Source organism: Eretmochelys imbricata, chromosome 20, assembly GCF_965152235.1.
Source record: "Eretmochelys imbricata isolate rEreImb1 chromosome 20, rEreImb1.hap1, whole genome shotgun sequence".
Lineage (NCBI taxonomy): Eukaryota > Metazoa > Chordata > Testudines > Cheloniidae > Eretmochelys > Eretmochelys imbricata.
In genome coordinates this window covers 2,334,926-2,601,694 of record NC_135591.1, presented here as the reverse complement: position 1 = coordinate 2,601,694, position 266,769 = coordinate 2,334,926, and the positions used below count along the sequence as shown (strand labels likewise).

General features: G+C 58.2%; 12 protein-coding genes, 1 long non-coding RNA gene and 1 other non-coding gene across 28 annotated transcripts; 3 read left to right on the top strand and 11 right to left on the bottom strand.

Annotated features, from left to right (window-relative positions):
* The first annotated feature begins 1,529 nt into the window (after positions 1-1,529).
* ANKRD52 (ankyrin repeat domain 52) lies at positions 1,530-52,831 on the top strand. Its single transcript, XM_077838997.1, has 29 exons — positions 1,530-1,638; positions 5,876-5,959; positions 8,930-9,008; positions 10,594-10,664; positions 15,379-15,579; positions 16,406-16,493; positions 18,045-18,187; positions 18,863-19,075; positions 19,276-19,354; positions 20,038-20,152; positions 20,977-21,059; positions 21,162-21,279; positions 22,326-22,394; positions 22,831-22,971; positions 23,654-23,731; positions 24,175-24,286; positions 25,132-25,203; positions 26,814-27,015; positions 28,759-28,846; positions 29,370-29,487; positions 29,965-30,184; positions 31,229-31,316; positions 31,849-31,932; positions 32,691-32,836; positions 33,202-33,284; positions 34,621-34,703; positions 35,613-35,704; positions 37,832-38,088; positions 42,821-52,831. The coding sequence occupies exons 1-28, from the start codon at positions 1,612-1,614 to the stop codon at positions 38,074-38,076; spliced, it is 3,222 nt and encodes a 1,073-aa protein (XP_077695123.1). The 5' UTR covers positions 1,530-1,611; the 3' UTR covers positions 38,077-38,088; positions 42,821-52,831.
* A 1,159-nt stretch (positions 52,832-53,990) lies between these two features.
* Positions 53,991-60,152, bottom strand: SLC39A5 (solute carrier family 39 member 5). The gene is made up of 10 exons (XM_077838775.1): positions 59,734-60,152; positions 57,786-58,038; positions 57,319-57,493; positions 56,871-57,040; positions 56,468-56,605; positions 55,726-55,816; positions 55,214-55,438; positions 55,016-55,096; positions 54,747-54,937; positions 53,991-54,143 (listed from the first exon to the last, which is right to left on the bottom strand). The coding sequence occupies exons 1-10, from the start codon at positions 60,150-60,152 to the stop codon at positions 53,991-53,993; spliced, it is 1,896 nt and encodes a 631-aa protein (XP_077694901.1).
* A 4,721-nt stretch (positions 60,153-64,873) lies between these two features.
* NABP2 (nucleic acid binding protein 2) lies at positions 64,874-71,083 on the bottom strand. Its single transcript, XM_077838776.1, has 7 exons — positions 70,945-71,083; positions 69,768-69,877; positions 68,882-69,020; positions 67,589-67,660; positions 67,046-67,127; positions 66,610-66,676; positions 64,874-66,266 (listed from the first exon to the last, which is right to left on the bottom strand). Exons 2-7 carry the CDS (start codon positions 69,844-69,846, stop codon positions 66,064-66,066), a joined length of 642 nt encoding a protein of 213 aa, XP_077694902.1. The 5' UTR covers positions 69,847-69,877; positions 70,945-71,083; the 3' UTR covers positions 64,874-66,063.
* A 1,469-nt stretch (positions 71,084-72,552) lies between these two features.
* Positions 72,553-105,151, top strand: RNF41 (ring finger protein 41). 3 transcript variants are annotated; one of them, XM_077838690.1, is made up of 8 exons: positions 72,553-72,696; positions 75,995-76,180; positions 80,669-80,752; positions 93,987-94,099; positions 99,919-100,190; positions 101,201-101,336; positions 101,973-102,076; positions 103,635-105,151. In XM_077838690.1, the coding sequence occupies exons 4-8, from the start codon at positions 94,010-94,012 to the stop codon at positions 103,984-103,986; spliced, it is 954 nt and encodes a 317-aa protein (XP_077694816.1). In that variant the 5' UTR covers positions 72,553-72,696; positions 75,995-76,180; positions 80,669-80,752; positions 93,987-94,009; the 3' UTR covers positions 103,987-105,151. The 3 variants fall into 3 exon arrangements, with proteins under 3 accessions (XP_077694816.1, XP_077694815.1, XP_077694817.1); XM_077838689.1 differs by lacking the exon at positions 80,669-80,752; XM_077838691.1 differs by lacking the exons at positions 72,553-72,696; positions 75,995-76,180; positions 80,669-80,752 and adding an exon at positions 96,548-96,679.
* A 10,857-nt stretch (positions 105,152-116,008) lies between these two features.
* On the bottom strand, positions 116,009-116,090 carry TRNAS-CGA (transfer RNA serine (anticodon CGA)). Its single transcript has one exon. It is a non-coding gene; the product is annotated as a tRNA-Ser (tRNA).
* Positions 116,091-117,683: 1,593 nt separating this feature from the next.
* SMARCC2 (SWI/SNF related BAF chromatin remodeling complex subunit C2) lies at positions 117,684-138,411 on the top strand. Of its 6 annotated transcripts, none has more exons than XM_077838464.1 (29): positions 117,684-117,805; positions 121,398-121,517; positions 121,906-121,991; positions 122,728-122,809; positions 122,909-123,001; positions 123,170-123,239; positions 124,081-124,150; positions 124,536-124,611; positions 124,940-125,071; positions 126,395-126,510; positions 126,701-126,825; positions 127,227-127,286; positions 127,619-127,656; positions 128,137-128,267; positions 128,352-128,423; positions 129,076-129,189; positions 129,454-129,607; positions 129,947-130,039; positions 130,634-130,750; positions 130,846-130,908; positions 130,997-131,255; positions 131,748-131,909; positions 132,846-132,910; positions 133,220-133,349; positions 133,760-133,920; positions 134,375-134,509; positions 135,096-135,456; positions 137,120-137,551; positions 137,915-138,411. In XM_077838464.1, exons 1-29 carry the CDS (start codon positions 117,695-117,697, stop codon positions 137,983-137,985), a joined length of 3,699 nt encoding a protein of 1,232 aa, XP_077694590.1. In that variant the 5' UTR covers positions 117,684-117,694; the 3' UTR covers positions 137,986-138,411. The 6 variants fall into 6 exon arrangements, with proteins under 6 accessions (XP_077694590.1, XP_077694588.1, XP_077694589.1 ...); XM_077838462.1 differs by having other exon boundaries at positions 131,748-132,095; XM_077838463.1 differs by having other exon boundaries at positions 130,631-130,750.
* A 4,375-nt stretch (positions 138,412-142,786) lies between these two features.
* LOC144277608 (myosin light polypeptide 6) lies at positions 142,787-149,217 on the bottom strand. 2 transcript variants are annotated; one of them, XM_077838504.1, is made up of 6 exons: positions 149,128-149,217; positions 148,719-148,746; positions 145,970-146,113; positions 145,401-145,574; positions 144,837-144,914; positions 142,787-143,117 (listed from the first exon to the last, which is right to left on the bottom strand). In XM_077838504.1, the coding sequence occupies exons 1-6, from the start codon at positions 149,128-149,130 to the stop codon at positions 143,089-143,091; spliced, it is 456 nt and encodes a 151-aa protein (XP_077694630.1). In that variant the 5' UTR covers positions 149,131-149,217; the 3' UTR covers positions 142,787-143,088. The 2 variants fall into 2 exon arrangements, with proteins under 2 accessions (XP_077694630.1, XP_077694631.1); XM_077838505.1 differs by lacking the exon at positions 142,787-143,117 and adding an exon at positions 143,124-144,349.
* A 1,794-nt stretch (positions 149,218-151,011) lies between these two features.
* Positions 151,012-156,129, bottom strand: LOC144277551 (myosin light polypeptide 6-like). Its single transcript, XM_077838424.1, has 7 exons — positions 155,926-156,129; positions 154,039-154,066; positions 153,350-153,493; positions 152,616-152,789; positions 152,121-152,198; positions 151,957-151,999; positions 151,012-151,165 (listed from the first exon to the last, which is right to left on the bottom strand). Exons 1-6 carry the CDS (start codon positions 156,127-156,129, stop codon positions 151,971-151,973), a joined length of 657 nt encoding a protein of 218 aa, XP_077694550.1. The 3' UTR covers positions 151,012-151,165; positions 151,957-151,970.
* A 3,267-nt stretch (positions 156,130-159,396) lies between these two features.
* ESYT1 (extended synaptotagmin 1) lies at positions 159,397-181,897 on the bottom strand. Of its 2 annotated transcripts, none has more exons than XM_077838572.1 (31): positions 181,606-181,897; positions 172,863-172,904; positions 172,619-172,753; positions 172,034-172,107; positions 171,562-171,634; positions 171,250-171,339; positions 170,702-170,757; positions 170,303-170,426; positions 170,048-170,224; positions 169,764-169,846; positions 169,536-169,584; positions 168,759-168,848; positions 168,046-168,138; positions 167,796-167,867; positions 167,252-167,338; positions 167,003-167,152; positions 166,717-166,869; positions 166,257-166,433; positions 165,710-165,792; positions 165,425-165,473; positions 165,236-165,325; positions 164,197-164,292; positions 163,807-163,878; positions 163,382-163,468; positions 163,154-163,300; positions 162,896-163,068; positions 162,338-162,436; positions 161,674-161,805; positions 161,457-161,562; positions 161,320-161,369; positions 159,397-160,691 (listed from the first exon to the last, which is right to left on the bottom strand). In XM_077838572.1, exons 1-31 carry the CDS (start codon positions 181,891-181,893, stop codon positions 160,658-160,660), a joined length of 3,231 nt encoding a protein of 1,076 aa, XP_077694698.1. In that variant the 5' UTR covers positions 181,894-181,897; the 3' UTR covers positions 159,397-160,657. The 2 variants fall into 2 exon arrangements, with proteins under 2 accessions (XP_077694698.1, XP_077694699.1); XM_077838573.1 differs by having other exon boundaries at positions 167,796-167,864.
* A 4,942-nt stretch (positions 181,898-186,839) lies between these two features.
* On the bottom strand, positions 186,840-193,202 carry ZC3H10 (zinc finger CCCH-type containing 10). 5 transcript variants are annotated; one of them, XR_013348472.1, is made up of 4 exons: positions 190,880-193,134; positions 190,485-190,560; positions 188,200-189,737; positions 186,840-187,420 (listed from the first exon to the last, which is right to left on the bottom strand). XR_013348472.1 is itself a non-coding variant. In XM_077838578.1 (3 exons), the coding sequence occupies exon 3, from the start codon at positions 189,690-189,692 to the stop codon at positions 188,508-188,510; it is 1,185 nt and encodes a 394-aa protein (XP_077694704.1). In that variant the 5' UTR covers positions 189,693-189,737; positions 190,485-190,560; positions 193,145-193,202; the 3' UTR covers positions 186,840-188,507. The 5 variants fall into 5 exon arrangements, 4 of the variants coding, with proteins under 4 accessions (XP_077694704.1, XP_077694703.1, XP_077694705.1 ...); XM_077838578.1 differs by lacking the exon at positions 190,880-193,134 and adding an exon at positions 193,145-193,202 and having other exon boundaries at positions 186,840-189,737; XM_077838577.1 differs by having other exon boundaries at positions 186,840-189,737.
* A 1,557-nt stretch (positions 193,203-194,759) lies between these two features.
* LOC144277776 (uncharacterized) lies at positions 194,760-197,207 on the bottom strand. The gene is made up of 3 exons (XR_013348482.1): positions 197,050-197,207; positions 196,481-196,503; positions 194,760-195,059 (listed from the first exon to the last, which is right to left on the bottom strand). It is a non-coding gene; the product is annotated as an uncharacterized LOC144277776 (long non-coding RNA).
* Positions 197,208-200,517: 3,310 nt separating this feature from the next.
* PA2G4 (proliferation-associated 2G4) lies at positions 200,518-217,943 on the bottom strand. The gene is made up of 13 exons (XM_077838233.1): positions 217,745-217,943; positions 214,466-214,594; positions 212,590-212,695; positions 212,284-212,353; positions 210,877-210,969; positions 209,578-209,641; positions 207,186-207,264; positions 205,922-206,000; positions 205,512-205,645; positions 204,715-204,809; positions 203,998-204,125; positions 203,332-203,385; positions 200,518-202,469 (listed from the first exon to the last, which is right to left on the bottom strand). The coding sequence occupies exons 1-13, from the start codon at positions 217,830-217,832 to the stop codon at positions 202,404-202,406; spliced, it is 1,185 nt and encodes a 394-aa protein (XP_077694359.1). The 5' UTR covers positions 217,833-217,943; the 3' UTR covers positions 200,518-202,403.
* Positions 217,944-222,828: 4,885 nt separating this feature from the next.
* Positions 222,829-257,997, bottom strand: ERBB3 (erb-b2 receptor tyrosine kinase 3). 2 transcript variants are annotated; one of them, XM_077838651.1, is made up of 28 exons: positions 257,830-257,997; positions 243,539-243,690; positions 241,049-241,235; positions 238,274-238,399; positions 237,098-237,163; positions 236,378-236,496; positions 235,928-236,069; positions 235,334-235,447; positions 234,969-235,089; positions 233,943-234,016; positions 233,571-233,661; positions 232,878-233,077; positions 232,384-232,516; positions 232,177-232,267; positions 231,709-231,863; positions 230,938-230,991; positions 230,116-230,257; positions 229,186-229,305; positions 228,911-229,009; positions 228,325-228,510; positions 227,499-227,654; positions 227,054-227,129; positions 226,657-226,803; positions 225,910-226,007; positions 225,224-225,379; positions 224,837-224,905; positions 223,887-224,154; positions 222,829-223,403 (listed from the first exon to the last, which is right to left on the bottom strand). In XM_077838651.1, the coding sequence occupies exons 1-28, from the start codon at positions 257,909-257,911 to the stop codon at positions 222,829-222,831; spliced, it is 3,999 nt and encodes a 1,332-aa protein (XP_077694777.1). In that variant the 5' UTR covers positions 257,912-257,997. The 2 variants fall into 2 exon arrangements, with proteins under 2 accessions (XP_077694777.1, XP_077694779.1); XM_077838653.1 differs by lacking the exon at positions 257,830-257,997 and having other exon boundaries at positions 222,829-223,397.
* A 3,465-nt stretch (positions 257,998-261,462) lies between these two features.
* On the bottom strand, positions 261,463-266,265 carry RPS26 (ribosomal protein S26). Its single transcript, XM_077838881.1, is given in 6 exon segments — positions 261,463-261,559; positions 262,281-262,411; positions 263,435-263,491; positions 263,494-263,646; positions 264,413-264,638; positions 266,221-266,265. Coding segments are annotated over 6 exon segments (648 nt in total). The 3' UTR covers positions 261,463-261,523.
* Positions 266,266-266,769: the final 504 nt, after the last annotated feature.

Below are 266,769 nucleotides of genomic sequence, written 5' to 3'. Positions count from 1 at the left end.
GCACCTGAATGAAGAGATCTGAGTTCTACACTACATAATCATAATGGTCCCTTCTGGCCGGCCCTGAAGTCTATGAGATTCACTCCACTGTGCGACCCTCTCTCTCTGTCTCAGCAGAGAGCCAAGTCCATGTAGAACACAGATCTCCTGATTCCCAGACTTGTGCGTTAGCCAGAAACGACCAACCTTTCCTCTCCGAGGCCTGGTCTACCCTAGAAAATAGTACTGGCATAGCTATGTTGGTTAGTAGGATGAAAAAAATCACACCGCTAGCCGATATGCCTGTGCTGGCAAAAGCTCTAATGTAGACACAGTTATAGCAGCAACAAAAAATATTCCATTCGGAGGACGGGTGGAAGAACTCTTCTGCCGGAATCAGCTGTGTCTCCACCAGGGGGTGCCAGTATATCTGTATCAGCAAACCTTTTAAGTGTAGACAAGGCCTGAGAGGCAGCTTGGTCCAGAAGATCAGACACTGGGCTAGCGAGGGAGACCTGGATTCTGTTCCCGGCCATCCTAACTCCCTGCATGACCTTGTGTGAGATGTTTCATCTCTCCATTTCCCTTCTATCCTTTATCTGCCTTGTCTAGACTCGAATTCTTTGGAGCAGGGATTGTCTCTTACCCAGTGTTTGTCCAGTAACTAGCACAATGAGATCTCAGCTGGGGCTTCCACGTCACAACAACAAAAGAATCTGAGACCACCCTTACAACAAACTGATTTGTTTAGTCTGAGTACTAAGTACAAGTTGGTGGCTCCTTGGCTAATGGGTGCTTTAGAAGCGCAAAGAAGTAATGTAATAACTCGATCAACTATTCATTCTTCTGATTATTTAATTTACAGTGGCCACGTGGGCCACGAAGCCATCGCTAAATGATCGTAGAGCCACATGGTTGCTATCATGGGTGGGCAGCGCAGTCCCTCACCTGATTCTCTTCCGCTGGCCCTTGGAGAACGTCGAGGCACCGAGCCCCGCCGACGGGATCTAGCGGTTTGCTCACCCCTCTCAGCCCGGACCCGATGCCGGTGGGGTCGATGGATGGAATCGGCCGCAGGGAAACTCCCGGGCCCAGGTGGGAAAGTGGCTCTCGCCTGCCCTGCCCTGCCCCGAGGATGAGGGCGACGGCGAGGGCCCGCACCCCAGGGTGAGCAGGCCCGGGGGGGGGGGGCGGCGGCGCTGGGCCGGCCGGGGGGGCGGCCCTCAGGGGTCTGCCCCCCCACACCCCCGTCTCAGGGAGGGTCTCCAGGAGGCCCCGGCCCCCAGCTCCCCACCCCTTGTGAGGGGGGAACGTGGGGCCCAGACCCACTGGGGAGCTCCAGGGGGCCCCGGTCTCCCACCCCGCAGGGATCCCTGGGCCGGGCCCTGAGGGCATCCGAGGGCCCCCCGTTCAGGGAGCTCCCTCGGGCCCGGCTCCCCCCGCCCCGGGCGCTGCCTGGGGCCGTGGCCGGGGCTCCCCGGCAGGGGTCGCTGCGGCGGCGGCCTCCCTCCCTCCCTCCCGCGCTGGGCGGGCTCAGTCCCTCCCCGCCCCGCAGCCGCCGGAGCCGGAGCCGCCGCGGCCGGAGCCTGATGCCGGGAGCTCGGCGCTGAGGCGGGGGGCCCGGGCCCGGAGATGGGGATTCTCAGCATCACGGAGCAGGTACCGGGGCTGCCGCCGCCTCGTCCCGCCCCGTTCGCCCGGCCCGGCCCGCTACGCGAGCCCGGGGATCTGCGGCCTAGTGCGGAGCCGCCCCTCGGGGCCCGGCCGGCCGGCCGCCCCCCCCTCCGGGCCGGCCGCGCCCCTCCCCCCCCCGGCTCCGGCCCGGCCCCCCCGCCACCCCCCCGGCTCCGGCCCCCCCGCGCCCCCCCCCGCCGCCCAGCCCGGGGAGGGGACCGAGCCGAGCCGAGCCGGGCTCCGCGCTGCCTGCTTCCCGCCCGAGGAGACGGAGCCCGGGCCCGCCGCCCGCCCCCGGGGCCCCCATCCACCCCCCCGCCTCTGCCCCCCCAAACCCGCCCCCCGTCTCTGCCCCCGGGGCCCCCATCCACCCCCCCGCCTCTGCCCCCCCAAACCCGCCCCCCGTCTCTGCCCCCGGGGCCCCCATCCACCCGCCGCCTCTGCACCCCCAAACCCGCCCCCGTCTCTGCCCCCGGGGCCCCCATCCACCCCCCCGTCTCTGCCCCCGGGGCCCCCATCCACCCCCCGGCCTCTGCCCCCCCAAACCCGCCCCCTGTCTCTGTCCCCGGGCCCCCATCCACCCCCCCCGCCTCTGCCCCCCCCAAAACCTCCCCCGTTTCTGCCCCCGGAGCCCCCATCCGTCCCCTGCCTCTGCCCCCCCCCAAACCGCCCCCGTCTCTGCCCCCAGGGCCCCCTTCCACCCCCTGCCTTTGCCCCCCCAACCCGCTCCCCATCTCTGTCCCCGGGGCCCCCATCCACCCCCTGCCTCTGCCCCCCAAAACCTGCCCCCCATCTCTGCTCCTGGGGCCTCCATCCACGCCCTCTCTGCCCCCCCCAGCCGGCATCCGCCCCCGGGCCTCTATCCACCTCCCATGTCTGTCCCCCCTAAACCTGCCCCCCTAGCCCCCATCTCTGCCCCTGGGGCCCCCATCAACCCCCCCACCTCTGCCCCCCCCAACTCCCACCGGCCCCCGTCTTTGCCTTCAGCCCCTGGGGCCCCCATCCACCCCCCGGCCCCCATCTCTGCCTTCCACCCTCCCCTTTTCCCCCCATCCAAACCCACCCCCCCGGCCCCCGTCTCTGTCCCCCATCTCTGCCTTCAGCCCCCCCTTTTCCCCCATCCAAACCCGCCCTCCCAGCCCCCATCCACCCCCCCACTGCTGCCCCCCCCAACCCACCCCCCACCTCTGGCCCCTGTCTCTGCTCCCCGCTCCCCATCTCTGCCGTCAGCCCCTGGGGCCCCTATCTCTACCTTTGGGGCCCCCATCCACCCCCCCACCTCTGCCCCCCATCCAAATCCGGCCCCCATGTCTGCCTTCGGCCGCCCCCGATCCAGTCCCGCCCCCCTTCTGGCCCCCGTTCCTCTGCCTTTGGCCCCCCTGGGTCCCTATCTGCTCCCGCCCCCATCTCCGCAGCTTGCCCCCATGTCTGCCCCCACGCTTTTTGCCCCCACCCTCCCTGCACCAATTTTTTACCCCTTTTCAACCCACTTCCCTATTTCCCTAGCGCCAGCCTCTCTTTGCCCCCAAGCTCTGCCCCCCTCCCCGCCCACCTTGGCCTGCCCGCATCTTTGCGCCCCCCCCCACATATTGGTGTCCCCCATCTTCTCCCTGCCTCCTGGCTTCCCTGTTCCCATCTCCTTCCTACCCCCTTATTCCCCCCATCAACCTCTTTATCCCTCCGAAGCCTGGATAGGATTTTAGCCTCCCCATCTTCATTCCCTGCCTTTCTCCCTCGACATCCCCTCATCTCCCTTTCAGCCCTCGTCGGGCCAGAGGGGAGGGCTTGATTTGGCACCACCCGCCATGTGGACCCCACATTCACAAGTTAGGGGGTGATTCATCTCACACCCCACTTTCATCACTGGGGGGGGCTGCCCCTGTGCTGTTTTATACCCTGCCATTTCCCTGGGTGTGATGAGGCTTTTCCCATCCACCCTGTTGTCACCGGAGGTATTATGTGATTCAGCTTCCCTACATATGGGGGGAGGGGGTTGTACCCCACTTTCCTTGGGCATGGATGTGAGTCAGTCCTGTCTGCACTGCAGTTGACTTGTCACAACCCCCAAATCAGCAGGGCTGCCTGTTTGATCCCTGTAGGTACCCCAACTCCCCCACGGGGGCCGGGGGGAAGGAAGAGTGGCTATTCAGATGGCCATCGCCACATACAATTTCCGTAGAAGGGTCAAGTTTCAACCATCTCCGTTTTGGGAGGGGTATGAATGAAACCTCCTGGCCCCAAGGAGCCTGGTTCTATTTTCCCCTTCCTGTCGTGTATGGACTTCACTTTCCTAAGGCAGAGTATTATTGAGACACAGTTGTTCTTCGCTTGTCAGCCCCATTACTCCCTGGATGACGCCCAGCACCTCCCTCTAATCCCCCAAATACCCCACTGGCCCGCAAACATCTCATCTTTAACCCCCTGATTTGACATGAGCCCTCTAGGTTCCTACCGACAGTAATGATTTCTGAGATCCGGGCTGCTGACTCCTCCAAGCCAAATATTTACCCCTCCTGTGGTCCCTTGCGCTGTTGCAATCTCACTGATAGGCTGGGTGTTTAAAGCCTCACATGGTGGGGAGAGAAGGGAACAGGGGAGTAACTTTTTTTTTTTTTTTGGGTAACCAAAACATTCAGCTTCCCTTGTGAATGGTGGGTGGGTGTGTCCGTCCCAGCATTGCTTGCAAGCTCCGCTGAAGTTCGTGCAGGGCATAATTATCGGTCTGTGCATCTCTTTTTTTTTTTTTTTTGGAAATGTCTAACACTGGATGCGGAGTCCACTGCATTCCACAGGAATGACTCGCTCATTCCCTCTGACCGGGGATGTGTTCCCCTACCTTTCGCTGCTTTCATGCACATGTTCAGATGGAGAGGGGAGAGGGAATCTGGAGTGAGCTGGGTAGCAGGGGCGTGTCGGCATTTTCTTGCTATAGCCAAATCTTATGGCAGCTGAAGGTAGACCCAGAAGTTGTGCCGGGAGAGGTGAAGAGGGTTTGGCTGTTACCGTGCAGTGTAAGATTTGAAAGGAGAGACCCGCTCTAGGCCGTGTTCACCCTCTTGCTATTGAAGACGATCCGTACGTGGGTTCTGAAAAGAGAGTGTCTTTGGGTTCAGGGCCTGCCCCTCTCGCTGAGTGAGCCCCGAGCTCTAGCTTTCCTGAGTATTTGCTCGTAGGGTGCTTTATCCTGTTGGGAGCGGATGGCTCAGGGGATTTGGGAGAGGGATGCAGTGTCTTTCCCCGCTAAGCACTTGTTAACATTCAGGCTAGGTAAGAAGTGTAGGAATTGCCAGACTGGACCAGACCCTGTCATCCATCGAGCCAGTATTTTGTCTCAGACAGTGGCCAGCACCGGCCGCTTCAAAGGAAGTTGCAAGAAGCCCTGGGGAAGGCAGATGTGGGATAATCTACCCCCGACGAAGGTCTCATCCCAATAATTAGAGAGTGGTTTAAGCCATGAAGCTTGAAGGTTTATATACCTTCCTAAACGAGTTTTGTTGTCATTATAACTTCTTATAAACGGCCAATCCCTCTTTGAGTCTTACAAAGTCTTTGGCCTCCACAACAAAGCAATCAAAAGCCATTGCCAGCTGTTGAGCGTGGCCCCTGTGTGAAATGGGTTTGGGTCTCGGTCCAGTTCCCAGTGGGCAAGTGTCCACATCAGGAAAACCACCACAACAGGCAGCAGTTGGTCCTCTTCTTGGCCGAGAAGCTAAGATTCCCACTGATATCTGGCCAGGATCAGGGACTGAATGGGTGCCCCCCACCATCATGTAGTCTTTCCAGGCCCATGGGTGGGGTGCAAAACTTCATCTCATGGCTTTATTCCCTAGGCTGGATAACCTGGCAGTTTCCATCAACATTCACTTCGCTTCAGTTTTTTAATCCTTGCAGAAGCAGAGCAGTATCTCTCTCTTTTTTATTTTTTTAAACAGAAATTGACTTTTATAAATATTAAAAGCCTTCAGCTGCAAGGAGTGGGGAAGAATTCCTGTCAGAGGCTATAGCTGGGCCTGTCTCCACAGCTGCAGTTCACTAGAATGGCTCAGTAGATGTTGCATTTGCTATAGAAGCAGGAGACCCAAACAAACACAGGTGACATGAGGTGACTAACTTGTCGGGCTGGTCTTGGGGTATACGAATGATGTTGCCAGCCACCCTCCTGTCCCTGTCCTTGCACATTCATTTTACCTGCTTCACAGCTTGATTGTCTTTCTCTTTGCAGCCGCCTCTGGTCCAAGCCATCTTCAACCGCGATATAGAGGAGGTGCGGTCATTACTGAACCAGAAAGAGAATATCAATATATTGGTGAGTGCTGGAACAGCAGCTGCCTGGCCTAGCTTCGCACACTGATGCTTCTGTCTCAAACTGAACTGTCCTTCTCTGTTTTGCCTCTGAAATATGCTTGTGTTTTCAAAGCAGAGAGGGCTGAACTGTTATGCTTCTGGTAAGCGGGTGAGAATCTTTTCTGCAGCATGATCCAGTGATTAGAGTAGGCAGCTTGGAGGCAAGGCTCCTGGATTCTGTTCCTGGCTTTGCAACTTTGGCTCAGATTTTTAAAGGTATTTAGGGGTTGCAACACCTAACTGACTTAGGCTTCGAAGGCAGGCCTTGGGAGGCCCAAATATCTTTAAGAATCTGGGCCTTTGTACCCTGGCCTCCCTCTCCCCATCTGTAAAATGGGGTTAATGGTATATCCTAGTCACTGGGAGACTTACCTGCTATTTATAAAGTGTTCGGACAGTGCAGTGTCTTGTCGGTTTTCTGCTCTTCATTCGAAGGCTGCAGGTAAACGAAGGGCAGTGAATTGGGACTAGCTTGGTTGCATCCCCAGCATCCCTTGCTGTCCTATGGAACAGAGGTCCAGTATAGTCTGATGAGAGCATGGCTCAGCTGTCTGTGTTGAGGCTGGCCTGATTGGTGGAGCAGAGCTAATGTCCCAAGGAGTACAGATGCACTTTCACTGCTCCTCTTTTAAATTTGGCTGCGGAGTACACCTGAGCAGGGTGCGGATGGATGAAATGCAGCCTTGCAGATGCTACCACCTGGCTGTTCTCACCTTGGATAAGGAGGTGTGGCTTGCCAGGCCCAGAATGCTGTGGTCCAGATTGAGTTGTTCGGTGGCGTTGGCCCTGTGGATGAAGATGCCACATTGAATGCTGCAGCCTGCAGTCTTCAGACCACACCCTGTCTTCAGGACGAATAGTAGCTGCCAGTGTGTTCACTCTCTTGCCAGTTAGATGCATCCTTCTAGCTCCTGGTAATGCTTATTTTGGGTGCCCTTGCTTCAGAGGCCTCCTGGGTTGATCGTGACCCGTGATGTAACCTGAATAGCCAGCTCTGAGAAAGAGTGTAAAATCCGCATGCAAATGTTCCAATCAGACTTGGATGCAAACGCTCCCTTAATCTGGCTTACAAGATTCCTCCGAACAAACCGGTGGCAGATGCATGGCTGAGAGAGGTGTCTCCGTCTGTCCGGTAGGCTGGTGAATCGATTCCAAGGCCAGAAAGGGGGACCACTGCCATTATCTGGTCTGACCTCCTGAATAACACAGGCCAGAGAGCTACCCTGAAACACTTACTGCTTGGTCTAGAGTGGATCCAACCTCGATTTAAAAACTGCCACTGACAGAGAGTCCACCACGACCCTTAGTAAATTATCCTCGTGATGACCCTCCCTGTTACCGAACAATGACTGGGTCAGCCTAGCTGTCTGTCAGTGTGTGGCACTGGGAGATTGGCGCTAGGTCAGTGACTAGTTGCTCTTTTAGACTGTTTGTCTAGGTCAGTGTCATGGGTTCTGTGTAAGTGGCTGAGTCTGGTTCAGCATCTTACTCTCTGATAGGCTCTGGGGCATTAATGAGGTTTCCCTGCATGCTGCTCCAAGCTGTGCTCTGGCCTAGTATTGTTTTCCCTGCATGCTCTTGGCCTTTGCATTTAATGCCTCAGCCTCCTTCTGTCCATGCTGCAGCATGCATGGGGTTAGCACTGCTGTGTACCCTGAAAGAATAGTGCACAGAGCAGCATGGGTCTGGGTCGAGCATTGTGGACTCCGTGCTGGCACAGAGGGGAGGCCCAGCACTGGTTTTGGTGCCAGCCACTGGGACTAATGATTAGATCGTATCTTGACATGTTACAAAGGGATCAGGAGACTTTGTTCCGTGGCTGCCTTGTTCAGGGACGTGATAATTCTGTAGTCTCCTTCTCTTTAAAGGGAGTTGATCACGCTCATCCTTTCTCTAAAATGCCTTTGCTCTGTTGCTTGAAAAATAAGAGAGTGATTAACCCTTAACGCACATATCTCTTTGCGTGCTGATTTCACTTGGGAATGCGATTGGCCGGTTTCGCTTTCTGCTTCTCCAGGTTGTTTGTGCCAGTCCTACCAGTTGTTTTCTTGATTCTCTCTCCTTTTTTTTTTTTTTTTTAATTAATGGGGAAAAAAATACAACTTTCATTAAATGCAACTAAAATGTGGGACCTAAAACTCTCTTCTGTGCCAATCTAACCCACTTGCTGTTTGCTGAGACTGAGCCAAATGCCTCAAGGCAGAGGTTACCCAGGGCCCAGCACCAAGTGAAGAAAACTGATCCTATCTAAGCTGTGCTTCCTGCACCTTTCTAGCCTCTCCCAGTCATTTGGGCTTGGTGCATTTTGGGAGTTGCTCCTGCAAGCTTTTATTGTTGTTGGTATTTGACATAGAATGATGGGGTGTATGAAGGGCATGCGGAGCACCTTGGGGTAATAGTGCTTGGTGGTTTTATAAACCTTTCATGTAGGGATCTCCAAGTGCTCTGCAAACCTTCATTAAGCTTTACAACCCTGCGAGCTAGATACCATCTCTCTTTAGGGAAGCTGGAGCAGGGAGGAAGTGAAGTGACTTGTCCAAGGTCACAGAGCGAGTTAGTGACAGAGCTAGAAATTAGCCACCTGAGTGTCCTGGCTCCCAGCCCCCGGCTCTAACCACTAGACCCCATTCTCCTCCCCAAACTGGGACTAGAACCCTGGATTCCTGGCTCCAAGCCCCTACTCTCCCTGACAGATACACTTCAGTGCACCCTGAAGTGGACTAAGGTGTGAAAGGTAGTCCATTGCTTCCCCACCAGGCTGTCTGTTATTGCTGGTCCTAAGCAGACGCCTCCATCCACTCAGACTTACCCAGATGTACTCAGGGCAGGAAGCAACATTTTGGTCTTTTGGGTGCGGGAAGTTGGATGGGGAAGGAGCTGTGTTTGCTGTGTGGATAGTTGCATTACGGCCTTTTCTTATCTCCCTGGGCAGGACCAAGAACGACGAACCCCACTGCATGCTGCTGCCTACTTAGGAGATGTCCCAATCATTGAGCTCCTAATACTGTCAGGTAAGACCTGCAGCTGTCTCTGCCCAGTACAGCCGGCTGCATGGATGTCCTCAGGTTTAGCTGGCCTGGCCCTCCTGTGGGTCTAGCGCAGAAAGGCTGCTGCTCAAGGCATAGGGTACAAAGGTTTTTCATCCACAGGAGAGTTGGTGCTTGAGTCACAAGGGAAATGTCATTAGTTGCTCTCACCCAGATCCCAAGGGGAGGTTTATGCAAATCTTAAAACAACCTGGAACTGAAATATTGGGGGTTAGGGGGCTGCAGATTGGGATTGAGGGGCACCAGCAGACCTGGTGGGGGGAGCAGTGAATTGGGATTGAGGGGCAACGGCAGAGTTCGGGGGAGCCTACGGCAGTAATAATGGGGGGCTGTGGGTTAGGATTGGGTGGCATTGACAGAGTTCTATGTGGGGAGCCCAGCGCTGGGATAGCAGGGACTGGGGGTCAGGAGTGAAGGGTAGTGACGGAACCTCGAACTGCAGGAGTGGAGTGGGGAGCCGCAGATCTGGATCATTTGCCGGGTGTGGGATGAGGACTGGAGAATTTTGCTCAGCATCTGCCTGCTGCGTACTTGGCTCTAACCCAAGTTACCAGCCCCTCCATTTTCCTCTGAAACTGCTCAAATCTACATCCAGGCTTGCTCTCCACACACCATAGATGGGCGAGAAAAGGCCCCTAATCTGGAATTCATTGTCATTGCTCCCTCTAGATGCCCTTGACTTGTCAGCAGTTTGCTGGTGGCGTGGAAGAGCCCTTAGTGATCCTAGACCAGCCCTGACAGACGTGTTTCACGTGGCTTTCAGGGCAGGGCAGCTCTGTGCAGCAGAGCTGGGGCAGCTGGGTTTTGCTGGTCCTAGGCTGGCACTGAGCCAGCAGGGCAGGGACTCCTGCAGTGCGGCTCTGGCCTCCTTCACCTGTACACAGAGGCACGGCTGACAAAGACCTACAGATTCCAGTATAAAATGCACCATCTTTGTCTGAGCAGCCTCCTTTTAGATCAAGATGACGAACTGCATTCTGGGACTGGTAGTCTTGTGGCCACTGAGCTCAAGGTGGAGCAGTGTGTGCTGGGAAATGTAGTTTTTTCCATCTAGCTCAGCGCTGCTGTCCCTCTGCCGGGCTAGCTTAGGCCCCTGGTGCCGGAGGGCGCCTTGTAGCATCTAAGCTAAGGCTAGAGCCACACTACAGCAGCATGGCTGCAGAACGGCAGCTGTGCCTTCACAGCACCACTGTCTAGACCTTTCCTGCAGTGACAGGCGGGGCTTGCGGATGTCGGTAGAATTCTTCCATCAGCCCCGTCGTGTCTACAGCGTGGTTTCGATGGGCTTAACTACTGGCTCAGAGGTGAGAATTTTTCACACCCCTGAGCACTGTAGCTATGTCGACCTAACTTTTAAGAGTAGACCGGCCCTAAAGCTCGATACGGTTCCTTCTTTAACAGCAGAAATTGACATGCTGTCTCCCCAAGCAGATACAGCAGTGGGTGTTTAAAAACAGGGACGGTGCCTTGGAGCATGTGGCAGTCTTGTACCCTGGCAGTGCCCCTTGCACAGATGCGTTCACCTCCCCTTTCTGCTCCGTCTCCTCAGGTGCTAACGTAAATGCGAAGGACACTGTTTGGCTAACCCCGCTGCATCGGGCCGCAGCTTCTCGCAATGAGGTAGGTGCCCTTGCGAGCCTTGCAGTAATGAATCGGTCCGTCTCCTCTGGGCTCCTTTTTGAGTAACCGTTTTCTTTCCCGTGCTTTCTGCATGCCTGCTTGGATTCTGGCTGAGAGCCCGGGGGGGGTGTGTGGATTTTCTCTTTTGACGCAGTTAAAGGACCATTCAGACCCCATAATAATTTGAAAAATAGAAAACAGAACTGGGAAAGACCCGTAATATTCCCTTTACTCCACCCCCAATACATAGGTTCTCCCTACAGTATCTTCCCATGAGGGCTTTGACTCGCTTTAAATGCCCCAAGTGATGGGGCTCCCACCCCTTTCTTTTAGGAGATGACGCCGCAGCCTAATGGATCTTACTGTCAGGAAGTATTTCCTGATATTCAGCCTTCCCTGGGCTTAACTTCACTTTATTAATTGTAATAATACTCCTGGGACCACCCTAGCCAATTCCCCTCCCACCGTGTTGCTTACACCTTTCAACTAGTATCACGTCCGCCCCCTCTGAGGGCTCACTTCTGCAGTCACATCTGGGCACGTAAGTTTCTTTGCAGGCAGTGGCAGTTCTGTGTGCAGCAGGCCCCTGGGGCGGGCCCCCAATAATGTTGTTTAGCCAAGGTATGTATAGTTAAATCTTTCCTCACGTGCAGCTCTCTGCATCGATTTCCAGCGTGTTCCTGTGACAATGATAAAGGTCAAGCACAATTCCCCCCGTGGATGAACAGAAATGAATCTGTCAGCGTGCACAGTACAGAAGGGTGGCAGCTGACATCATGGGCAGCAGAACAGGCTGGAGGTGCCAGGCTATACAGTGACTCCTGAGTGCTAAAAAAGGGGCTTTTGTACCAGGCGAATATTCCCTGGCATCCCACATGCTAGCTACTGATGGGAGTTTCTCTTGTATGCCAGGAATAGCAATTAGGTGTCTCAGAAATTTCTTCTTCCTACTTCCTCCGTGCCCCATCCTTTCTGCAGTTCCGTGAGCAAGTGTTGTCGAGCGCTTGCCTTCCCCACTCAAATGTCCCCTGCGAAACTTAAGCAAAGATTTAAAACTTTGAACCGAAACATCGTGAAATTGCCACTTTATTCTCAGTTCCTTTCGGTGCTGGTCCCCAAGAGATCTGTACCCGGAGTGAAACGTCAGAGCTGCTTCATCACGAGCCAGTTCGGTCCAGTTCTGGGCAGAGATGCGCTGAAATGGGGGCTTTTATTTTGGTCACAGGGTTGTGACATGGATGGCAGAGGTTGGCTAAACAAATATAGAATCATAGGATCGTAGAACTGGAAGGGACCTCGAGAGGTCATCTAGTCCAGTCGCCTGCACTCATGGCAGGACTGCGTATTATCTAGACCATCCTTGACAAGTGTTTGTCCTACCTCCTCTTAAAAATTTCCAGTGATGGACATTCCACAACCTCCCTGGGCAATTTATTCCTGTGCTTAACCACCCTGACAGGAAGTTTTTCCTAATGTCCAGCCTAAACCTTCCTTGGTGCAGTGGAAGCCAATTGACGTAAGGACAGCTTGAGGGAGAGCGGAGCATTGTGGTCAAGCGGCTGGAGCAGGGGACTGGAAAGCTGAACCTTGTCACTACCTTGCTATGTAAACTTTGGCAAGCTGCTTTGTCCCTCTGTGTCCTTGTCTTGGCTGTGTCTGGAATAGGGATAGTAGCCAGCCTACCTTTTGGGGGGGTTGTGGGGTCCAAAGCCCTTTGAGATGAGCTAGAGAAAGGCAGAACTCCACGGCAAAGAGGAAGAACCCCACGAGTCCTGGGCAGCAGGACAATTCCTGTTAATCGAATTAGAACAGAGGAGGAGTGGGGAGTGTCTCAAAGGCACCGAAGGCATTTAGGAGCACAAATCCCACTGGCCCTCAATGGAACTTGAGCATCTAAATCTCTTAGGTGCTTTTGAAGATCCCCCCCCAGAATCTATCCCAGCGCTGGGGGGGATATTTCCAGGCAGGCAATCGCAACCCTGTTCTGGGTCCTGGCTTTGGATTTGAGGGCTGCAGTGCATGTTATGGGTGTGCTGGGGTCTCTCTTGTCCCCACCTCACCATTGCTCCGTTGGAGTGCCTCGCTCTCTGCTCTCAGTCAGGCCCCTTGGAAGGGGCCTTTCTGCTCTGCACACCAGTGCTCCCTGGAGGGAATCTGCCCAGAAAAGTGTTTAACTTCTTTGTTCTCCCCTAGAGCCAGTTAACTTGTGTAATGGCTTTTCTCTGCTACCCCCATGGCTTTAAGCCATTTCCAGCAGCTGAGCAGCCTAACCTAAGCCATCTCCCTTGCCTTTGTCCCCTTCCTTACCCCTACACACTTAGGAAGTGTTGCATTCCTGCTCAAGATCAGCTGGCCCCATGGGAAATGGGGTTGTGGTGTATTGTCCTTGGAAAGCGGGGGGAATGAGGATAAAATTTAGGTCAGTGGGTCACATGGGTCTGCGCCTGCGATCCTCACACCTCATGAGTCACTAGAGAATGCTCATTAACTGCAAGATCACAGGGCTCAGTGCTGGGGATTTCGCGCTGGGGAAGTGTGTCAGATCAGGCCTGTCTTTAGCCTTCGAATGGGCCGTACAGGCAACAGCAGGGCAGGTTTCCCCCATGCGCCACGTACTCCCCCGTGTGACTTTTTGGAGGGGCCTTCTTAAGGGGTGAGAGGGGAGTTTGGTCTCCAGGAGGGCAGCTGCTGCTGCGATTTGGAAGGTGGCTGGTTGTCCTCTGGGAGCTACACCGAGAAGCTCCATGCAAGGGCCACCAAATGGTTCAAGAGCCTTTTGGTCGCTCCTGAGCTGGGCTGGATTCAAACCTGCCACCTAGACAGTCCGTGGCCCACCCTGAGCCCGCCACCCCTCCCAGCACAATTCCACCATCAAAAGCCTCGTGCAAAGGAGTGTTTTTTCCTTGGCCAGTGCCCATGTGAGGTCACAAAGCAGCATTCTGGGACGCGTGCTCCATCTGCATGCTCCCAAGGCTCCTGTGAGCTGCCAGCCCTGGGATGAGGAAGAACGAGTGGATCTCCTCAGAGCCAGGGACTCAGGTTGGAGTTGGAGGCATGGAGAGGTCTCTGCTGTTCCCTGCTGAAGAGGAACATGCTCTCCGTTCCAGATGCATCCCTCTTGCATGCTTACAGTTTGGAGAAGCAAACCTGAAGTGGAACCATTCAGTACCACCCCTTGAGGTGGGCAGAGGGGTCTCTAGAGGAACATGCCAGCTGCTCCCTGCATGAAGGCGGATGTATCTGGCTTCAGATTCCCCAAGGGGCTTGGCTGGAAAATGGAACTTTAAAAAGCATCACATTTTGTAGCTTCCGCGCCTGATTTCAGGGCCTTGATCATTCACATGTCCCACTGTCTGGGTCCAGTAGGTTGGTTCAGTGGTTTAGCCAGCTGTCTGAGATGCTTTTTCAAGGACGTATATCTTCCTTTCTCAGCGGGGGCTTTGGGTCAGGGGCAACATCCTTTCCTCTTACTGGAATGGCTTAGTGACAATAAGTTAACCCTCCCTTTGAGGCTTGTCACTGACCAGTCGGAGTTGCTCTAGGGTGAGATAGGCACAATCTTGAGAAGGCCTGGCTGCCCACAGTGTAAGGCTTAGATGTCCTGGTAAGCCAAAGAGACTTAGGCACCCAGCACACATTGAAATGCCATCTGGTGGGGGGCGGGTAGGGGCCTTTGAAGACCCCAGCCTGGGCCCCCTCAGTGTTCTGTTTGTGGGATCTTATCGTTTGTGGCTATCATCGGTGACTGCTTGTGGCTTCGTCTAGATTTTAGTGGTTTTAAAAAAGAAAAATCACGCAAAGAAATGAGGGACTAATACGAGTATCGACAGCTAGTGCCTGGTACAGCGCCCACTGCCCAGCCAAGTCTGCCAGCTAGCACCCCAGTCCTGAAGGGCAAACCTTGACTCTCAGCCCTTCCGGTCCCAGGCTGCTTCTGGGTAGGCGCAATTGGGCTGAATTGTCAGAGCAGTGTTCTTGGAGGTGCGGATAGAATTCACCCTAGAGATGAGCCCATCACAGGCTGCTCAGCTGCTTCGGCCCCAGCTACGCTAGGAAAACGGGTGTGTTTCACACGTGACAGCCAGCACACTTAACATCCTTGTGGAGAAAAGGCACATGGTAGCTTTCTGGGTGTCAGCCAGGTAACCACGTGTTAAGCTACAACTTGCCCTGTCTGCACTAGGGTTTTGTACCATCCTAGCTAAGGTGTGATCGTTACAACCAGTTTTAAAACACTGCCATGCCTTATTGTCCTACTGGAGACAGGGCCGGAGGGTCAGTCTCACTCCCCGACAGAGCCACCCTTCTGCAGCAGGCTACGTCTCAGCAGCGTGGCATTGAAAGAGGAAGATGACGGGCAAGGAGCTGCCCAAACTGGCAGCCATGGTGATGAGTGCAGTGCACAAAACCAACATCACAGCCTTCCCACACCAGCTTGGCCTGCCCGGTCTACAGCCCTGAGCACCAATATCCAACAGCTGTGATCAAGATGATGCATTGCATGCTGGGAGTTGTAGTCCCTGGGCGAGCTGTGGGCTGCCGTTACCGATCTAAGAGGCGGGTAGGGTAACCAGACTCGTTGCTAGTGATGAACCTGCCCCTTCACTCCTGGCTGCTTGGTTTAATTTCAAGACCGAATGGTGCTGCTTAGCTCCCGAGGCTTTGTCTGCCCCCACCAGCGTGGGGTACAGCCACCCTTTCTCTGTCCTGGCAGAAGGCACTTAACCTCCTCCTGAAGCACTCGGCGGACGTCAACGCCCGCGATAAGTACTGGCAAACGCCGCTCCACATTGCCGCTGCCAACAGAGCCACCAAGTGCGCGGAGGCCATCATCCCCCTGCTGAGCAGCGTCAACGTGGCGGATCGCACAGGCCGCACGGCGCTGCACCACGCCGTGCACAGCGGCCACATTGAGGTGAGCGGGGTGCTGGGAGCATCACTCCCGGTGCGCACGTGCGTTTTCCTCCCTGAGGGGGTGCGGGCGGGTGGTCCGGAGGGAGGAGTCGCTCGGGACTTGAGGGTTCTCAGTCTGGTTCTGTGACCTTGGCATCTCGGCCTCCTTGTCTGTGAAGTGAGGGTGATCTCTCGAGGGAAGAGACTATGTGGAACTGACGCAGTGACCGACAAGCTCGGGACTCTGGCCAAGTTGCTTTGTTTGCAGCCGTCTGTCCGCCTTTTGGCTTGGGAGCTCTTTGGAGCAGGGCCTGTGTTCCACGCTGTGTGTGCAGCGCCTGGCACAGTGGGGCCCTGCGGCTGATCAGAGCCTGGAGGCATTACCAGAATACAGACAAGGGGAGCCATGAAGCCTTGCTAAGCTGCAGGCTGGAGGGGGGCAAGTGCTTCATCCTTAGGTGCATGCTCTCTATGGGCAGGATCCTCAGCCAGGGCAGTGGGGAGCCGGGGGTTGGCAGGGAGAGAAATCATCTACCATGGACACGCAACATGCAGCATCTGTTCCCTGCCCTCCGAACCCACCCGTCATGCCAGCACGCCCGTCTGGAGGGAGCCCTCTCTGGTATGACTGACCTCCTCTGGCCACATCCCCGGCTGGGCATGTTCAGCCAGCCAGGCTGGGGCTGCCGTTATTCCTAGGAAACGTTTAAATTGCAGCAGCGCCTGGAGGCCATCTGGGCCCCATCGCTCCAGGTGCTGCAGAAAGCGCAAGGCTCTCATGGGTGCCGGGGTGGGGGTGGCAGAATTTGGTGGGAGCCGTTCTTCTAACTGCTTCCTCTCTCCTCCAGATGGTGAACTTGCTCTTAAACAAGGGGGCCAGCCTGAGCACGTGTGACAAGAAGGAGCGACAGCCCATCCATTGGGCAGCCTTCCTAGGTACATCTCCCTCTTGCCTTGCCCCTCTCTCCCTTTGTTAGCTGGCCCTGTTCTGATACAGGTACTTCCCAGTTCCCCAGCATCCCCTTTTTGGACTCTTCTGCAGGTACAGCTAGTGACACAGGCAATGAGTCTGGGGGGGTCTCACGGCTGTGGGTGTTCTCCCCTTCCCCCCGTCTCACCAATTCTGCACATAGTACCCCAAAACTGTTCCCTCCTCCTGCAGCTGCGAGCTCTTCGGGTGTCATTCCGCACCTGGGCTGGCATACTCGGGCCTGACTCCGTGTGACTGTTCGTTCGGCAGCCAGGGCTCCAGATCGCTCTTGTCCCGGGCCTGGGTGCGTTTGGCATCACATGGCTTGCCATGTGGCTTGGGATGATTTAATTGGGGATTGGTCCTGCTTTGAGCAGGGGGTTGGACTAGATGACCTCCTGAGGTCCCTTCCAACCCTGATATTCTATGACTCTTTGAGAAGGACAAAGCCAGCTGAGATCTGGCAGGCACGGTGGGAGGAGAACCCTCTTCTGGACTCTCCCATCAGCGTGTGGTTGCAGGGGGGTGGGGGAGATGCTGGACTTGGGAGGGCACGTAGCACCTTTTGGATGCAAAAAACGTTATGAAGGTGTAACGGGATAGCCTGCCCCGGGGGGGGGGGGGGGGCAGCCAGCCTTGATTGGTCAGGCCACTTGTGGCTATCTCCTGGCCTCAGGAACAGGACTCCCTGGGGTCAGGTGATGGCCTGTTACACCCCGGGCCTCATAAAAGGGCAGAGAACTCAAGCTGGTGGGGAAGACCACAGGGAGCAAGCTGGGCTTCTGGGGAAAGCCCTGAATTAGGGGCTGGGAGGACTCCAGGGAAGCAGCCTGGCCATCAAGACTCTAGCCCTGAAAGGCAGCCCAGAGGGAGTGATGGGAAACTGAGGCAGGGGGTGCTACAGGGCAGGTACGCCCTGTGACATAACACCTCTTCTCTCCTCTGTAACTTATGGGGGAACAAAGTCTGGGCAGTGACAGTCAGGGGGAAGGCTTGTGCCACTTGTTACGCTGCCGTCAGGCCCCGGTCCTGTTGCCATTAGCAGGCCGTGGCCAGGGACAGGGCGCTGCATGTGGGGGACGGTGCTAATACAACACCAGTGCTGCGCAGATGGGGGAAAGCAGGTCCCCTCCCACTGCTGGTGTCAAAGGTACAGCCTATGGGATTGCCTGGCAGGAGGACTGAACTGCAGGGAGTTACAGCATTTCAATGCGGGGATATGGAGGCTAGACAAAGCTCTCGATCCACTTATCAATGCCCCTGCCTATCCCACGTGGAGCAAGTGAAGTCAAGCTAAGACATTTCTATCTGAATTGCCTTATTAGCAAGCTTCAGGGCATGGTTGGGGGACGGGGAATCTTTCCCCCTCTGGGTCACCCGTGGAACGCGATGGCGGGTCCCAGTCTGGTGGCTGTGTATCGACCCCGATCCCCCATCGCCACCTACTCGGTCGCGGTGGTTGGGACTCGCCGGCCGCTGAGGTGCTGCAGCCCTGAGTTCCGGTTTCCTTGGCTCAGGGCATTTGGAAGTTCTGAAGCTGCTGGTGGCCCGGGGAGCTGACGTCACGTGCAAGGATAAGAAGGGTTACACCTTGCTCCACACCGCGGCAGCCAGTGGCCAGGTCGAGGTCGTGAAGCATCTGCTGAGGCTGGGAGTCGAGGTGAGGCCAACGGCGGCTTGGCAAACGAACGTGGCCAATTCCAGTCCAGCGCCACTGCGCGACTCGGGGTCCACTTGCTCTGTGGACTCTAAGGAAGGCACTGGGTGTAGGCAGACGCTGGGAGGTGTCCCAGGAGAGCGTGCAGCGTTTCCAGCCGTGTTAGTACTTGGATGGGTGACTGCCAAGGAAATCTGTGGGGGTGCTGGAAACTCTCTGGCTGTCGTGGGGGTAGTGAGTGGGCATTCTCACCCGCTGAGGTAGCGCAGATCCCAGCGGGATGCTGCTGGACGTGAAGCTAGAGAGGGAAAACTGAGGCTCTGGTCACTTGTGCTTTCCCCAGGAGTTAGGGGAGTTAACGCCATTGTCCTACGCAAATTCCCCCTGGAATGAATAGCGTTTGGCCCTTGTTTCAGTTGGATTTGGGACTTTTCTTCACCTCCTGTGCTGAGCAGTCGGCATTTGCTCCTGTTCCTGTGATGACTTGAGGGGGTCCCTGGGAACGGTGGGTGGGTGACTCATTGGGCATGGATGGGGAATGTGTGGAGGAGAGCAGGGATTGATGGCTTCTGGTTCTCTGTAGAGTGGGCTTCCCTCCCCCCTCCTTTTTCTTGGCCAGTCCCAGTGCATCCTTACCCAAGATCCCCTGAAGTCTCTTGGCTCTGTTCGTTCCTGCAGATCGATGAACCCAATTGCCTTGGGAACACTGCACTTCACATCGCCTGTTACATGGGCCAGGATGCCGTGGCCAATGAGCTGGTCAACTACGGCGCCAACGTCAATCAGCCCAACGAGAAGGGCTTCACCCCTCTGCACTTTGCTGCCGTCTCCACCAATGGGGCCCTTTGCCTGGAGCTCCTTGTGAACAATGGAGCCGACGTGAACTTTCAGGTACACCGGCTGGGGCCGGACCATGCAGACAAGATGTGCGGGGGTGGCAGGCGGATGAACTCAGTGGGGTGTGAGGAGTTCAGAACCCAGACACATGGGATCTTCCAGGGGCGGATGGAACTTTCACCCCTCGATTGCCGAGTTCGGGGACAGTTTGTCACCAGCTGGCTAGTTTCCCCCCTCCCTCTCTCTCTCTGCAGAGTAAGGAAGGGAAGAGCCCTTTGCACATGGCTGCCATTCACGGACGGTTTACGCGTTCTCAGATCCTCATACAGAACGGTAAGTGTCTCGCTGGACGCTGAGCTAATGTTCTTCTCCTACCATGTGTTTCACTCCAGCTCTCTCACCAGCCGGTGCCTCCCGAGCACCCCGTCCCTCTCTCCTTTGTCAGTGTTTAATAGCATCTTCCAGGGGAATGAAGTGCCCTGCCTCCCCGCCAAAATCAGCTCTGGTCCCCAGCTGATCAGCCGTACCCCTCTCCGGTCGGCAGCACGGGGAGACGTACGCTACGTCTAGATCTTAGATCTCATGGAGCACCAAGCTGAAATTCCAGCCGCATGGAAGCTCAGAGCCAAAGAACCGTCAGTGCTTCTAGATCCTGCCTCAAGAGGCAATCTTCCTCTGAGTCCAGTGCCAGCTGCTGTCTCGGCTGCTGTGGCCAGGGCTGAACCGGGGACTGCCCGAGCCAAATGCAGAGCCCGGGCTCCCTAGCTGGGGCTGCGCTGGACTCAGACACTTCGCAGATCAGGCATCGGAGGTGTGCGTGGGTGTGGGGAGCGGGGGCTGTAACACATGCTCATCCGAGGGTTACGGCAGCGGTTACATTGGGCCTTCTGCCTGGAGAACGGCAGCGTGACGCTGTCTCGGTGCAGTGCTCCACAGCCCTCCGTGGGGAGCAAGTCTTGGGCTGCCTGGGCCAGGAACTACCCACTGAGCCGGCTGCCTCTTGCTTTCTTTTCTAGGCAGCGAGATAGACTGTGCTGACAAATATGGCAATACCCCCCTCCATGTTGCTGCTAGATACGGCCACGAGCTGCTAATTAGTACTTTGATGACGAATGGTGCTGACACTGCAAGGTGAGGAGGCCTCCAGGCTGAAACCCCCTCTCGCTGGGGCCTGACGATGAGGGAGGTGAACTCGGGCAGAGAGCAGGGGGCGGGCTCATACGGTGGGAGGCAGTTTTCCCCCTGATGTGCAATTGACGTGAGGGATTCTGGGTTTTTTTGCCTTTCTCTGAAGCATCAGTGATTCTCCGTGGCTGGAGACAGGAGCCAGGAGCGGTTAGACAGGAGGCAGAGCAGAGGAGCCTTCTTAGCTCCCGGCTGGTGGATCTTGCTCATGTGCCCAGGGTCAAACCAATCGCCAGATTTGGGGCAGGGGAGTAATTTCCCCCGAGGTCAGATTGGCAGGGACTTTGGAACGTTTTCGCCTTCCTCTGCAGCATGGCACCCGGCTTGCTTGCTGGATCATCACTCATGTCTCCCCTATGGGTCTTGGGCGTGGGTAGCCCTTCATGCCACAGGCAGCGAACTGGAGACGTTGGTTGATTTTCCGGAGGACTGAAATGTTTTGATCTAACTATAGTCACTGGGCTTGATGTAGGGCTCTGTGGGTGGACCTGCATGGCCTGCGTTTAGACAGGAGCTCAGACTAGGTCATCTCACGGTCCTGTCTAGCTTGGCTCTGCTGCTGTGTGGGAGGAAATTTGCTGAGCGTAGGGAGGGCTGACGGGGAGACCCTGCAGGCTGGCGTGGGGTAGGATTCCTTCTCCGTGCACGCTGCGCTCCTGGCTACCGTCAGGGGCCAGGAGGAAGGACTGTCCGCTCGCTGGGGCTATGGCTTCAGAGGGCAGCGAGCTGTGACCTTTTCTTTCCTATCTGCCCTCTCTCCCTCTCGGCAGGCGTGGAATCCATGACATGTTCCCTCTGCACTTAGCTGTTCTCTTTGGATTTTCAGACTGTTGTCGTAAGCTACTTTCCTCAGGTGAGCAAAGCCTGCAGTGGCTTGGGGAGAGGAGAGGGGAGCATGTTGGGTGGGGAGGGAGCTGGTGAGTCCTCTCCTGACCTGCCGCCTCCTGCCCCGCAGGTCAGCTGTACAGCATCGTCTCCTCGCTGAGCAACGAGCACGTGCTGTCCGCGGGTTTCGATATCAACACACCTGACAACCTTGGGAGGACGTGCCTCCACGCTGCTGCTTCCGGAGGGTGAGTCCCTGCCCCAGGGCATGGCCAGGCATCGCGCCGGGCTGACCGGCTAGCCCTCTAGGGAGAGGTGACCAGCTGCTTTTGCCCTGTCACAGGGACATAAAGTTCATTAGCCCCTGTGCGTACCACAGTGTGTAATGTAGGCGGTGTGATCCAGTGGTCAGGACATGATTGGGGGTCAGCTCATCTGGGTTCCGTTCCCAGCTCTGGGAGGGAAGTGGGGGCTAGTGTCCAAAGCAGGGTCTAGGAGCTGAGCCTTTTGATTCCTGGTTCCGCTGTGAATGTGCCGTGCTTCTGGGCAAGTCACTTACCTTTGTTCCTCAGTTTCCCCATGTTTAAAATGGTTCCCTGTCTCCTGGGGGTACTGTAAGGGGTAATCAGGTCATGTTTGTAAAGCACTCTGAAGAGTGTCAATGCGAAGTATTAGTAACTAACGAATTGTATTTCCTCGGTGTGTTTAGTTCGCGTGGCCCACTACAGTTCGATTTCATGCCATTGCAGAGTGATATCACAGAGCTGAAGGAGAACGCTTAGCACTGCAGAGCCGGTTGCACAGCTCTCATCTCAGCGGGGAAGGAGGGGCTCATGGGAGTGGTGCTTTTCCTCTGCTCAATCAGCAAGTCGGGCTAAGCAGAGAACAGCAGTCAGGGTCGTAAAAATCCAGTGCCTAGATCATGCTAGCGGCAGAGGTCAAGTTTTATTACCCGTCGCTGCCTGGCTGGAATACCTAGATACAATTTCCAGTGGCTGCAGAGCAGCAAGAAGAGAGAAATTGAGGCACGAGCGTGTTCCGTGGAGAGCTAGAGAGTTGCTAGTGATAAGGGCAGCCCTCAGTACAGTGGGTCGTCTAGGCACCACGCCAGCAGGGACAGGCAGGGCGCTCGATTGTGCTCTCTCCTCTTACAAATGTGAAAGTGGGCTGTCGGCAGAGTGTAGGCAGAGCAGTCCCAGAGGGGCGACGCTGACGATAAGAGGGACGGCGTTCAGGTTCTGCGTGGTTCACCCCGGGCCCCTCTCAGCAGGTGTCCTCTCTGGTCCCTCTGCAGGAACGTTGAATGTCTTAATTTGCTGTTGAGCAGCGGTGCTGACTTGAGGAGGAGAGATAAATTTGGAAGGTAAGTCCTGATGGCGGCACACCCGTGTGAAGGTGCAGAGAGAAGCGCTTTGTGAACAATCGCGCCCCCAGGGCTGGGGGACAGAGAGCCAGGCGTTAGGGGCGAATCTGTCTTTGGCCGAGCCCCTTTGGCTGGGAAGATCTGCGCTGAAGGTGCTCGCAGACCAGAAGTCACCCATATTCATGCCCCTCCTCCCCCCACTATGGGAGCCCAGCTCTGCTTCTTGGGGAGTTGCTGCTGACCCAAGGGGGAGCTGTTTAGCTTGCGGGGGTTGCATATTGCTGTGCCATGTGTGTGTGTCAGTTAGCCCTGGCTGCTGCCCAGCGGCAGCTGTCTGTGCAGAGTCTTGCATTGTGAGGCCGCTGTCTCCTTGGGTTTGTAGCCCCTCTGCCTAGCAGCCGGTGTTCCTCACCCCGTTTTCTGCTCTCCTCCCCAGGACTCCATTGCACTACGCAGCTGCCAACGGCAGCTATCAGTGTACGGTGACGCTGGTCACCGCCGGAGCCAGTATTAACGAGATGGACTGTAAAGGCTGCACTCCCTTACACTATGCTGCTGCTTCGGATACGTACAGGAGGTAGGAAAGCCCCGAGGGACCTGCCTCCTGTAGCAGCTGATGCTGGATACCACAGGGCAGGGCCTAACCAGGATGGTCCGTGGTACTTCCTGATTGGAACGGGTACCCAGCTGTTCCCTGGCTCCCGCCAGCTGGTGGGAGGTGGTGCCTGGTGGCTTCTAAAGAGGAGGAGTGTTGCACAGAGTGTAAGGGAAAGGAAGGATAGGCCAGTGGCTATCTGTGGGCTCCTGGGGTCTACTCCCAGCTCTGCTGTGGGATGTTAGCAAGTCACTTCCCCTCTGGGCGTATGAAATAAGGATGATGCTGACTTGCCGCTGAGGAGGAGGGTTACTTAGGACCAACAGCTCTTGGTCCTAAGATGGTAGAAACAAATCGCTGATGAAGAACAAAGCTTTCTGCTTATGCTGCTGGGCCCACGTGCTGCAGAATATGGTTCTGCTATGAAGGCAGCAGGAAACGGGTCCAAAAGAACCGACATTCACCCTAGCGTGGCGGCAGGAGAGGGCAGAACCGAGGCTCGTCCAGGGTGGTGCGGCTGCTGCTGCAGGGAGTGGGTCTGGACCTGGCTTTCCAAGAGCGGAACGCGTCCGGGCGTTTGCGAGCTGGCTGGGGTCGCTCCAACTTCCCCGTCCCCCTCGCTTGCTCTGTCTCAGCCAGCTGACGCGGGCTTGTGATCTTTCAGAGCGGAGACTCATTCAGGAAACAGCCATGACACTGACGAGGAGCCACTGAAGGAGTCCAGAGTGAAGGAGGCATTCTTGTGAGTGGCCGATCTCAACCCCCTGCTTGAGGATAACATTTGTCGTCTGTCCCTTCTTGCCGTTTCGCTGCCGTCCCATGGCATGGGTGGAACCCTGTCATTTCCCCCACCCGCTCTCAGCTGAGTGGCACCCTCCGAGCCAGCGAGCTGGGGGCATCTCCAGCAGGCATTGGAGTGACTGACTTTTAATAAGGATCTGCCCTTGGATCAAAAGTGCCTTGAGGCAGATCCAGTCCTCACTAGCTGGGGTACCAGGGCATGGCGCTCTCATTGCCATTAAGGGGAATTTCAGGGGGGGCACTGAGTCCTTTTCATGTCCCATGTGCTGAGCAGCAAAGATCTGGCATTTGCACAGAATCTGTGCTGGCTGCTTAGAGCTGGCCAGGCAGGCGCGTCCATGGGAGCGTATGTCTGACCACCTCCTCTCCCCGTGCTTGTTGCAGTTGTTTAGAGTTCTTACTGGATAACGGTGCGGACGCGTCACTCCGGGACAAGCAGGGATACACCGCTGTCCACTATGCAGCTGCCTACGGCAACAGACAGAACCTCGAGCTGGTAAGCAGGCTGGGGGTGGGTGGCAGTCGAAGCCGCCTGGTGCCCTTTGGCTTACAGGAGACTCGAATGAGGAGTCCTCCCAGGAAGAAATAGGGGGGAAGTTTCTGCTCAGCCTCCGCAGCCGAATCTGGGAGTCTGGCAGAAGGCTTCCGGGGAGTGGCCGGGGGCAAGTGCAGCAGCCAAATATGCGGGGGGCAGAGCTGTGTGACGAGGGAGGAAGGAACTGGGATTATGCTGTAGGTTTAAAAACCCTTTGAGCTCCTAGTCCCCCTCCCTCAGATCTGGCTGAGGAGGGAAACCCATGCTTTCCAGCTTGCCAGTTCCCCCAAAAAAGATGAGATGAGAGCAGAGAGGAGACTTGGTGGCTGGTGCACACAGATGTGCATGGATTTCAGGCCAGCTGCCAAAGACAGGATGGTAACCTCAGCCGAGGAGCCGCAGGCCAGTGAGCGACTGCACTGGGCTGCTGTGGTGCTGCTGGGCATCTCAAAAACACACGGAGATGCTCTCCTGGAAGACGGCATTGGAAGGCCATTTTTAAACACCCGTGACGAAGGAATCCATTTGGGGTGCACCAATGCACAGGGCAAGCACCCTTCTAAAAGGAATCAGACTCAAATATCTGTGCCCTCAATCCCAACCTCGTTAGTGAAATCAATGGGGAGATCTACCCCATTAAAGGAATTTCTCCATTCCGGGTTCCCAGCATGTGGCTTTGGTGGAGTCGGGGGCTGGTTTCCAACATCCCAGATGCTCCCCACAAGCAACTAGTGGCGTTGTCCGTGGAGGCCAGAATGGAGGAGCAGGACAACCTGAAGAGTTTACCGTGGCTTGTTTTGTTGCAGCTCCTGGAAATGTCTTTTAACTGCCTGGAGGACGTGGAAAGCACCATTCCAGTCAGCCCTTTGCACTTAGCTGTAAGTTTATCTATTGTTGACCTTTGACCCATGACCTGAGCTCAGGTGATCAGGAAAATAAACATCTGTATCTTAGACGGAGTTCACATGCTGCCTGAATTAGTGCAAATGAAACTAAAGATCTCTTGCGAGTAGGAATAAGCAAAGAAACTTGAAGATTATTTGAAAATAGGCTTGGGAGTGAGCCTGCAGCCTGGATCTGAGGCCTGGTGGTATAATAGTTTGCATAGGGCCACCTTAGGTCTAATAGAAGCTAGCATTAGTAAGTAACCTTGGGTTAGAAGATATCTTGTGCTGTAAAGGTTTTATTTAGCCAGACTTGTTAACTGCACTGTATAGAGAAAGTCTGTCTCCACAAAGGCTCGCAATCTCCAAACTGGGCAGCAGGAATGGCAAATACGGACAAAAGGCCAAGACTTAATCAAATACGGTCTCGGACATAGGTGGGTGTAGAGAATAGGTTCCTAAAGAGAGAATCAAACCCGCCCCTCAGTAGGATCTCGGGTTGGCAGGGTGGTGACAACCTTCACACTTCATCTCACCTTCAGTGGAACCCACAGGCCCAGGAGTTGGTGAGTGGAAGTGACGCAGTGTCTGCCAGTATTCTTGTCTTGTTTCCTAGTCTGTGATTTTTGGCTTACACAGATTGCGGTGTTAATAAAACTCGTAAAGTCCCTGTGGGTCATACCAATGGAGAGGATCTCCATTAATCTCTAAGTGGCCACCAAAGACCGCACCTGCTCCTAGTGCATTTTGCACCCCAAATTAAACTAAAGGCTACACTGTCCTGACATCGCTCCTGAAGAAACAAGGTTGGCTTTGCTGCCAGTGATGCCATGTGCGCAGTAGGGCTAAGCACACTGGAAAGGGCTTCCTGCCTGATCATGGGGTGTCAAGCTCTGAAACAGTGGCTGCTGTTCCATGATTAAGCACCGATATTGTGCTCTGCAGTCTGAGACACGAAAGGAGGGGAATTTGCAGTCTAGACCAATGTCAGCAGGTTGTATCCCCTTCTCCATTGTCTTGTGGGCAGCTGGGCAATGTCTCAATTTTTTTAAGCTTGGCTAATTTTTCAAGGTTTCTTCGTAAAGATTCAGGGCTTCAGGCCAGAAGAAACCATTAGATCATCTAGTCTGGCCCCTCATGGGCCACAGAAATTATCCCCATTACCCCTGTATTGAACCCAATAATTCATGCTGGCAGGACGAATTCATTTTGATCGTTTTCGAACGAGAATAGCTTATTTCGAATTAGTAACGTGTGGCATTTACACAGCAGCAGTGGACAAGTTACACACAAGGGAAACAAGGGCACATGTCAGCATATTGCAACTGCCGGGCGGTCGTATGCTACTGTGCCAGCCACTGGGGCGAGAGTGGGAGGCATAAGCAATCTGGACAGCAGCAGGAGGACAATGGGGTATTTCACTGTCCCTTCCATAGCATGCACCTTGGCAGTTCCCTAGGCACTGGCCGGGGTGGTGGGAGCGTGGTCGGCGTGGTATTGAGCTTTCGTTATAACAGTGGTAGAGAATTTTTACTGCCCCTTCCTCCTGGACAACGTGTGTCTGGCTCCCTTTCCTAAGGGGACGTGCTCTATGTTGCCTGCAGGCCTATAACGGTCACTGTGAAGCCCTAAAGACACTTGCCGAAACCCTCGTGAACCTTGATGTGCGGGACCACAAAGGGCGGACTGCGCTGTACCTTGCCACGGAGAGGGGCTCCACGGAGTGCGTGGAGGTGCTCACCAGCCACGGTGCTTCCGCCCTTGTGAAGGAGAAGAAGAAGAAGTGGACGCCACTCCATGCTGCAGGTGGGAGTGGAAAGGCATCTCTGCTGGGTTGGTCAGTGGATTGAGCACCACAAATCTCAGGCAGGACTCTTTGCTGCAGAGTCAGCCCTTCAGAGCCCAGGCCTCCCCCTGCCTTACCCACAACGGGGCCACAGACAGCCTGCTTGGCTCAGAGTGACTTAACATGGCTCCTATTGAGGTCATGAAAGGGGAGGTGGCAGGGTAACTGGCCCCTTCAAGCAGGAGCGGGGTCCTGTGACCAATTGTCTGTTGCCCCAGAGGGCCTACAGGAGTACCTGGGCCTTCTAAAAGAGGAAGCTGTGGCCTGATCTATAGACTCATAGTCATAGAAATGTTGGGCTGGAAGGGACCTCAAGGGGTCATAAAGTCCAGCCCCCTGCGCTGAGGCAGGACCAAGTAAATCCTAGACCTGTCCTGACAACTGTTTGTCCCACCTGTGCTTAAAACCGTCCCAGTGACGTGGATTTCACAATCTCCCCTGGAAGCCCATTCCAGAGCTTAACTCCCTTTAGAGTTAGTAAGTTTTTCCTAACGTCTAACCTAAATCTCCCTTACTGCAGATAAAGCCCATTGCTTCTTGTCCTACCTCCAGTGGACATGGACAACAATTGATCACCGTCCTCATTAGAACAGCCTTCAGCATATCTGTAGACTGTTAACAGGTTCCCTCCAAAGGGCAGGTCTACACTACTGCTTACTTCGATTTAAAGTACATCACTCCGGGGCAGGAAAAAGACCCCCCCGAGCGATGCAAGTTTTGCGCTTTCCACATTGGTGGAGATGCTCTCCCACCGACACAGCTTACGCTTCTCGACGAAGTGGAGTGGTCATGCCAATGGGAGAGCACTCTCCTGTCAGCATAGTGCATCTTAGACTTGCCCTCAGTTTTCTCAGAACTAAACATCCCCAGTTTTAACCTTTCCTCATTGTTCTGGTTTTCTAAATCTTAAATCATTTTTGCTGCTCTCCTCTGGACTCTCTAGCTTGTCCACATCTTTCTTAGAGTGTGGCGCCCAGAGCGGGACACAGTCCAGCTGAGACCTCACCGGTGCCAAGTAGAGCAGGACAGTTACTTCTTGTGTCTGACCTAAGACACTCCTGTTAATACACCCTGGAATGAGATTAGTCCTTTTTCTCAGTTGCATCACATTGTTGACTCGTATTCAATTTGTGATACGCTCTAACCCTCCAATATTTTTCCACAGTACTCCTTCCTAGGCAGTCATTTCCCATTTTGTACGTGTGCAACTGATTGTTCCTTCCCAAGTGTAATACTTCGCCCCTTGTCTTTATTGCATTTCATCTTCTTGATTTCAGACAAATTCTCCATTTTATGTTGTTTTGAATTCTAATCCTGTCCATCAAAGTGCTTCCAACCCCTCCCAGCTGGGTGTCACCCACAAATCTTCTAAGCATATTATCCACTCTATTGTCCAAGTCATTAATGAAAATATTGTCTAGTACCGGACCAGGACTGACCCCGATGGGAACCCACTAAAGATGCCTTTGTAGTTTGACAGTGAACCGTTGATAACTGCTTTCCAAGAACAGTCTTTCAACCGAATGGGCACCCACTTTATAGTAGTTTAGACCACACCTCCCTAGTTTGCTTGTGAGAGTGTCATACAAGACTGTGTCAAAAGCCCTACTAAAATCAAGGTATATCAAGTCTACTGCTTCCCCATGGCCAGTAACACTGTGTATGTCTCTGTAACTCCTCCCTCCCTTGTGTGTGTCTCACAGCTGCCTACGGGAACACAGATTCCCTACACCTTCTGATTGACAACGGGGACAGGGCGGATATCACCGACGTTATGGACATCCATGGCCAGTGAGTCCATTCTGGTTTCTCCGTAATATCTGTTGTCTGCATGAGGATATCCTTCCTGACCCAGAGCAGTGCGTGGCATGCCAAATGGCCACATAGAACAATCAGTGATGGTCCCCTGAGGATCTTCCCAAAGTGCTTTGCAAAGAATTAAACCTCCCAACACCCCTCCAGCCTATCTTACAGAAGGGGAAACTGAGGCAAGAAAAAGGACTCATTCAAGGTCATGCAGCAAATCAGAGGCAGTGTTGGGAATAAAGCTCAGGACTCCCTGACTCCCAGTCCTCCTGCTCCAAGCCCCACCTTTCCTGCTCTCACCCTAGATAGCACTGTCCTCCCAGAGCTCATATAGAACCCAGGAGTCCTGACTCCCAGCACCCCTGCGCTCTCATCCCTAGACATCACTGACCTCCCAGAGCTGGGGTAGAACCCAGGAGTCCTGTAAAACAGGGATTTAAACTTGCAAATGTTCACTGCCCTTCCCAAGCCAACATCCTTCTCCTGTGCTCCCCCAATCATCCCGCAGAACCCCACTGATGCTGGCGATCATGAACGGCCACGTCGACTGCGTCCATCTGTTGCTGGAGAAGGGATCCACAGCAGACGCAGCAGACAGGAGAGGCAGGACTGCGCTGCACCGAGGGGTGAGTGAGCGTGACGGAGCTCAATGCGGGCCCTGGGATTTCTCTCACTGGGTTTCCTGCTAGTCGCTTTGTCCTAGGAAGGGCTGGTGACACCAACACTCTCCATTATAAGACCCCGTGTTCAGTTACTTATAACATTGCCCAACTTTGACCCTTTGGGCTGAAATTTCGCATGCCAGGCTTCTGCCTCAGGCTGAATTTTTGGGGCAAATTTCAGCCAAAACGGTTCAGCCACCCCTGAGAACGAGGCAAAGGACAATATTTTTAAAAATTCCCGGCAACCCTTTTTCTTTGAGGAAACTCTAGCGCCCCCTGGCGCCACAGCCAGGAGTTGAAATTCAGCACAGTGCCCTTTGCTGTTCCTGTGCAAATCCAGCCACGTTCGCCGTAACTCTGCCTGCGCCTGGCATGTGGAGCGGTTTCCCGCTGGGCCGGAGACACTGCCTCACAGCCATGGCTGTTCTTTACCCGGCACAGGCGGTGACTGGGTGTGAGGACTGCCTGGGAGCCCTGCTGGACCACGATGCCTTTGTATTGTGTCGGGATTTCAAGGGTCGAACCCCTATCCATTTTGCGTCGGCGTGTGGGCATTCAGAAATCCTGAGGACCTTGCTGCAGGCAGCGCTCTCTACTGACCCTCTGGACTCCGTGGTGGATTACAGCGGCTACTCACCGATGCACTGGGCTTCATACAGCGGTAAGAACCCAAGAGCCAGGACACCCCTCTGTCCTCTCTGCCTTATACCTATTGCAGACCAAGAGGGAGCTCAGCTAAAACAGCCCTTCCTCATTCAGCACTAACGACACCATGGATAGAAGACTGTATTGTTCTGGGGCCCTACTGTAAATAAGATGCTGAGGCTCACAGAGCCTCCGCCCTCTGGGTTGGGAGTGACAAAATGTCGTTGCCATCTGGCTGTTCAGGGTTTGAGATGAAATCCTGGATGTCAGCAGCCAAGTATCCGCTACATGCAGGCCACCCCCTTGTGGAGTCCCCTGGCACCTGTGCGTTGGCAAACTCAGCCACGAGGCCAATGAGTGGGGCAGAATTAGGGCTCGTCTACACTTGAAATGCTACAGTGCCAGCATGGTAGTACTTCGGCGCAGACCCTACCTATGCCCCCAGGAGGCTAGTTAACCCCCCTCCCCGACAGGTGGTAGCGAGGCCGACGGAAGACACGGGGCGGTCTACACCAGGGCCAGGTCAGCTCACCTACATTGCTCAGGGGTGTGAATTTCTCGCACTCTGCAGCAACATTGCTGGATTGACCTAGTATAGACCAGGCCTTCGAAATGTCTGAAAATGCAGCAGGATTTTACCGTTAAACAAGAAAGGGGACCAATCTCTCTCTGGCCGAGAGGAGAAGCCGAGGGTTTGCCTTGCTAGCCGGACTGGTATCATCTCTTGTCATACTGCACCAGGCTGTTCGTGTCCAGTCGGATATCCCACTGCCAGCAGCCAAGACTTCACAGTTCAGATGAATGGCGCTCGCTTGCCTTCCCCTCCTTTAAATAAGGAACCCGGCCGGCTTGATCTCTCCCCACGGGAGACTGCAAGAAACTTCTTCCTGCTTGCCCCCCCCGATGGGTTCCCTGGGCCTTGGAAGAAGCGAAGGGCTGGTGGGGGGTATTAGTTCCATGCAAGTCTCCTCCCCTCCGTTGTCAGTCTCCCAGGGGTGAGAGATGATTGCCAGGATGCTGTCCAGCTCACCGCTCCACTGTCCTTTCTCCCTCTTTGCAGGACATGAAGATTGTCTTGAATTGTTACTTGAACACAATCCATTTGTGTACCTAGAAGGAAACCCCTTTACTCCATTGCACTGTGCAGTGTAAGTCGCCATCAGCCCCGGAGCCAGCTTCTTCTGCATCCTGGTTTGGAAGAGTGTGCGGGAGCGCGTGCAGAGCAGGGCAGGAACGGACGGGTGCTCTTGGAATGACGGGTTGGGCTCCAGCTCCTTGTTATTCCAAGGGCTCTTAACCCCACGGGGCTGCAGAGATTGACCGTTCTGCCACGCCCTCCGTTCTGGGGTGCCCTCGGAATCCAGTAACCGGACTCTTCCCCTCCGGGTCCCTTCAGGGGCTGTGTGGTCAGTGTGAACCACTGGAGGGTGCATTGGAGCCAGGCAGCCACGGTCCTGCCATCAGCATGGGGGTGGTTCAGCGATTGTCGCTTCGTAGCCAGCTGGACTAAGCAGGCATCACCCTGGAGCCCATTCCGCTGGCCAGCGGGGAGTGCTGCACCACGGCATGGGGTCTTCCTTCCCCTGCCTGCGGCTCTTTGGACTGAGCTAAGCCATTGCCTGGCGCATTGACCGCTCAGCCCAGCCTTGGTTTTCATTTTCCTTCTTGTCGCCCCTGCAGAATTAACAGCCAGGAAGGCACTGCTGAAATGCTGGTGGAAGCATTGGGTGCCAAGATTGTTAATAGCAGAGATGCCAAAGGAAGGTGAGCGGCGTCTTTTAATCTCGTGGCTCAGTCTCTCCCAGGGTTCAGTGGAGCCTGGGGGAAGCCAAAGGCCCACGTAGGTTCCCGCTCGGTCGCTTTTGTGCTCCAATCCCATTGGCTCTCACTAGCTGAGCTGGGTGCAAACTGGGACACCTCCCGGGGGCACCCACGAAGTGGTGACGGCACTGTGCCCTCCGAGTTACTCCTGACCCCCATGTTGTGCTGTTGCCGGGGCTGTGTGACAGCAAGGTCCTGGCAGCTTGGGGTGATCAGAGAAGGGTCCCCTGGCACCCTGTACGGGTCAGACTCACCCCAAATTCCGTCTTGGGTAACTACATCTAATTCCCTGTGATCTCAGCTGCATACGACGTTTGTTTTTACTTCCTGTCCTAAACGGTCACAGAGTGGCAGTGTGCACCTGCACAACAGCCGCGGTGTCTTCCTTCTCTTCTCCTCCCCCCACCCCTCCCCGCCAAGGCCGCACCATCGGGTCAGCGGCAGACTCCCTGGCCGGCAATTGTCCTACCCTGGGTGGTCATGGAGAGCAATGGATCACCATTCAGTACTAGGGCATAGGCTTCTGACGTGTTTCTGGGTCCTTGGGAATGAAAGGCACCAGTGTTGCCCATCACTGTAAGTATCTGACTGGGGTCCTCAACCAGGCTTCTGTAGTTGGAGCGTCCCCCTGCAGTCCTGGCCGAATTTTGCTAGTGCGGATGCAGTGGTGTCTCCCCTCACGCCCTCCCCTCTCCTTCCAGGACACCCCTTCACGCTGCTGCCTTTGCAGACAACGTCCACGGTTTACAGCTGCTGCTGCGCCACCATGCTGAGGTAGACACAACTGACCAGCTGGGAAGGACCCCTCTCATGATGGCTGCTGAGAACGGGCAGACCGCAGCAGTCGGTGCGTAGCAACCCAGCGCTTGCTTCCTCGCCCTGCGTCTGGCTCCTCCCCTTGAGTCACCCTGGTAGATCCTTTCCACCCACTCAGACTGACGTTTGATTCCAAGGGAATTTTAAGATCCAAGGCTGGGCCATGGTGACGGGATGGAATTGACAGTCGGGTGGGAGGCTCTGGGCTGGCAGTTGCTCAGTTGCAGGCTGGGGTGTTATAAGCAGAAACCTGCAGTGTTCTGAGTGTTCACACACACCCAGTTGGGTACTGTGCCATTCCACAGCTAGTGGGCATGCGGTTTCTGCTGCCTTATCCCTGAACTAAGGGAGCCTGGGCTGCGTGGGCCTGACCCCATTTGCCTCTCTTGGTTGTAGAGTTCCTGCTGTACAGAGCGAAAGCAGATTTAACTGTGCTGGACGTCAACAAGAACACAGCTCTTCACCTGGCCTGCAGCAAGGTATGGGACTGACCCTTCCCTTAAACAGTCATGTCCACTATGGCCTTCAGTCCATGAGCCTCAAAACGTCAGCACGTGCTTATCTGTGCCCTGCTGGTGAGAAGAGATTGCACCCCTAGGCATTTGCACAGGTTGAATTAAGCCAGTGTCAACCCAGTGTGGACGCTCTGGTGTGAATGTCAGTGGCTTATTTTGGTTGATCTTAAATCTGTTCTTAATCAACTTAAGCTAAACAGAAATAAGGGTTGTCTACAGTGGGAGTTATTACTGATTAACTCCAGGTGGGGACGCTCTTATTCCGGAATGAATGTACCTTATTACAAATTAGGTTTAATCCACTTTGGTAGTGGATTAACCTAATTTGGAATAAGGCACTTTATTTCGGAATAAGAGCATCCACGCATCCGGATAATCAGAAATAGTTAATCTGCTTTAAATTCACATTTTACCTTATTTCAGAATAAATTTCATGCGTAGACAAGCCCTAAACCCGGTTTAAACCGAAATAAACATCCACCCAGTCTTTTGTGACATCGGTTTAACTAAATGAATTTAAAATCAGAGTTTACATGAATAGTTGGGCCAAAGTCTGCCTTGATCTGCAGGAGAGAGCCAGAGTCTAGGGAAACTGAGTGCCAGACTGCAAGACTGAACCCACCTGAGTTGTCGCTCTGGCTCTGAGCCTGGGAAATCTTGGACAGATCATTTCGGCTGGGATTTTCAGAGGAGCCAAAGGAGTTAGGTGCCCAAATTGCATGGAATTTTAAAGAGACGTGGGTGCCCGGCCTTACCCTCTCTGCCTCAATCTCCTTAGCTTTAAAACAGGGATCATGCTTGCCTGCGCCGGGAGGATGGTGGGGGTGTGGAGTCAGCAAAAAGATGGATAGGGCCCCAGATGTTCTTTATTGTTCTGTTAAACCCCCTCTTGGATGGGCTTTGGGTCCGTCCCACCGGGGTGATACTGGCACATGAGCGAAAGAGGAGTTAGAGAGGTCCATCAGCATCAGCTGGATTTGAAACCTGGGGGGGACAGGAGGTTCCAAATCAGTGTGTCGAACGCAAACAAACCAAAAGAGGGGAACAGTTTGTAACACAGCAGGGTTGTTACTTTCAGACCCCTGAACAGAGAAATTGGGTAGGAGGAGGAAGTAGAGAATGGAAAGCCCGCTAGTCTGTGTATTTCTCCATGCAAAGATGGGTCAGCATGGCAGCGTATTGAAACAGGACCGTTCTGCAATGCCCGGGCGGTGTGAGAACGCCATTTGCAGAGACACCTGGGTTCTCCCTCTGCGCCTTATGCTCCTTAATCTTAAACTATTTGTTTGTTTGTTTCCAGGGTCATGAAAAGTGTGCCTTGTTGATCCTGGGGGAAACCCAAGACCTTGGCCTTATCAATGCAACTAACAGTGTTCTGCAGATGTGAGTATGTGAACAGCTGGTGTGAATGGGGGAAAAGGACACTGGGGGTTTCGGTTTGATTTGGGTTTTCTTGTTTTTGTTTTTTTATGGGTGGCTGTAAATGTTTGGAGGAGTGAGGGAAAGGGGAAGCCAGGGGGTTGTGGGTGAGCCCAGGAGGAGGGGCAATCCCTGGGCCGGAGTTCTAGGTGGAAGAATCACACTTTCACACACAATAAAGAGCCCTTTGGGATATGGATGTTTTCCCCCCAAAGCAGCCTCTGACCTTCTCTTAGCCTTGGAGAATCTCAGTCCAAAGGGAGAATATCCTAGGTTTTGTCAATCTGCATAGCCTGCAGTCCTTTGCAATAACCTCTCGCTTCCTGGTAGTTCAAGGGAGGTAGATTAGGCCGTAAACTGCTGCTCTGTCTTGAAACTGTCCAAGGGCTTTCACTAAGTTGCACAGATCACAGCCACCTGCCTCTTTCATACAGAAGTGTGACCCGCCGAGACCATTCCCAGCATGTGCTGTGCCCGGACTGCTCTCAGCAAGGTCAGAGCATTGCCTGCTGGGACTTGGAATCTCCATGGGCCACACTTCTGCAGAATGCCTTTGTCTCCCTGCGTCCTCCCGGGGCTCAGCCTTCCCTAGGTCCTAGCTTCAGTTGCGATACCTTTTGTGTGTTGAGTTTGTGTTGCTCTCCAGCCCAGAGCTAGTTCACCTTCTCCCCAGCCGATCAGAAAGCTCTCCCGGGGCATGCCAGTGCCGAGCGGAAGCCGCATGCTACTGCTGAGGGGTCTGTGTGTCAGCAGCTCCACGTGGGTTGGCTGGATTGGAAGTGCGTCAGGGAGACAGCTCCAGGTGGAAAGGGCAGCGGAGTTATCTGCCCTGGCAGGGCTCAGTAATGTGTTCCCTTTTTCTGTGGCCTGCAGGCCGCTCCATATTGCAGCTCGGAACGGGCTGGCCTCTGTTGTCCAGGCCTTGCTCAGCAGAGGTGCCACCGTACTTGCAGTGGATGAAGAAGGTGCGTATGCCTCACAGCTGGGATCTCTGGCGGATGGGCGGGGTCAGGTACAATGTAGTCTCTACGTGGCATCTTCTTGGGCAGGGGTGGCTGGTTGGGGTTCTCAGACAGGCACCTAGACCTTGACTTGGATTATTTCCTCATCCCCTATACTGAACATCGTTATGCTCGTGTACTGAGTTTGCTGTCGGCGACGCGGGAGCAGCCCTTGTGGTGGTAATGCCATGATCCCTGTAGCCTGGAGAAGGCACATCCAAGCTCCGCATCCCAGTGGGGCAACAGGTCTTATTGACATGGCTTTCGCCCCATGGGTCATCCTCTGGGTCACCTGGGGCCATGCATGCAAGCTCAGAGCTGGGATAAGGATAAAGAAGCTATTTCCTCATTCTCATGTTCCGTAGAATCTGCGTATTGGGGAATCAGTGAGTTTTCTCTCTGCTTGGATAAGCCTGATCCTAAAAATATTCACAGCGTGTCCTTCCTGCTACCAGAGGAAGGGTTTCTGGGCCTGGCAAATAGGACCCAGTTGCTTTTGTTTTCCCCCCACTTAAATTCTGGCCTGGTTTTAGCAGGCCTGAGTCCTGCACTTAGGATGGAAGAATCCCATGCACTGCTACAGACTAGGGACTGAGCGGCTAGGCAGCAGTTCTGCAGAAAAGGACCTAGGGGTTACAGTGGATGAGAAGCTGGATATGAGTCAACAGTGTGCCCTTGTTGCCAGAAGGCTAACAGAATTTTGGGCTGTGTAAGTAGGAGCATTGCCAGCAGATCGAGGGACGTGATCATTCCCCTCTATTCAGCATTGGTGAGGCCTCATCTGGAGTACTGTGTCCGGTTTCCGGCCCCACACTACAAGAAGGATGTGGAAAAATTGGAAAGCGTCCAGCGGAGGGCAACAAAAATTATTAGGGGACTGGAACACATGACTTATGAGGAGAGGCTGAGGGAACTGGGATTGTTTAGTCTACAGAAGAGAAGAATGAGAGAGGATTTGATAGCTGCTTTCAACTACCTGAAAGGGGGTTCCAAAGAGGATGGATCTAGACTGTTCTCAGTGGTAGCAGATGACAGAACGAGGAGTAATGGTCTCAAGTTGCAGTGCGGGAGGTTTAGGTTGGATATTAGGAAAAACTTTTTCACTAGGAGGGCGGTGAAGCAGTGGAATGGGTTACCTAGGGCAGTGGTGGAATCTCCTTCCTTTGAGGTTTTTAAGGTCAGGCTTGACAAAGCCCTGGCTGGGATGATTTAGCTGGGGATTGATCCTGCTTTGAGCAGGGGGTTGGACTAGATGACCACCTGAGGTCCCTTCCAACCCTGATAATTCTATGATTCCTAAAAGCCTCAGGAACAGCCAGAGCCCCAAAGCAATAACGTGAATTTCTAGGATCCCATTTTTCCGTTAAAGCCCCACACTCCAGTCCTAGCTCCTCTGCTCAGGGAAAAAAAATTGCCCTGGTTGAAAAAATTGAATCCGCAGTTCTGGACATGTTTAAAAAACAGTCAAAAACCTGTTGAGCCAGTTGCCTTTCTCCGAGACCACAAATGACTAGCCCAGCTACGGCCCTGCCCAGGAAAACAGGTGACGGGTTTTGCACAAGGTCTGAAGGCTCCTGCCAGGGGGGGGAGTGAAACCCAGTGAGCAAAGACCCCTTTTCTAAACCAGCAGGGTCCAGTTCGACCCCTGCACTGGTCCCGGTTGCCTAGTCTGGGACGGGGAGAGTAAAAAGGTGCCACCCATGCAGTTCTCCAGCATCAGGCGCTGTCCATTTCCCTGCATGTCGTGGGCCCCATCACATGGTATCTAAGCGCCCCAGAGTTTTTAATGCCTTTCTCTGAGTGCACTCCTGTGAGGCCCGGCAGGGATCCCCACTGGGGAGCTGTGGCACAGAGAAGTTAAGTGACTTGCCTGCGGTGTCTCCCGGGGAGTCTGTTGCGGAGCGCGGCATTGACCCCCAAGTCCCAGGCTAGTGCCCTATCGCTGGACGCTACTTCCCCTCTGCACTGTGGTGAAGTTGGGTGAGCAGCGAGCCTTGTCCCGCTGCTTAATGCGGCGAAGCACCAGGGCCCCTTTGACGCATGCAGCTGGCTTGACCGCTTCACTGGCACTGCTTCTTGACTTCGTTCCAGGTCACACCCCAGCCTTGGCTTGTGCCCCCAACAAGGACGTTGCAGACTGCCTGGCACTTATCCTCTCCACCATGAAGCCTTTTCCACCTAAAGACGCCATCAGCCCTTTCAGCTTCAACCTCCTCAAGAACTGCGGCATCGCGGCCAAGACGGCGGCCTGCGGGGCCCTGCCCAACGGCAGCACGTGCCCGTACACCAAGGACCGGCACAATGCTATCGGCTTAGACGGCTGTTACTCGGAGTAGCTTAAACTATGGGTATCTAATATCTTATTCTATTTATTTAGAAATTCTATAAATATAGGGCACTTTAAAGGAGAACAAGACTGAACAGGCCTTCACACAGGGCTTGGCCACCGACGTTAGAGCTTCCTCTTCTGCCTAGGCCCTCACTCAGATGCCAGCAGCTAATTGACTTAACGAGCAGTTGGCAAAGAGCCTTTCCCCTTCCCATGTTCAGTGCGGGCGAACCCCTCCTAGAGCGAGGGCTGGGGAAAGCGGCCCCATTGCATTAGTACAGCTGGTCCCAGGCAGGGACCAGGGAATGTTTCGGGTTTTCTGAAAAAGGGACTTTCTGATTTCTAACTTCCTGTTTCAAGAGCTAACCTCTCCCCGTTGGGAAGCTCCTTAGGACAGCAGCAGGGCAGCCCTGCTTGGTTCTTCTGCAACGCACTCCTGCTACCGCACCCGCAAGGGCCAGGGCTGCCGCTGGGCTTAGTCTCTTGGTGACCACTCAGCTCTGAGGAGGCAGTGATCAATCAGCCTTACAGGGCTGCTCATTGATAAGAGGGCTGCTCCGCCATTAGGAATTGGATTGCAAATTTCTTTCACCCAGTAGCTGGGAAGAACGTTTGGCCCCTCCCAGCCCTGAGGTTGGACTGACTTTGGAGCCAGTTTTGTTTCAAATCCTCCACCTGGAACTTCCCTTCCTGCCTGTCTAACCCTCCGCTTTCCTTTCAGTTCCCCTCCCGTGTTCCTGACGCGGCAGCATGCCGACTCTGTTCATTCTACAGTTGCACAGTCTAGCCAGAAAGCAGAAACTTGAACTTTGGAGGCGGAGGGGGGGGGTCGGGAATTCGACAAGTGAGCGACCGCTGAGTGGTGGGCATTAGCACCTGGGCAAGTGCCACTGTAACTGCTCCTTCATCTGAATCGTTTTGTTTTCGTGCTCATCCTTCGATTCCAATAAGAACACTTGAATCCCGAACTACTGTACCCAGGATATTGAGATAACCTCTGGCAGCTCTCACTCCTTCATATGCAAAACGGGTGCTACTGTCCATCTGCCGCGGTCTGCTCTGAACCCCGCATTTGCACTGCTGGAATATTCCCTCCCCACACCAGGCACTTTAGGGATTTGAATTTTTTTCTTCTTTTGGCAAAATGTTGGATCCTGAGAGGCGATTCCTTCTTAAGTTTTGTTCCTCTCCGTATTGCGCGCCATTCCCATGTGAGAGTCAGTCAGTCTGTTGCTTTTTAAACATTTATTTATAATGAAATGAGCTTTTACCTTTAAAAAAAAATAATAATAATGATCTTCTGAAAGTTTTAACCTTTTAAGGAAAAAAATGCACTTCAAAGTCCTTATTCACAACCCTAAGTCTGTATTTATTTTTCTAACGTGGCATCTTGGCAGGTTTTATTAGCGTGTATGTATGTGGGATTGGTGTGTTCATTTCAGTGTTGTTTTTTTTTTATTTTAAAAATCCTATTTATAATGCATGTTTTAAACATTCAAGAATGTGCACTACTTTTTTTAAAAAAAATTACTGTAACAGTATCGTGAAAAAAACAAAACAAAAACCCACAAAAAACCTTTCACCATATCGCAAGTCTGTTCGAAGCCAAAGACTGGGATGTAGCGATCAGAGCGGGTTGACAGGGCAAAAACATTCGATGTACGATCTTTTCCACTGATTCTCTTTCCTTTTGCAGCCTTGGGAGGTGGGGTAACATCCTGGTTCTCAGACAATAGTCAGTGACGTGTGCGCTCACTGAATGAAATATTTTGAGAACCAAGCCTTGGGTTGGGGCCGGGGGGACATCCAGGAAAGGGTCTCTCTCCTTTCCAATCTGCAGACCATCGGTGCTAGTCACTTTCTCTTCTTGGTCAGTAAGACTGTTACAGGAAGTGGACAAGCCATAAGCTTTGGCTGCCCTGCCTAAAGTTACGTCTATTACAAAAGTCAGCATTTCTTGGATCAAAATTGTGTATTTTTAAAGGAAGGTGAATTCTGGTTTTCTTTTTGTTTTTTGGCCAGACGTTTACATGATGTGAAATGGGCATTGCATCGAATTGCTGTTTCCCTCAGGCGATGACAGCCCGCCCCTTTTCCAAAAGAGCGCCAAATAGGGAGCAGAGAGCTGGGCTGCTGGCCGGAGCTGGCGTGCTGGCAGCCGGCAGAGAGAGGTGCTTTATCCGGGCAGGAGCAGAGCATGGAATAGCGAGAAGCTCCTTTGCGCCGTTAGTTTCTTTTACCAAAGTTTAACTCTTAGAACCAAAAGCCTTGGCCTTCGGGTGGTCAGTGCTGCTGCTTTTCATTTCACGGAAGGGTTTCACCCGGAGAGTAGCAAAGACTTGGGTGGCATTTCTGTTTGTTTTCCCTCTTCTTCTTTATCCTCACTGCAACCAGCTGAGCTTGGTCTCCCTTAGTGTTACCATCTAACGCTCCAGCTCAGCAAAACCCTTCAAACACGGGCTGCCAAGGGAACACTCAGTGTGTAGCCAAGTAGCCAGTTCTAGTCTTCAGAGAGGCCTAGAATCCCTAGATGGGGAAGGAAGAAAAGGCAGAAAGCCAGCCTGTTTCCCTCAAGGCACTTCAATCAAACCTTCCTTGCTGGTGTGTCTGATAGTCTAGGAATCCAATGCACAAAAGCAGAGTGAGGATTTCTCTCCACGCACTGGATGCTGGCCCATTTTGTGAGGCATAAACAACTTGAGTTTTAGGCCACGGTGTAAGATGCTCTTGGCCAAGTAGCCTCCTGGCCTGTTTGAACCAGTCCTTCCTTCCCCTTCTAAACATGTTATGAAAGACTCCGTTCTTAGGTACGTTGCTGCAAGATCAAGTCTCTCCTCGCCTCCACCCTCCACACTAAAGTTCTCTACCTTGATAGCAAGTGTTACCTTTCTACACCGAATACCTCAGTTCGGAATCAAACCACACAAAACTTGAATGAAAGATCCTCTTGAAAGATCGTTTTCAGTATTCTGCAGAGGGAGAACTGGAAAAAGACTTGTTTACATTATTGTTGAGTTCGGGTACTTGCCTCTTGCAACGCTTTCTCTTTTCATTTTTAAAATACTGAATTCAGGCACTGCCTATTTCTCAGCCTTCAAATAAGCCCCCTACGGGGCAGGAATATGGGTCCAAAGTCAAGATTTGTCCTCTTTTTTTTTTTTTTTCCTTCCCTTCAAGGGCAAATGCCCTTCTCCTGCTGTGCGACAGCAGGCCTGAGCATTCAGAAACATACAAGAGCACTACACTGAGAAATCTGTGCAGGTCTGGAAGCCCTGGCTTCCCTTATCTTTGTCCTTTTCCTGGGGGTTTGAAGGAACAGTGACAGAATTCCTGGGGTGAGTGACAGTGGCACATTTAGGACACGGGAGAATTCCGGGGTAGGGGCAGAATTCCTTTAACAGCTCAGTACTTTTGAGTGAAATCCTCGCCCTGTCGAAGTAAATGGGAAAGTGCCCATTGACTCCAAGGCTAGGGTTTCAGCCTCTTGTGCGTATGTGCATCAGAGGGCAAGATGCCCGTACCTGCAGGCACTGAGATAATTTTAATGACATCTTGCTTTAATTTTAATTAAATATCACAGGGGGAGGATTTCAAAATCATTTCAAACAAGGGCAAGGGAATATTTTAGCATAGTGTTTGGGGTGTGCTTTTTTTTTTAGTATAAGCTCTTTTTTTTTTTTTTTTTTTTTGTAATAGGAAAAAAATGGCCTTTGGTTTGCCTTGTTTTCATGCTGTCATGCGTTACCTCTTCACATGACGTGGTAAAGACTAAACTCTGACAAGACAATCAATGTGATCTCTCTAAGGGCTTCAGCATTTCTTCTCTCAGCTGCATTGTACTTTTTAATTTAACTTTATTTGCTCTTAGTAAGTTTTTTTGGGATTATTTTTATTCCTCCCCTTGTGTCTTCTTTAAAAATAATGAAAATAATAATAATAATAACAGAGTGGAAAACAATTCCAGCAGTGCATCCGTGGGCTGGGCATTTTTGGGGGGTGGAAGGGTGGGTTTGGGGACAGGGATGGGAAAGGGGCCGTTTCTACCGCAGGCGCCAGTCTTGTTCTCCTTTAACGCTGTAATGTATACATTTGACAGCACAGCTTGACAATTTAAGTAATAATCAAAGTGTTTGGTAATAATGCATTATTTTGCTAAACGAGATTTGTGATGGTTTCCCTAGTGCATTGTAAAGAGGGTCGGAGGGAAACTTCCGCTCATGGGCCCCCTCCCCCCCAAAAAACTTTGTGTTTCTCAACACCTCATTTGCATCGGCATAAGCACGTTAAGTGTTTTGTGTATGGCGGTGGGGGGGCCTTATCTAAAAACTTCCTCTGCACAGATCTTTATGCCAAAGTCAGACCATTCCAGCTTATCGTTCTGTTCAGCTCCGTGCATAGATTTGGTGTAGAGTGACCCTTTTCAGCTCCCCCAGTGCCACTTAATTTTTGAAAACTAAATGGGTGTGGGATTGTCCCCTGCCCCTCCCAGAAAAGGAAGTTTCTCTCCACGCCCTTGCTTCACAGCACTTGCTTCAAGCACTTTTGTTAAAACCTGAGCGTCTGGTTTCTCTTTAGTGACCCAGGGGATAGAGAGCAGCGGGGGGAGGGGGAGCGAGAGATGAGTGTCTGGGGGGTTATATTTTAATGTTGAAAGTTTCCGTTTCTAGGGAATGAATGAACAAAGGGAAGTTGGGTTTTAAAAAAAAAAAAAAAACAAAAAAAAACAGCACAAATGCATTTCAACTCAATAGATGTATTCGCACTGCCATTGTTAGACACGCTGCCCGACAGGCAGTTCAGCTGAGCCATATAACTGCGGACAAACACTGAATGTAACGGCCTTGAACCGGGCAGTCCTGGGAAGCTAGGAATTGGCTTTATTCTCGATGGGCACTTCCGTGAATTCAGAAATAACCTGATGAGGATGCCGTCGTCAGTTTTCTTTTGGTTTCTGAGTCACAGCAGATTAGAGGCTTCTCCGTTGTGGTTGTTCTCCCCCCCCCACCCCGGTAAAGGTCTGATTTTCTCCCCCTTGTCCTACAAGGAGGGAGAGTGGGCACTCAGTCCCAGATCTAAGGTGGAGATGAATTCCAACTGAGCTGGGACATCCCAGCCGCTTTGAGATCTGGAGCTAATCAAAGTAGCACTAAAAGCAGAAACACGGCTCAGAAAGGGAACAAGTAAGCTTTATTTCCCAGGGCGTTTCAAGCGCTTAAGTGACTTCTGTATGGACAACGGACCTTTGTCAGTTTTCTGAGTGTAGAAGATAAGTATTTGTTAAAAAAATAAAAAGCAACCCTCTTTTTTTATTTTTGGTTAGGTGGGAGCAGCGGGGGTGGGGGAACAGCGCTGAGATCGTCCCAGTCTCTTGTCCCACCCCATCCAAAAAAAAAAAAGGAAAAAATCAACTTCCATCTCAAGATTTCCTCTTGCACTTCAACCCTAATTAGGAGGAGTGTTTCCTCCTCACCAAAAGGCTCCATGCCACAGGGACCAGAAAGGGGGGGTGGAATTTGTGTGATTTCCCCCCCCAAACACACCCCCTCCACACCCCCAGTTGTGAATGTCTTTTCTGTTCCATTCACACTGTAAGCCCTGCTCTCACCTTTGCCTTCAATAAGAAACCAAAGGAAAAAACCCAACCCTCCATTTGAGATCATGGTCGTGAAAATGTGGACCGTTCGGGTTCGGGGGTTTGCAGCCGCAAAAAGCTGTTTGAACCTCTTCTCCTGACTGAACTCATCTGGGTTCAGCACCACTGGGGGTGTGTTGAAAATCAGAAACCGCCAGCAGGAACGTAAAAACTGGGCATATGTGGCGGGGAGGGGGAGGTGATGTAAAACTTTTCAGCTGAAGCAAGAGGGGGAGACAACAGGGAGGAAAGGAACTCTTTGAAATTTAGAGTGATGGCTCCATTTGGATCATGAATATTTAGTCAAACTTAAAGTCCTTAAAGATACAATGTGAAACAAACCAACTAGAATCCAAAGGGAGCGGGTTGGGGGAATACACCTTTAAGGACTTTTAAGGCATCTGTAGCAAGCTCTCAGTGTCTTTACAATATCCTATGTGTAAATGCTGCACCTCTGTATATTATGCACATAAAGCATTTCTTTGAATAAGATAGGACAGACCTCATCACCAGTCAGGTATAAACAACTCTTCCTCTTCTGTGTCTTGGTTTTCCAGCGAACGTGTGTGTGTCTGGGTGCGTGTGCGTGTGTTGTGCGTGCGTGTGCGTCTTTTCCAGTTCACTTCCAATGCAAAGGAGAAGGGCGGGGGGAAATAGCCTTACTAAATCCAATCTGAAATATTGTTCGTCAGCTTGAAACGAATTAAGCAAATGAGCCCCAGTGGCCACAGTGGTTTTAAGAATCAGTATGCAATTTCACCTGTGCTGGGCATTTATAAAGCACTTGATCAGAACCAAACTGTAAGGCTCTGTCTGTTATATGGGTACAGACAGGAGCAGGAGGAGCTGGTTTAAGGCTACCATGCCAGCTTGCTTCCAATCTGTGCTCTCAGAGAGCAGAGGACATCACTCACTCTGCACGGATAGATCAAATTGCAGTTTCTTTGGTGCTCTGCACTCGGTCTCTGTGGGGCCACAGTGTTTCTGGAATCCACGTTCGGTGGATGGGGGGCTTTCCTGGCACACTGCCTGCGTAGGCCGTCTGGGTGTGGTTAGCGGTGGTTGGCAGAGGCCCCCGGTACTCGTCCGGACGCTGTAAAGGGGTGGGCTGTAGTGTTTCTTGTCTTCTTGTGCCTCGGGCTCCTTTCTCTTCCCGTGAGGTGCTACAAGACTATTCTAGCTCAAGGATGAAATCTCTGGTGGGGGTTGTTCATTGAGCGAAGGTAGCAAAAATGCTGCCAAGAGAGTGAAGCTGCTTAAAGTGGGAGAGAACAAGCTGTTTCTTGGGCTGCTTACAAAGGAGAGGTACCTTTAAATCCAGTTTACCTTCCCTGGCAGAGATGTCTCCTCTCCCCTTCCCAGGAGAGAGGCTGTTGTGTTCTGCTGCCTTAGCTCCTGGGAGGCAGGTGGACCTTTCAGAGGAGAGGTCCCATTTGAGTCCTCTGCCTAACGGCCAGGAAAGTAAACCAGATTTGCAAAGCTGGGCACCCTGACGTAAAGGTGTCGGGGGGAGTCTGGCAACCAAAGGGCTGGTGGCCCCTGCAGATCTTTGTGTTCTGCATGGAGCCGAGAGCAGTTCTTCCTTAGGAGCTGGTTTGAACTTCTCCCTGAGAACGGAATGGGTCCAGAAACCACCCCAGCCCTTCTGTCTCTTGCAGTGCGGGACCCGAGTGTGGACGTTTGACCAGTTTCCCTATCATCCTTTGAATGTTAGAGGAGAAAGCGGCTGCATCTCCTGGGTGCCAGTGTGTTCTCGGTTTCTGAGGCACTGTAGTCAGCCCCGCCGTACCTGGCTCTGTTTCTTTGCTAGACAGAGTCTCTGGATACACCACTAGCTTTTGGATTTTCAAGCCCTGTCGCTGGGGCAAAGTGCTGGAGAAAACTCCCACGTACCACCCCCGCACCCATCTCTCCCTCCCACCAGAGGCACAACCCACAGCAGTGGAGAAGGGAGTTAGCCACGTGCCCCAAACCACTGTAGAAGTTTCGGTAGCTTTGCCTTTTGTGTCCTGTGTCTGAATTTGCACTACTGTGAAATCCGGCTTGTTCGGAAGAGAAGTGTCCCATAAAAGCAATACGCGACCTACGGTGATGCATGCAAGGAACGTTAGGAGATGGCGAAAAGAAAAAGCCCAGTTCTTCAGTTCGAGCATCCCTCTGGAGTGATACCATGCGCCTTATCCAATATTTGGGGGGAAGGAAGTGGGGGGTCTGGGTCCCTTGGAACTGCCCACTCACCCCATCCCCACATGAGCGTTGCAGTTCTGGTGGGCAAGAGGGCATTCTAATGGAACCGGATTTCTGTTTCAAAATCTGTCTCCATTTCGAAAAGTCTTTTTCTTGTTGATCTACTTGAAGGTACTAACCAAAACGGCTGCTCTTTTCATTTTTAGTTTTTTGCTGGGGGCGGGGGAGTGTTTTGAAGTTGTTTGGAACTGTCAATTCCCTGGGTGTGTGGATGGGGTGGAGGTGAGGGGGGGTTCGGCTTTTCGGGGAGAACCATGGCCCGAAGCACAGCGGGCCCCGAACAGGGGCCTGCTGGCATTTGAATCTGATGACTTGCCCCCTCCTTGCTCTGTAGGATTCTCCCTCGCGCTCCTCTCCCCGCTCTCATTGTTTCTTTCTCCAGTTCGGAGACAGCAGGTAACATTATGCCGCGAGCCCCCGCTTGGCCCAAGGGTCTTTTCTTAAAACCGCATCCGGCAGCCCGAAAGTTCCAGGGATCTAGAACCTGCAAAACCTTTTTGCCACCACATGCCTTGCAGCACGGGCGAGGGTAGGGAAAGACAACCAGGTCAGTCTTCTATCGATAGAGAGGGCAGAACCCCTGTCTCTGGCCCCAATAGTCCAAGGTCGCTTTGAACTCTTTCTTTTTTTTTTTTTTTTTTTTTTTTTTTTTTGGTTCATTGTGGTTCACTGTGGATTTAAAATAAATGGATGGGGATGGGGAAGCCCTTCCCCCTGGAGGAGGTGGAAGGTTTTGGAGGGTATATGGAAAAATGGAGAGTGGAAATCTATAATGATTTTCCTTCTCTTTTAGCCTCCCACAAATAAAAGCAGGTGCCAAAGATAGACCAAAAACCCCACCTGGATGTAAAGGGGTTTCTGGCAGATTGGGTTGAATAGTGGGATGGTCCCCCCAGCACACACACATGAGATAGAGGGAACAGATTTTGCAGCCTGATCAACCAGTGTTCACCCTTTTGGGGTCCTAGCATTGCCTCTCAGCTCCCCCAAGTCATTGGCCTGAGGAAACATAGGGCTCTTTAACATCAGGGATTTGGGATGCATTGCTAACAGATCGGCTGCACAACTGGCTTTGCGACATGATTGCATCTGAATTTAGACGCTGCAGAAAACCAAAACCAACCCACAACTTTGGGATGCTTCTGAGGGGCAAATGTCCCTGAGAAGGTCCGTAGCCCCCAACCTGAAGGGCCCTTCTCCCCCACGGTGCTTTTTTGCAGGGGCTGCAGTAGCGTAAGTGGTCTGTAGTCATGCCGTGTTTCCAAACACGCTGCTTTGCCATCCAAGGCAGTGCATCGAGTCAAACCTTGTTAGCCCTGGATTAAATGGCCAAGCTGATGCATGCGCGGCAGGTTTGCCCCTTATTTAGTGCAGCATCGGCAGCTCGCACTGGAACGCAGGGCCGTCGCTGCTTACAGAAAGCGACCGTGTGCAGGTGGGCTTAATTGAAGCATAGTGTGTTAGGAGTCTGTAGCTGCTTTTTGTTGTCATGCATTAGAATAGTTGTATCGTGTAAATACAGAATTGAAAATTGCACTGAAAATAGCGATGTGCCAGCTTCTATCTCCCCTCCTTTGAGAATGTTTGTTTTTTATTTGGGTTTGGATTTTTTCTAAGTCGGTATCCTCCCTCCTCTTAAAACCAAAAATTAAAAGGCTCCTCTGTCCCTGGAGGATGTGTCAAGTGCTCTGTCTCTCTGTCCTGCGTCAGCTTAGCTTCCCACTCCGTCAGATCAGCACCTTCTCCATCACCCCCCACCCCCACCCCACGCTCAGCATGCTAGGGAAACTTCTGATTACCAGAACTGTTCTGGATGTTAGGGTTTGTCTCATCCCTACAGATTTATCAAGTTTCTATTTTATTTTTGGCCTTAGGGATCCTTATAGCTTTCTCCTGCTTCCTTCTTTAAGGAGGTATTTAAAAATCAAAGATGAAAGCCAGCAATATGTAGCAGGAATCTTGTTTCCTCCCAAGCTGCGTTCTCTCTTAGAGACATCTTTAGCCATGCCACTAAATTCCTCTCTCAAGAAGAGCTGGTAGCAGCTAGATGGGCATCTATCCATTTGCTGTCCACATGGAATCAGAACCCAGTGTTTAGAGGGGCGGCGCCCACTTAAAAAGCATGCTTCTGTCCTTAACCTGCTGTCTTTGCTTGCTCTGTTCCAGAGTTTCACTCTGTGCCGAAAGTCGGTAGGAGGTCTTTGTGCTGCTTCAGTCAATTTCACCTATGATGACTAGAAGGCAGATTAGAAGAAGACTGTATTTCTCTCTTTGGTTCCAGTTGGTTGAGTCTGGTCGGTTTCTTCTGTTTGTGTGGAGGAGAGAAAAGCATTCTTTAAAGAGAGAAAATATGGTGGTCAGACCACAAAACCTGCCGTGGGAGCTCAGGGGCAGCTGTGGGAGGAAACTCCTTGACACTTTTGGTTTGAAATTGACTAGATTTGTAGTTCACTCCTTGTTAATGGTACCGTTTCCCTGACATGCCTGCAGAGAAGGGGATTTTGTCAGAGAATCATGCTCTTATGAGTGACCTCTAGCAAGATTAACACCGCTCTGCAAAGCTGTTCCTGTAAACTTGCCTGAGAAACCTCTAACATGGCTAGCACTGGGTTTGACACCAGGCTTTGCTGTGTGACTGGGGAAAGGACAGAGAGTTGAGGGGTGTGTTTTGTTTACAAGACTCCAACTTTGCTATTTAGCAGGGGTAACCGAATGCCCTGGATCCTCCAATCCATCTGCTTGAAGATTGGAATCCATGCCCCATGCGCATCTTGCCAGTAACTTGCTTAGGTATAAAGTAAGATTCCAGATCAAAGCACTTTCAAGACCTCTCTTTAAATCAAGCGGTTAGTTTTTTGCTATCCTTTTCTTCCTTTTGTACCTGCTTGGAGAGGAGAGTTTTAAAGTTTACGATCATTGTCTGTCTGCTTAGGAAAAATGAATTACACCCCGTCTCCCGTTGGGTTTGTTGATCTCTAGCGACCTACCTTCAGAATTCCTGCTTTTGGACCTGTTCAGTCTTGACAATCTCTGTGTATTTTCCTGTCCCGTGTGTCCCTCCCCCACCCCGACCCAAAAATCTTGCCTTGTAGCCTCAGTATTAGTTAAATAACCCTCTGGCCAGCCCCTGGCCCCTTTCCCTGCTTGCTGCACTGTAGCTGCTCTGTTGCAGGCCTGTTAGGAACTGGATTTTTAAGGAATTCTCCAAGCTTGGTTGCTGTAGTTGCTCCTGCTAAATAAGTGAATCTGAAAACAGGGGAGAGAAATGGGAGTAACTTTATTTCCTTATGTTCTGTTTGTCGCAGATGTGCCAAACTGGGGAGGGGAGGGGGCGGCCTACCAGAACTATCTCCTCCAGCGTCTCTCTCGCTAAAGCAATAGTCATTGGATGAGCCTTGCGGGTTCTTCGGTCCGCGCGCTACTTGGGGCAGCAGTGGGGGATTCATGAAAGTTCTCTCTGAAAGTGCAGGTGCTGGCTGGGGATTTGGGTGGAGAGGAAGGCAGGCTGGGAAGGAAGATCCTGCCTGCCTCCCGGTTGGAATTGCAGTCGGAACTGTAACGTTCATTGTAGAACTCGGATAATTTCAGTCCCAATTCCCTCAGCCTTCACTGCTGGAGTCTCCTGTCTCTTACCAGCCCCTTCAGGGCGTGCTGAAACCAAGATGAATACAATACGCATCACTCTCCGGATGCCCTCCGACAATACCCCCCTGTGGTGTGTGACTGCATGCACAGTGTTTAGGTGTGTTGTTTATGTCCTGTAACAAACGCGTCGTGTGCATCCGTTTCCTAGAACGTGCTGTCGTGTGAGATGCATGACTTGCCTGTCCATCGCCAGGGGTGGATCTGCACTCCCCAGGCCCCTCTCTCTCTGCCGACACACCTCACGTCCTAGAGCAGAAACGTGGCATCTCCCTAGAGCCATTTCTCATTCCTCTCCCCTTCCCTGGCAGTTGTTGTCCGTGGATGTTTAGACCCGTGCTCAGTGAGTTTCTAGTCAATACAGTTTGATTAATATGGACAGCCGGGGGATTTTTTTCCCCCAAATTTTGCCCACAGGCAGCATCGGCATGAGCTGATTGCCACCATGGTTGCCTTTAACGCGAGAGGTGCATCCTGCGTCAATTGAGTTTCTGCCTTTAGGGGGTCAGGGTAACATGGAGGATGGTGCTTTTAACACGTCCTGACTTTGACTGGCTTAGTGCAGCTGGGAGAGAACTCATCCTTACACCCTGGACCCCGGACTTGCTTTGCCTCCGCTTCTCCTGTCGTGGCCCCGAAGTCAGCAAGTCGTGCTCCTGGGGAGCCGTTCAGGAGCCAGTTCACCGGCAGGTGATCTTGCGTGCTGTTTGAAGATGCGTGTTCCAGACCCAAAGTTGTTCTGGGCTTCAGGGAGCAAATTCACCTAGAGGGCAAGAGGCGGCTCCAGCCCCCAGCGGGGACAAAGACAGCGCTGACTGAAATTGACTTGCCGACTTCTTGACCCATAAGTGCCGCATGCGGGAGATGAGGCACCAAGGGTTTCCGCAGCGTGTGCGGATGAGGCAGAAGCAGGGAGGCGGGAGCAGGTGTCTCAGCCCAGGTCAGTAGATCGGCGTGGCTTTGCGGTGTTGCAGCAGCATCGTGCAGGCTTGTTGTGTTTACAGGCAGGGGCAAATCCATTTCGTACTGGGCTGGCTGAGCAGGCAGGGGGGTGTCACCTCAGACGCTAAGCTCCCCTCTGCAGTCTGAAGGAGGCCAGGGGAGCCAGCACCCACGGGACCTACTGGCAATAGGCTGAAAGCAGCCCTGTGATTTCTAGCAGCATGTGTGTTCCATTCCAGTTTCGGGGCTTGTTGGCTGCGGTGGGGTTTGGGGGGCTCAGCGCTTTGAGATTTCAGGCTTGGGGGTGTTTTTCCTGGCCTCTTTCACACTCGTGTTCTTGTGGTTTCCATTTCCGGCTACACAGATGCCAGAGCGCTGGGCCGACCCAGCTGGAAGATCCATCTGGGGAGCTCTGAGCAGAGGGTTATTCATTGTGGGGGGGGGGGGCTTACAGCTCCCCTTTAACCCTCCCCCCCAGAGGAGTTAGCTCAGCACTCCCCCCAAATTGAAAGTACCAGGAGGGGCTCCCTACCTGGCCCCCAGAAACTGGCTCGCCCTGAGTGTGTGCACTTTAAACCGGTGTCCCCAGCGTGAGTGAGCGTAGGGCAGATGCTTGGATGTGTTTTCCCCCCGAAGCATTTTCAGTTCAGTCAGGTAAATTTGGGACCTGTCTGAACTGGACCGGAGCTAGAACTTAGCAAGTGGGAACCCGGTCAGTCACTGCGGAGGGACTGGGGTGTGTTTGTGTGAGGTGGCTGCTTTGTGTGTGAATTTTACGTCATCGGGGGCGGGGGCATTGTGTGTTTGAGATGGTTGGAAATACAAAAAAGCTTTTTAATTTTAGACTTCACTGCACTGTTCACACCTACCTCTTGCAATAAACAGAATGGCTCACGGATGTGTAGAATGCTTTCTTGCCTCTGAAATCCCACCCCCCCAGATCCTAGGGCTGACAAATTCCTGACATGCCAAGCAGCTGGCTGCGTTGCTGCGGCAGGGCAGATCCAGCCAAAGAGCTGGGGGGGAAATTTCCACCAAGAACTTTCTCCTTTGCCACAGCCCCCCTGCGTCACATTACCCTTCCTGGAAAGCACTGACACCCACCGGTGCTGGGGTTTGCGGTGGCCTCTGCTCGATTGATCTGTTTGCTTATTGTATTTAACAGCTGCTGGGTTTGGGTTTGGGTTTGAAATAAAAGGGACTTTTTGTTCCCTGGAATTTTTCCCCTTCAGAGCACTGAATCTGGAACCTGCCGAGCAAAACCCAGTGTGTGGTGGTGATGTTGTTCCTAATAGACAGGGGCCTTAATTGGAGGTCACGTTGCAGGGCAACTTAATTGGAACACCTTTTAACTTCAGCAGGTAGGGGAGAGGCGAGTGCGTGAACTATAGATGTCTGAGACGCTAGAGTATTCCCACGGGAATGCTCTGTGAAACACGCTGCGGCCGTCTTCTCCCCCCTGCAATATCAGCAGAGGGCAGGTATATGGGCAAGTCCTGGACCAATCTTTGGAAGAGACTCCAACTGTATTTCTTCCCCCCAGTCCCCTGAACCAGTTCATTCTTCCTTCCTCCGCTGGTTTAAAGCACAAAACCTGCCCTTCGTGTTGACGGGTGGGCGGGCGGAGTATCAGGACAGCTCTGCTTTCCTGGCAGAGGTGCACGGGACCCTGCGGGGACGTGGTGTGAAACACAGCAGAGTTTTGATGTGCAATTAAAATTTAAAAAGAAAAAAAGTGTGAAACCCTCTCCTAGGTACCCCCACACGCAGCCCATGGGCGAGAGGCTGCAGGTGCCTGGCTTGGCAAGATTTGAGCCACGCCGGTTTCATCTTAGCACCTGGTTTCTCTCCCCTCCCATACAACCTGGCACCCAGGGGGGTGCCAAAATCAAGTCCTGACCAACAAAGCACTTGTCTCTGTGGAGGAAATTTAAAAAAAAATAAAAAATCCTATTCTTCAAGGGAAACCCAAAGCTGTTAAACTCCCTTGTGGGGCTGTGAAATTAAATAAGGAAACAAACCAAGAAGCCATCCATCCCCACAGCATGAATGCCACTCGTTTGCCTTGTTCCCACTCCCACGTGCAAGCCTAGTGACCGGTTCCTTTTTGTCTGAGATGTTCCATGTATGTATTTTGAAAAATCCTGCATCAGTTGGGGGGGGTGGGGGACGGACTAAAACTAAAAAAATAAAAGCATTCAGACTTGATCTATTTTATACAGTGTATGCTGCAACTAAGTCCTGTTCTTCATATTGTGGCTTTGAATCAATTATGTTTATTAAAATGCCATGGCTTCTACTCCTTCTCCCGTTCTCCTTTCCCACCGCCTGCCCCTGGGGGTTAGCGCCGTTGGGATCAGGCCCGGGGGGGCGGGGGGGGGGAGTCTGGCTCTCCTGCTGTGCTTTTCAGCGGTAGATTAGATCTCAAAGCAGGGCAGAATCATCATGTCTGTTTTACAGATGGGGAAACTGAGGCACAAGGGTGGGTGAGTTGCCCAGGTTCACCCAGCAAGTCAGTGGCAGAGCTGGGAACAGAACTCCTGCCCCCCCAGTCCAATGACACTGGATTTAGTCCTTACAGAAGCTGTTGGCAGAGGCTAGGCGGGGAAACTGGTCTGCCACTGTAACTCTCAGCAGAATCTAACCCCGGGCAGGACCAGAGCTTCAATGGGCAGGCGCGGGGGCGGCTTCTTGTTCCATTCGGTTAAACCGTTAGCTGCCCAGCGGATTTCGGAGGCTCCTTCCCAGGCAGTGGAGCGGAAGGAGTGAGGAGCGCTGCCACTTGTCCCCGGACGATGGTGAAGGTAAGAGTTCACATGTCCGCTCCCCCGAAGAACGTCTCCTCCCGGCGATGAACACACGCTTCGCGTGGGGCACGGGGCTGTGGCCTCCCAGCGGACTCCAGCGCTTTCCCCGTCTCCAAAATGCTCAGTTCTGCCCCCTTTAGCGACGTCTCCTGTACCCCACCCCCAAATCGCCCACAGATCGGCTGCGTTTTCCTCTCCGAAATGCTGAGACTTGCTCAGGTCGCTTGGAGGCTAGGTGGCTTGAGGGCCGCTGGGCTGTTTTCAGCCTGGTCTTGTGCACTCGATGTCCCAAAACGTTGGGCAAATGCTGAGAATCTGAACGGAAGTGTCCTGACGGAAGGTGGATTTTGGAAAGCGGGGGTAGGGGACTGTGCTGGCCACACGCTCTCCTCCCTGTACTGAACAGCAAAATGGTGCCCCTCACCCGCACTAGTCAGCCCAGGGCCCCACCGAGTTACAACCCGTGCTTGCTCCCGGGAGACGTGGAGCAGAGTGGGGGGCTGCCCCGGGTGTCATGCACCTGCCGTCAGCAGGAAGAGCGTCCAGAGGTCCTAATTCTCTGCAAAGCAGCCAACAGCCATGGGGCAGGGGGTGCCCGTGACCTCGGCCCTGTCCCACCCGAGTTTGGCAAGCAGTGCGGGTGCCCCCAGGTTACAGATCCACACGGAAGCTCATCTGCCCTTCGAAGAGGGCGATGCACATCATGATAGCGGCTCCCAGGAGAAAGCCCAGGTTCTGGAGGGTGAAATACGTCACAGGCCCCTGCGGGCTCCCGCCGGAGCTTTGCCGCAGCATCTCGGGCAGCTGCAGGGGAAACGGAGAAGCCTGTGATCCGGCGATACGGGAAAGGACAGACGTCCCGCACAGGGAGGGGGTAACTCCAGAGCCCTGGGCATTCCCATGCCAGGCGTGGACTCGCTCAGCCTGCCCGCTGGCTAGCCGGTCGAGGCGCCGGTGCTACCGGCTGCCTGGGGAGCCTAAAGCGGCTGTTCAAGGCAGAGAGGGGCCCTGGACATGGGCGAGGGGGGTGGCCCTAGGATTGCACTTGGGGGGAGCTGTTCTCTGGCCGCAGGAAAACCCGTTCAGAGCGTTCCCACGGGGAGCAGCCGGCGCCTGCCCCACAGTCGTTCCTAGGAATGATTTGTGCCCCCGAGCGGCAGGCAAGGGACAGGACCCCGTGGCATCAGGGGCTGGGCAAACCCAGAGCCAAAACACCCCCTGCGCCAAAGAGCTGCCGATCCAAGTGCGAGACGAGGCATCACCGGGCAAAGGGGCCATGCGGTGCCCGGCCTCCAGCAGCCTCGCTGGGTTGGCACCGGGATCCATGGCGAGCCCAGCCAAGCTGCAGCGGCCCGTGACCGGCACAGGGCCTGGCGAGGCTGTACCAAAGCCAGGCCCCCCCCTTACCATGTCCACCAGCGCCACGTAGAGAAAGATGCCCGCTGTGATGGAGAAGATCCAGGGGGTGATGGGCGAGGCACCCTGGCTGAGGGCCGTGCCCACCGCCATGCCCAGATACGCCAGCGAGGCCGACATGAGGTTGGAGAGAAGCACCCTCTTGACTGGCAGGCCAGCCTGGAGCAGCAAGGCGAAGTCACCTGCAGGAGCGAGGGAAGCGGCAGGTGAGAGCATGTGGGATGCCAGGCGGCTGGGGCCCGCCCTGCCCGGGGACTTACCCAGCTCGTGGGGCAGCTCGTGGCAGAAGACGGCCAGGGCGGTGCTCAACCCGCTGGAGACGCCCTCGGAAAACGCAGCCCCTGCGGGGAAAGAGAAGCCCATTGGCACCCAGGAAACCGGGGCCCCGGCCCCGGGGCAGCTCCCGGCCCCGAGGCAGCTCCCGGCCCCGGGGCAGCTCCCGGCCCCCGCCCCCTTACCGATGGCCAGCCCGTCCGTCAAGTTGTGTATCCCGTCGCCCAGGATCACCATCCAGGCGATGTCGGCTGCGCCAGCCGCCGGGCCGTGCGAGTGTCCCTGGTGGCTCAGCTCCGCCGTCGGTCCGTCCGCGCCCGGCGCGGGCTGCCTCGCCCCCTCCTCTCCCCAGACGGGGCTGTCGCTGCGGGGCCCCGGGGCTGTCAGACGCCGCAGTTCGGCTTCGGTGCCTTCGGAAGAGCAGCCGCAGGCTGGTAGCAGCCCTGAGCCGGCGGGGGGCCGGGGCTGGGGACCAGGCTGCCGGGAAGACTCACCCGCTCCGGGCCGTGGGCTGAGAGTGCCGGACGGGGGAGGTCGGGCGGCCCCGACAGCTGCCCCTGTGCTGGCCTCTCCCAGCAGGGGGCGCTGTGGGGAGCGGGGCAGGAGCGGGGGCTGGGGCGGGGGGGGGACAGCTTCTGGCTTCCCTAGCCCCAGCCTCAGGGCAGGGGGCAGGAGCGAGGGCCAGCGCCAGCCTCACCTGGGGAAGGAGCCGACGCCCGCAGGGTCAAGCGGCGGCTCCCGGCTGCATCCAGCGAGGGGCTCCTGGGGCTCCTTCCCGTGGCGCGGCTCTGGGGGGGGGGGAAACCAACGGTGAGAGCTGAGAGCCACCCGCGGGGCCGGGGCCCGGCTGGCTCGGGGCATCGCGGCCACTGGGGGTGGGAAACCCCCGGGCTGGGCCCCACCCGCATTATCCTAGACAGGTGCAAACCAAGCGCTCCTAGGACGGGTGGCATCTTCGATATGGACAGATGGGCTCTGTAGGAACGGCCAGGGAGCCGGGACCTGCACGGGCCCAGGGAGCCGGGACACGGGGCTGGACGGACCCGACGCCGGGCCCAGGGAGCCGGGACACGGGGCTGGACGGACCCGACGCCGGGCCCAGGGAGCCGGGACACGGGGCTGGACGGACCCGACGCCGGGATGCTGCAGCAGCAGGACCCAGGATGTGCCGTCACCCCGTAGCCACTCCGGCCAGGCAGAGCCACCAAACCCCCCGGCCCCCTGACCCCCACAGGGCCGGGGCCAGGACCTCGGGGCCAGCGCTCCAGCTCTGGTGAACTCTGCAGCCCCAGGTGGCGTCGGGGCCTGTCTGGAAGCCAGCAGCCTGGGGGCCCCGGGCATTGCCCCAGGGCGCTGACGGGAAGGGTGCCCCCTGCGGTCCTGCCCCCCTCCAGCCCCCTACCCTGAGCGGGCTCCCGGCCGGCCCAGGCGGCTCTTACCGGCTGCCTCCGTCTCTGCTTCAGCGTGCCCAGGAGGTGCTCGATGAGGAACAAGAGGTAAATGCCCCCCAGGACCGACAGCCCCTTCAGCACCGAGGCCTGGTGCTCCAGCGGCGTCTCCTGGCGCCTCCCTTGGGCCTAAAGGCAGGAGGAGGGAGGGGAGCCGGGGGTCCCTCTCAGGGGCTCCCAGCGCTGGGGGGGCAGGGAGGAATGGGGGGATTCAAGGGGGGCGCGAGCTGGGGGCGCTGGCAGGCCCAGGTGCCGGGCTGAGCTGGGTGGGGGGCCGCTGGGTGCTCTGGCTGCGGCGCGGACTCGCCCCGGGATGGATCTGCAGCAGACCGCGGCCCCCTCGCCCCGGGCCTCCCAGCTCGGGCGCTGGGGGGCCCGGCGAGCCCCTACTTACATGCGGCCACAGGTGAAGCAGGGCGTCCCCGCACAGCGTCCCCACGGCCAGCGCCACCAGGAAGGCCAGCAGGAGGCGGCCGCAGGCGCCGCCGAGCCAGGGCACCAGCAGGAGGGCCAGCGCCGAGGGCAGGCTGATCAGCGTGATGGCCAGGAAGCCCCAGCCCAGAACTGCAAGAGGAAGCAGGGTGAGGTGGCTGGGGGCGCCCTGGGCTCTATTCCTCCCCCCCCCCGGCCCGCCCACACACCCTGGGGGGTTGGCAAAGCCTTAGGGCAGGAAAATCCCTCGGCAGAAGGAGAGGCTGCGGGCCGCGCTCGTCATCTCCCCGCTCTGTGCCTCAGTTTCCCCCTCGGGGTGGGGGGGGCGGCCCCTTCCCAAGGCTCTGGGGAATAGTGGTGCAGGGCAGAGCCCCCCGCTGGCCCAGGGCTGGGCTGGGGGAGGGTGGTACCTGGCCACAGCGCCCGCCCCAGGGGCTCCGGCGCCAGCGGGTCGTAGTGCCGGATGCAGACCCGGCTGTCGATCTGGTAGAGCAGCGCCGGGCACAGCAGCGCGAACTGCTCGGGCGTGATCTTGGAGGCGGAGTTCAGCCCGAAATTCACCAGCAGCTGCGTCACGTTGAGACACTGGGGGGAGGGGGGAGGACAGCGCGGGTGAACGAGGCCCCCCCGGGGAAGGGGCATGACCCACCGGCCCTCCCAAGCCCCGGACGGCTGGAGGCAGGGGCTGCCGAGTGACTCGCGGAGGCCCCTGGGGTCTGTTCCCGGGGCTGGGGGGGGGCATGGGGTCTAGTGGTTAGAGCTGGTCAGCACTGAGACCTCCCACCCCACTGGCTGAGGATGTCTGCCCCCCACTTCAGAGCCCCTCCCCTTTAGACCCCAGAGGGTCTGAGAACCCGCAGGGTGGACCCCCCCTCACATCCTCGTGCAGGTGGTCCGTGACGGAGTGGTCCAGGGCCAGCACCCTCTCCAGGAGGGTCAGGTGGGGCAGGGCTGGGGGGGCCTGGGCAGGGTCTCTTCGGCTCCCAGGGTGCCCTGGGGCGCAGGTGGTGCTGGGCCCTTCTGTGTCCAAGGGCGGGCGGGTGCCCCCGGAGGCAGCTGGCGGCTGGGGCGGCGGGTCAGCCTGGGGCGGCCGGACCGTCTCTGGCTGGTTCCTTCCAGGGGATCCCGGCCTGAAAGAAAGGAACAAAAACGAATTCCCAGTTCCCAGCTGCAGCCCGGGGGCCTGGAGGGGATGGCTGGGAATGACGGGCAGCGGCAGGACTGGAGTATCAAGGGGCCGCGGGTCGGGAGTGAGGGACACCGGCAGAGCTGGGGGGGCAGAGCCCAGGGCTGGGAGCTCAGGGGGCTGCGGGCCGGGAGTGAGGGGCACCGGCAGAGCTGGGGGGGGGGAGCCCAGGGCTGGGCTGACAGGGGGCCGCGGGCCGGGAGTGAGGGGCACCGGCAGAGCTGGGGGGGGGAGCCCAGGGCTGGGAGCGCAGGGGGCCGCGGGTCGGGAGTGAGGGGCACCGGCGGGGCTGCGGGGGGGGGAGCGCAGGGGGCCGTGGGCCGGGAGTGAGGGGCACCGGCGGGGCTGTCGGGGGGGAGGAGCGCAGGGGGCTGTGGGCCGGGAGTGAGGGGCACCGGCAGAGCTGGGGGGGCAGAGCCCAAGGCTGGGAGCTCAGGGGGCTGCGGGTCGGGAGTGAGGGGCACCGGCGGGGCTGGGGGGGGGGAGCCCAGGGCTGGGAGCTCAGGGGGCCGCGGGTCGGGAGTGAGGGGCACCGGCGGGGCTGGGTGGGGGGAGCCCAGGGCTGGGAGCGCAGGGGGCCGTGGGCCGGGAGTGAGGGGCACCGGCAGAGCTGGGGGGGGGAGCCCAGGGCTGGGCTGACAGGGGGCCGCGGGCCGGGAGTGAGGGGCACCGGCAGAGCTGGGGGGGGGAGCCCAGGGCTGGGAGCGCAGGGGGCCGTGGGCCGGGAGTGAGGGGCATCGGCAGAGCTGGGGGGGGAGCCCAGGGCTGGGCTGACAGGGGGCCGCGGGCCGGGAGTGAGGGGCACCGGCAGAGCTGGGGGGGGGAGCCCAGGGCTGGGCTGACAGGGGGCCGCGGGTCGGGAGTGAGGGGCACCGGCGGGGCTGCGGGGGGGGGAGCGCAGGGGGCCGTGGGCCGGGAGTGAGGGGCACCGGCGGGGCTGTCGGGGGGGAGGAGCGCAGGGGGCTGTGGGCCGGGAGTGAGGGGCACCGGCAGAGCTGGGGGGGCAGAGCCCAAGGCTGGGAGCTCAGGGGGCTGCGGGTCGGGAGTGAGGGGCACCGGCGGGGCTGGGGGGGGGGGAGCCCAGGGCTGGGAGCTCAGGGGGCCGCGGGTCGGGAGTGAGGGGCACCGGCGGGGCTGGGTGGGGGGAGCCCAGGGCTGGGAGCGCAGGGGGCCGTGGGCCGGGAGTGAGGGGCACCGGCAGAGCTGGGTGGGGGGAGCCCAGGGCTGGGCTGACAGGGGGCCGCGGGCCGGGAGTGAGGGGCACCGGCAGAGCTGGGTGGGGGGGGGAGCCCAGGGCTGGGCTGACAGGGGGCCGCGGGCCGGGAGTGAGGGGCACCGGCAGAGCTGGGTGGGGGGGAGCCCAGGGCTGGGAGCGCAGGGGGCTGCGGGTCGGGAGTGAGGGGCACCGGCAGAGCTGGGGGGGGGAGCCCAGGGCTGGGAGCTCAGGGGGCCGCGGGCCGGGAGTGAGGGGCACCGGCGGGGCTGGGTGGGGGGAGCCCAGGGCTGGGAGCTCAGGGGGCCGCGGGCCGGGAGTGAGGGGCACCGGCGGGGCTGGGTGGGGGGAGCCCAGGGCTGGGAGCTCAGGGGGCCGCGGGCCGGGAGTGAGGGGCACCGGCGGGGCTGCGGGGCCGGCGGGTACCTGGAGGGGCCGTTCTCTCCCTGCAGCTGGGGGCCCAGGCTGGGCGGCTCCGCCCCGGGGTGCTCCAGGGCCGACTGGCGGCGATGCTTGTCCTGCACCTCCAGGACGTCCAGGTGGGCGACGTGCCCGTGGCCCAGCGCCTCGTGCTCCATCTCCACCACCCGCACCCGGCCCAGCCCCAGGCTCCGCAGCAGGCGGGTGAGGCCGTGGAAGGACAAGGTGCCGTTCTCCCCGTACAGCCCGAAGAGCTGCCGGAGGTAATAGCCCTGCTCCTGCTCCGCCTCCCCCAGCGGGGCCGGCGCCGAGGCGGGCAGGCCGGGCGAGGGGGCGGCAGGCAGCGGGGGGCTGCACCCGCCCGGCAGCAGGAGGGCGGCGACCCAGAGTCCGGCCAGCAGCAGCCGCGGCTTCCTCCGGTCCATCAGCGGGGTGAGCCTGGCGCCGAGCGGGCCGGGGAGGGGCCGGCAGCTGGGGTCGCACCTGGCCAGGTGGGCTGGCTGGGGCGCCCCCTCGTGGGAGATCTGCTGGCGGGGGGGGGGGCGGCCCGTTCTAAGGGGGAAGGGGGACCAAATCAAGACAAAGAAACCCTAAGGCAGGTGCCCGCCCGCCCGCCCTCGGGCCCGTTAAAGACACGGTCAGATAACGCCCCGCTCGCAACACTCGCCCGCCCGTCTACGCCCCCGTCTCTCCAGCCGCCCCGCTCAGAACTGGGGGCGTGGAGGGGGCGGACTGCCCGGCTCCTGGGGGGAGAGACTGTGGGAGCCGGACAGTCAACGCCTTGTCTGCCTGAGGTAGCGGGACCCAGGAGAGTGGGGCTCTGGCCTGCTGGGTGACAGCGGGCAGGTCCCGCCCTCGTTCCGTGCCTCAGTTTCCCCTCCCGCGCTTTGCCTAGGGAGCTGCTTGGGGCAGCGACTCGCTCTCCCCCTGCGTCCGGGCCCGGGTTGCGGTTGTAGACATAAGGCCTGGGGTCAGAAGCGCTTCTGGAGCTACCGCGGCCCACCAGGGGAAGGCGTCGTGCGGAAGTTTGTACCCGTGTAAAGGGGCCTTGGACCAGTACCGCGTGTTATGCTCCCCAGTGAGAGAACGGCAGCTCCACTGTGGGGGGGGGGGTCGCTGCTTTAACTGGACTGGGAGAGTCGAACCCACCCCGCGGGGAGTGAGCCCCGGACTCCAGATGGGGAAACTGAGGAAGGGACCTGGGCCGCCGCCGCTCCCTCCAAGATGAGGGTCGCAGGGGGTCTCTAAACAGCGGACACGGTGCCAGGGAAAAGGGGAATCCGCCCTGGAACCAGCCTCGGCCAAAACCCAGCTGCTGCTTGCGGGGTCTGTCCTCGGGCGGGGCCGCTGGTTATCGCCCGGCTCGCAGCGAGGACCGGCCCGCGGGAGCGCTCACAGCTGGGCTGGGGGTTTGAAGCGGGCATGAGGAGCGTGCGCGCTGGCGGAGTTAAACGCCGGGTCAGAGCGCCTGGATCCGAGGGGCCCAGCTGTGCGTCTCCCCGCACACGTGTGGGAGCACGTGGGGTCGCTCCCTCTGCCCCCACCCGCGCTGGGACTCAAGCCCCTCGAAAGCTGGCCCCGCTGCCGTGCGCCGCTGGACCGAGGGGCCGACGAGTCAGGGAGCTGCCCCTTGCCCCGAAGGGAACCCAGCGCCGGGCCTGCGGAACTCACCGCTGTATTATGTGTGTGTCCTGACCCCGCTGTGCTAGGGCTGTAGGAACAGATCCAGCAATCCGCCCGCGGCTGCGACTGGCACCTCATTGTTCCCCGAGGCTCCCCCCGGCCCCGCGTTCTCCCTTTGTTCTAGGTTTGTACAGCGCCTCTCGCCGCCCCCAGAGCAGGGAGACGCGCCCCGAGATCCCCCGAAGGCCCCCTGCTGCGCATTCCCGCGGGGGGGCGGGGGACGAGGCCGCCCAGCGCCGGACCGGTGAGTGCTGCAATACGGGGCCTTCTCCCGGGTCAGGAGGGGACGGGCCAGAACGGCCCAGGACAGGGCGCCTCGCATCCACCCTGGCAGCCGCTGGCCCCGGCCGCCTGGCTCGGTTCCGCTCATCGGCCTCGCACGGGGCTGCGGCGCCAGGAGGTGAAGATGCGACTTCGCCTACTTGGCGGCCTTGACGCTCCCCGCCCGGGAAGCCAAGTCTGCGAGGAGGAGATAGGCCGCCAGACTACGGCTCTTTGTCTCGGCTGGGCCCGGGGGGCCAAGCGTCCCCAGGCCACGGGGGTCGAGCCAGTTTCACCTGCCCGTCCCCCAGTGTTCCCGCTAATGTCGGACAGGCCCCGTGCCCAAAACGTGTCTTCTGTGGAGACGGCTGTGCGCGGTGCTTCGCCGTGTGCGCCCACACCGGCGCGGCTTAGAGGGACCCGGGGCCTCCGTCTCTTTCCAGGGGGCCGGACAATCCGGGAGCCTCCCAGCCGGGGCCGGGGATCCCAGGCCCAGCGTCAGCCCCCTGCCCGCTCTCTGGTCCGAGCAAGGTAACAAAGCTACCGCGGGGGTCCCGATCGGAGCCAGAAGAAGTTGTTGCCCCAGGATTCCCGGCTCCGCCCCCCCATGCCGGCCGGCTCTGAGCTCCCCTCGCACTGCAGACCCTGGTCTCGCAGGGGCACATGAGAGACCCCCCGACCCTTGGAGAAATCACGGCCTGATGCTAACGGGGCACTGGGGTTCCCTTCCCACCCCGCCTGCTGGGAACGGCAACCTCTTGGGGGAGGTCCGAGTGGCCTGGGGTTATTAAAACGCCCCTGGCCCTCCTCTGGGCTGTCACCAGCTCCCGCCAGATACTGGGTTCCCCTTCCCTTCCCGAGGGTTGCTGTGATGAGCTGCCACGCTCCGCCCCAGAGGTGGCTGCCTTTCTGTGGCCGGTCCGTTCGGCGCATCAGAACCCCACCATGATATTACAGAGCGAGGGATGCTGGGATGGGGCTTCCAGGGGCGTGGGGGGGGGGAAGGCCTCCCCAGCCCCTGGAGAAGGGTAGGGTTGTGGGAGGGGGAGCATGTGTCCTTGGCAGGCAGTTTTGCAAGCCCAGGTGGCTTTATTAATAGGAGTTAATGATTCACCTGGGTGATAACTCAGATACGAAGCCAGCGCCGGGTCCCCCCACCCGCCTTCCAGGCCAGCCCTGTGTCAAACCAAGCAGCTGCCCTGCCCTGGCTCTTGGGGGGCAAGAACTGAGCAAGGGGTAGCACCAGCTGGGGGCTCTGGGCCCCAGAGGCAGGAAAGCCAGAAAAGTCCAATGTCCAGTTCCTGGGGGGGCGGGGAGGTGCAGGCTGCTGCTGTGGCCCATGTGGCTTCTCCCCCTTCCCCCCCCACTTTATTGCCCCTCCAGCAGGAGGAATCAAGGGGCAGGTGCTGAGGGGGAACAAGGGGGGAGGGTGCTGGGGTAGGCCAGAGCTGGTGACTGGGAATCTCAAATCCTTCTCCCATCTGTCCTACCCCGCACCCCTGGAGAGTTCGGGCCAAAGGTAAATCTACTTGGCTGTTTGCACAATATCTAGGGCAGGTCCCATGGCTGCCCCCCGATCCCTGCTGGCCTGGAAAACTCTCTGGCAGCTCCAATGCAGCATGGACAGGGCATGACCCCGGCCTGGCAGATGATGGACAGCTGGGTGTCACAGGGTTAAAATCCTAGAAATGCCCATCTCTTTTTCACGTGACTCCGGGCGCTGGGGCTTTGGGAATTGCCCCGATTAGTGGGAGAGCTGGCATGGCTCTGTCACCTCAGGTGCTCAACAGGCCGCCTGGAACTCTCCCCGCTACCAGCCCCAGGAATGGGTCCTGGCCTATGACGTTCCTGAGGGAGGGAATCCTACCCCAGCCGCTTCCCAGCCACCCCGTGGTCTTACCAACCTGCTAGATCTGCCCGAGAGCCTGAGGACACATCTGGGACGCGCCGAGTTGGGCCAGTGTCGTGGGTGTAGTTATCAGCCGCAGCAGGGTAGAGCCCCACCCAGAGCCAGGCCCGAGCACGCCAGGTGCTGTACAAACAATGCTGTCTTCCCATGGGGGCGCCCTGCCGCCACCCTCAGCGCTGACTTGGCGCCATGAGGTTTCCGCCTCCCCAGACAGGGCACCGGGCGAACACGCCAGGAACAGCCTCTGGGAAACCACCCTGATGCTGTCTGCACACCCACCCAGAGGGCTGCATCTGGCCACCTCCCCTGCCCCGCTTCCAACTCTGCCCCAGAGCCAGCTCCAGCCCCACCTTTGGTTTACTGGGGGCTGATTCTTGTCTGGCAGCACTCAGGGCTGCTTCATTGCAGTCTTTGCCAGCACTGGGTCTTTACCCCCCCCCCCGCCCACGGGTGATCTGGCCCCCCCAGAAGCGGGGAAAGGAAATGCACTTACCTGGTGCGGCGTCTTGGTCCCTGCCCTTCGCTGCACAAAATCTGGCTGCTCCAGTACCTGAGGGGCAAGGGTCAGGCATGTCTCCCCGAAGCCCAGCCCCTTCCCCCCCCAAGAGGGCCTGAAGGGAGGAGACTAAAAGGGCGAGTCCCATGTGGGTTTCCTGCCCCATCAGCCTGCAGGGCGCTGGCCGCTGGCCGAGGTGCAGAGGGAGGGGGCTGGTCCCAAGCTGCAGCCCTGCACAGACCCTGGGCGCTGTCATCTCACGGCAGGAACAGGGACCTGGCTCCTGGGTTCAAATCCAGCCCCTGCGGTCACCCCACCGGTCAGGGACAGAGCTGGGGAGCTACAAGCCAGGTCTCCTGTGGCCCAGTGCAGCCCTCCCCCCACTGGGCCCCGCTGACTCCCTTCGCAGTTCGTGCCCACTTGGAGCTCGCTGCGCAGCAGGAGGAATCGTGCCCTGGGGACAGGCCTTGTCCTGCCCAGGGGAGAGATTTTTCCGTCTAATGTTCAGTGTGACTTGGACAGGAGCAGCCCCTTCTGGCCTTTCAATCTATGACTATGGACTGGGCCGGCTGGTCAGTATAACGCCCAGCGGGGCCACGCTGCCGCCAGCATACGGGGCTGGGCTTTGTTATGGGGCTTGGGAACCGGGGGGGAGTTTGATCTCAGCCACTACAAGCTGCTCTGGTGCCGGACTCGGGGGGCTGACGCCAGCAGACCAGGCCCGGTGTGGCTGGTGCAAAAGTTCCCCTGGGGCCCGGGCGCAAGCGACCACACGGCAGGCGGAGGGGGATGGCGGCACGGCCTTTATTCCAACGCAGCCCCGGGCAGGTCAGCGACTCAGCTTGGGTGAGACAAGAGAAGGGAGTTTCGGGGGGGAGTTAAAACAGAATAAAAGAGGGGGGTGGTGGCTGGGAGCATCAGGCTGTGGGGGGGAAGAGCATTCTCCAAACCAGCGGGCAAGGGAGAACAGCTCCAAGGTCAGCGCCAGGCCCGATCCTGCTGGGGGATCCCTCCCCGTGTGGGCAGACGTGACAGTGATTCGGGTGAGTCTGTCCTGGGGGCCTGGAGCTCAAATCCTCCACCTAGCCCCTGTCCCGGGAGCTGCCCCCACCAGCTCCAGGCTGCGAGGGGGCTGCCATCTGCGGGGCGGGGGGTTGACTGTGGTGACCTCCTAGGAACTGGCCTGAGACCCAGCAAACTCATTCCACGCAGGGTGGGGCCCAGAGCGCCCAGGCAGGGCTCACGGCCAACCTGGGTTGGAACCAGCGCCCCACCCCATCTCTCCCCCCTTCCGCCGTGTGTGCCCCGAGGTTCCCTGAGCTGCTGCTGGCCCGGGGGAGGGGAGGGGAGATTTGGCTCCACGCTCAGTCTTAGGCAGCCTCCGCTGAGACACCAAGACCCAAACGGGCCCCTCCTGGGGGCAAGGAGAGGGGGGCCGCTGCCCCCCATCCTACACCTGGAGGAGGCCTCAGCAGTCCCCGGCTGCCCCCTGGCCACTGACCACACCTGGCAAAAGCAGCTTTTTTAAAGTTTTCTAAAAAGTTTCAGGATATTTGTAAAAAAAAAACCCCCCAAAAAACCCAACAAAACACAAAAAAAACCACCAAAGGAACGAAATCCAGTGAGCTGGGGAGGGAGAGAGGAAGGGAGGGGCAGCCCCCCCGCAGAGGGGCATGTGGGGATCCCAGCGGGGGCACTTGGCTGTGGCTCAGTTTAGTCTCAGAGCAGAGCTGTGAAGATAAAGGGACGGTTTCCAATGGGGGGCGCCCCCCTCCCCGTCACTGCTCAGGAGAACGCCACAGTCCCGGTGAAAATGGACACGACCGCGGCGACTAAAACGCTCTTGGTTCGCTGTCTCTGATCTAGCCCGTAGCGATGCCTGGCCATGGTCTCTCCCGCCCCCTGGCCCAGCCTCCTCCCAGCCTCGGCAGTGGGACCCGGGGCGAACCGGCACAGAGCTGGGGCGGGGGGTCCCGACCCTGCGGTGTTATCTCTTGCTGCTTCGCCGGGTCTCTTTGCCGTTGCTGACGGGGTTGGAGGATGAGCCAGACCCGGCCGAGCCCACGCCCTGCTGGTTTGGCTGGCTCCTGGTGATCCGGCCGCTGGTGGGGTGGGATGGGACGTTTGGCGGGTGTGTGGGGCCGCTGGGGCTTGGGGCGCTCAGCCCGTTGCCATTCTGGTTGTCGGCAGCTGAAAACAAAAGCGACAGATTACACAGGGAAATGAACAGCGAAACCAAGGCAGGGCTGGGCAGAGAACCCAGGAGCCCTGGTTCCCAGCCCCCGCTGTTCTACCCACTACACCCCAGTCCCCACCCAGAGCTGGGGATAGAACCCAGGAGTCCTGGCTCCCAGACCGCTCTGCTCTAACCTTCTAGACTCCCCTCCCCGATTACTGGACTAGAGAATCGGCTCGAGCTGTGACTGCCCCCGAGTGGTGAGTGCTGAATGGCTCCGAAGCAGGGTCATGTCCCATCTGCCTTGCTCAGGGGTGGGGGGACATCCAGCCTGCAGAGCTAGGGGGGCTCCCTTACCTGGGGACGATGCGGCGGGGCCCGGGGTGGTCTGGGAAGCAGCAGGGGTCACGTTATCGTTCGGGGCCTGAAGGAAACGGGAGAGAGAACTCATGGTCCCGGATCTCGCAGGATGCTGGCGCACTTCCCCAGCCACCCGCAGGACAGAGATGCGGCCACTTCTGGGCCGCAGCCAGCACAGCCGCGCGTCTCCGACGTCCACAAATCCACCCCCACCCAACCCCGTCCCACCAGGAGCAGAGCCTGGGGGAAAGTCCTGCCGCACATCCTGGCTCCTGGGGTCGGCAGCAGCAGGAAGCCCCGAGGGCTTTTTCACAGACTTGTTCCCTGGGCCACAGGAGGCCCCGTGGGCATCCGCAGATAAGCAAACCCCATTACCCTGCTAGATGGGCCCCCCCAGCCCTTTGACCCCAGCTGGGAACCGGCTGGTACTCACGGCTTTGCTCTGGGACTGCTGGGTCACATACTCTGGGTTGGGTTCGCTGAAGTTTGGGACCTCGGAGTAAATCATGCAGAACCTAGGGAGGGAAATGGCAGGTCAGCGAGGCCACCAGGAGACTGGCCAACCCCTTCCTCCCCTCGCACTCAGCCTTATCCTGGGGGAGGGGATGCCCTGACTCTCCAGCAGCAAGAGACCTGGACTGTCTCAGGCCAGGATTTTGATTCCAACTGTGCTGGGAATACAATACCCAGGTATCCAGTCTCCCCTGCTCTAACCACCAGGCCAGGCCATCCTCCCAGGGCTGGGAACAGAACCCAGGAGTCCTGGCTCCCCACCCCCACCCTGCTCTGAACACCAGTCACTCCTGAGTAGACACCCACAGGTCCAGCTGGGCTGGCTGCCTGGTCAGCCCTGGTGGCAAATCGCTCCAGCTCTGGGGCTCCCCCACACTTCTCCCCTCCCCAGCCTCTAAGGAGCCAGGCTCCAGGGAGCGACACCCCCAGGGCTCCTCCAGTGAAGCCGACAGGCCTTTCTTACTCTCCGATTTTCTGCAGGTCTCCTCCGCGGCCTGTGTAGAGGGTCAGGCAGCCTTTGAAAACTGATGCGTAGCTGAAAGCAAGAGGAATGCCGAGATCTGGGGTTAACTGCGCGGGGTTGGCCCAGCGGCTGCAGGCCAGAAATCTCACACAGGACACGCACCCTGGACTGGGTGCAGAACTAGGGGCCTCAATTCTCACTTCCCCTGAACCTGCACTTGAGGGAGGCACCTTTGTGCTCCCAGTGCTCTGGGGCTCGCCAGGGAAACCCCCCCGATGTAAGTTAGAGTAGCCCTGAGGCCGCTCTGACTTACAGACTGTTTCCCACAACCCCTTATGAAAGGAGAGAAGAACCACCCCGCCAGCCCAGCAACACTGTGTGCTGCTTCAGCAATGCCACCAGGGGGCGCTCTAATTATTCTTTCAAGGGGCTCCCACAAATGCAGTGGCAGTTTCCGGGTGCAGCGCTAGCCTGTCTGGGGGTGGCAGGGGGAAGAGATGAGCTCCATCCACTCAGAATGACAAGGATTTCTCCTGGGGATACAGGGACAGTAAAATCCTGCCCTGAAGTCGTGTCTAAGCTAAGCCGACATGCTGAATCCATTGAGATCAGTCCTACCTGCTTACCGTAACTCCCCCCGCCTCCAATGTCCAGGGATAGAGAGCTGGTGTCATATTACTACACTGACATTAACCTCTGTGTGCCTATGCGCGTCCAGGAAGGGTCTTTTCCAGGGACCTAACTGGATTTTTTTTTTTAAATTGTATCTATATATTTAAAATAATAAAGTCTCCTACCCAAGGTGCCCAGACACCAGCATACAATGCACACTCAGTGTTAAAGTCGTCAGCAGGAATTCAGCCACCGCCCTCGGCCTTCTCCCGAACCCCCCTATCCTTTGCAACCTGCCTGGAAAGTTAGGAAATTCGGGCTATTTCAGAGCATAGAGACGACCGGATCCCGCAAGGAGTCAGCTCTGAGCAGGCGGATGCAGGCCTGTTTGCTCAGGCTTGTATCTCCCTCGACAAATGAAGGGGACCGGACGCTTTCCTTCTGCTGAGAATGAAGGCCAGGGAGAAGAGCAGCCTTGCCCATTCTCCTCCCCCTGGAAGGGCTGGCATCGCAGTCTCAGATGTGGGGAGCTCAGGGGAGCCCCCAGCCTGGTCTATCAAACCCCGAATGAGCTTGTCTCAGGAGCCCTGGGGGGCCTGAGGCTGACGGGCTGGGCATGTGGCAGGCGCCAACATGATCGGGTCCCGTGGCCGCCCTCCCTCCCAGCAGGGTCTCGCCTACCCTTTGGTCAATCGGATGATGTCTCCCGGCTGAATGAGGTTCCCTACATCGTCCCACACTGAGATGTTGATGCTGCCGGTTTTGTCGGCTACTTTGCACGTCCGCACCTCGTGGCCGTCCTTTGTCTTAGTCACCCGACCTGCAGGGGGGAGCGGGACATCTCCATGGTAACACAGATGAGCCCCTTTGGGCTAGACAAGGCCTTGTACAAACACAGACCACAAAGGTGGTCCCGGCCTAAGGTCCCAAGCCTATGAACGCTGAGCCGAGTCACGGCCGCCAACGTAAGCATCTGCCCTCACCCTACGTCAATTATGGTGTCTCAAAAACGGACACTGACATCACTAAACAGCTGGGGCAGGGGGTGAAAGCCAGCCACAAATATTGTTTGAGAACTGATTTCAACAGTTAAATGGAATTTCAGTACGACAGCGGCTCTTAACCTTTCCAGACGACTGTCCCACTTTCAGGAGTCGGATCAGTCTTGCCTACCCCCCAGTTTCACCTCACTTAAAAAACTACTTGTTTACAAAATCAGACATAAAAATACAGCAGTGTCCCAGCCCCATTATTATTGAAAAGTGGCGGACTTTCGCATTTATACCATAGAATTATAAAATCAATCAATCGGAATATAAATCTTGTACTTACACTTCAGCATCTGGTGTGTAGAACAGTATAAACAAGCCATTGTCTCTGTGATATTTTAGTTTGTCCTGACTTTGCTAGCGCTTTCTATGTCACCTGTTGTAAAACTAGGCAAATCTCTAGATGAGCTGATGTACCCCGGAAGAGCTCTGCGTACCCCCAGGGGCACATGAACCCCTGGTTGAGAACCACTACAGTAAGATATTTGATATATCTCTTGCACATTATTAATACCCACCTGTTTCCAGTACAATAAAAATAAGGTTTAAGTTTTTCAAGCCGGGTTTAATGTCCTTCACAAAGGTTTCAGTCGTCATATTGAGCAGCTTCTGGCTTCTGCTACGTTATCTGTGCAAATAATAAAATAATATAACCACATTTGAAAAGAAAGCGACAGTCAGCGCACAGAAGGGAAAGGCAGGTGCTGGCTACTGCAGCCAAGGTGGAGAGAATGCACCAACATGGAGAAATGTGCAGGATCCTGAGTTAAGTTTTTATTATTGAATTGGCACAGGTACCTCACAAGGTTAGCCAACAGGGGAATGACCTGTCGGAAGAATGAAACATCCTGCTGTTAATTTAGCCCCAAAGGAAAGAAAGTACAAAATGGCAACCACAATTGAAGATTCTTGCAAGAAAAGTGCATCTGTTTTTCATTTCTGCACAAATTTCTCTCACTGAGTCGAGACCCCGACAATACAGTTGCATTACTTTCTATCTGCACAAATTGTAGCCATGAGTCAGACCGTGGCAAGAAAAACCCATTTCTGTATGCAAGGATTGCAACCCTGATTCAGACCAACAACATTTCATCTTGCTGTTTTGCAAAAGTCACCCGCTTGCAAATCTGTGTCCACCTTGCAAAACGGAGACAGGCTAATTAAAATAAAACACACACACACACTGAAAATCCACCTCTGCATCTTTTTCTTTAACCCACAAATTGCACCAGAAATTCAGACGCTGGGTACTGACACACGGCCTTCAGATCCCTGCCGGGAAAGTGCATTTTATCTTTTGCACAAATCACAGCCCTGATTTCACACCACCGCCGGGGAAAACGCCTGCTTCTCTTTTTGGATAAACTGCAAGCCCATCCCCACGCACCCTGCGGCAAGAAAAGGCTTTTCTCCGGGAGCGGAGAAGTGGAGGCTCGTTCACCTCGGAGGATCAGTTCGCTCACGTGTTGGTGGAAATTCTTGCCGTGGAGGGGAAAAAAGGAGACAGGGATTTGGGGACTGAAAATTGCTGGGGAGGTGCAGCTATCCCCTGCCACATGCGCGCCCCCTGCCCTGCAATGCACCACATGCAAGGGGGCTCCAGGCCCCTCTGCCAAAGCTCCTGAGGCTGCTGCAGACGGGGGCTGATGGGGGTAGAAATCGGGGGGTCCCCCCCCCTTCCCCTGTAAAACTGACCTGATGGAACGTTGGGTTGCAGACATTCCAGGAAGTATCCAGCAGCGTTCTGAGTAGCCAATCGCAGCAGCAGGACGCTCTTCGACAGGGACGAACGTGCCACACCTCCAGCCAATTGCAGTGCAGGGGGAGGCCTGGCGTTGAGCATTTAAAGGGACAGCAACATCCCCTGCACGCGTGTGACATTTGCCAGTGGGGGGAGATACCAGCCTTTCCTATGTGCGTTGGACTCGGAGCGCTGGAGCCTAGATCTAACCCCCTGGACCATACACACCGAGGTCCATGGGTCACACAAGTTCTGTTACTACGCGTGGGCCCGCGTGGCTCACGCCGTGACCTGCTGGCTAGACATGTGTGGATCACACCCCCCCTTGGCAGCGTGACGAGCCATGCAGTGTTATTCCTGCCTGGGATGGGTCTTGCGGAGCACCTAGTCATGTCCCGGGGCCTGTTGTACCAGGTGGGATAGAACTGCAGAACAAAAAGAGTCCCCAAGCGGGGATCCATCCATGCTGCCAGGGCCCATGGGAGAGAAAAGGGGGCGGGGGGGTTGAGGTAATATATTTTTTTGGACCAGCCTCTGTGGGCGAGAGACACGTGCTGTCACGTGTGAGTCATGCGTGCTGTGATGGGACGGGTCACGCATACCACAGGGGCACAGGGGGCTCATGCGTCCCCGCGCCGGACAGCTGGGCCTGGGAGAGGCACATGTAGGTGGGGTTCATTGTAAAGAATGATGGTTTTTAACATTTGCCACCAGTAGAGGCCCAAGCTGGTTGATAGAGGGAAGGAAAAGCCCCTTCTCCAGGGATTTCACTGGCCAGGAATAAGCTCCAGCCTGAGGAAGCATTTTCATCAGGTAAAGGAGGGGCAAGCAAAAATTGGGGCTTGGTCCTGCTTTGAGCAGGGGCTTGGACTAGAATGGCCTCCTGAGGTCCCTTCCCGCCGTGATATTCTCTGATTCTATGAGGCCACACTGTCTTTGCTGTTCACTTGGCAGAGAAAAGGGGTGCGATCAGGGCCAGACAGACAGAGGTGCAGGGACAGACCAACACAGGGAGAGAGAGACTGACACAGGGTCAGGAACAGGATCACACAGGGGCAGACACAGGGACAGACAGAGACAGGGAGGACTGGGGGGGCAGGGACAGACAGACACAGGAAGGATGGGGGGCAGGGACAGACAGTCACGGGGGGGGCAGGGACAGACAGACACAGGGAGGATGGGGGGGGCAGGGACAGACAGACCCAGGGGCAGGGACAGACAGACACAGGGAGGACTGGTGGGGGGCAGGGACAGACAGTCACGGGGGGGGGCAGGGACAGACAGACACAGGGAGGATGGGGGGGGCAGGGACAGACAGACCCAGGGGCAGGGACAGACAGACACAGGGAGGACTGGGGGGGCAAACCACCCCCCACAACCAACCACTCCCAGCCAGCGTGGAGAGAAGCCCCGCCCCCTCCCGCAAGCCCCGCCCCTCCCGCTCTTGAGCCCGGAGCGGCGGCCCGCCGACCATAGAGTCCCCCCTTTGCCCTCTGGCGGGGTAGAGCGGCCGGCGACCATAGAGTCCTCATCCTCCCCCCCAACGGGTGGCTGGAGCGTCGCATCCGGGCGGGGCGCCCCCGTGTTTCCGGCGGGGCGGGGGGTTGCGTAGCAGCGCCGGGGCCGGGCGGGGGGCCGGGGAGGCTGCGGCCGCCTCTGAGCCCTGCAGGGTCCCGGAGCAGCCCGAGGAGCCGGGGCTCGGCGCGGTACGTTGGTGGGAGGGGGGTCGGTCGGGGGAGGGGGCGAAGGGTCGGTCGGGGGGAAGGGTCTGGGGAGGGGGGTCGGTCAGGGGAAGCGGGGTCGGGAGGGGTCTGGGAGGGAGGTCGGGAGGGGGAAGGGGCGGTTGGGGGGGGGCGGTTGGGTGGAGGCTGGGGGAGGTGGCCCAGGACGAATGGTCTGGTGGGGGGCTGTGGAGAGGGGGCCCTTAGGGCGCTGTCCGGTGTTACAGCCCCTCCTTCCCCCCCCCCAGGCGTGTGGGGTGGCCACAGGGACCTGGCTCGTTCAGGGCAGTGACTGGGACCCTTGCTGCCCAAACTGTTTTTTTTTGCCAGTTTAGTGATTAAGCAAATAACGCGATGTAAAAACCCCAAGATCCTTCCCCTGCCCCGTGCGTCGGCCCCGGGAAACGAGCCCTAAGGCGTCCTGACCGGTGCCCTCTGACTTTAATGTCTGGGAATATTTCATATCCTCCGCATCAACCTGGCCCAGGCTGGTGGAGTCTGAGCTGCTTGGGCTGCTGCTGAATTGTTGCTGAGAAAATGGGGCGAAATCACTGTGGTTTGGGGAATAGGGAGGTTTCGCCTCCTCGTGTTGCATCATAGATGCTTGGTGCCGCTCACAAGAAATGCTCTCCCGATAGGTTCCCACCGTTACTTTTTAATTGGGCAGGGAATTGTCGCTGTTATGGTGAATTATTGAAATGTGTAGCCTCTGGGTGCTACTTTAATTCAGGCAGGATTGTGGCCCTTTCTTTTCCTATACCCCGGTAGGAAAGCACCCTCTAGAACACAGTGGCGTACAGAGACAAGAGGTGAGGGAACTGATCAAATATATACAGTGTCTATATATGAATTATATAGACACTCTGCACTGATAAAATGGAATGTGGAGAACATTTAGCACAGGGGTCGGCAGCCTTTCAGAAGTGGTGTGCCGAGTCTTCATTTATTCACTCTAATTTAAGGTTTTGCGTGCCAGTCATACGTTTTTAGAAGCTCTCTTTCTATAAGTCTATAATATATAGCTACACTGTTATTGTATGTAAAGTAAATAAGGTTCTAAAAATGTTTAAGAAGCTTCATTTAAAATTAAATGAAAATGCAGAGGTGCTTCTCCCTCCTCTCTCCCCCCCCCCCCCCCCGGACCAGTGGCCAGGACCTGGGCAGTGTGAGTGCCGCTGAAAATCAGCTCGTGTGCCACAGGTGGCCTACCCCTGATTTAGCACGTTGTGGTTTTCTAAGTGCTGTATGAATCTGTTTCAGAGTAACAGCCGTGTTAGTCTGTATTCGCAAAAAGAAAAGGAGTACTTGTGGCACCTTAGAGACTAACCAATTTATTTGAGCATGAGCTTTCGTGAGCTACAGCTCACTTCATCGGATGCATACCGTGGAAACTGCAGCAGACTTTATATATACACAGAGAATATGAAACAATACCTCCTCCCACCCCACTGTCCTGCTGGTTGTCCTTCAGAGCTCAGTTGTTTGCTCAGGCCTTTGAGGAAGGGTCTGGGGCGCTGTTCCCTCTAAGTTGTGCGTGCACACACAGATCCTAAACCCTGCGCACACAGCAAAACACCATGCACACAAAAATGTGCACAGAAGAATTTTTTTGTGCACACGGCCTGTCAAAAATTAGAGGGAATGTTGGTCTGGGGTGCGGGGAAGTGGGGACTGAAGTGGAATAGAGTTTATGGAGGGGATGGTATGATGGCGCAGCCTAATTTTGGCAATTAATTGATCTTTGACTATTAGTGGTAAATATGCCCAATGGACTGTGATGGGACACTAGATGTGGTGGGATCTGAGTTACTACAGAGAATTTTTTCCTGGGTGTCTGGCTGGTGAGTCTTGCCCAAATGCTCAGGGTTTAGCTGATCGCCATATTTGGGGTTGGGAAGGAATTTTCCTCCAGGGCAGATTGGCAGAGGCCCTGGGGGTTTTTCGCCTTCCTCTGCAGCGTGGGGCACGGGTCACTTGCTGGAGGATTCTCTGCACCTTGAAGTCTTAAACCATGATTTGAGGACTTCAGTAGATCAGACATGGGTCAGGGGTTTTACAGGAGTGGGTGGGTGAGATTCTGTGACCTGCATTGTGCAGGAGGTCAGGCTAGACTATCATAATGGTCCCTTCTGACCTTAAAGTCTATGATTCTATGATAAATGTGAAATTACTTTACTGTATTTTCCATAGCAGGTTCAGTAGTGACAAACGTGCTTTTTATTGTGATAGTGAATTTTGGGTGCTAGACTTACAAAAAGTACAAGGTGTGATGGTTCCCAGTTCATTCCTGCATAAATGTCACAGGGAGATCGCTAGGGTGTCCTATTCGGTGGTGGTTGGAAGAACTATATTTGACCAGATTGTGTAGCTTCAGAAGTTCTGTATTTATTTATAGGGGAATATATGCTTTCTCCCAATGCTTCCCTTTCTGTTGTGTGAAATCATTCCAGGACAGAACATTCCTGATCTGAAAATTCTTTACCTGAAATTGGGTTATGTCCCTACCGAGCATCAATCACACTGAAAACTTCTCTTAGGCCTTGTCTTCACTGCCACTTACAGCGCGGACAGTTTCCTCGCTCAGGGGTGTGAAAAAACGCACCGCTCGGGGTATGTTTTTTCACACCCCTGAGCGAGGAAAGTTTCAGCCCTGTAAAGTGGCAGTGTAGACAGTGCTCCAGGGCTGGGAGCTGTTCCCCTCGCAGAGGTGGTTTTATTACACCGTTGGGAGAGCCCTTTAAATTGAAAACTTCCCTGTACCCGGCATATGGTAAAACACATGGGAGCATCCAGACCTGAAGCAAACATTTTGCTACTGAAATGATGCAGCGGGCAAACTTTTAGCAGCATGGAGAACAAGGTGTAATAAAAGGCCTTGGGCACAAAGTGGTGTTTTTCCAGGTGGCTCACATGCTTCAGTTCCTTGTCCTTAAAGAGGATTTGTATCGGTTCTTGTTCAGAGGAGGAATATCCTTGGCTGGAAAGGCTCAGACTGTACCGGGCCTGGTTGTATCCGCAGCACAGGGTGTGCAGCCTCGTTAGGCAGGTTATAAAAATGTTACAAATGCTTTGCAGCAAGTGGCTTTTAAGAAATGCGGGTGTATCTGGTGGGGCGGGAGGGATGCACATGGCTAAAGGCATGTGGTCAGTGGAACAGGAGTTCCTGGATAGAAAGGCTTAGGCTATCTTCCATGTGATGCCGGGAGTGCAGCGCGGGGAGACGCATACCTTGCCATATTTCTGTTTACATTCCTCCTAGTCTTCTCTTTGTTCCTATTCACAGATCAAGCCCGTTTGTGACCTCCTGACTATTCCTGTGGCAACAGGTCTTGGTCACAGGGAAGAATGACGTTTTAATCCGAACGAGGAGGAAGGGAAAAGATGGGCCACTGGGAGCAGCTGCTTAAAAAGAGCAATCAAAACCCAGCCCTGTGTCTTTGCCAGATTGGGAGGAATTCTGCCACAGAAGGTAAATACTTCAGTTCAAATCTTCTTCCAGATCTTGATCAGCTGAAGCGTTTAATTAAAAGAAATTCAGACACAGGAGTGTTCAGAACCAAATCAGCAGCTTCATTTGTAAAGAACACTGTGTGGGGATGGTGGGGAGGATAGTCCCCCTCTTCTGTACAAGCTAAGGGGCTATAATTGAATTGAGATCACACTTGTCAAAAAAAACTTTGTATCTGCTCCAGTTACAAGAGATGCAGGTACAAGCTCCAATCCTGAATTGGGAATCTTATGGGCAGACCCCCTGTGGCCATGATAAGCCCCTCTGATTTCACTGGAGCTCAGCATGAGGATCTGCCTGCCCAGACCCTGATGCAGAACCTGGCCCTTTGTGCAATAGACAGTGTCTTCTGTCTGGTCACTTTCAGTGCTTCTTCTGTATAGTCCGTTTCGCCCATGGTGAAATGGTTATTGTTCGGGTTAGGGTACTGCTTAGGGGTCAGGGCCCCATTGTGCTGGGCACTGTACAAATATAGAACAAAGCCCTTACAAGACCCCTCCATATAAACATCTGCAGGGGACAGCAAACCCATTATTCAATTCCAGGTCATAACTATTTTAAGGTGGCTCTGTCAGAAACTGGATTTGGGGGGAGGGTGGTAAATTATTTGAAAAATTCAAGTTGTGTTCCTTTAAGCACTCATCAGAATGGTTGACCTTAAAGTTCTGATTGGATTTAAAAAAAATACCCCACCCCCGCTGTTTCTGCTTGATTTTCAGGGCACTTTTCTTTCCTGTGACAGTCTGGAATTTTGAGAGTTAAAACATCCCCGTAAAATTACCTAATGTCTTTCTAAGGAGGCAGATTCGCCATAACTTGCAGTAAAATGTGTAATTTTTTTAAAAAAAATCCTAACAATGAAACTCATGTCGGAATCTGGAAAGGCCTCCTAGCTGGTAGGAATGATGACTGGAGGCCATTATTTAAAAAAAATAAAAAATTTAAAGTTTAGTTGGGCTGCAAAGTGCATGTGAGCGTTTGCAATAAATCAATCAGTTTGGCTAGGCTTCTTCACAGCAGAAAACAATAAATATTTCTCATTGAATAGAGCCTTGAGCAATTTTATGCTGTAAAGACAGATCTGGTTTGAGGTTGGTTTGTTTATTACTCATGGTGTCCTTTGCCTCCCACCCATGTAATCAGTCACTGGCTTTTCTTTCCCTCCCTCCAGTGTTCCCGTCTGCCTGGGTTCTTATTCCCAGTTTTTCTCCATGGGTGCTCCAGCCCCGGAGCACCCTCAGAGTTGGCACCTATGGTTCTGCTGTCCTCAACACAGAAAACCCCCGGGGGATGGAAACCTAACGTATTGGTTTTGTGAGCTTAGCCTCTGCAGAACCAGATACGGAGCATGTAAAGGTTGTCAGCATTAACAGCAGGGAGTACTTGGGGCAGAGAGATGCAGGGGCCCAGATCCCTCTGGTTAAGCAGAGCGTGGTCCCAAAGGCTGGTGTATTACCTGGCCAAACGGCAGAGATTGTGGGGGTGGGCGAAAGCAGATTCCTCATACCACTAGCTAAAATCCATGTGGTTTGGAAAGTGTTTTGACCATGGGGGTAATGGAACATCTCCTTGTCGACCTGCTGCTTGGTAAGGATTTTTTCTATGTTGCTCAGGTTAAAGTATTTGCCCGCAGCAAGGAGGAGTTTTATGCTGGGACCCCCGAGGGAAAGGGTAAGGTCTCAGGAACCACTGAGAGAATGGGAGAGAATCTTCTTGATTCCTCTGCAGCAGGGGGAAGCCACATGCTTCCAGGTGGGAGGGTGGTTGAGACCAAATCCTACACTGCAGTTAGAGGCAGCACCACCTCAGGAAGGGAGGGGGGTGTAATGCCTGCCAGGGAGAGAACTGTCCAGGTTGTTAGCTGCCAACAGGTTGCAGATGAACCAGAGGCAGACCCCTCTCCAGGGAGCAGAGAGCAATGTGGCCCAGAGGAGAGCCCAGAGAAGGTGCAGGGGATCTCAGAAACCACTGAAGTGGGTGAGGATTCCTGTGACCCTGTAACACAAGGAAGCAGGGTGCTTCCAAGTATGGGAGGGGCTGAGACTAGCTCCTTTCCAGCAGAAGGCAACATGCCCCAGGATCGGGGGCAGGAGGGGGGTTGTCAGTGACCAAGGAAACTGCCCCAGTTGTTAGCTGTCAGAGTTTTGCAGATGAGCAAGGGATAGATCCCTTCCTAAGGAGCACAGAGAGATGTGTTTTAGAAGGGGTCCCAGAGGAGGGAACTGGGGAAGGAATAGTGGGGGTACAGGTTGTGTTCACAGTGATCACTTGGGAGAGGATGCCCAGGACTGAATGGCTGGGTCAACATCCGTGCACCCAGGCACTCAGCCTGTGCCCCAGGTTTTAAGAGGGAACTGTGTAACCGACGTCCTGGAGGGGAGCCATCACACAGCTGACTTCTCAGGGACAGAGAAAGGGGTGGCGGAGGACACCCCAATCCAGGGCCCAGTTTATCAGGATGCTATTTCTGGTACGTTTTTGGAAAGTAACTGGGTCCCTTTACATCAAGATGCAGCTCCAATGCCTGGGACAGCAGAGGAGTTGGAACCAGGAAATTGCCAGGTGGTCGCTGTCACAAAGTGCGGGGGAGTCAGGGCCCTGCACCCCCCACTTCCTGCGATTCACTGTGACTCTCAGCCAGCCAATAACACAGAAGGTTTATTAGATGACAGGAACCCAGTCCAAAACAGAGCTTGTAGGTACAGAAAACAGGACCCCTCAGTCAGGTCCATCTTGGGGGGGTAGGAAGCCAGACCCCGGTTCTGGGCCTCCCTCCGTTTCCCCAGCCAGCTCCAAAACTGAAACCCCCTCCAGCTGTCTCCCCCCCCAGCCACACTCCTGGCTCCTCCTCCAGCCTTTGTCCAGTTTCCAGGGCAGAAGGTGTCACCTGGGCCCCCAACCCTCTCCTGGGCTCAGGTTAAATGCCTCATCCCTCAAGTGAAGTCACCCCCTGATATCCCACCACCATCCAGCAGCAATGCTGTGACTAGCCCCTGCTATAAACTACACCATGACTATTTCCTTTCTAGCTAGGGTGTCAACTGAACTATTGTCAAGGAGACTGTCTTTTTGAAAAAGCTATTATGTCCAGTGTTGAATAAGAAGCAATGAGTAATTTGAGGGGATTTTTGTAACTCTGTGTATTTAAATTCCACTTTGCTGGCTCTGATTTGGTATCTCCTAATAATTTTGCTGTCTTGGAGTGATAAGGCAGGGAAGAATCTTGAACTTGTTTAACTTTATTTGGGGGGAAAAAATCGGCTTTCTATCAGCACAGGGGCAACTGTGCTATTACATAAGTGTTTCTAATATGACTCTCTTTTAAAAAGTGGCACAATGTCTCACACACATTGTGAAAGCTGAATGGCTCTGCAGTAATGTAAGGAGCGTTTTTAGCATTGCTCACCGTGCTGGGAAAATGGTGCCTTCTGATTATTTAATGGTATGAGACCTGATTTCCCACTGAAGTTCATGTCAAAACATTCATTGACTTAATTCCTGGCTCTGATTGCTACCAGTTATCCTTTCCCCATTGTTATCCACAAGCACATTGTGTGTCAGCTCTTTGTGGCAGGAGCTGTTCTTTACTGTATGTTTGTATAGCACCCAGCACAAAGGGGCCTTGATTCTGATCAGGGTGTGTGTGCGCTACTGCCAATAGAAGTGAATGCCTGGGGCTTTCACAGATCTACTAAGCAAGGTTCCTGCCCCAATGATCCTGCAACCTGACTTCTCCCTCTTCGCCTCTGCTGGTAGACATGCTGTGGGCTGCATTCTGTGCCACGCTGCATTTCTCTGCCAGCCACAGGGGTTACTGTTTGTTATATAAGCACTTCATAGGCTGGAAAGCCATACATGCAAGGGGGACTGGGGGGGCTTGGGAAATGTATAATCGGAGCTAGTGACCCAGAGGTTAAAGGCCTCACTTCAATTTCAGCACAGATCTTTATTGGCCAAGGTTGTTACCTCCTGTGCCCCCATGTGGAACGAGTTTGTTTCTTGGGACAGCTCTCTGTAGACACCTGTGTGCCTCGCAAACACACTTGCCTCTAATTGGCCCATAACTGGAAGCGGCATCAGAGGCCAAAGAGTTAAATGGGACACGAGACCAAACTTTTCTCTCGCCTCCTTAGGCGGGGCTCTGGGGCATGCTAAAAGCACATTCCTGGCCACCGTACCTGTGCTGTCTCCGCAGGGAAAGCCGGAGTCCACAGGACTGTCATTCAATCACCAGCACTAAATCTGTGTTTTAACAAAAGCCACTGGATAAGCCACCCAGGCTGGAGTCCGGGTTCGTGTCGGAAACGTTCATTCACTTGGGTGTGATGAAGGCCAGTTTCGGGAGCATGATGTTTTGGAAAGTAATTAAGCGGTGCTTTTTCTCAGGGAGTAACCAGTGATGTGCTCGGGCTGCAGAAATACACAGATCACGATCACTGTCGTTCACAGGAGACAGCACTTCTGGTCTGTGTGTGCAGTGCCCAAACATCCTGATTAAGTATATTTTCCCACTCAAGCAGAAATGCTTTATGGGTAAGTACCTTAGGGTGCCTTAAATCTTTCCTATACCATCCTGAATAGTCACATACCTGATTTTTAACTCTCATTTTCTAACAATACTGACCACCTTCGGAAAGCACTTTGAGATCTAAGGATGAAAAGCCCTAGATAAGAGAAACCACTGGTATTTACAAATGCATTTTTACATTTAACAATGCTGTTGATACATACATCATTGTGTACTGTGGCTCTTTGGTTTCAATTGATCTAAAAGTGGGTATAATGGAAGTGGTTTTTTAAACAATGAAGGGTGTCCGCTTTCAAGAATGGGTTTATATAAGATCCTCATTCAATTGTTCATTTTAGTGAGACTGCCTATCTAGAGAAGTCAGAAAATTTTTCCCCTAGCAGGTGGGCGGGGCACTTCTTCCCTTAAGGGATTTGAGTCCTTTCCAGTAATGATTTGTGATCGTGCCTACTAGGTGCTTAGGAAGGATGGTCTTTGCTCTGTGGAGCTTACAGTCCACTCACAGACAAGTAGGCAGAGGTCGGGGAAGGGAATAATAACAATATAGGCAATTTATGTACAAGTCAAGTTATATCTATGGGAGTTGTGCAGTTGTCTCTTTTGGTATTAAGCTTCCTCTTAATTAGGGAGTATGTGTATGTCTGACATTCCACATTTGTTGCTTGCTTGAACCACATGAAGGAAGGGCACAGTGTATAAATCACCAGAAGTCCTGAAGACTGACTTTCAAATGCATGTACCTGAATCATGGGTGGGATTGCAGCCTTTCAGTTCTACAGCAAATCTTGTCATAGGGCAAAGGTATTTCTAACATGTAGCAAGTTATCAACGATAAAAGCACACTTCTACCGGACTTTTGTTTACTACAATCGCTATAATGATCAGAATTGAGATTTCTATCTGTGATCTTACCTTGTGCATTACTTTCACTCTGGTGTTGCTAGTCAGTTACATCGCTCACGGACTGCTTGGGTGGAGGTCACATGCGCACTCTTGCCCTGGCCCTGCAAAGGTTGTTTGGCCAGTAATGGCAGCCGCAAAGCTGAATCTGAAGAGGCAGTGGGCTGAGACAAGGAAGGGGAGGAGAGATGGGCTCACTGGCATTACACTCGGGCTCATCCAAAAGACCCTTAAACGCTGGCAGGAAGCAGACAATCCCTTGACAACTTAAGAGGTCAGGATGTACGGTCAGAAATCTGAATATTTGTAAACTCAAATCCACAACATCCCTTAAACGACATGAGCTGCAAGGATGGCCTGTGTACGGCTCTTGGGTAGGAGTGGCTTGGAATTAAAATAGTCTGTCAGCGACTCAGGAGGCTGTCAAACCAATGTGAAACCTGTTTACTGTCCTCGTTTATATTGGCTCTGAGCTGATCGTGGATGAAGGTACAACAGTTAAGGCGTTGTTTTAAAGTCATGCTGTGAAAAGAGAATGTTGCATATTGGCTGACGCCACAAAAAACAGCCAGTGACCTTGTATGTCACAGCAAAGCCACGAGGGGCTTGTTTTGCTGCAGAATCATATGTTGAGGGCAGTGGAATACGAGTCAGGGATGGGGGGAGAGAGATTGATACATGGAACCACCAGACTGAGTACAACTGACATGTGATGTTTCCAGAGAACCCTGGGCTCTAATGCCAGTTTGCTTTCCAGAGCTTCCTAGCTTGCTACAGCTCAAGAGAAACTCGTTCATTGTGAATCTGAGCCATGATTTTAACCAGGCCGATGGATCGCCACAGTCCAAACTACTGGGCTCAACAGGGCTTGAATCTGGCACTCGAATGTTTTACAGATCTGTTTTCGTTTAGTTTCATAATTGATCCCATGGCTGTGGCGGAACAGAGCTGCCGTCTCTCCCTGATCGCAGGACTGGAAGCAGAGCTCACTGTGACAACTGTTGAGTTCTGGGGAAGCTGGCGGGCACAAGCCATACAGTGTTCATTCTGTAGCAGCTCTCCAGGCCAAGGGAAGGCCAGGGGACAAGGTGTGCTGCACGTGTGAAGGACACTGGCCTCAGTGTCTCATCAGGAAGACAGGCAAAGCAAGCGGAGTGCTCTGATTGCTGAAGGAGGCTTGCCAGGCCGAGGGAGCAATGCCTTTGGCTTGCGTCCACAGCAGTCGACACACCTCTAAGTTAGTTTTTTTCTGGGAAGCTGCATGGATTGTACATTTATGTCTCTGCTTCATGGTGTGAAGGGTTAACTTGGCTTTGCGTAACTCAGTGAATGGTGAGCCAGGTTGCTTCCAATAACAGCCTGGAGGAGGCTTGTCAGAGTGTTTTTGCTTTAACCTTTAAGTAACTTATTTTGGTGGCGAACTCTATTGCGTAAAGTCCAGGTCTCCCCTGTTCTTTAGGATCCTATCCAACTCCTGTTAAAGCCATTGCTAAGGCCTTTAGATTGCAAGCTCTTCTGGGCAGGGGCTATCTTCATGTACCCTTGTACTGTGCTGCGAACAGAGATGAATAATACATTGATCACGTGATGTTAGCGTGCCTCATATTTTAGGTCCCTAAAGTGCTGTGTAAACACTCAGGTTATGTCTTCACTGGAGTGTTACCCTGGGCTCTTACCAAGGCATTGTCCTTGTCATAAATATAAAGGGAAGAGTAAACACCTTTAAAATCCTTCCTGGCCAGAGGAAAAACCCTTTCACCTGTAAAGGGTTAAGAAGCTAGGATAACCTCGCTGGCACCTGACCATGATGACCAATGAGGAGACAAGATAATTTCAAAAGCTGGAGAGAGGAAGCATATCTAGCTAGATTACTTACTAAGTTCTAAGACTCCATTCCTGTTCTGTCCCTGGCAAAAGCATCAGAGAGGGAGGGAGGGAGGCAGGCTTTGTTTCTTCCTCTCCCCAGCTTTTGAAAGTATCTTGTCTCCTCATTGGTCATTGTGGTCAGATGCCAGCGAGGTTATCCTAGCTTCTTAACCCTTTACAGGTGAAAGGGTTTTTCCTCTGGCCAGGAGGGATTTTAAAGGTGTTTACCCTTCCCTTAATATTTATTACAGTCCTTAACGCCCTTCCATCCACACACAAACTTCTCTCCCGAGTTTAATGGTGCCTTCGTCCCTGGCTAGTGGGCTGGCTGTGGGTGTGGGCTAAAGCCTGGATTCTGCTTTCGCTCAGACTGGTAACCTGCCCACTTTGCAGTCTAAATCCCTTGAGTGCTGACAGTCCTGCAATGCCTTCCCACAATTCCCCACACACTCCCAAAAGGACAGACAAGTTCTTTCACAGTTCCCTGGGAAAGGATCAGTGACTCAAGTTACTATGATCCAGAGAACCAGCGAGGATGCAGTATTCTACTGTGGCTTCCCAGTGTGGCTGCTCACGTCTGGGCTAGGCTAACATGGGTGCAGATCACCCGAGGTAACTCTGCAGTGAAGACACATCCTCTCATCCTTATGTCACACCTGTGAGAAGTCACATTACAGATCGGAAAGCTGAGCTATCGGGTGGTGAAGTGGCTTGCCCAGGACTCTGCAGTGAGTCGGTAGCAGATCCAGAATTGGAACTGGTGCTTTCCTGGCTCTCAGCCTTGTGTTCACTTGGCTAGACGGGAGGTTCTCACAGTGGGCTGTCGAGCACTTAGATTCATAGATTTCAAGGCCAGAAGAGATCATTGTGGTCATCTAGGCTGACTTCCTGCGTGACACAGGTCATGGGACTTCCCCAAAATAATTCCCTGAGCAGATAATTTCTTGTCACTATTTGCTGCAGGACGTGCCTTGGGGTCTTGTGCAGCAAATACTATGCACTAAAATCTCTGCAGATTACTGCTGGGGGTCGTTAGTTTAGGACGTCTTTGTCTGATGGGGGTAAACTGACTTAGAACGAGGGTTTTAATAGTGGAGTTGGTGCTTCAAAATACGGGGTTTTCTCATACGGGTGGGAGGGACTGCACTGATAACAGAAACCTGATCAAATGGTTTCCTAGTATGATGTAAACGAACAAATTCAGAGATGGGATTAATTCCTCACCATTGTTTCAAAGTATGTACGTTAGGGCAACAACTGCTGGCAATGGTGGTGGCTTTCTAGAGATTAGTGAGAAGAGCAAAGAAAATGTTAGAATCTTATTAAATAATTTAAACTACAGTTCCCGTAATTCTCCTGTAACTGATATCAAATGAGTTTGATCTGGTGGGTTATGATTTGAATACCTTCCCAAACCATTATCGCCACGATCCATGTTACCTGTCTCATGTGCGGCACACATGTTGGCATGAATGCATCAGCACCTAAATACCGCAGTGTTGGGCTCTATGGATATATCAATTTCACAACATAATTGCATGTTAAACGTGTATAAAACTACAAATGCTATTACTGAGTTAAACCTTTTCATTCCCTGATTTTCCCTCTGAGTGGAGCGCACATTCTTTAAAATTGCTAAGCTGACTTCTGGATGCATACGAGTGCCATCAAAGGCATTTTGTACTAATGCTGCGTGGGTGAGTTCTTTGATCACCATTCGACTCTGCACATTTGAGTTTCTGTTCAATTTCTTGCTCTGAAAAGACAACTGATGCCTCAGAGTTGAAGCTTATGGTTAAACAGCTCTGTTCCTAGTCACGCTAGTGTTTGAGCAGTCAATGGTACAGTTGTCTTGTGCCACAGAGAGGTTAATAGGTGAAGAGCCATGTGCTGTTGCTGTCTTTTTCTCTCTAAATCACTGTGGCAAGTTAGTGGAAAAATCTTACTTAAAAAAAAAAAAGACTCTTGCAAAATTTCAAGGATATAATTTCTTAAACCCTCTGAATTTCAGTCAAAAATGTGTCCCTCTCCCGTCTGTTACTGGCATGGAAATAAGTGTCCTTACCGGCTCTACCAACCAGGTGGCATTATTCACTGTTGACTGCTTTCAGGCCCATACTTTAGTTTTGTTTGGCCATCCAGGTCATAAGAAGCAAGGAAAAAAGTACCTATAAGTATTCTTGGTTGTGCACAAATTTCATCCCAGGTTTTAGAGAGACAAGGTGGGTGAGGTCATGTCTCTTATTGGAGCAGCCAGACCTGCAGAAGAGTTCTGTGTAAGCTCAAAAGCTTGTGTCTCATGCCAACAGAAGTTGGTCCAATCAAAGCTATTACCTTGCCCACCTTGTCTCTCAAAGATCCTAGGAGGAACATAAGAATAGCCGTCCTGGGTCAGACCAAAGGTCCATCTAGCCCAGTATCCTGTCTTCCAACAGTGGCCAATGCCAGGTGCCCCAGAGGGAATGAACAGAACAGGGAATCATCAAGTGATCCATCCCCTGTTGCCCATTCTCAGCTCTGGCAAACAGACGCTAGGGACACCATCCCTGCCCATTGTGGCTAATAGCCATTGATGGACTTATCCTCCATGAACTTATCTAGGTCTCCTTTTTTTTTGAAAACTCAGTTACTTAGCAGAGATGGGGACTGAAAGAACAGGGCTATAACAACACTGCATATCCCAGATTTTGTCTAAGTTGCTGTTCCTGTCTCTGATCTTTCTTTACCTCGTGGAGTGGAGTTAAGAGCAATTAGGCTTTGTCTTCACTGCTTTTAAAAAACAAACAAAAAAGAACAGGTGGGTTTTTTATCCTCAGAGTAATAAATGTGTGTGAGCTATTCTGAGTAAAAACACTGAAGAGAAGACACTTCAGGTTCACCCCAGGTAAGCTAGGTGAGGTCAGCACTATGCCCCTGCCTGGTGCTGACCTCACGTTGTTCACCTCCGTAAAACTAAAGTGCCTTCTCTTTGCTGGGTTTTTCCCCCTTAGTGTAGCTCTCAAACATTAGTTACCCACTGGTAAAAATACACCTTTTTAGCAGTGAAGTCAAGGCCTCCGTCCCCATCTCTGCTAAGTAATTGAGTCTGTCAGTGCTTCGTCCCCCACATCCACCCTGGCTAAGCGTAGATCAGACAAAACTCCTCAACAAAACTAAGTACGAGCTTTGGCCTCTTAAAAACAGAACTCTGCATTTCCAGGTCTGACCACTCAAACCCATGTTCTCCGTGTGGTTGAAGCCACTTTCAGCACCTACAACCACTAAGGGTAATTCTACGCTGGAAACAGTAACAGATTGATCTGGAAAACCTGGCACATGAATAAAGGCTCCAGCTACCAATAAAACAGGCCGTATCAGTTGGCAGAAGCTGCCCAGGTAGGAGACTTAATAAAATCCTGCAAAAGAATCTAAATGAGCCTCACTCAGGAGGAAGCTGTGGGTGGGAGCCCCATGTCCCCAGAATGCGTGCATGCTTTATCGAGGGACTAACAAATGAAAGTGTGACTTTTATAGATGGTTATAAAGTGCTGTTGTCTAACTTCCACGTGGGGCTGGAGTAACTGTCTCATCTCTGCAGGGCAGTTCAGCTACACAACCTCTGTTCTAAACTCTGTGGGAGATGTGGGTCCAAAACTCAGTCTTGCTTTGATCATTTACCCCTTGATGTTTGTCTCTCTCACATGGGCTCCAAGGTGCATTTTGCTATAAATAAATTCCTCTCTTCCCTTCACAGTGGAAGGGTTTCACATTTTCATCTGAACAGAGAGGTGGCACGTGCCTGTGGTTTCCAGCTCAAGGGAAACTTTGGATCCCACTGCTTAATTGACATGCTGTCTGAATGTGTCCTTCTACCACCTCGCTGTGCTGTCTGTCGGAACGACCTTAGCTCACGTTAGGTTTCTGTGCCACGCATCATTCTGTCACACTTGCATTGCACTGTTAGAATTAGGTTGCTGGCCAGCTAGGTCATGCAGATGGCGTTCCAGCTGGCTTTACGTGCTGCTGCGTGTGCAGGTTCAATGTCACTGCAGTTAATAGTCGGCTTCAGAACGGGTCACGTTGCTGTCAGTGACCAGCAGCATCTGCTTTGTGCTGTAGAGGCGCACTGGGATAGCGAAAGATCAGTGTTGGAGCCCCCTGTCCCAGAGCCGTTGGGTCACATCTCTCTCTGCTATACCGATTCCACTGTGTGGTTTCCACTCCAATCTGGGACGAAGTGAAGCTAGGCGGCAGAGAGGAAGCTGCAGCGGATGAGACTGTGCCGGGAGCAGCAGGGCTACATGAAGGCTGGGGCAGAAGATAGTGGGGCTAGATGCGCAGAAATGTTGCATGTCAGAAACCCGTGGCAGGCGGGAGTGCTTCGGCTCTCTCCATGGCCGAGCAGCTCATTTCTTCTCTCAAGCTTGGTCTGTGCTTGGTGTTTTACCAGTGTAACCTTGCCAGTCGGGAATTGTTTGTTTTTTCCGGACCTAGCTTTGCCAGTGGAACTCGCAGTGTTGGTGTCGTTATCCTGGGGCAGGATAGCTCCTCGAGTTTGGCCGACCTGGCCTCACAGGCACAGCTCTGCTGGTATAACTCTGTCTGCACTAGCGGTTCTGCCTTTTCTCTGCTGGCCTGGATTCCCACTGGCAGAGTCAAAGCTGCAAACCTTAAGTGTACACAAGGCCTTCAATTCATTCACTCTCTGTCTCTCCCATCTTCCCCTAAACAATCTGCTTATCAGTCCAGAGCTGTCTGTGTGGGCTTGGGCCGCCCCCTCCCAAAACCGGCTCTCACCCTAGCTGAGAAAGCAAAAAGACTGCAGCAGAGGCTCATGGGGGGGAGGGAGTGTTTCTAGCCAAATGTTTCAGAGACTTTGCAATGCCTGTAAATGACCCCCTCTAAGCACCAACTGTGTGATTCCCTCAGAATTCATCTGTCTTGGTCCTGTACTAGCTTAAGCAGCTGTGACAGATACTCACAGCTGCCCCAGTGCTTCTCCTCCATGTGTCGAATGCCTGTTACTTTCCTTTGCCTCTTAAGACCAGAACTCTGGGCTCCCCTTTTCTGACCATTCCCTGTCTGACCACTAGATTCTGCTTCCTCCCTCTGGTTGAAGCTACACGAAACACGTGCAGAAGTGAAAGTCCAGTACTGCCACGTCCCTTGCTTTCGCCTTTCATTGGAAGCTCTCAAAGAGCTTTGAACACTTACATGAATATCTCTGGGGGAATTCCTATCGGACATACTTTAAAGATGGGAAAACTGAGGCACAAGGGTCATGCCCAAGATCACAGGGTGAGTCAGTGGCAGAGCTGGGAATAGAACCCTGGAGTTCTGGCCCCCAGTCCTGTGCTTTAACTACAAGAGACACTCCCTCTTGTGGCCTTCTTGTTTTCCCTTTGGTTTTAATGTACTTTTCTGGCCCCCAGGGTTTATGAAATTGGGAAGATTATACAAATAACATTGCTTACAGAACAGGTTTCCTCCAAGCTCACCCAGGTGCAGTGCTGTTGGCAGACCTCGTATTGGCCGTAATGAAAACAGGGTGTCTGTTTTCTGAGAAACTAGGCAAAGCTGGAAATCCGAGACTTCCAGCACAGGCCGTAATTAAGTTTGATTTAGCAGATCTGTCCAACAAGGTCTGGCTCTCATTATGGACTAGTCTTTTGCATCTGATACTTACTCAGTAAATCCACCAGCTGCGTGTATCTGCTGTCAGAGGGGACGGGTGGAATAACTTATTCACCAGATTCGACTTGACAGATCCTGAAGTCGAAGTGTGTGGTCTTGCGCGCTGTTAGTGAAGTTCTATCATCCTTGGCCTGCTGGAGCCGCTACGTGAGGGGTTTAACTCCTCACTGGGTCTTTGGTTTTCCCAGGAACAGTTTCAAAGGTCGCTGCTTTGCATTTTACGTTTGGGAGGGTTATTTCCCACATGATGATGATGCTGAGCTCCGACCTCAGGCGGCTTCTAAATAAGTAGCTGCCATGACTTTGCATGTTCTGCGTTTAGTGCAAAGTGTGTTTGTAGCCTGCAGTTGTCAGTGAACTAAATTGCTTCACTTCCAGCATTTTGGCCTGGGCTGCTCATAGCAGACCAGGACTTGAGTTAGGCCTTTTTTATATTGTCTGTTTCATCCCATATCCATCGTCTCTCCCCTCTGGCTGTAAAACAAGCCCATCAAAGGCCTTCATCGGCACTGCCTGTCTAGAGTGTCTCTTCTTTCTGCTTAAGGCTCTATACTCAAGCTTCACAGCTGGGATTTTCAAAGCAGCTAAAGGGGAATTAGACTGGGGATTTCCAAAGGCAGGGTGTCTCTCTTGGGCTTGCAGGGAATGGACCTCAGTGGTTCTCTTCTACCTTTATGATCTTCGATTGGACTTGATATTGCTTTGACTGTCGGTATATTTACTCTGCAGTTACTGGATGTTGTGTGCTATTGCTGTCTCTGCTGTGCAAGGATCTATCAAATGAAGACCCTTTATAAAAACCCAGAGTGGTAACATGTAGAAATTGATGCTCAATATTTAAACAGTCACTCCAGAGCAAGGCTCTCCTACGGCATCCGCAGGGTTTTTTAGGGTAGAGTTTTACATATTCAATGCCTGGGGTCTAGTTCTGATACTCAATCCGCCAACTAATGGTGGACCATTCTGAATGTTCCCTGTTGCCATGTTGCTCAAGCCATAGGTTCTATACCCCAGCCATACAGAACAGCTGGTTATTTTGGACCCCAGCCATCTGGAGACTAGATGGATTTTTTTTTTTTCCCCCCAGCCAGAATGATTTTGTTCCAATCAGACTCACAATACACTTCGCTGCTCAGTCCTGCTGCTTTCTGTTCTTTCTAATGCCCTGTTCCTTGTTTTGTGTGTTGTCCATAATGAGTATAATGTCTTCAGGGCAAGTAACGGCCTTTACAGCCCCATGTTGGCACCATACAGATCACAAGTAAAGGATAGGAAGTGCACTCTGAAGCGCTGAGCCAGCAAACCCAACAGAGAGATGACGCATCCATCTTAGCAAATATTTCTCTTGTGAGCATTCAGCGTGAACATTTAATGGTGCATGGATCCAGTGCGTAAATCTCACTTGGCCTTTCTTGATGGGCAGCAGCACAAGGCTGGTGTGAAACCTAGAGCGGCTGTTATGAAAGCGAGGAAGATGAATTGGGTGGGACAGAATACGGGCGGAGGTCTTTATCCTCCGGCCTTCAAATGACTCAGCGGTCTGCGTCGGTAGAGATGAGTGTGCCCTAGAGCCAGTGGATATCGAGCAGACACACAGAAAATCTGTTCCGTAGATAGTGCCCAAAGCCATTTTAACCCGGCAGAAGGCTTAATTCACTGGGAACCTCTGGGATCCAGAGGACACACATTTCAGAGGGGTAGCCGTGTTAGTATCGGCAAAAACAGCGAGGTTTTTGTGGCCTTGTGGCACCTTTAGAGACTAACAAATTTATTTGGGCATAAGCTTTCGTGGGCTAGAATCCACTTCATCGGATGCATGGAGTGGAAAATACAGGAGGAGGTATAAATACATAAAAAGATGGGAGTTGCCTTACTAAGTGTGAGGTCAGTCTAATGAGACAACTCAATTAACAGCAGGATACCAAGGGAGGAAAAATAACTTTTGTAGTGGTAATGAGGGTGGCCCATTTCAAACAGTTGACAAGAAGGTAACAGTGGGGGAAATTAGTATGGGGGAAATTAGGGTTAGGTTTTGTAATGACCCAACCACTCCCAGTCTTTATTCAGGCCAAATCTGATGGTGTCCAGTTCACAAATTAATTCCAGTTCTGCAGTTTCATGTTGGAGTCTGTTTTTGAAGTTTTTTTTGTTGAAGAATTGCCACTTTTTTAGGTCTGTTATTGAGTGACCAGGGAGATTGAAGTGTTCTCCTACTGGTTATGAATGTTATCATTCCTGATGTCAAGATTTGTGACACAAACACGCTGTGGCAAAGCCACGTGAACGTATGCCTTGTGTAGTGTGGAAATGAACCTTGGACCTCCATGCAAGAGTGCCAAATGGTTTTTTGGTTAAAACTCTTAAAAAGCTGTTAATCTCCCTTTTGCTAATGGAAACCGCACTCTCAGCACTTGACTCTTCCTGGGGTGGGGGAGAGCTATCTTGCTTGGAAAACGCACCATCGTTACCACGGAGATCTTCTTTGAACTCTTGGTGTTACTGCTGACGTAAATATGGGCAGACTTGCTTTCCAGGGCTGTTGGGTTTTGGGGAAGAAGAGCTGGAACCTCCTTTGCTATCCCAGACTGTCTCTGGCATTCCTGGGCCATCTCTAGTTGCCGAGTGAACTGATGCCAGGCGACTGGATTGTGATGGGTTAGTTCAGGAACTGGGACAAAACTCAAATGCGTTTAACGCTGTTAAGAGTTTTTGGGGTACTTGGACCAATAGGATGATAGCTTTCAAATGAGTGACAGGGTAGGTGGCGACTGGCCGGCTTACCTTTTGATGTCATAATCAACCCCCTTACTGGTTGGCTTATGGAGCGGAGAGGAGCAGCTCCAGTCACAGGCCATGTGCTGACTTCTTAGTTCAAGGGTTAGGAGCCTTATGTCTCCCCATAGCAACTTTTTGGTCTAGGAAGATCCTCTGTAAGAAATGGGGGGGACCTTTTAACCATCATTGCCAGCTGCTCTGATACCCTGGAGATGTGAGTGGGGTTACCATCTTCCTGCGGGATCTATTTGGTGAGGGACCGTGAAAGGATCTTTGTCCCAGTGCAGGGCCTTGTAAAAGGTTGCGGGTAAATGCAGGAACTTCATGAGGTGCACAGGTACTCCTGTCTTTTTACCTCTGTGTACTGTGATAGCAACTACAGACCCAAACAAGGTCAGGGCCCCCCCCTCACTGGGCACTATGCTGACACCCCGGGCCCTGAGGTGGAGAGCTTGGAGGCTAAATAGAGCATGTTCCCCTGAGGGGTGGATGGTGTCACATGACTCAGACCATTCGCACCTCTGAAACATTTTGATGTTGGTTGTGATCATGTTACATAATCTCCACAGCCGTCCTCTAATGTTCCCGCACACCTGGCGTGTGTAGGAAAGACTGGAAGCCCACGGTAGCCCGGTGAATTCTGTGGGGCTCTAAAAGTCCTGTGTCTTGAGGATGCATAAGTGACTCATTAAGACACCTGGAATTAAACCAGCACCTGAAGTTTTACAGTACCGGAATCAATGGATCCGGTTCTCGAATCCTGACTTAGGAGCAGAAGAGCTGTGGGGACGTGGGAATAACTTGGGCTATGCTATTCCTGTGCTCCAGACGTTACAGGGCTCCTGTGTGAACTAGATCCCTGTCTCCATCTGGCTCTTCTGGGCACAGGGAGCAGCTAACCGCAGACAGGGTGTGGCATGCTCACCGCTCGGGCAGGCTTGCGAGAGGAGAAGCCGCACTTTAACCAAAGAACGGACACTAGGATCCCTGAGTACTGGGCAGGACGCCGGAGTTCAGGTGGCGCTGTGTAACCAGCTCGGGTTGGCTGTAGTGTGTCTAGTGCCCTGCATGGGAACCTGCTGTTGGAGAAAGGGAATGGAAGCTGCCAAAGGGAATCCGTGCAATGGAGAGGATGATCGGGATGCAGTTCTGTGGGGGAAGAAACTTGAGAAATTAGGGCTAGGGTCAGGGCTGGAAGGGACCCTCCTCGGTCATCAGGTCCAGTCCCCTGCAACCGCAGACATCCCATTCGTAAACGTATCCAGCTGGGGTCTCGCTGTTGTTTTGTGCCGTGAGGATTTCCAGACGGCGTTCCTGTAGCGGGCAGTGCCCCAGGGGCATCCGCTGCAGGGGCTCTGTGCTATTCAAATTACCCTAGCGCCTTGAGACCCTGTCTGAGTTTGCCAGCTCATTGCGCCAGGCACGGCTCAGATAGCTACTCAGGGACTGACAGAGCCTACGTAGCTGAGACGGGGTGGGAGGGGAAACGGCGGCAGAGAGAGGCAAAGTGACTTGCCCAAGATCACCCTGTGTCAGTGGCAGAGAGCGGAGCTAGAATCCTGGTGGTCTGAGCACATCTGGTGCTTGTCTGTAGGGTCCTGAGCGCTCGGTGCCTCCTCTGCCTTCTCACGCACAGACCCTTCCGTAGCGAGGACAAAAGAAGCAAGATGGGAAAAGCTGCAAGTGCAGAGGGATGAGTAATGCCTTGTGGGGGAGGGAAGTGTCCAATTGATGCTAGTTTTGCTCTCCTGCTGAGGAGCGATTCAATGCATGGAAGTGGGGCTGACAACAGGGCACCACGCCCTATTGTGTAAGGGCTTGGAGCTGGCCTGCGAGCCCCTGGCTTAGCATGCAGCAGGCTCAGGTCTGTTTCCAACTCTCCGCATTGCAAAGAGGGACTTTAAACTCCCAGATCAGGCTCTGCCTTCAGAGGAGCACAACATGAGTCTGTCCTTGCTTTCCTCCCGGTGTGATCCCCGCAGTTCTCTGCCTGCCCCTGATCTCCTTCCTTCTCTCTCTTTCCAGGGTTCTGGCGACGGTGATGAGCAATGGGGTATGATGTAGCCCGCTTTCAGGGGGATGTTGATGAAGACCTTATATGCCCCATCTGCAGTGGGGTCCTGGAGGAGCCAGTGCAGGTAGGTGCCAGAAAGAGCAATAACCAGTTCCTTTCCGCTGTCGTGATTGGCGAGATTTACAGGGGTGATTCCGTACTACGGTTTTATCCCCGTTCTAGCAAGTGCGGGTGGATGTTAAATGCACAGCCATGCATGTGTGAAAAGAGAAGCTTAATGTACAAGTGCAGCTCCGACCCTTCCGATCGTTGCTTGAAAGTAGCGGCTTGCCAAAATCAGCCTAACCAGGGTTAAATTGCTGTAATCTAACAAATACTGGTGGAAATCTGCTGAAAGCTGCTAGTATATGAACATCCTAGCTATTTCAATTCATCACTTTTAAAATGCGACTGCCCCAACCTCCGCGGGTGTCTGAGACCTACCAGAGGCTTTGGAGCTGGCGTGTGCATTGGCATTTGATGGTTCTATATAAAAAAACTTCTCCCGGCATTTTTGCATGCGGCGTGGTGTTAGGGTTCGTGTTCACCCCGGCTTCTCAGAACTCCACCTGAACCAGCTGATCACCAAACCAGCCGCCTTCCCGAAGTCTTGCTCCACACCAGCAGAAGAGAAGCTGTGTACTACAGGGGCCTGAGCTGACAGCCTCTCCCCCATCTCTTTGTGGCCGTATCCAGCGCATTGAAAGGCCAAATTGTTTTGTTGCAGAGACTCGCAAAGTGGATCTTGGTGTATTTCCACTTGCTACCAGCAGGCTGGCAGGTCTCTCCCTTCACATTTGGAAGCGTGCTCCCCTGGGCACACATCTTCCGCCTGCTTTAGGAACGTGTCAGCCTGAGGTCTGCCAGGCAGCCGTGTGGAGCAGCCGCCAACGTTCATTAAACATTCTGACTTGACCCGCCTGCCAGGCGTGATAATCCATTGGGGGAGAGCAGGGCTCCAATCCCTGTTGGACGGATGCAGCTGAAACACACACCCCCTCATCCCCCCCGCCACTGTCCCAGGAGGATACCGCCTACCAGGCACCTAGAGTGGAGCCCAGGCTGACCCATGCTTGAAGGGGGAGACAACAGTTATGTTCCCAGCAGGAACTGCGGCTCTTGGAGATGCTGGAGTCAGTATGGATCCCATGACCTGCCCTCCATCCTGGCTCTTCAAAGCCCTCAGCAGCACGGGCTTTGAATTGTGAGGGTCTTTGCTCCTTTGCGCCTGGGTCTGGGGGCACGAGGTGGTCCGGGTGCATGGGCTGCCCTGATGAGTGCTCCTGTTAAAAAACACCTCTGATCGTGCACGCGGGAGGTGCTCGTGCGTCCCCAGTGGGACCCACGCCGAGCACATCTGGGGAATCCCCGTTTCTGGAGGGTATCTGGTGACCATTCTTTTCTAGCAGCAGCAAGATTTTGGGCTCGCCGAGTCTCCTCTCCCCCTGCCCTCCTCCCTGCCACCTGTTAGGAGCAAACGTTCGGCCCGGGAAAGCGGAGGGGGTCCAAATTGTGAACATTGCGATCCTTGGGCACGTCATTAATAGCTCAGTATGTTCAGCGCTGTCTTCTCCCCCAGCACGCACACAATCCAAACGCGGGAGTCGCTTGCGCAGAGCCAGGCCAGCAGCAGTAGCCGGCGTGCCTCTTCCAGCCTTTCGCTGTGGGGAGCGGTGATTTTTGGCTCCCCGTCTTGGGAGCGTTCATCTGAAATGCCTGTGAAGCCGCAGAGCGGTACAGCGGGTGGGTTGCTCTGGGTTCTGTACAGCGGGTGGCTGCTGTTACTGTGCGGAGCCCGAGGTCTAGCAGAGGTGGGCCTGTAGATAGTTACATAACAGCTCTTGCTGTGAGCTGTCGCTCTGTGTTTGGAGACGATTGCTGGGCCCAGAAAGGGAGGAATCGTTGCAGGAGGGAGGCTGGGAATACTGTGACCCTAACTGCTCTGCTCCATACATAACATGCGCAGTGAGCAATCCTGACTGGGAAAAGCGTTCGCGTGGGTGGTCTAATGCTGGGCACGAGGGCTGAGACTTGTCCCTGGGGCTTGGATAGAGATCGTAGCAGCTGTCTCTTACAGCTGGTGGGAGGGTGAGGAGTCCTCCTTGCACCCGGGGCGGGGAGGGCGCTACCCATTCACCAACTTGTTGGAGCGGGTTCAGAGTCAGGCCGTGCGTCAGCAGGATCACGGCAGTGCTGACGGTGTGTTATCACACAGCACCTGTGCACAAAGATTTTCAGACTCCAGATCCTTCCTGAGGTCCCTGTGACCTTATGCCTGACTGCGGCAGAGGTGTTGTTCCCTTTAGGAAGTGGATTCTTTCCCTGCCCCTGATTTGCATTGTCACCCGTGCAGGGACACGAGAGGATTTAGGGTTTGCTCTGTTACCCCCTTGGGCATTTTCGCAACTGGCGGAAAAAATCCTGAAATTGCCAGATAACCAGCCTAGGATCTGAGGGATAGCAGGAACTCCAGCAAAGCCTGGGGCCTGCTCTGAGCAACTCGAGTGATGTAACTATTTTTTTTTTTTAAAAGGCCCGTTAGAGCGTGAGTGACAGTAACACAAAACTTTGCCATGAACAAATGCACTGCAGTGCGGCTAATGGAAAGTTGAGCCGCACAGGGACGTTCAGCTGGGACTCTTGATCAGCAGTGACTGCAATGCCAGTAAGTTGTGGGCAAAGTGCAAGTCACGACTCTTTGCTGGCTGATGTGTTTTGCTGCTTGCTAAGCTGTCTGTGTTTTGGCAAAAATTAAATCTGAAGTCGCATCACCAGTAAACAATTTACTGTGACTGGGGAGGGTGGTGTAGTTCGTTCTCTACAGATCTTGCATCTGTGACAGACACGTTCACTGCATTTTTCTCTGAACTGGTGTTGTGCAACTGACAGGAAGGACAAGGGGATGCAGGGGATGACCACATGGTAGGGCAGTAACACATTGCATGTCTAACAACTTCCATTCGCTCTGAACGCGAGTTGGTTGGTTTCTCAGTGGGCTAGAATGATGTAAATCCAGGCAAGTTTAAACCACTGACTTAAATTATTGATTTAAAGTAAAACATGCTGATTTAAATCAGGTTGATGCTAACTTAAACACATGCACCCATTGTACGTTTAGCGTAACACTTCATAATGAACTAAATTATAAATGCTGGATTTTAAATGTCAGAAGCAGGAGATTACTGAATTTTGCAAAACTTCTACGAGCAAAAGAACAAAATGCTGGAAATGTGAGTCTCTGACCCTGCAAACATTGTGTGCCTCGGTGTTTGTAGCAACAGATGCAAAAACTATGTTAACTGTTCTCTTAATGGCATGACGTCTGTCCCTTCAAAATGATTTTCAGTGTTAACAGTGAAAAGTTATATAACCGTTCAGTATATTATTGATGTTATTATGAATGTTCATAAGTGGCAAAATGTTCAAAAATAGCCTGAAGTTAACATCCGAAGGGTGAGATTTTCAAAGCATAAAGGCCAGATGTTTAAAGGTATTTAGGCGCCTAAGGGACATGGGTGTTCAAGTCCCATTGACTTCAAGCTGCGTTCCCTGATGGAGGAGCGTAGTCTAGCAGAAGCATTCACCTTTCTTGGCATGTGGAAATTTGATCTAGTGGAAGGTGCTGTTAGTTGCAGATACAGCACAAGCTGTTTGCATATCCACATTTGAGTTTGTGGTGGCCTGGAAGTCAGGGTGTTTATGAAGCTCCAGAATGGTCTCTTGCTGCAGAGAGGGGCCTAAAAATGTGAAATTCTTGGCAGAAAATAAATCGAGGTAAAATCTGAAATTCAGGTAACAATTCTGACCCTAATTAAAACCTCCGCTTTAGCAATTTCAGACTGTCCAGTGGGGAGAAAGTAAAGAACGAGCAACATGTTAAAAATGGATTGGAATTTTGTAAATGTTCTAAATAAAAGCACTTTTTTAAAAAATCAGAACTTTATCCAGCTTGGCCCCTGATTTCCTTTCCAAGAGAGCTGAGCCTCCCGCCTCTCCCAGAGAAGTCAGGGGGCTTTGGGATTTCTCAGTCCGTCCTGAAGATGAGACTTCTGATCTTTCGGACACCCCTCGTGTGGTGGCCAAGTACAGCACTCGACCGGCTCTATGGCACCGAAATTAACCGTCGTATCCAAGGCCACCCAGCAAGTCCACATTGCACTGCACGGAGTAAATTCAGGAATCTGGACTCGCCATGTCCTGCCTCTCAGGGAGCGTCCCAGTCTAGTTACCTGGCACCTCTGCGTTCGCGTCCTTGCCTTGGCTGGGAAGGGGCCGTTCGTATGCCTGAAGGAGGGGCGTGGTACGGCACAGCTGGGCAAGCACCATTTCCAGGGGGAAAAGAAATCGGTTTGTTGTGGTTGGAGAAGCTCTCCTAGAAAGCTCCTAGCGACACGAGTATGTAAACAGGATCCTGGCCAGCCTGGTGTTGCCACGGCCTGTTAAACTGACGCCCGGAACAGGGGCTCCCTGGTAACGGCTACAACCCTGGCAACCAAACGTTCCAGTGTCACGGAGACTCCCGGTGCTGAGTGCCGGGAGCCGACTCTCCAGTGCGGTTTGGGTTCTGCTCTGGCTTGTGTCTGTCTATTTCCCGGGGGCAGGAGGAGTTAGCAGAGTTGATGGGAAAGATTTCAGCCCGGGGGGGACAGCCCGGGCTGCAGAGAGCTGGTTCTCAGTCTCGCTGCAGTGAGACACGCTGTTAACCAAGGGCGAGAGCAGGGCCTCGGGTCGGGGGCAGTGCCCTAGGCGGGTGCGAAGGCCAGCAGAGCAAATAGATCATGAAGGAGAGCCAGAGCCACCAGGCCAACCAGAGTAAAATCTGGAACTGAGGGTCTTCTTCCCCCTACTTCCAAAAATATTCCTACCGACAGGAGAGGGGTTGGGGCCAGCTCCCTTCCCTGGGGTGTCCAAGCCAAACCTGCCTGGGGCTGCGAGCCCACGTGCCAGGTCACAAACCCACTCAATTCGGGGGCCTTCTCAAATGGAGGGTTTGGGGCAAGGGTTTGGACCCTTCCTCCTGCCCTGGGCCACCCTGCAGAGTCCAATGAGACCATGATGGGAAGCAGTCAGTTCCACCCTCAGCAGCGGGGAGCTTTCCATTGTGCCACGCCCTGCACTCGCTCTGTTGTCTTCTAGTAACCGCAGCTGCCTTCATTTTCCAAGGTGGTGAGGCCAGTGAGTCGGGGTGTCTAATGGGTCTAGATCAGTGTCACTGAAGGGTGCTTCTGGAAACGTTACGAATGATGCTATTGAATGGGCTGAGGAAGGCTAATGCAAGAACTGCCCCCGAGCGTTCTGCCTGCTGGGTACTTCGGGGCTTGCTGGCCTCCAGGCAGCGGAGTTCTTCTCTCGGCCCAGTGTCCTGCAGCTTTTGGACAGATTTAACCCTTGACCGTCTGACCCACCCCTGTGTGGACTTGCAGCTCTGGATTTCTGCTTTCCGGAGGAGGAGCTGATGTGTTTCTTGCCCCTAAACGTAACACTTGTACAACTGTAACTTAAGCCCAGTGACAGCTTTCGCCTTCCTGCTGCAGACCTTGTAACACCCAGCTGGGTAAATACAGTGAAGTACCATTCTAAACCGCTCCTGAAAAATGCATCCATTTAGCATCCCAACCCTTCGTGGCCCGTCAAGCCTGCATTTAAAGAGACAGTAGCATCTAGTGGGTGGAGCGGGGCAGCATGTGACAGCTCTTGCGCTATGCTCAGGGCTTTGCGAGCTGGGGGATGGATGGGGGGAGTGTTTCCTCACCTCCCAGGCATGGTTGAGAGGCGGGATGGACGATATTTGCAGGCCTGGTGAAAGGTGCCGGCTTTGCCCATCTGCCCTGGGCTTTTGCGGGCGGAGAACAAGGCTGGGGGTCGGGGTAAGTCACTGCATCCTGCGGTTCCTTCCCCATGCAGGCTCCGCATTGTGAGCACGCCTTCTGCAACGCCTGCATCACCCAGTGGTTCTCCCAGCAGCAGACCTGCCCCGTGGACCGCAGCGTCGTCACTGTGGCCCACCTCCGCCCCGTCCCCCGGATTATGCGGAACATGCTCTCCAAGCTGCAGATCACGTGCGACAACGCTGTTTTCGGCTGCACGGCGGTCGTGCGACTCGACAACCTGATGTCTCACCTCAGTGACTGCGAACATAACCCAAAGCGGCCAGTGACATGCGAGCAAGGATGTGGGTGAGGATTATTCTTGCTGGATTGTTTCCTGGGGCTGAAGGGGACCGGAGAGAGGGGAGGGTCTGGCTCAAGTTTTAAAGGCACTGAGGCCTCGAGTAACTTGGCCTGAGGGTTATACTCTCAGACAGCCTGCTCCTGGGGGTGAGGCCAGACTTGTAGCCACCCGTGAGGCAGCGACAGAGCTGGGGAGAAAGCTGATCTCCCCCACAGGCTGGGAGTGCACAGGGCTCGGTAGATGCCAGCGGTGCTCCACAGGGGAGGGCTATCCAGGCTTGGCCATCACAGCTCAGTCTCTGAGCCTGCTGGCAGCTGGTGTCTTGCTTGTCTTTAAACTTCATTTTACCTGCCCTGGATTTCCAGCCCTGGAGACTGGGGGCGACTTTCCTAAGGTCCAGGTGGCAGTTAGGAACCTAAGTCAGTGAGACATCTAACCTCGTATCCACGGAACAAGGTGTAGCATGAGCAGCACCTTCTACCCACGCCCGCTTCCCCCAGGTCGGCTGGAGCAGGGCAGTCGGTCTCCGGCCTCAGTTTCTCTGTGAGTTGTTGGCTGGGTATTATGATGCATGAGCTGTGCGGAGACCATTGGCTGTCCAGTGGGGAGGGGGCTAGTGATCCCAGCTGGTCTGGAGGTGAGTGGCTCCGTATAGTAGGTCTAGCTACTCCAGGGCCTTGTCTCCAGGGGTGGCCAGCACCAGACAATCAGAGAAGAGTGAAAGAACCCTGCAGTAAGCAGATGTAGAGTCACCCACCCCGCCCCTCCCCTGACCTCATCCTGATCCCTAATGGTTAGATCAGTTTGAACCCTGACTCATGAGAGCTTAAGATCCCGTCCAAAACGCCTGTGGTTAATTATAATTCAGGCTAGTTTGATGTCTCGCTGCAAGTCCCCCACATTTCTGAGTTTGTCGTGGGAGCTGGGTGGGTTCTGATGCTCCTTGCTAATCCCGAGCCCTGGTCTGCTCTGTCTTCCCCTGCCATCCATTCTCTCTCTCTCTCTCTCTCTGCAGCTTGGAAATGCCCAAAGATGAGCTGCCGAATCACAACTGCATCAAGCACTTAAGGTCGGTGGTGCAGCAGCAGCAGACGAGAATTGCCGAGCTGGAGAAGACTTCAGCGGAGCACAAGCATCAGCTAGCTGAGCAGGTAGCCGCTTTCACGTGGGTGTCCGTGGGTGGGGTTCTAGTCTGCTCCGGCCCCCTAGGCTAACAGCTTCTCTTGCCGGGTGGACTCTTACCTGGCACAAATATTGGACAAACGAATCCGATGGTTAAAAACCAAAGGCAACTTGGTAGACCACTAGGTTCTAGCGTGTGCAGTGTCTGTTTGAATGGGAGCTTCCTCTCCCAGCTCCAGGCTGTTTGTCCCGCATCGAAATCCTTGTCCCGTGGGCTCCCCTCCCAGCGGGAGCGTTGTGCTCTGAGCTCACAGGATTCGGACGCAGGGGAGGATGGCAGCACTCCAGGTACTCTGACCTCGGTCTGTTCCATGAGCTTTGAGGCTCCCCAGGCGGGCCCACTGGGACACAGAGAATGAGCAGGAAAAATAGTGAAGGGTTAATTTTTTAAAAACTCTGCTTCCACCACCTGAGTGTTAATGAGACAGCCAGGTCCCCTGCTGCTGTCCCGTGTGGGGCTGTACATAACAAACCTTCTGTTCAGTGCCTGGATTGCAACCCATTCCCAGCCCTACTTACCTGCGGGAAGTGGGGAGGGCAGGTCTGTGTGTGTGAGAGACTCCTGCCTGTTGCAGACATCTCTCCATTTGCCCTCCCTCTTGCAGAAACGGGACATCCAGCTGCTGAAGGCCTACATGCGAGCCATCCGCAGCGTCAACCCCAACCTGCAGAACCTGGAAGAGACCATTGAATACAATGAAATCCTAGAGTAAGTGCCGCTGGTAACGCACAATCCCAGTTACAATGGGGGCATGCCTCGGTGAGTAGGTGTTCGGGAGGCAGACGCAGGGGACTGATGCGTCAGCTCAGCTGGCAAGACTTGGGAACAGTCATTAAATCTCCCCAGCAGATTCAGGACCAAGCTAAGCGAGCCACAAGAAAACCCATAATCTTAAAGCAAGCAGGACGTCGCTAAGGACGTTGTGCTAGAGACCGAAGTCTGGCGAATCAGCCCTGTTCATGTTACAGGTCCCACCAGCTGTAAAATTCTGTACCTGCAGCCAGTTCGAAACCAGTGAGCTGCCGGCCCATGTCCTGCCCATGAAAATGGGGCTGGAAGAAATGGCTCTGGAGCTGATCCTTGCACTGTACCTTGCACCGGACAGATGGGAACTGGTGGAAGGGTCAACTCAGCACAGCTCAGGAAAACTGAATTAACCAGAGTTAATAAAACGGCATCAAAAGAACAGGGAGAAGCTTTACTCCAGGGGTTCTCGGACATGGACGTGGGTGGTCACTGGAATTCTGGTGCATCTGCTGCTTGGACATGGAAGCCTCTTCAGGTGCCTGGAAAGCTGGAAAATTGCAGCTTCTCTCCCCGCCACATCTGCTGCCATCGGAGGTTAACACTGTCCTGGGCAGGGGTGGATGCTAAATGGTCATGGTGGGTCTGAGAGGCTGGAGGGAAGCAAGCCCATGAAGAACTTTGAAGGCCATCTTGGGTAGCTGGGAAGCCAGAGATGTGGCCCCACTTTCTGGAGCAAGACCTTGGGAACATGCTTGGCTGGCTCACGTAGGGTGGACCAGAGAGAGGACTTTCATTCATCGCCAAGTTGCAGTTACGGCCTGGAAAAGGAGTTTGATGGGAAGGAGGTTTTGTGAAGGGGGCGAGGGAGGGGCCGTGATTTAAGGTCCAGAAGAACTCCGAGGCCTCTGACTTCAGGAGCAACTTACTGTGAGTTAAGGAGAAAGGAGGAGAGCAGGGACATGGGGCAAAGGGCTCTGTATTGACAGATGTCCGTCCCTGAAGCAGTTAGTACTAGGAAGTTGTGGGGTAGCCAGATGTCCCTCCAACATTGCTTTTAGCTACTTGAGTCTGGCAGATTGTTTTCTGTCATGGGCATGATCTCTAACTGCATCGGTTTCTGTGCCATGTTCTCCTTCCAGCCTCATCCCTTCTCTCCACCAGAAGAGAGTGCAACCCCAGTGGTGCCCAAGGGAGCGGCTGGCTCTAACATCCATTCTCCACTAGGTTTTATGAAAGAAAGCTGGTGGGTTTTCTGGATCCATCCCAATTTCACCCAGAGGGGGCACTTGAGTTCGCTGGCACTGCCCTTTCTGAGACCTTTATAAGCTGGCTCTATGTTCTGTAGACACCCCAGAAACTCTGACAATCTTTGATGTGGCCAGCCTGCCTCTGAGGATCATGCTGAAGTAGCCATCTTGCATGTCTCGTTCTCTGGCAGAGCAGTCCCTGCCTGCCTGTTAGCACTTACTGTCTCCTGGGTGCCCCTGTATTTTACCCATGGTGTCTTGGTGTCTTACAGGTGGGTGAACTCCTTGCAGCCTGCCCGGGTGACGCGATGGGGCGGGATGATCTCCACGCCGGATGCTGTGCTCCAGGCGGTCATCAAGCGCTCGCTGGTGGAAAGCGGGTGCCCCACCTCCATCATCAACGAGCTGATCGAGAACGCCCACGAGCGGAACTGGCCGCAGGGCCTGGCCACCCTGGAAACCCGCCAGATGAACCGGCGCTATTACGAGAACTACGTGGCCAAGCGCATCCCCGGCAAGCAGGCCGTGGTGGTGATGGCCTGCGAGAACCAGCACATGGGGGAGGACATGGTGCTCGAGCCGGGGCTGGTGATGATATTTGCACATGGAGTGGAGGAGATCTAAAGACTTTTAAAGAGAGAGAAACATTTTGTGCTTGAAAAAAAATAACTTGTCTAAGCCGCTGACTCTTCTCCCCGCCCCCGTCAGTCACAGCATTATGTCAGGGCATTATTCCTCCAAGCGTGTGGCTCGTAATTTAAAAAGCGATTAAAGGCCTCTGGCAAACGCTCCCTCGTCACGCTGGGCAGTCACCCAGCATCAAATGCAAAATGCGGTTTGCCTCTTGCAGCAGATCCGCCTCCCAGTCCAGTGTCCGTGTGGCTTCTAACTGGCTTTGAAAAGCACACAGCCCCTCGAAACCACTGCGGGCTTTAGAGCAGGCCTGCTGGGGCCTGAAAGCTGACACCTCTGCCATCGTCCTGGCCTCCTGGCGTAGTCCAGACCAAACGGGCCAGCGGATCTCGGCATGGTGCTGCCCTGGGGTGACCCAACCGCACAGTGTTCACATCTGCGCCGAAGCTTTATTTTTCCCCACCACCCCCATCCCGGTTTCTTTCCTCACTCTGAGGCACCTTTGTGAAAGCCACAGCTCTCCAGCCGGGCTCACGTACGCCTGCGTGGTGTGCGGGACTGCAAAGGCAGGTCTCGCTTTGCAGCCTTTGGTGGGAGGTGGGAAGGGGGATCCTGCTCAGATCGCTGATGGTTCAGCCGGGGGGCTAAGCTGCAGACATGAGTGATGCCAAATAACCGCCCCCTTCTCCCCACAAGTGAGTAGTGAGTTCAACATAACGGCGTTTTGCAGCCAAACAGCTGAGCCATCGAGCAAATGCGCTCTGGAGCTTGGCCATGTGGCCTTATGCTGCGTTGGGGAGAAACCCGGCTTCACGGGGGAATTCGAAGTGGAACTAAACTCTTTCCTTCGACAGCCCTCCCACTCTGAGCCTACCGGACGCTCTGAGCGAGGAGACGGACTCCAGAAGCCTGTTATGTGGACAGCCTCTCTACCTGCCAGTGAAGGTAGAAAGCCTCCACTTCTTGCCCAGAACCTAGATTCAGCTGTCCTGTTTGTGTGTGCGTTGAACAGTCGACAAAGAGCTTTATGTATTTTTTCAGACACTTGTGATTGTGATTCGGTTTTTTTGTACCTTTTTTTGCCTTGTTTGTATTTTTTCCCTTTTTATTTTATTTTTTAAATACAGTGGCCAGAAATGCTGCCAGGTTCAATTAAGTTTATTTGTCGGGAATTTAATTTATTTGCATTTGTGGGATTTTTTTTGCGGGGGGGGTGGGGTGGGGGTTGGTTTTTGTTCCTTTCTTTCAGTGTTTGTCTTGCCTGGAGACTTTGTTTCCTCTTTTTAGTTCATTGTTTTGTGCCCAAGGTGGCTGCGTGTGGGACAGGGAGTGAATTGTCAATAAATAAGAGGTTATGATTGCTTTAATCCAGACCTTGACACTACCATCCCTTTGGAGACTGCTTGCATCTCTTTGGTCCTCTGAATAGCTTGAGCCTCCCCAGCTGCTAGCCAGAAGCTGGGAATAGGGCAACATAAATTGGCCGGGTAAGAGTTTGAATTCCCAGTTAACTGCTCCACAAACAAGCACCTCTCCTGGGTTCCCGTTCAGTCGGTCAACAGCGGAGCTCCCTCCGCCGCTGGCAAGGACTCGTACTGAGATCAGACCCCCCCATCCCTCTGCCCCAGCTGTCTGCCGTACCCTGCCCCAGCTGGCAGAGCAGCCCTGCAAAAGTGAGAGTTCTTGGAGACCATCTTCAGGGGCAGCAGCTGTCCAGTGGGTGATTACCCCGCAGACCATCTCCATTGCTGAAATGGGAGCCTGCCTAGATGTAGGCTCCGTAAGAACTATGTTTCCCATCATGCCTCACTCTGATTGGCCTCGGTCAGCCCAGCTGTATGACGCTAGAGAAAGGTAGAGGGTGGCTGAGGGTCTTGGAGGGAGCTAGAAGTGCCTCCCGGTGCTCTGAGCAGAGGAGGCCTCCCCTCGCCCAGCTGCCTGTTACAAAGGTGTGTCCCCTTTTCTTCTGGTCCTGGAGCTGCAACGCAGACCATGGGCAGGGAGACACTGCATGAGAACTATTGCTCTCGAGCCGCAGCAGCGGGTTTTGTTTCACGCTGTCCAGATACTGTTTCCAGTTTCCCTCCACTGTTTGGTGGACATCGGGGAAGCCTTTGCGTCCTGCTTTAGAGGCTCTGTAAACTGCAGCAGGAGTTCAGTTTGGCATTCACCTTTACCACCCGGCCTGCCTGGGCGGAGTTTTTAGGGTCCTTCTTTTAATGCATTTTTGTTTCTCTTTCAACTGGCAAATTTGCTCATGTGGGTTGGTTTGTTTTTGTTTTAATGCAGCATATTTCTTGACGAAATCCAGCTAGTTCTCTGTTTCAGGACATGGCTTGGCTTTCCCCCTGCAGTTGTAGAAGCTCTTTGTTGGGTAACTTCATAGTTTTCCGTGTGTCTCGTATCCTACGTTACAAGCATCTGGCGTGTTCTTCAGAAGTCGGATCAGTTTGAGGTATGGAGCGGGTTGTGTTTGAACTCACGTCTCGATGATGACGTGTGTAGAAGGGGAATTATTGGGTGGGAGCTCTGCCCAACCCAGACCCTTATGCTCAGGAATTAGAAAAAGCTGCTAAATCCAACCTGGTAACTGTATCTGGCTAGCTGTTCTCTTTTAAAAAAAAAACAAAAACAAAAAAAAAAACTGATTCCCCGCCTCCACTAGACCCTTCGCTTCCAGAGATGGCCTCCGTCTCCTTTCCATTGGAGGAACTGGGCGCTCGGAAATCAGACTAGACTTGCAATGGTGTCTTCGCTGGTTGTGTCTTGTGTGTGCTGTTTAATTGTGTTGACTGCACTAATAAACTGCCTTTTCTTGACTCTCCAATCCTTCATTCCGATCTCCGGGGGCTTTCTCCTGCATGGAAACCCTGCAAAACCTGCTTCTGCTTTTCCGTGACCTTTCCTTGCCAGCTGCCTGCAGTTCACACCTTGCTGTATACTCTCTACAGACTTCTACCACTGGAAATGACCCTATAACTGAGCCTCTGCCTAATAGCTAGTTCTCTATGCAAGTCCCTTGTTCTGGTGCCAGCTAGAAACCAGTATCGGCCGTGCACCGCGGCTGGAGTCCCCCAGCATGAGCACTCCTGGAAGGGTTATTACTCTGCTGCACAAAGGAATCCCAGAGAATACCCTGGAGGGGCGGGGGGGGGCTGCGTTCCAGCCGACACCATCCTGAGCGCTTGACGAGCCTGGCGTTTCATTGGAGTTTTGCAAGAATCTGATGCAGGGACAGCTGGGCTCTGCTCTGCTAACAAAAATCCTTCAGCTGATCCAACCAGGTGACTTGCTGCAGGGCCACTTCGGTAGCTCACAAAGCCCTGGGGGGTTTTCTGTTGGATGAGCCTCTAGACGGGAGGTTAACCCCGTATGCAAGGGGCTGGGGCAAGCTTGCTGATGGCCCGAAATTATGACGGACTCCTCAGGAAGTCTTCCCCCCTCCCCCTCAGCTAGGGCCAGCCCACAGCATTTCAGGGGGGTAGGGACGAGTGTATTTGGGGAAGAGAGCATTTGACTGTTGTGTTCACATGGCCCCCGGTCCTGCCAGACCTGAGCTCGTGTTCGTCACGAAACTGGCTTCTCTGTAAGCTCCGTCTGCTTCGCCACTGAACGGTCCCCTCCGCGCTCCTGCCCCGGGTTTGGGCTCCGTCCCCCGGGGTGTTCAGCAGTAGCGTGTTTGGACGTGGCGGCTGCACCCCTTCCCTCCAGGGCGTTCATATCCACAGCTGGGCTCTCTCTTCTCTTAGCTCTGGCTTGACGGGTTAGCTGCCAATCTTTCATTTTGGAGAGAAGCGGCTCTGCTGCCTTCACCCTCTCCTAGCGTTTTCCTGAGAGTGGCGTGCACCCCCACCAGCAGCCTGGAAGTGCCGCCAATCACTGCCTGGGTTTGCAGAGAGCCTGAAACAACGGCTCTGAGGTGGAATTACCCCCAGTCAGCCCAACGGTGCTAATTCAGAGGCCAGTAGGGATACTGTAAATGTCCCCATTCTTGCAGGCAGTGAAAGAGTTCTCAGCGGGGAGGAAAGATCTGCTTTGCAAGGCTCTGTTCCGGCAGGAGCCCCTGGCTGCCAGCACTTATCCAGGACCCAGCCCGGATTGGAGGCTACGCTGCTCAAGCCATTGCAAAGTTAGCAGCAGAAGTGTCCTAGGGTGGGGAGGAGGGGGATGGGGGCATGGCGGGCTGGGACTGGACCTTTTGCTTATACTTTAGGGAAGTGTGTGTGTGAATTCTCCTGCTTATTCTTAAGCCTCAAGTATCAGGAAGGCCGATTCTGCCTGGCTCTGATGGATGGTTTGCTGGATGTGGGAGTCCTTTCCCGAGAGGTGGGAGGGGGTGGTGGTGAATCTTTGACCAACTCCCCCCTTCTCCAAGCATTTGATGGGTCTCTGAGTGCAACAGGTGTTGGCAAAAGCATCATTTTGAAATAGTCTGAATAAAGATTGTTCCCCTGCCCTTGCGGTCGGGTCGGCTCCCCACCTGGCTCCCCCTGGGGCTCAGGGGCAAACAGCCGAAATGTTTAACACAACCTCTCTGCCGCTCAGGAGCCCTAACAGGCTTCCCACCCCAAAAAGACAGGTGTGGGGGGGTTTAAATACAAACTCCCTCCCCCTCCCTCCCTTTCATGTCTGTCCCCTTTCATGAGTAACTCAGCCTCTGGGAGCCTAGTTCCGTCCCAGGGCCGTTCTGTGATGGAATCTGTCCCCAAGATGTTGGAATTGCTCCTTCTGCCCCGTGATGGGCTCTAGGTGACTTTATTCTGGAAGTAGAGGCCCACAGGCCTGCTGCCATCGGCGCCTTCGTCCCGAGCTACCGTTACCCTCTGCGGGGCGAGAGATCCCCCGCAGTAGCGCTGGACAGGGAGATTTCAGCAAACCAATAAAGTGCCTGAAACCACTATTGCTTATTGCTAAAAGCAGCCACGGCAGCAGGCCGTAACGGGGGCACGCAGCAGCCTCATGAAAGAACCCGGGTACCAGCCCCTTAGTCTTCCATACGCTCCCTTGGGGCCCTGTGTGCTCTGGGGGCGGGGGAGGAGAGCAGGGGCTGGCCCCACTCCACTGTCTGCTCTGCGCTCTTCCCCCTCTGTGGTCCTGGCTTTATTCCAGCGGCCGGGTGGGGTCCCCCCCCCATGAGGACCAGTTCTGGTGCACACTGGTTCCCGAGGCTGCCGGCTGGAAGGATGATGTGACGGGTTCTCCGCTTGTTCAAACGGCCTCCGGCTCTTCCAGGCACCGGGCTGACAGCGTCTAGTTCCTCCGTTTCCTCCCCCACCCAACACCCGTGCAGCTGGGCGGCCAGGCCAGACGCTCTTCAGGCCCCTTCCTCCTGCGATCGGGCTGGGTTCTGCTGGCTGCAGCCGGCATCCGCTTTCCCTCCGGCGCTTTGCGACACCAGAAGTACCGCCGTCATCTCCTTCTCCAGCTTGGGCCTCTGAGTGTTTTGCGAGAGGGGGAAGCCTCATTAAATGCTCCCCGCGGGATGGCGGGTTCTGTCTTGAATCTCCCAAGCCCCCGTCCCTTAACCGTCCTTCCCCTGCACTGATCCAACTGCCCCCGTGCTTGTGGGGGGGGAGCATGGCAGCTGGTTAAGCCATGCCCAGCACCATCCAGGGGCAGGATGGGTTTGTACAGAGCGTGGGCCACAGGAGGCCAGGCCCAGGATGGGGCTCCGAGGTGCTGGAGCAGTGACCATCAGGCCGCGTGCGGGTTCAGCAGCATTGGGACGGGGGTGGAATCTTAGCCGGGGTTCCTGGGGAAGCGTCATGGGCCAGCAAACGACCGGGAGTGGCGAGGGGTCAGGCGGCATCTCCGCGTAGTCCCGTTTTTCTCTGCCTTGGCCTGGAGGGTCCCTTCTGCGCAACGCCACTACGCAGGAAAGCAACAAACCAGCCTTTGCTTACAGGATGGGACGCTCCTGCCCCTCCCAGGAAATGCCCACCGGCTTCTAAGCCTTGTGACCAGCAGCTTGTTCTGTCTTTCCCCTCCTTCAGCCGGGCCTAGGAGGCACCCGGCAAACGCCTGCAGGGTGGGCGAGAGCCTATTGTCCCGGGGTCCCAAACATGCCCCATCTACTGACGCTAGATGGGCAGAATTCACTTTATTTGATCGTTTTGAGGGAGAATATTGCTGATTTTAGCTCTTTGATTTTTTATCGATTTTTTTTTTTTTTTTTTTTTTTAATTTTAAGTTGCACAAAATTCTGGGTCTTTAGCCTTTTTTTACATTGATTTAAATTTGCTGGGAACTTATGGCAGGGAGAGGTCAGGACCTGATGATGGAATGAGGTTCAAAAAGCTTCTGGAGTGTTTTGTCACTGTCACATCTCGAAACACACCGGAAGTCACCCTGCTACCTTCTCGAGCAGCGTTTCTCTCACTTTGCTGCTGTGTGAACTGGTTTGGGGGCAGGTTGTGAGTGCTCTGAAACAGACGGGCCCGCTCTTACCCATCCACATCTAACCCCAGTCACCGTGACGCGCACAGCCTGGGCTCTACGTGTCCTGCCAAAGGCTAGGAGTGCGGGGAAGGTGCAACCATGGGCTCTGCCTAAGGCCCGGGGAGCTGGTTCTGTGGCTGGAGTAGACAGACAATCCTTAGCACTAAGGGCTTGGGGAAATTGACCGCCGGCCAGGCCCTCGGGTCCCCATGTGCCTTCAGGGGAGAGCTGCTGGCGTTTCATGGTTACAAGGGTCACCAACGTCCCCCATGGCTCCCTCGTCTTGCATGGCTCGTGGATGTCCAATTTCTTCTCCCCATTTCGATCTCTGCTCTGCTAATGATCAGCCTGGGCCTGGCAGGGTGCCCCGGCGGCCGGGGGGAGCAGGTGCATTTACTTCCCATCTTCTAGCTCCAGAAGAAGAAAGGCGAGGCCTAATCCAGCTTCAAGAGACCTGGCTCTGCTGCTACCCTGTGACCCTGGGCACCTTGCTGCTGCTTTCTGTGCCTCTGTTTCTCCTCCCACCCTGGGGTCTGGTTGCTGTAGATGGTAAGCAACCCAGGGCAGGGACGCCCTCCACACTGTGTACAGCACCCTGCACCTCTGATGGCTGTTGGGGCTTCTAGCCACTGTTGTGATGCTGCTGTGTGGGGGGCGGGCATGTAGCAGCTTGTACCCCCATCTCATTTCCCCCGCCCCTTTGCTGTCTGCTCATGTGGCTGGGGGGCAGGGAGTGCTAATTGCCACGCACCACACGGCTGACTCCACCTCTCGTGTCTCATCACAGGCTGTTGGCTCCCGTGGGTGGGGTCTGGCTTTGTTATGGGGGGCGGGGGCAGTGCTTAATTTGTGCCAGGGCTGAGCCCTGGCACCTCCAGGCCCGGCAGTTCAGAGCCCCGGCACCTCTGGATGTGCTGCAGCAGTTGTGGATGTAAAAAAAATCCTCGAGCCCTGGCTGCTCTTTCATTACGAATTCAGCACTGGGGGGCTGCCGATCCCTTCTTGGAGCTTTTCTGTGATGCTGCGGTACCCGCACGACCGTCAGCTCACCTGGCCTCAGCCAGCTGCCATCCTGCCACCAGCCATGCTCCTCCAGCAGGCCGCCAACCCTCTGGGAGGAGCCGGATCTCTCAGCCCAAGCAGGGAAATCCTCGGCGGCTCAATGGTGTGAGGCTGGACTGGACCAGATACTAGATGGCTCCAACGCTGGGCTACAAATGAATGAGAATCGCCCTGGACGCTGGCACCAACAAGCTCCTAGCTTGGACTCGGCTTTATTTTCCTTGGTTTTAATTTGTCCAAAGTGGCCCTGAGCTGCTGAAAATGGCCTAGCGGAAAGGGTGGCAGGGGGCCGGGACACCAGCCTGTGAAGCTTGTGCTCGGAGCTATGGGGGCAGGTTCGGCGCCCGACTCCATGGGCTGCTGAGAGCTCTTTGAACTGGGCAGGGTGGGGAGACACCACCCCAGCCCACACCGTGACCCAGACCCTGCTTTCCAACAGGCCTTGTCCGGGGGGCTCTATGAGCCACCCACAAATAAAATACATTGGGGGTGATGGGAGTGACCCCAGAGTCCTTATATTCGAATGCATTGGCTGACGTCTTCCGCTGCCCCCTACTGGGGGCATAAACCATGTGAACCTCTGCTTCTCCGGGGAGATTCTCCCTGAGCTCAAGGGGCAGGTGCTGCACCTGCGAGGGGCACGGTGGGGTGAGCCATGGTGTGGCCCTGCAGCCCGTGACGCTGAACTGGGTCAGAGCTGGCGCCAGGTCGCCCCCGGGAGTGGGGAGCGGTGCGGCAGCTGGGGGGGAGATTCAAACCCTTGTGGCTGGCGGGATCCCCACCCCGCACCCTGCCATCGCCCTGTTTGAACGCTGCTTGGGCGGAGAATCCAAAGCGAGAGCTGGTTGGCTCTTGGGGGGCAGGGGCGGTGTCTGTGCTCTGGGCCTGTACAGCGCCTAGCACATCAGGCTCCCGGGTGTCTCCCGGTAGCGTCTAGAAGCCCCAGTCAATGAGTGAGGCGGAGCAGCTGCCCCACCCAACGTCCCACCCCCAGCCAAGTGCAACTGGAGCCTCGCCCCATTGGGCTGCCTTAGGGGGCCCTCTGCTGGCAGGATGGCGCTGCCAGGCTACCGCCCCCAGTTTGCCGTGGGTCCCAGTGACAGCCCGGGTTGGGCAGCTGTGACTGAGGTGGCTCCATGCCCAGGAGCCACATACACGTAGGAAGGGGCCCTGCCTGGCCTGACAGCCGGGACAGACAGTGGGGGATAGGGAGGGGGGATTGCTCACTTTTTACTGATGGGGAAGCTGATGCCTGGAGAGACGAAGGACCAGCCCTTCCCACGAGTCCAGGTGCTGGGGGCCAGGGCTGAAAAGCGGCCCCCAGCTGCGGGGGCCGAGCACTTGGGAAACCGGCTCAAAGCAGCTGGTCCCACAGGCGTCTTTGCCCAAGCTTGGACGTGAAGCCAGCCAGGGCTCTACCCGCAAGGCCCCCGCGGCAGGCACAAGATCTGGCCTGCAGGGAAAAGGCCCGTTAACCTCAGGATCTCTGGGGGTGGAGGGAGGTTTCCCGATTCATGCGTCAGGATTTCAGCCAAACTCAGCTAGGGGGTCAGAGGAGACCAGCGCCACCCCACGTCTGCACCTGAGAACGGGATGACGCCTTCGCTTGAAATTCAGCATGAGCGTAAGGGCTGAGGCCGCCTCCGTGAGGGGAAAGTTCAACCTGTTCTGGGCATGACTGCAGCACCCCTGAGCCCCAGCCACGCACCTGGACCCGACCGCGCTCGACGCTGCACAACGATCTAAGCGTCAGGCACGAGCCCTCAGCCGGATGCAGACGGACGGTCGGGGCAGCCCAGGGGACCACTGGGCCAGCCCTGGTCAGCAGACTGGGCGAGGGCCCAGCACGGCAGCTGCCTGCCCGCTGTCAAGGGTCCCTAGGCGTCCTGGCAAAGCTGGTTTTAAACGGGACTGGAAGGAGGCAGCTTTGTGGGTGTGCGTGGGGGGCTCCTCCCGTCCCCAGCTCGTGCAGACGCGACTTCCGTTCCGTTCCGCAAGCTCTGGGAGGACGGTCTGGTGGCTGAGCTCAAGGCCAGGATGGGACCGCGGGAGATCCGGGTTCACGTGCCTGACCCTGCCGCAGCCTGGCTGCCAGTGCCCTCCTCTCTGCCCAGGAGGCTAGAATGGTTGTCTTTGTGTTCTGTGTCCGCACGGCGCTGGGCCGTGGTTGGCCATGCCGGTGGCTCCTGCCCACTGTTGTAAGACCCCGAATGATTTGTGTTTCAGTAGCACCTGGGAGTGCCGTCACGGCCCAGGACCCCCCGCGCTAGGCGCTGGACAAACACACCAGAACGACGGCCCAGGCCCCAGTGTGCTGCCCAGCTAAGCACAGGACGAAAGATAACCGCTGGAACCAACTGGGGGGCAACCAAGGAACGAGACACGATTTCTTGCCATTAGCTGAGTTTTGCTGTCCCCCTGCACTTCCAGGCCAGCCTTGCTGCCGAAGATGGCACAGACCCTGGAAGGGGGAGGGAGATGGCTCTGTGCTAGATAGAAACCAGCCCCCAGATTGGGGATGGGCCCCGGGCCGCAATCCACAAACCCATTACGTAGCACTGCCCCCTTCGGCTCCTTCCCCAGAGTCCTGGGACCCGCCGACCAGTGTCAGGTCTGGGTCACGTCGGGTGGAGAAACCATCGGCTCAGGTCGGCTGGGCTCTCCCGCTCCTGGCCATGGGGTCAGCGCAGCGGCAGCCACGTGCCCCCTCCTGCAGGCAACTCGGCTTTGGGGTTGGGTCAGAAAATGACTTGACCCACTCGGGCCCAGGCCGGACCTAAAACATAGGCCCCAGCAGACCTCAAATGCTTCCTCCTCCTGCCAGCAAGCCGAGGGGGGCTTTTATTTTGAACGCATTCGCCACGCTGCTTGGACTTGTCCTGGGGCCAGTAACGTCTTGTTTCGGGTGAGGCTGATAAGAGGCAGCCAAAATGAACAATCGGTGGCCCGAGTATTGAGTATGAAGTTTATAGAGATTAGCCACTGAGCCAGCCAAGTCCTTACGCGGACATGGTCAGCAGGCAGGGTGGCCTGGCCTCCCTTTGCAGACCCTTCTGGCTGCCCTCTGCCTGAGTTTGTGTTTTTCACAGTAATTTTCACTATATTATTTTGGGTGGGATTTGATTTTTGCACTTGCTAATGAAACCCGCCGGCCTCTTTTATCTCCTGCCAAGGGTGCTGCCTGTAAGCAGGGGCTGGAGCCAGGAGCAAAGCGAGATTGTCACTTCACTGAAAGTGGGTTGAATCTGTTCTGGGTTTGCACTGAGTGGACAGGGTGGGCTCGGCACAAGTTGCAGTGGGTCCCGCTCCCGTTTGGCGGGGGGCAGCCCAGGCTCTGCCCCATGCTGAGGAGGCCGGAGAACAGAGCCCCCCTTTAATAACAGGCTAGAGAGCCGAGCTGCTCTGGGGGAGGTTCCCCAGCCTCCTAGCTATGTGCACGGTACGGGTGGGAGTCACTGTTTACACTGGTGCGACATTTCGAGCCCCGTGGTTTGCACGGATCTGGTCGTACCGGCGTAGCTGTGTCGTGGCAAACCGACTCCAGCAAAGACAAACCCTAATTCTCTGCCCCCCATCCCCCAAATTTTCCCAGGGCTTTTAATCTGTAGATTCAGTCCAGTTCTCTGCCCGCCGCGGCCTGTATCTGCTGGTCTGCTGAGCTGAAAAGTCACAGCTCAGAACAAGGGGCGCAAATATCCCCTGGCTGGGCACTGGCACCCAGAGCCCCAGGGATGTGGGGCAGGGCTGGGGTTCTAGTCAAAGGATCAGGAGAAGAGTGGGGGGTGGGGAGCGGGGCTGGCTGGGTTTTGGCTAGTGACCGGTCCCCTTCCCTGCCCTGAAATAGCCCCGCAGCCTGGCAACTCCAAACTGGGTGTGGGTGAAAAGAGCCCATAAATTCAGCTGCACCCCCCTGCCCCACAAAGAGGGGATTGCTTCCCCACTTCTGGGGAGCCCCACCCTCCGCCAGCCCCCTCTCCCTGCAAAGCATATTCAGCATTCTAGCAAACCCCCTACAAATTCAGAGATCTCCCCACCCGCCCTGCCCTACACTCAGCAAATCAAGATGTGCTCCCTCCGGACCCAGTTCTGCAACTGCCCCCCTCAAAAAATTGCACGTCCCCCCCCCGCCAGCCATGCCCCCCACCCCAGCAAATAGTACAGCTGTGCACCCCTCAGGACGAGCTCTGCAACCCCAGATCACCTCACCCCCACACAGCCAGATGTATCCCTGCCCTCCTCTTGGACCCCCCCATCCAGACATGCCCCCCAACTCTGCAACCCCCGCATCCAGATGTACCCCCACAATCAGCTCGGCAGCCTCCCCCCCAGACCAGATGTGCCCCCCCAGCTCTGCAGCCCCCCATCTTCCAGTAAATGCAGACAGCCCCCCCCTTTGCAGCCCTCCCTGTGTGTACGGGTAAAGCTGTCGCTCCCGGGCCCCTCCCCGCTGCCAAAGGGGTTTATTAAAAGGGAGGTGAACGCTCAGGCCCCCCCGCCCACAAAAACGCGGCGCCGTCACGAACAGGATTCGAACCTGTGCGGGGAAACCCCATTGGATTTCGAGTCCAACGCCTTAACCACTCGGCCACCGTGACACCCGGCCGGGCCTGCGCCGAGCGCCAACTAGAGAGGCCGCGCGGCGGGGGGAGCGACTGAGCCCGGCCCCCCCCGGCCGCTGCAGCCCCTCCCCCACCCCAGCACCCCAGGGGACCCCTCCCCCACCCCGCAGCGCCTGACCCGCCCCTCCCGGCCGCGACCTTGCCCAGTGAGCCCCCCGCAGGCCCTTCTGCCCCCGTCCCGCACCCCCCGGGACCTCCCTTGTCCCCTCTGATACCCAGCTCCCCAAAGCCCCCCCGTCCCCCACAGAACCTCCCCCGTCCCCCCCACAGCCCCTCCCGTCCCCTGAGACCCACATAGCCGCCTCTGCCCCATAGCTCCCCATACCCCCCGTGCCCCATAGCACCAGCGATCCCCATGCCCCCCTCTGCCCCATACCCCCCTCCCCTGGGACCCACATCGCCCCCCCCGAGCCCCACAGAACCTCCCCCGTCCCTTGTGCCCCCCACAGCCCGTCCCCTGGGACCCAGACAGCCGCCTCTGCCCCATAGCTCCCCATACCCCCCTCTGCCCCATACCCCCCTCCCCTGGGACCCACATCGCCCCTCCCCCGTGCCCCACAGAACCTCCCCCGTCCCCTGTGCCCCTCACAGCCCCGTCCCCTGGGACCCACACAGCCGCCTCTGCCCCATAGCTCCCCATACCCCCCTCTGCCCCAAAGCCCCCTGCCCTGGGACCCACATCGCCCCTCCCCCGAGCCCCATAACACCAGCGATCCCCATACCCCCCTCTGCCCCACACCCCCCTGCCCTGGGACCCACATCGCCCCTCCCCCGAGCCCCATAGGACCAGCGATCCCCATACCCCCCTCTGCCTCATACCCCCCTCCCCTGGGACCCACATCGCCCCTCCCCCGAGCCCCATAACACCAGCGATCCCCATACCCCCCTCTGCCCCACACCCCCCTGCCCTGGGACCCACATCGCCCCTCACCCGAGCCCCATAGCACCAGCGATCCCCATACCCCCCTCTGCCTCATACCCCCCTCCCCTGGGACCCACATCGCCCCTCCCCCGAGCCCCATAGCACCAGCGATCCCCATACCCCCCTCTGCCCCACACACCCCCTGCCCTGGGACCCACATCGCCCCTCCCCCGAGCCCCATAGCACCAGCGATCCCCATACCCCCCTCTGCCTCATACCCCCCTCCCCTGGGACCCACATCGCCCCTCCCCCGAGCCCCATAGCACCAGCGATCCCTATACCCCCCTCTGCCTCATACCCCCCTCCCCTGGGACCCACATCGCCCCTCCCCCGAGCCCCATAGCACCAGCGATCCCCATACCCCCCTCTGCCCCACACCCCCCCTGCCCTGGGACCCACATCGCCCCTCCCCCGAGCCCCATAGGACCAGCGATCCCCATACCCCCCTCTGCCTCATACCCCCCTCCCCTGGGACCCACATCGCCCCTCCCCGTGCCCCACACAACCTCCCCCGTCCCCTGGGACCCACTCAGCCGCCTCTGCCCCGTAGCTCCCCAGACGCCCCCCGGGACCCCCATCGCCCCCCCGGCGGGGCCCGGCCCGGCCCGGCCCGGCGGGCGGGCGGCGGCCGGCAGGGGGCGCTGCGCGCGGCGGGAAGATGGCGGTGCGGAAGAAGGACGGCGGCCCCAACGTCAAGTACTACGAGGCCGCGGACACCGTGAGCCAGTTCGACAGCGCGCGGCTCTGGCTGGGCAAGAACTACAAGAAGGTACCGGCCCCCCCCGGCCCCGGCCGCCGCCCCTCCCCCGGCCCCCCGGCCCTTCGGCTCGGCCCCCCCCCCGCCCCGCCGCCCGCCCCCCCCGCCCGTGACCTCCGCCGCCGACCCCCCCGGCCCCCCCGTGCCTCGCCCCCCCATCCCCTGGGGCCCCGCCCATCGGCCCCCCCGGACAGCCCTTCCCCCCATAGCCCTCCCCCCCCCACTGCCAGCCCCTGCACCCCCGCGGTGCCCCCCATGCCCCACTGACCCCCCCAAATCCCAGGGGCAGCCCCCCCATTGCGCCCTGCTCAGGGCCCACCTCTCGCTGGCCCCCCCTCCCCCGGGCCCCACTGAGGCCTGTCCTCCCCACGGACCCCTGAGCCCCACTGGCCGCCGTCAGCCCCCCGATCCCATTGAATCCCCCCTGCGCCCCGTTAACCTCCAAGGGTCTAGTCCCCCCCCCCCGCCGTTCCCCCATTCGGTCCCTTCCCCCCCTCACCCATCGCAGCCCCCTCTCTCTCGCTGCTCGGGTCCCCCGTCCTGGCCCTACCTCCCCCTCGTCCACCCCCTTCAGCCCCACTGACCCCTCCCTCACTTCCTACCCCCATCCCAACCCCTCCATTTAATCCCCCCCCCCGGCCCCAGCTCCGCAGGGGCCTTGCAAGCGTTTGGGGGCTGCTCTGATTCGCACAGAGACCATCCTCTTCGTGAAGGGGGTTTGTTCCCCACCCAACCGCATCTGCCCTGGGAAGGGGCTCCGGGTCCCCCTTAACCTCCTGCCCTGTCCCCTGCTCTTAGGGGCACAACAGATGCTCTTTCATTCAACGCCCCCCTGGTCCCTCCCCCGTGTGCTGAGGTTCCCGCCAGGCTCCCACAATGAAATGCTCCGTTTCCCGTCCCTGCCGAGGGGGGACCCTGCCCAGCAGCTGACGACGTCCCGTCTCCCCTCGGATCCGTCCCCATCTTTCGCCCGAGTGCCTCTGCCCGGACAAAGGCCGGCCTGTCTCCCGAGAAGCTGAAAACGGAGCGAAAGTTACCGAGAGAACAGGCCCCCTATGGCTTGGGATCACTTCGTCCCTGGTGAAGCCCCCAGGAACTCTGCCCGGGAGCTGCAGCGGATCCAGGCTGCGAGGAGCCTTCTCCTTGTAGGGGCAGCTTTCGTGTTATGATAAATCAGCCACCTGCTCTCCTGCTGCAGCATAGGGCCCGTGGGCTGGGTCCTGCTGGCCCCGCCTGCCTCTTCCAGCCCCCTGTGTCCCACGCTGTCATGCAAACAGCATGGGGCTGCGGTTCCCAGGCTGTTACCTTTGACCTTCTGAGTGTAGCGAGTGGCTGAGTCACCAGACAGCTCCTGGGTCTGGAGTGACAGGCTGTGACCTGACCGCATCGCTCCCTGGGAATTTGCCTTCTCCCACCCCCACAGGGTTGAATTACTGCCAGAAGCTGGGACTGGCCGACAGGATCACGGGCTAATTGCCCTGTTCTGTTCACTCCCTCAAGCACCTGGCACCGGCCGCTGTCAAAGAGTGGATACTGGGCTGAATGGACCTTTCGTCTGCCCCAGTGTGGCCGTTCCTATGTCCTTCGCTCCCCTCCCTAGCTACCTTCAGCTAAAAGCTCCGTTCTCTGAGCTGCGATGAATGTGGCTGTATGCCGGGCCACCCCCTGAATAGCGTCTCTCCTCTCCTGGCTTGTGGAAGGTGCCAACTGGGTGAAGCCCGTCTCCTCGGGCTTGTCTCACTAGCTACCGCCCCCATGGGGCATTTGCTTTGGGTCACCCCAGAGTTTGAGACAAACGCAGTGTATTGGTATGGATTATTGTGGTAACCCAAACGACAGCAGGGCACTGTCGGGCTGGGTGCGGGACAGACACGTGGCGAGACAGTCGCTGTCCCGAGGAGCTTACAGTCGTCAGAGGCAGGACAAAGAGCGGGAGGAGAAAGAGGCCCAGAGAAAGGTGAAGTAAAGGCCATTCCGCAGGCCAGGGGCAGAAGCCAATTCCTGTCCACCGGAGCCACTCGTCCTCAGGGAACAAACCTTTGCAGAGTGCTTTGGAGATGGAGGGGCCGATATGATCAGCTTGTTTATTTCATGTGAGTCTGCGTTCCCGTACGGACACGGGGACCATGCACCCGCTGCTGCCTCTGTTAGAAACAGAAATGTGCACAGGCTAACAAAAGTCACCTCCGAGGAGAGGACAGATCACAGTGAGCGACCCCCTCAGGTTCTCCCCACCTGTTGGGGCTGTGCTGCCGGTCCCTGGGAGCAGCGTGGGTGAGGGTTTCATAGGACACCCCTCTTCTCTCTAGGGTTAAGGCCTCTTGCATTTGCCCCAACGTAGTCAAAGGAAGCTGCTGCTGGTCAGGGCTTGAGATGGGATACAGGTCTAGAAGGATGGTAGACCAGTCCAATATAGGGATTAGGGCCCAGGTCCTCAAGGGTATTTAGGTGCCGAACTGAGATGTTAGCAGCCCTGCAAAACCCAGCGCATCTGGTTCCTGTAAAACTAGGCAGAGCACAAGCCACCGAGAGAGCAGAAAGAACGGAGCGGTTCTTCCTCGTGCGGGGACGTGATAGACGAATGACGTGATGAATGGGCTAGACTAAGATCAAGTGGATGCTTCTCTCCTCCCTCTCGTGTTTGGACAAGAGGGGGAGGATGGGGGAGTCATCCAGTGAAACCAAAGCATCACATTGGAAAGTGGTGGACGGAAATATTTTTACTCACAAGGCATGATTAGCCTGGGGAACTCCATGCCACAAGGTCTCATGGAGGCCAAGAGCTTAGCAGGTTTTCTTTTCCTGTTCCTCTGGCTATTGAGCACATCCACAGCTCTATTAGTAGGACAAAAGGGGCCACAAACCTTCCTACTGCAAGGATAACCAGTCTTGGACTGGCAGGGGCTGGGAGAAAACATCCCCCACAGCCGTATTCCATGACTGGCCACAAAAAGTTTCTCTCATCTGTTTTCTGGAGCACTTTGTATTGCCGCAGCTGGAGAGGGGATACTGGAGGGACTGGCCTGCTCTGCCAGTGTTCCCAAGAGCTGCCCCTATTCGTTGCCAATCACGTTAATGGGCTGAGGGAGATCGGTTCTTATGTGCCCGGCAGACTGGTCCCCATTGCAGAAGGGTTGTGCCGGGTGGCCTGGTGGAAGGGGCACTGGGCTGTGACTCGGGAGACCTGCACGCTGGCCCTAGCTCTTCCACTGCCTAGCTGTGGGACCTTGGGCAAGTCACTTTCCCTCTCAGGGCCTCGGTTTCCCTTCCTTGCCTTTGTCTATTTCGATTGGGCTTTCTTTGGAGTAGGGGGTGTTGGTTACGATATGTCTGTACAGCACCCAGCAGAACAGGGCCTGGTTGGGGTCTCTAGGCACTAGGGAATGGCAAATAAAATACAAATGCAGGCTGCCAGCTGCGAGAAAGGAGACAGACAACCTGAGCACCGGGCACAGCTTTGCCTGGCTCACTGTCACTGACCTGCCTCCTTCTTCTAAGGGAACAGCCTGTGTGTCCAGGCCAGCCAGGAGTCGGGGAGTCAGGACTCCTGGGGCCTGTTCTGCGTGTTACAGCCCCGCTCCGTCCTCTCTCGCTCTTCCCACAGTACATCCAGGCGGAGCCTCCTACCAACAAGTCCCTCTCCAGCCTGGTGGTGCAGCTGCTGCAGTTCCAGGAGGAGGTTTTCGGCAAACATGTCAGCAATGCGCCGCTCACCAAGCTGCCGGTGAGTGTCGTGACCCAGCCGGGCCATACGGGACGGAGGGGGACGGCCCTTAATGGAGCAACCCGTCCGCTCGCACGCCCAGAGGGGAGCTGCCTGGGCAAGAGACAGCCTGGCATGCGGGTTGGTGATGGGGCATGTCTGCGGGTGAAATCCACGCCAGCCGAGACCATGCTCCACCCGACGCAGGTCCCAGGGAGATGCTGCCTGTCCTGTTACCCAGTGGGAGGTGCTGGGATGGGGGCTGGATTGTCAGGGTGCCTTGGAAGTGCCACCCATGGCTCCGAGACAGACAGCTTGTGCCCTTTAACCCCTTGCCGGCTGCCCGCCTGCCGTCGTCTTCCCCATCAGCTCAGCCTCTCTCCCTTCCTCCCCCCGCCTTCTGTTGTAGATAAAATGCTTCTTGGATTTCAAAGCGGGAGGCTCCCTGTGCCACATCCTCGCCGCAGCCTATAAATTCAAGAGCGACCAAGGATGGTGAGATGCCCTCTTCCCCTCTCGATCGTCTCACGGCTCGCCCGGGGCAGGGGGCGGGCAGGTCCCCCCAGGCTCCCTGCGTGCAAGTAGATGCACCTTGCTGGGCCAGTGCTGCCCATGGCTCTCGAATCTGCATTACGGACCTTCAAGGACCGTAGAGGGGCCAGACTTCGTTCTTGTAAACCTGGGGGTCAAACCAGTCTGGGCGGTGTCTATGGGAGGGGGTGCAGCTCTTAGCTCCCAGCCCCGATCCTGGCGGGGGGGCATAGATTTGGGGAGGGGATTCAGAAACGAGCTGTGGTGCATGGTTCCCCCCCGCCCCCCGGGGCAGACGGAAGGAATGAGTCTCCACGGAGGGGGCGGTTTGGCTGGCCAGCCCCTAGCAGTGGGATGGGGACCCAACATGCTGCAGTGAGGTGGGCAAGTACCCAGTCCAGTGCCCATTTCCAAGCACCCGTCGCCACACTAAGCAGGTGCCAGGCCGTGCACGCAGGCAAGGGCTCCCACCTCAAGTCAGAGGAAGGATCCTGAGGATCCAGCGCCAGTGAGCAGTGCCCTGCCCCCTCCCAGGGAGCGAAGAGCCCTTTTATGGCACCGCCATGTGGCTTGGGCTCAGGTGTTGGATCCAGAGAGGGTGCCCTCTCCCCGCCCCGGGCCAAGGCAGGGTTGGAAGGGTGGCTGATCCAGGAGGCGTGAGCTGTGGCTTTCATGAGAGTCGCTCTTTTCTTCCAATAAGGCGGCGTTTCGATTTCCAGAATCCTTCGCGGATGGATCGCAACGTGGAGATGTTCATGACCATCGAGAAATCCTTGGTGCAGGTAACCGGCCTGGTCACCCCCTTCCCCTCCATTTGAGTCGCTCCTTGTCCCCCAGCCCCGCCTGGCACTCACTGCTCTTCTTCCCTCTTCCTCCTGCAGAACAACTGCCTGGCCCGGCCTAACATCTTCCTGCACCAGGAGATCGAACCCAAACTGCTGGGCAAGCTGAAGGACATTATCAAGCGGCACCAGGTAGGTGGGAGCCCACGGGGCTAGTTCCATGCCAGGCGGAGGCTGGCACGTCGTGGGCGCTCCTGCGTCATCTGCCCAGGGATGGGCGTCTCCCGTCGCCGGGGTGCTGGAAGCGCCAAGCCAGGCCCAGCTCCGTGCCTCTGACGTGCTCCTTTGATCTTCTTGCAGGGGACGGTCACCGAGGATCGGAACAATGCCTCCCATGTCGTCTTCCCGGTCCCCGGCAACCTGGAGGAGGGTGAGGCGGCAGCTTGTGCGACCAGGCTGGGGGAGTCTGGGTCTAATTTAGCTCCCAAAGGCTCCCATTGGCTTCTTTGGGGCCTGGCTCGGGCTGTGTGGGTGTCAGAGGGGCTCCGTCTGCAGGGGGGCAGCTGCCTGACTCTGGGGCACAAAGCAGGGTCAGACCCACTGCCAGGCTGCATGCAGGGAACGGGGCCCTACGGGGATTTGCTCTTGGGAGGGAAACGACCTAGAGACCTGGAGGAAGAGGGCTGGCGATGAACCGCGAAGCCAGGAGCTTGCGCTAGCAAGGGGAGAGCAGCTGGGCTGATACGATGAGTGGGAGCAGATGGTTCTTTAATGGCAGCTCTCTCCCCTCCGTGTTGGCACTGAACTACGTGCCCTAGCGGGGTGCCAGGGGGGTCTGTGCCACTGGAGACGCCATCTCCCGGAGGAGACGACAGACGCGGGCTGACCTTGCCTGGTCACTGAGGAGCCGAGGTGTAAGGTCTGGCTGGGCAATTCAGTTTTGCCTCCGTGAATTGCCCCGGCACTTTCCATTGGCTACAGGACCCTGCTTTTCACTTCCTGTCCTAAAGAGTGCCTGGTACTGCTGCCCGGAGCTGGTGGTGGTGGGGAAGGCGGTTGCCGTGTCTATACCCCTTACCCCCGCGGGCTGGCGGACAGGCATCTCTAGATGAAAGAGAGAAGGCCGAAGTCTTAGAATGATTATACAGGGGTTGGTAGCATCCAGGAGGCGTTGATTTGGTGCTGGAGCTGCGCCCCTGGGCTGCCTCTGGGACCCCAGAGGTCCCTCTGTCTCTCACCCCGCCACTCCCTCCCCTCTGTGTCTCTCATAGAAGAGTGGGTTCGACCTGTCATGAAGAGAGACAAGCAGGTCCTTCTGCACTGGGGCTACTTCCCGGACAGGTGAGTGGGAGACGAAGGGGAGTGGGCCCCAGGCCTTGCAGTGCTGGGTGCACCTTCAAGAGACCCTGTCAGCCTGGCTGCAGCCCCGGGATGCAGAACTGGGTTCACACGTTCTCGTTCATTTCAAGTGCTTCAATCTTTGTGTGGCCCCCTTCCTCCCCTCTGCGGTTGGGCAGAGGAGCCCCCATAGGTGCGTCCTGCACCGCGTCTCCCACAGGGCAAAGGGCTGATCAGCTGCCCTGCGCCATAATGCCGGGGCCACCGTGGGGAGCTGCATGTGAACCCCTCCAGCACTTGGGGCAGGCCTGCCAAGGGGATCTGCGTGGGATGGGGTGGGGAGACTCAGCCTCGTCCCCGCCCACTCTCTGTGTTCCTTCCCCCACAGCTACGACACCTGGATCCCTGCGAGTGAAATCGAAGCTTCTGTCGAGGACGCACCAACCCCGGAGAAGCCCCGGAAGGTAATGGGGCTCCCTTTGCTGGGACTTGTGTAAACCAAACTGGGGCTGGCTCATGGCTGGGCTCGGGGGGCCAGTGGGCTCTGGGCCTTGACCCTGGCTTCTCACTGTGTTGACATCAGCGGATCCCTGTATGCACCTGTGCTCTTAGCGTGTTCAAGCTGGGGGTCTTAATTGCCCCCTCCCCCGAATGCATGGGATCTCCATCACGCTTTCGGGGGGGTTCGTTCTGTTCCCCATGGCACCATTCGGTGCTGAGGGGAACGATCCTTCCCTTCCCCCTCCCCCATGTGACTCACCCTCCGGAGCCGGGCCCTTCCCGCCCCTGCAGGTCCACGCCAAGTGGATCCTCGATACGGACACCTTCAACGAGTGGATGAACGAGGAAGACTACGAGGTGACCGACGAGAAGAGCCCCGTCTCCCGCAGGAAGAAAATCTCCGCCAAGACGCTCACTGATGAAGTAAGATCTTAGCTGGGTTCTGTTCCCAGCTCTGGGCGGGGAGAGAGGGTTAGTGCAGGGGCTCTCAACCTTTTTGGAGGACTCTCCCCCTTTCAAAGTCTGATTTGTCTTGCGGACCCCAAGTTTTGCCTTCCTTAAAGATGACTTGCTTACAAAATCAGGCAAAAAAACTATGAAAGTGTCACAGCTGCACTGTTACTGAACAATGGCTGACTCAGTTTTGCCATTTAATTCTAAAATACATCGACTGGGATCTAAACACTGTACTGGCATTTCAGTGTACGGTACCCGGAGCAGTATCAACAGGTCATTGTATGAAATGGACTTCGCTGGGGCTTTTTATGTCACCTGTTGTAAAACTAGGCAAATATCTAGATGAGTTGACGTACCCCCGGAAGACCTCTGTGTATCCCTGGGGGCACATGGACCCCGGGCTGAGAACCACTGCCCTAATGGCAAGAGTAGACAAGTGGATGTCAGGACTCCTGGGTTCTATTCCTGTCACTGAGTCAGTATGTGGACTAGGACATCTCCCCAATATACGTTCTAATAGGCCTGAATGTCAGTGTACATGTCTAGGAACAAAGAGTGCCGGGTAATGCGATCCCGGGATGCGTGAATGGGATCTCGAGTAGGAACAGAGAGGTTCTTTTCCCTCTGTATCTGGCAGTGATGCGGCCGCTGCTGGAATCCCATGTCCAGTTCTGGGGTCCACCATTCAAGAAGGGGCCCTATGGGGATTTGCTCTTGGGAGGGAAACGACCTAGAGACCTGGAGTAAAAGGGCTGGCGATGAACCAAAATTGCGGAGGGTTCCGAGAAAAGCCACCGGAATGGTTTAAAGGGTTAGAAAACCTGCCTTGTAGTGAGGGACCCAAGGAGCTCGATCTATTTAGCTGAACAAAGAGATGGTTAAGAGATGACTTGATCCCGGTCTGTACGTACCTGCATGGGGAAGAACTGTCGGATAACGGGCTTGTCGGTCGAGCCGAGAGAGGTCTCACGCGATCCGATGACTGGAAGGTGGAGCTAGCCAGTTCTGCCTGGAAATAAGGCACTAGGTGATCACAGTGATCCCTTCTGGCCTTGGAATCTATGAATTGCTCCAGTCTGTGCCTCAGTTTCTCCCCCTGTGGGAGAGAGGCAGCCGCTGTCTGTATCCCGGGGCACGTGCTAGGCTTTGCAAGCCATTGGGGGCCCTAGGGTGTGGTACCCCTTTGCAAAGCCAAGCGAGGGGAAATACATGGGCGGGGAAAGGGTAGATGGAACCAGGCCGTTCTCTGGCCTGAGCGGCGTGCGGATGAGCTTGTCTGTCTCCCGCCAGGTGAACAGCCCCGACTCGGACCGGCGCGACAAGAAGGGCGGGAACTACAAAAAGAGAAAGCGCTCGCCCTCACCATCCCCGACCCCAGAGGCCAAGAAGAAGAACGCCAAGAAAGGGTGAGAATCCTCGGGGATTCTGCTGGGGAAGGGGCGGAGGGGGGCAGAGCCTCTCCCCATGGTTGTTGGTTCGGCAGGCAGCGCCCACCCCAGAGCTGGTGAGCGTGGGGCGGCCTGCACCGCAGCACGCTGTCCGGTGCCCGCTGCAGCTGTCGGCAACGGGGCGTGTTGGGTTTCTCCTCCCCTGCAGCCCGTCGACCCCGTACACCAAGTCCAAGCGCGGGCACCGCGAGGAAGAGCAGGAGGACCTGACGAAGGACATGGACGAGCCCTCCCCTGTCCCCAACGTGGAGGAGGTCACGCTGCCCAAAACAGGTCTGGGCAGCGGCCCCGCACGGAGCCCAAGAGCGCTCCCCGGGGGAGAGGCTGGGAGCTTCCCCATAAGGCTCGTGCTCCTGCCTCGCCCCTTACAGTGCCCCCTCTGGGTGGAGGATGGGACTGGGGTAAATGAGAGCACCCCGCATAGCCCCCATTCCCACCCTGCACCCCACAGCGCCCCCTGCTGGCATAAGCTGAGGCTGGAATAGCCAGGACCCACAGCCAGGGCTCCTGTATCATGATGTGTAGCGCCCCCTGCTGGGAGAGGCTGGGACTGGAATAGCCAGGAGCGTTTTCTGGCTGGGCCCAGGGCAAGGTGCTGTGCTGGGGAGGGTGGGCAGAGTCTCCTCGAGATCAGGGGGCTCCCAGTAAAGCCTTTCCCCTTCTCCCTGGTACAGTGAACACCAAGAAGGACTCGGAGTCTGCGCCCGTGAAGGGGGGCACCATGACTGACCTGGGTAAGGACCTCCTGAGCATCCTCACCTCTATTAGCAAGGAGACATGGCCCCGGCCACTTCCGTCTGAAGCCCCTGGCGGATGCCCTGCAGTGAGCACAGAGGGACGCTGCCAGGCACTGGCGGTCTTGCTCCTGCCAATCCGGGGCAAAGTCTCGTTCCCTGCCCCGAGGGGTTACGGTGGCAGGCAGAATGAGCTCCATGCTGCAGCCTGGCTGTCTCTGTCCCCGGCTGGGCGCCGTAGAAGGGAGGCCAGTGGTCCAGGGTGGGTGTGTTTCTTTCCTCCGCTTGGCCCGGGCTCCTCAGATTGCTGTTTTGTCTCCCTTCCCTTCCAGATGAGCAGGAGGATGAGAGCATGGAGACCGCCGGAAAGGTGAGACTGACTGGCAGGGGGCAGCAGCTTCTCCCTCTCCGCTGCCCTGTTCTCACCACAGCCTCTGCCCTCCTCCATCCCGGCCAAGGTTGGCCCTGGCATACGCCGCAGCACCTGTCCCCTCCTCCACTTTCAAACACCCCTGCTTCCCCTTCGAAACACTCCTCACCCCCAGCCACCTCCCAGGGGACGTTGCTGGACTTGCCTGCGCCCCAGCGGTGGCACCTGGAGCTCTCCAGGTCCCTGCTGGGGCACCTGGGTCGCAAGGCACCCCGCAGGGCTCTGGGGCTCTCCAAGCGAGAGCCCCGGTTTGGCTGAGTCTCCGAAGTCCCTTTGCCAGTGCCCTGCTGGGTGAGAGCTCCGCTCCCGGAGCCCGAGGACCGCGCTGGGCTAGCCCTGGTGGAGTTGCTGCGGGGGCGGCCGGGCAGGGGTGAGCGTGTGGGGCGCCCCTCCCGCCCACCTGCAGCTGTCTGGTTCCAGGATGAGGAGGAAAACAGTGCAGGGAACAAAGCGGAGCAGGCCAAGAACCCCGACCTGCACGAGGACAATGTGACGGAGCAGACGCACCACATTATCATCCCCAGCTACGCCGCCTGGTTCGACTACAACAGGTACGGGGGGGGGGGGCCTCTCCCCGCCACCCCCTGTTCTGAGAGCTGTGGCTCTAACTCCCCTGCCCTGTGCTTCTCCCGCAGCGTCCACGCCATCGAGCGCAGAGCCCTGCCCGAGTTCTTCAACGGCAAGAACAAATCCAAGACCCCCGAAATGTAAGGCTGCTCCCCCCGCCCCATCCGTTAGCCCCACTGCGTCGGTGCTTGGTGAGGGGCCCAATGCCGAGGGGTGGTCTGTTGCAGGGAGAGGGGAGTAGCTCGAGGCCAGGGGTGGGTTTGATTTCTGGGGCTGTGGAAGCGAGGGGCTGAGCGTGCTGGGCGAGCCGGCACCGGATGGAGCATTGCATGCTGGGATCTGCAATCCCCATAGGCCCCCAGCCCTGTGAAAGCTGCAGGCATTGGTGCTTTCCAGGCAGCTGGCGTGAAACTTACGAGCCTGCTGTAGAAACTGGTGGGTGGGGAGAGAACTGGGAGTCAGGACTTGCTTCTGTTCCTGGCTCTCGGAGCAGAGCATGGCCGAGTGGTTAGAGCTGCGGGGGGCGGGGCTAAGGACCCAGGATTCCTGGGTTCTATTCTGTGTCACTAACTCGCTGTGTGACCTTGGTTGAATCACGTTGCCTTTGTGCCTCAGTTTCCCCCTCTGTTGAGTGGGGGGGGGAATAGTGCTACTGACCAATCGCGTGAGTTTGAGACGAGGTACCCCCCCCGCCAGCGTGAAATCTGTTACTGAGCCCTATGGGTTCTGAATGAAGAATAATGCTGGGGCTCCAACCCGCCCCGGCTTGTGCTAACCCTCCCCTCTCCCTAGATACCTGGCTTATCGCAACTTCATGATCGACACCTACCGGCTGAACCCCCAGGAGTACCTGACCTCGACTGCCTGCCGCCGGAACCTGGCTGGGGACGTCTGCGCCATCATGCGGTGGGTTGGGCAGCAGAGTGAGCCCCCAGGCCAGGGTGGGGACTAGCACACACCAGGGCTGAGGCATGTTGGTGGGGGGAGCGAGCTGGCCCCGGATCGAGCTCTGGTCTCCGGGCCTGTCCGCCCAGCCCAGCCCCCTTCACACAGAGGAGAGAGGCCTAGACAAAGTTGTGCTTGCAAGACATCCATCTCTCCCACCAGGGCCATGCAGCCGGGGGCTGATCCATGGTGCTGGGGCCGGGTCTAACCTGCTGCTCTCTGCAGGGTCCACGCCTTCCTGGAGCAGTGGGGGCTGATCAACTACCAGGTGGATGCGGAGAGCCGGCCAACCCCTATGGGACCCCCCCCTACATCGCACTTCCACGTCCTGGCCGACACCCCCTCGGGGCTGGTGCCGCTGCAGCCCAAGACACCGCAGGTAGGGCAAGAGAGCGAACGGGGTGAAATCAGCCTGGCTGGGGGTCTGGGCACCCTGCCCCTGGAATCTCTCCCCCTGTTGGAGGGGGTGGCTTATCCCTTCCTGCCTTTCCCCCCACTTCGGTGTCAGGGAGCCCGGTGTGCTGACCCCGTCAGGTCTGGTTCTGCGGCTTTGCTGTGCTCTGCTAAGGGCCTGCAGCCGGCTGGCCCCTCTGTGCATGGGTGGGAGCGCCTCCCACTGGGGCAGGAGAGCATTGATCTGTGGGATATGCTTCGCCCCTCCGTCCCTGTCTGAGCTGGGGAGTGGGCACGCGCGCTGCAATCTTGTCTGTTCCCCCAGGGTCGCCAGAGTGACAGTGACACAAAGGCTGGGCGCAAGAGCAAGGAAATCGAGGACCTGGTCCCGGAGGCGGTGAAAGCGAAGCCCGAGCTGGTAGGTGGGCTCCTGGGAAACGTCCCCGCAGCCGGTTCTGGGGGGAGATGGCGAGTGGCCCCGTGCAGGTGCTGGCAGGAGCACAGCAGCAGGGGGCACGTGGATTCCTCACCATGTCCTGGAGAGCTGCGGAACTCACCACCGCAGGAGGCTGCGGAGTTCGACTGCGGCTGAGTTTGGCGGGAGATTGACAATGGTGGTGGGGAGGGTGGGAATCATCAGGCTTCAGGGGCTGAGCTGAATTTCTGCCCCTGGACAGCCCAGCAGGGAAAAGTGGAGAGGGATATTAGCCTCTTTCTCCAAAGCATTGGGCTGCTGCTGGGGCAGGATTGTAAACTGGAGTGGGTGAGGCTTGGGTGACGGGACCTTCCAATGCCTGGAGCTGGAACCCCGATCAGGGCCCACAGCGCCCGGCTTAGAGCAAACCCTAAGCCACTGCCCCTGACCCTGGGAACGGCAGCAGTATGGGGCAGAGTCAGGGAGCCTTGGCCCATGGCTGAGCCTCGGGAGTCAGCTGCCAGGCGAGAGTGGGGCCAAGAGGCCGGCATAGGAGGGCTAGCAGTGGCTCACCGCCCCCTCTCCTCCCCGCAGCAGACCTCGGCCTCCCAGCAGATGCTCAGCTTCCCCGACAAGGGCAAGGAGAAGCCGACAGACCTGCAGAACTTCGGCCTGCGCACGGACATGTACACCAAAAAGAACGTCCCATCCAAGGTAGGCGCGGGCAGCGGGCGGCTCCCGGCCCCCCCCCCACGCCCCCCGAGGCCTGGCGTCGCCCGCTCTGACCCCGCCGTCTCCTCTCCCCGCAGAGCAAAGCCGCCGCCAGCGCCACCCGGGAGTGGACGGAGCAGGAGACGCTGCTGCTGCTGGAGGTGAGAGGGGAGGGCGCTTGGCGGGTCCCCCTGGTGCTGGGCTGGCGTCGGCCAAGCCACCCCTCTGGCTCCCTGTCTCCCCCTGCAGGCCCTGGAGATGTACAAGGACGACTGGAACAAGGTGTCGGAGCACGTGGGCAGCCGCACCCAGGACGAGTGTATCCTCCACTTCCTGCGCCTGCCCATCGAGGACCCCTACCTGGAGGACTCGGAGGCATCGCTCGGGCCCCTGGCCTACCAGCCCATCCCCTTCAGCCAGTCGGGCAACCCCGTCATGAGCACTGTGGCCTTCCTGGCTTCCGTTGTGGACCCCCGCGTGGCCTCCGCGGCCGCCAAGTCAGCTCTCGGTAACGTCCCGTCCCCGCTCTGCGGGTAAAGCAACTGGCCCGGCCTGCGGGTCAGTCCCAACCACGCTGGCTTAGCCAGGCGGCGTGACCGAGTCCCGGCAGTCTGATCACACGGGAGCCTTGGAGCCACCCTCTCGGACCCATGCCCGGCGGGTTCACCAGCTTGCGCCCAGCAGAGCTGTCCCCTGCCCCCGAGGGCCCCGTCTCTTTCTCCTGGGGGTGCTGCAGCAGCTGCCCCAGTCCCAAGGAGACGCTGGTGGGGCAGGGGGACCATCCACGGGCTTAGAATAGCGTCCAGTCCATTATCCTAGCACCCAACCCACCAGGCAGGGCACGTCTCCCTTACCCGGCCCATACCCTCCTAGCCTTTCCAGATGCTCCCGTCCCTGGAGACCCCAGGGCACAGGGGGAATGGAAGGAGGGCAGTGCCCATCCAGTGGGGCAATGGCAGGGGTGCGCTCCAGTGAGCTGACCTGGGGCTGTGCTCGGCAGAGGAGTTCTCCAAGATGAAGGAAGAGGTGCCCACGGCGCTGGTGGAAGCTCACGTCCGCAAGGTGGAGGAGGCGGCCAAGGTTACGGGCAAGGCCGACCCGGCCTTCGGGCTGGAGAGCAGCGGGATCGCGGGGACCACGTCTGATGAGCCGGAGAGAATAGGTGAGGGGGGCGAGCGAGGCTCCTTCCGCGCCTTGGCCCGTGAGGCGCCCGCCATCTCGCCCCCGTCGGACGCTGCTCCGGGCGCGGCGAGTAGGAAGGGTAGTGAGCGAAGAGGGGAGGAGCCACAGGAGACCAGAGCTGGCCTGGCCTCCGGTCTGGAGCTCACCCTCAATCGGCTGGCTCAGGGTAAGGGACCCCGTCGTCACCACCCCTCCCCCCCCATGTGCACGCGAGAACCCCAGCGGGACCCAATGGCGGGGTCAGGATCCGGCCGTGGGGCCTTTCCCCTCTAGGGGGGCGCCAGCTCCAATCTGCCCCCGGGATGAGGGACTGGCTGGCACAGGAGATGGGGACATGGGGCCTTTCCCTTCTAGGGGGTGCCGGCTCCGATCTGGCTACCGGGCATGGGGACAAGCTGGCTCCAGGCAGTCAGGGAGTGGGCTACGGGGCCTTTTCCCTCTTGGCAAACCTGGCCCAGGATGGGGAGTGGCTGGAAGCATCTCCGTCTGTGCACCGTTCTGGGTACGTTTCCACTGCAAGGAAGGCCTGTGTCAGCAAGTCGACTGACTCCGGCTTGCGTCCTGGGGCTCCAAGCAGCCATGGAGACTTTCCCCCACGGGCCAGAGCTTGGTCTGTGAGCCCCATCCCCTTGCTGGGTTTGGGAGCCCGAGACGAGCCCGCGCTGCTGGTTTTAGCCCCGGCGTGAGCCCAGCTGAGACTTGCTGCCGTGTAGTGCGGGTCTCAGTCCAACAGCACCACCAAATCCGCCCCGGCCTGAAGGCACGCCGGAGCTGTGCACCATCACCCCAGGCGGCCCCATGCCCTTCAGCGCATCCCCTCCCCCCTCCATTGTTGTGCCTGTCATTGCTGGGGGGCGGGGGGAGCCCTGCGTTCACGCTCTGACCTGGCCATCTCTGTCCGCCCCCCACACCCTAGAGGAGAGCGGCGCTGACGAGACGCGGGCCGAAACTCAGCCGGCGGAAGAGAAGAAGGAGCTGAAGGTACAGAGGGAGGGGAGGAGAAGTGTGACCCCACCCTGCACCTTTGCGGGGGAGCGGAGCTGCGGGGGGAGAGTGGATGGGGCAGAGTGAATCACTGGGGTCACAGATTCCCCCCCCCCCCACACACACACCCCTTCATGCCCAGTGGCCTCTCCGTACAGGGCTGGTCCTGTCTGGCCTTGGGGGGGCTCTGCCTGCAGCGGGGTGGCTGCGCCCAGGAGGGCTGGGGCAGGGGGGAGCTCTTGTTCCGTCAGGGCAGATCGGAGGGCGCTTTTTGCATCAGTCCCGTCCCTCCCCTTGTCCGTCCAGGAGCCCCGGGAAGGAGCCGCGGAGGAGGAAGTGAAGGAGAAACTGGGCGAAGCACCCAAGAAAGAGGAGGAGAAAGGCAAAGAGGGCGACAGCGAGAAGGAGGCGGAGAAGGGTGACGGGGACAGCACGGGTGAGCGCCGCACGGCCGGGAAGAGCAGGAGGCGAAGGCACCAGCTGGGGGCCGAGTTCCAGTCTCGCGGGGGGATGGGTCCTGCCCAGGTAGCAGGAGTACCAGCGGGGCAGGGGGCTGCGAGCTGGGATGGAGGGGCACCGGCAGAGCTGTGGGGTGGGGGGAGCCCAGGACTGGGGTAGCAGGGGCTGCGAGTCGGGGTGGAGGAGAGCCGGGGGAGCGGAGTTTGTATGTGGCCGCTGTGGCAGTGAGGCGGGTTTTCCCCCTTTCCTCCCCCCATCTCAGTGGTGCCAGCCCCTTTCCCGGTTTTCCCCAAGGCCAAACCTACATTTCCCTTCCCCTCCCCCAAGCGGGCCTATCCCCACTTGCCGGCCCTCGTTCCACAGCCATCTCTCTCCCCTTGTCCCCAGCCGAGAAGGAGAAGGAGTCCAAGGAGGGCCAGGAGGAGGGATCCAAGGACCTGGCGGAGGTGGAGAGTGAGAGGAAGACCAAGGTGGAGCGAGACATCGGCGAAGGGAACCTGTCCACCGCGGCTGCTGCCGCCCTGGCTGCTGCTGCTGTGAAGGCCAAGGTGAGGGGCCAGGACCAGCCACGCTCCTGCTCTGATCTCAGCGCCCCCTGGACAGGGCTGAGCTGGAGGGTTTGTTGTGGCTGAGCTGGACCCCATTTCTATAACCACTAGACCCCACTCCCCTTCCAGAGCCAGGCGAGAACCCAGGAGTCTTGGTTCCTAGCCCCCACTGCTCTAATCCGCAAGACCCCTTCCCTTCCCTTCCCTTCCCTTCCCCTCCCCTCGGCGGGATAGAACCCAGGAGTCTTGGCTCCCAGCCCCTGCTGCTCTAACCAGTAGCTCCCCCTCTGAATCCCGGGGGGTGGATGAGCACCAGGAAAGCACCCAGGCTCCCCCCGGTCCATAGCTCGGAAATGCCCCATAGTCGTTCCTCTGCTGCCCTAGTGGAGGTTCTGAGCTGTGTCGTACCACAGCCCTAACCCGCCCCGTCCGTCCCCTCCTCTGCCCTGCGCAGCACCTGGCCGCAGTGGAGGAGCGTAAGATCAAGTCCCTGGTGGCCCTGCTGGTGGAGACCCAGATGAAGAAGCTGGAGATCAAGCTGCGACACTTTGAGGAGCTGGAGACCATCATGGACCGGGAGCGCGAGGCAGTGAGTGCGGCCCTGGAGTGCACGGATCGCTCTAGCTCCCTCCACCCCACACAGAACGAGCTTCACCTAGCGCTAAGATGTAGCCACCTCTGGGGTGGGGCATCACAACTGTTTATACAGGATCACTCACCCACCGCTGAAATGCAGCCGCATCTGGGGTGGGATGTGGCAGCTGTTTAACCAGTCACACATCTGCGTGGCATGACACTTTAGGTTAGGAAGTGAAGAAAGAATCCGTGTCGAAGGGACTTTTAGTGGAGGTCCTAGCAGATGGGGCTTGAGGGAGGGATCTGACTCTGTCAACTGCAGTACAAGCCTCTGCCTATGCCCTGGTGATGGCCAAAGTGACTCCAGAGTCTGGGGTGGAGCCCCTGGCCAGCCTGATCCAACCTGGGGCCTGGTGATCATGGAAGTGGGGGGCAAGAGAGTGGGGCTGGGGTGGGGGGGAGAGCCTGGATTGGGCAGAGTCAAGGGGGAGATCCAGATGACAGAAGGATCCATGCAGGGCATGCAGCCAAGGGGGGTGGCCAGGGCGACTGCCCGGGGCAGTGCCACGCTCAGTGACCGGCTGGTGCCCTCTCTGCAGCTGGAGTACCAGAGGCAGCAGCTCCTGGCGGACCGACAGGCCTTCCACATGGAGCAGCTGAAGTACGCCGAGATGCGCGCCCGGCAGCAGCATTTCCAGCAGATGCAGCAGCAGCAGCAGCAGCCGCCGGCGCCGCCCCTCCCGCCCGGCTCCCAGCCCATCCCGTCCTCCGGGGCTCCCTTAGCACCAGCCGCCCACTCCATGCCCGTGGCCCAGGCCCCGGGGGCGCCGAGCGCGGCCAGCCTGGTGGCCCAGCCCAGCCTGGCTCAAACGGAACAGATCGGCCAGGCGGTGCCGGCCGTGCCGGGGGCTCAGCACACCGGACCGGCTCAGCAGGGACAGACCCCTGCCGGCTCTCACGGTAAGTGGCCTCCCAGGCTGGCAGCCAGCCAGAAACCGGGGCCTGTGGGACCACCGGGTCCCCTTTGACCGTCTGACTCAGGGTCCTTCTCACCCTGCTCTGCTAGTGCCAAGCAGCCCCTTCAGACTTCGCACTCACCCAGCCAGTAGCTTGTGAAGGCACACGCGGCGTTACAGCTCTCACAGCAAATCCCCCCAGCCCAGAAATGTACCGTCCACCGGGTCAGTATCCGCTCACTGCTTAGTCAAAGGACAGCGGCCACGCGCCCGCCTTGTAACCTTAGCAGATTCCCCAAGCGCTTTAGACGAAGACAAAATGTTACAATAAGTCGATTAACTACAGAAAGGTCGACTTGAAATGATTTGTCAGCGCTAGGCCCGGAGGTGGGAGTTAGTTACATAAGAAATAATGGGTAAAATCGCAATCTAAATCCTGAACTTTATCCGACCAGGCAAGATCTGAATCAAGCTGCTTTTCTCGCCCCACTGGGTGCTGGGAGCAGGTCACAGTCCTTAACACACAGGCTGAATTCCCGGCTCTGCCTGGGACCAGCCCCCCCAGTTCGAAACCTCTTCTTCCAAACATTCTCGCCTTCAGCGCAGGGAGGGAGGAGAGAGGTGGACTCACGATGCCACGGTCCCTTATTTTATACACTCAGTTCACATGCTGGGAAGATGCTGGCTCAGAGATGGCCTCAAGCATCCCTGTTTCATCACTTCCTCCTCCGTGGTCCCTGGGGTGTGGCATCTGAGCAGTTGTCTCTCGTTAAATTGTAAATCTCTTGTTTCCAATCCCTTGCTCGTCAGTGGCTGCTGATGGTCACTTAACACCCGACTGGGTGTGGGCCACCTGCCTTGTTGCCACTGGGGAACCAGCTGTGGGCATCTCCCAGACCCACAGTGTATTTCAGTAACAACTATGGAGCGAAATCTCGTAACTCCCTGTACAAGGGGGATGTACCTACCGTGAGAACAAGGAGATTCAGCAAGCCCTGACTTTTCAAGGGATACCTTACAAGGCATCCTGTGTATGAAATATCACACTGGTTCTCAAACTGTGGGTCGGGACCCTGTTGTAATGGGGGCACCAGGGCTGATTTAGACTTGGTGGGGCCCAGGGCTGAAGCCCTGGTATTGGGACTCAGGTTACAGGCCTCCTGCCTGGGGCTGAAGCTCAGGGGGTGAGGCTTGGGCTTTCCACACGCACACATGGACGCGTGCCAGAACTCAGGCAGGCTCAGGCGTCGGTCCCCCTCCTGGGGGCGTGCAGTAATGTTTGTTGTCAGAAGGGGGTTGCAGTGAAGTATGAGAACCCCTATACCACAACCATAGAGCAGTGGTGAATACGGGGGTACAGGTGCTATTTTGAGGTACAGGATGTTACCCCTGAGGCTTGGGGGTGCCAGCCCCAAAGGGTCGGTGCTAGGAGATGGCGGGCACTTCCTACTGACCCTAAGCCTCCCGCCCACCCCACCTTCCAGCAAGAGAGCCAGGAGTGATCCCTGACTTATGCCCAGCCCCGTGAGGGATCAGACGATGAATCTGCCTTGGGGGGGCGGTGCCAGCCATGGAAGAGGATTGTAAAGGGCCAGGACTGCAGTAGGCCCCCCATAACCCTTTGCCATGTGTAACACGGTGTCGCTGGTTTCTGTCGCTTTCTCCAGCCCAGCCTCCGTTCCCCGGCCAGCAGCCCTCCTCTCAGATGCTCCCCGGGACGGTTGGAGTGAGCGCTCATCCTGGCGTGCCCGGTAATCTCCCGGCAGCTCTGCCTTTCGGAATGCCTCCATCCATCCCATTTAGCATGGCTAGTAACGTAGCAGACTCCATCAGTATTAACCTCCCCGCTAACACGCCCGCTCATCCACTGCATGGCAACCTCCCGTGCGGCATGCTGGCCGGGGGCGCCCTGGCCCCGCCTAACCTGCCCGTCACCGTGTCTAGCGCGATCCACCCTAGCATGCTGACGACCAACGGACCGCCGCTCACCGTGCCCACCTTGCCTCATGTCTCGGGACTGGCCTCGGCAGCTGCCCAAAGCCCAGCCATTGTGGCAGCCATGCAGGGCAGTCTCCTTCCAAACGCCGCCCTGGCACCAGGTGAGACTCCGCAGCAGGGCGGGGGGGGGGCTAAGGTGCCGAGCGATGCCACTGTCTGCCCCCGCCTGGGCTCAGGCCTTGGCTGTTCGGTGGCTCCCTCCGCAGGGCAGGGTCGGGGGGCGCTGTGGGCGGGGAAGCCTGCCTGGCCTCTTCCCAGCTCTGTGCCCGTGAATACCTGCAGCACCCGTTGGAATTGAGGGGGAGCTGCAGGTGCTGCTGCCCGCCGAGGGAGATGAGGACCCCTGGCTATTCACCTCCATCCCCTCCTTGTGACGTGGGCCAGGTGCAGGCTGGAGGGCTGTGGTGCCCCCCTCCCCGCTATCCAAAGTTGGGGCACTGCAACCTGTCAATTCTCTCCTGCAGACCAGGGCCCCCCTCTGCAGACGGATCCCATCGCACCCAGCACGGCCACCCCGGTCCCGCCCATGCAGTGAGGCTGCTCCGCCCACCGCCTGGAGGTGCCACCCGACAGGACAGAACCCTTCGCAACCTGTAAAACCTGCCTGGGATTGTTGGGGAGGGGGGAGGAGGGTGGGGATTTCGTTGGTTTAAAAAAACACATTGATCACGGGGTTAAAAAGGAATCGCCCATGTTCAGCCCCCAGTCCTGCTGTGTCTGTCTGTCCTGCCCCTCGCCACCACCCCTGGGCTTTTTTGTATCTGATCGTCCCAAGACTTTTATTTAAAGGCGCTGAGAACCACCTCTGAAAGTGCCGAGGGGCCTGCTGGGGCGGAGGTGATGGCTATTTATGGAAGGCTCTGAATTTACCCGGTTCCTGGGCATTGAAAGCTCTCCTGTCTCCTCTCTCTCTCTCCTTTTTTTTTTTAATAATAAAAATAAAATAAAAATTTCAAGTTTCCCAGGGTGGGAAGAAGCAACATCGTGTGGGGGATCTGTCTGCCCAGAACAGGGAGGGATGGATGGAGTTCCCTGTCCCATCCGTGCAATGTCCCTTTGGGGCATGTGGCTTATGGTGTCCCTGTTTGCTGGGTGTGCGGAAAGTAGGATTCACCCTCCAGGCTCCCACCCCCCTTTCCCAAAGCAAACGTGCCTGCAGGGGACGATTCCCCTGGAGTTGGAGGTCATGGGAGGGACCCACTTGTGCTCAGTGACCTTTCTACTGTGGTGACTTCTTGGTTGTTAATTCTTCCTGAGCCTTTTATCCCATTGGATCCTAGTTCTTTGGACTTGGGGTGTCTTGGTGAGCCTAAAACAGCGTAACAATCGGGAGGGCTGGGAGAGAACCTAAATATCCCCTGTTCTGCCCTCTACCACTGAGCTGACAGAAACAACGAGGAGTCCGGTGGCATCTTAAAGACTAACAGATTTATTTGGGCATAAGCTTTTGTGGATAAAAAAAACCCCTTCTTCGGATGCATGGAGTGAAAATTAGAGATACAGGCGTAAAAATACTGACACATGAAGCGAAGGGAGTGACCTTACAAATGGAGAACGAGTGTTGACAAGGCCAATTCGATCAGGGTGGATGTGGTCCACTCTCAATAATTGACGGGATGTCAATACCATGAGAGGGAAAGTTGCTTTTGTAGTGAGCTGGCCACTCCCAGTCCCTATTCAAGCCCAAATTAATGGTGTTAAGTTTACAAATGAATTGTAGGTCTGCAGTTTCTCTTTGAAGTCTGTTTTTGAGGTTTTTTTTGTTGAAGGATGGTTACTTTTAAATCTGTTACTGAGTGTCCAGGGAGATTGAAGTGTTCTACTGGCTTTTGTATGTTACCGTTCCTGATGTCTGGTTTGTTCTTGTACATAGAGACGGTCTGGTTTGGCCGCTGTACATGGCAGAGGGGCATTGCTGGCACGTGCAGGTGAATGAGCCCCTGAGGGTGTGGCTGATTGGTTGGGTCCTGTGTTGGTGTCACTAGAGTAGATAGGGGGACAGAGTTGGCAACGAGGTTTGCTACAGGGATTGGTTCCTGGGTTAGTGTTTCTGTGGTGTGTAGTTGCTGGTGAGTATTCGCTTCAGGTTGGGGGCTGTTTATAAGCGAGGACTGGCCTGTCTCCCAAGGTCTGTGAGAATGAGGGCTCGTTTTCCAGGATAAGTTGTAGATCCTCGATGATGCGCTGGAGAGGCGTTAGGTAGGGGCTGTAGGTGATGGCCAGTGGCGTTCTGTTACTTTCTTTGTTGGGCCTGTCCTGTAGTAAGTGACTTCTGGGTACCCGTCTCGCTCTGTCATTCTGTTTTCTCACTTCCCTAGGTGGGTATTGTAGTTTTAAGAATGCCTGATAGAGATCTTGTAGGTGTTTGTCTCTGTCTGAAGGAGTGGAGCAAATGCGGTTGTATCTTAGGGCTTGGATGTGGACAATGGATCATGTGATGTGGTCTGGATGAAAGCTGGAGGCATGTAGGTAAGTATAGTGGTCAGTAGGTTTCCAGTACAGGGTGTGGTGATGTGACCATCGCTTATTTGTACTGTAGCATCCAGGAAGTGGATCTCGTGTGGACTGGTCCAGGCTGAGGTTGATGGTGGGGTGGAAATTGTTGAAATCCAGGTGGAATTCTTCAAGGCCTTCTTTTCCATGGGTCCATATGATGATGATGAAGATGTCATCAATGAAGCGCTAGGGGACGTGAGCTGAGGAAGCGTTGTTCTAAGTCAGCCATAAAATGTTGGCATCCTGTGGGGCCATGCGGCTACCCAGAGCAGGGCCGCTGACTTGAAGGTATAAACTGTCCCCAAATCTGAAATGGTTGTGGGTGAGGACAAAGTCACAAAGCTCAACCCCGGGTTTTTTACCTACGAAAGCTTACGCCCAAATAAATCTGCTAGCTTTTAAGGTGCCACCGGACTCTGCATTGTTTTGGTGGATACAGACCAACACAGTTACCCAGCTGATTCTGAGCGGACAGTTGTTCTGTTAGGTGGGACCCACTGAAAAAAAAATTCAGTGCGCCCCCTGCTGTTGGCTGGCTGTCACTGCACCCCCCAGTGTTGGGCTTGTATTCTAGAGCTTCCATGAGGCTCTGGAAAGCCACAGAACGAGCGAAGGCCGATTTGAGCTTGTCTCTCCCCTCCCTGGTACAAGAGCTGTGTACCCGGCTGGCCCTGGGCATCCCCCTTGCCCTGGGCAGGCTCCTCCCTGGGCACAGCGGGGTGGCCTGAGGCTTATGGGGTGGCAGTGTGGGGGTTCCTAGGGCCATGTCCCCTCTGCAGGGGGCGGAATCTCGCTTTGACACCGTTGGTGCAGGGGGCAACAGGTGCTGGATGGCAGGGGCAGCTGGCTGGGTTAGAGACTGGCCACAGAGCTGGGCCAGGCCTTGCTGGGCATGTTTGGCCAGTGGTACCGGCTGCCCCGCCAGCTCCTCGCCCGAGGAGAATGATGCTTCTGGAGTGTAGAAGCGGAGGTGGAATGGAGCCATGAGCTAGGAAACCAGCATCTAGAGAGAGGTGGAAGCAGCTCGATCTGGTTTGTCTAAGCGAAGGGCAAGGAGCCGTGGGGCACGGGGCTGGACAGCAGGGGCCTTGCTGCTCCAGCCAGCAGAGCAGGGCCCACAGGCGGTGAGCAGAAGTCCTGGCCAATTGCAGCTAGCGAGAAGATGCCATGGTGAACAGGGAGGGGCATTGCCCATGGGATGAGCTTGCTGAGGGCTGGTCTCTGTGGTGCTTGGCAGCTTTCCATGGAGGCCAGGGGCGGTCCTCAAAAAGCTCCCCCGGAGTTGGGGGCTGAGAGTCGTTCTTGGGCTTGGCAGATGTGGGAGGGTGGGAGCCAGCTGGGCACTTCTCACCTTGGGCTGGGAAGCAAGAGGGTGGGGGGGGCCCCAGACAGTGGGGAGTGGGTGCCAATCGCCTACCAGGCCATGTGCTGGGTTTGAGGGGAGGAGCCTGCCAGTGCATTTCTCACCCCCCTCTGCCTGGCCCTGGGGGGGGGGGGGGGGAATAGGAGGAATTGCACAGTGCTCTTGGGATGGGGGTTGGAGCGCTGAAGGAGGGGCCAGGTGCACCAGAGGACAGGGGGCCCTAGCGGGCCCCTCGCATCTCCAACCGCCCAGCCTCACATGCCTGGTGGGGTGGGGGAAGGCAACTTGTCCTGGCTGAGGAGTACTGAGGGTTCAGTAAGTCCCAGCCGGGTGTTACAGCCCAGCCAGGCTGGCATGGCAGGTGTTTGGGGGGGGAGGGGGATGCTCATCCTCCTGGAAGCCAAGGAAGTGCCCACCCCTTCGTACCCTGCATGCCCTTGGACAAATTGTGTGGACTCCAGAGCCCCGGGGTGGGGGGGCAGCCCATGCAGGGCCCCCACCCCACAGCACCTAATGCCGTGGGGGAGGGCCCTGCTTCTGAGTTCCTGCTTGAGCATTTCCTCCTCCAGCCGTTGCACCACACGTTAACCCTGGGCAGCGCCAAGGTGGGATGGGGGCATGGGGCACTGTTGGCTTTATTAGGGGCTGCAGCACCCACCCTGCTGTGGGGGAGGTGCCTTTCCTTCCATGTACGGTGCTGGTTGCAGGGAGGCTCCCAAGGGCGGCCAGGCTAAACATAGACCCTGCTGGGGCCTGCTTGGAAGAGTCAAACCAGCTGAAGCAGAGCAGCAGGAAACACTTGTGCCGGGCTTGCCAAAGGTGCTGCAGCCTGGCAGCGGGGGGGTGGTGGCACCAGCAGGCTGGGCAAGGTACTTTGTGCAGGGTAGGGGCAACAGCTCTTTAACCAGGGGGGGGCGCTGAGCCACCCCAGCTCCTGTTCAGTGTGCAAGGCTCCCTCGGGAGTGGCTGCTTTGGCCACCATGGCTCAGTCTAGCAGGGCTGTGGGGCAGAACATGCTCCAGCCACTCAGCAGCCCCCAGGCTAGGCCCCACTCTGCTACTGACCTGCTAGGAAAAACCCCCAGTCCCCATCTGTGCCTCAGTTTCCCCACACAACTGTAAAGGGGTCTAAGAGCTGGAATTACTATAGGCAGGGTGCAGGGGTGTCCTCGCCACCCCCACCAAGCACCACCCTAGGCTCCTCCCCTTGAGCACCCCCCATTTGTCCCTGTTACTCTTGTTCAGGAGTTGGCTGGGGGCTCTTCCTTCCAAGTGAGGAACCCCCTTCCCGGGGCCAGGTGGGTCAGATGCTGGGGTGCCTGGCCCACACTGCTCTGCCATTCATGGGTCCCTGGGGGCTATGCAGCTTCTGACTGTCACAGCAGGCTGCATTTTTCCTTTCTCACCCCCCACCCCCACCCCCCTTTCCAGGTGCTGTCTCCCCTCCCCCTCACTTTCAAAACAGGCCCAAGAGCCCCCACTTTTCAAACCGTTTATTAAGTGAAAGCAGCTGGAAGGAGAAACAACTTAGCAGTGCTGGAGGAGTTAAAACAGGGTGGGGGGGGACTCCAGAAAGGAAACAGGGATCACTCTTCCTCCCACCCACCCCCAGGGAACACCCTCACCACAGCCCCCCCAGCAGGGGAAGTCTCCTTCTGGTCCACCCAGGGAGGAAAAGTTTACATGGGGCGTAGAAAAGGCACCGAAGAGAATAAACCCGAGCACCCGGCAGTGAGCTGAGGCCTCGGGGGGAGGGACAGGGGGAGATCAGCTGGACACTTCATCCGCTCAGCACCATCCGGACCAGCTCTGTGGAGAGAAGGCCAGGCGTGAGACCGGGCGGCTGCCCCGCAGCGGGAGGGGCCCCTCGGCAGCTGGGGGAGAAAGGGTCCTCAGGGCTAAACCGACCAGGGCATGGGGCTTCCAGGCAGGTTCTGCTGGGGTTTGCAAAGTTTACTAAGGAGCCTGCAGCAGCTGTGCTCTAGTTCCCCTATTTAACAGCCCCCCCACCCCATAGAGAGCCCTAGGAGCCCTGGCTCCCAGCCCTCCAGGCCCCTGCTCCCAGCCTAGGGGCCATGCACCAGCCTGTTACTCTAAAGCTGCTAATAACTAGGCCTGCCCGCAGGATGGGCTCCGCTCTCCCACTCCTGGTTGGGAAGTTAGGAGCCCCCCCCAGCTGCACTCAGGCAAGAGCTGCTGCCCTGGGCCCCACCCTTCACCCCACAGTTCCTGGCCCCAGGACACTTTCTTCCCTCTGCAGTACTTGAACCCACGACAGCGGAAAGGAGAGGGGGGAGGAAGGGGGCAGCAGAGTTTCTACAGCTACTACCAGGCACCGGGGGGCCTACAAGCCATGTGGCTTCCTGCCCCGCGCGAGGAGAGAGCTTGGCTTTATCTACAGCAGACAAGGGCCAGCGGGGGCCAGGCCGTTTGAGGGGGAGGATCCGACAGAGAGAAGGGGCCAGGCAGGCAGCCACTACACCGCTCCCTAAAGAAAGACTGTTGGTTAGCCTACGGCCCACGGCACCAGGCATCAGCCGGCACTTGCCCGCTCAGGCCAACGCAAGCCTCTTGCTGCTGGAAGGGAAGACCCCTGTGTCCTGCCCCAGCTGGGGCATTTCTAGGTGGTGGGACGCCAGCCTGGGACTCCCCATCCACAGCGGGCGCCCAGCGGCCCCATCCAGCAGTACAGGCGGGAGTGGCTGCCCTGCTGGGATCGAGGCCCACGCAGCTCCCCCTGGCCAGGACACAAGCTCCCCCGGCTGCATCTGAACCCCCCCCGGCCCCCCCGCACCCAACCCAGGCAGGCGACACAGTCTTGCTTTAAAATCGGTGCACAGCTCCGGACAGAGCTTTCCCTGCCCCGACCCCCGCTAGAGAGAGTCAGCTACATGCAGACATGCCGAGGGGGGACGGGGGGGAGCGCAAACCAGACTTCCTTTAGAAACAAAACCAAAAGAGGGGGGAGGAGGTAAGTGAAGGGGTTTGGGAAGAGGCGTACCCCACTCGGCTTCACCCTGACAAGATGTGCCTCACAAACGCTGTTGGAAGGAACAGACATCGTCAAGCAAACGCACCGGACACACGGCGTGACCAAGCGTGAGGGGATCCCCGGGGACACGCCAGCGCCCAGCTGCCTCCAGCTCCCAACCCGCCGGGCCCAGCATCCGTGCCCCGGGGAGGGGAGCCAGCCACATCGCCCCCAGGGGAACTGTCGGGGGCTGGTGTTTCTGAGCACGGCCCGCAACGATCCAGCTCTTCGTTCCCTGGGTGGGAGACGCCCCCAGGGGCTGCAGTGTCCTCAGTGGGGGAAACGAGCCAGAGGCGCCGGGCTAGTCCCAAAATGAACCCTGGCCATGGGACAGACAAGTCGCCCTCCCCACCCAGCAGAGGAGGGCCTCTCCTCCCCACCTCCCCCCAGCAAGGCAGGAGAGCTAAAGCCACCAGGTGCTACAGGGGTCAAGCAACCTCTGGAGATAAACCCGGGGCTGCTGAGCACAAAACACTGATACCCCCACGAGCCCTCACCTTCGTAGTTAATGCAGCCATTGCTGTCTTCATGCCCGGCCACCAGGATCTCCACCTCTTCCTCCGTCATCTTCTCCCCTGCATGGGACAGATGGGATTTTACTACAGGCCCCCCCCAGCCCCATTTGCACCTCCCCCAGCAAATCTAGTCCCTGATCAGACACACGAGCCTTCCTCCTAGCTGTTGCTCTGCATCTGTCCAGCGATTACTGGAGCAGGGGGCTGGCAGCCAGGACTCCTGGGTTCTGTTCCCAGACTTTGGCACCATGCAACCTGGATGCAAGTCACTTCCCTGCTTTGCACGGAGGGGAAACAGAGCCCCTTCGCCAGCCACCTCGAGAGACCCGAGGTGGGGGGGCAGGGCTGTCCTGTCTCAGGCATGGGGCTCAAGCCCCCTAAGGCAATGGTGCCAACTGGCTACCCACCAGGACACTTCTTCAGACACACTGTGGACCCTGACTCAGCCATCCCCATGAGAGACCCGGCCACAAGTCTTCGGCTACCCTCCTCCCCTGGCAGAGGGGGCTGCTGTGGCCAGGCCGGCAGGTGGGGTCAGAGCCTCACCCAGGGTCACGAGGACGTGGCGGATCTCTGCCCCCATGACGGTGCCGTTCCCCTCCTTGTCGAAGACCCGCAGCCCCTCCACGTAGTCCTCGAAGCAGCCCTGGTCCTTGTTCTTGGCGATGGTCTGCATCATGGGCAGGAACTGCTCAAAGCTCAGCGTCTTGATGTTCATCTCTGGCAAGAGAAGGGGCGCGGCTGAGACCAGCTCTTTGGGTGGGTGCCCGCCAGGCTGGGCACAACACCCAGGGGACGGGCTCGCTGGCTGCAGCAGCATCGAACCCCTCCTGTGCCAGGACCCAGCGAGGGACGGGACGGGGCCTCCCAAGCTCCAGGCCCCCAGAGCTGGGACAGGCGCAGGGGGCGTGTCTCCCTGCAGCTCCCCCAAGCCCCCAAGTTGTAAGCCAGTCTGAGTCCCATTGTGCCGTGGTCTCACTCCAGCCAATGGGGGTGGGGTGGGGGGGGGAAGACAGCCCCATTCTCACCCGCCACTAGCTCCGAGATGCGGGTGAGGCCCACAGCCCATTTGCCCCCTGGCACTGGGGTTACTGCAGGGCCTGCCCACCACTCACCATCGCTCTTGGGGTTCCCCAGCACCTTCATGACCTCAGCGTTGGTGGGGTTCTGGCCTAGGGCCCTTATCACGTCCCCGCACTGGCTGTATAGGATCTTGCCATCCCCGATTCGGTCAAAGAGCTGGAAAGCCTCCTTGAACTCTAGAGGGGGGGGGGGGGGGGGAGAGAAGGGAGGGTGTCAGCGTGGCCCCAGGTGCCAATCCCACCTGTGGGGGGGCCAGTGCCCCTCGGTTCAAACACATGCCGACAAACCCCCCTTGGCCAGCCCTGATCTGCCTGGTACCCAGCCAGCTCCAGCCCCATGAGCACGCGGCAGGGACAGCAGACTCAGCCCCAGCCCCCCTGCCAGGCAGCCGGGGGCCCATAGGGAAACAGGAATTTCAGCTCAATAAGAGACAAGAGCCCTCGATAATTCGCCCATCAGGGTTCCCGAGAGCTTCAGCCTGGACTCCCAGCCCCAGAGGTCTCGTATCCCGCCTTCTGCAGCAACCCGCACTAGACAGGACGCCTGGCCCCAGGGATAAGGCACCGGACCGGAGCCCTGGCTCTAGTTCCCGGCTCTGCCCCGGACTCCCAGGGACAAGTCACTTTGTCTTGCTGCACCAGCCCCACCTCGGGGGGCAAAACCTATTGAGGGGCCACATGCGTCTCTAGCTATATCTGCTCCTGGCCTAAGAGTTTATGGGCCTCCCCTCCCCCCGTTTCCTTCCAAGTTCCCCTCCTAGAAATTCAGCCGGCTGGTGGAGAAAAACAGAGCAGCGGGCCCAGGGTAACATTTCCTTTCCTCGTAGGATCCGGTTCCCTGGACACAGACTCTGAGAGAAACCAGGTCGCCTGTGGGGAGCTGCCCATTCGCTGTACCCAGGGGGACAGATCCGCTTGCCTTTGACGCTGCATCCACCCTGGCTAGCAGGTTAGCGCCTCTCGGTCCCAGGGCCGCCTTCACCCTGGCCCCGTAATTAACTCTAAGGTCAGCCTTTGAGTTCACCCGCTCACTGCGAGGGCCAGCCCTGGTGGGTTTCGTAGCAGGGACTCGACCACGGGACACCTCCACGGAGACAGGGCCTGCCCAGCCCCTCCACAGCCGTTACAGCCTCAGGGGAGCGAACCGAGATTTCCAGAGGGGGAAAGCGAAGCACAGAGTGGGGACCAGAGAGCCCCGGCCCGCAGCCAGCTGCAGAGATGGGAATGGAACAGAGGCATAATGCCCATTCCCCTCCCAGAGCTCGGGAGAGAACCCAGGAGTCCTGGCTCCCAGCCCGCCCCCCCCAGCCGCTCTAACCCACTAGCCCAGTGGTGCTCAACCAAGGGTGCCCGTACCCTGGGGGTACCCAGAGATCTTCCAGGGAGTACATCAGCTCATCTAGTTATTTGCCTAGTTTTACAACAGGCAATAGAAAACGCCCTAGCGAAGCCAGGACCAACTACGATTTCATACAGACAATGCCTTGTTGATACAGCTCCGTACCCCACACACTGAGAGGTCAGTACAGTGTTTATATTCCAGCTGATGGATCTGTAATCATCCAGCTGATGGATCTGTAATCATATGGTCATAATGAGAAAGTCGGCCACTGTTCGGAAACGGTGTGGCTGTGACAGATTTGTGTCAGATTTTGTAAGGGAGGTGAAACTTGGGGTACAAGAGACAAATCAGACGCCTGAAAGGGGGACAGAGCCGCTACACTAAACCCCACTCCCCTCCCAGAGCTAGGGAAAGAACCCAGGAGTCCGGGCTCACTCCCTCTGTCCTTAGCACACTTCCTGCTTTAGCTAAAGCAAACACCAGCAAAGGGACCCAGGGAGGGTCTGGCCGGTGGGTTCGCAGAGACCCACAGCCCCCCACCCCCGGGCTGGCCGAGCCCTGCCGCGAACGGCTGGGCCCCCCCCACACTTCCCGCAAGGGCGGGGCGCAGCCTGCGCTCGGCCGGGGTTTTGTGCCCATATAAGGAAGTCAGCGCAAGGCACCGCGCAGGGATTGCGCTGCGCCTCCAACATTCCACCCGCGACCCGTGGGGCGCCCCCCCCCCAGCTCCGGGTGTGCCCCCCTCCCCCAGCCACGGGGGGGGGGGGCGGCTCAGCTGGGAGTTTGCCACAACCTGGAGCAGAGAGCGGAACCCTGCAGCCATTTCCCCCTGCGCAATCCCAACCCGCCGGCAGCCTGCCGCACCCCACCCCCCTGCAACCCACAAGCGGGGGGGCCCACACAGCGCCCCTAAAGCCAGCGCTACCCCCCCAACCCAATCCGGCCCGGCTAGGGGAATGCGGCGGGGAGGCTCGCAGGCTGGGCGGGTCCCGCCTGCCGGGCTTGGCCAGGAACCTGCTCATGGGTGAGCCATGCGAGCACTGTGGGGGGGGGTCAGGGAGCGGTGAGTCACCCCCAGACCCAGAGTTGGGGGGCCCTACCCGGGGGAGGGAGCTCGTGACCCCACAGCAGCAACAGCCGAAGGCAGCCCGCAGAGATTCCTCCCCACCCCCGCCCCAGAAGCGAGGGGCCCAGTGTTAAGGGGAGGGGGGGCAGTCACACAGGCCCTGCCCCACTTACCGGCCGGCGGCTAGAAAGGCTACAGGAGGAGGGTGAAGGCTAGTGACAGAGAAGGAGGAGGAAGGTCTACAAGGGAGGGAGAGAGAGCGGTGAGTCCTTCCGCGGCGGCGGGACGCGCAAGAGATTCGCAACCCCCCCGGAAGTGAAAATAGCGCGCAAGGGCGGAGGTCGCGCAAGGAAGCGGGGCGGGCGGGCACTTACCGGCCGTCTGATCCTCGGTGAAATCGCACTGCAAGGCAAGCACAGGGGGACCGCCGTCAGCGGGGCTGCCCGGGCCCCCCCTTCCCCAGGGCCCGAGCCCCGCACCCCACAAGCGCTGCGCCCCCAGCCCCGGCCAGGGGCTCCTTCCCTGGGGGGGGGGGGGCGCTGGGAGTCAGACCCCGGGGATGTCCCTGGCTTCGGGAGGCTGGAACCTAACCGTGCCCCTCCCCCGGCCGCTGCATCCCCCCCGCCAGCCCTCTGCACCCTGCCCCCGGAGCGCAAGCCCCAGGCCGCTGCACCCCCCTCCCCCTCCGAGCGCACCCCCCGCCAGCCCTGCGCACCCCCCCGGCCGCTGCACCCCCCTCCCCCCGGCCGCTGCACCCCACCGCCAGCCCGGAGCTCGCCCCACCATGGCTGCTGCTGCGCCGGCTCCGCTCCCCGCAATGGCCCCTGCGCGGATTCGCCTCCGCCGGCCCCTTTCTACTGGCTCTGACGTCACGCCCCAGGCATCCGCGCGCCGGGAGCGGCCCGAGGGCGGGCCGCGCGTCACTTCTTATGCTAATTAGTTGCTGCATTATTCATGACCGGGCCCAGCGGTGGGGCGGGGCTGGGCTGAGTCGCCCCCGCTTTGCCTGTAGACACCGAGTGGGGGCCTTGCCGAGGGGGCTGGGGGCGCAGGGGAGCAGGGAGGGTCCCAGCGGGGGGAGGGGGTTGGGGGCGCACGGGGAGCAGGGAGGGTCCCAGCGGGGGGAGGGGGTTGGGGGCGCAGGGGAGCAGGGAGGGTCCCAGCGGGGGGCGCAGGGGAGCAGGGAGGGTCCCAGCGGGGGGTTGGGGGCACAGGGGAGCAGGGAGGGTCCCAGCGGGGGGGAGCAGGGAGGGTCCCAGCGGAGGGAGGGGGTTGGGGGCACAGGGGAGCAGGGAGGGTCCCAGCAGGGGGAGGGGGTTGGGGGCGCAGGGGAGCAGGGAGGGTCCCAGCGAGGGGAGGGGGTTGGGGGCGCAGGGGAGCAGGGAGGGTCCCAGCGAGGGGAGGGGGTTGGGGGCGCAGGGGAGCAGGGAGGGTCCCAGCGGGGGGTTGGGGGCACAGGGGAGCAGGGAGGGTCCCAGCGGGGGGGAGCAGGGAGGGTCCCAGCGGGGGGAGGGGGTTGGGGGCGCACGGGGAGCAGGGAGGGTCCCAGCGGGGGGCTTGGGGCGCACAGGGAGCAAGGAGAGTTTCATTCGACAGACTGAGAACCCCTCTGCAGGGGCTGGGAACAGGGGCAGCGCCTGCCTGGCCCTTTTAATGGGGTTCATTCTCCCAGCTGGCGATTGTGAACCCCGCAGGCTCTCGGTGAGTGACACCCCACCTGGGCTGACGACAGTTTCTGGGACTCGCTCCCCTGAGCCGGCGACCTGAGGCCCCAGCAAAAGAAGAAATAAATAAGACGAGAGCCGCGTGTGAAGTCTGAGTGCGGGGAAACAGCCCGAGACGGGTAGGAATTCTCACCCCCAGCAGGGGGCGCTATGGGGCGCGGGGCAGATCCCTGCTGCTCCGGGCCCAACCTTTCACCCCCTAACAAACAGGACATGGCGGCTGCATTCCCTGCAATCCTCCGGGGCCCCTGCCATGCCCTGGCTCTGGGCACCGGAGACCAGCTTGTCTCCACAGGGCGTTCCGCCAGCACCCGGTGCGACCGGACCGTGCCATGGCTCCGCCGGCATAACGCCTCCCGGGGGGCTCGTCTCCTGCTATAAATTGTCGCGCTTTGCAATTCAGGCCTTAGCTGGGGCGGATGGCTCCTGCCTCCGCCCTGCCCTGCAGCGGAGCCTTTCGGGGGGACCTGGCGCTGATTTCCCAACTCTTGCTTTCTGCGTGGGAATGAAATCACTGGGCCAGGCGCAAGGGCACCCTGAGGGCCCTGCGGGGCCAGCCCCTGGGCCTTTTCCAGCCTCTGGGCCTTTTCCAGCCTGTGCTCCCGTGCTTGGCCCTTCCACCTCGCCCCCGCATTGACCGTGTATGCAGAACTCTGCAACCCAAGTACAGCCCCCCGCCCCCAGGGCTCAGGGTCTCAAGAAAGAGTCAGGGATGCTGAGATGGCCCCTGTGGCCAAGACCCAAGGGGCCAGAAGCTTCTGCAAACAAATGGCTTTTATTGTCCAAACGCAGGACGGGCGCAAGGAGGATTGGGTCCCTTCCCGCCCAGGATCGGGACCCTGGCTCAGCTCGGTGGGCACCCCCAGGCTGGGCTGCTGCTCTCGGGGGGAGCCTGCACCCCCCCCCGCTCGATCTTCAGCCGCTGGCGTCCTGAGGTCTTGGGCGCTCCCTTGGGCAGTGGTAGAAGTCCCTTGCAGCAGCCATTGGGGGGCAGGGGGGCGGGTTAAAGAGAGAGACAAAGGGGGCAGGGAACATGCCCCCACCCTGCAGAGTAATGTCTGAGGTGGCATCAGTTGCTTAGCCCCATCCTGCCCGGTCTGGGGAGAGAAGAGGAGACAGTGAGTCGCCGGCATGGCCTTTGGAGTCAGGGTTCAGGGTGGGGGAGCGGGGATCCCATGGGGGGGGCGGGGGGCAGGAAGGATCCAGGCCCAGAGCTCAGGTTTGTTCTGAATCTCCGTCCCCTGGAGCAGAGGCTGGAGGGAATCGTGCTCCCAGCACGGCTGGGCCAGCAGATTTGACTCAGGGCACGGGCTGGGCCCGCAGGATGTCGGGATGCCCTATCCTGAGTAATTAAAGCAAAGCCATGCTGCCCCACTTTGCATGGGGCCCTTCCACTCCAGTGCCCTGGACAGAGCTCCCAGGACCCCCCAAGAGGCGTTGGTCTGGGCTGGGCTGTCCCCCTGGGGGCAGGCTCGGTTCCCCCTGAGGGATATGGCACTGCAGGGAGGAGCTGGAGGAGAAGTTGAATGACTCGTGCCCGTCTGATGGCATTGGACCTCAGCTGGCAGCAGAGTAAGTCCCTGTGCCTCAGTTTCCCCATCTGCAGAACAGGGCTAAGGCTCCTGCACTCGGAAGTCTGCTGCTGGGAGGTGCTGGGGGTGGTAGCAGCAGCCCCAAAAACACAAGCCTCTTCCAGGGCAGTGGGATTTGACACACACGTTAGAGCTGATCCGCCGGGCACGGAGATGGTTCACCCGGGTCCCGGCCAAGGGGCAAAGGCCACTGAGGCCCCTGGGACTCTCATGGCAAAGAGGGGAGAAAGGAGCAGCCACCCCCCAAAACAGAGTCAGAAAAGTAAAAGCCCCTCCCCCCCATGGGGGGCACCTACCCCACGGCACCCGCTCAGCCAGACAGGATGTGCTTGACGAAGGCTGTGGGGGGAGGAGAGTGGCATTAGACAGAGGAACTGGGCCCCCTGAGGCACCCTTGGGAACCTCACCCCCTCCTTTCCTGGCCCCCGCAGCTGAAGGGTCCCCGACTCCGGGCTCTCACCTTCGTAGTTGATGCAGCCGTTGGCGTCCTCGTGCCCAGACAGGAGGGCATCTACCTCCTCCTCCGTCAGCTTCTCGCCTGCGGCCAGAGGGGGCAGCACGTTAGTGCTGGGGAGATGTTCCCCCACATCCGGTGCCCACCCATCAGCCCGGGGGGCCCTGTCCCTGCCAGGTACCAGACCGACAGCCCTGGGGGTGGGCATCCCCCCTACTCCTGCCCACTCTGGGGGGCCCTGTTCACCCACCTGGTGCCAGACCGAGAGCCCTGGGAGGGGTCCGTTCCCCCCCGTCACCCAGTGCCCAGGGGGCCCTGTCCCTGCCCGGTATCACACCGACAGCCCTGGGGGGGGCCCTGTCCTGGGTGGGGTGCCCCTGACCTGGCGCTGTACCCGTGGGACCCTGCCCCTGACTTGCTGAGCCTCGCCAGCCTAGGGGGCACCTGTCTCGGGGGCTGCCCTGTGGCTGGGGCCCCTCTGCCCCGGCAGGCAGCGCTCACCCAGTGTGGAGAGCACATGGCGCAGCTCAGCCCCCATGACGGTGCCGTTCCCCTCCTTGTCGAAGACCCGCAGCCCCTCCACGTAGTCCTCGTAGGTGCCCTGGTCCTTGTTCTTGGAGATGGTCTGCAGCATGGGCAGGAACTGCTCGAACTCCACCCGCCTGGAGTTCAGCTCTGCCGTGGGAGGGAGAAACTGAGGCCAGGCTGAGCCCCCGAGGACCCTGCCATGCAGCCACCCTACCATGTGGCTGGAGGAAGGCAGTCTGGCCCCCCATGGCACCGCATGGGGCCCCTGATGCCCCCCCACATCACATAGCCCAACCAAACCCAAAGGAGGACCCCCATTGCTAACCCCAGTAGTCAGGGGTCTCTGAAAGCTTAGGGGTCCAGACCCACTCCCACCGCACACACAATCCGCAGCTCGGGTGGGGCTGGTGAGAGCCCCCCAGAGCACAGTGGGGGTCTGGAAGTAACACCCCTCCGAGATGCGTGGGGCAATTCCGTTCTCCCTTTGCAGCAACGGTTTCAGGCTCTCTGCAGACTCAGACAGATGCCGTTACACTGGATTCCAGGCTTTCCCCCCGCAGCCACCCTTGCTTCCCTTTTCACAGTGCAAGCTGGGGCTGCAACGCCACGTGACTCCAGAAGCTGGGGCTTTGGGCATAGGCTGATAGCGCCCGAACCACATCCCACCCTCCACCCCAGCCCCACAGCTGCTGAGGCCGCTCGCTCACCATCGGGCTTGGGGTGGCCCAGCACCTTCATGACCTCGGCGTTGGTGGGGTTCTGGCCCAGGGCCCGCAGCACATCCCCACACTGGCTCAGCATAATCTTGCCGTCCCCAACTCGATCGAAGAGCTGGAAAGCCTCCTTGTAATCTGGGGGTGGGGGGGCAGAGCAGGTCAGAGGGGCTGGAACCGGACATCCTCTGCCCGTCTAACCTGCCTGCTTCAGGCCAGGATCGGGCCCAGACTGGAGGGAGGAGGCCAGGAGTTCAAATCCCAGCTCCTCCGCCTCCCTCAGGAATTGTATTTTACCTACAAGACTGGGACGAGTTTCAAGAGGCGCCCGGCTGGTTCAGAGACCAGGAGCTGCCAGCCAGATGCTTGCCTCTTAACCCGACACCTCCACACTGAGATAGCTCCCTGGGCAGAGCCCAGCGCAGAGGTTGGGGGCCCAGCCATGCACCCCACACCCAGGTCCTGCCCCATGGCAGGCTGGGTAATGGAAAATGCCACATGACTAGGGTTTCCGCTCCCCGGGGATGGGTTAGCAACTGACAAGAGCTTGTTGGGGACAAAGGCTCAAGGCAGAACCGCGTAAGTGGGGGAAGGGGCTGGATTTAGCAGGGCCAGAGGTGGGTGAAGGCTGGTTGAAGAGTGATCCCCCCGCAGCTACACAGACATGAGGCCGGTTGACTTACCCTCCAGCTGGTCCTTGCTAAACTCAATCTGCAAAGAGGAAGGGACAGAAACAGGGACATTAACAAAAGATTTGGGGGGAGCTGCATGAGACCAGGGGGTGCCATGGGGGGAACGCTCCTGGTATTACCCACCAGCTCTCTGCTGCAGGGGCCAAGCTTGGTCCCCCCAGGGCCCCTCCAGCCCGACCCCCACTAAACGTCTTGCCGGGGGATGTGGGGACCCTTGGTCCTCACCTGGCTGACATCAGGCTCTGCCAGCAGGGAGTGCTGCCAGGAGGAGGGCAGGGGCCCTGGCTGTAGGGGGGCGGGGGGGCAGGTGCCCAGTTTCGCCCACCCCAGGCTCTGCCAGCAGGAGGCACTGTGGGGAGCTGGTGCCCAGTTTCGCCTGCCCCAGGCTCTGCCAGCAGGGGGCACTGTGGGGAGCCGGGTGGGGCCCTGGCTGGGGGGGGTGCCCAGTTTTGCCGGCCCCAGCCTCTGTCAGCAGGGGGGCCACGCACGCGGCTGAGTTCATATAAGGGCCTGATCTGCCCCCTCCCTGGTCACACTCTTTATAGGGGGCCCTACCTCACTGCCTTAGGAATTTTCCTGCATTCTGTGCCCCCCACACAGAGGCGCGGCCGGTTGAGCCCCCCCCCCCAGCCACAACTTGACCCCTTAGCTCGGCGTGGCAAAGCAGTGCCCAGTACTGGGGCTGAAATAAATCTGCCTGGAAAAGGGGGTGCTAATCCCCCTGGCCGCAGCCACCTGTCCCCGGCCTGGGAATGCAGGCCCATGCCAGGCTCTCGCCCCCCCCCCCCCCCAGTTCTAGACTGTCATTAAAATAACAGGGCCAGCTCACTGCCTAAATTTATCCTGCCCCAATGACCTGAGCTCGCCCCCCCTCCCAGCTGTGACTGTCTAACAGCCCCCCGGGCCCCCAGTCTCGCTCCTTCCTGCGTGGAGGCTCTGGCCATTGTTGGACACAGCCAGTAACAAGCTAGAGCTAGAACCCAGGAGTCCTGGCTCCCAGCCCTCTCTGATCCAACCCACCAGACCCCCCCCTCGCCCCCGGTCCAGGCACCATGGCTAGAAGACAGGAGCTGGTCTCTGGCTGCTTAGCTGAGCCCCAGTTAGATGAAGTGATCAGCCACTCCACTGACCCCCCCACCTCAGCCCCACTGCTGACCACCCAGCGGAGGGACAGCACTGTGGGGGCGGGAGTAGTTAGACCCGGGGGGGTGGGATGGCAGCTAGGACTCTTGGGTTCTGTTCCCAGCTCCAGGAGAGAACTGGAGTCGCGGGGGCAGGGGTGGGGTGGGGGCAGGGCATCTGGACTCCTGGGTTCTCTTCCCAGCTCTGCCATTAACTCACATTGGGCAAGTCACAGCCCCTGCCCTTGCCTCAGTTTCCCCATCTGTAAATGGGCTAATACTGGCCCTTCCCCACTGGTGGGGGGGTAGCCGCTGTGTCCCTGATGGAGCCTGGGGGATCCCCCTGCCCCCCATTAAGCCTCTGGAGGGCAGCTCACTTCCCTTTCGGGGGGGCACACTAGGTGTAGGGGGCACCATCCCACTCACGGCAAATGCAGGCGCTGGAGGGGTGGTCAGTATTTGGGCCACGAGGAAGCAGGTGTGTGGGGGGGGTGATCGGGGGGGGGCATTTTCTTATCTGGCCTGCCTGTGGCAAACTGGGTGCAGTAGAGCAGGCCAGGCCGGGGGCTCTGGGGCAGCGTGTCTGCCCGTGGCTCTGTGCCATCCGGCCACGCAGCTCCCCGTCCCACTCACGCGGCAGGTTTACACCTCCTGGCGTTGCTACCTCATGGGGCGAGGGGACCCCCCCCCCGGCCCAGTCCTGGCCCCATGCACCCCCCTGCTCTCTCTGCCTCCCCCTTTTGCAGCCCCCACATACCACCACTTTAGAGAGGTCAATCGGTGGCTCCTTGGGCTTCTCTGGGACTGGTGCTGGGGCTGGTGCCGGGGCTGGGGTCGCCGCCGGCTCGGGGGCTTTGGGCTTAGCTGCAGCAGCCGCTGGCTTGGCTATGGCCGGTTTGGCGGCCGGTTTGGCCGGCGGGGCCACCGGCTTCTTCACGGGCAGCTCCTTCTTGGGGGGCATGGCGGCTGGGCCCAGCGGCGCGTGCCCGGGCGAGCGGGGCCGGCAGACGAGGCTGCAGGGCCCTGGTGAAGTCCCAGCGTGGGGCTGGCCCTGCCCGGCCCGGCTTAAATAGCCCGGAGTGACGTCAGGCTGTAGCAATGCTAGATAAGGGCAGTTGGGGGGGGGACAAGGGGGAGGGGGGGGCTAAAAATGGGAGCATCATTCATTGTCAGAAGTGACAGCTTCCCCCCCCCGCCCCTGCTCCAGGGCTTTTCTTAGAGGCAAGCTCGAGGGGCCAGCGATGCCAGGCATGCACCAGGGAGCCAGGCCAGGCCCACAGCACGGTGCCCCCCGCCAGAGGAACCCCCTCCCCAAAGCACAGGGGGCCTGGAGCTGTGTGAACACAGGGGTTGATGAAGGTGAGGGCTGAGAGAGGTGGGCACCAGGCAGGGCCCTTTCCTCTGCTCAGATGGCACCAGGATCTCAGCCGCAGAGCTGGGCCTGGGACCCAGGAGTCCTGACTCCCAGCCCCCCAACTAGGCCCCAGGACTAATGGACCCCAGGTGCCCTGATGTCGCCTCCTCCAGCACCCACCCCCTCCTGGCGTGGGAATAGAACCCAGGTGTCCGAGCTCCCCCCGTCAGCACTAGGCCACACTGCTTCCCTAACCCCCCCCCAAGTGTGTGGGGGGAGGGGCAGTGGCCGGGGGGCTGCTCTGCTGGCCACGGGCAGAGGGCACAGTACGCAGCTGGGTGATGCAGGCTACGGTGCTGGGGTGGCTGTGACCCCAATGTAGAGCTGGGGGGGGGGGGGCGCTGTGCAGCAGGGAGTGGGGGAGCACTCTCACCTCTGACCCCTCCCCCCCAGGCCTAGGCAGTGGTGCCGGCATTCAGATAAACCCCGGTGTGCTGGCTCCTTGTGGCCAGTAATGTTTGCGGGGGGGACGGGACTTTTGGGAGGTGCCCCCCCCCCCGGTTTAAATTCAGCCGAGGATTTGTTGCAGCTCCTACGCTGCTGTGAATTGTTGCCAGCTTCAGTGAGCCAGCGCTGGGCGCTGCAATCTCTGCCTAAGCAGCTGCTGTGGCCCACCCCAGAGGTGGCTGCATCCCAGTGCTGGGCGCTGCAATCTCTGCCTAAGCAGCTGCTGTGGCCCACCCCAGAGGTGGCTGCATCCCAGTGCTGGGTGCCGCAATCTCTGCCTAAGCAGCTGCTGTGGCCTACCCGAGAGGTGGCTGCATTGCAGTGAGATCCCTCAGCCCCCCGAGGAGCTGCGTGGGTTAATTAGCACCTGGAAATTACCCTGAGTGTAAATGAAAGTGCCAGGGCCAGGCTGGGGCTGCCCGGCCCTGGCCCTGGGCCGAGCCCTGCCAGCTAAGCAGGGGTTGATGGAAAAGTCCAGCTGGCTGGTCCTCCGTCATGGCTTGATTAAGGGTTGGATTGAGGCCCGCGGTCATCGCCGAGCTATGTCCCCCCCCGCAGTCCCATGAAGCGGGTTTCTCCGTATATTATTATTAACGAGCTGGCCTGGCTGGGCGCCCAGCAGCACTGAGCAGGGGTCGGGGCTCATGGCGCAGCTCCATGAACCAGGCCAAGCCGGGGGGTGGGGGGGGGGCAGAAGGGAGGGGCCAAGCCCAGCAGCTCTGGAGGGCGCAGAGAAGAGGGGTGTTTAGGACTTGGTGGGGAGATGGGGCGGGGGATGCAATGCCCCCTTCACAGCCTCCCCTAGGGAGTGAGTCTGGCTCCACTGGCCTGGAGCATAAATCCTTGCTGGGGGCTGGTTGCCACCCAAACCAGCTCCCCCGCCACTTCCACACCCTCAGTGGGGCTGTGCCCACCCTGTGCCTCAGTTTCCCCTGTGAAACAGGGCAGCTTCCTCCCCCCTGGGGCTGAGGGTTGGGACCCATGGGCCAGTCACAGGTGGAACCCACAGGGGTGAGGCCATGCAGACACAACTTGGCACTCGTGGGCTAGCCCCCAACCCGCCATGGATCGGGGCCCACACAGGAGCGGCTCTGGGCACGGTGAGACCTCCTTCCCCTGCTCCAGCCTGTCTTAGAGGGGTGGGGCCCAAGACAAGCCCCCCAGGGTCCATCCCGCGGTGGAGCGGGCATGGACTGGGGGCAGCATCCCCTGTTGGGCTCTGGGCCCCGCCTGCCGTTCTCACCCGTGTCTCCCCTTCCTCCCGCTGCGGTGGGCCCAGCACCTTGGCAATGGTCTGTGCTGGGGGCTCCCCTTCAACCCCCCAGCACGGGGAGGGGGCTGAGTTCGCAAAGAGCTGGAGGGAGGGGATCCCTGGCAAGGAAACAGGGGCAGAGAGGGAATCGCTGCCCCACCGCCTCAGCCCAGAGCCCCAGCTCCTCCCAGGGGGCAGCTGAAAGGCACCGGAGGAGCCGCGATTGGCAGGAGCAGGGGGGGGGATTAGGGGCTGTAATCCCTGGGCACGCGCCAGCCGGCTGCGGCTCGGCAGGGGGTCGGGCTCAGCGCCCGTGGGCACGTACGGGGTGCCGAGAGCCCAAGGATTGTTCGGGGACAGCCGCAGGCCGCCTACAGCCTGTTAACCTGGCTTAGGCTGCTAAGTCGGCCCCACTTCATCGCAGCCCTCCTGCTGCTCGGCCCACCCCACGGGCGCGCCGGGGGCAGCTGCTGGGCAGAGGGGCTGTTACTCTAGGGCAGGGCCTGGCCCGGGCACAGCTGGCCAGGCCCTACCGAGCCTGTCTCCGCCAGGGGCCCAAACCAGGCCGCTGCGGGGGGATGAGCCGGCCCCCTGCATTCCAGCCAGGCCCGAGCCCTGAAGCGTGAGCCGCAAGCCCTTTCGGCAGTGCTGTTGTCAGGTGAAAGCCAGTTCTGCCCGGCCCTGGTACCGGGGCCAAGGTTGGCCGGGGCGGGGGGAGAAGGGGAGCGAGGCCAGGCCTGGCCCAGATCTACAGATTTAACCTTCAAATCGGCAACACTATTAACATGGGCCCGGCTTGTTCCCAGGCGGAAGGGGGAGAGCCGGGGGGGCCGCCCCCTCCCCCTCCATCAGACCCAGTTCCCACAGCTCGGATCCACCGGACCTGGCGCAGGAGGGCAGATAGCGCGGGTACAGCAGGCAACTCGCCAGGAGATAGGGTGGTGGCATCTAGCCTCCGCCCAGCCCCAGGGCAGGTCCCTACCAGGGCTGGGGTAGCTGAGAACCAGACCCGAACCCCATGGGGGGCGCCCCGGGGGCTGGGAAGTTGGACAGGCCCCATCGAACGTGGGAGGTCCCCCTGTGACCAGCCCGCGAGGTGAAACGGACGTTGCTGGGCCAGTCGGCTGCTCGCTTTTATTGGCAGAGGCGGGTTACAAGGGTGCCAGCCTGGCAGACGTGGGCCCTGCCCCACAGGCAGCGGGCGCGATTGAGTCCGGCTGCGGGGGGCCTGGCTGGCGCTGGCCGCGGGGGACGCTCCTGGTGCAAACACTCGAAAAGCGGCGTCTTCACAATACGGATAAATACGGCGCGAGAGTTTTTGGCTTGAGCAGGGGGCGGCTCCCATGGGGAGGGACCAGGGCACCGTCCGGAGGAAATCTACTTTCACCCCACGCCCGGGGGTACGGGGCAGAGCCCTTCTGCCCCCTCCAGCCAGCCTGGAGCCCGCTTCTCCCACCCTGATCCGGCTGCTTTTTAAAACAAGAATGAAAAGGCACGTGAGATAAATAATGTAAAAAAGCCGAGACGTTGGCACAAGGAAATAAAAAAATCCCAGAGAAGGGAAAAAGAAAAACAAGATGAGGGCCTTGGAGAGAGCAAGACACTGTGCGGGGCTGGGGGGGGTGTCTAGACCCTTAGCGAAGAGCATGAGCGGCTGCATTTTGCAGTGGGGCGGAGGGGGCCGGTGGGTTCTGTGATGGGGCTGGGAGCCCCGCTGCTGGGTACAGGGGAGGGGGCAGCTGGGAGTTTCTTCCGACAGGGTCTAGGGTTGGGAGAAGCTATATCAGGGGGTGAGGGGGAAACTTTCCTTCTTGGGCCATAAACCCATTGGGGCTCTCGCCGCCCAGGACAGGATCCCTGCCCTCCGCGGCTCGGCGGGGGTCTCACCCGCGCCCGTCACCCTGGGATCTGGGCCGCTTTCTCTACCACACTGGGGCAGCTCGTGCCAGCTGGGACCTGCTGAGCAACTCCTGCCCCGCGGTGCCGTCGGGCACGGCCTGCCTTTCGGACCAGGCAGGTGGGGTTCTTGGGGGGGGGGGCCACGTCCCACCCTGCTGCCTGATCCCTGCTCCATCTGGGGTTGTGCCCAAGAGCCAGGATGAGGCCCCAGCCCCCTGCTTGGCTCCGCCGTGGGTCCATTTTCTTTGGTCAGTTAAAAGGCAGATTGCGTTTGGCATCCCTGATCAGACACGCGGGGTGGGGAATGGTGGGGGTGACCCCCGCAACCACAGCCCCCCCCCAGCGTTCACCCCCATGGCTTCACACCGAAGAGGACGGAAGAGAGGCGCGTGCTCAGAGCCACACAAGCGAAGGCTGGTGCCGCCAGGGGCGGGCGTGGGCTGGACCCTGCTGGGAAGCGGGGGGCTGCCAGGGGGACTAAGAGCTGCTCTTGTCGTCTTTCAAGTTGTGCCTGGAAGATCAAGGGGGGGTGGGGGGAAGAGTGTGAACGGGTGGGCAGCTGCCTCCAGAACCGCCCCCCCAGCCCAGATCCCACCCCCACGGAGCAGGAGCCTTTGCTGAGCCGAGCTGGGCACCTGTGGGGTTGGGGACGGTGGGGCTGGGGATGGTGACCCAGGAGCAGCCCTGGCCCCCAGACCCACATTTGCTCAGGGTCCCCGATGCAGCCAAGAGACCCCCCATCCTTCCTGGGGAGCTTGAGATTCTTCAGACCCACAGAGATGCAGGACACGGGGCCCCATTCTGGAGACGGCTGGGGCCCTGCACGGCTCTGTCTGTGGGAAGCCACACCGCAGCCACCTTCCCACCTTGGGGTCTGAGGCCACAGAGATCAGGGAGCCGCACTGGCCCTGGACTTCGCCAGGGGAACCCACCTGGGCCTGCCTGCTCTCCCCAGAGAGGGGGAGCGTTCCCAGACCCCCCCCACATTGCTCCAGCTGCGGGGAGTGGCAGGGGGCATTCCCAGACCCCCCACCCATTGCTCCAGCTGGGGGGAGGGGCAAGGGGCATTCCCAGACTCCCCCCACCCCCGTTGCTTAGCTGGGGCAAGGGGTGTTCCCAGCCCCTTCCCCCCCACTCACCACTGGGCCCTGCCCTGGGTCAGGTCCACCTGCGACAGGTCAAGATGCACCTGAGGAGAAAGAAGTAAGAGTCAAGTGATTGTTCCCCCCCCTCAATCGGAGAGCCCAGCGGTAACCATGGCGATGCCCCCCCTTACCTTCCCCAGGGGCTCCTTCTCCCGGGACATGAAGGAGACGCTGTTTTTGACGCAGGCCTCCAGCTTCCTCCGCGTGGCCTCCTCCAGGGACAGCTCCCATTCGAACCTGCCGGGCAGGGTGTGGTGGGGAGACAGAGCTGTGAGGGGAGCCTGGGGACGGGACCTGCACCAGTGGGAAGAGGTCTCCCCCCCCAAGCCCATCACTGCCCCCCATCACCTCTCATTGAACTCGGGGTTCAGGGTCCTTTTCCGCACGGTGGTTTTCCTCTTGGTCACGCGGTTTTTGTCGGGCAGGAGGATCAGGGAGACGTAGGGGTCGGGAATGTCCTTCGAACTCGCCCTCAGCTTCCTGGGGAGGCAGGGGAGGGCGGGGGGGGACACACACAGGGCGAGGGGAATCAGAACGGGGCAAAGCTCTACCGCCAATGCAGAGACGTGCCCGGAAAGCCAGAGCAGCCCCGACGGGGGCTGGTGCCAAGCTTCTGGGGGGCCAGCCTGTGTAGGGATGTGGGGTAACCTAGAAGCTGAACCCCAAAGGCCCAGATCTTACAGCTGCTGGTAGGGGAGCTCCAGGAGGGGGACGATGGGCACCAGGTACGTGGGAGCCCCTCGCAGCCCTGAGGTCAGGCCTGAGTGGGTCACCTGGGGGAGGGCGGGGGGGAGAGGGGGACGCAGTCCCCCTCCAATGAGCTCCATTCAGCGGCTCAGAGCAGCTGGTTCTGTAACCAGGGGCTGAACCGAGACCCCGCCGGCCAAGAGGAACTTAAAGCTCACACAGGGCAGCTGGAGAACCCAGGCATCCTGGGAAACCTCCCCCGCCCTGAAAGGGGTCCCAACATCTCCGCATCGCTATGCTCGCCCCCCCCCCCTTCCCCCATTACCTGCAGGAATGTACGACGACAACTAGCTTGCGCTCGTCCGTGTGGTACCAGGCTGTGAGTTGCAGCTGGCCCAGGGGGCCCTCCGCCAGCTCCAAGTTACTGTGCCGGAGAGAGGGGGCAGCGTTAGGGGGGGCACCAGAATCCTGCCCATTCAGGTGGGTGCATTATTAGCAGTATTATGGTAGCACCTAGAGGCCCCAGCTGAGTCTCTTTATGACATGAGCTTTATTAGTGGTATTACAGTAGCACCACTGTAGTGTGCCCATTATTAGGGGCATTATGGTAGCACCCGGGTAATGGACCCTTTATTAGCAGCATTACGGTAGCACCATTGTAGTATGCCCTTTATTAGCAGTGTTACGGTAGCCCCTGGAGCCCCCAGCTGAGATCCCAGCCCCATTATATCATGCTCGTTATTAGTAGCATTACGGCAGCCCCCCGAAGTGGCAGCTCCTGGCACCAGGGAGGTGGGCAGGGCCCCAGGGTCCCCCAGGAAAGGGCTGGGAACCCAGGGGGCCGGACGCTCCGGCTGCACCCCCCCACTCAGGCACCCCCCACCTGTCCACGTGGGTGAGGCGGTGACGCAGCTCCTGTGCAGGGCCGGCACCCCCGGGGTCCCCGTCCTCCCTGACGTAGAGCTCCGGCTCTGACCCCCCCGGGTGCTTCTCGGCCTCCTCGCCAGCTGACGGGGCGCTGAGGGTCTCCACCCCCGAGTGCTGGGGGACCAAGATCTGGGGGGCGGGAAGAGACAAGGGGATCAGAGGGGTTCAGTCTCCAGTGCACCCGGTCCCCCCCCGCCCCCGCCGGGCGACTCACCCCCAGCTGCACCCGCAGCAGGACCTGGCTGCCAGGGCCAGAGTGGCTGAGCGGGAACCAGCGGTCGAGCATCAGCGTCTCTGCCACCAGCAGCTGGCTGAGGGGCAGGCTCAGCGCCCCCAGGCTCTGCCCCCCCTCGTCCTTCACCTGCGGGCGGGACGGACGGACAGACAGAGCTCAGGCCTGGGTCGGACAGTGGAGGGAGGGATGGGGGGGAGGGGAATTTACCTGCAGCTCCAAGGACTCCACGTGGGGACGCTTGACGAGGAAGGAGAAGCCTTCGTCCCAGATGGGCTCCGAGGTGGGGGTGGAGATCTGGGGGGTGGGGCGGTGGGGAGCCTGTGAAAGCAGAGAGGCCAGGACCCCCCCCCCCAGCACCACCAACCAGCTGCCACACACCCCCTCCAACACACAGGGGTGCCCCTCCGCACGGCACACCTCTGGGCACAAGTACTCCCCCAACACCCGCTCCGCCCCCGTCCCAATGCCTCTCCCTCTCCAGCAGCCCCACCACTGGGCAAACCCCCCAGACCACCCCCCCCGACCCACAGGGACCCCCCCAGTTTCTCCCCACATTTGTCCCAATGCCTCTCCCTCTCCGGCAGCCCCCATCACCGGGCAAGCCCCACAAACCGACCCCTGCGTCCCGCTACCTTGCTCTTGTAGGAGACATTCCGGAGGGAGAGGCTGACGTAGGGGCTGGGGGGCTTGGAGCCCTTCCGGAGCTGGGGAGAAGGGGGGCGGTGAGTGGAGGAAACCTAGGGGGCACAAGCCCCATGGAGCTGGCCCAGCCCCCACCCTCAGGACCAGGCAGTGGGGTGCACGACAGGCTGTGCCGGAGGCCCCCAGCTGGTGCCGGGGCAGCCTGGGAATCTGCCCTGCTCGGGGCCGGCTGGCACAAGCTGGAGCCACCCGCCAGGAGCCAGCCACGGCCGCAAACTGGGGGTCTCACAAGGACGGGGGCAGAGCGCGCACAGAGGGTGGAGCAGGAGGCCTGGGCGAGGACGGGACCCAAGAGTCCGGGGGGTTCGGGGCGCGCTCACCGGTAGGTCGGCTGCCCGGTCCAGGAAGACAGAGAGCAGGGCGGACGAGAGCTCCGCACTCCGCTGGCTTTGGGTCAGGCTGTTCACCATCAGCACCTGGAACGGAGCCAGCATGAGGCCCGGCCCGGCCCCGCGGGTCAGCGCCAGGGGGCTGCCCACAACCGCGGGCAGGGGAGGGGAGCATGGCGCCCCACCGCGAGGGCTGGCTACAGAGCGAGTGCCCAGCACGCGGCCTCGCTCCCTCACTCCCCACCCGCAGCCCCCCGCTAGCCAGTGCCCCTCAATCCCCAGCCCCCCGCTGGCCCAGCCTGGGCTCCCCCCACCTCCAGCTCTGCCGGTGCCCCTCACTCCCGACCCGCAGCCCCCCGCTGGCCCAGCTCTGGGGTCCCGATCCGCAGCCCAGCGCTGGCCCTGTCTTGGACGGGTTGCATAGCCCATGGGGCTAGCTCACCTTCATTTTATTCAGCGGTAACACAAGGGGCCTGTGCCCCACAGGACATGAGCTTCGGCCGTTGGCACAAGGCTTGAGGCCCGTGATGGTGGCCCAGAGAAACGGCTGAATGGTGACCCGCCCCGGGCAGCCCCCCGGGCGCTGGCGATGAGGAAGACGTCGGCCGACATCCCAGGTTGTTCTGCCCCGGACGGGGCGGACGGACGCTCTGCGTTACCTCCCTCACCGGCTTGGCAGGGCTCCTGCAGCCTGAGCGGTGCGGCTGTGCCCCCCGGGGGTCCCGGCTGTACAGCAAAGCCCGGGCCCGACCCTGGGCCAAGCACCCGCCCCGCCCAGAGCCAGGGCTGGGGATTCTCCGGGAGCCAATACCGAACGGGCCTGGGGGGGCTTGCGTCGCTTGTGACATCTGCTGCGTGTTGAACCCACTGTCCGCTGAGCCCCACAGTATCGCTGTAGCCCCCCGCCCCCCCCGGGCTGAGAGCTGACCCTGGCCCTACCCTGCTCCCTGGGTACTCTGTGCTCCAGCCCACAGTGCCCAGTGCAGCCTGCCCAGGATGCAGGGGGCTGGCTGGGCCCCCCCTCCCGTACCTGCTCCAGCTCGGCGCCGTTGGGGGTGGGGGGCAGACACTCCAGCCTCACATGGAGGCGGCCGGATTTCACGTCCTCCAGGGGGAGCCACTGGAAGGAGAAAGGCAGCAGGGGTCAGACCCCTTGCCCGCCCCAGCCCCCCCGCCCCCTCCCTCCACTGCTGCCCCCAGAGGGCCCACGAGCTCCCACCTCGTCGATGAACCGGCTGCTCAGGGCTCGCTTCAGGGCGATCTTACACCTGAGGGAAGAACATGGGTCAGATTGGGGGGAGGGCCCCCCCACACGGCTTCCTCTAAAGCTGAATCGTGCTGGAGGGCCCTGCAGACTGGGCAGGGGGTGCAGAGAAGCCCTCGGGGGGCCCCCAACTGCTCCCCGAACCAGGGAACCCCAAGAGGAGGCGAGTGGAGCAGGTGGGGGCTGGGAGCCCCCGTTTGGTTCATTCCCCTCCCCTGCCCGGTTCCGGTCCCAACCCACCTGCCCAGGAAGTCGTCCTTGTCGATGTCTTTGTCGTAGATCTCAAACTCCACCTCCTGGCCGGGGATCTCATTCACGATGACCTGGGGGGGGGGGGGGGCAAACAAGGGTGTGAGGGGGGGTCACCAGAAGCCCACCACCACCTGGCACAGACCAGGCTGGGACAGTGCGGGGCCGGGAGCCAGGACTCCTGGGTTCTCCCCAGCTCTGAGAGGGGTGGGGGGGTCTAGTGACTTAGAGTGGGCAGGGGCTGGGAGCCAGGACTCCTGGGTTCTACTCCCAGATCTGACCGCTGCATGACCTTGGGCGGTCCCGCCCTTTGTGCTGTTCCCCCATCTGTAGAATGATGGATGAGACCCCCACCCCGCCCCTCGGGGGTACTCAGGGGCAGGAGAGGAGGGGAAATGTCTCTCTGCCTCCTCCTGGCAGGCTCAGCTCGGCTGGTCCCGCATAGCCCCCCGGGAAGGGGAGGGGCTCTGGCGGGTGGGGTGAGGGGCACCCCTCCACTCTGCTCCCCAGGGCTCTTCCCAGCCTGCGCCCCCCTCACCTCGTAGACCTCGTTCCAGCGGGGGCTCAGCTCCTCCTTGATGACATGGCTGCGGAAGCTCTGCCCGCCCAGCCGCACCTTGGCGTACGGGTCCGACTTGCCCCGGATCATGCCGCCCATAAAGTTGTCCTTGGCGATGAGGTTCTCAGCTTCCAGCAGGTGAATGCGGATCACGCTCTGCGGGGAGGGGTGGGGGTGGGAGCCTTCGCGTGACTTGCTTCTCCCTACAGCCACCCCCGACGCTGCACAGGAGAGCCCCCCTCCGGAGTCAGCCCTAGGCTCGCTGCCCCCATGGGGGCTCTGTCTCCATGGCCCTGCTAGGAGCCCGGCGAGCACCCAGCGCCCTGGGCCAGATTCGAACTGGCTGCCTCAGGGTGCGGGCTTGTCCCAGCGCCCCATGGGAGGGGCTGGCTGCGGGGCCCATACGGTGAGCATCCCCCGCCCCCTCTCGCGGCTGTACCTCGGTGCCGAACTGGGCGTCGGGGCTGGCTCGGCTGGGCCGGGGCGGTGGGTCCACACTGCTGCCGGCGAAGGTGCTGGTCTCCACGTCCGACTGTCCCGGGGCGCACGGCCGGGGAGAGGCGCAGACCTCGGGGGCGTCCAGGAACAGGATCTGTGGGGAGAGCGGCACCGGGGATCACGGGGGACAGCTGATGGTGGCAGCAGAGCTCTCAGCTGCTGGGGGACACCCCCCACCCGAGATCCACCTCCCGCCCCGGGGGCCAATCTCTCTGCCCTGGCTTCACCCGCATGACGAGCTTCATGTAGATGCGGCTGCCTGGCCCCGAGTTCTCCAGCTGGAACCACTGGTCCAGCGTCATGTCCTCGGCAGTCAGCAGGCGGGACAGGCGGACGCTGAGTGAGCCCAGGCTGGTTTGGCGCGTGTCGTCCTTCACCTGCAGGGGGCGGAAGGGCTCCTGTTACTGCCCAGGCAGGGGGAAGGGGCGGGGCTATGGCAAGAGGGTGGAGCCTGGCAGAAAGGGGGCGGAGCCCACCTGGATGTCGATGTCCTGATTGGCTGGGTCCTGGAGGAAGAAGCGGAAGGCCTGGTCCCAGACAGGGGAGCTGGTGTTATAGACGACCTGGGGGGAGGAGACGGAGCTGGGTTACTGCGCCCCCTGCTGGAGCAGGCCAGGGCAGGAGGAGACAGGGGCTCCCCAACAGCCAGCACGCCCCAGCTCCTCACAGCACCCCCTCTTGGGAGCTCCCCCAGCTCCTGCCCTGCTCCCCACAGTGGCCCCTGCTGGGAGCCCCCCACAGTGGCCCCTCTTGGGAGCGCCCCCACTCCTGCCCTGCTCCCCACAGCACCCCCTCTTGGGAGCGCCCCCACTCCTGCCCTGCTCCCCACAGCACCCCCTCTTGGGAGCCCCACCCAGCTCCTGCCCCACTCCCACAGCGGTCCCTGCTGGGGGAGGCTGGAATGGGAGGAGCTGGGGGCTCCATTTTGGCTCCACTCTTTTTGCGAGCCCCACATCACACGGTGGCCGGGGGGGGGGGGGTCACCACAGCTCCAAGGCTGCCCCAGCGACGGTGGCTCACCCTGCTCTCCCGCGTGATGTCCTGCACCGAGAGCTGCACCATGGGGTTGGGCTCCTTGCCGGGCTTCTTCTGCTGTGGGAAGACATGGGGGGTCACTGACGGTAACCGGGGGCCAAGACCCAGCTCAGCTCAGTTCAGCCCAGCCCAGCCCTCCTCCCCATCCCCCCAAGGACAAGCCCCCCCAGCCCCACTCAGTACAGATCCCTTCCTCCCACTTCCCCAGACACCCCCACATGGCGCCGATACTCACAGGAAGCTCCTGGGCCCGGTCCAGGTAGACGACCAGGATGGCGGCCGACGGCGCCTCTGGTTTGGAGGAGATTCCTCGGTTCCTCTGGAGGACCTGGGCGGGAGGGGGAGTCACCCCTGAAAGCTCTGGCCCAACAAGACCCCCCTGTGGGGCCCCCCCCATTCTTGTCTGCCCAGGAGTTGGTCCTCCCCAATCCCCCCATGGATCTTAAGCTGAACTTATCCGTCCTTGCAACCGCCCTGGTCTCTGCAGAAACGGAGGCTGCGATCAACTGATGATGGAGTCCCAGAGCTGTGGAGAGAACCCAGGAGTCCTGGCTCGCAGCTCCCTCCTCTCCCACTCTAACCACCAGACCCCACTCGCCTCCCAGAGCTGTGGAGAGAACCCAGGAATCCTGGCTCGCAGCTCCCTCCTCCCCCAGCTCTAACCACCAGACCCCACTCGCCTCCCAGAGCCAGGGAGAGAACCCAGGAGTCCTGGCTCCCAGCCCTCCTGCTCTAACCACTAGACCCCACTCTCCTCCCAGTGAGCGGTGGGGGCTGCACTGTGGTGATGTCCTCTATCCACAGCCCCGGCTCCGGCAGGACGCCCCCCGTGGAGGGAGCCCCTCAGAGTCGAGGGGAGCCCAGGCTGGCGCTGGCCGCGACGGGGGGACAGGATCAGGCTCCTGGGCCCGCCCGGTCCCATTCCTGCATTTTGTGGGGGGCTCTCACCTGCTCCAGCTTGGAGGCATCGGACATGGGTGTGAGCCACTCCAGACGCAGGTGGAGCTGGCCCCGGCCACCGTCCTGCAACGGGAACCACTGGGGGATGGGACAGAACTTGGGTCAGTCCCTGAATCCCATTTCCCCCAGCCCCCCACTTCCACCTCTGCCCCCTCACCTCCCTCCTGAGCCCTGTCTGCCCTTCCCCATCCACAGCCCCCATTTCCGCCACAGCCCCCCTGCGCCCCCGCACCTTGCTCCACCCACTCACCTCCCCACCCCCCAAAGGGATCATCTCTGACCCGCCCAGATCCGCCCCCCCGGGCCGAGCGTCTCTCAGAGCTGGGCATCAAACAGGTTTCTCGGCCCGGGGGAAAATGTTCCCACCCCAAATTGGGACAAAAAGTCAAAATCTTGAAATTTTCTCCATCAACAGGGGGAAAAAACCATCCCGGCTCGGCTCAGTGTTGTTGGCCTTTTCCGAAGCCCAACACTGGGACTGACCCGATGTTCCAGACCCCGTGGCTCCTCGGCTCCACGCCTCTCACGGCTTGGAACCGTCTCCCTTCCCAACCCTTTCCAGACGCCCCCCCCAGCCCCCGGAGAGAGACTCTCAGCCAGCCAGCCTCTCCGAGGGGAAATGCGGAGTCAAGAAATTCCCAGGCAGCTCCCCCACCTCCACACCTGGGGGGGCACCCCCCCAAATCCACGCACCCCCCCCCCAGTGCTCCCCCCAGCCCTTCAGTCCCCAAATCTGCCCCAACTCCCTCCTGCTGCCCCACCGACCTCCTCCAGCACGCGGGCCTGCAGCACCTCCCCGAAATCCAGCTTCATCCTGGAAGGGGCGGAAGGAGACGCCGTGAGCGCCCGGCTGGAACTCGCCGCTCCGAGGGGGGGTTGAATCTGGCCCTGGCCTCCCCCGTGGCTTCAGCCATCGTGGTTCTGCCCATCCCCAGAGCGGGGCTCCCCCCTGTGCGGATCCCAGCCTGGTGCCCCCCCACCCGCGTCTCTCACCTGCCCAGGAAGTCGTCCTGGTCGGGGTCCTTGTCAAACAGCTCTACCTCCAGCTCCTGCCCCGGCACCTCGTGCACCACGAACTGGGGGGTGCGGAAGAAGCGGGAGGGGTCAGTGCATCGGGAGGGGGGAGCGCACCAAGCCCAGACCCACGTGCACCCCACCCGGGGCTCCGTCCCCCTCTAGCGCCCGGGCCACGGGCAGCCATCTGAGAGGCTCCCCGGCTAGTCGGGCTGCAGAGCCCCGAGTTCGAGTCCCGCCAGCCGGCCGTGGGGCACGCTCACCTCGTACGTCTCGTTCCAGACGGGGTTCAGGCTCTCGTCGATGACCTGGCTGGTGCAGAGCTGGGTGCCCACGCGGACGAGGGCGTAGGGGTCCGACTTGCCCTCGATCAGCCCCTTCACGTACTTGTCCTTGGACTGCAGGTCCTTGGCCTCCCGCAGGTGGACGCGCACAATCCCCTGCGGAGCCGGGGGGGGAGAGACTCAGCCGGGCCCTGGAGCCCCGGCCCCTCCCCCCGGGCGCGGTGCCGGCCTTACCCTGGGCAGCGGGGAGCGGAGCTGGGCCGCGTCATGCAGGTCGGGCACCAGGGGCACCAGCAGGCGATTGGGCAGCACCAGGAAAGCTGCGATGGAGTCCATGATCATGGAGTCCGACAGGGAGCTGCAGGGGGCGGGGCAAGGGCAGAGCTCAGCTGGCTGGGGTGGGGGGGGAACTGGCCCCAGCTCCCCCCCATCCCATAAACGTGGAGGGGAGGGTGACCAAGGAATGGCTGGGCTGCAGGGTATGGGGGCGCGGACCCACACTGGACAGGGAATGGATCCTGCTGCGCCCCCCTCCTCCAGTTGCCTCCCTGCCCTCCAACCCTACCACCTGCTGCGTGGGGCATTCACTGGGCGTGGGAACCCCCAGGCTGGGGGGGCTGGGCAGGGACTCACCTGAGCCCTGGGATGTCCAGGAGGTTCGTCATCCCCGTCCAGTTAATGTCCAGAGTCTGGGGGAGGGAGAAGCGGGGGGGGGGGTGTGTGTGTTAGACTCGCCAGCTGCTCCCCCTGAGCTGGAGGGCACGCTGGGAATCCCGGATAGATGGACAGACAAGGTGGGTGCACTTCTTATCAGTGCCCCCCCCTCCCCAAAAGGCATCTTGGCATCTCCCGGGGCCCCCGCAGTCAACCCCTCCCGTGGCTGCATCCAGTGAGCCAGAGCCTGGGGCCGTGGGGCCATGACACGTCCAGGGACTGACGCCCCCCTAGCCCCCAGGCTGCGCAGCGGGGAAGCCCGGTGCTCAGAGCCCAGGGGAAACCCAAGTTCTGTCCCCACCCCCAGGAGCCATCTGCACCCCCAAACAGGAGAGCAGGTCCGGCCCCAGACAGATCTCCCATCTCCCACCCTTGTCCCCAGTGCCCCACACATTCCTCAGCCGGGGCGGAGGGCTTGGAGCCAGGTCTCCCTGCAGCCCCCAGGCTTTGGAGGGGGCTGTACTCACGGGGCGGCGGATGAAGAACATGGTCAGGGCCCCCACGATGGGCATGTCCCCGATGAGGGGCTCCAGGATGACGCGAAGCACCCCGTGCAGCTGGGGGCAAGACGGAGAGTGAGCGCCAGGCCCAATCCCCCCCCAGACTTCCCCAGCCCCCACCCTGCACACCTCCCCCAGCTCCCCAGCAGCCCCCCCCTCCTGAAAATCCACCCCGCAAATACTTCCATCCCAGCAAAACCCCCACGCAGAACGGAGGGTGGAAAGGGGGGGAAGCGGCTGCCCCCAGAGGCTGCAGTGCCCCCAGCGGGAGCATCTCACCTGCATCCCCTTCACCCCGGCCTTGCAGAAGAATTTCTTCACCTCCACGTCGATGTGCAGGTCCCCCACGTAGCTGCAGAGACGGGAGCATGAGGGGCGCGGCGCCTCCCCCCCCACTTAACCCTTCGCACGCCCCTCACCGTACCCCAGCTCCCCCAAGACCAGGGACCCCCATCCTCTCCTTAGCAGAGAGCCAAGACCGGTCCTCCCCGCCCACTTCATTGCCCTTCTTGTGGGCCGGCTGCCCCACCATGCCTCGGGGAGGGGACCCAATGCTGCACAGGGCAGCCAGGCCTAAGGGCCGAGGCTGCTGGCCACAGACAGGCCCTGTGGCTCCTCACGGTGAGATCCTGGCCCGGGCGACCAGGCCAATCTCTGAGAACCAGCACATTCGGCACCCCCGGGTGAGTCTCCGAGCTGCGCTATCGGGGCTGGCTGCTAGGGGGCAGCGCGGAGGCAGCCGGCTCCTTACCTGACTGTCAGGTCCAGTAGGATTTGCTTCTTGTTCTGGCCAGTGTGAACCTTCACGCCCATTACCCTGAGGGGCTGGATGGAAGCAGGAGGCAGACGGTTACCGGAGCACGCCCTGCCCCCTGCCAGGGAGATCCTGGCTCCCCACATCGGGGTGCTGGCTCCCCAGAGGGCTCGGAATGGCTCTGACCCTGAAATGCGGCTGCCCCTGGGGTGGGACGAGGCAGCTGCTTAACAAGGCCACGTGCTGCGGGCGAATTGAGGGAACGGACGTGCACTCAGCCCACGTGATGGGGGGGTCTCCCCCAAGCTCAGGGAGGGGCTGCTGTAACAGGCCTGGGGTCCCACTGACCCTGTATATCCCTGGGATCCCGCCCCCCCCCCCCAGCTCCATCTGTCTCCTCCAGCAGCAAGGAGGGAGCAAGGCAGAGATTCCCTCGCTCCCCGCTGGAGTTCACTCGTACAGCGAGTGGCTCGGGCCTCAGCCAAAGGAGCCTCGTGCTTGGCTGCTCCAAGCCTAGTTTAACACAGCAGCTGGGGAGACGTGGGCCAAGGGGGGGGGTGTGGCCCAAGGTGGGGGCCCTACCTTCTCGCCCATGTCGACCTTGGTGAAGGCGAAGGTCTGCAGGTGGGTGTTGGAGGCGCGGATCATGGGGGCGATGTTCTCCACCAGCAACTTCTCCATGTACTGCCCGAAGAAAGGCCAGGCCTGGGCCAGGATCTGCAGGGTGCAAGTGGGGGGGTGGGGGAGAGGGGCGTTAGCTGGGGGGCAGAGCAAACCCTTCCTGCCCCCCATGGCTGATGGACACATGCCCACCCTTCACTCTCACCTTGTTGAGCCATTCGGCCTTCTCCACGTCTGGGAAACTGACCTGCAGACAGAGGCAGACAGAGCCCGTCAGGGGGATGCCAAGCTCCCAGGGCTCAGGGAGGGGGGTCTTGTGGCTAGAACAGGGCAGGTTGGGAGCCAGGACTCCTGGGTTCTACCCCTGGATCTGGGAGGGGAGTGGGTCTGGTGGGTTAGAGCACAGGGGACTGGGGAGCCAGGACTCCTGGGCTCTCTCCCTGGCTCTGGGACAGGAGTGGGGGTCTGGTGGTTAGAGCAGGGGGGGTTGGGAGCCAGGACTCCTGGGTTCTACCCCTGGATCTAGGAGGGGAGTGAGTCTGGTGGGTTAGAGCACAGGGGGCTGTGAGCCAGGACTCCTGGGTTCTTGTCCCTTATGTGACCACAGATAAGTCACTTCCTCTCCCCCAGTTTCCCCATTTGCAAACTGGGGTTCGCGCCCCCCCACCGGCCCCAGGAGGGGGCTGTGAGATGTCTGGGAAGTGCATGACGGCCCCACACTGCAGGGGTACCAGGAGCTCCAGCCTCCTGCAAACAGAGATTCTTGTTGCTGTTTGCACCAGGCTCCTTATCACGGGGAGTGAAAAGCCCAGGACATGCCAAGGGCCCCGTTTCAATTTAATCTGCTCTGCGAACACTGGGTCAGCGGGCGAGGACGGGCCGGGCCAGGAGCCCTGATCCAGGGTAGCGAGTGGCTGGGCCCGGGGTGACAACGCGGCGGGAGCAACCTCGGGGTCAAGGGCCCCACGGCGCAGCCCCCACGGCTGCTTATTGCCAAGACCCTGGGCATGAAGCAATTTTGACAGCCGGCGAGGGCAGGTTTCTTCATCTCTCTCTTCTCAGAGCTGAGGGGGGACCGCGGACAAAAACCACAGGAGATGCCTGAACCAGCAGCCGAGCAGCCAAGTGGGGCACCGTGCCAGGCTGCTGGACAGCTGCCAGCGCGGGAGGAAGGCGGCCCTGCCTGCCTCTGCCCCCCCGGCACTGAACTAGGGGCCTCAGAGGGTGGTTTGGCCCCCTCTGTCCTTGTGCGGCACCAACCCCGCCAGGGGCAAAGCCCTTTTGCTCCCCGCCGCGTCCAGCCCAGGGGGGAGAGCTGTGGGGTGCAGGACAGGGAGCTGCAGACAGGTGGGGGGGACCCGGGCCCAGGCTGGGCCATGGGGCTCCCCCCAGGGTGCTGTGTGTGGATCTCTCCCCTGCGGCTCGGTCTGGCCTGCCAGCTGGGGAAATAGGGCAACGTGACCGTGCAAGAGGCTCCGGGCCTGGCCCCTCACCCTGCAAGTCACCCCCCAGCGTTACAGAGACGCACGGCCGGCCCGCTGTGGGGGGGGGGGCGGCGCCCGTGCGATGCCGTTGGCAGGGCGGGAAGTGGGGGCGCCGGCTTCCCCGCGAGGTGAATCAAAGCGAAACGCTGTGCACCCATCTCAAAATCCACCCCCTGCAGCCCCGCCCTTCCCCCCTCAATCCGGTTTAAGGACAGGGCTGCGGGGGGGGGGGGGGGGGGGAGCATGAACCAAACCCGCCAAGTCACCAGCTGCCTCTGGCCCCAGTGCCAATCGTGATCCCATGAACTGGGCCAAGCTGGGCCTGGCTCCCTCGAGGGCCAGGGAGCTAGTTTTGGGGGCCAGCGACTGGAGCCGAGGAGCTGGGGGGCGGGGGGGGGGGGCAGACGGATGTGACGGGGAGCCCAGGACGGGCTGGGCATGGCCACTGGCACCGGGCCAAGGAGTGGTGGAGACCAGGGTGACGAAGAGAAGGCGCCAGGGAGCCAAGAGCGGGCAGAAGGTGTAAAGTCAGGAGCGTGGGGGGAGAAACTCTGGGCCATGACTCGCAGGGAGGATCCCCACGTGCCCAACGAGAATCAAGGGGGGGCCTTCCCTTGCCCCCCCACCCCCTGTCAGAGCCCCTCGGCTCAGGGAGTGAGCCCTGGGAGGGACCCCGCGGAGTCCAGCCCCAACCCCATGCCAGCGTGCTGGTCACAGACATCAATGCAGGGAGCAGGAAAGGCCTGGCCGGGGGGGTCTGCTCAGGCCTCATCCTGTCGGCCCTTTGAAATCCTGCTAGCCACTTCACTAAGAGCAGGGGAGTGGCCCTGCTTCCTGGCCAGGATCTCTTCTCCCTTGCATAGCGTGCCCTGGCCACTGCGCCTCACCCAAGAGGTGGCTGCATCTCAGTGCCGGGTGAGGGATCCCTGGACAGAGAGCCCCCGTGTCCCACCCCAGAGGTGGCTGCATCTCAGTGCCAAGTGAGGGATCCCTGGACACACAGACCCGCTGTGTCCCACCCCAGAGGTGGCTGCATCTCAGTGCCGGGTGAGGGATCCCTGGACACACAGACCCCCCGTGTCCCACCCCAGAGGTGGCTGCATCTCAGTGCCGGGTGAGGGATCCCTGGACACACAGACCCCCCGTGTCCCACCCCAGAGGTGGCTGCATCTCAGTGCTGGGTGAGGGATCCCTGGACACACAGACCCCCCGTGTCCCACCCCAGAGGTGGCTGCATCTCAGTGCCAAGTGAGGGATCCCTGGACACACAGACCCCCCGTGTCCCACCCCAGAGGTGGCTGCATCTCAGTGCTGGGTGAGGGATCCCTGGACACACAGACCCCCCGTGTCCCACCCCAGAGGTGGCTGCATTTCCCTGTTGGCACAGAGCGTGCGAAGGGCTCTGCAACAGACACAGATGAGGGACACAAAACAGCTGCCCCCAGAGCGGCTGCAGCCGGCGTCCAGGCGGGGAGCAGGCTCCGGGCCAGATCCAAGCAGCCCGCGGGGTCGATGTCTCGGGCTCTCTGGCTGGGTGTGTTCCCGGCCCCAGGAAGCGACGGCTTGATGCCGGGGGACAGAGCTGTCCTGGCCCCCAGCCAAACCCCACCACCCTTTGTCAGCTCTGAGCCGAGGGACGTGCAGGGTGGCAGCTGGAGAGGCCGAGGGGCTGGTAGCTGCCTTGCGGCCGGGAGCCCAGAGCTTTCCGCAAGCTGTTTCGCTTCCTCCCCTCGCAGGCGAAGGCAGAGAGCAGCACATGGAGGGGAGGGGACCAGCGGGGCATGGGCTGCACCCTCCCACATGGGGCATGAGCAGTGGACTCAGGGGGCCACCTCCTCCCACTTTAACCAGTAGATCCCACTCCCCTCCCAAGCTGGAATGGAACCCAAGAGTCCTGGCTCCCAAACCCCACTAGATCCTACTCCCCTCCCAGAGCAGTGACAGAACCCAGGAGTCCTGGCTCCTACCCCCACCAGACCCCTCCCTTGCCCATCACAAGGGAGGCGTCAGGCCCAAGGGCACTTCTGCCCTAGATACGGCACTGAGCTGGCCCCGCCGTGGATCATGTGCAGGGCGGTAACCACGGGACCCAGTGGGCAGAGATCCCACAGCCTGGGGGTCAAGGGGGGGCTCCCAGAACATCTGATTAACGGCCTGCTGGTGGTCAGAGGCACAAGCCAAGAGCTCGGGGAAAGGGGGGACCTGGCTCCCCAGAAATGATGCTGGAGAAGGGGGTGTCCAGGGAGGTCTTTGGGAAGGGGGGGCTGATCTGGCAGGGGGGGACAGGGACCAACCCTGCTGAGCTCTGGGGACAGGCTGGCTGTGTGACCCAGAGGGGAGGAGACGACGCCTGCAGGGAATCGGATCAAGGGGTGGGTTGGGAGACCAGAGAGGGACCTGGGGTCAGTGCAAAACCAAAACACCAACAGCCCCCGTGAGAGACCCTACAAAAACAAACCAGTATGCCAAGCACTCCCCCACCCCCATGAGAGACCCTACGATAACACACGGGCAGCCCCAGCCCCGCCCCCGTGAGAGACCCAACGATAACACACGGGCACCCCCAGCCCCGCCCCCGTGAGAGACCCTACGATAACAAACCCTGTGTCCATTGGAGGGGACGGATTTGGGGCACTGCAACTGGGAGCAGGGAGCGACTGCCAAGTCCCATTCTGGCATAGCTGCGGTTCCCATAGTCCCGGGCTGCTGGAAAGCACTAGGCCAGATGGGGAAACTGAGGCACAGAGAGGAGGCAGCCACACCGGTTGAACACAGCCCAGATCTCCTGCTACCCAACCAGGCCTCCCCGCTGGCCAGATGCTGCGAGGCCAAGTCCCTGGGTCGCCCCAGCGGGTCCTGCAGAGACCTGATCTGCCCAGCAAAGATTCAGATGGGCAGCCTTGCCCGCAGCGGGGCCTGGCTCAGGGCTCCACCATCTGGACACTTGAGCCAACCAGCAGGGGGCGAGCAGGGCAGGTAGGGGGAGCTCTCTTGGCTTGGAGATCTGCTAAGGCGGCGAGTCTGGCTCGAAGGAGCCAGGGTTAAAGCCAAGAGCCCGCCACTCCGCCGAGAGGAAAGTCATGGGCACAAGCTGGGAGTCAGGACTCCTGGGTTCTAGTCCCAGCTCACCAACCTGCTGTGCCTCAGTTTCCCCATATGTACAGTAAGCCTGACCTGGGAGAGGGCCTGCTGGTGAGGGCGGCTCAGCACCCACACTCATCGCAAGGGAGAACTTGGCAGGGCTAGTGTAAGATAGAGTGTCCCGGGCCAGCACCAAGACGCCAGGCCTGGGTCAGGCAGCGCGATCCCCCCGCCCCCCTCACTAGCCCTCATGGGGGAGGAGGCAGGAGCTGCGCCCCGCAGAGCAAACACCGCCCAGGAGACGCTTCCAAACCTGCCGGGCCTGTTCCGGGGAGGCAGAGCCCAGCTCCGGTCTGGGCGGCCTGTCCCCATGGGCACCACGGGGGGGCATCTCCCCGCCGTGCCCGTCGAGGGCGACTTTAGCACAACAGGCCCCGCACGGCTACCGTCACGCAGCTGGTGCTGAGTGACCAGCCCGCAGGGCGCCAAACCCTGCACACGCGCCTGGCCCGGGGGGTCTCTATGGGGGCGGAGGAGGGGGCAGCTCAGCCTCCCCCGGCTTTGGGCTCCAGCTGGACCTTGTTGGGGAACCGGTTCCCCCAGCTGGGGTCAGCAAGGGGCTCCCTAGCGCCCCCTCCGGAGGCGGCCCTGACCCAAAGCCAGCAGGAGCCTTTCTGCCCCCTTTCCCAGGCTTTGGCCTGGGCCGTGGGGCCAGCTCCCCACGTGGCCTGTAGGCCGCACGTCTTGGGGGGGGGGGAGGGGAAGAGAGGCAGGAACCGGCTGTCTAGAGACAGTGGATGAGCAAACCACAGGGGCCTGCGTCCATCACAGCCGCTCCACCCCGCCCCTCGCCCCCCGAGCAGGTTCACGGAGCAGAGCCAGGTGGGTGGATGGGGAGCAGGCGACACCCACAGAGCCGCTGGCAGCTGCCAAGGCCGCCCGGGGCTGCGAAAGACGCAGCAGCAGGGTTTCCGTTACGGCAGAAAACAGAGGGGGCGGCTGGCGGTGACTCAGCCACATTCCATGCGTGCCAGGAGCGGGGATGCTGGAGGCCGGCGGGGTGGAGCCGAGACAGGAGCGATTCCTGGCCTGTGAAACGAGTCTGCCAGGCCTCAGGGGGCTGCAGCGCAAAGCGTTGGATCGCCATAGCGCCTAGAGGGGCCAGCCGGGCTCAGGGGCCTGCTGTGCCCGGAGCCGCAAGAGGGGGTCGCTGCCCCAAACAGCTCGCGAGCTGGGTAGACAGATGAAGGCTGGGTGGGGAAACTGAGGCAGAGAGAGCCAAAGCAACTCGCTCAAGGTCACTCAGCAAAGCCAGCTCCCCCAAGGCCCAGACCACCAGCCCCTGAGCCACCCAGCCAACTGGCACTAGCCAGCCCCGGCGCTGGCAGCCTCAGTGGGATGGCCCAGGAGGGGACAAGCCCTGGAGACTGAGCTCTGTTCTCATGCCCCCCACAGACAGGTTTGCCCACAACCAGAGGACATTTGCCCTGGGGCCGTGCTTGTTTCACAGCCCAACCTTTAGACCCCAATGCCGTGAAGCCTGGCAGCAGATCGCTCCCATGTGGTTCCACACCAGCCTGGCCTGGGGGAGGGGGCCGCCCCACCCGGCTGGTCCCACCAGGGGAGACACGGCTTGGGGTGGGCAGCTGGAAAACACAGGAAAACTCTCCAATGAGCAGCTCCCAGCCCCCATCTCACCCCTCTTGCAAAAGGGATCTGACCCTTCCCCACTGCCCCTGTATGATCCCCCGCCAAACGGGGCCAAAGCACTCAGGGTTTGACCACGCATAGCCGGGCTGCGTTGCCGGCATCCCAGAGCAACCCAAGGCCTTTGGGGCAGCGGCCAGTGCAGGGAAATCTCTCCATGTATGGTGTGTAAGGGGACGAGCACACACACACATCCCGCTTCCCCCACCCCAGCTGCCGGACAAACAGGGCCCAAGACTTTTTTAAACCAAGAAGATGACGCTTCGGCTCTTCCTTATCCCTCAGGATTAAAATCTTGGATTTCCAGGGCAGAAGGCACCAGTCTAATCACCCAGGGCTGCTGGGTGAGCAAGTGCATCTCTGGCAGAAAGACATCTAGTCCTGAGGCGAAGATCTGTATTCTCACTTCCTTTCACCCCACCCCAGTTCCTAACCACCGTGGCCAAAAAAAGCAACAACCCTCTTTTCAACATGGATTTTGGTTTGTCATTGTTGACACTGTGTAACGCATCTAGATCTTCATCCATTTTGGGTCGGTAAACCAGATCAGATGTTGTTCTGGACCCTGCCCGAAGGAGCTGATGAGCTAAGCAATTTCACTGAGTCTGTCCCACGTCACGCTAAGGTTCTCATGCGGCAGTACCTTGCTGTGAGGTTTTGGTTGCAGACACTGCAGGGGTAGGGTTTAAAAAGCCTACTGAAGAGTTTGGAAAAGATCTGAACCCTCATGCTTCAGGGCACGTGTCAACCTCCAACTGATAGGGGTCAGGAGGAAACTTCCCCTCTGTGGGGGGTCATTCCATAATTGTCCCTTGGAACCAGCTGGGGTCCAGCCACTGCTAGAGACAGGATACTGGACTCAGATGGACCCCTGCTCTGACCTACCGTGCCGGTTCCTAGCTTCAATCCACATATAACACCGCTTCCCACTTAAAGGTGTTAAAATATCATAATGACGTCACTTCTATTTCCTAAAAAAATGGAGCTCTAAAGATTGCTCCAGCCCCCCTTGTCCAAGGGGTACCTGAAATGCTCTGGTGGGCAAAGAGGAAGGAAGAAGAACTAAAAACCGCACAAGCACCCGGCCACAAACACTCCCGCCGCTAGATTTTAGTTCCTTTAAGCCCCAGCAGAAAATACCTCGTGAAATGGGCTCTGGGCCGATGGTTAATGACTCCAATTAACTTGGAATCCAGCGCAGGTTTAACACAAGCCAACCCAGCCCCGAGCCAGAACATTCCCACCAGGTCTGAGCGGAAGCACCCAAAGAAACGGTTTAGCCTGCAGACGCTCCCACTGAAATAACCGAGGCCTGGATTCAGCAAACCACCTAAGCACGTGCTCAGAGCCCAGGGGCCTTCAACAGGGATGGACTCGGTGACACGTCCTGGGGGCTTTGCTGGATCAGGGCCCTGTCTGGATGTCGGCGTCTAACTTTCAGCACTTAAGACTGAAGACGCCGACCTCTGTTCCTGGCTGCTCGGGATTTTGCTTCCACTGCAGCCTCCTTCAGCTGGTCCCTTCTCCTTTCCCTGCGCCGGCGGCTGAGGGCCAGGTGCTCCGTGCTGGCGTCACAGCTCAGCACGGACCGGTTGGTGCGAAAAGAACCAGCAGCCGGCTGCTGGGGAGCCCCAGCAAAACCCAGGGCAGGCCGCTCCCACTGCTGGAAAGGGGGCTGCGGGGGAAACAGGCCAAGACCCTAAAACCAGGAGGGGCTCCCCCTGCATCGTCACTGATCCAATCCCCACCTGCTCCCCACACACAGAGAGAGATGGAAAAACCCGGCCCACTGGGAAGGGTAGGAGGAGAAGCAGTGAGGAAAGGGGTGAAGGGATGCGGCAGGATGGCAGGGCGGGGCAGGACTGGCATGTGATGGGGCCAAGCCAGGGTGGGGGCCTGGATGCCCAGAGCGAAGGGCTCCTGGAGAAGGACTGGCGCAGTCTCTGGGCGGGACACGGGCATATGATGTCCTGGGAGAAGGGTGCTGTAGACAGACCCAGCCAAGGACGGATCACGCGATGCCCAAGGGGGCTGGGTGGGGACAGGCAGAGGATGGCAGGGACCAAGGAGCAGGATCTTTAGACAGGGCTGAGTCAGCTCCTGGTGAATGTGTGAAGAGGAGATGGGGGGAATGAGGGAGTCCCTGCTGGGGGGGGTCTGGTCTGCTCATCCAGCTGGGCAGCTGATGGCGGGGGGGGGGGGGGGGGGTGAAGAGGATGGGGAGTTCCCCAGGGTAAGGCAGAGAGAACTGGGGGGGGCAGGCAGTCTTCACCCAGGGAAGAGGGGAGGGCAAAGAGGAGGCAGGGGGGACAGGGGGAACCCTGGTAGGATGGGGATCCCTGGGGAGCAAAGAGGAGGCGGGGGGCCAGGGGGAACCCCGGGGGGGGCCAGGGGGAGGGGGCGAAGAGGAGGCGGGGGGCCAGGGGGTCCCCGGGGGGAGGGGCGAAGAGACGGCGGGGGGACGGGGGGGAACCCCGGGGGGAGGGGGCGAAGAGACGGCGGGGGGAACCCCGGGGGGAGGGGGCGAAGAGACGGCGGGGGGAACCCCGGGGGGGAACCCCGGGGGGGAGGGGGCGAAGAGACGGCGGGGGGGAACCCCGGGGGGGGGAACCCCGGGGGGGGGGGGCGAAGAGACGGAGGGGGGAAGGGGGGCCCCGCGGGGGCCGCTCTCCTCACCCAGGCGGGCAGCTCCCGCGGGCTCAGGTAGAGGCCGGCGGCGGCGGCGCTCACGTGGCGCTCCTCGTCCTCCAGCAGGCGGCGGGCGGCCCGCAGGCTCCGCTCCTTGCCCCGCCGCGCCGCCCGCCAGCCCGCGTAGAGCCCCAGGCCGAGCAGCACGAAGCCCAGGCTCAGGCCCAGCCGCCCGGCCACGTAGACCGGCGCCAGGCTCAGCAGCAGCTTCCCGAAGGCGGCCAGGGCGGCCAGCGCCTCGGCCGAGCCGGGCCCGGGGCCCTCCCGCCGCTCCATGGGGCCGCCGCCGCCGCACTGGCCGCGCCCGCGGCTGGCGGGGCCCGGGCCGGGCCGCCGGGGGGGCGGGGCCCGCGCCGGCCACGCCCCGCGCGCCGGCCGATTGGACAGCCCGGCGACGGGGCGGGGCCGGGTGCCGCCGAAGCCGCGCCCCTCTGGCTCTGATTGGGCAGGAGGCGGGAGCCGCGCCCTTTGCCTCTCCGAGGGGCTCGGGAGAAGTCACGCCCCTCGTGCTCTGATTGGTCGGTGGCGCGGGGCGGGGCTGGGTGAGCATTCCACCGCGCCCCCTTCCCGCTTCATTGGCCAGAGGCGCTAAAGAGGGTGGGGCTAGCCCTGCTGATTGGCCAGAGAGGCTGGGCAGGCGGAGCTAGTGGCAAACGGATACATATAGATAGTAGCCAGTTGGGGCCTTCTTGGCAAGCTGCGGGGTCTCTAAACTCAGCCTGTCCTGGGCGGGCTGAGGCCAGGCCACGTGGCTGGAGGGATGAACTTGCTGGGCTCCAGGGGCCCTGGCTAGGAGGGGCGTCCGCTGGGGCCCCAGCCTGGGTCTCCTTTGCCCCAGAGGCCGGGGCTCAGGGCCTTGGGCGTGAGGGTGCCACGCTTCCGGCTCGGGAGCTCACCGGAAACCGGGCAGAAAGGGCTGCACGGGGCCGGGCTCCGCTCCCAGGCGGTGGCTCCTGAGACGCAGTGGGGTTGGCACCACGTGTGCGTCTGCGAAGCTCTGAGCATCTCCTAGGGTCCTGAACCAAGGCAGGCTGCAGCTTGGACCAATTTCCCACCATTCTGATGTGAAAAATCCCTCCCTTTTCGGCCTGCGACCCAGAGCGGGGTTTGACTCAGGCGGCCTGCGAAGATTTCACTACAAGCGCTGGGGAGAGGGATGTGACAGACCCCTCCCCAACCCCCGAATTTCCTGTGCGGCTTCTGTGGTACAGCTGCAATGCTGAGGCCCGAGGGAGGTTGCTACAGGACACGGCTCCTTTCGCTCTTATCCATCAATCTCACAATGCTTTGCAACCGTGTGAAAGCGTCATGAGATGCCGCTTTGGAGATGCCGAAACTGGGCCGCAGAGAGTGGGCCCAAGGTCACGCAGGCCAGTCAGGGCAGTTCTGACTCTTAGCCAAGTGCCTTGTGCATTGTCTCCTTTCCATGTTGCTCTCAGGGCAAAATCCCTGATTCTGCAAACTGCGTCTTTGTGACTGCTTGTTACATGCTTATCTTGTTAAAAGCTTTCCTGGCAACAGCACGGCTGTGGCCAGACTATTTGTCCTTCCCTTGCAGAACAGACCCTGTGGGATGATGCTTTTCTTGTCCACAGTTGACTGTAGCAGCCGTTCTGGCCTTCCACTTTTACAGGTTACCTAATCCCTGTTTTTACTCACCAACCTTCTCTGTGTATGCTAGATTTCCCAGGGCACCGTTCCTGCAGTCAGCTGGGAGTCTGATTTCAGTCAGAGCAGGACTGGATCCTTTAGCAGGGTGACTACCATACAGATTGTGTCCCAAACGGCTTGAGAATGTTTCTTTTAAACAGGCAAAAAAAATTCACAGCGAAGGGGCTACTTTGTGCTGAAATGAGATGAGGGCTCATGAGGTGGGGCTATAAAACACCTGTTCCAAGGAAGGGATGAATACCCCAATCTGGTGATTTGGGCTTTTCTACTCCCTGCTTTCCTAAAGTCACACACTGTGCCAAACACTACTCTAGGAGTAGAAGGCAGGAATGCTAGCTCCCCATCCCTTGCTCTAACCACTTGGCCGCACTCCCTAAAGTTGGGAAACAAAAACCCACGTGTCTGGCTTTCCAATCCCCCGTTTTAACAGCTACAGTCCAAGATAGAGCAGACTTTCTTTACAAAGCAAAAGAAATCATGCTTCCATCTAAGCCACCCTACAGTGATAGGACAGAATTACGCCATCTTGTGCCCTCAATCTGAATGGCCGCACTTTCCAAGGTGTTTCATAAAGAGCTAGACACGTCCTCTGCTGTCTGGCCACTTAACGCCTGCAGCCTCCAGCAGTTGAAAAAGGCTCACTCTGAATATTACGCCTGTAAAAGTGAGCGCTAAGTGACTCGTCTGAAAACAGGATAATTGCTGCTCCAGTTACGTGTTTGCATTGCTGGCCTAGAGCCTCCCCAGTTAAACAAAACCCTGTGGATTTAAAGCCAGCTCTGATTGACTGAATACACCATCGCAGCTGAAAGTTCATCCCTTGGGCCTTGGCGATATCTTACCAGGCTTCCAATCCAGTTGCTGGAACATAAATAACCCCCACGCTAAGGTAGGCCTGGTGCCATCTGCCTGCAGCAGTGTATTAGAAACAAAGGCTGGGGCTGGCGCATCAGAGCAGATGGCAGTGGGGGAAGGCAGGGGCTTTTGCTCCCAGTTTATTACAGATAAGACCCTCCCACATTCTCACTTATTTCCAGAGCAACCCAGAACCTGAGTTTGAAGTAAGCACGCGCTCTTCCAGTGTAAAGGCAGGAAGGGCAGGGATCCATTGCCAGGAGCAATGGTTTAAAGGCCTAAACACAAAGACTCCAATGCTTAGACTCCCTGGAACCACAAATCGGAATCTCAGGTAGATCCAATGAGTCTGTCAGGTTAGATAAATTGATAGGGGGGAAGGTTAGTCAATTACACAGATCTTCCAGGCCCCCAGGTACAGCCTCTCAGGGCTGAGCTGGTGCCTCGTGTTGGCTGCCTTTCAGCAGCAAAGGGTGTGTAGTTTACTGGAAGCTTTGGGGCAGAACTGGGCTCTCTCCAAGTACACGTTACTCTCATAACCACTGATCTGCAAAGAGCAGTGTCCAGCCAAGATGTACTCTGCACACCTCTGTAGTGCCCGGCTGATTCTAGCACAGAGCTGCACTGACTGTGAGGGGGGTCTTGTTACCATGCGCTCCAGGCAGGTGGGGCAAGATACAAAGCGTACAGGGAACCAGGCTACCAGCTGGAAACCCCACCACTGGGGTAAAGTCACACAAGCAGCTTGCAAACACCACAGACGTGAACAACTCACCAGTCTCTGAGCTCCCACCTGGATCAAGCTCGCCCTAAGGAAGACTATTTCCAAGGGGGGAGCATTGCTCCAGTGCTGTCAGTTACCCAGACAGACAAATTGAGCTCCGTGTGTCATTTCACTGAACATAGAGTGGGTTAAGAAGAGACTAGTCTGTAAGTCCCTATATTTGGTAACAGGCTCTTTGGTCTAGCAGACAAAGGAATAACATGATCCAACAGCTGGGAGTTGAAGCCAGACACATTCAGACTGGAAATAAAGTGTACATTTGACACAGTGAGGGTAATTAACCTTTGGAACAATTTACGCAGGGTCCCGAGAGATCCTCCAGCACTGGCAATGTCTAAATCAAGATTAGATGGTTTTCTAAAAGCTCTGCTGGAGGAATTAGTTTGGGGGAGTTCTCTGGCCTCTGTTATATGGGGGGTCAGACCAGATAATCTGTTTGGGTCTTGGACTTTATTCACCTAGGGCATGGCTGTATGACTTCTCTGTGAGGGGCTGGGCCGAAAGGGGCCCTGGCGGGCGATGACTGCAGACAGCAGGAGTGTAGGGCACTGAAGCTCCAAGGAGCTGCCTGCGTGTAAACAAAAGGGGGAAGCAGAAATGAGCAAGGGCTTTAATTCCTCACCCCCTGGCTGCAGCACAATGAGAGACCAGATGGAGTCTCCCTGCTACGGCATCTGAAGATCTTTATCCCAGGGGGTAACAATGCAGAGCTGGGGCAAAAGGAAATTGTAACCATGGGCCCTTTGCAGCAGCCTGGGGGACGGGCCATCACCAATAAGAGGCCTGTACATGTACAGTCTCACACTTGTCACGTCTGTCCCCTGGAGAGCCCCTTTTCATTCCCATTGCTGTCCCGTGTATGAGGTCAGAGCTGCTGGAACAGAGCGCCAAGTGCCATCACTTCCATGCGCAAACAATCCCCCCAGCCCCCCAACAATGCACCAACTCTACCACACTGCACCTCTCTGGAGGAGCCCCCAAGGGTGCTAGGGCTGTTCCTGCGGAGAAGGGGGAGTGGCCCTTGTAAGCTTTCACCAAGTCACTGGGAGGTAACAGCCAGCACCGAAGGGGACTGAGGTTGAGGACAGGAGCAGCAGTGACCCCCCGGGCCCTGCTCTGTCTACCTGGGCAGGGAGGCAGCTGCTAAATGCCGATCTCAGTGCCCCGCGCATGGTGGAACAACTATCAGGGTTCCCTGCCGGCTCAGTCACTTAACCCAATCTTCTTCCTAGAGACCGGGGGAAAAGGGTCTTAAACTAATGAAGATGTAGCACATTATACGGACAAAACTGGAAAACGCTGCCGAGCACCAGAGCTATACTGTGGGCAGAAGTGCTCATCGAGAGAGAGAGAGACAACGGACACAAAGGGATCGTCCTAGCGGTTGAGAGTTTTGGTTTCTCGGCGCCTCGATCTGAGCACGCTGGTTTGCAGGAGGCTCTCCCAAGTGCAGGGGTGACAGGCCAGCCAGGATACCATTCTGCGCTGCGACTGGTCAGGGCCCATTACATGCTAAGAGGAGCCATGGTCAGCTCAGCCCTGGGATGGGAGACCTCCAAGCAAGCTGCGAGAAGGGCCTGGAGCAATCCAGTAGGTGGCGGTCTCCTGACTCCGCAAGGAACCCATGCACCAACGTGGTGCTGCCATGTAAAGCAGAGCTCCTGCTTTCTTTCAGCTACTGAAGATGCCAGGGCACATCCCCCTTGTAGCAATGCTGTCAGCTACTGCATTTCACCCCAGAGGTGGCTGCATTTCAGTGGTGCCCACGTAGGCCTTACCGACATCTCAGTGGGGTTTATAGACTTCCCATCCCTCTGTAAAGTGCTCGCATGTGCTCAGATGAAAGGCAAACGTTCCATCTGGTGGCTGATCAGCGCTTTAAAGAGCGAGTGTCAACACCAGAATGTATCGGTCAGGGGCTGTACGTTTTCTTTTAATAGCTGAAAACTTTACACTGTAGTCACAGAACTAAAACGCTAGACTTACGAAGTTCAGCACCCTTAGAAAGAGCTCCTGCTGTAAAGCATTCTCCTACTCTTTAAGTTCTCCTTAAAAAAAAAAAAAACATCAAACCCAGGCATAACTACGCAAAAGCTATTCTAGACCCGTGGGTGAGCTTCGGTTTTAGAAACAAAAATACTGCATACGAGGGAGGGAGGGGTCTCTTTGAACCAGGTTCCTTTGAGGACGTGTGAACGGGGTGAACAGAGTAAATGGCCGTAAGAGGCAGATGGTAGTCTTGGGTTGGGGAGGCTCAGGCACAGAAGTGGCTGGTGGATGGCGAAGGGTGTGAGGGCTTGCTCAGGGCACGGGTGGATTTGCTCACATTTGCCAATCCCAACAGCTCCAGAGGGAACTGATGAACAGGTCTGCCGAGCACCTCAGCAGGCATCAGGGGAATGGAGGGTGCTCAGGGGCCTGGCAGGATCGCTGTCCAAGCCTGGTCTCCTTTCAGCGAGCTATGCCATGCCTCGGGAGGTGACTGGAGAAGCCCTGACAATTCAAACAGCAACAGAGATGATTTTATTTCAACCCATGACCTCAAGTAGAATGCAATCCCCGCCCCACAAGCTGCTAGGCGAAGCGGGGTCAGATGCTATCACATTTAACTAGCGCCCCACCCCCACCAGGCTGCAGGGTGCGGCTGGGTTTATTTCCAACCCTGGGGTTTGAGAGCAATTCAGCAACAACATCTGCTGGAATTGGCAAGTCCCCCCACCCCTCTTTGGGATTCGGATGGTCCTAGGAATGCACCACCCTCTCCCTGGAGGGGTGACTGGAACAGGGATGCTCTCAAGGCCACTGTAGAGACAGTTTCCTAGAGTCTAAGTTGTGTTGCCCTGTTTTAAAGCAACAGGGCTGAGTTTACATATGAGCCCAAATCCTATTGGGGATTTAACCATTTCATCACCAGGCAAAGCTGCCCCAGGGCCATTCCCCCTAGGAGAGGGCTGCCAGACGGAGCCAGCCTTTCTGCCATCTCTGGGGGAGGTGCTGTCCCCCGGGTCTCGCTTCCCTGATTCTGCCTGAGCCCAGGGAAGCCCAGGAGTGTCTCTATTAGAGAGCAGCAAGCCAGGGGATCCCGCCCTGGGGGGTGATTTCCCTACAGCCTCGTTCTGGTGTGTCCTGTCAGTGAAATGATACTGCCATAGCCAGGCGATATACTGAGTTCCTGAACTCGCAGGGCTATGGAGGGGCTAGCGCAGCGGGTACAGAGGGGCAGGTATTCGGGCAAAGATACGCGACGGGCAAAGGCTCTAAGGTTACTGTACCCTTCGAATCATGTGGCATTAAAGCCCTTCGTCCCTGAATTCTGCTGCCTTGTGGAAGACCACGCATGGCGGCTAGGGGTTAAGGGAAATCCAAGTCATTCGCCTCCAGGGTGGAAAGCCCACCCCCTAAAAGGCCTCTCCGGAAGGAGAGAGAGGTTTCCAAGGGTTTCAGTTCAATTCTCTCCCTCCTCGGTTTCTGTCTCCCCAAAGGAAGGAGCAAGTCCTGCCAGCGAAGCAGCCCCTCCGCCTGCCGGGGGCGGCTCGGAACGGCACCGGCCCCCGGCAGTGCGCGGGGCCCTCTGGGGGCGTTAGTGCGGCATGGCCGTTATCCTCACGCTCTGCGACGCGATGGGGTAGGTCACCATGGGCGTGGTGGCGTGGCTCATGGTTATCCCTCCCAGCGGCTGCGCCATCGAAACCGCCACGGGTGCCACCGAGACCGCCACGGGCGCCATGGAGACTGGAGGAGCCATGCCCTGCGCAATGGTCTGAGCCAGAGCAGCCGAGAGCGGGGTGATTTCCGGGTTCATGGGGGGTGCCGCGTTGGTGGGGGGTGCTGCCTGGGCTCCGGCCGGAGCCACCAAATCCTGCTGGGTGACAGGCCGTGGCTGAAGGGCCTGGCTGCTGAGCGTGGTGTGGGTCTGGGCAATGCTGTGGTTATAACTGGTGACAGTGCCCACGGTTGGGGCCAGGGTCTGCTCGGTGGCCGTGGCGGTGGAGCTGAGAGTCATGACTTTGGCCTGGTTCCGGAACTGGGCGTTCTGCTCCAGCAGCACCTCGTTGGTCGCCAGCAGGTTGTTGACCTGCTTCTTGAGGTCCTCCACGCGCTTGCGCAGCAGGACGTTCTCCTCCTCCAGGAGCCGGTACTCCACCGTGCGCGGGCTGGTGAAGCTGTACTCGTAGGTCTCGAAGTGCAGCCCGTCCACCCGCCTCCGCTTCAGCACCGGGTCGTGGTCGTCGTAGCGGTCGGGGTCGTACATGACGTCGTAGGGGTCATAGCGGCGCACGGTGGTGGCAATGCCCGGCTCCCGGGCCGCGATGACCCGGGCCTCATACTCGTACTCCCGCTGCAAGTGCTGGAACTTGCATTTGGCTCCCCGCTGGCAGTCGCCCTTCAGGAAGTCCCTGCATATCGGCACCTCCTCCTTGCTGTTTGGCAGGTCCGCTGGGGAGAGGCCCAGCCCAGCCGCCACCTTCTGGCGCAGGCGTGGGGGCAGCTCCCCCGTCTTCTTGTAACAGTCCTCGTCCTCCTTGGTGCCGTGGATGAAGCGGCAGTTGAGGCGAACGCACTCCTTGTTCTGGAAGTCGTGGCAGAAGATGAACTCGTTCTTGCGCACGCCCAGGTTGGTGACCTCGCTGATGTCGGGGTGCCGGAAGCGGCAACGCTTGCCTCGCTTGCAGACGTTGCGCAGGAAGTCGCGGCAGATGTCGTCGGAATTGGCGCCCGCCTCATCGCTGCTACTGCCGTTGTTGTAGTTGTCGCGGTCGGGCATTTTCCCACCCACGCCCTCCCCTCCTGTTGGTGTGAGCTCAGGCAACTGCAAAAGAGGAGAGGTGGTAGGGTGTGAGAAAGCAAGGCGGGGAGGGGGAAGTGGGGGATCCTAACTTAAAGGCAGGAACTGTTCTGGTGTAGCTGGCAGGGAAATATCGGCCCTGAGGAATTACAGCAAGCCGCCGGCCTCTGCTGTTGTTAAGGTTATGACCAGCTTTCGGGATAAAGTTTGACTCTTAGTGCTGCAAAATCCGCATGGCTACTCAGGCTGTCTTGCAACGTGGTGTGCCTCATGGGGATACTGGGTAGGGTGAGTGATACAAATTTGGAGCCATTTGACCAAGGGGTTCCTGAGATACAGGCCCCAGCCTCCCAAAAAATCAGAACCCCTCAACTTTGAGAGAAGCTATCAACTTTTTCTGCATAGACCTTGTTGTACTGCTTACAGCACATGATCCAGCTCGACGCCCCGAACTTTGCCAGCTCATTGCATAAAAACCAAGGAGCTTTCAGACATTCATCCAAATACACTGTTCTGCTCAAAGTCAATAGCACCGCTGTAAGCCAGATACAGTGAGTAGAATTTGCAAGGCTGCCGAGTTTTAATCGTGGCTTCGGCTGCCAGTTCGAAACCTCCACAGCCTGGGTCTCTAAGCAAGTGAGGCTCAGACTCCTTCCGCTACAAACCAATATCCACAACTCTAGGTGTCCAAATGCATTTAACATCTGCCTGTCTTTTGACCTCACCAGACCCTTTAACAGAGACCGCCTGTTCAAAAAGGCTCAGCTTTACCTGTAAGATCCAAAATCTTCAGTCACCCCAGGCTGAATCACAGCTAGAGGAGCTGACTTGATTTGCGATCAAAGTCCTAATGAAATTAAAAAACAATCAAAACAAGCTAGTAGTCACCCATTTAATATTAGTCAAGTCCAAAGCAGATGGGGCCGATTTCACAGCTCTCCATCTGACATTAAAAGAGGATTAGGGCCCAAATCATAATCCCAACTCTACATATAAAACAACAGAGTCTAAATTAGCTGTTACTACTCAAGAAAGAGATCTTGGAGTCAGTGTGGATAGTTCTCTGAAAACATCCACTCAGTCTGCAGCGGCAGTCAAAAAAGTGAACAGAATGTTGGGGATCATTAAGAAAGGGATAGATAAGAAGACAGAAAATATCATATTACCTCTATATAAATCCATGGGACGCCCACATCTTGAATACTGTGTGCAGTATTCCCATCTCAAAAAAGATATATTGGACTGGAAAAGGTTCAGAAAAGGGCAACAAAAATGCTTTGGGGTATGGAACGGCTGCCGTATGAGGAGAGATTAATAAGACTGGGACTTTTCAGCTGGGAAAAGAGATGACTAAGTGGGGATATGATAGAGATCTATAAAATCATGACTGGTGTGGAGAAAGTAAATAAGGAAGTGTTATTTACTCCTTCTCATAACACAAGAACTAGGGGTCACCAAATGAAATTAATAGGCAGCAAGTTTAAAACAAACAAAAGCAAGTATTTTTTCACACAAAGCACAGTCAACCTGTGGAACTCCTTGCCAAAGGATGTTGTGAAGGCCATAACTATAACAGGGTTCAAAGAAGAACTAGAGAAGTTCCTGGAGGATAGGTCCAACAATGGCTATTAGCCAGGATGGGCAGGGATGATGTCCCTAGCCTCTGTTTGCCAGCAGCTGGGAATGAGCGACCAGGGATAGATCACTTGATGATTACCTGTTCTGTTCATTCCCTCTGGGGCACCTGGCATTGGCCACTGTCAGTAGACTGGATACTGGGCTCGATGGGCCTTTGGTCTGACCCAGTATGGCCGTTCTTGTGTTCTTAAATCAAGATGGCAGCGACTTTTATTTTAAATCACACACGCCCAGCAGGGTATGTGCAATCCCCTTGCTGCCAGACAGCTTAGTGTCAGATACCCAGGTGTGTATCTTTACAGCATGTGAGGTGTAGCAGCAGGCGAGAGCTCTTGTCTGAATTCTATATCCTGAATTGTATATATCTCAGGGTAGGGGGAGTCTGCCATCACATATGGTTACATCCAGAGGCAGAGAGTAAATTTTCTACGGCAGGGCCATTGTTGCATCTACAGCAGCTAGCGCAACGGGGCTGGGATCAGGCCCTAGGAGCTACTACACTAGAAATAATAAATAACATTCCACCTGGCTGACTTTGTAAATCAAGGCAGTAGAGCAAAAGGCATGCAAGAGAAAGCTAATAAACCCTCAGCCTTTTTGAGTAAGGATGGGAACATAGGACTGGAAGGGACCTCCTGGGTCAGAGTCCAGTCCCCTGCTATTGTATCATATGATCATATTCATAAACTTACTTAATGAAAAATTGAAGGAAGTGCAAAAGATTGTTACTAACTGTGTTTGTTTGGGAACCTGAGCTCACTTTATTAGAAGCTGGTGGAGAAAGCCCTCTGCATCTTAAATCTTCCTAGGTAGAGTAAATCCGCCACCTAGAGTTACTTTGGTGGATAGCCACCATTTTGGTGTGACCCACCAAAATACCAGGAATAGCTCCTACACACACAAGACAGCTTGTGAAATGTAAGCCAAGGGTTTCCTGACTGCGAGCTCTGTCAGTGGCGAGTCCATGAGAGTGCCGGGCCGGGAACCCAGGAGTCCGACCGGTGCTGATGTCTGAGCCGAGCTGCCACAACTCTGCTGGTTTGGCCCCCCCAGACCCGCCCACCTGGGCTGCCTCAGAGCAGGTGTTTCTGGGGCCTCATCCCCACTGAGCCACAGACACAGATGAGCAGCCAGGTCCGCCCCATGGGGTGAGGGAGAAAGCTAAGGCAGGGGGGGCGACCCAGGCCAGGCCAGAGGACGCAGGGGGAACTCAGGGGTAACCCCCCCCATGGACTGGGCCAGAGAACAAAGGGGGGGGGAAGGACTAAGGGATAACCCCCCCACCCATGGACTGGACCAGAGGACAAGGGGAGGGGGGGAAGAGGACTCAGGGGTAACCTCCCTCCCCCATGGCCTGGGCCAGAGGCGATGGGGGGGGGGACTCTGCGGTACCCCCCCCCCCGGACTGGGCCAGAGGCCATTGGGGGGGGAGGACTCAGGGGTACCCCCCCGGGACTGGGCCAGAGGTCATGGGGGGAATGGACTCAGTGGTACCCCCCCCCGGACTTGGCCAGAGGCCATGCGGGAGAAGGACTCAGGGGTAACCGCCCCCCCCCCCAAGGACTGGGCCAGAAGCCATTGGTGGGGGGGGGGACTTTGGGATACCGCCCCCCATGGACTGGGCCACAGAACAAGGGGGGGGGGACTCAGGGATAGCCCCCCTCCCCCACGGTCTGGGCCAGAGGCCATGGGGGACCCATGGGCCCTGGGGGGAGGAGCCTGAAGGGGCCGGACGGGGGGGCTCGGGGGATCCGGCCCCCCCCCAAGCCCCTGCTCGGGCCCGCCTCGCTCACCCGCTCTCCGGCCGCGTCCTGCTCCAGCAGCGACAAAGAGCGGCCCCTTCCGCCCTCCAGCGGAACTACTCTATGGTCCTTCCGGCCCCCGGCCGGAAGCGCAGGCCTCCCAGCATGCAGCGCGCGCGGTCCGTCGGGGTCACCATAGCGACAAGGCCCCGCTTCCTAGTAGATGGCGGTGGGCGGGGCCTGAGATCATATGCCCTCACAGGGGAAGATCACGTGGTCTCCAGCCAACAGCGGCACCATGGCAGCCCCTGGCCGTGTCATGGGCCCCCGGCCCCGCAGGACCCCTGCGCAACAGGGTGCGAGTGAAACACAGGCCCCGCCCCCGGCAACCAGCTCAAGCCCGAAGCTTCCTTTGCCCCTTCGCCTCCCCCCTTAACCCCCATGCTGGGTCACAGCCGCTCACGCTGCGGGTTACACGGAGCAGGTTGAGGTCACCTGTAGCTGCCCTTGATGGGGGCATCTTAATCAGCGTATTGGGAGAGCCCCCCCAGCGAAGCAGCTTGCCCAAGACTCGGATCACACCTGTGGTCCTTTTGCATAGGCCAAACGCTTAGGGACATGACAAGAAAAGTTACCCCGTCTATCCAGAGCTAGAGGGCCTCTTACAAAGCTAGACGAAAAGGAGGACTTGGGGCACCTTAGAGACTAACCAATCCGATGAAGTGAGCTGTAGCTCACGAAAGCTCATGCTCAAATAAATTGGTTAGTCTCTAAGGTGCCCCAAGTCCTCCTTTTCTTTTTGCGAATACAGACTAACACGGCTGCTACTCTGAAACCTGTCCTCATTACATTAGGTCACTGTACTGTACCAGCCATCATGACTAGTTACGCTAGGAGGGGTTGGCAGAGAATTATCCACCATCCAGTTTTCAATGTTTATATTTTCAGCATATGCAGGATTATCCTCTCTTCCAAGGGTTAATGCTGTTGCTGTTAAGCGCTCTGAAGTCTTCAGTGAAGGGTGCTATAAATTGGAGTTCATTTTCTTGAAGTTTCAATCAAAGGGCAGGTAGCCTTTTGGGAAAGAGGTTACCCTTCATGCAAGCGGTTACACCATCCACTTCTCACCAGAAAGTGTCTCACTACACTATATACCCACTTCATCAGGGGAATGTAACTTGTGGATAAAGCCTGATGCGATGCAGAAATGTCTGACAAGTGGCAGAGCATTACATTCTATCCATGCTCTCAGCACAAGAACCAACACTTATACTGGGAAATCACTGTTCAGAGACTGGTGTGAACCCAGCATGGTTAATTCTGAAGGCTACACCTGCATAAAAGTGCAGCAGGGTATATGTGCACCGTGCACCACATTCATACAACTCACAGCAGTGTTGCATTGTGGCCTGGACATTTGAACTCTTTCCCCAGTCACATCTTCAGCAAAAGTGATTTCTATATTCAGTGGATTCTTATTCTCAGACAGGCCATGCAACAGTGTGTATTGGGAAAGGGCCCAGAAAGCCAACCAGAAGAGGGCTGAATGATGCAGGTCAAGCGTCTTTAAAAGTCAAGTTACATACATGCCTAGAGATCACATTGAGATTGTATTAAAATCAACTTGGGGCTATTTAAACACAACATTAAGAAAAAACATGCTGAATTCCCAGCCAAACCAGGTTTTTATTGTATACCTGCCACATTCAACTACAAAGACCAGAACCAGTCCAGAACGTCAAAGCTCAGGGCTACCACCCATACAGATGAGACCTTCATTCTTAAGATGGAAAACTCTTGGAGACGGCTAGGAAACCACTCCTATCACCAACACCAGGAAGTAGTTGTGTCTGGAGGTCAGCGACCCAAGCTCCCACGTTTCTTTGCTCTGCTTTGCAGCCTCAGTAGCGGCAGAGAAGACATCTACTTAGACCTCTGCCTCATCTTTCTCCTTTTGCGCTTCAGCCTGAGAAAGACAATTTTAGCCCATCAGAGAAAGAATATCAGCACAGTAACAAAGCTATCTGGTTAAACGGACTTTGAACAAGTCGTTATCAGGCCAAACCCCTTTTGTGTAAGGACAAGCCTGTCAAGAGTTTTGGAAAAAAGTTATGATGTGCAGTTTTTAAAGAGAACTGGAACCCCGCAATGTCGGTCACCTAACCCTAGTGCACAAGAGTAAAATTACGAGAAACTGAGTAACCTATTTCATTGTCCACATTTCTGGGGACAGAATACCAACAAGGACAGCACCTTCAGTAGTGAGGTTAGCTCTACCACTAAGGACAGTTTGAAACGGGGAAAGGAGAGGGTCTAGACTTAAGCCTACTCCTGCTTCCCTTTCCAGAGTTTTAAACGGAAGTTTCAGATCTTATGTAAAAGCAGAGCAGAAACCCGAACAGCTAAAAACAGTAACAAATGCATGTTTACTCTGTCTGGAGTCTGGAAAAGGAACTTTGCATCTTTGCTACAGTGTTTTAATGGCTTATTTTAAACATATACAATAAGGAGAGACTTGTGTAAACCCCGATGTACTAATTCCTACAATAAATTTGATCCCTCAGTTAAAACAGGTCACCCTTACCTGCCATGCTTAACACAGAACAGCTAGTTACACCAAAGCTAGAAAATGCCAGAGGAGACAGGCAGTTTTAGCTCTGAGCTGGCCTGGCTGCTCTTATATTTACACAGCACTGCCAGATGAGCGAAGAAATATTAACTGGAAATAAAATAGGTTTAGTTCTGCATAACTCCCCGACCCAAGAAAAGCAGTGTTTACAATGGATGCAGCCTATTTAAAGGTTTAGGATGTCATACACCACAAAGCACTTCACATGTATCAATGTTTCTCTCTTCACTCCCCACCCTGAAGTAGCCTTATCACCATTTTACAGAAGAGGAATAGAGGTACGAGACACTTACTCAAAGTCATACAACCATGTGTGCAGTAGAAACAGGAATTTAACCCAAATCCTACTACAGACCTTTATACCGCCTACACCCTCCGGCTTGTCTCATCAATTTAGCCTGCAAACTCTTTGGGGCAAGGCCCGTGTCTGACTGAGTTTTTATGGGGTCTAGCACCATGGGCTCCCAATTTCAGCTGAGGCCTCTAGACACAACAGAAATAAATGTACTTTAACCTTCATCAATCCGCCTGAGGGATGTGGGATGCAGTGCTAACATCAAGACAGGCAACTAACGCCCTATTCCCCCCACTCCCTATTTACCAAGCGTGATCAACCATCTGAGCCAGGCATGTTAATACCTTCCGAGAGGGCCCGCTCACAAGATTTAGGTTTTATAAGAGAGTCAGTCGCGGACCAGCCTGTGGGGCAAGGCCGGTAAGGCACCGGGCCAAACAAGTCAGAACCAGAGCTCACATACCTGCGCATACGCTTCTTTCGCCACTAGAGGAAAGAGGGAAACACACAAGAGTCAGCAGCTTATTAACAGCGAGCTCAACCTCCCCCACGTGTCTCCAGCCCCCCCCGCTACCGCCTGCGCGGAGCAAAGAAACGGTGCCCGACGGGAAGCGAAGGCAGCGAACGGCGCATCGCCCCGGGTTTCCCTGGGGATTTACTGCTGGGGGGGAGGACACGGGCTAGGGTCCGCGGAGCAATAGGGCCCGGCAGAGGGGAACCCGCCGGCCCCCCCTTACCCCAAGGGGGCAGGTGCCCGGTGGGGGGGAGGGAATCAGCCCCCAGCCCAGCCCCACGTGCCTGGAGCGGCCAGTGCCCAGGGCTTGGGGGGGAGGGGGGGGCTCCCTCTGCAGCACGAGCATGGGGGGCAGCTACCCCCCAACCCCTGCACGGCCCCGCCCCCAGCACTGGAAGGGAAGGGAAGGGCCCCCCCATAACCCCGCTTCCTCCCGCCGGGCCAGGCCCAGCCCCCTCGCTCCCCCAGCAGGCCCCGGCCCGCTCCCGCCGCCCCCTGCAGGCCCCGGCCCCACCCACCTTAGCTCTCATGGCGGCCCAGGCTCAGTGCCCGCGGATGGCGGCGGATGGCACCGAGAGCCTCCGCGCTCCGACAAAATGGCGGCGACAACAGCCGAGAGAGAGTGGCCTGCGCCGCCCGCCCCCTTTTATAGGCCAGTTCCGGAAGCGGGTGCGCGGGGCGGCAGCGTCACGGAGGGGCTGCGCGCGCGCGCCCTCTTCGCCGAGCATGACGGGAGATGTAGTTACTCCCGCCCCCGCGGCAGCACGGGAGGTGTAGTTTTCTCCCGCCCACCCGCCTCCATTTTGAATACAAATCCTCCCAGCTGAGTCCAGAGGCGGGGAGGGGTAAAGACCGCAACTTCCAAGGGGGCCCCCCCCGACACGCAGTGCACAGGCCGAAGTGTTTGGTGTGCAACACCAAGGGCCCAACACGTGCAAGAGCACCCGCGCGTGTTAACACAAGAAGGGCCGTGCGGCTCATACCGGCACAGCCCAAGGGTCCATCTAGCCCAGTGTCCTGACAGCGACCAGTGCTGGCGGCCCCAGAGGGAAAGAACAGAACAGGGAATCCTCAAGTGATCCATCCCCTGTCACCCATTGAACTGCTCTAGTTCTTTGATGAACAGTTACAGCCTTTGCTTTCACAACATCCTCTGGCAAGGAGTTCCACAGGTTGATTGTGCGTTGTGTGAAAATATACCTCCTTTTTTTTTGTTTAAACCTGCGGCCTGTTACTTTCATTGGGTGACCCCCTAGTTCTTGTCTTATGAGTAAATAACACTTCATTTACTTTCTCCCCACCAGTCATGATTTTATAGCCCTCTACTATATCCCACCTTAGTCATCTCTTTTCCAAGCTGAGAAGTCCCAGTCTTATTAATCTCTTCCTATATGGAAGCTGTTCCATACCCCTAGTCATTTTTGTTGCCCTTTTCTGTACCTTTTCCACTATATATTTTCTGAGATGGGGCAACATTTGCACACAGTATTCAAGATGTGGGCAGCCCATGGATTTATATAAAGGCAACATATTTCCTGTCTTATTATCCATCCCTTTCCTAATGATTCCCAGCATTCTGTTCGCTTTTTTGATGGCTGCTGCACATTAAGTGGATGTTTTCAGAGAACTCTCCACAATGACTTAAAGATCTCCTTCTTGAGTGGTAACAGCTAATTTAGACCCCATCATTGTATATGTAGAGTTGGGATGATGTTTTCCAGTGTTCATTACTTTGCATTTATCAACACTGAATTTCATCTGCCGCAAGGAAAGGGCGCCCGCACGCAAGTGCAAGCCATAGGGCCCCCTTCTCTGCCAATCCCCAGTGTTATCACAGCCAGAGGTGCTAGCTGCCCCCCTGGGGCCCCTTGCAGAAAGAGGGGAGCTGCTAAAGCAGAGCAGCTAAGGCTGTAACAGACTCGTATCCTCGGCAAATCGGGCCCCGACAGAGCCCTCACCCATGCATACCGAGGGTTACGCCTGCAGATGCGAATGCACCCACTCCTGTGCTGCAAAGACCAGTTACCCCAGCTCCAGCTCAGCCAGAAGGGGAGATGCAGAGGAACACAAGCCAGTAGCTTGGTCCAAGAGAATCAGAAACTAGCCAGAGGCTGACAAGAGGGAGGAGGGGGGATGCCTGTAGCAGGGCCCCCCAAATGGCTGCGTTGTCTGTGTCAATAGAATGAAATGGGAGGGGGCCAATGATCATGCTGGAGCTGGCCCCGAAATTCTCTCAGATCCCAGGTTGCTGTGATCACAGTGACCAAATGCGCCTTTCAGCTGCTCCCCCACCCAGCCTGTTCAGCAGATTTGGCTCCCCCACACTTCTGCCTGGTCCCCAAGTGGAAGGATGACCTTGGTGGGAAGCATTTCAGTGATAACAAGATGACTGTAGCAGTCAAGGAGGTTCTGAACAAGGACTCTGACAAGCTGGGTGTAGCCAAAGTGGTCCAAAGGCATTAATGTCCAGGGAGATTCTAGTGCAAAGTAAACCACTGAATGCAATTTTTTTTCCCCCGTCAGTCTAGAAACTTTCTGAGCCCATCCTACAGGAGTGCACCAAGAGGCCATTTGGAGCAGCCTTCCTCTGACTTTCTTGGTAACTGCCACAAAGCCAGAGGTGGGTGAGAACATACAACAGGCCAATGCTGGACCTCACGTTTCTAGTAGATTTTCAGTTTCAACACCTAGCGTAGCTGGAACAGTCAACAAGCTCCTGCCAATTCACCATTTTGCCTGGCAAAAAGCAGCACCACTGACTTTCTTACATCTCCTCCTATTTAAAAAAATAAATGTCTCCACCATTCTCCCCTTCCCACCCACCCCCGGCCCCCAGTCACAGCCGCTCACAGGACAGCACTGAAAACAAGCAATGTCCTTCCCTAGTACCTTCCATTTGTGAATCTCCAAGCCCTTTATAAACAGCCCTCGAACCTCACAGCCACCCATGGAGATGCGGCATTAGACCTATTCTAGGAGTGGAGAAACAGACTTCCCTGATCCACATCAGAGCAAGGGAGAGCCAGGGATAAAACCCACAAGCCCCCTGTCACACTCAGGCTGGCTAATCTACTACACGAGACACGGCAACATCTGCTCCCTGAGGGCCACGCAGCAATAAGGTGACAGTAGCGGAAGAGAAAAACCTACAGCTGAGTTACACAGCTGTGCCGAGACATTTGTGCCACAACTCACCCCTCTGCTGCTGCCAGATGGGGTTTGGAACAGACTTACAAGGCAGGTGAAAATCCTAGCGACCCTACTCAGACTGACCTCAGGGATATTCCATGCAAAAATCCCCAGCATAGGGACGCTTGCTTTCTCCACCCACACTTCTTTGGATGCGTTAACCTCGCACAATGAATGAGACCAAGGGGCTGAGCATTTACCGTACCAGAATTTAAAAGGACAACTAAATAACTGTTCTGGCACTAGGATCAGACAGCAACAGAGGGTCAGTTTCTCATGCTAAACATCCACGCACTGAATACACCCTCAGGGATGCCTTTGCCTCCTGCCTGTGGTACAGCCAGGCTGGATGACCCTCACCAGAACCTATGAAGCTAAAATGACCTGATGACTTTAACATCAGAATTTGAAATGCCCCAACTCTCTCGGACCAACCCCAGCAGGGTTAACTAGGCCCTTTGACCTTCCAAAGGAGGTAAGGGAGTTTTCACGCCTGAGTCTGTCGGGCAATACCCAAAACTCTAAAGTGGGGTTTTGGATTTGAAGATCCCTGCCTTTGGTCAAATTTTTTCCTCCCCACTGTTGCAGAGCATGCTATGCTCTGTCCAGCTGCCTCCACCCCAGAGGTGGCTGCATTTCAAGGATGCTGCACAGGATGCAGTGCAAGATGCCTTAAAACCTTTTCGGGTGAAATGGATTACAGAACTAATACAGCCCACATTTCTTCTCTTTCATATACCTACACATACTCCTTCCCCGCCCGCCGCAACACCACAGACCCCAAAACAGCAGAGCCATTCTTCTCTCCAAACAGCAGTGTCACTAGTCCATTTTATTTGGAAAAAAAATCCGTTACAGAATATTTCTTGGGAATTTTGTTTCAAACTTTTCACAACCAGAATTGTTTTCCTTGTCTCGAGAGGTACATCTTTTCCCAATGTTATTTCAAAGTAAAAATAGAAAATTAAATAAACCTCCAGCAAGTCTTAGTGGTTTATCAATCGGTATTGTGAATGAGAAAGATTAGCCCTGCCCTTCCTTTACCAAAGGCAATAGACAGTGTATTGCTTATAAATGCTAAAATGTTCCTCTTCAGGAACAAGGCATCTTTATTTTCCCTTAAGCTCATGGTTAACATTTGGGAGCAGCCTATAACTAAGCCAACCTGCGATTTCAAAGTCTTGGACAGGCACGTCTCGCTGCCACTTCAGTGTGTAATGGCAGCTACCCTGCATCCATTCAGAATATAGCCCACGGTATCTCTATTACTACCCAATCCCCTACAAGAGCTGAACACAGTTTAGAAATGGGAGCAGTTTGTAGACAGATGGAAAAATCTTGTTTATTTCCTTTTACTGACGTAAACTTTGGTAGCATTTGCAAGGTTCTTTTTTTCTTGGTTAAATTTTCAAACTCAAATACTGCCAAGGAAGCAGTTGACCTGCAGAAAAGCACAGGTGCGCTCATCAGAAAGGGTATTGTTTAACAGGCAGGAGGCCTTCCAAGCCAGCTACAGTAAGTGCTTAGACAGAGACCTGGCTGGATAACAAAACCCTCACTCAGATCCGTACAATTCAACCGGACAGCTTTAAAAAAAGACGTACTATAGAAAAGAGATTCCCAGGGGTGAAGTCTAGCCCAGGTCTGCTCACTTCTGCAGCGTTTCCCAAATTCTTTCATGGCACAGAAGGGCGTGTGGGAAGGAGAGGGGCATTCTTCTGAAAAAGCTGACTGTATACAACATAAGCAGCGGCAGCTGTTTTGGTGTATGGGGGAAAAAAAAAGAATGCTGAACTGCCCCGTGACGTTGGGAAGTTAAAAAACGCTGGCAAGGTACTGAACTGAAGCTGGTGGGCGCTCCAGATGCCTCTTGCCCTTAGGAGGAGTTTTGCAAGGGGTTAGTGGGGAAGAATGGCTCGAATTGAGTGCTTCCTTCCTTACGTTACGACAGTCTCAATTAAAAACAAGCTTATCATACCTGTGTATTAAAAACAGAGCTTAGACAGAAACCAACGCAAGCCAACACTCAACAGGCTGAATGGTCTACAGTCTCGGGGGGGGACATAAAATTAGATACGACTTTCCCAATTTTAAATATACAGGCTAAAAAAAGTGAAAAATTCCACACCAAGGTAACAGTTTTAAGTAGAAGAGAAATGTCCTTGCGGGCAGGGGGAGTGCTGGGAAGCAGAGGTGTTACACCATGCCTGCGTACCGGCTCCCTAAGCACATGGCACTTCTCAGGCTTAAATCGGTTGGTTGCCAGATGTAACTGAAGATTTCCCCCCCCACACCAAGAGGGCTCACAAAATCTTTAAAGGGAGAAATGAAGGAAGGGAGGAGGAAGAGAAAAGAAGAGCTGTCTAACTCCCCCTCTCTCAGAACAGTGTAGTCACTCACCTCTTTAACAAGCACGAGTGGTATCAAAGGTTAGAAAGAGTGGGGGATAGACTAGTTTTTACTCCTGGTTTTATTATTTTTGTTTGTTTGAAAGCAGTCTGAAGTTGCTGAGTGAATCCTCCCTCAGAGCAGAGTCAATCGGAGCTGGCTGTTGTCAGTGGGAAGTCCAGGCTGTCTGTCATTGGGGGTGTAAAGAGACAGACAGCACTAGATTTTTATTTCTCGTTTTTGGGGGGGGGGCGTGCGAGAGACTCGGGTGCTACATGAGGGGAGCTGGGGCCGTTCAATCGCCGGCTTCGTTCTCTTCTGCTGTTTCCCCCGTGGTGGCGTTCTCTGCGTTCTTAGATGCCTGTGGAAACGAACCCAAGCAGGGATAAGTGACTCTGCTTCGGGGGGAGAACCGCTAACTAATTCTGGAGAGAACCTGGAGAGACACAGGCCCACAGCACCCTGGAGTCTGCCAGCCTGCAATACTCCATTTGCTTCAGCATCACCCTTCCCTTTCGAAGGCCAGCCTCCGCCTGCCTCCCCTCCCCAACCCCACTAATTTGGTTCATCTCCTGTCGGGAGCACTGGGCGTTTCTTCCCTTCCCAGGATCTCACTGGTGTTGGTGCAAGAAGAGTTCTCTTCCCCCACCCAGAGAAGTCTCTTGAAGCTCTCCACCTTATCAGCAATACCAGCCGGTCAACTCTCAGCTGATCTAGTCCCTTTCCCTGCTGACATCTCCCGGAGTGCAGCTCTGCTTTGATACCAGGCTACAAGTCACTATTCCTCAATGACTCCACATCAAGGCTGATCAGTTTACAAGCAAGAAAACAGTCTCTCCACCTTCCAGTGTTGCAAACTCACTCTGGGATCTGTGAGGCGTGCTGGGTTCTCTTTGGCCTGGCTAGTGGTAAAGATCCTGCAGACCAAATTCTGCTTTCAGTTACACCTGTGCAACTCCCCTCCAGAAAAGGGGCGTTAGTCAGTCACCCCCCGGCCAGTGAAGAAAGCAGAATTTGGGATGGAGCGAATAATCCCATTAACAACACATGAGCCGAAACAGAATCCATCTCCCTCTTCCACAGCCGTAAGAGCTCTGCTAGGCTACGAGGAGTCAAAATATCTTTTTGCTAAGGCCTGAGTGGAGAGTTTGGGGTCTCCCAAGATGCAGTTAACCTGTATGTGTGTGAGATCCAGCCATTATGAAGTGACACAGCCAAATTACCTTCTTCTTCTTCTTTTTCTGGGTCTTCCGGCTGGCGGAGCTTTGTAGCAGTGCCTAGGAAGAGGAAGAGAAGGTAAGCAGCCAGGACAGAGAGCCGTTTTCTTTGCTCTGACTGGGGAAAAAGGGAGATTCCAACATAGCAAAACAAGCCTTTGCCAGCCATAAAGGAACAGCAGCATGTCCTGGACGGCTTGGGCTGGGCAATGACACTGCACAGCCCCTCTGAATCCCCACGGCCGTGCAGGAAAGGACGACACACCCGTGACCAAGCAGGTGCCATTTGTGGACGAGCCTGCTGGAGATCATGTTCCTGACACCACCACCGTGAAACCAGACTGCAGCTCCTCTTTGCTCTGAATTCCTCTGCCACCTTCTCACATGTGCAGAGCAGCGCATCAGAACCACGCCCCCAGACAGCTCTAGCTGGCTCCGCTCAGCTTCAAAACTAGGTGCTCGGCTTTCTCATCAAACCTTCACTCTGCCTCTGCAGGAGCTTGGCCTCTCTGGGCCTCCGTTCCCGTCAGGGGATAAAAGCACAGCCCTGCCTTACCGGGGGGTTCTACAGATCCAAACGGCAGAGAGAGAATAAACAACCACCCACTACTCTGGGGGGACTCATGCAATTCTATGCACTTCAGGAAAGCAAACGCATTTCCTCGGACTGACCTTCAGTTCTGCATCCTGAACCTCAAACTCGGATTTGTAGAGCTCCGGCTCGAAGGGGCCGCAGGTTATCCTCATGGGACCGTTGGGCATTAAAAGCACTGTGAATTTGAACTGGGCGACGAACTCGCCTGTAAAGCAGGAATCACAGTTAGAGCCAACACGCTGGACTACACATTGACGGTGGGGGAACAGTGCGTAACCCAAAGTCCACCATGTTCTCCCACCGGCGCATCTGCTGGGACAATCGGTAAACTGACACTGCATCTGAAGTGAGTTGTAGCTCACGAAAGCTTATGCTCAAATAAATTTGTTAGTCTCTAAGGTGCCACAAGTCCTCCTTTTCTTACTGCATTTGTAGTGTTTCAATTACGTCCCTCCCCGCTCAGGACAGGATCATTCCTAAAGTAGGTCCTCCAGGCTAACCTTTAAGTAAACCAAACTGACAACGCTTCCATCACCACACCGGGGAGATTATCCCCCATTGTCCAAAAGATCTCACCACCAGAATTATTCTTACGCAAGACCTGGCAACCAAGGGGTTAAGAGCTACTTAGCGAAGAAATCTCCTGTTTTATTGGGAGCACGTGTCTGCACAGCACCACCCTGCGGGGACATGGCTACAGAGGGAACCTGTCTGATGAGAGCCCTTGAGGGGACCAGAAGTTGCTCTTCCAGCCATTTTGCTCTCCTGCAAGCCCCCCACACCAACGGACTCACCTTCCTTTTCATAGAGGACATTGAAAGGCTGGAGCAGCTCGTGTTTGGCGCATTCCACCACCCCCATCCTGGCCTTCTTCTCATCCTCAAATGCCCTGCAAGAAAGGGAGAGAGACACACACCTGAGCTTCTGCCTCTCTCGCTGCTCTAAGGATTGCACAACGGACTACTGTTTTCACCAGAGAAGGGGGAAGCCCTGTGAGCCAAGCTACAGACCCAACCACGCTGCCTAACTTCCCGCTGGGGTTTGGCTGGAGATGTTACTTGGCCCCTCCCCACCTAGAGGCCAGCCCTGCTGCGGTGTGTTGCTGGTAGCAGGTGCATGGATGAAAGCTCAGGAAGGTAATGGAGCTAAGTGAACGCAGAATCCCAGAAAAAGCCCACTGATCTGAGGCACAAATGGAGCATTAACCTGGGAAGTAATTTCTTTTTCCTAAAGCGCACATCAGGCAAAAAAATGGGGCTTGGAAATACCCCTGCATCCTGACACAGCTTTGACTCCACTCTGTGGATACGACAGGACTGTATTTCAGCTGCAACCCCCCACAAGGAACAGGAGGGTCTCAAATCCTCACAGACCCCAGAGGGGTCTGAATCTCCTGGTCGGGGTAAAATGTCAAAGTCAATCACATCCCCTCCCTATGGCTTGTCCAGCCGCAGCAAACCCTGCCATAACAGCACCCTCTGTGGCAGAGCAGCTGTCAAACCGATTTTGCTGTCAATAACCAGGTGAGGGCTCTTGCAAGGCCCCTATTCTGGGCAGATGGGGAGGCCATGAAAGGAAGAAGAGAGAATACCTGAGAGTAAATGGCATAGTGTCAAAGCGCCTCTCCACCTCGCTGAAAAAGGCACGGGAGGTTTTCATTTTCAAGCCATACTGCTTGGAGGGGTCCCTTTTGTAAATGGTAGTTCTCTGGCCAGCATCCTTTGCCTAAAAACACAAACGAGACAAACACAACCAACAGACAGTTGGACTGAGTGCATGCTGGGGCTTCGGTACCTCCACAGGGCTTCACACACACACTCCCAGCTCTCCCCGAGGGGTCTCCATTTTACACACAGGACAATGGAGACCCAAAGAGGTGAAGTAATTGGATCGGCTGTGGAACTCTTGCTGAGAGTCTGGCTCCCAATGCCACGTTCAGATCAAGGGGCCATTCTGAAGTCCCCACGGGCATAAAGTGACAGCGTGCTGAAGGACACTCACCTTCCCTTCCCCAGTGCTGACAAGCACGTCAATGGCGTAAACTTCATGGACCTCAAACTCGGCTTTTTCATGGTCCTTCCTAGGCGGGAGAGTTTTGGCGAGTGAGCAAAGTGAGACATCTCTACAAGGGAAAACCCTCCTTCGCTCTAATAATATTGTGGTACAGAGCTGGGGGCAGGGGGAGGGCCGCGTACAGAGTGCCACAAGCACACGTGATGCTTTACACACCAATTAGAGGAGCGTAATCAAACCGACATACAGGAGATAGAGGTAAGGCTCCATGGAGGTGCTCTGCTGTGGTTCTAGAGACCTGACAGACAACCATCATTCAGGGAATCCTTCGCTGCCCCGGCCACCAGCACCATCTTCAATCATTAAGATGGAAGGGACTTTAAGAAACACTTTTTTTTAATCACTTATGTTGTTTACTCTCTGCACTTGGCTCAGCCTAGATCACAGATGGGTCACTTTCACTTCCAGTATGTCTTGCATTAGCTCAATGCTGGAGAGTCCGGACTCCAGCTTACAGATTGATTTTAATTGAAGATATTTAAAACAAATGTCACAGAAACTTTTCTAGTAAAATTTATTCTGTTATTTGTATGGTAGCACCTAGGAGCCCCAAGCATGAACCAGGGCCCATTGTGCCAGGCGCTGTACAAACCCAGAACACGAAGATGGTCCTTCCAAGGTAAGTAGTAGATTCTAGATTTTAAAAAGCCCAAAATCCTCAATGTTGGGTCTAAACAACCAGAACCTATCCCTGAAGGAAAGGGAAGAGCTGGTGGAAGGAAATGGGATATCTAGGTCCAAGATGTGACTGAAAATGGCAGCCTATGGGAACTAATTTGATTGGTCTCAATCTAGTTCCTGGTGAACTTGTGTCCACACCATTAAAGCAATCCGCTGTCACAACTGGGAATGGTTGGCGATTTTGCTGGCAGTCGCAGAGGCCAAGGACTGACTTAGTGATGGGGACACTTTCTAGAGAGACCAGCTGACTGCACAGATGCCAGCAAAAGGTTTAGGGGGTAACAACCTTCAGTCACTACCGCCCATCCCAAGCTGCCAAGGCAGAGCATCATAAATTACCTTAATGTAAGAAAAAATGGAAGACTCTGGGCTAACGAACACCCATTATCCCACCCAGCCAGGTACCACAAGACGGGAACTAGAAAAGAGAGGTGATTCTCACTGCAGATCTGGTCTCTCACCCCCTCGCAATACTACTGATAGAAGTGACAATCCTAGAGAGGAGACTTACTTTTGCTGGTCTGTAGGGTTTTGGATGATAGTTTTCTCTCCATCAATCACGTGCTGTTTCAGCTGGTGTGACAGCATCCCTGCCAAGTTAAGAGAATCCATCAGCACCTCAGAGCTGCAAACCAGCTACAGAGTGATTTGCATTGTTAACGCTCCAAGAACATGCCCTTAAGCTTTCTGCTAGAGGGAGAATAGCAAAACTAAAATTTGAGACAGTTTGCCCTTCTACCACCCCCTCCGTCCAGGGATCTCAAACGGCTTCATTCATTAAGTTTCACAACTATTCTGTGACATAAAGCAAAGGTCCCCACTTTAGAGGGGTAATTTCATGTCCTAGGCACAGCCACAGATAGATTCCTTTGTACCACTTCCAACTCCCAGCACAACAGTCTAACCATCAGATCACACCGGCTCAGCGGTGACTCCAGGAGGACGTGGTCTAAGCCCCGCCCCCTAAAATCATGCATCATGTGTTTTAAACAAGCTGACATTCTTCTTTGCAGTCTCTGTAGCCTGGGACAGCAGCTACTGGGAGAATCAGCAGTTGCATGGGAATTACCAGCATCCAATGTCTCTGAATGACACATTCTTGAGTGTATCCAGGGTTGCATGGAGGCAGAAATGTTTTTGCCAATGTTTAGATTACTTATGTCCCCCCTGCACAGTCTAGCTAATGGGGCATTCAGCAAATACTTTTGGGCTCAACTCAGTCTCCCTGTCTGCTTTGCAGTACATGTTAGAATTCAGATTCATCAAGAAAAGCCAAAAGGCCGTTCCTAATCTGCTTCCCAAATCATCAGCCACAGCACGGAAACTAACATGTCTCCATTTTGGAAGGACTGCGGCCAGTAATGGCAAAGAGATCAGAGCCGAGGCAGAAAACGGCTCCATTTGTTTTCATAAACTGGGTCTAATGCTGCTACTGCCAGTGACCGCATAAATACGGCACCCGACTGTTTCCAAAACAGTGGCTGCTTGACCTCCCTTGACAGCGTGAGCAGCCGCCTCCTCGCTGTAGCCGAGGTGATGTTTTTCTCCCAGAGCGCGGAGCAAAGCATTGGCGAGACCTACACAACATCCCACGCAACAAACAGCCCAGTCCTGGAACTGCAGCTCTCTGCAGCGAGCTGAGAAAACAAGCCTGCTACAGTATGTCCTGGGATTTAACTGATTAGTGGCAACGTGATTTGTTGCTGAAGTAACTGACAGTCACATCGCTCCGCAAGCAAACAAACAGGATAACAGAACCTGTCCAGATATTTGTGTTTATAATTTTGATAGATAATTTCCATGTTTATATTTAAGCATTTACTTTCAATTTGTATCCATTTAAATGTTCACAGGTGCAGGAGTTTATGGGGAGGTCAAACAATTATTTAATGATGGTAAAAAAAATCAAAGCTTATTAACCACTAAAACACAAATTTGTCAACATCACATGTCGAAACACACAAAGTAACTGTTCTTAAATCAAACTTTAAGTCAGAGATCCCCAAAGTGTGGGACATGGGGGGGAAGGCCCAGAAGGGCCCAGACCAGCCCCCATGGGGGTTGGAGGGGAGCCCCCCCAGCCCTGCTCCCATCACCGCCCCCCCACGTCCCTGGCCCCATGCCAGCCCCATCCGTTAGCTGCAGTCCTGCTCCAGACCACCCCCCCACCCATGGCCCCCTAATCCCTGTCCACCCCCCCCAGATGCTCCAGGGGGGACACGGACAGGGGTAAGGGGATGGAGGACCCTCAAAGGTTTGGGGACCATTGCTCTAAGTTGTCAAGCAGCCCTTTCCTTTCTTACTTTGCTGATCTGTACATTTCAGTGACCCACCAATGACCGTTTTTTCGTTGGTTTGTCTGAATACAGTGAAACTGATGTTTACTGATAGGAATCTAACCCCTCCAAAGCTGAACCTAACTGAGAACTGTGAGCTCAGCTCCCAGACACCTGTTCAAACATTATGATCTGATTTGTCTAAGATGCTGCCAAGGGCAACTTCCTACTCTCCGATTCAGAATGGTATTACTGAGAAAATGCCAACCAGTTAACTATCGACAGGAGCCGCACACACACACTGCCTTATAGCATCATTCAGCAAAGGATCCCCAAGCAACTTAAACACATTCCCTCACCTACACAGTTAAACATCCACATTGTACCAACGGGCAAACTGGAGGCACAGAGGTTAAATGATTTCCGCCCAGTCTCACAGGGAGCCTGCAGAAAGCTTGGGGGAGAGTGCACCAGAGCCCTAATCCGCGACAGACATGGAGCCCTACTCATAACCATCAAAAGCTTCCCAAGGTTTTGAATTGAGTAGGCCAGGGCTCCCTGGATAGGACTAGTGCACCTTTACTTCTCCTCTGGCTGTCACTTGCTCTGAACTCAGCAAGACCTCACCTTCGATGGGCGTGCAGTTAAACGAGTGCGCTATTTTGTTCCAGGCATCTGTCACTTGTGTGTTCTGTGGGAGTAAAAAGACAGGAGAACAAGTCAAGATTTTAAAATTCAAGCCACAGACACACCAGGGATTTCATCTGTGTTCTGCAATGAAACCAGTGCATTTTCTAACTTAACGGCTCCCGCAACATCCCCTAACATTTAGGGAGCTGAAACAATCACAGGTTTTGTGTTGTTTTATACCCGCAAAAATGACAAGGTAACAGCAAAAATACAAATCCAGAAGAAAAAAAGGTGTGTTTTGTGCTATGGCAGTGGTCCAAAGTCCCCATGGTGCTAGGCACTGTACACACACATTGTAGGAGACAGGTCCTAATCTGCAATGCGGATACCACTAGGATAAACCAAGCGTGGAAGAAAGGACTGGAGCATTATCCCGATTTACAGACAAGGAGCTAAAGCCCAGCAAGATTAATTCACAGGCCACAGGTCACATAGTAAGTCGATATGGTCGGGGGCTGGTAACATGGATGAAAGGAGAATGTCAACAGTATTTGAGAAGTGCGAACACCAAGGACAGAAGTGTGGTTTAGGGCCCCAAGGGGGATGGTTATGAGGAATGGCAAGAAATCAAGAAAGAGAAATTTAAGCCAATTATCAGGAAACATTCCCGAACAGTGAGCTCTATTGGAATGTGACAGTCTCCCAAGGAAATTGGTGCAAACCCCATAAATCTTATCCATTTAAATGATAAGCCCTTTGGCTTATCCAAGGTATCTGCAAAACCCTCCAAGATGCAGGTCACAGACATAAGCCAGCAAGCGTGACAGGTTCACTCCCTTTGGCTCTCTTGCTCACCACACCTCAAACTGAAAAGCAAGCCACCAACCCTGTGAAACAAGGTTCATCTGACCATGTGGTCTGCTGCCGTGACTCGTAACCCTTAAAATGGCTAAGGGTGCTCAGCTGTCTTCAGGGAGGGACCCACAGGCAGTAGTACCAAGCTCTTGTGTAATGATGGCTTCTTCCCAAGGAGAGCTCAAATCCTGCTGGACAGTTAATGCTGTACACAGCATTAAAGCCACAACACTCCACGCCACATAGCTCGTGCTCACCCCAGAATGTGGCTCAGCTGTCTATGGCCAGCTGGCTGTAGTTCCCCACACAGTTGATCCACCCCTTCCAGAGAAGGTCACAGCTTTCTATTTCTACATGTACAGGGCCACAGAGCAAGGGGAGGGCGTGCGTGTGCATTCCTGACCCTCTAGATACAGCTGGGCAGCGCCAAACCATTCTCACCTGGTTTCCGGGTTTTACCAAGCGCAGGGCAGCTTCAGCACAGAGGTGAGCCGCCTTGACAACATCAGCTTTACGACCCGTCACCGGGGTTTCCTGGAAAAAGTTGTCTGTTTTTGAAACATGTCTTTTCTCCCCTCTCTAGGATGAATTCTGTGCTAGTGGGAGCTCCTATCCTGACCTCACACTGAAATCCTCCATCTGTAGTATGGCAGGACGCCCTTCCCTCCCTCCCACTTTGCTAACCAATCTCAGGCTAAGCATGGAAGGGACCCTGAGGAGAGGAGAGTTCAAACTTCCCAGCCTATTCAGCCATCTCCACTCTGTCAAAGGGGCTAGCTACTGCCAGCTGCAGCTGAAATTCATTGAAAAACTGAAATGTAAATGCCAGAGGTACAGGCAGGAGCGCTGTATAACGTGTCTGCCATTGCTTGAGACCCCAGAACCACACAGGACAAAGCCCTGGAGATCGTCCTTTAGCAGCCAAAAGCGGATCTAAGGGCTCTTTCTTTTCTTTCTATTATCTAGCCCTAATATCAATCAACATGTTCATGAGAGAACTGCTGCCCCCAGGAGCTTGTCTATGATTCACTAACATCCTCCTCCGGGAGCTACAGGTAGAAATGCGAGTTTAAAGTTTGTTTACATGACAAGTTTATTCAAATTTTACAAATATATTTTCCCCTAGGTGGCAAGTCCCCTGAATGCTATTTGCGTACGTGACTTCCCTACGCTGCAACAGATGGACTGTGCCATCAACCACCCACGTCCTGCAAGCATCTCCACCAGCACACACCAGGCCTGTACATGTCACGCTGCCCCTGAGTGAATACAGCCACCTGCAAGCCAGTGAGCTGCAAGTTCAGGCAGGAGAAGTGTGTAGTAGGGACTGGGTCTGGAGGCCATCTGACTTGCTGTCCAAATCACCTGAGCTCAGAGCTGCAAAGGTGAACACAGCAGCCTCCTGTGGTGGCAGAAGGAACAGGATTCTCAACCTTAGCCAGCTGGGTGCAGCAAGTCCAGTTTGACAGATCTGCTCCATGAACCCAGGACACTGTCCCCTCAGACTTTCCCCCCAGATCAGCCGGTAAGTGCAGGTCACCTGCAGCAGCTCAGCGAACATTTGATTTGTTTCACATGTGCTGTGTTTGATCTACTTTAACGTTCAAACAGTTCAGCGTTCCGGCTTTTAGAAGGTGAATACTGATTGATTAGTTTTCACACTGCTTCTGTTAATGTTCTCCAAACTCATTGATGCACAGACTTCTGCTCTGCTGCCAACGTCAGGTGCTCTCTCTGCAACCAGGGGCACTCAAGCGTGGGCTTTTATATCCTGCTTTTGCTGAACCTCGCCTGATCTGAAAGTAGCATGGGAAAGATCTCCACTCAAGCCACAGGCAAGAAACATACCTTTGCTGCATCGATGATAAAACTGTGTGCTACATTCGCTATGAAGCCATCCACATGGACGCCCAGGTCACTAACACAAAGAGGAAAAACAGGATTAGTTGCAGGCAGGGCCTCACGGCTCAGGAAACTTCTTTATGACCTCTAAACACATTAGAGGAGCAGGGTATGTTTCAAATGCATCACTTGCCAGGCCAATACTTCCTAGAGTTAGCCAGTTTGTAAACACACTTAACAGATCAAGCAGCAGTAAACAGCAGAAGCCAGAAGCCAACATTTAACTCACAATAACATAGCTCAGACACTTACATCTTGACCAAATCTCCGTCTTTGAGGATATAATCCTGGTCACTCTTCAAGGGGGAGAAGTGACAGACACAGTTATTTACCGATATACTCGTCGGGAAGGCAATACCTATGAACAAAAGGAATAGTGGTGAGATCGCACCTGCGTGCACTTCAGAGATACTGACCCTGCTGCCAATGCAGTACATACAGGACTCCATGCAGCCAGCACCCCATGGTCCATCTCACAGAGCAGCAAACAAGCGATCTGCACTTGGGTCCAAATGCACACGTGATTCAAAGCCTCGACCTGCTGTGCACATATGCAGGATACAACCAGGAGTCTAGTGTGTTAGTCTCTTCTGATGCACCGGAGAATAAAGTGGTATAATACCAGAGCTGCGCTAGCTCATGCTGCGACCTCAGCAGCTCGCTCAAGCTAAGCCGGGCCTGTCAGTGCCCAAAGAGAGATCGCCACGGAACAAGGAATTCCCTCAGACATCAACACATTACACTTGAGTGTCAGTTCTAGGGATCACAGTGCTCCTGGAGGTGCCATCTTTCAGATTAGATGCAAAAGCACTGTCTTGATCACCTGTAGTCATTAAAGATCCAACTCAACTAATTATATTTGGAGTAACTAGAACTCCCCCTTCAGCTTCCATGGGCTACAGTATTTGGTTTTACCTCCTGTCCTAAACTCATCAACAGTGCACACCAATAGCCCAGAGGTGACAGACATTTGTGTGATTCGTTTAGTATGCATATACGCTAAACTCTCTGAGATCTTTCAGGAAGAATGTCAATGTGGAAAATCAACATTTGATTACTATAAACTCAGGTATCTGCCTTGAACTTGGGTAAAACAAGTCAGCTCTAGAAGAGAGCCAGTCTCTTGATCATTTGTTTTTAACTGTCCCTATTGCTGTTTTAATTGTCTACGTTGTATGTGATATGGGAGATACGGATGTAGTACATTAAAACAAACAGAGTGCTTTCATCAAGAACAGAACTCCGCTCGTTTGGAGCGTGTGAGACTGAAGCAAAGCTAAACAGGTCAGCAACTCTTATGACATACAAGTGAGGAGACAGCTAATCAATTGAGACCACAAGGCAATATGGTCTGAGGGTCGGAGCACAAGTAAGGAAGTCATGAATTTCAAAATTTTTATCTCAGCTCTGGCTATGACTTGCTGTCTCCTATTCGGGGAAAATCAAAGCCTCTAGGGTGTCTGTCTCCTCAGCTGAGCACCTGCCCGTGGAGGAGGACTGATGAATGGCGTACAGTGCTTTTGAAATGCAAAGCACTGAAGTACCGACATAGATCAGTTGGGGTTTGGCACGGATTTTTTTAAAGCATTGCTCTGGGCACAGCCCTTTGGCCAAAACACAGAACAAACGTTTGCTGCGTCTCTCAGCGTCAGACCAACTGCAGCCCAGACAGACAAACATGGAAGAACTGCGTTTAAAGCAATCATCTTTCTCTCAAAAGACAGAGACCTCAAATATCCAGGGCCAGGAACCAGGACGCTCACCATGGCTCTTTATGTAGCCATGGAAATCTTGTGAAAATTACAGACCAGCAAGTATGGTGGGTCTTATTAGAGACAAGGCATTTGTCTCCAAAACAAAACTAGTTTGTCTCAGTGGGCATGGCCAATTCAAGTGTGAAACTCAAACTAACCAGTGCTGTGTGGAAGCTGCTGTAGATTGCTCCTTAGCAGAAAATGTGGGGTGAGGGTTTTTTGGGTGACAGTGATAAGCATGAAGCCTGGAATCCAGCATTCAGAAAGTAATCTTCATTATGGATTTCAGTAGTTTCACTGTATGGTGTGATGTAAACAAACAGAAAAGGAAAGAGCCCTGCATTGAAAAAGGAACCCTTGAAACTGTACTTTACCTTTTTTCATTTCTTTCTCCTTCTTGAAGATTTTGCCAGTCTCTTCCATGATCATGGCATCTCCTTTCTCACACAGGCTGAGAACAGACCCTCCAGATTTAGCTGCTTCAACCACTGCGCGCAGGACCCCTGGGTTCAAACACACAGTGTTGTTGAATCTGAAATGGGTGCGTTAACTAAAAAACAGCCAACAACTTTAAAAAAAAGAGACCCTTCATAGATGACAGTGCTGCAGGAAGGTTTAAAATTGGTGGCTCAACTTTTCATCCCAAATGAGTACACCAAACATGCACAAATTTGATTTTTTTAAAATTATTTTTTACGACTGGCATCCATAGACACTGACTCAGGAAGTCCAGCAAGCACTACCGTGCTCTGATTGCAAGAGCATGTGAACTTTCACAGCGACTTGCACACCTGAAGTGTTGAACTCTAGATGTCCTTGAAATGTCAAACACCTGTCCACTCCCACCTACACACACAGCAAGGTCTGTTTAATAAAGGAGTCAAGTGGAAGCATTCCCACATTCCTTCCCTTCAGAAGTCAGGGCTTTAGAAACAGGTTCAAAAATGACCCAGGAGACAGTGTGTGTCACACATCAAAGGAACAAGGGCTGCTATTGTGGGTTTCAAGGACTATTATATATAGTTTCTCATTGGGACAGGTCACTTGGCACCAGAGTTGGCAACAGCACAGAACAAGTGCAGCTTTGCTACTACCTATGTTAGTCTTAACACCGTGCAGCCACCTTTCCTGCAGTTGCACATGGAAACGTTTCCGAACTAACCCTTTGCTTCCTTTCATTCTTCCTAACTTCATAGACAACATGCCGCACGAGATGTTACAGAACGCTATATTCCCAAGTTACAAAACACTGCATGGATTTTGTTTTGGAGGTATTATAGTTTTGCTTTTCGATCGCTTCAAAGGGCTTTATCAGGATGCTCAGATCCCATCACAGAATACAAGGTAAATTTCTCTCTCTTATAAATGGCTAGAAAATACTCAAAGCATGGGGCTGTTGCTGAAGTACTCCAGCGTCACATCTGTGAACAAATCTTGATTGCCTTACTCACAAGAGTAGTCCCAGGGAAGTCTCTGGGATTATTTGAGAGTGAACAGCAAACAGGTTTGCGCATTAGCCAATAGTCAGTATGTACAGGCACTGGGAGCCAGGGCTTTCCTTCTGTTCCCAGATCTACCACTGGCTGTATGCCATTACTTCACCTCTGGGCTTCATTTCCCCCCTCCTCTGACAAAGTGGATAATTCTTATCTATTTCACAAGGGAGCCGTGAAGCTTACAATTTTGTAAAGTGCTTTTAGATCCCTGGATAAAAGGCATTTGCTCAGAAATATCTTCCCCAATTTCTCCTATGTGGGGGAAGAGCCTACTTAATTTTTTTTAACTTAATTCATCGTTTCCTCATACAATCACCTTTCCATGTACTACACAAAAACTGTAAATTTGGAAGTGGTTTTTTTAAGTATATCTAAAAACCATCACAAAAACAGCATTTTCTGTATGCCATCATGTTGTGAAGAATGGGCAGCCTGAAAATATGAAGTGTTAAAATTCACACAGAAGCAAAACAAATGGCGATCAATATCCATTAGGGACTGGGAAAGTTACAAAACAGTTTAATAGCACTGGCCAAGGAACATCTATTAACTGTACTTTGTACTTATACAGGGCCTCATTCCATGAATTAAAAGCACTTTACATCATTAAGTACATGTACTATGTTGTCAAGAAATTAAGAGAAAAATCAGGAAAATTTAAAACCTTGTCACTATTCTGGATTTTGAATGTTTTACAACCATGATGTACAGAAAAGTACTGTGACCATTTTACTTTCCCATGAGGAGTGTCCCCTACATGCCATTAAACTGATCTGAACAGATTAAAAGAATTTATTAAATCTAATGTTAAAAAAATTATATAATACACAGGTTGGGAAAAGAGAGTCTGTACATCTGTGTATAGTGCTCAGATTATCCACAAATACAAAGTTTCTTTTTAAAAGTCATATGCTCCATAGAGTCCACAATCAGCAATACCCCAAATTTAGATGAATAGATTTAACAATAGTTTAGATAGCAGAATCCGAATACTCAGGTAACATCACTCATGAAAAGTTGCACAGAGATTTGGTTGTGGAAAGCAAAATATATCAATGAGTGGAGGTTGTCCCTCAGTAATTGAGAATTAGGTAGGTTGTCCATTTAGAAAACACAATCCATGAGCAAAGTATGTCAGTTTGCACTACAAACTGTCTAGATCTTGGAGTTAAATCCAGCTTGCGGATACACGTTCACACATGGCTGGTAAGACTCATGTTTGCAACCCCCCACCCAATCTACTAATAATGAGCCCGCTCCCCATGCCGCCACAGCCTTCAGCAGGATCCGTCTTTAAAAGGGAGTTTATTAAATGCAGCGACTGCTAAGGGCATCAAGGAAGCGCTGAAAGGCCGGTGGATCCCGACTCCAAACCAGTCCGGCCAGACTGTTCAGCGGCTGTCACTGTTCTCCGGAGTTACCAGTTGCCACCATGAATGATAAAGCAAAAATAAATAATAATAATAATAATAATAAAAATAAAAATAAAGAGGAAGCCGAGCTGGGGGCCGAAGCCGAGCGCGAACCAGGGACCCCAGCTGGGTCTCGGGTCCCGGCTGCGCCCCGCAGCCAGGCTCGGCTCGGGCCTGGGAGACGCCGGCGGGACTCTGCCCCGGGGGTCCCGCCCCAGCCCCGCCGGGGGCCCGGGAACAAAAGCCCGGGCGGCGGGACGCGGGCGGGCTGCGGGAGCCGCACATGGCAAGGGACGGAGGCGCCGCCGGGCCATGTGGCGGCACTTCCCGGCCGGGGCAGGGCGCTCGCGGCCCCGGGAAAGCCCGGCTGCCCCCCCCCGGCCCCCTGGCTGTCCAAGGCGGGGGGGGAGGGGGGCTAGGAACCCCCCCGCCACTCCAGCCTGGGGGGGGGGGGCGCGGCCGGGCCATGTGCTAGGGGCGCCCCGAGGTGCGGGGGAAGGAACTGGGCCCTCCCCGGCCTAAACTGGGGGCGGGGGGGCTCTGCCACCCGGCCCCCCCCGGCCACTCGTGGGGGGGTCAGGGCACGGCCCTGAGGGGGAGGGGGCGCTGCCTTTCCCCCATTAGCGGGGGGGTCCCTCAGGGCACCCCGGGGGTCCCAGCCCCCCCCCGGCGCTGCCCAGAGCGGATCAGAGCCGTCACGTCCCCCCCCCGCCCCGGCCTCGCGCCCCCCGGGCCCCGCACTCACGGTTGGCGATGTCCCCCCCCATCTTGTACTTGGTCACCACCAGGTCCTCGGCGATGGTCAGCTCGGCCGCCTCCTCCTCGCCCGACATGGTGGGCGCCGCCCGGGCCCGGCCTGGCCTCGCCCCGCGCTGGAACCGCCGCCGCCGCCGCCGCCTGAGGAGAGACCCGGCCGGAGCGAGCGAGCCGGAGAGAGCGCGGGCTCCGCGCGGGGCACGCTGGGGAGGCGAGTCCCCGCCCGCTAGGCCGCCGGACTACGACTCCCGGCAGGCGCCGCGCGAAGGGGAAGCGGCCCCGCCCTCCGGCGCGTCGAAGACCACGGCTCCCGGCGTGCAGCGCGCCCGGAGGAGCTCTCGCGAGAGCAGGGGGCAGAGTCGCGCTTTCCAAGATGGCGGGTCGCAGTGCACGCTGGGAGTTGTAGCGCAGGAGAACTGAACTACAAGTCCCAGCGGCCTGAGGGGCCCTTAGTTAAAGAGGGTTGGGACTGGAGGGGCTGCCCTAAGGGTGGGGGGACGCAGGGGCGCGGCCCGGGGGAGAGAGGGGGCACCCCAAGGGGGAGGGGCACCCTCAGGGAAGAGGGAGGGGAGCACGGTGGGAGGGGGAGGGGCACGGGCACCCAAAGGGGAGGGGAGCATGGAGGAGGGGCACCCCAAGGGGGAGGGGGAGAAAGGGGCACCCAAGGGGGAGGGGAGCACGGGGGGAGGGACAGAGAGGGGGCACCCCAAGGGGGAGGGGGAGAAAAGGGCACCCTTGGGGGGGAGGGGAGTACGGGGGGAGGGGGAGAAAGGGCACCTCAAGGGGGAGGGACACCCGAAGTGGGGGAGGCACAGGAGCACCTGGGGAACTGGAGGGACCGAGGGTGCATGCTGTGGGGAGGGGTCTACCCCAAGATACCCCCTGCAGGACCTTGAGCTGCAGCAATGGCACCCAAGGGAGGGGGAAGAAGCTGCCTCCTCCAAGCGCCCCTTGGCATGGGGCATCTCCAGGGTCTGCCTGCCCTGGCCCCAGCCACTCCTCACACCAGCCCATCTCCCCTCCCAAAGCCATGCCAGCAGGGACACACGCAGGCACCATGTTCATCAGCTTCATTTTTATTTTGTCTTAAAAAAACAACAACATTAAAACTCCTTCAGTGACGGGAAGCACAGAAAACTGAGAGAGACGGCACGAGCGAGGGTTTCCCACGTGGGGGTTCATGGGCCCAGCCAAACCCGGCGTCCCAGCCCTGAGCATGACGGATGCCCAATGCTTGAGAGGAAGGCACCAACCCCCACCCACCTGTAACAACGCACCTATGGCCCCGATCTGGCAGTGAGATGCGTTTGGAGAGGCCCTTCCTTTGCACTGCCAACGCTCACAGTGTATGTTTTTGCATTTTGTGTGTTCTTAAAGCTTCATATTAAATAAAGTATGGTTCTAGTCTTAGTGGCTGCACCGAAAAGCTTGAAAATACAACTCCTTGTGAGACCTAAAGGGTCAGACACCAGAAGGCAAATTAAAACAGAATACCCAAACCAAACTCATTTAAAAAGCATCCAGGATTTTATAGCTGAGCTTGTGATTTTTGAATACTTGAAGTTGGCACCGCTGCTCATAAAGCCCTCCTTGACTTTAGAATATTTGTTTGCACGGTCGCAGAGCACAGCACACAGCGTACAATTTCCTGACTTCACCAATGTTGTATTCATTATGGCCATGGTATATCGTACACTGCAGTTTGTATGTAGTTGGTTTGCTGAGCTCATGCCAGAGCAAATTTGTTGACAGGGCCTCTCTATTAATAAATACATCCCCAGTTGCTACAAATGAGTCCAACTCTATGCATCTCCTTCCACGACCAGAGCCTAAATATGCAATAATAGTCTATTCCCTTCGAATGTTGGGACTTTTATCCTAGCTTGTGTCACTACAAATGGTTTTACTATTCCTGTAAGTGTCTCATGCTTTTAAAAAACAAAACACTAAAGCTATTTCATCCTGCGGCTGAGAGTCCCACAGGTAAAATTGTAAAGCTCAGAGATTTCTTTTAACCTTCATTCCACCAGTTCTGACACACAGCAAGACAATGGAAACAAGGACAGGAGGGGGGAAAAAAAAGTACTCCCCACTTTCCAGAACGGTAATCTTTATACTTTGAAAATGTACAAGGAGGGGGCTCTTCTGGAAGATCCAGGCAAGGCTACTGGAGGCATTGCATGTGTTTCTTTAAAAGAACTAATTAGCAAATTGGATTGGCTCAGTTTGCACCTGATCTTCCCCGGCACCCCTGCAGCATGCTGCTATTGCGAGCTGCCAAGTTTACATGGCCTTTGCACAGGTGTAAACAACCTGAAGAGGATTTGGACCCGGTGATTTCATCAGAATTAGTCCAGTTGGAAGCAAAACCGGGATCAGCCCCTTTGAGTTTAGTAGGAAGGTGCAGGCCCAGAGCTGCTGCCCCCGTGCTCTGCTCTGCCAGGTGGCTTTTGGTGTGTTCCTTAGTTCTTTCTCCTTCGGAGAGGCTGGGAAGAAAACACAGCAAACCCCGCACCCTGTCATGCTATTGATTGTTATTAGAACCCAGGAGTCCGGGCCTAGCAGGCTATCGGCTCCTGCATTTAAAACAAATAAAAACGGATGGAGCAGTGCAGCCTGGTTAAAGCACAGGACGGGTGGGGAGACCTCAGGCTTGTTTCTACTTTTCATTCTGAAATACAATAAACCCTTCCCACGTGAGAACGTTTTTCTGCAGTTAGTGCCACTTGCCAGCAGGGGGCAGCGTGGCAGCTTTTAGACGTGTGCCAAGCAGGGGCCCAGTGCCCACGCTGGTTCCTTAGCCTGGACGTGCAGGGCTGTGTTTTAGGACAGACGTGTCACGCACCCTGCCCCACGCTGGGGGAGGGGGAATCACGAGTCGGTACTTCCCCAGGGCTCTAGCAGAGGGGAGACGGTCTCACTGGACACCCCAGATCTGATCTCCAGTCTCTGATCTCCACAGCCAGTTCAGGGCAATGGGGCTGGCTCCCCCTGCTTGGCCAGCTGCAACCGGGAGGGGAGGTGCCAGGGAGGAGCCCGGGGAGACCTGCCACACGCTCCCTTCCAAAGGCCGGTGCAGGTCCCCGCTCTAGTCAGACATTCGTACTATCATCTGTCCCCCATCCCGCCCCATCCTCTGGCTGAGCGGGGGGGGAAGGGGGGGGAGAGCTGGGGGGAAATGCACCTGCGCCTGCCCCTTACAGAACTCAGAGAACGGAGGGGGACAGCCTGTTCTAACTGCTAGACACCCATTTCCTCCTGGAGCTGGGAGCAGAACCAGGATTCCTGGCTCCAAGTGCAGCTGGGAGCGCAAGGAAGGACCCCATTCCCTCTAAGGGTGGGACCAGAACCCAGGAATCCTGACTCGCACGCGCCCTGTTCTAACCCCTAGACAATGCTCCCCTCCCAAGGAGTCGCCGCCTTCCGCCACTTTAACCAAGGCTGCTCGGACCCGCTGTGAGTCCCCCAGGTAAATTTCACTGACATCCCACAGCCTCAAGCGGAAAGAATTCAGAACCCCGAACTTGCTTCATTGGGGGTGGCAAGGAGGGCACAAGTGCTCTGCTCTCTGCAGAGGACAGAAACAATTCAGCAGCCCTTTGGCGATTCCAGACACACAGCTCAGGGAACAACAGACACTGGACACAACAGACAGCGCGGGCCTGTGACAAACACAGAGGCCCTTGTCGGAGGAGAGGAAAGACAGGGGAACACGGGTTAGAGCCCCGGGCAGGGACGCAGCCCGCGAGCCAGGCCACCCTGCTCCAGCTTTGCACGTGGAGTGAACCACGCCACGAGATTCAGTGCAAAAACGTCAACTTCATTGCTTTCCCACGGGCTTGGGGTGTCGTCCCCGCCCCCTGCCCCGCTGGTTACTATCTCCCCACGCCTCTCATCGGGCACGGCTTCCGCTGGGTGACGGGAGGGGAGGGCAGAGGTTGGAGCCTGCTGGCCTTCCTTTTCTTGGGCCCCCGGCTGCGATCACCCCAAGGCGTGTGCGCTGGCTCTGATCACCCCAGTTTATACTGGTGTGAATCAGGAGTAACTCTGGGGGATCGAGAGCAGACGCCGGCTTCTTACACCAGTGGAAATCGGGTGGAATGGAACAGAGCCCGACCCACCAACTCTCTCCACCCGGCTACAGCCTCCGCTCCTACGCTGTGCCTAGCTCGGTGGCAGTAAGGGAGGGGGCAGCAGCTGTTGGGGAACCCCTGGTTTGCAGGGGGCCAGGAGAGAGAGAAGGCTGGGGCAGGTCTGCCCAGATCTCTCCCAGCATTTTATAAAGGTCTATAGCTATTACTCCCTACGTGGCCCTGAAGGGGAAACTGAGGCCCAGAGCAGTGAGTCTGTGACACAGAACTCAGGAGTTCTGGCTCCCAGTCCAGCATTTTACCCACTAGACCCCAAACCAGCAGCCCCCTCTTCTGTTCACTTCACCCCACGGCCCTGCCTGGAGCAGCTCCGGGATTCTTCATATCCAGGTGTAAACAGACCCCCACCCCACTGTTTGCTTGATTGGGGGTGAGGAATGAGGCAGCCCCCTCCTCCAGCTGCTCCCCACCAGGGGCCCTTCCATGCTTGATCCACAGCTGGGCCCCAAACGCCCAAAGCACCTAGCTGGGAGCTCATGACAGGAAGCTTTTCCCACGGGGGGAGGGGAGGACGCAGCCCCTGACTCCCCTGCCCACCTCACCAGACGTAGACATCTCTCCTGCGTCCGTATGTCTGTGATCCTGAGGCGGAAAGGGGGAGGGGGCTGCCCCCCCCCCCCCAGACTGGTTTGATTTCACAGTGGGGCAACGCATTGCCCCCCAGCTGCCAGAACTAGCCTGCATCGCAGCATGCAGTGGGCCCAGTCACAGGGGCAGGCCCCCGCCCCCGCTGCCCCGTTAAGGGGGCGTTCGCTGTTTCCGCCCAGAGTTGCATCAGCCTGTAAATACCCGCTGGGGATGGGGCAGGATGTTCGCTCCCAGCCCCCCAGCGGGGCTCGTTCGGCGAGGAGCAGGCAGGAGCCCGAGTCCAACGGCCCTGCCCCCCCAGGGACAGGCGGGTTGGGCACGCCCCCATTGCCCCCTAGGTCCGCAGGGCGTCCGCCTTGGCGAACAGCCGGCTGTGCCAGTAGTCAGGGTTGTCGAAGGCGCAGTCCGAGGCTTCCAGGCTCCGCAGGGGTTTCATGAAGCCGTTCTTGGGGCAGGGCGAGCTGGGGCAGCCCGGGCCCAGCCCGCTCCCCGGCGCCAGGATGGCCTCCATCACCTCGTAGCCCTGCTCCTCGGGGGAGCCCCGTGGGACGGCCGTGCTCATGCAGGTGTAGTCGTCCTGCCCGGACCCCGGCGAGCTCAGCACGCTGCTCAGGGACTGGCTGAGCTTGGGCTGCTGGTTCATGTATTCGTAGTCCTCCTCGGCCCCGCCCGCCTCCCAGCCGGCCGCGGGCAGCGGGGTGGTCCGCATGCTGCCCAGGGAGGCGCTCCGCTCCGAGCCCAGGTCCATGTACTCGTAGCCCAGCTCCTCCAGGGAGGCCGGCCGGGGATGCGGGGGCCTCTGCTGGGGCTGCGAGGGGCGTCTGTTCATGTACTCGTACTCCTCCTCCGGCTCCGAGGCGCGGCCCAGGGGCCCGTCCTCCGCAGCCCGGGCGACGCTGGCCGCTCGCTCTGCAGGCGGAAGCCGATGACAAGCCGGCGTTAGGTGCAGCCGGCGGGGGGTGGCAGCTGGAGATGGGGGGGTCTGATCTGCCTCTTGGCCTCTCGCCCACCTGCCTCCTGTGAAGGGGCAGCCGGGGCACAGCATCCCGGGCACAATGGGAGACAGGAGGCAGCTGGCTCTCCACCCCCTCGGCGGCTTCCTGCCCGAGTCCCCAGTGAGGCGGGAGGGACAGAGTGGCTCAGGGGAAGGGGCACCGGGACCCAGAGATTTCCCACCTCCGGCTGGCGGGTTTCCAAGCCGGCATCCAGTCCCCAGCTGCAGCGAGTTTGCAGGGTCTCAGCCCAGGTGGCCTGGTAACTACCACCCCCACAGGCCCCTTCGTGGCAGGGAAGACCCAGACTGCCCCCCCGACTCCCGGAGCAGGGTCCCGCCCGGGGAAGCTGGGGGAGGCAGCATGGGGCCCTGAGGTCGGACCCAGGGGCTGCCGTTACCTCGGCCGTGGAGATCCGGCATGACGTAGCCGTTGACGTCCTCCTCGCCGTCGGCGGTGCCCGCGGACAGGGGGAAGCTCTCGCGCTGGGAGAGGTAGGCGCTGTCACCCCGGGAGCGCAGGCCGTGGCACAGGCTGCCCGGCAGGGAGAGCTCTTCCGTCAGCTCGCACTCCGAGGCCGTGCCCCGGCCCTCCGACGACTCCGACACCGTCCGCCCCACCGACTCCTGCCTGGCCCGCAGGGTCTGCCGGGAGCCCAGCCCGGCGCCCTGGGAGACAGGGGGAGAGAGACGGGGTCAGGGAAGGAGCCGCCGGATACGGGGCTGCACGACAGACCTGCCCCTGCTCACTGCGATGGAGACGGGCAAGACCCATGGGAGCAGCCTTAGCCCAGCTAGTCCACTGCTGACCCCCAGCCCCCTGCTAGCCCAGCTTTGCCACAGCCAGCTCTGCCGGTGCCCCTCAATCCCAACCCGCAACCCCCTGCTAGCCCAGCCCTGGGCTCCCCACCCACAGCTCTGCCGGTGCCCCTCAATCCCAACCCGCAACCCCCTGCTAGCCCAGCTTTGCCCCAGCCAGCTCCGCCGGTGCCCCTCAATCCCAACCCGCAACCCCCTGCTAGCCCAGCCCTGGGCTCCCCACCCACAGCTCTGCCAGTGCCCCTCAATCCCAACCCGCAACCCCCTGCTAGCCCAGTCCTGGGCTCCCCACCCACAGCTCTGCCGGTGCCCCTCAATCCCAACCCGCAACCCCCTGCTAGCCCAGTCCTGGGCTCCCCACCCACAGCTCTGCCGGTGCCCCTCAATCCCAACCCGCAACCCCCTGCTAGCCCAGTCCTGGGCTCCCCACCCACAGCTCTGCCGGTGCCCCTCAATCCCAACCCGCAGCCCCCTGGGACCCTCCGGCAGAGGACGTCCATGGGGTGCACCCCCTGTCCGCTGTGCTGGGTACCTGGCGGCAGCTGCTGAGGCCGGTCTGGTTCATGGGGATGTAGCCAGCTGGGGGGCTCAGGTTCGGGCTCTGCAAAGAGAGAGAGGCAGGTGGTGATTGCTCGGCCCAGGGCAGGGGGTCCTTGGCACTGGGACCTGGGGAGACGGCGCGCAAACAGTCTGCCGGACCCCCAGGCGCAGGCTGGGCCAGGGGGTCAGCCCTGAGCTACGACCCATGGAACCGGGTCTCATGCTTCAAGGCCGAGCGCTGCCAGGGTCAGGAAGGAAACCCCTCCCGCACAGGGTCCCCCCCTCCCATCCTTTACAGGAAGGATTTTTAGCCTCCCCGCAGAAGGTCCAGGTTGTTGGGGCGGGGGTACAGGCCAAGGGGGAGGCGGCCATCTCTCACCCGGGCGTAGTCCACACGCTGTCTGGAGGCGAAGAGGCCGGTGGCCGCGTTGAAGGAGCTCAGCTCCTCCTCCAGCTCCAGCTCCAGCGTCTCCATGTCCTCCAGCTCCTTGTCACTCAGGGGGGGCTCAGCGGGGGGCAGCGGCCCACTCTCCCTCTGCACAGGGTGGGGAGGGGAAGGGACACCGCGTCAGGGGCTGGCAAGGGGTTAACGGGGCCCAGCCCCCAACGCTGAGTGGCCAGGGCCACCTTAACGCTGAGCGGGACGGAGCCGCCTCCCGGGGCAGGATGGGGGGTGTGAGGCAGGGAGGGGGACAGATAAGACTCTTGTCTAGAGCAGGTCTTGTCCCTCCCCCGCAGGAGGGATCCACCCCACACACCCGCAGCCGAGGAGTGGGGAGCCGGCAGGCTGGGAATGCCCAGCAACAGGATCCCCGCCAGGGGCGGGGGCCGGGGGGGGTTCCCTGGGTGCATATGTCAGGCAGGGAGCCCAGAGAGCCAGGCATGGAGTGGGGAGGGGGCAGATGGGGCAGGAGCTGGGATGCTTAAGGCTGGGGCGGGGGGGATTTAAAGGGCTAATGCACCATTGACCAGGTGGCTCATGGGGGGCGGGCACACTAGGGGCTGGATTGGCTGAGGGCCCAGGGCAGCCCCCCGCTGTAGAACGGCCCGGGGCCACGCACTCACCTTGATGACCAGATAGCGGGGCGGGTCACGGGCCATGCGAGTGAACTCATTGGCCAGTTCCTTGAAGGTGGGACGGACGTTTTCATCGATCATCCAGCCTGGCGGGGGGCACAGGGGGGGTGAGATCCGGCTGGAGGTGAGACCCAGCCCCCCGAACCGCCCCAGCACCACGGGTCCCACCAGAGGGGCTCAGACAGGTGGACGGGAGGGGAGAAGGACTGCCTGGAAAAGTGCATTGGGGCCGGGGGTGGGGGGACGGAACAACGACCTTCCAGCCCCCTCCCCAGGGCTCTGGCCCCAGCTGTGTGGCTCCCTCCCAGCGCTCCCCCTCCACACGCTTGCCCCCCAGCTCACAGCTGTCCCCTGGCACCACGGGGGTGACGTCCCTCCCTGCACCCGGGGCATATCGGGGTCAGTGCGGATTGCCGGGGGGGAGGGGCAGAGCATGGCCCTACGCCCCTCCCATGAGTCCCACTGGCCACAGTGCAGGCTCGACCTGCGCCCCCCCCCTCCCCCCAACCCCACGGCCCCAGGCCCTGCTCCACCAGGCAGGACCACTTGGGTGCAACCCGGCCCCTGGGCAGGGCCGATCTCCCCTGCAAACTGCCCCCAGGGGCTGGGATGTAAACACCCCGGGCAGGGCCCCGCCCCGCCAGCAGGGGGCGGCAGGGAGACACCCACGCCCCAGGCAGGGCCCCACCCCACCTGCAGGGGGCGGCAGGGAGACAGACAGACCCAGCGACTCACATTTCACCATCACCATGTAGACGTCGATGGTGCAGATCTGGGGCTGCATGAGCCGCTCGCCCTTCTCCAGCAGGTCGGGCACCTCAGCCAGCCGGATCCCCGTGTACGGCTCTGCCCCAAAAGTCATCATCTCCCACAGCGTCACGCCTGCGGGGAGGCGGGGGGGGGGGCAGAGGGGGGACAGTCAGGCCAGGAGGGGCTGCAAGGGCAGGTGGTCGGGGGGAATTCTGCGCTGGGGGGGTGTGCACATGGGACCCAGCAGGGGGCGCTGTGGGGAGCGGGGCAGGGTGCTGGCTGGGGGGGGCGGCTCCCGGCTGCTCCAGCCCCGGCCTGCGACGCTTTGCGGGCAGGGGTGGGTACAGGGCGGGTGCAAGGTGGGGGCACGGTGGGCACTGACCGTAGCTCCAGACGTCGCTCTGGTGTGTGTACTTCCCGAAGTGGATGCTCTCCAGCGCCATCCATTTAATCGGAGTCTGTGGGACGAGAGGCGGGGAAGGAGCGTTACCTGGGTGGGGGGTGCCTGGGGGCTGCTTCTGCCTGGGCCAGAGATACCCCTGGGGCCCGATTTCATGGGGCCCTGGGGCTGCTCTGATGCACGGTCTGCTCCGCTGGGAAGAAGAGCGGACCCTGAATGCAGGGCCCCTCAGTTACCCTCCCAATCTGCCCCCTCTGCTGGGGGAGGGTCCAGACCTCTGACACCAGCCCACACCGGCTGGGGCGGCCCCGGTGCAGCAGGAAGGGGAAGCAGCCTCTGGGGACATCCTGCTGGAGTGGACCTGAGGCTCAGCTGGCCCCGGAACGGGCATGGGGACGACGATGGGGGTCCCGGGGCCGCATCCCACCTTGATCTCATTGTAGAAGTATTTCTTGTCATCGGGGTAGAGCAGGTCGGCGATCCCGAAATCCGCCACCTGCACCTGGCTGGGCGACTTCAGCAGGACGTTGCGGGCGGCCAGGTCCCGATGGACCATGCGATGCTCTTCCAAGTAGTACATGCCCTGGGGGCGAGAGGCGGAGAGCGTGGGGCCGACCCATTTGTGCGTGTGTGCGTGGGGGTGGAGGGGGAGTCGCTTGGGTTTCGTACCAGTGATGGGCAGCAGGCTGGACTAGTTTCACCCACTGTCCCAAAGCTCCACCCACAACTGCCGAGCCAGCTGGGAGTGCTTGCTAAAGTGGTCCAGCCTCAAAGTCCACCCATGACCCTCATAGCTCCCACCGTGGCATCAGGCTCCTCCCACCACCGCAAAGCTCCACCCACAGCCACAGGCTCCTCCCTCCATCCCAAAAGTGTCTGTGACAACACTGATTAGAAGAGGAAGAGTTAACAGCACTGACATGTTCAGAACATCCCTCATTAGGGTTCAGGGTAAACGCCGCAGGGGGGATGAACAGGCCAGATTCACCCTCCCTTCAGGGCTGTGGCACTTCGGGAGCAGGTCTTTGGAAGGGTCCCCCGCCGGGTGCGGGAACCAAAGGAGCTGCTACCCCCAGCCCCTGCCCCTTCTCCGCTCTGTCTCCTCGTGCTGCCTGGCCAGCCCCACCCACGAGCCTGGGGCCAAGGACGCCTCACCCAGAGACCAGCTCCCCGAGCTGGGCTCGTGTCCAGCTTTGATGCCGGTGGGAAGGGGACCCCGGGAACGCGCCGTCGAGTGCCGCGGGGCCGCTCACCTTGGCAACCTGCACGCACCAGTTGAGCAGCAGCTGCGGCCCGATGGCGTCCCTGTTCTTGCGCACGTGGTCGAGCAGCGAGCCCAGCGGCAGGAGCTGCGTCACCAGCTGCAGCTGCGGCCCGGGGCAGATGCCCAGCAGCCGCACGATGTAGGCGTGTTCCAGGCTGCCAATGGCCAGCATGTGCTGCAGGGCCAGAGGGAGACGGGAGCCTATTACAGCCTTGGCTCCGCCCCCGGTATCCAGCTCCCCTGTGGAACTCCCCGCCACTGGGATCTGATCCCAGACAAATGAAAATGGACTAGGGGTGACGCCGGCCAGGGCTGGCACCCTCAGAGCCCTCACTGATGCCAGGGGGAGTTTGGGGTGCGCAAGGACGGCCTGGGGGTGGGGGCTCCCCCTCCCCCTGGTTTCATGTGGCACACTGAAGTGCATCATGGGAGTTTTACGCCTCTCTCTGAAGCACTGACATTGGTTGCTGATAGGACATCAGAGTGGATAGGCCAATGGGGGGCAGGGCCACTGGGCTGGATGGGCCAATGGTCTGGCCCCAGGCTGGCAGGGGGGTGGCGGGGCCCTCACTCACGTCGGTGACGGCGTGGAAGGTCTGGCGGCCGCTCCGGTCCTCTATCACCTTGATGCTGACGGGGATCTTGATGGAGTCTCCGTCCGGGATCCAGACGCCCTGGCGGGAGAGGAACCCCCAGCGTGAACCGAGCTGGGATCCCAGGGGCTGCCCCGCCCCAGCCCCCACTCAGGGCTCCCCCACGGCCGCTGTCCCACCTGCCCCCGCAGCAGCTGCGGTGCTCGAGCAGCCCCGGAGCCTCCCCGCGCCCCCGGGCTGCAGCTTCCCCCCCTCACCTTGTGCACCGTCCCGAACACACCCGAGCCCAGCACCTTCAGCTTCCTCAGCTCCGTCTCCTTCAAGATCCGGGCCAGAACCTTGTTGGCTTTCTCGCTTGGGTCCAGGGGCTCGAGGCTCTGCCGAGGGAAAAAGATGGGTTGAACCGGTGCTGGGTGGCCCCACCCCTCCCAGACCCCCCGCTGCCTCGATGCCCCTGGCCCTAGTGATTTGTGCCTCTCTCCCTGGGTTACTCATTTGACTTAGGTCACAGGTCAAGACTGAAGAGCCCCGTGCAGAGCTGTGGGGGACAGAGTCGGGACAGCAGGCGGCTGTGGGTGGGGAGTGAGGGGCAGAGCTGGGGGGAGCCCAGGGCTGGGCTAGCAGGGACTGCGGGTGGGGAGTGAGGGGCACCGGCAGAGCTGGGGGAGCAGAGCTGGGAGCGCAGGGGGCCGCGGGTCGGGAGTGAGGGGCACCAGCAGAGCTGGGGAAGGGGGGAGCCCAGGGCTGAGCTAGCAGGGGCTGCGGGTGGGGAGTGAGGGGCAGAGCTGGGGGGAGCCCAGGGCTGGGCTAGCAGGGGCTGCGGGTGGGGAGTGAGGGGCAGAGCTGGGGGGAGCCCAGGGCTGGGCTAGCAGGGACTGCGGGTCGGGAGTGAGGGGCACCGGCAGAGCTGGGAGGGCAAAGCTGGGCTAGCAGGGGGCCGCAGGTCGGGAGTGAGGGGCACCAGCAGAGCTGGGGGGGGCATGGCTGGGAGCACAGGGGGCTGAGGGGTGCCAGTCTTTTCTCTCTTAGCACAAACCTTCCTTTCTGCCCCGTCATCCGAGCGCCCTGCGGCACAAGAACCTTCCCCCCGCGGCTCCCGCCCACTGCCTCAGCCCCGTCCCACGTCCCTCCCCCGGGCAGCCGGGAGCCCTGTTCACAAGGGCTGCGGGGGCTGGGGGGCGTCTCACCTCGCCCCTCTCCAGGTAGCGGCGCATCGCCCGCTTCTTCTGGATCTTCTTGCCGCGCCAGTACAGGAGGGTGAGCAGGAAGCAGGAGCAGGAGATGAAGAGGCAGCCCACGACCATCACCGCTATGACCGTGGGGCTTTTCCTGGGGACGGACGGACGGGGGGGTCAGCGCCGGGCCCCTGCCCGGGCACCGGGCTGGCCGGAGGCCCGGGGAGCCGGAGCGAAGGGCTGGCGCAATCCCATCCATGGGGCCTGCAGTGCCCAAGCCCCACCCTGCTTCCCTGGCGGAGGCACGGGAAGGGTCTCGGGTTTGGAAAGGAACCCAAGGGAAGGCAGGGAGGGACGGGGTGGGGAGAGGGGGCGTCGGGGACCACACACCAGCTGAGGGGCTCCCCCTCTGCTGCGTAGGCCCTGGGGATCCTGGGTCTCTGGAGCAGTCGTGGGGCTGTTCCCATGGAGGCCAAGGGGGCTGGGCGCCAGCGAGACCCAGCCTGGGAGAAGAGGCTGCAGGGCAACTGGGGTCAACACCCCAGGGGGTGCCCCAACCCCACCCTCAGCGGTTGGTTCACGTCATCGCCCGGGCGAGGGGGCCTGGCACGGCTGGGGAGCGGGAGCGGGGCTCTGCACATGTCCCGCTGGGGCCAGGCTGAGAACTGCCAAATTTAATCCACGCAGGGGCCCAGCCCCACCCCCGACCCAGCCCTGCCCCGCCCTGGGTCAGGGCGTCGGGATGGGGAGGGCATTGCCCGTCCCGAGCCCAGCTGAAGGGGCCCCAGGCCGGGGTCAGAGCTCCAGCAAGCAGCAGCCGGCTGCGACGGGTACCTGGCGACGGGCAGGGGCTCTGTGACGCAGTCCTGGATCTGCGGCCCGAGGCACCTGCGGGAGACAGAACCCGCCGATCACCCCACGGACGGACGGACAGAAAGACAGACAGAGGGGCGCCACGGAGAGCACCAGGCTTATGGGAAGGATGTCAGAGCAGGCGGGGGGTGGGAGCCAGGACTCCTGGGTTCTCTCCCCAGTTCTAGGGGAGTGGGATCTGGTGGTTAGAGCAGGGGGCTAAGAGCCAGGAGTCCTGGGTTCTATCCCAGCTCTCGGCTGGAGTGGGGTCGAGTGATTAGAGCAGGGGGGCTGGGAGCCAGGACTCCTGGGTTCTCTCCCTGATTCTGGGAGGGCAGTGGGATCTAGTGGATTGGAGCCAGGGCTCCTGGGTTCTCTCTTGGGAGACATGTCCAGCAGAGACCCGGCTGCCATTCACCCTGGGGCTGCACCTCCCCAGACAGGGGCTGGAAGCGTCAGGTCCCACAGCCTGGGGGCCCCTCTCAGAGCCCACCCGATTGGCTCAGGAGCCGAAAGTGGGGCTCGGCCGCAGCTCCTCGCCTACTCCAAGTCTCAGGTCTGGGGGACCCCGGCTGCTGCTGCTGGGTGGGGGGGGGAGAAGGGTCCTTTGCCCCTTTCCCCACATTCCTGCCCCCCACGTCTGGCCTTGCAGACTCCACGGATCTCAGCCATGCAGCGAGGTCCCCGGGGGGCCGGGCTGCATGATCGGGGCCTCCCGGCTGTGCCCCGGATGGGGGGGGCTGCTGCTCTCACCCCCGCGTGCAGTTCTCGTGGCAGGGGTGGCACTCGTGGTTGGCGTCCGGGTACTTGTAGATGGGCCCTTGCTCGCCCAGGATGCCCTCGGGGCAGCTGTCCACGCAGTGGGGCCCGTCCTTATACCGGGCACATCGCACGCAGGCGTCGGCGCCCTGGGGGGGCCAGACAGAGTCAGGAGAGGGCTGGGACGGACCCCTCCCCCGCCAGCACCCAGAACCCCCTCTGACGCCCCCTACAGGGGAAAGGCCCCGTGTCCCGTTCGCTGTCCTAGGGCTGGGAGCCAGGGACCCCTAGGGAGGAAAGGCCCCGGGCCCCATTCCCAGCCCCCCTGAGCCAGCCAGTCCCCCAGCCTGGGGCCGGATCAGGGCCGGCGCCCCCTAGAGGAGAAAGGCCCTGGGCCCCATTCCCCACCCCCCCGAGCCGGTGCCCAAGAGGAGAAAAGCCCGGGGAGGGGGGTCACCGCACCGAGCCGTGGCAGGTCAGGTTGCCCTCCATCCTCTTGCACTCCGGGTGGCACTGGTAACACTCGCCCCCACGGGCATATTCCCGGGTCGCCCTGCATGAGAGAGTGGGGGGGGGGTCACTAATGCTGCCCCCGAGGGTCTCGCATTCTCCTGCCCCCACCCCCCATGTTTCCACGCAGGCCCCCCCAGGCTCTCAGCTGCCCCTCACCCTTGGTAGAAGCTGCAGGTGGCCACGCAGGTCCCCTCCCGGCTGTAGTTGCGGCAGGAGATGCACTGGTCGGGGCCAGGCCCCCAGCAGCCGTCGCTTGAGCAGAGCGGGTCACACACCTTCCCTTCTTGCACTGCAGGGGAGCCAGGGGTCAGCAGTGGGGTGAGCTCCCAGACCCCCCCCCAGCCTCCACTGCTCCCCTTGCCCCATGTTCTTCCACTCTCCCTTTCCCAGATCCGGGGACGGAACCCAGGAGTCCTGGCTCCCAGCCCCCGCAATGCTCTAACCACCAGACCTCCTCTCCCCTCCCAGATCCGGGGACGGAACCCAGGAGTCCTGGCTCCCAGCTCTCCCTAACCACTAGACTCCGCTCCCCTCCCAGAGCTGGGGATAGAACCCAGGAGTCCTGGCTCCCAGCCCCCCTACCCCCGCCTCTCACCCCCTAGTCCGCTCACTGCCTGTGACACAGGATCTCGCCCCGCCCCCACACTCACCGCACTTGCCCCGGGGCTTGTTGTCCTTGATCTCCAGGTCGCCCCGGCGGCGGGACAGCGCCCCCCAGTTGATGGTGTGGAGGAAGCAGAGCTGCCGGTTCTCGGTGATGTACACCTTGCCCGCGCTGATCTCCCGCAGCGAGCGCAGCCCCAGAGACGTCACGTTCAGGTTCTTCATGATCAGCAGGGAGAAGCCGCGGCTGGGGACGGACACGCCCGTGTCAGCCCCACGCCGCCGGGGGGGGGGGGGCGGCACTCAGCCCCGGCAGCTTCACGTGGCCTGGAGGGAGCCTGGACTTCTGGGGTCTGTTCCCAGCTCGGGGTCTAGGGGCGCAGAGCAGGGGGCCTGGGGCCCCTGGGGCTGCTCTCGGGTTATGGAGCCTCCCATCCCACTGCGAACTGGGCTGAGACCCGCTGCCTCGTTTCACACGGGGCCACCGGCAGGGGCTGGCTCTCAGCCCCCAACATGTGGGGCTGGGTTTGAACAGATGCCCCTGGACCAAAGGCTCCTGCTCTCCCCAGAGCCCTGAGCCACAGCCCTGCATGTAGGGACTCCGGCACCGCTGGGCAAGGGGCTGGGGGAAAGCCCCCCAATCCTCTCAGGGCCAGGGGGGCCTCTCCCCCAGGGAGGGGAAGGGCTGGGGGGGGCAGGGGCCTCTCCCCTGGGCCGGGCTGGGCTGAGGGGTCTCTCACTTGTACAGGCTCCGGCCCCCGATGGTGACGAGGTTGGAGAAGACGCTGAAGTTATGCATGTGTTTGGGCCACGACTGGATGTTCAGATAACCTGGGGGGGGAGCAACCGGCGTGTCAGGGACGCCCCCTCTGCGTCTCCAGCCGCCCCCCCCCCCCACGCTGCTCCCTCACCGGGCTTGGGACGGGCGCTTCCCCCGGCACCCTCCCCCCATGAAGCCCCCTCTTGGCCGCCAGGGTCACGGAGTCGGTATACAGACACCCGGGGCTTCCCCACAGGCCACCGGGCTGAACCCCTGCTCCCGCCCCCGTTCAGTCCCCCCTGCCCCTGCTCCCCCCCCGTTCAGTCCCCCCAAACCCCTGCCCGTTCCTCACCCGTGATCTCCCGCACCGTCCGGAAGACGTTCAGCTTCTCCGGATCCAGGGCCGAGATGTTGCACCAGGGGTCCCTGCGGGGGCAGGGGGGAACGAGACCCAGACACCGTCAGAACTGCTGGCCTGATCGGCTGGAGGATACCGCTTTCCCCTGCCTCTCCGGGCTGGGTGCTAGGGGGCGCTGTGCTGCAGGGGGCCGGGGGGCCAGCAGGGGGCACTCTCCCCTGCCTCTCCGGGCTGGGCGCTAGGGGGCGCTGTGCTGCAGGGAGCCAGGGGGCTCTTCCCTGGCTGCACGCTAGGGGGCGCTGTGCTGCAGGGAGCTGGGGGGCCAGCAGGGGGCACTCTCACCTGCCTCTCCAGGCTGGGCGCTAGGGGGCGCTGTGCTGCAGGGGGCTGGGGGGCCAGCAGGGGGAGCTTTCCCCTGCCTCTCCGGGCTGGGTGCTAGGGGGCGATGTGCTGCAGGGAGCCGGGGGGGGGCAGCAGGGGGCGCTCTTCCCTGGCTGGACGCTAGGGGGCACTGTGCTGCAGGGAGCCGGGGGGGCAGAAGGGGGCGCTCTCTCCTGCCTCTCCAGGCTGGGCGCTAGGAGGAGCTGTGCTGCAGGGAGCCGGGGGGCCAGCAGGGGGCGCTCTCCCCTGGCTGGACGCTAGGGGGCGCTGTGCTGCAGGGAGCGGGATGGGGGTTCAGCAGGGGGCGCTCTCCCCTGGCTCTACGTGCTGGCCCCAGGGCCGCAGCGTGGGGTTAGGGGGCGCCATCTCTCCCATGAGACATGAAACCGAAGCCCCGCCCTCCTGGGGCCGTTAAAAATCCCCCTTGCCCTTTGACCTGCCGACCCGGCCAGATGCCCCCTCCCGAATCTCTGCTCTTCCAAGGGGTACAAGTTCCCCCCCGCCCTGTAGCCCGGCCGCAGCATCGCAGCGCCGGGAGAGCGGGTCCGGGGCAGCGGTGCCGTGCACCTGTTAATCACGGCTGTGCCCCACCCCAGAGGGGAGCGCATCGCAGTGCCGGGCAGAGGGGCTCAGCCTCACCCGTTCAGCCCCGTGATGAGGAAGTCCAGGTTGCCCCGGATCTTGGTGCAGTTGATGAACCCGTCGATGTTGCTCGAATCGACAGTCTGGTATTTGTTCCCAACGCCCGTCCCCTCGCAGGCTGGAAGGCAGGAGGGGAGAGGGAATGAGCCACCCGACACACCCGCACCCCACGCCTGGGGCAGGGCACCATGGAAGTGCCAGGGCTGCCCAACGCACCATCCAGCCCCCACGGGGGGCAAACCAGTTTGTCTGGCCTCTGCCACAGGTCCAGTGAGTTATGAGCAGGGGGGCTGGGAGCCAGGACTCCTGGGTTCTACCAGCATGAGCCCCAGGCTGGACGGCCGCCCCGCACCCCTCCATACCTTTAGGGCAGAGTCCAGGGCACGGCTCACACATCTTCAGGCCGTTCTTCTCCACCTCCATCTTGTCCTTCGGACAGGCCCGCACACAGGAGCTCTGATCCACCACGAAGTTATCTGCCGGCAGGGGGAGTGGGTGAGGCGAGACCTGACGAGTGGGAAGGGGGGTGGGGGCCGAGCGCCTAGTGGTTGGAGCGGGGGCGGTCTGGGAACCTGGACTCCTGGATTCTGTTCCCAGCTCTGCCAGGCCGGTTGTTGTGCCCTCGAGGCACGCCGCACCCAGCTGGCTCGGTGCCTCAGTTTCCCCACAGGGCTATAATAACTCTGCTCTTTGCAAAGCCCTTTGCCACCCCTGGCTGGTGGGGGGGCACATGCCGGGAAGGACGATTCCCCAGTGACTTCCCCTCCCCAGAAGGGTGGGTGTGGGGCACAGAGCAGGGGCACAAGACCGCCATGCGAGGGGATCTCACAACAGGGCCAGGCTTAGTTACCCCGCCCCCCAGCAAAGGGTCTCATGGGGGGTAGGACGGCTGGGAACCCCCCCCCCGCCCCAGGAGAGATCAGGGCGTCCGCGGGGAGCCCCCGGCCCCGGCTCACGTGGGCATTCGGCGACGCAGACGCCCCCGTACTGGTACTTGGTGTCGGGGTTGGGCTCCAGCTGGAAGGTGAGTTTGTTGTAGATCAGCGGCTGGGGGCAGAGCGGGACGCAGGCCCCGCTGTCGTTGAAGTGGCGGCAGGCCTGGGGGGTGGGCAGAGTGTCAGGGACCCCGGCCCAGCCCACGGGGACCGACACAGAGACCCCCCCGCTGCCACCGGCCTGGTATAGACAGACAGACAAACCCCTGCCCCAGCACAGACAGACCCCCCTGCCCCAGCATGGGCAGACCCCCCCAGCACAGACCCCCAGCATAGACTGCCCCCCCCAGTACAGACCCCTAGCCCCCCTGCCCCAGCACAGACCCCCCCCCAGCACAGACCCCTCAGCCCCCCTCCCGCAGCACAGCCCCCCCCCAGCACAGCCCCCCCGTAGACCCCCAGGGGACGTACGAAGCATTCAGTCTGGCGGGGGCCGGTGCAGCCCCCCGCACACTCGTCATGGCAGCACTCGCTGGGGCTGTGCCCAAAGCAGCGCCCGTTGCACTGGGGGGCGCAGATGGTCTTGGTCACTGAGGGGGGAGCAGAGGAGATGGGTGAGGGGGGGGGCGGTGGCCTGAGCCCTCTCTGAGCCGCCCCCCCCTCCCCGCTCCGGCCCCATGAGCTCAGCTCCTGAGCCCCAGCAGCCTGACGAACGGTGCCGGATCCAGGTCCCCTCCCTGTCCCCCCCGGCCCAGAAGGACCCCTTGAGTGGGTAAAGGGAGCCCTGTGTCCACAGCCCACCCAGCCCTCAGTCCACCCAGGGGGATTCAAACCCACCTCCCCCAAGCCCGGGATACCTGCCCCCTCCCTGGCCCCGCTGCTACCCCCTCCCGGCCCCCTGGCTGGTCCCCTGCCCCCTCCCCGGCCCTGCTGCTACCCCCTCCCGGCCCCCTGGCTAGTCCCCTGCCCCCTCCCCGGCCCCGCTGCTACCCCGCCCAGCCCCCTGGCTGGTCCCCTGCCCCCTCCCCAGCCCCACTGCTACCCCGCCCAGCCCCCCGACTAGATCTGCAGAGCCAGCCCCCGGACTGCAACTTTCTGGTCTCTCTTTGCAAGGCAGAGACCCCCTCTTTGGCTCCCAGCCCTGCCAGCTGCCCGCCCCCCACGCTGGGCAGGCTCCAAGCCGGTACCCACATTTCTGGCAGTCCTCTGGGTTCGGGCCCCAGCAGTGTCTGTCACAGCTCTCATGGCAGGGGGCACCTGGGGGAAGAGAAACGCCCAGCATCAGAGAGGGGCAGAGGGGACGGGGTCTTGCTCCAGTGCCCTCATGTGGGGCAGGCCAGGTGGGCAGAGCAGGGCGCCGGCTGCGATGGCGGGTGCCGAAGCCAGCCCCTCGCATGGGCAGGGCCGCAGCACGGGACAGGAAAGTCGGCCCAGGGCTTGGACCCCCCCCAGACTCAGCTTGCTAATGAGCACTAGGTCGCCCCGCAGTCACCGCCTGCTTCATCGGGGAGCTGCTCCCCGCAGAGGCAGGCGGGACTGGGAGCCAGGACTCCTGGGTTCTATCCCTGGCTCTGGGAGGGGAGTGGGGTCTCGTGGTTAGAGCAGCATCCTCGATTCTTCATTCTGGCAGGCTGGGCTGGACCAGCTCTTCCCTACAGCTGGGAGCCCTGCCAGGCCCTGTTTGCCTTGGGAAGGAGTTTTGGACACTGGCCTTGAGGGCTAATATTTGCAAAGGCGGGGCTGGGTGAGGCGTCACAGGGGGGAACTGAACGCATCCAGGGGTGGAGCAGGATCCTGACTCTGCCTTCCTGTTGGTTTGTGATTCTGGCAGGCCCCACCTCAGACCAGGCGGCCCCATTGTGCCAGGTGCTGCAAAAAGGGAGCAGGGGACAGTCCTTTCCCCTAAGATTCCAGGGTGGAAAGGGAAAGTGAGGCACGGGGGTCAAATGACTTGCCCAGGGTCGCCCAGCAGGTCAGTAGCGGAGTTGCAAATAGAACCCACCATTCCTGAGCCCCTGCCCAGCCCCTGTTAATTGACCACATCTGTGCCCATGAAGGGACCCGCCTGGCCCCGGCCCCAGTGGCCCCTGCCTGCATCCTGCAGAAACCAGGGCAAACCAGCCCCAGGGCAGCGCCCCGGAAAGGCACCCAGAGCCCGCGGGGGTGAGAGAGAGGAGGGGAGATGGGGAGCCAAGCGGGCACGGGGGGGGGCTCTTGGCAGGAGACAGAGCACGCGGAGGGCGATTCGGGACCAGATCCTTGGGCTTAAGATTCCTGGAGCAAGGGGAGCCAGGGCCCGGGGGCCGCCACCGGCAGGCCAGAGGTAGTGGGGGCCGTGGCTGGGACCACCCCCCTCAGCACACTCACAATTCCTGCCATTTTGCCGAACCACCGGGTCGATCAGCTGGTCCCGGATGATGTCCCTCCACTCGATAGTGTCCACGTGGCACAACTGCTCATTCCTCTCGATGTCGACCCCGCCCGCCAAGATCTCTGCAGGGCAAGGACCCGCTGGGACCGGGCTCTGCCCTGGGGCAGTGCCCCCTGCGGAGCCGCGGCCCTGACCTCCCCCACCCTGGGACTCGGGGAGCGCCCAGAAGCCAGGTGGTAGATTTGGGGGGTGGGGGCAGGCAAAGGGTGGGGGCTGCCACAGAGCAGGGGGCTCGTGCCCCCGTGGCAGGGGAGGGACAGAGCCGGAAGTGGGGGTTGTCTGGGGCCGGGCACATGGAGCCCCACTCACAGCCCTGGGTCCGGGCACCCCGGGAGCAGAGGGTTACAGCTGGCCGTTCCACTGCCCCTCGCAGGAGAGGCCAGCGTCCCCCACCCAAGGGTGGGTTTCCAGCTCCAGGAGGCTCTGCCCAGCCCGGGTTGTTCTGACAGCCGGAGTCGGGGCGGGTGGGGACGGCAGCCCCAGCGTTGGGGCGGGGCAGGCTGGGCGCTTGCCATGGGGTGGTGAGGATGCCGTCTCGGGCTGGAGCGCAAACAGGCTGGCCCAGCCAGAGGGTCAGGCCGGGACACCAGGGGATGGGAATGCCCCGCCGGGACTGCCCCAGCCTGCACACGGCTCCCCCTCCTGGCACCTGCGCACGGGGCCGCGGCAGGCTCCCCCGGGAGTCGAACATCCACGCCCCTCCCAGGCACCCGTGAGCCCCCCGCGGGCTGCCAGGGCGCCTGGCTGCTGATTTGAACTCCTCTCCAGTATCCCAGGGGGCTTTGCAAACTACACACAAGGCGTGGGGCTGACCACGGGTCCGAGAGGGGTCAGGGCTGCGTGCGGACCCACAGCTGAGCTTTGCAGCTCAGAGGAGGGCTCATTCCCTCCCCCCGCACCCCGGAGTGCAGCCACCCCTGGGTGGGATGACATCTAACCGCGCTGCTACCCGACAGCCCAGGACAGAAAGCCAGGAGAAGTCCAGCGAATAGCCGGACGCGCAGGGGGGTTCGGCGTGGAGCCAGGGAGAGGGGGCAGCAGGCCGGCGCTCAGACCACTGGCTAGGGGATCTCCCACCATCACCTCTGTCCTGTCTCACCTGAAAGGCAACCCAGCAGCCGCTAGCCCCCTCCTGAGCCCCCCCGCCCCACAGCACTGCCTAGCCCCATCCTGGGCCATGGGGGTCAGCCCTGACGCCAAGGGGGCAGCGCCCCCAACTGATCCCGCTCCTTGCTAAACAGCGCCCCCTAGAGCCGATTCACCGTCCACACCCCCCCCCCCCGGGTTTTCCTTCCAGCTCCAGCCCAGCCCGACCCTGCTTCTTCCCACAGCCAAGGTGGATTTGACCTTGGAGCAGCCTCTGCCCCAAACTGTTCACCTGCTTCCGTCCCATCAGGGGGCGGGAAGCGCTCGTAAACCTGCCTAGGAGCCGATAAGGGGATTGATTACCCATCCCGCCGTCCCATTGGCCAGGAGCGCCCATAAAGCACCCGTTGGCCCCTGGACTTTCACCCCCCCAGCCCCCGGGAGGGCACAGGTCAGAGGCGTGTTCTCGGAGGGCTCAGGGACTGGGGGCAGGACACAGAGTGCAGCGACAGGAGCTCACTGGCTCACACTCAGCTCCACGATGCTGGGGACCCCCCCTCCCCAGCAGTTTACGATTGGTACCATCACGGCCCCCGCCTTGGCACCCAGGCCAAGCACCATGAACGGGGCACGGAGAGCCAATGCCCCGCTGGTGAACCCCTCTGAGAAAGGCCCCCCCAAAAGAATGATGCTCCACCCTGACTCCACACCCATGTCCTCCCCAAAGCAGAGCCTTGACCCCCAAAATCAGAGACCCCAAGGAATGGCACAGGGACTTGGCTGTTGCTATCATGTGGAGGGCGCCCAGACACCCTGGTGATGGGCAGCAGCCTAACCCTAGAATAGGTAAGTGGGGGCTGGTGCGCGTGAGCTGCTGGTCCTGCAGATAAACACGTGACCTCAGCCTCGGGGGGCATCGTCCCAGCACTGAGCTCACCCCAGAGCGGGTCTGACCCAGAGGGAAGCCCTGAGCGCTCAGGTTGTTTGGGATCCCCTGGTGCTTTGGGTAAGAGCAGGGGGATCAGCCCAGCCAAAGTCCAACACGGGGGATGCATTCACCTACCCGACATCCCCCCTGCAACCTCTGGGGCTGCTTGCATCTTCCTCCAGAGTAATTGGTCCTGGCCACTGCCTGGAGACGGGGATGCCGGACAAGGCGGCCCACTGCTCTGATCCCCCACAGCGGTGTTGTGAGCAGCTCCCGCCAGCCACCCCAGAAGTGGCTGCATTTTGCCAGCATGGGGGGAAAGCTCTGCGGGGCATTGGCAGGGCGGGATGCGTCACCTGGAGCCTGCAATGGATTCTCTCCTCCCCCCTGCGAATCTGAACAGTGGCCAAGGATGAGCTCACCGTGTTTATGCGGAGAGTAGGTGCAGCCAGCACCATACACGCCCCCGCCTCCTGCCAGCGTGTCCCCGCCCTGCCCTGGAGTGCCAGCTCGAGAGAGGCTGGGGCAGCTCCACGAGCATCTCCGCCAGCCGGGCGCTGGCTAGCGTCAGACGCGGCTTGTGCAACGTTATCCGTTCACTCGGCAGTGGGCTGAGAACTGCCCAACTCGCGTCAGGCGTGGCCACCGGGGGCGGCGGGAGAGCCCCAGGCCAGCCCTGCGGGGCCGGCTGACTCACCCGTGAGCTGGTTGAACCCCACCTGGCGGAGGGCATGCGAGCCGTTGGTGTGGTAATTCAGCAGCACGAAGAGGGCGTATTTGTCCTCGTAGAGCTGGGTCCCCCGGATGACGCGCAGGTTCCCCAGGGGCAGGTACGTGAAGACGTTCATGGCGATGAGGACGTAGCCCGTCACTTCCCGGATGGTCTGGAGAGCCGCGGAAGAAAGCGCTGTCAGCCCCCACCGCGCCCAGACCTTCCAAGCTCCCTCGCCCAGCGTCAGCACGGCCAGGGCCTTCCAAACGCAGCACGCCCCTGCCCAGCCGCGGGACGCCAGGATGGACGGAGCACAGGTGTATTCACAGAGCGGGGAGAGAGTCCCCCGCACGCACACGGGAGCACACGGGGACGCGCACACACGGGGGGACACGCACACGGGGGGACACGCCTCCGGCATATTTGTGCAACTTGCAATGCCCCCCTTCACATCACAGCCAGCCCTGGTCAGCTTCCCTCTCCAGTTCTCCTGAGCTACCAGCTAGGAAAGAGACTCTCTGGGCTCTGCCAGCTTAAGGCCTTGTCCCCGCCCGGGGGGGGCGTTGGGGCCGGCACCAAATTATTATGAATTGCTGTGACTGATCTGAATGAATGTGGCAAGGAAGAGTCTGGTACGGCTTGGTAGGTTTGAACTTGCGAGAGGATTCTGGGAGCCGGGTTCTCTTAGTGTTAGATCAATGAGGAGAACAATGACTGGAAATGCTGAAACTGCATTGGAATTAATGGTTGAAAACGGCTCCATCAGCCTGTATGGTTTCAACATCGAACTTTGGAATATATCAGCAGGGGACCAGCTCTCAAAGTAAAGAAAACGTAATATCATGCGATCAGTGGGCTTGGCGCAAGCTAACGTGGGTCAAAATGGCCACTCTGGATGGCATCGTGCTGAAAGCTGAAGTGAATGATTGATGGGAGAGTAAACGTGGATTGCGCTTTGGCTGGTGTCTGTTCTACAGCCCCCCCCCCACCCCCTTTCCAAAATATTAATTGAAAAAACTAGTAATACATGCCTACAAGTTCTGGAGCATGTGGCTCCTTTGAGAACAAAATGGTACAAATGCGAAGCAAAGTAAATTAGTGAAGTTAGTTCCCCAATTAGCATATGAAGGCATTGTAAGACAGAGGGCTCAGGGCAACTCCAAGGGATGTTGGCAGGATTCTACAACAAAAGGGCTCAGGGTGACCAGACCCTGCTTCAGGGGACCCTTGACAGACCAAGTACCTGCGAGGAGGAAGAAGAGAAAAAAAGTAAAGTCTCCCTCTAGGACTGGTAGCTCGGCCTGCTTTGTTTGCCACTCAGGATACTGCGTAAGGCCAACATAGTTACTGAGGGTTGATGCTTGAGAAGCCGAGGCGTAGGGGAAAGATGTGTGCTGTGTAACCTTAACGGCTTGCGTGATTCTTCCCCATCTAAGTGACGGTGCATTAAGCATATTGGGCTCCGAATTCTCACTGGTACCAGTAGCATCTGCCCAGCTGTGGGCCATGAAAGATCCATTTCAAAAGGGTTTTTTACACCAATGCAGCTCACCCCGTCCCCCCGGAGCAGACAAGGCCCAGAGGCTCCAAGAATTCACCTGTTTTCCTGTTCTGGGGCCCAGCTCTGTGGGTTGAGGGGGGGTTTCAATACAAGGGGACGGAGACGAAGCGCTTTGGGGCTGGCGGGTGTCCCAGAAGCTCCGGGTCTCTGCACTCCGAACCTGGCTGATCCTGGCGCTGCCCCCTCCGCCCCGCCCCCCCGTGCCCCCAGGAGCAGCGGTCAAACCGCCAGGGCCTTGGAAGTCCCTAAGTTCACGCCTGCGTGATCCCCGTGCCCGGGCGACAACCTGCACCTGAGAGGATTTGCACATGTATCCCTGCTTGCACACACGTGTGTCCGGACGTTTGCACTTGCCCGTGTGCTCTTCCAATCCCACGGCACACGGGTGGCCCCAACCCGGCCTGATTGCTCCCAGGGCAGTTTGGAGTCTGAACCGCCCGCTCCCACCAGCGGGGACAAGCTCCGGGCTGCCAGGGGGCTGGGGCCCCGCTGTGCTAAGCCAGATTCACCAAGGCAGCGACCCCGGAGCATGTCTGCGTCCCCAAGCCGCAGGGCAGCACAAGAGAACGGGCTGGAGCCCAGCTCTGCCTTTTGTACCACTGCACCCCACGCTGACGCTCCCCGGTCCCGGAGCTCCCAGATCCCCCGCCCTCCCTCCTGGCCCCCTGCATGGCACAGCACGGGGCGGGGGGCGGCACGCCTGCTCCCGCCCGGTCCCGTGCTGCCAGCCGGGCATGTCAGAGCAGGTCGCCAGCTGGCACGGGAAAGCAGGCCGGGTGAGTAAAGATTCCCACCTGGCAGGCAGACGGGATGGGAGGGAGGAGAGAGCAAAGCACCCTTTCATCCACAGCACCCCCTTCTCCACCCGGCCGTGCCCGTCTCCCCTCGCCAGGCGGCACAGCCCCCGCCCTCACCTGCAGGAAGGACAGGTTCTGGCTGTGGTCGATCAGCACAATCTCCAGGTTGCCCATGACGATCTCGCAATTGTTGTACATCTTGTGCAGCGTCTGGTACTGGTGCTGGGCATCGCCCGTCACGCTCAGCCCGTTCAGGGTCCCCGCACACACTGCAACGAGGAACGCACGGGCGTGAGAGCCACAGAAGGGTTAATCACACACTTGCCCCCCACCCCGCTCACAACCCGCCTGCTGAGCCCCTCCTGGCAGGACGCTGCCGGGCAGCTCCCTAGGGGGGAAACACTGTTGCAACGGCCATTCTCTTCAGCACCAGGCCTGGCTGCTCAATCTCACGCCAGGACAGAAAGCAGTCGGGGGGAGGGGAGGGGCTGGCTGGGCTGCTCTTTCCCCCTCCATTTCGCTGGGTGCCCCCAACCCTCCTTCCCTGGCTGCCTTTCAGCGGATACTCCCAGCCAGGCCCTTTCTGGGCCTTTGCCAACCAACCCAGGGACCCAGCCCCACCCTCCTGCAGGTAAACAAATGAGGAGCCATTCCCCTCCCTCTCGCAGCACCAGAAAAGCTCCATTGTGACACCAGCCGGGGGAGGCAGCGCTTGGGATGTGGCCAGGGGGCAGCCGATGCCAGCAGGCGGCAGGAGCTAGGGGGCACGTCAGCCAAGCGGGTGATGGACCTGATCCTGCCTCGCCATGCGGCCAAGGCCCACGAGCTGCCTCCCGCAACGGCTCCCGCGCTCCCGGCCCAGGCCATCTGCCCCCGGCCTCTGCCACCCACCGTCCTTCCCGGGCACTGCTCAGGCGGACGGAGCACGGGGAGGGCACCAGCCTTGGCACCCAGGACACCTGGGTTCACTTGCCAGGGCGGCCACAGACAGGGGGCGCGTCCGTGGGCGCCTCTCTGGGCCCGACCTCCCCTGCTGTGCGGTGGGCTCGAACGCAGGCCCCTCACCCCTGGGTCCCGGCTGCAGAGGGGCGAGATCGGCGCCTCCCAAATCCCGCGAGCTTTCCCCACTCCCCGGGGGGTGCCGAACCGGCCCGGGCGCTTCTTGTGCAAGGGAGCAAACAACCAACCCGCCTCGCGCGCCCCCAGGGCTGGGCGCTGCCGGCCGGCGTCACGCAGCTCGAGCAGCCCTGGCTGGGGGCACCCGGCCCGAGTCAGAGACACCCCGGAGCCCGGCCGCGGCCTCCAGCCCGGGCCTGGGTGCCGGGCTCTGCTCCCAGCACGGGCAGGGCAGCAGGGCCAGTGGTTAGAGCCAGAGCTGGGAGCCGCGTCCAGCTCTTGGCTGGGACAGAATCGAAGGGAAGCCCAGGCACCCCCGTTCCCTCCGTTTTATTGTGGGTTCATTACAACCCCCCCCCACAACTCCCTGCCCCCCTTCCTCTCTCCTCTCCTCCCCTCCCCCCCAAGCCTCTGCCCCTCACCCCCCACGCCCTGCCCTCCCCACCCCATCTCCTGCCCCCCTTTCTCTCTCCACCCCACCCCCATCACTGCCCCCCAACCCCCTCAGCCTCCCCCCGCCCAGCTGAACTTTCCATCATCTCTGACAGTCCCTGCAAAGGTCAGATGCCACCTCCCCCCCTGCCTCCCCCCCAAGTGCAGAAGAATCGGCCCTTTGGGCTGGGGGCCGGGCGGCCCTGCCAGCTCCAGGGAGGGGGCGGGGGATGCACAGGGGCTCCATTGTGCCCGGCCCAGCAGGATGCAGCCGCCTTGCAGATTTGGGGCGTATCTGCTCCCCAGGCTCCGAGGGGCCCTTTGTGCGGCCAAGGGAAAGGGGGGGGGAAGGGCCCCAGGCATGTTCTGCCTTTACAATAGGGGGATTATCCGTGGGGAGGGGAGCACCGCCCACCAGGAACAGCTCCAGCCATCAGCTCCTGGGGGGGCTGCCCCCTTACATCCGATTCCCAGAGCCCCCGAGCCCCCTGGGGGGGTGATCCCTGCCCACTTTGCCCCTCCCAGAGGGGTGATCCCTGCCCCCCTTCTGTTTACAGTGTGGGGGCATCCCTGCTCCTCCCCACCCCCCAGAGATTCCTGTCCCTGCACCTGGGGGGGGGAGGAGTCAGGAGAAATGCCCCCCCACCCCCCCCGGGCATGTGGCCAGCCACTGGGGGCAGATCCTGCCAAACCCTTTGTGCTTCTGCTGCCCCCCAGTGCAACCCCACCACAGAGCACCACCAAAGCTCCACGGCACCCCAAATAGCCCCCTAAACCCCACCCAAGAGCCCTCCAGACAGCCCCCCTAGGCCCATTCCTGGCAAATGCCCCCCTACACCCCAAGCACCACCCCCAACCCCCCCCAGCAACCCCCCTCCAACAGCCCCCCACTATTCCACACCCCCGCTCATCCCCCTCTATCCCCACAGGCCGGGGCAGTGCCCGCCAGCTCAGCAATGGGGGGGCTACAAGAGCCCCCGCCCCCCCGCCAGGTCCAGTGGCATTCGGAGCCAGGCTCAGGCAAGGAGCCGCTCCCCCCATCACCCCCCCCAGCCCGGGTCCAGACAGGAGGCTCCAGGCCAGGGTACAGGCCCATCAGCCAGACAGCACCCGGCCCTTCCTGCCCGATAAAGGCTGGGGGAGTCGTTCGGGGGACGCTCCTGGCTTCCCTGGCCAGCCCAGCCCCCCCCGCCCCCCGAGTCCTTCCTGCTGGCCCAGTCCAAGGCCGGTACCAAGGGGCCAGACGAGACTCAGACAGCCTGTGTTAAATAGGGTCTTTGTCTCCGGGCTGAGATAAGGGCCCCCCTTCCCGGCCCCCCCAGCCGCCAGGAGAGGCGTGTTTCAGCACAGAGGGCTAGCACCAGAGGAGGTGGATAGAGCGGGACCCCCCCAGGGGGCTGGGGGAGACAGGGGTGGGGCGGATGCCCCGGTGATGCCTGCGGCTCAGGAGGAGCATCCAAGCACAGCCCCCCACTCCTCCTCTTGGCCCCCCCATAAGCCCCCTGCCCCCTTGTCACAGGAGTGAGCAGCTTGGGGAATGGGGCCCTGGGCCTTTCCCCTCTTGGGGGGGCTGGCTCCCATCCGGCCCCAGGGTGGGGGGCTGACTGGCTCACGGGGGCGGGGAATGGGGCATGGGGCCTTTCCCCTCTGGGGGGCGCCGGCTCCCATCTGGCCCCAGGGATCTGGCTTGCTCAGGGGGGGCAGGGAATGGGACCTTTCGTCGCTGTGGGGTGGGAGTCGGGTGCGGATGGGGCAGGAAGGCAAGAGCCCCAGTTGCTGCCCCACCCCCCAGACATGGCTGGTGTTTTAACCCTTTGTGCTCTGCTGCCCTGAGGGGCTCCAGGGATTTTTTAGCCCTTTGCTGGATTCCCCTCCAGGCTATTCTGTCTCCCCCAATAGCCCCCCCGCCCCCCCGCCTCACTGGGCAGGGGGGACACCAGAAAAATGCAAGCCCCTCTCCCCCGCGGCGGGGCCCAGGGGAAGAAAGCGCCTTTAACTCGGTTCTGATGACCCCAGCTCGGAGCCGGGGGGCGGACAGGGGGCCCACCCCCCAATGGGAGCGGGGGATGGGCCATGGTGACTGACAGGCGGCAGCCGCCCCCCACCCCGGGCAGCTGGGTGGTGGGCGTTTAAAAAAAGATTCCCAGCCGCATGCGGGGGGGGGGGGGGCCCGCAGGGCCAGGCCCCTGGGTGGGGGAGGGAGCCCGGCCAGCCAGTCAGTCCAGGGGACACTGTGGGGAGCGGCCAGCCCCAGACAGAGAGACCCCCCCAGGGACAGACAGACAGGCCTTGCCTTGCAGGTTCAGTCCCCCAGGGCCTGGGCACCCCACTGCCCCCCATTAAAGGGGTCTCCTGTGTCTAGCGCAGGCTGCAGCTCCTCAGCCAGGCGGTGGGGTAACAAAGGGCCCCGTTACCTGCTCCCCCCCTCAGGATCCATCAAACCTCTGACCCCTCCCTCCCCAGCTTTCCTTTGAGTGCAGCCCCCCGGCCACCCCTCAATCCTGGGCTGGGCCACGCCCCACTCCCAGCCCCACACCACTCCAAGAGGGCAGGCAAGGGGGGGCCTGACACACACACAGTGTCCTCCCCCCCATGATGCAGAGTGAATGGAGGGATCTGGACCCTGCGGGAGGCCATTCAGGGGATGCCAGAAACGTTCCCTCCCCATCACATGGAAATGGGGTGGGGTGGGCCAGCTCCAGAACACGTGGCCTGCAGGACACCAGCCAGAGAGAGAGCCTGGTGGGGGCGGGGAGCCAGGACTCCTGGGTTCTGTCCCCAGCTCTGGGAGGGCAGTGGGGTCGAATGGTTAGATCGGGGAGGCTGAGCGCCAGGACTCCTGGGTTCTGTCCCCAATTCTGCGGCAGATTCACCGCTTGACCTCACTTTATCAATTCCCTGGAATCCACAAACCTCCCCACCCCCCAATCTCCACTTTAAACTGCTCCAAGCAGCCACCACCGTCTCCCCGCCAGCCCCGAAAGGCCCAAGGATAACAGAGGCTGAGCCCCCATCACCCATCTGGGCCCCCCCGAGCCCAGCCAGTCGGGCCCCAACAATCCACGAAACCGCAGTGTTGTTTGACTCGGCCCTGGAAAGTAGCTCCCCCCGCGACCCCAGCCCTGGGCTCCCCCCAGATCTGCCGATGCCCCTCACTCCTGACCCGCAGCCCTCCCCCACCCTATTTCAGCCTTTGCCCTCCTGCGAGCAGAGACGGAGACTCGAGCTGAAAGTTTGTGATCTGATGATGTAGAGAAAACCTGCCTGCCCGGAGCCCGCTAGGGCACCCACACAAAGTCCATTGGCCACGCGGGTTCAGGTGCTCCAGCCAGGCTGGGTGCCCCCGTGCACACGGATCAGGGGCTCTGGCAGCTGTTTTCAGTCTAACCCGGCTCCGGGCCCAATCCAGCGGAGAGATCAGGGTCCGGGGAGCTTGGCTCAGCCCCAGAGACGCTGCTCCTGGGGGCTGGGAACAGAGGTGCTTTCACTCCAAATAAAAGCGAGAGCCAGCAAAGCTGCTAAATCATTAACTGGACACATAAAGGGACGGAGTCTCCTTCACGTACCCAGCCAGGCCCGGCCCTGGGCTGCAGGGGCTCCTTGAGCTGCCTCCTCAGGCAGAGTCGTCAGCCCCGCTAGGGGGAGAGTAACCCCCTGTCCCCCCAAGAGCCCCCAAACCCTCGGTAGGCGTACGCGTCTGGGCATCCCCGCGTGCCCGGCAGCTCCCACTGCTTTTCCCGCAGAGGCTGAACACCCCAGAAACTTCCAGCCCTGAGCCTACTGACCGTCGCCACCCCCACAATGCTGAGGGGGAAACTGAGGCACAGCAGGGTGCAGGGACTCGCCAAAGGGCTTGTGTGTCGGGTCAGCAGCAGCACTAGGAAAAGAACCCAGGCGTCCTGACTCCCAGCCCCTCTGCTCTAACCCCCTAGGCCCCAATCCCCTCCCAGAGTTGCGAAAGGATCCAGGAGTCCGAGTCCCCAAGTCCCTTTCTCCCCTGGCCACTGGACAACGGCCCACAAGGAAGAGCGCCAACCTCCCTGCTCAGGTCTCAGCAGGACAAGAAACTAGCAAGACGGGAAAAGCAAAGGCCGGGGAGCAGCCCAGAGAGGAGTTATTTTTAACACGTCAGTGTCCCTTGAACGTTTTACAAAGCGTGAGCTGCAGCTTCCCGTCCAACGTCCCGGGGGTGTCCTGGGCCCCGACTGGCTGAGGGGGGATTAGAGCTGGGGTGGGGGGAGGGTCAATCTAAGCAAACTGTCCCCCATCCCTGCTTCTGGGCCGGGCAGTGCAACTCCACGCAGGGGACTCCGGGGTGGGAAGCCTGCGGGGGCACCCAGGTCACTTCCATGGTGCGTTGCACACCGTGAAATTGACGCCTCCCTTCTGGCCCGCGGGCGGGAGCAGAGGTGGCAGCCAAGCACTGGGGATCAAACCGGGCAGGGTGGAGAAGACAGCGGGCGAGGAGACCTGGGGCAGGACATCCAGAGTCGGGATTCAGGCCACTGGCAAGCGAATGGTCCGGAGAGGGTTCCTGGTGGGAAGCGGAGGATGGCAGAGAAGGGGGGGGCTGCTGCTTTTGATTGACAGGCAGCTGGGTTCACACAGGGTGGGGCTGGCAGCAAAATTCCTGCAGCTAGGGTCTGATCCAGGACTCCCCTTGCACCCAATGGGCCTGCAGCCGAGGGCAGGGTCCCCCAAGGTCCCCCCAGCACAGGGCGAGCTCAGGCCATGGGCACGTCCTTCGTTTCTTTCCGTCTCCAGCCTGGCAGGTGCAGGGGAGCCGGGGAGGGGCTAACGGGAGAGAAGCCGAGCCCTTGGCTTCTCCGCTCTTGGGGCTGGGGCCTGACTCCTGTTGTCTGGGCAGCGCCAGGCCTGACGGGACACACGTAACAATCAACGGGGCAGGGACTTAACGTTTCGTTGTGGGGGGGGGGTCACTGAGCTCTAGCAACTTCCCCTTTGATCACATTCCCCCCCGCTCCCCCCCAAACCAGGAGCATTCGGGTCGTCACACGTTCGATCTTCGTCTGATTTGCTCTGGCCTGGCGCTGCCCAGCATCAGAGCCTGGCCCTGGGCTGGGTGGACCTGGGTTCCGATCCAGCCTGGCAAGTCCTCTGCTGGTGGGAGTTCTGGGGCGGGGACTTTGTTCCAAACTCCAAGTGGGGGGTGGACCCCCGCAGAGGTCGGCGGCTCTGGCTGACCCTCCACCCCCCCTGGCGGAGCTGTGTCTCCGAACGGTCCCTCGAACCCAGCCAGCAGCAGAGCAGAGAACCCGTGTCAACGTGCCCAGGGTGGCGGGTGAGAGCTCGAGCTGCCGTGTGTTATCAGCGAGCTGCACATGCTGGGAACGCACCGAGCCCAGCCCCACGGCAGCTGAAGCCTGCAGCCGATGCCCAGAGAGCCCCAGAGCAGCTGGGCGTGCAGGGGGATCGCAGGGAGCCACGGGGTGAGCATGGGGGGAAGAAGTGAGGCTGGATACTAGGAAGTAAACGACTGCGCAGGTGAAATATCCCGGTGTGGGGAGTTGTGTCTGATGGGGGCTGTGGGCTCCGTGGAACAAGAACCACCATGACCCACCGGGCAGTAGCCAAGGGATTGTGCAGACCAGGGACTGTGAGCCCCTGGCATTTTCACCACCAGGTTGTACAGATGCCCTTGAGCTGGGTGGGCAGCTCCTGCTACTGCCCCCACCAGAGCCCCCTCTGGTGAGTGTGTGTGGGGGGGGAGTATCAGGAGGAAGCTGTGGGAAGGAGGGGGCAGCCAGCAAAGACTTCCACTAAGAGGGGAAACTGAGGCACAGCAGGGGGACATGACTGGCAGAGAGGCAGTAGCAGAGGTGGAAATAGAATCTAGGAGTCCTGGCTCCCAGCCCTTCCCTGCTCTAACCACTAGATCCCACTCCCCTCCCCGAGCCAGGAAGAGAACCCAGGAGTCCTGGTCCCACAGCCAGGAGCGGTGCTGTCACAGGGGGTTGGGGCTGAGTTGCCGACAGCCCTGGGCAGCCAGGCTGGGGGTCCCGACCCTGTGCCCCCTTCAGTTCCACGGCTGTCGTGGTTACACAATGGGGCGCCTTTATCCGCTCACCCCGCCTGGGCGTGGGGCTGGCTTTTCATTCCCAGGCTCCGGCCCATTAGGGGCTTTTGAAAAAAATCTTGCTTGTCAGAGCAGCTACCAGCGAGGAACAAAAGAGCTACAGAGGGAAACACCATGTCCTGGCCCCAGATAAAGCCCGGGTGCTTGGCGGGAGGGGATGGGGGGAGTTCCCGGCCTGGGCTCTGAGTCGCACGCAGGAGCTGCAGAAGCTGAACGAAAACCAGATAAAGGCGAGGAAAAAAAGAGACAGAGAGAGAGATCGGGAGCTAGGCCTGGCTCTGCGACCCAGCTGAGCCCAAACACCCACACAGCCCGACACACCCACCGCTCAGCCAGATGGTTGCCCGACAAACTCAACACACGTGAGATCCAGATCAGACAAATCCCCTGTGGCACCTGACCGGGGTTCTGCCCCTGTCCCACAGAACAGGGCCCCCACTCCATCTCCTGCCTCCCCTGGGCAGGAGCCCTGGGCTCATTACCGCCACTCTCCTGCCTCAGTTTCCCTATGTGTGAAACTGTTTCCTGCCTGCCTTGCCTATGCCAACTGGAAGCTCCTTGGGGCAGGGACCATCTCACACTGTGGGTCTGGCAGTGCCCGGCACGTTGGGGCACCAATCTCAGCCGGATCCCCTAGGCCCTACTTTAACACCCATAATAAATTAGAAATCATTTCCTGGTGCAAATGGGACATTCACAGAACAGAGCCAGGCTGGGTCTTAGCCATCTTTGAAATCCACCTGGAGAGAATCCGCGGGGAGAGAACCCACACGCAGCCCGGGTGTTTGCCCTGCAATTAGTCACTTCTCTGGCCACCTGTCTTGCTGTTTTCCTTGCTGGGCTTCAAAACAACGGCTGGGCGTTCACTTCCTTTCAGGAGAGCTTTTGGACTCTGCCTCTGAGCCGAAAGGCGAGATTGGAGGGGTTCAGTGATAAAGGACCCACGAAGGAACTCAAGGTGGCATAAGGAAAGCCAGGGAACTTGCCAGGTGCCAGGAGACCAACTGCTTGGGACGGTTAACGGCAGAGCCCGAAGAGTATTAACCCCACGGTGCTACAGAGAACGACCCTGCCCTGCAGCAGATCCACCCCGCTACGCAATCAGCCACGGCCGCTGCTCTGTAACTGTACAGACACCAGCCGGACAGTCAGAGCCCCCAGGGGCCCCATGGTGCTGGGCCCTGGACAGACACTGGGCAGAGAGCTGGAGGGACTGGCCCTGGGTCCATACGGAGACTGTGCCCGCTGGAAATGGGGAAGAGTCAACATGGTTTTTGTCAAGGGAAATCATGCCTCACCCATCTACTAGAATTCTTTGCGGGGGGCCAACAAGCATGTGGACAAGGGGGATCCAGTGGATATAGTGTACTTAGATTTTCAGAAAGCCTTTGACCAGGGCCCTCACCAAAGGCTCTTAAGAAGAGTGAGCAGTCGTGGGATAAGAGGGAAGGTTCTCTCGTGGATCAGTAACTGGTTAAAACAGTGGTTCTCAAAGTCAGTCTGCTGCTTGTTCAGGGAAAGCCCCTGGCGCGCTGGACCGGTTTGTCTACCTGCTGCGTCCGCAGGTTCATCCGATCGCGGCTCCCACTGGCCGCGGTTCGCTGCTCCGGGCCAATGGGGGCTGCGGGAAGCGGCGTGGGCCAAGGGACGAGTTGGCTGCCCTTCCCGCAGCCCTCATTGGCCTGGAGCAGCGAACCGCGGCCAGTGGGAGCCGCGATCGGCCGAAACTGCGGATGCGGCAGGTAAACAATCTGGTCCGGCCCGCCAGGGGCTTTCCCTGAACAAGCGGTGGACCGGCTTTGAGAACCACTTGGTTAAAAGATAGGAAACAAAGGGTTGGAATAAATGGTCGTTTCCAGAATGGAGAGAGGTAAATAGTGGTGTCCCCAGGGGTCTGCACTGGGCCCAGGACGATTCAACATATTCATAAACGATCTGGAAAAAGGGGTAAACAGTGAGGTGGCAAAATTTGCAGATGATACAAAATACTCAAGATAGTTACATCCCAGGCAGACTGCGAAGAGCTACAAAGGGATCTCTCAGAACTGGGTGATGGGGCCACAAAATGGCAGATGAAATTCAATGTTGATAAATGCAAAGTAATGAACATTGGAAAACATCATCCCAGCTCTACACATACAATGATGGGGTCTAAATTAGCTGTCACCACTCAAGAAGGAGATCTTGGTGTCAGTGTGGAGAGTTCTCTGAAAACATCCACTCCGTGGGCAGCGGCCGCCAGAAAAGTGAACAGAACGCTGGGAATCATTCGGAAAGGGACAGATAATAAGACAGGAAATAGCCTATTGCTTCTCTTTAAATCCATGGGATGCCCATACCCTGAATACTGCATGCAGATATGGTCGCCCCATCTCAAAAGAGATATATTGGAATTGGAAAAGGTTCAGAAAAGGGCAACAAAAGGGGTCTGGAACGGCTGCCGTATGAGGAGAGATTAATAAGACTGGGACTTTTCAGCTTGGAAAAGAGATGACTAAGGAGAGATAGGATAGAGGGCTATAAAATCACGACGAGAGTGTGGAGAAAGTCAATAAGGAAGTGTTATTTACTCCTTCTCGTAACACAAGAACTAGGGGTCACCCAATGAGATTAACAGGCAGCAGGTTTAAAACAAACACAAGGAAGTATTTCTTCACACAGCGCACAGTCACGCTGTGGAACTCCTTGCCAGAGGATGTTGTGAAGTCCAAGACCATAACAGGGTTTGAAAAAGAACTAGATAAGTTCAATGGCTAATAGCCAGGATGGGCAGGGATCATGACCCTAGCCTCTGTTTGCCAGAAGCTGGGAATGGGGATGGATCACTTGATGAGTCCCTGTTCTGTTCATTCCCTCTGGGGCCCCTGGCATTGGCCACTGCTGGCAGACAGGACACTGGGCTAGTTGGACCTTTGGTCTGACCCAGTCTGGCCGTTCTCATGTTCCAAGTCTCTGGAGTCGCAGCCCGGCACTTTAACCATGGACCATCTTTCCTCTCCTTTTCCAGCTCGGTCATGCCACTTATTCCATCCGCGACGTGCTTGGAGCAGCTCTAGGAAACAGCCCGTCCTCACGTCATCCATGGCCACTGCTCCGGCAGCTCCCCGGCTCGGTCCCAAAATAAAGCAAGGGGCTGCAAGAGCCTGAGGAATGCGGCAAGAGCCAAGCTCCAAAGGCATTTTTAAAGGGACACTGTCAAGGCTGGGAGGCCTAAAATTAGAGCAGCCAGCTGTGACTGGGAGCACAGGTGCCTCCGTGCCCGGACATCCCCCACCCCCAAACGCAGCCCCCTCCTCTGAGCTGGGAGGAGAGTGACACTGACGAGGGTCTGGTGCCTCTCGGCCCCTTCTGGCGTCAGGATCCAGGCATCTGGGCAAGAATGGGGCAGGTGGGGAACATCGGAGGGAGGAACTTGGGATCACAGGGAAAGCAAGGGCCTTGGGGTGGTTTCCTTGCACAGCGGCCGTGGGGGAAGTGCTGAGTGGAAAAAATGTCCTCGCAAGTGGGTTGAGTGTTAGGTGTTAGAGATGGAAATGGTCTATTTCAGCATCCAGTCCCATCCCCCCCCCGGGCAGGCCGGCCTCCCCTCTCCGCCCCGCCCCAGTGAGTAGAGAGCAGACCCAATACTAGAGGGACATGGCAAATCAGCCCAGCCCAAGGGCTAGGAAGAAGCAAGGGAACCAGCAGCGTCTGTTTGTCACAAAATTGCAGGAGCCAATTGCCAAGGAATCAGATTCTCACGCTTGTCTTTTCACAAGCGGCGCTCACACTTGGGGGTGACAGACACGCTCTGGCCCGTTTGCACGCGCAAGTTGCACCAAGCCACAGGAAAGGCCAGACTTCCCGAGGAGCTAGGAAAAATCCGGCCCAAAGGATAGCCCGGGAATGCACCTACAGCAGATTGGTTACAAAACAAGAGCAAAGGTCTCTGCAAATCCAGAAAACACAAATAACCTTGACACTGTCACTGAGTGCTCAGGAGAATCCCTTGTAAAGAGCAGCCACCATGCACTGGCCTCATCTTCCTGAATTCCTCCAGGACTCCTGGGTCCCAGCCCCCGACGGTTCGCTCGGGTAATGTTCCCCAGGACAATTTCAGATCCCCTCCTGGAGAGCACTTCCTCATAGGTCCTTCCACTGAAGCACTAGCACCTGCTTATGCATGGGGTAAACTGAGGCAGAGAGAGGCACTGACTTGCCTAAAGCAACAGCCAGACCTGGGACCAGAACCCAGGAGTCCTGACTTCCAGCTCTAATCACTAGGCCCCATGCCCCACCCAGAGCTGGCCGTGGAAACCAGGAGCGCTGATTGCAACCACCTTGGCTGTGTGATGACTCAGCCACAGGCTCATAGGAAAAGCAAGCCGGGGGTTACATCATGAAGTGACGTGTTGCTTTCACCACCACCCCCAATTTGGAGACGCTCCCCTTCCCCCGCCTGGGCGGCCCAGCCCCTGCGATAAAACCCCTTGGGTGCACGGTTGTTTTCAGGTTGCTTTGCACCGCTCCCCTCCCCTGGATTGCGCTGAGACCTGCAAGCACTAAAAACCAGTCACGGGAGCTTCTGCAGAAGTGATTCAGTTCAGAACAATCCAGCCAACCTTGGGCATGCAAATCTGCTGTGGGCGCAGAGCAAGGCTGGGGCGCTGTGCAGCGAGGGAGGCGTCTTCCTCACCCTGACGCCTCGGTGTAAATTGAGAGGCACACAGTAGAGCGGCTCTGGGCCAGGCGAGATCAGAACCAGGCCGGCAGAGTTTAAACAGGGACCATTTGGACCAAGTGCGCTGCATGGCACAGGGCAGGGAATCCCACCCAGGGGCTCTTCCTTAGTTATCTGCTTCTTTTCCCTCCAGCCTTGATAAACAGGGAACCAACTGCAGGGGCTGCTAATGTCCTCCCAAACTGGTTCCAAGCAGCCAGCACAGAGCCCAAGCTGGTACTCCCACGGGGGTCATTAACAGACAGGGAGGATGAGAACAATTCTAATAATCCCCAAATTATTTTGTCCTGGTGTCTCCAGCCGAGGATCTGGATCCACTTAACTACGAAGTAATCAGCCCCGCAAGAGAGGAATCAGTGCTCCTTCTCCATCATGTGGGGAAACTGAGGCACGGAGAATGGGGGAGTGATTTGCCCACCCAATCAATCCCCCTCCATAGCAGGGTTTCAGGCACTGGTGGCCCCTGGGTTTCTCCTGTTTTCTGGCTGAGGCGTACAACAGTTTAGCCTCACGAGGACGGTCGGTGCTTAAAGTCACTGGGTTGTGGGGGTGACGCCTCATGGCCGGTGCTCATCAGGAGTCTGATGAGATGGGGACCCCGATGTGCGTCTCACCACGTTCAAGATTTCAAAGTGCTGCGAGAGCGACGGCTGAAAGGAGCCTGTGGCATCCCTTCCGGCCTTACGCCCCGGGCAGCCAGCTGCGCAGCTGGGAATAAACCCCCTTTTCTTGCGCCCGAGACCCGTTCATGGCTCCATTTGTTTTGTCCCTGTTTTCCCCAGGCCCAGCCCAAGGAATGGTTTCAAAGGGCCTAGTCGAGAAAGCAAGTGGCTTTCCCGCCCCACACCCACCAAACAAACACAACAGGTGCCCAGGGAGCGGACGGGCTGGCCCGGCTCCAGGAAACCCCGGCCGTTGGACTAACACCTTCAATTCCAAGTTCCTGAACTTGCCAAAGCCTGTTAGTCAAGTGTGCTCAGGAGACGAGGCCCCGCAGAGAGGCCTAGAACTTGTAACGCAAGATACCGGAGTCCTGCTCTTGGCCCTCTCTGCCCGGCCTTATCCTCAGGCATCTCGCTTCCCGCCACCCAGACACATTCCCCCGCGACATTTTGAGACAGGAAACCCTGCACCATTTGCTTTCCTGCCCGGGCAAATTTCTCGTTTATTTCTCCTGGTAAAACCCATGCGTGCTGGAGCCTATGTCGCCAGGGGACGGGGGGGGGGGGGGATCCTCTAGGCCCTGATCCTGAGACGGGGCCCTGCCCGCATGGGCGTGACTATCGGCTCGCCCCCAGACACGTCCGCTGCCTTGCCACGCTTCAGACAAACCAACGCCTTGCAGAACGACCAAGAGCCCCTGGACCAGCAGAGGGTGGAGGGTCCCAAGCCAAAGGGCGACAAGTCTCTTCCAAAGCCGCAAACAGGCGAAGGGGGCTGCCCCAGCCCCGCCCGGGGATTTACGCGCCTAACTCCCATGGGATGAGGTACCTGAATGCTTTGGAGAGTCCGGGCCCTGACCCTGCAATGGGCAGAGGCCAAGGCAGGGGCAGCGCCTAGAACCGTGCAAAGGCGGCTAGTTACTCTGGGGGGGCCCCGAGCCGGCTGATCACCAGCCCCCGGGGGGGGGGGGAGCAAGGCCCAGCAGGTCTCCCCCTCCCGGGGCTCCATGACCCACTAGGCTGCAACCTCCAGCCCCTGACCTCTGCAAAGCACTTGCCGACAGGAACCTCAGTTTACCAAGGGGGAGAACTCCAGCGCCCCTCCCCCCGTAACCTCTGAGGCGGATCCAACCCGCTGGGGAGCTCCCCCCCCCCGCCCTGTGGCTTTAAGACCCACCTGCCTCCGCTCCCCAGCCCGGGCAAACAACCCGGCGGGGGGGCGGGGGGGGCAGAGCAGGTTCAGGGGCGCCTCAATCCGAAACCATCCCCCCTCCCCCGACACAGCCAGTGACACCCCAGGGTGCAAACAACCCCCCCCCCCCCCGGGCGCTCAGCAGACTCCGGCTCGGGTCCGCCGGGGCTCGCTCGTGCCTTTACTTACCTGCCTGGGGGGCGGCGAGCTCCGGGCGGCAGAGCAGGAGAAGGAGCCCCAGGAAACGTCCCGGGGGGCGGCCGCTCCGCATTGCGCCGGGCGGGCTAGGACATGCTGGCTCGGGCCACCTGCTCCCCGCTGGGGCCGGGCAGGGCCCCCGGCTGGTGGATCCGCTTCGGCCGCCCAGCTCCCGGGTCGCCCGCCGGGGCAGCCGCTTTGATCCGCGTCCGGGACACCCGCCGCTCCCGGAGTCACTCCACAACACACTTCATTCAGGAGTAGCTCCGCCGGCCGCCCATTGGCTGGGGCTGGCAGCCAATCAGAGACGGCCCAGCTGAGGTTGGGGCACAGCTGGGGCTGCGGGTCTGAGCCCCCCGCCTCCCCCCCGGCGAGCCCATTGTTGCCCCCAGGACTGGGCCATTCCCTGATGGTTGGTCGTCCCAGCACCCGGGCAGGGCCCCACTGGGCCAGGCACTGCCCAGCGGGTCTCTGCCCCAGGGAGCTTGCAGTATCCCGAGCCCAGACGGGCACGGGCAGGAGAAGCTCACGGGACCCCCAGTCTGCCCCCCTGCAGCTTGCCCACCGGCTCCGGGAACAGAGCCCGGAGCTCTGGCTGGGGCACCGGGGCCCTGGCATCGTGGGTAGAGCTGGCCCCGGCTGCAGAGCGAGTGCCAGGCCCGGAGGGGCCGGGCCGGGCCAGGCCCAGGGGAGCAGGGAGACAGGCTGGGGGAGGTGCTGGCTCTTGTGCCCTGCAGAAGCGCCTGGCATGGACGCTTGCCCCTCTCTCCAAGGGACGTTGGTCCAAGCAGAGGCTCCCTCGCCCGCCTTGCCTCTCTCGGCTCCTCCAGGGAGTTTGGCGCCTGCCGCACACTGAAATCCCCTGAACACCTCCCAGGGCCTGGCCCCGTCTTGGCAGAGGGAGGAAATTAACCCTGACATCCAAGCCGGGAAATAACCATCTGCCCCTTTGGCCTGGGGAGGAAGACACAGAGGGCGGCCATGGGCACCGCAAGGCAGCCTCAGGACTCACACTCAGGAACCCCAGCTGCGAGCCCACACCCCCCTCTCGCCCCTGCCCCCCCTTGCCAGCGTCTCCTCTCCTCCCCAGGCCTGGCTTCCCACCTGCGCTTCGTTTCCACCGTTGGCACGCACCGCCCCCAGGCTCTGCTCTGCGCCAGACCCTGCTCACTTGGCCAAGCCGAAGCTGGTGCGGGAAAAGCCGGCGCAGCCTCCCGGAGCCTGGGCACCGCAGATGGCAAGGCAGGGCCAAGCAGGCGGGGGGGGGGCCGCTACGGGTTCAGGAGTGGGCGGGGGGAACAATGGGCGCAGTCAGGCAGGGGGCCGGGAGGAAACGAGCTCAGCGACGGAGGCGGGAGGGGAGCTGACACGTGCCGGGTGGGCGCCCGCCGCTCTGCAACCGTCCGTAACCGTCGGCCCCCCGGTGGGAACGGAGCCAGCCAGGCAGAGCGATTCTGGCAACCCTCCCTCCCGCCCCGCTGCCAGCATGCCTCAGCCGTGACCCAGGGGGAGGGGGCGGCTGGGAGCACCCTCTGGGAGCTCTTGGGGGCGGGGGGCAGGGCCCGTCTTTGTGTTCAGTGTCACCGAGGGGGGCCTGGGCCATGACTGGGCTGCTGGGCACTACCGTAATGCACCTAATAAATAACCTACAGCACCCAGCACAGCAGAGCCCCGGCCTGTGGCTGGGGGGAGCCTTGGGGTGACCGTAATACACCTAATAATTAATACACACCACCCAACCCAGCAGGGTGCTAGTCTGTGGCTGCTCTGTGCTAGGGCAATACACTAATCAGTAACGTACAGCACCGAACACGGGGGGATCCCTGACTAGGGCACCAAGGTGTTACCATTATGCACCTAACAAATAAATAACTGGGCTCAGACCAACCTGTTAATTTCACGTGAGCTACTGGGCAGCCCTCTTCTGGGCTCTCGCCAGGTTATTTTGACCCTACTTTAATCACCTTTAGTCAGAATCTTTGGTGCCCGCTGAACTCTCGGCCGCAGTGAGTTCTTGTGGCAGAGAGTTCCACAGGCCAGTCACATGCCGCGTGGCAACAGTCACCCTTTGTTTTCAGGTTACGAGAGAGGGTGAACGAAGGCGCCCTCACAGCCCCCCCCGGCTATTGTCTGCTCCTGTCTCCTCTTAGGGCTGCACTGAACAGGCCCAAGTCTTTTCTATTCCTCCCTTTCAGGCCTCAAGGGCTGCTCCCCTTGGCCGGACCTTTCCCCACGTCTGCCGGAGCCTCTTGCAGATGGGACTGGGCTGAATCAGAGCCCCAAACCTGCTCCTGAAGTAATCAGCCTCCGTATCAGAGCCGCAACGGGGACGGGTGGGGGCACAGGCCAAGCTTACACCTGTTCCTGCCCTGGGGTGCCCCCCCATGGCCATTTCTGGGAATGCCTCTCTTGGGGCTGGTGCTAAGGCTACAGCTCACGAGGATTTCTCTTCATTATCTTCTCACCCAAACCTGCGGTTCCCTCCCGGGACCCAGCTAGCAGGGGGCATAAGCAACATCTTCACCCCCAGGGCTGGTGCAAAGGAGCCCCCGAAACAAGGATGAACTGGGGCTTAAGAGTCTGTATGCCCCTGTCCCCCCTGCACCCCACCAAGTTCTTCACACACCCAGCGTTTCACCCCGCACTGAAGCCTGGACCTGGCTCTTGTACGGCTGAGGGGCCAGGCAGGTAGGAGCAGTGGGGCACGAGCCATGGACACCCAGCTGCCGTCAGGCAGAGGTAAGGGAGCTCCTCTCAGCCTTGGGCATGGGGGGACAGAGACTTGCAGAAGAGGGGCCTGCCCAGGCTGCCTTGCGCCACTTGAACCCGCTCAGTGCGGCCTCCCCCACTAACCTGGCATCAGCTCAGGGCCCTGCCAAGCCCAGAGAAGCCGACAGTACTCACGGATGATGCGTGCTAGACGGCGAGCCCCCTCTCCACGCAGGGCGGGAAGTGCCGAGCTGGAGGAATTGCCTCTCCCGCCCCCTGCTGGCTGCCCACAAACAGCCCAGGGGAGGAATGAGATGGGGTAGGAGACGCTCCCTGCATTGGATCTGCAAGCAGCTAAGGGACAGGATCGGCTTCTTCACGCACATGTTCAGCTTCACTGGTTTTCTGTTTCCTGCATTTTTGGACGATGTTGATTTTATGGAGCTCTTGGCAGCACTGACATCCCCCAAAGTCCTACCACAATAGCAGGTAACGGCCACAGTCCAGAATATTCCCTTCCCCTCCCCGCAGTACTGACGGGCCTTCAGCCTTCCATGCAAAAACTTCCAGCCTAAGGTTTCATTTTACACTGTGGGCTCCTGTCAACCACTTGCCATAACCCCAGAGCTCCATTTGCAAAGCCACGGCCAGTTATTGGGATCCTTTGCTGGCAACCAAGAGGCCCCTCCCATGGCATCTTCTGGCAGCCCCCCCATCCCAGCCTGTGAGCTGGGATCTGTCCGTAAAGCCAAAATCCTGCCCCCCTCAGTCAACATAGGGAGCCTGGCCACCCCAGAGAGCATCTAATCCTCACCCGCTTGTTCCAGAGTAAGAGTCACTGTCCTGCCCACAAGCTCCCAGCAAGTGTAAGGGCCTGGTGCAGCCCCCCTCCCCACACACAATCGCACACACAGACCAGATGTAAAGTCATTTATTGAGGCACTGGCTCAAGGTGCACATTTCCAGCACCATCTCCTTACATGGGCTTGGGGGGAGGTCTCGGGGCAGCGCCCTAGAGGGGAAGAGCAAGGAGAACGTTAGGACACATCCAGGCAGGGAAAGGCCCATCAGCTCAGAGGAACCGCCAGACTGGATCGGACCCGAGATCCATCTACCTCACCATCCTGTCTCTGACAGTGGCCAAAACCGAATGCTCCAGAGGAAGGTGGAAGAACCCAGCAGTGGGCAAACATGCAAGTGGTTTAATATCCCTCCAGGACGTGTCACTCGTGATAACGACCTATCCCCTTTACCCACATGGACCAATCCCTTTGGTCCCAGCTCACCCACCCACCTACCTCCCCTCACCACACATTCACTAGTGTCCCAAGCACAGGGGGGCTTCTCCTCTGAAGAGACTATTCCACAGAGAATCTCAGACCCCAGGTGCGAGGCAATTCCAGCTCGTCACGGCATGCTAGCTCTGTGCTGGGGTGCCTCACTGGGCAGCTCTGATCAGGTCAGTACTGGAACATTGCCGTGCCGACATCAGGATCTGCTGTACAGAGCAATGGGGGTGGACACCGAGCCACTGGCATGGAGGGGGAAGGGGGGACTCTGGTGTGGGAGGCGCCACAATCTCGGGCAGAGAAGGGTTTGCGGGGGGTTGGCAGGAGTCCCTGAGCCACAGGGGGAGGAACAGAGGGATGCAAAGAGCTCCCGGCGTGTGCAGTGAGCTCCGAGGCGCCTGCCCTTGGCCTGCCAGGCTGGAGGGATTTGTGCACAATACGTACCGCCGGCCTGAACCTGGGTGGAGGGGTACGGTCCTTCCGGGCCTCCCGGGAACGGTTCCTCACCACCTTGCTGTGGATGGCGCAGCTGACGCAGTAATGCAGCTTCACGTACAGCTTGGGCAGCACGTACGCTGGGGAGAGATGGGAGAGGCGTCAACCAGGAGTCTGAAGCCGCAGCTTCCCCAGTCCCGCTCCAGCCGCGGAGGGATCGGTTAAGTGTGGCCCCAGCCCCAGGAGAGGCTAACTGCGAGCTAGGGTGCCGGAGAGCCCACGGCTGAGCCAGGGCTTACACACAGGAGAGCCACGCTCAGAGCAAGGCCGGAGCGCTGCATGATGGGACATGCGGCTAGGGTGGGCTCAGCTCCTTCGTCAAGGTAACGCTGCCAGTCTGCTCCCAGGTGCACAAACAGGTCACATTCCTGCTGCTTCCCTGCAATTGGGTTTTGGCGGGAATGCTGGACCTCCCGATGGCTCCAGGTCCGGGACTTCCACCCCAATGGGCGCCTGTCGGGACCAGAAGCCCCACCTGAAACTCCAGGCACCATTTTGCTGCAGTGGGGCCTAATGGTTAGAGCAAGCAGCCAGGACACCAGGGTTCTACACCCAGCTTGGCTGCCCACCTTGCCGCCTTTGGCGAACACGTTCAGCTCCGTCTCCGCCTCCGCCCCAGCATAACAGGAGGAGACCACGTAACCCACCCAGACGGGCAACCAAGTGCTCTGGGACCCACGCCCAAAGGCAGAGTGTCATTCCTATGCAGAGCACTTCACTGCTCTGCCAGCTCAGCGCGTAGCACCAGCCATGGGCCGAAATCAGCCGGGAGACACGGCAGCATCTGGTGGGGAGCAGATCCCGCCCCTTCGGGCAAATCTTCACTGCCACTTAATGCTTGGCTGAGTTAAGAGGTACAACGCTTCTCCACCCACGCCCTATGGCATTCATCCGGCCTCCATCCCTGCAGTGTGCGAGCACCTCACCACCTTGATCCCAACCACCCCGGGAGGCAGGGCGCGGCTACTGTCCCCATTGTACAGATAAGCAAACTGAGGAAGTGGCACCCAGGTCTCAAGCTGGTACCCAAACTACTGGACTGTCCCCTCCTCTCGCTTGTGCGAGACGAGGCTGGTGACAGCCCCAACACCCCCGGGGCTCACAATCGAAGACGCTGGCTTCGGAGATGTCCCGGACCGCGGCGGCCTCCACAATGTTCGGATGACGAACTTCTTGATGGCCTTGTCCTTGGGCACGCAGCGGGCACAGTTGGTGCAGCGGATGGGCTGGACGTGCCCACGGCCCTTCTTGGCACGCCCGTTGTTCCGCCTCTTCTTGTCTGCCGGGGGGGGAGAAGGGGGGGTCAGAGGAGCTCCTGTTGTGGGGGGGAGGAGGAGGAGGAGGGGGGGATCAGAGGCATTCCCAGTGATGGGAGGGAGAAGAAGGAGAAAGGAGGGGTCAAAGGTGCTCCCAGTACGGGGGGGGGAGGGGAAGGGTGGGTCAGAGGCGCGCCCGGTGCGGGGTGGGAGGAGTCAGATGGGACGGGGGGGGTCAGAGGCACTCCCGGTGCGGGGGGGGGGAGGGGGCGAGGAGGGGGGGGTCAGAGGCGCTCCCGGTGCGGGGGGGAGGAGAGGAGGGGGGGTCCAGAGGCGCTCCCGGTGCGGGGGGGGAGGGAGGAGGGGGGGGGTCAGAGGCGCTCCCGGTGCGGGGGGGGGAGGGGAGGTGGGGGGTCAGAGGCGCTCCCGGTGCGGGGGGGGGGAGGGAGGAGGGGGGGTCAGAGGCGCTCCCGGTGCGGGGGGGGGGAGGGAGGGAGGAGGAGGGGGGGTCAGAGGCGGTCCCGGTGCGGGGGGGGGGGGAGGGAGGGAGGAGGAGGGGGGGGTCAGAGGCGGTCCCGGTGCCGGGGGGGGGGGGGGAGGAGTCAGAGGGGACGGGGGGGTCAGAAGCGCTCCCGGTGTGGGGGGGGGGGCGAGGAGGGGGCTCAGAGGCGCTCCCGGGGCGGGGGGGGGCAGAACCGGGACTACGCACCAGCCCCCCACCCAGCTCCCAGGGCCCCGCGCAGGGGTCGCTGGGACAGGCCCCCCCCGGCCGCGCCCCGCGACCCCCCCCGGCCCGGCTCCCCACCTCGCGCCGCCGCCACTCACCATCTTGGAACAGACGAGGCGAAAGAGGATCCGGCGGCCGCGCCGCACGTTTATATAGTCCTCCGCCCGTCCCGGAAGTGCCTCCGCCAGGGGAGCGGGAGCCCGGAAAGGCCACGAAGACCCCCCCCTCCGGACTCACGTCCCTTTCGCCTGCGGAGCAAGGGCCCCGGCTGGCTGCGGGCGCGGAGGAAGCCGGTTCCGGCTCTCCGGGACTCGGGAGGGGGGACTATTTTTTTCTCGCTGAGCGGAGGGATCACACGTCACGTGTTATAAATTTACGTTCCCGGCATGCAGCACGGAGGAGCCTAGGGCCCAGGTCGCCCGCAGGCCCGTGGGAGCGATGCATGCTGGGAGCTGTAGTCCTCTTTGCCCAGTAGGGCCCATTGCATGCTGGGAGCTGTAGGCCCCGCGCGGGCCACATGGCCCTGGCTCTGAGCCGTGGGCGGGGAAGGGGGGACCCAGGGTCCTGGCTCCCAGACCCCCCTCCCCGGGAGAGAACCCAGGAATCCTGCTCCCACTCTCCTTCCACCCTAGCCCCACCTCATCTACTTGTCCCCTCTCCATCCCCCCCAGCCTGCTCCTGAGGATGGATCCCAGGAGTCCTGGCTGCCCAGCGTTTTCACCCCGGCCGCTCGGCCCTGGCCCGTCCCGAGCACAGTGACGATAAAGAAACAAAAAACAAGCTCAGGCCTCAGAAGCATCAAGTTACGAGTTTACTGTAGCCGCAAAAGCAGGAGGAAAAAGACCACATCCCCCACCCCTGCATTCAGTGGCCTCCACGGGGGTGAAACCTGGGCGCGGGACGCAGAATAACGGACCCCGGCATGCCTGCGCCAGCTGCACACAGAGCGAAACCTCCCTGCGCTTGCCCTGGGGAACGGCTCCTGCCCGCGGAGGCCTCCGTCACCGCCAGACGCCCCCACCGCGTCGAAAACCCCCTAACGCTTTTTGCTATCCTTCCCTCGGGCAGAACTGCTCACAGGTTATTCATGGCTTGGTTTCACAGTGAAAAAGCTCAGTGCAAAGTCTGGCCCCGCATCAGTGGCTCTTGCGCGAAAAGGTCAGAGATCCTAATCTGCCCAGGAAGGCTGCTCTGACTTTTCTACCTCGGTAGCACACAGGGGATAAACATGTCTCACCCCTTTCCCCCCCTCCCAGCAGCTCAAAGCTTCCTCCTGCTGCTACGAGAAGATCCCAAAGGGCCCAGACCCTCACCTGAGTGAAATCCCTTGGTGCTCTCACCGTACATCACAGGCTGTCCGCAAAAGCCTGTAAGTTACCCAGAGGGCAACCTTTAAAAAAATAATCCCTCTCCAAGTAGCATTCCCACTCAGAGTTAAACGACACTACTCCAAGCTGTGGTGAGGAGGGGGGCAGCTTTAATACGTTTTCCAGCACGTGTACAAAGCAGCGTGCTAGGACCACCGCCCAGTGCTGTCTCATTGTGTCCTCGTGTTCCCACCTCTCTGTCTGCAGCTGGTCTCTCTTGTCTTAGACTGCGATTGGCCCAGAGAGCTCCCAGGGATCAGGCTCTCGTTCTGTTTGTCCAGCGCCTAGCGCAATGGAGGCTCGGCGTGGGACTAGGCCTTCCAGGAATATAAATAATACAGATGGCCGGGCACTGCACCTACACCGATACTAATGGCTAGATAAGAACCATCTGTGATTAGACTGAGTGGAAGAGCTCTGGCACAGCCCTGTTAGCCCCTCTCTGTGGGTTTCCAACACACCCTCACGTACTGCAGGCAAGTGAATGGGGCACTCGAGCAGAAATCAGAAAACCTGGCCTCTGACACTCTGCGACTGACCTGCTGTTTGACTCCACAGGTCACGTCTGCTGTCTGGGCCGCCATTCGTCTGGTCTCTTTCGACCGTGAGCTCCGGAGGTCCTGGCGTTTGTACAGCACCTAGAACAATGGCGGCTATAAGCACTCCCCATCGGACAGAATTAACTTCCTAGGTACTGGCCTCACAAGTGGCCTGGGAAGTAGCAATGAAGAAACGAGCACCGAGAGGGGAAATAACCTGACCCCATCACACACGCACAGCAGGGAGCGGAGCCCAGGTTCCACGTCTACACTGCGACGAAAAACCCACGGCACCGAGTCTCAAAGACCAGGTCAATTGACTGGGACTCTCAGGGGTCAGGCTCCAGGGCTAAATATGGCAGCGTAGACATTCGGGCTGGGGCCCGGGCTGAGACCCTTCCCTGTTGCGGGGACTCACAGTCCAAGCCTGAATATCTACACTGCACTACTTTAGCCCCCACAGCCTGAGCCCGGGGCAGTTGAGCAGGGCCAGCCGCCATATAGACACACCCGCAAGGTGTGTGACCCAGAGCGACCTTCCAGAGATGG

What these genes read in the sequence shown, in the direction of transcription:
- ANKRD52 (XM_077838997.1), top strand. Translation starts at nt 1,612, where the DNA reads ATGGGGATTCTCAGCATCACGGAGCAG. An exon ending in GCTTCGGATACGTACAGGAG is followed by an intron (nt 22,972 to 23,653) that starts GTAGGAAAGCCC and finishes GTGATCTTTCAG; the next exon opens with AGCGGAGACTCATTCAGGAA. An exon ending in GACGCCACTCCATGCTGCAG is followed by an intron (nt 27,016 to 28,758) that starts GTGGGAGTGGAA and finishes TGTGTCTCACAG; the next exon opens with CTGCCTACGGGAACACAGAT.
- SLC39A5 (XM_077838775.1), bottom strand. Translation starts at nt 60,152, where the DNA reads ATGGACCGGAGGAAGCCGCGGCTGCTGCTGGCCGGACTCTGGGTCGCC. An exon ending in GGAGAGAACGGCCCCTCCAG is followed by an intron (nt 58,039 to 59,733) that starts GTACCCGCCGGC and finishes CCTTTCTTTCAG; the next exon opens with GCCGGGATCCCCTGGAAGGA. An exon ending in TGCTTCACCTGTGGCCGCAT is followed by an intron (nt 56,606 to 56,870) that starts GTAAGTAGGGGC and finishes TCCTGCCTTTAG; the next exon opens with GCCCAAGGGAGGCGCCAGGA.
- NABP2 (XM_077838776.1), bottom strand. Translation starts at nt 69,846, where the DNA reads ATGACGACTGAAACCTTTGTGAAGGACATTAAACCCGGCTTGAAAAAC. An exon ending in ATCATCCGATTGACCAAAGG is followed by an intron (nt 67,661 to 68,881) that starts GTAGGCGAGACC and finishes TCTTGCTTTCAG; the next exon opens with CTACGCATCAGTTTTCAAAG. An exon ending in GACCTGCAGAAAATCGGAGA is followed by an intron (nt 67,128 to 67,588) that starts GTAAGAAAGGCC and finishes TTCCCTCCCTAG; the next exon opens with GTTCTGCATGATTTACTCCG.
- RNF41 (XM_077838689.1), top strand. Translation starts at nt 94,010, where the DNA reads ATGGGGTATGATGTAGCCCGCTTTCAGGGGGATGTTGATGAAGACCTT. An exon ending in TCCTGGAGGAGCCAGTGCAG is followed by an intron (nt 94,100 to 99,918) that starts GTAGGTGCCAGA and finishes TTCCCCATGCAG; the next exon opens with GCTCCGCATTGTGAGCACGC. An exon ending in GAATACAATGAAATCCTAGA is followed by an intron (nt 102,077 to 103,634) that starts GTAAGTGCCGCT and finishes GGTGTCTTACAG; the next exon opens with GTGGGTGAACTCCTTGCAGC.
- SMARCC2 (XM_077838461.1), top strand. Translation starts at nt 117,695, where the DNA reads ATGGCGGTGCGGAAGAAGGACGGCGGCCCCAACGTCAAGTACTACGAG. An exon ending in AAGAAGAACGCCAAGAAAGG is followed by an intron (nt 126,511 to 126,700) that starts GTGAGAATCCTC and finishes CCTCCCCTGCAG; the next exon opens with CCCGTCGACCCCGTACACCA. An exon ending in CTGCTGCTGTGAAGGCCAAG is followed by an intron (nt 133,921 to 134,374) that starts GTGAGGGGCCAG and finishes TGCCCTGCGCAG; the next exon opens with CACCTGGCCGCAGTGGAGGA.
- LOC144277608 (XM_077838504.1), bottom strand. An exon ending in GGGGAACCCCAAGAGCGATG is followed by an intron (nt 145,575 to 145,969) that starts GTGAGTGGTGGG and finishes TTCTCTTGCCAG; the next exon opens with AGATGAACATCAAGACGCTG. An exon ending in CCACGTCCTCGTGACCCTGG is followed by an intron (nt 144,915 to 145,400) that starts GTGAGGCTCTGA and finishes TGTCCCATGCAG; the next exon opens with GGGAGAAGATGACGGAGGAA.
- LOC144277551 (XM_077838424.1), bottom strand. Translation starts at nt 156,129, where the DNA reads ATGCCCCCCAAGAAGGAGCTGCCCGTGAAGAAGCCGGTGGCCCCGCCG. An exon ending in TTGACCTCTCTAAAGTGGTG is followed by an intron (nt 154,067 to 155,925) that starts GTATGTGGGGGC and finishes TCCTCTTTGCAG; the next exon opens with ATTGAGTTTAGCAAGGACCA. An exon ending in CGGCTGCATCAACTACGAAG is followed by an intron (nt 152,000 to 152,120) that starts GTGAGAGCCCGG and finishes CTCCCCCCACAG; the next exon opens with CCTTCGTCAAGCACATCCTG.
- ESYT1 (XM_077838572.1), bottom strand. Translation starts at nt 181,893, where the DNA reads ATGGAGCGGCGGGAGGGCCCCGGGCCCGGCTCGGCCGAGGCGCTGGCC. An exon ending in AGGCCGAATGGCTCAACAAG is followed by an intron (nt 172,754 to 172,862) that starts GTGAGAGTGAAG and finishes TGCACCCTGCAG; the next exon opens with ATCCTGGCCCAGGCCTGGCC. An exon ending in ATCAGGACATCGACATCCAG is followed by an intron (nt 167,153 to 167,251) that starts GTGGGCTCCGCC and finishes CGCCCCCTGCAG; the next exon opens with GTGAAGGACGACACGCGCCA.
- ZC3H10 (XM_077838578.1), bottom strand. Translation starts at nt 189,692, where the DNA reads ATGCCCGACCGCGACAACTACAACAACGGCAGTAGCAGCGATGAGGCG.
- PA2G4 (XM_077838233.1), bottom strand. Translation starts at nt 217,832, where the DNA reads ATGTCGGGCGAGGAGGAGGCGGCCGAGCTGACCATCGCCGAGGACCTG. An exon ending in TGGTAAAACCCGGAAACCAG is followed by an intron (nt 209,642 to 210,876) that starts GTGAGAATGGTT and finishes TTACTCCCACAG; the next exon opens with AACACACAAGTGACAGATGC. An exon ending in TTCAGGATGCAGAACTGAAG is followed by an intron (nt 203,386 to 203,997) that starts GTCAGTCCGAGG and finishes TCCTCTTCCTAG; the next exon opens with GCACTGCTACAAAGCTCCGC.
- ERBB3 (XM_077838651.1), bottom strand. Translation starts at nt 257,911, where the DNA reads ATGCGGAGCGGCCGCCCCCCGGGACGTTTCCTGGGGCTCCTTCTCCTG. An exon ending in TCGGCAAAATGGCAGGAATT is followed by an intron (nt 237,164 to 238,273) that starts GTGAGTGTGCTG and finishes CTCTTCCCCCAG; the next exon opens with GTGCCCCCTGCCATGAGAGC. An exon ending in ACCTGACCTGCCACGGCTCG is followed by an intron (nt 231,864 to 232,176) that starts GTGCGGTGACCC and finishes TGGCCCCCCCAG; the next exon opens with GGCGCCGACGCCTGCGTGCG.